This window comes from Aythya marila (assembly GCF_965140915.1).
Source record: "Aythya marila genome assembly, chromosome: 2".
NCBI classification, from domain to species: Eukaryota; Metazoa; Chordata; class Aves; order Anseriformes; family Anatidae; genus Aythya; species Aythya marila.
The window spans coordinates 55194582-55425027 of NC_139043.1; the positions used below are offsets into that span (position 1 = coordinate 55194582).

The window sequence follows — 230446 nt, forward strand, 5'->3', positions numbered from 1 at the left end:
CATCTTCTAATTCAGGAGAGAGATGGTACACTATTCTTTAAAAGTTACTGCTTCCAGAAGAAATGCCCCAGAATTTTATCACAACAGATGCTAAACTTAGGTTGATGTATTTGTAAAAAGTTTCTTTGAGCTGAACACATAAATGATACTCACCTAAAATGGTACACAGATCCAAGAACTAAGCAGCAAGAGCCTAAAAAATGGAAAAATAAATAAATAAATAAATAAATATATAAATAAATATATAAATAAATAAATAAATAAAAAGAAGGAGCTGAAAAAAATAAGTCATTCAGACAAACACTCAAAATCATTGCACCAAAACAACAAGAGTGCAACACAGGAATCAGTAATATGTATTACTGTGACTTGCCACACTTAATAAACTTGCAAGAATTTAGTAGTATTGAAGTGGACTGCATCTCACAAACAGAACACTTTCACATAAAACTTTCAAACTCTCTTTCCCTGTTTCTACAATGATGACTGAAAAAAAATAGTGAAAGATATTTTAAAATTATCATTGTAACATGTAAATAAACAGTGATCAAAAACCAACAGAGTTGTACAAATGTTTTCTCTTGCTCTCTAAACTGTTTCTAGATTTAGATGAAACACAAAACAGGACGAATATTTTAAGCATTGTTCTGGGAGTCATTGAAGTGATTTAATTGAAGATTATGTGATAAGCAATTCATCATCATTTGCTGTTGAAGTTAATGATAATGCAAAAAAACAGATGATGTTCACAAGAAAACTACCAGAAAAATTATACAAAACACTTGTGTGACACAGTCCCAGTTTAAAACTGACGGGTCACATAAAAGAGAGGTTTTGCAACTGAACCTGATGTGTTCTTTAAAATAAATAAATAAGTAAATCTGAGAGCATTCCTGCAAAACAATTTGTCGTGGTTTAACCCGGCTGGCAGCTAAACACCACGCAGCCGTTCGCTCACCCTCCCCCCTCCCTCTCTGGGACGGGGGAGAGAAATGGAAAGTGAAGCCCGTGAGTTGAGATAAAGACAGTTTAATAAGACAGGAAAATAATAATAATAATAATAATAATGATGATACAATGGTGATAATACGAAAGTAATAATAGTATGTACAAACAAGTGATGCACAATGCAATTGCTCACCACCCGCTGACCGATGCCCAGCCTAACCCCGAGCAGTCCGGCCCCCTCCCCCCGGCTAGCCACCCCTATATATTGTTTAGCATGACGTCAGATGGTATGGAATACCCCTTTGGCTAGTTTGGGTCACCTGTCCTGGGTCTGTCCCCTCCCAGCTCTTACTGCACCCCCCAGCCTGCCCGTTGGCAGGACAGAGCAAAGGCTGAGATGTCCTTGGCTTAGTATAAGCACTGCTCTGCAACAATTAAAGCATCGGGGTGTTATCAGCACTCTTCTCATTCTAAGCCAAAACACAGCATTCCACCAGCTACTAGGAAGAAAATTAATTCTGTGCTAACTGAAACCAGGACATCTATCCACCCCTTATTCCATACCATTTATGTCATGCTCAGGTTACACTCTTTTCCATACATTCTAATTAGTCACCTATAGTAATCATGGTAGTGATAATATACAGTATAATATACTATTTAACATGGTGCAATTCAGTTCATGGGCTATTCTCACCCAGTATTAAATCTCCTTGAGGTACACACCGGACCTCTCCGTTCTTTTGCATTACCCACCAAGTATATCCAGGTCCCTGAGCGAAAACAATTCCACGAATAGGTTTGCCTTTTCCTGAGGCAGGAGTAGCCCAGACTGTTTTACCCAGCATATTTTTTACATGCACTACAGGAACTTTATCCCCATCTACAGTACGTAACAGGTTTGATTGGGCAGGTCCAGCTCGGTTGGTAGATCCCCTAGTATTGACTAACCAGGTGGCCTTTGCCAAATGCGTATCCCAGTTTTTGAACGTCCCAGCGCCCATTGCTTTCAAGGTAGTCTTTAACAGGCCATTGTATCGTTCAACTTTCCCGGAGGCTGGTGCATGATAGGGGATGTGATACACCCATTCAATACCATGTTCTTTGGCCCAAGTGTCTATAAGGTTGTTTCGGAAGTGAGTCCCATTGTCTGATTCTATTCTTTCTGGGGTGCCATGTCGCCATAGGACTTGCTTTTCAAGGCCCAGGATGGTGTTCCGGGCGGTAGCATGAGGCACAGGATATGTTTCCAGCCATCCGGTGGTTGCTTCCACCATTGTAAGTACGTGGCGCTTGCCATTGCGAGTTTGAGGGAGTGTGATGTAATCAATCTGCCAGGCCTCTCCATATTTATATTTCAGCCATCGTCCTCCATACCAAAGAGGCTTTGACCGTTTGGCTTGCTTGATTGCAGCACATGTTTCACAGTCATGAATAACCTGTGCTATAGCGTCCATGGTCAAGTCCACCCCTCGATCACGAGCCCATCTGTATGTTGCATCTCTACCTTGATGGCCTGAGGTGTCATGGGCCCATCGGGCTATAAATAATTCACCTTTATGCTGCCAATCCAGGTCCACCTGAGCTACTTCAATCTTAGCAGCCTGATCCACCTGCTGGTTGTTTTGATGTTCTTCAGTAGCCCGATTCTTGGGCACATGAGCATCTACGTGGCGTACTTTCACAGCCAGGTTCTCTACCCGAGCAGCAATATCTTGCCACAATGCAGCAGCCCAGATAGGTTTGCCCCTACGCTGCCAGTTGTTTTGCTTCCATTGCTGTAACCATCCCCACAGGGCATTTGCTACCATCCATGAATCGGTGTAGAGATAGAGAACTGGCCATTTTTCTCGTTCAGCAATGTCTAAAGCCAGCTGAATGGCTTTCACTTCTGCAAACTGACTCGATTCACCTTCTCCCTCAGCAGCTTCTGCAACTCGTCGCGTAGGACTCCATACAGCAGCCTTCCATCTCCGATGCTTCCCCACAATACGACAGGACCCATCAGTGAACAGGGCATATTTCTTTTCATTCTCTGGCAACTGGTTGTACAGTGGGGCTTCTTCAGCACGACCCACCTCCTCCTCTGATGATATCCCAAAGTATTTGCCTTCTGGCCAGTCCATGATCACTTCCAATATTCCTGGGCGACTGGGGTTTCCTATTCGAGCCCGCTGAGTAATCAGTGCAACCCACTTGCTCCATGTAGCATCAGTTGCATGATGCGTAGAGGGGACCCTTCCCTTGAACATCCAGCCTAGTACCGGTAATCGGGGTGCTAGGAGGAGCTGCGCTTCAGTACCGACCACCTCCGAAGCAGATCGAACTCCTTCATATGCTGCCAATATCTCCTTTTCAGTTGGAGTATAGCGGGCCTCAGATCCTCTGTATCCCCGACTCCAAAACCCCAGAGGCCGACCTCGAGTTTCCCCAGGTTCTTTCTGCCAGAGGCTCCAGGTGGGGCCGTTCTCCCCGGCTGCAGTGTAGAGCACATTCTTTACATCTGGTCCTGTTCGAACTGGCCCAAGGGCTACTGCATGGACTATTTCCTGCTTGATTTGTTCAAAGGCTTGTCGTTGTTCAGGGCCCCATTCAAACTCATTCTTCTTACGAGTTACTTGGTAGAGTGGGTTTACAATCAGACTGTAATTTGGGATGTGCATTCTCCAAAACCCCACAACACCTAGGAAAGTCTGTGTTTCTTTTTTGTTAGTTGGTGGAGACATAGCTGTTATTTTGTTGATCACATCCATTGGGATTTGACGACGTCCATCTTGCCATTTTATTCCTAAAAACTGGATCTCCCGTGCAGGTCCTTTGACTTTATTTTGTTTTATGGCAAAACCGGCTTTCAGAAGGATTTGGACTATTTTCTTCCCTTTCTCGAAAACTTCCTCTGCTGTGTCACCCCACACAATAATGTCATCGATGTACTGCAGGTGTTCAGGAGCTTCCCCCTGCTCTAGTGCAGACTGGATCAGCCCATGGCAAATGGTAGGGCTGTGTTTCCACCCCTGGGGCAGCCTATTCCAAGTATATTGGACTCCCCTCCAAGTGAAGGCAAATTGTGGCCTGCACTCTGCTGCTAGAGGGATGGAGAAAAATGCATTAGCGATATCAATTGTGGCGTACCACTTGGCTGCCTTCGATTCAAGTTCATCCTGAAGTTCCAGCATGTCCGGCACTGCAGCACTCAGTGGTGGCGTGACTTCGTTCAGGCCGCGATAGTCCACTGTTAGTCTCCACTCGCCATTAGACTTTCGCACTGGCCATATGGGACTATTGAAAGGTGAATGAGTCTTGCTGATCACTCCTTGGCTCTCCAATTGATGAATTAGCTTATGGATGGGAATCAGGGAGTCTCGGTTGGTGCGATATTGCCGCCGGTGCACAGTTGTGGTAGCAATTGGCACTTGCTGTTCTTCGACCCTCAGCAACCCCACAACAGAGGGGTCCTCTGAGAGACCAGGCAAGGTAGATAATTGTTTAATGCCCTCTGTCTCTAAGGCAGCAATACCAAAAGCCCACCGGAACCCTTTTGGGTCCTTGCAGTATCCTCTTCTAAGATAGTCTATGCCAAGGATACATGGAGCATCCGGACCAGTCACAATGCGGTGCTTTTCCCACTCATTCCCAGTCAGACTCACTTCAGCCTCCAATACAGTCAACTGCTGAGATCCCCCTGTCACTCCACAAATATAGATGGGCTCTGGTCCTTTATAGCTCGATGGCATTATAGTACATTGTGCACCGGTGTCTACTAAAGCCTTATACTTCTGTGCGCGTGATGTGCCAGGCCATCGAATCCACACAGTCCAATAAACTCGATTGTCCCTTTCCTCCCCCTGGCTGGAGGCAGGGCCCCCCTAATCCTGGTCAGAATCTTCCTCGTTTCTGTGTTTGAAGGACTGTCTGCTGGAAGTTGGAGCAGCAAACTTTTCGGAGAATCCCTTTTTCCTGATTGTTTTCTTTTGCAACTCACGTACCCGTGCCTCTAGGGTCGCGGTAGATTTTCCATCCCACTTTCTCATGTCCTCTCCATGGTCTCGTAAGTAAAACCACAGGGTGGCACGGGGTGAGTACCCACCATATCGTCTTCCTTGTGTGGGTGAACGCCTACCCCTGACAGCTGAGACACTGCTTTGTACAGGTGCGAAGGAGAATAATCTCTCTTCAAGTTGGTGAACCTTTTCAGAAAGTTTCTCCCAAGTGTTCTCCTTTGGTCGGTGGGCACTGGTTGGTTCAGGTGGGGAGGACAATAGATTCTCTTCAAGTTGGTGAACCTTTTCAGAAAGTTTCTCCACAGCTGAGACGCAGGCCTGTAAGGAAGAGGAGAGACTTTCTTCGTACTGCCGGAGTTGTTTAGCCGCTTCACCCACTGTGGGTTCCTCATCCTCTTTCCAGGCCATTATTGCCAATGAGCTGGCATATGATGATGGTGCACTCCGTACAAACTTCCGCCACATGGGTCGTGTACACTTGACTTCATCTGGATCTGTGGATGTTTGTTTGAGGTCTGGATCCTCATAAATCACTTCCCGTACGGCTAATTCCCTCAGGTACTGGATTCCCTTCTCCATAGTGGTCCACTTGCCTGGTAGACATAAAATATCTTCCTTGAAGGGATACCTTTCCCTCACAGCTGAGAGGAGACGCCTCCAGAGGCTGGTGGGTCGTGCTCCATCTGCAATTGCTTTGTCAATGCCGGCGTCTCGAGCAAGGGATCCCAGCCGCTTGGCTTCCCTGCCGTCTAATTCCACACAATTGGCTCCAGAGTCCCAGCACCGGAGCAGCCAGGTGACAAGCTGCTCACCTATACAGCGACCAAAATCTTTTCGCACATCTCGTAGCTCGCGCTCGTTTAGGCTTCGGGTAGTTACTGTTGCTCTTTCGGCATCCTCATCTTCCTCCTCCTGAATCCTTGACGGCCCAGCGTCGTCATCATCTTCGTCATCTCTACACTTAGTTTTGGCAGAAGCCTTACCTGGATTGGCAGAAGACTCTCTGCGTTCTAAACGACTTGAATTTCTATACCATATTTTCACCTTCTCTACAGGGGCAGCTTGCACTGCTACTGCTCGTTTCTCTGACTTTGTTACAGGGTCTGCCACAGGGGTTGGAATGCCCTCTGCAGGGTCAACTTGCACTGCTACAGCTCGTTTCTCTGACACGGCCACAGGAGCTGGAGCGGCTACAGGAGCTGGAGCAGTTGCAGGAACCGGAGCTGTAGCGGCTACAGGAGCTGGAGTTGGAGCTGGAGCAGTTGCAGGAGCTGGGACTGGAGCAGCAGTAGGAGCTGGAGCTGGAGCGGCTTCAGGAGCTGGAGCTGGAGCGACTTCAGGAGCTGGGACTGGAGCAGTTGCAGGAACTGGGACTGGAGTAGCGGCCGGAGCTGGAACTGGAGCGACTGCAGGAACTGGGACTGGAGCAGCTGCAGGAGCTGGAGCTGGAGCGGCTTCAGGAGCTGGAGCTGGAGCAGCTTCAGGAGCTGGGACTGGAGCAGTTGCAGGAACTGGGACTGGAGTAGCGGCCGGAGCTGGAACTGGAGCGACTGCAGGAACTGGGACTGGGGCGGCTTCAGGAGCTGGGACTGGGGCGGCTTCAGGAACTGGGACTGGAGCGGCTGCAGGAGCTGGGACTGGAGCGGCTGCAGGAGCTGGGACTGGAGTGGCTGCAGGAGCTGGGACTGGAGCATCTGCAGAAGCTGGGACTGGAGCGGCTGCAGAGTCCACCGTAGGGGTCACAGTGGCCGTTGGATCTGTCACGGGACTTGGAGTGGCCGCAGGGTCTGTCACTAAGTTGATAGCAGTATCCATGGCAGCTCGATAGGCGTAAGCCAGGCCCCAGCATGTTACAATGATTTGTGTTACTTTGGAACTTCCCGAATCGCGACACCTTTTATTCAAGCATTCTGCCAGTTTTTGAGGATTTTGCACTTGTTCAGGGGTGAATTTCCAAAACACTGGGGGTGCCAACTGGTCTAGATGCCTGCCCATATCCTCCCATACTCCCTGCCACCCACAACTATACTGCCTCCGGGCAGATCTCCGGATGAGCTTCCTAAGTAGTTGTTTAACTTTAAGCAGAACCTGAAGTGCATTCAGGAGGCAGAACAACAGGACTATGCTGGTCTGAGTATCCCAAGGATATTCAATATCTTGGAGAGCTATTGTAATAAACTCGGAGGATAAGAGGGTGGTGAAGGAGGAAGGGAGAGTGATCAAGGAGGGTACAGGGGTGGTGAAGGAGAAAGGGAGAGTGATCAAGTAAGAAAAATTATCTTCCCCTTTCCCCTCCACAGATTGACTCCCTAATGAAAAAAGGCAACAGATACAATTGCTAATAGTTTCCAAAATACAGTTTCCAAAGTATAGAATCGAAGATGTTACTGAGTACAAATACCAGGTTAGAGTCATGGCCAGATATTTCATCATCTCATAAGCCACTGATACAACACACAGTACCATAATGGTCTGAAACCAGGGCCCGGAGAGGATAAACAACATGACAGAGAGCACATACGGAAAATAACGTGCTATAATACTCAATTTGGAAAACAGGCGCAGCACAGTTGAGATTAAAGCAATCAGCATTATGACAAGTGACTATTAAGCAGGTCTAATACTTATATCAATTTTAGTTTAACACACTCTGGTCAGATCTGCCGTTATCTCAACCTTTCGTGCCCCACGTTGGGCGCCAAAAAGACTGTCGTGGTTTAACCCGGCTGGCAGCTAAACACCACGCAGCCGTTCGCTCACCCTCCCCCCTCCCTCTCTGGGACGGGGGAGAGAAATGGAAAGTGAAGCCCGTGAGTTGAGATAAAGACAGTTTAATAAGACAGGAAAATAATAATAATAATAATAATAATGATGATACAATGGTGATAATACGAAAGTAATAATAGTATGTACAAACAAGTGATGCACAATGCAATTGCTCACCACCCGCTGACCGATGCCCAGCCTAACCCCGAGCAGTCCGGCCCCCTCCCCCCGGCTAGCCACCCCTATATATTGTTTAGCATGACGTCAGATGGTATGGAATACCCCTTTGGCTAGTTTGGGTCACCTGTCCTGGGTCTGTCCCCTCCCAGCTCTTACTGCACCCCCCAGCCTGCCCGTTGGCAGGACAGAGCAAAGGCTGAGATGTCCTTGGCTTAGTATAAGCACTGCTCTGCAACAATTAAAGCATCGGGGTGTTATCAGCACTCTTCTCATTCTAAGCCAAAACACAGCATTCCACCAGCTACTAGGAAGAAAATTAATTCTGTGCTAACTGAAACCAGGACACAATTCATAACTACACTTGTCACAATGTCAGGTGTGTATTTGTAACATTTTGGCCATATTTTAGACTGCCAGTGGGTGGTATTAACAGCACCATTAGCCCATGCTGTGGGGAACAAATATGCTATTCAAACTGATTACAGAAGAGAAAGTAGCTTGTCACACAATCCTACTGAAAATGCTGTGTGCATCACGGTCCAATACATTACTGCACTCACATTGTGTTGTGGCTGCGCACGTTCTATTACAACAAATTTCTAATTCTTTAAGCACCATCAGCAACTTCCTATAGTCCCCAGGTACTAAATTTGTGTTTAAAAACAGTAAACTGATTTGACACACCTCTATTCAGACCAGTATCAGCCAATATCTAGTCAGTATCACTCTGTGATATTAAGGATACAATAAATTAAAGCAGTTGCCACATAGGCTAGAACGTTATAATTGCTCAGTATCCTTACACATTGCCACTTTTTATCAATCAGGCTGTGAAAGGCCAAGTAGGTTCAAATCTACTTTTGAAACTAATTTATTAACACAAGTTAGACTGACGTAGATTAGTTTGGCATACCTTGCAATTTTCATGATTTTTTGTAAAAGAAAAACAGCATTTGCTTCTTTTTCATTCACTGCCAAATACGTTTCTTCTAAGATCAAAAAACATACCCCACAGATTTGCAGAATTATTGACATACAATGACTAGCACCTAGACCACTGCTTGAAGGGGAAAATTTCAGTACATTATAAAGAAATATTTCACCGGTCCACCACTTACTGGTGATGGAAAACACAGGTGCCATCTGTGAAGACTTGAAGGTAGCCACTGACAACTTAAACCAACATGAAAGGCACTCAACATTCCTGAGGAAAATGAATTTAAGGAGTATGACCGTCTGCTTGTTCCTGAGCACGCCAGTCTATGCAGACTGTTTTATTCCATTAAGCAAAAGAGATAAAGGTTCAAACAGTCAGAAATAATTTCACTCATATTTCTGTGGACCATGACAGCACAAACAAAAGTAATCCTGCACATAATTTTCAACATTTCTTTGCAATGATCTTGAAGGAAACATATTTTGCTGTTTTAGGCTTACTAAATTTCTAGCTTTACTGTTTCTCTTTCCTTCAGAGCAACATTTTCTGACATTTGCACTTATACAGACATTCTTTTGAAATTAAAACAGGAAAAATCATTTGCTCAAAGCATACCAGGATTGTAATACCTCATCACATAGAGTGTACTTTTCAGAACACATAACATTTAAGATTAGATGGGAACTGGTACAATGTGTGACATAAGTAGACTTGACTTGCCAGAAAATGCAATGGAACAGTTTATGCCTATAATCAGTGATGTTTTAAGACTGACATCCTGACACCCTTCTGTTAGATTTATGAATGTGTTGTATACCGTCAATGTATTCTAAAACATTGTTCTAAGAAGAGGACTGTAAAGGATGTTTCCACAGAGAATTTGCTTCTTCTATTAATGAGATATCGCAATGGAAGGGAATGGACTTCCAACAACTTTCAGATTTTTTTATACTAACACAAGATCTTTTGAACAGGGAGCAACAATGCAGGCAATGCTACTGTCCTGACATGTAGCGCAAGGGTACTTTTTGCAACCCTGGGGGCAAAGTTAACTATATATTCACATATGTAACTCTAAAGGCTACAGCATCCCAGCATGTGGCCTTGTCCTTAGCAGAACCTACAATGATTTTTTCTTAACAATTGCATACTGCTTGAAATATATATTCCATGCTGGACATCCACTAAAAGCATTGCTTTTTGGATCACCTTCTTGACCTGCTGCCAATGAAACCTTTGTGTTCAGTTAAATGCCATAAACAAAAATGCATTAAAAATAATTCACTAGTTCTGAAACTAATGCACAAAAGCCCTGTGTATCCTTTCCATTCAGAAGGCAGCACTGTCAATAAAGCCCCATCCCTCTGCCAGTTTGATGGGCTTTAGCAACTCGATGTTTGTTGATGCTCTGATGACAGCCTGCCAACTCCACAGGCTATCCCCCATAACAAAATTCGTTGAAAATTTTGCATGCTGCATGTAATATAAAGAGGGGATTTTTGACTTAGCAAGGTCTTGTCTCATTGCAGTATTTTATGGCCTTTCAAACGACTGAAAATAACCAGATATTTAACTAGGCTTCTTTGGTGGCAACTGCATCTCTCATAGGGTACTCTTCACACAGACAAGTTGCCAATATCTAGTCCCCTGAGCCACAAACACCACAGGATAGGCCATATTTTCAAAGCTGAGTCACCACCACCACCAGTATTCCATCTGTATATTATGTTTTTTTTTTAATATATATATAAATATTTCTTTTCCTTTCATAATAATTTCACAGCTGACACATATGTATATATATAAAATAAGGAAATGGAGAACAAAAGTATTTTTAAAATAGGATGTCCCTTGTGTAAACACTACCTAGCATGCTGCTTATTAGAGAACAGATTTTGATCTGTTTTGATCTGAAAGTTAATACAATATTTAAATTATTGATTAGAAATATGCAGTATCATTCTGAATCGCCTTGGGTCACCAAGGGTAAGGCCAACAGGTTATAAGGGTATGAAAACACAGTATGCACAAAACATAATCCATTTTCAAATAACTAAAGTGTGCTAACACCTGGATTTTTCTGCAGCATAGCAGAGGTATCAGACAAAAATGTCTTTCACCTAAAACTGTTCCATAGATGCTTTGTGAACTCTTATGCTTTCAGTGTTTGTTTGCTCTCTAGCAATGTATGGAGCAGATGTGACTTGCAAATGTGGCCAATTTCTCATTTCTTATATGTTGCAAGGGACCTGTGCTTCGCTATTCACTATTCCATGTATCTAACCTACAGATGATCCTATACTTAACCATCTGTTCCAAGCTCTGTTCCACCTTCCTTCTACCTAGAGAGCTTACTGGTAAAGAGAATGATTATTCTGTTGCTAAATGTCATGGCTTTGGCCGGGACAGCTATTTTTCTTTGTAGGGGTTCAAACAATGCAGTGTTTTGGATTTTTGATGAAAATAGTGGTGATAACACAGTGATGTTTTAAGTTGTTGCAGAGCAGTGTTTGCATATAGCACCAAGGACTTCTCACAGTTTCTCATGCTGCCCTGCCATAGAGGAAGCTGGGGGTGCAACAGGAGCTGGGACAGGACACAGCCAGGACAGCTGACCCAGACTGGCCTCCATATCATATGATATTGTGATCAGCAATTAAAACTGGGGGAAAGAAGAGGGGTGGGGGTGACATTCAGAGCAATGGCGTTTGACTTCCCAAGGAACCATCATGTGTTATGAGCCCTGTTTTCCTGGAAGTGGCTGAACACCTGCCTGCAGATGGGAAGCAGTGAATGAATTCACTGCTTTGCTTTGTTTGCAAGCATGGGTTTTCCTTTACCTAGTAAACTGCCTTTACCTCAGCCCATGAGTTATCACACTTTACCTTTCCAGTTCACATCCCTACCCCAGCAAGGGAGAGTGAGTGAGTGAGTGGCTGTGTGGTACTTAGCTGCCTGCCAGGGCTAAACCACAAAATTACCTCAGATAAAGATCATGTACTTGGCAAAAGGCCACAGCACTGTTTCTAGTAGGACTTAGTCCAGAGAATTTTCAGCTTCATATGGCCATCCGTATATGCAAGCAAGCCTTGAGGGAACAGGAAGGAATCTTTCGGAAAAACTACATGGATAGCACGCTCTTTTCAGTGCCTGTTGTATTTCACATTCGCACAAAGCTTACAGTTACACTAAGCTACACCACAGCTGGTCTCTGATGAATTACGTTTCTGTTTAGTATGTTCTTTATGACCCGTTGTGTTGTCCTGTTATGCCAGCCTAGGCCTGAAGGCATAGCCCCACTGGTTTGAAGACAGAAAAGACTGTGGTCCTTTGCCAAGGCCCTGTTTGTCTAATGGGACGTGCCTAAGATCCAGGCTATGGTAACTACCCACACAGTTTGGCAGTCTTTCAGTCAGATGATCAGGCTGTCCTTGCATGAGCAGGGATTACAGGGTTTCTGTCCTGCAGGCTTTCCTGATGCAGTTCAAACAAATCCAGAAACTGTATTTGTACTGCCTGTATTTCCTTTTTCACTTTCTAGCTGCATCTTGGTGCCTGTCATCTGTGACTCTCTAGCAAGTCTACTAACCTCGTTTTTCAGCTTGGTTAATAAGTATAAAACTTAGCTGTCACAGAAGAAAAACTGTTTAATCCTGCATTTCACATTCTAACAGATGAAAGCAATAATCACACTACTCCCTCTTACCTGGTTATTTATTTATTTATTTTTTTTCTGTGAGCTTTTTTCACCTGTTTTCCAATGTCCAAACAACGTCACCCTGAAGTGCTGGGTCTGACAGCACTCCCCTATATTGGTGTAATATTGATATTATCAAGCTGTCTGCTGGTTAATCTCCAAACAACGTTGGGATAAAATGGATTGCAGTAGCAACCATTTGTCTTATGGCAGAACTCAGATGAGGAGGGTAGCAAATATTCCACACACCAGCAATACACTCAAATCACAGAATTGTAGGGGTTGGAAGGGACCTCGAGAGCTCATTGGGTTCAACCCCCCTGCCAAAGCAGGTTCCCTAGAGCAGGCTGCCCAGGTAGGTGTCCAGACGGACCTTGAATATCTCCAGAGAAGGAGACTCCACAGCTTCCCTGGGCAGCCTGTCCCAGTGCTCCATCACCCTCACCGTGAAGAAGTTTTTTCGCATGTTGGTGTGGAACTTCCTGTGCTCTATCTTGTGGCCACAAATCAATGGTCATGTTAGCCAGACACCCTGTAAATATTTCTCTTGCGAACCCAGATGAGGAAGGCAGGAAATATTTCACACACCCGCACTACATTCAAATCAATGGTAGTGTTAACCAACACCCTGTGAACAGCAACCTCCTATAATCTTTAATTTTTCACATTCAGGGCAGTATCCAACCCGGCTATGTACCACCACCACATTACTGTGCGCCTACGCCAATAAAACACATCATCAGAACAAACTCTGTTTATTTTCATATTTATTCCAAAATCCGGCGGGATCAAGACAGCTTTTCAAACCAGGTCTCACAAGGTCCCACTCGGCTGTAGCAATACACATTTAATTTGAAGAAAAAAAAATAATAATTAACTAAAAGCAGGATTTTTTTTGTGTGCCGTTCTGTCACCTCACACGCCCACCCGCCCCCTGCGGCCCCTCACCGCCCCCTCACGGGCAGCCCCCGCCCGCCGCGCACGCGGCTCGCCCTGACAGGCCGCCGCCACCGCCCTTGCGCCCTCCCCCCGGCGGCGCCCACCAGTCCCCAGCGCCAACGTCGCGCTACGCCCGGCGGGCGGGCGGGGAACCCCCGCTCCCTTCCCTCCCCGCGGCCGCCCCTCCGCTCGCAGCGCGGCTGCGCCACCATGCTCGTGGCGGCCGGCGGTTGGCGGCCGGCGGGCAGCCAATGGGCGCGCGGCAGCTCAGAGCAGGGCGTGCAGCTGCGCGCCGACGGCCCCGTGCGCTCCTCGCCCCGCCGCAGCGGAGCCGGGCCGGGCCGGGCGGCGGCAGCAGCCAATCAGGGGGCGCGCCGAGGCGGCGGCAGCAGCAGCAGCAGCAGCAGCAGCAGCAGTAGGAGCAGCAGCAGCAGCAGCAGCAGCAGGAGTAGCAGCGGCGGGATGAGGCGTCGCGGGGTGCGGGCGCTGCTGCTGCTGCTGGGGGTGGCGCTGGCGCTGGCCGTGCTGGCGCGCGGCGCGGCGGCCGAGGAGGACGAAGGTGAGCGCGGGGCGGGGCGGGAGCCGTGGGGAGCCCCGCTTCGGGCCGGGGGGGATGGGGGGGGGGGGTGCGCTTGTTCCATCTCTGCTGATTAAATCGGGTGGTTGTAAGCGTGTGGCAAAGCCCCGGAGTTGCGATGGGCAGGCCGTGGCTGTTACGCCCCTTGCATGGCTACAAGGCAGGGTCCACGCAGAGAATCCGGTACGGAAAAGGTGGAGGAAAGCGGCTTTCCTAAATAAGGCTTTTGAGTGACCTGGCTGCAGATTACAGGTCTCGGCCGCCGTGTTTCTGGAGATGGAGGTCAGCTGGCTGGAAGCAGCCTCGACGCTGCCCTTCCCAAAGGAGGCTTCCAGGCAGCATCCAGAAGCTGTCCGTGTTTGGGTCCAGCTTTTTCACACAGGAATCATCTTACGCACGGAAAACTTTTCAGGCCAGGTTTCCAGCAAGGGTTGAAAGTTCAGTAAAGCCACTGCATAAATCAGTATCAGTTAGAGTAGCCCATCATCCCAAAAAAGGCCTGCCAGTCAGTGTCACATACCTGGAGTTTTAAAATGAGCATCATCTTTATTAGTTGGCTTAAGTAATAATGCGTTGAAATTTGGGGTATGAAACTCTTCGTACTCTACTTGAGGACAAGTTATAGCAGAGCTGTCGTTTCACTGCCTTGTTAACCTTCTTTGCAAGTAGCTTTAAGAAACAAAGATAGTTTGGGTGCAGCTGTTTTATTTTCTTGAGCTGTGTTATACAAATACTAACTTGTTACTTCTACTGTATTAGATGTCACAGTTACACTCATTCTCTGTCTGTTCTCTTGAAAATGTAAATCGACTCAAAGCAAAGTTCCTTAATGACAAAAGCCTCACTGCCCCCTTAGCTGCTCAGGTCCTTAAAGCAGGTCTTTCGGTCCCAATGCTGGGAGAGGCGATAGAGGTAGCTAAAGCGATCCTAAGTGTCAGTGAAGCTACAGACTCCAGAGGATGAGTTCATGATTGTTACAGAAATGCATGTTCTCCTTAAGATATTTTGGAAGGCCTAGAGTCCTGATTTTACGTGCCTTTATCATGCCTCCACCTCTGGGGAGGAGGAAGTAGATGTGTGTAATGACCATACATCCGTGTCAAAGCTTCATGTTGGCAGGCTGTGCAACTGCTTCCAGTGAAAGATATAAAATTACTTCAGTGATACACATGAGATCCAGTGGTTTAGAGTTCTTAATTTGAGCAGAATCTCCATGTGTGATTCTTGGTTCTTGCCTTTCCAAGCTCCGAGCTTATGTTGCTGTTACTGCAGCAGTCTTTTTCTTACAGGAGGGAAGCTAATGTTGTGAGCAGAAACAAGACTTGCAGTCTGGTCAGTTTCAAAGCTGCACAAGAAGAATTGACTAATGAGTTTTGCTCAAGTTCCTTCCTTGTTAAAAAGTCAAGTCTGATGTGCTTTGCTTGGAAAAGCAACGGGTATTGCACAGCTCCCTGGGAATCCAGGCACACACCAGCCTGGAACTCCCTGCAGTAAAATACAGCCCTTGAATCTACTGAGCACTGATGTCAGCAGAAGTTTTGGCTGCTGAACATCCCTGACAGCTAGCTTTCTCACAGTGGCATTCCCAAATGTAAATAAATGAATGCCCTAGGAATTCTCTTGTAGTGTGTTTGGAAGCTCAGCCCTTCTACTACTGCAAGTGCTCTGAGGCAGCAACACAGAAGGCATTGTCCAGTTGTAAATAGTGCTTTTAGCTGATGTTTAGATGAGAGGGAAACAGTAGTAGTTGTTAAGAAACTTAATCCAGGTGACATCCATTATGTGATAAATGATCTCCTGTGATCTCTGACTGTGTTAGAGACTTCACTATTTTGGCATTGTATAAAATTGGGTTCTAATTAAAATATACCCTCCTCTAGAAAATACGTTTATGCAGAGAGCATATGCACTTACTTTTTTTTTTTAGTATCTTTTAACATAAAAATGGTTATCGGTATTTAGTGGTATAATGTCCATGATGAGAATGTTGCTGTGGTTTGCTGTTGGCCTGAAAATAAACTGGGTTTTCTTCCATTTTTTCCTGTTTGTACCTGGCCACTGAATATTACATATTTGTAATTCTTGACTTCAAATTCCAGGCAAAATCAAGAGTATTTTCAGAATTCTTGTCCTGGACACATAGACTATGTGTACGTTATCTACTGCCTCCTGCAGTCCTCCATGTCAACGTAGTTGAAAGCTAGCTAAACTTAGGTAGAGAATATATAGTTTTGAACAAGGCAACTTTTAATCTTCTTCCTGCTTTTTTAACCATGGAACTCCATGTGGCTAAAAGGACCTTAGTTACACTGATGCATGTTTTACATTAGGGATGACGTACTGTCATCATTTGTTCTGTGACTGAAATTCCTATAAAAACGTTCAGTAAGGTTTGTTTGCCTAGAATTATAGCAGTTTTAATAACGTCTTTAAAAGAACACGTGAATGATCAAATGTTAAAGACACCATCTCAAATTCTAAGGCAGACTGAACTGGCTGAAGTGTCTTGGCATCAGATTTCATGTGCAAGTCCCGCTTCTCAAATTGAGCAAATCTGTCTTCTCCAAAGGCCTGTTCTAGTGGTTTTGGACTCCTTAAACCAAAGGGCCCCCTGGGTGGGGGGCCTCACTCCATTTGTTTCAGAAGGGCATCTTGTATCTATCATATGCCTGGGGATGGGTTTGCAGGGGTGTGTTATGTGACAGTCAGTTTGTTTTTACACTCGCTCCACAGCCTGGTGCTGATTCTGAGCCTACAAGCAGAGTGATGCTTTTGCATGTAGAAAGCCTCTTTAATGAATTGAAACATCTATGTAACTGAAAGCAGGATAGGTCGGGGTGGCAGGGCTGGGCTTGAGCAGTTGGGGATGGAAACAAAAATTCCCAAACTTGGGCAGCTGTCACTGGATGTGGAACAGGAACTGACCTAGTACTTCTTTAAGTACAGGATACATCTAATCCATCTTTAACCTGGTAGTTACTGAAACATTAAGCTTGACACAATCTAGTCTGTACTGCATTTTTTTTAATTCTACTTTTCCAGAATCACTTACAAAAGAAATTGATGATGATGATGATGATGACGATGATGAAGAGGAAGATGATGACGATGATGATTCTGAAGTTAAAGAAGAGAATGGTGTGTTGATCTTGAATGATGCAAACTTTGACACCTTTACTGCAGACAAGGACACTGTGCTGCTGGAGTTCTACGCGCCATGGTGAGTTCACGGTCTTCAGCACCTCCTTAGGTGGCAGAATGGGATGGGTTCTGGGGGATTTTTTGGCAATATGCAATCCTAAAAAGTGAGCTTGGGCTGTTGTTTTTGGGGTAGAGATGTTTGCTTGTTTGTTTCTACTCTTTACCAAGTATCTATCTGAACTGTTTTAGGGAGTGAGGAGTTGTTGATACTGTTTCCTCATGTTAGTAGGCTGTGATTCTAAAAGCAGATGTCTGGGTCATGACTGGTTTAAAAGCATAGGTGGTTTCAAAGGCCAAGGAGGACCAGTACTGGACTGTGCTGTTGTCCAGGGCAGGAGATGGTTCTGGAGGTATCCCTTTCCCTGCTCCTGTAACATAGGAAAGAGCATGCTGTTTTCTGTCACCACGTGTTTAGGTCATACTGAGGGCTCCTGTGCCAGGGGAAGCACTGCTCGGGGTCTGTCTCTGCTCTATTCTTGTCAGGGAACAGAGATGGTCCCAGTGAGCCCCAGAAAAGTTGTGCAGTATGACCATGCAGCCCGCTGTCTTGTCCTGTTGGCCTATCTAAAACCAGTGTACTTCTAGATGTACTTCGAGAAGGAGGCCTGCCTAACTGGGAGGTTTTCCTTTTGAAGTTCCAGTCTTTGTCCTTGCCAGAAGGATGCGGTGTAAGGATATAGTTCCTTCATACTTCTAGTTTAAACAGTGCCACGTACGCCAGCAGAATTTTGATCATGTACGCTGAGTTACACCAGTACACTTGGGAGCTACCATGGATTTACCTGTGTACAACTGAGACAGAGAACTTAAACCAGAATGTATCCTTTTTTTTTTTTTTGCATTATTATGGGCAAAAATAATGAGGATCATTAATGGGAAAAATAAGAGTAGACTATTTGCAGTCAAGCTGGTGCATTAGTGCTGCTGCCAGAACCTCTCTTCCTTTGTGGCTTAGTGATATAATGGATAATTCATTTGACTTACCCATGTGTCCTGTTTCATAGAATCATAGAATATCCCAAGTTGGAAGGGACCCATAAGGATCATCAAGTCCAACTCCTGGCACCGCACAGGTCTGCCCAAAAGTTCAGACCATGTGACTAAGTGCACAGTCCAATTGCTTTTTAAATTCAGACAGGCTTGGTGCAGTGACTACTTCACTGGGGAGCCTGTTCCAGTGCACGACAACCCTCTTGGTGAAGAACCTATTCCTGATGTCCAGGACTTTTTCTAGTCTTTGAGTGGGGGGGGGGGGGGGGGGTGAGTATGATCTCACTTGAGGGAGAGTTGTGTTTTATCTAATACCAGTCTCATCACATGGAAGCCTATTCCTTTTTGGCAACTGTAGTTTGCCAGCTTGAAAACTGAACGTGAAGCTTAATATAACCAAGTAGAAGGATGTGTTGTCACCACAGACTAGACACTTCTTTTTTTCCTCCACCCTCTCCTGCCAGTTGAGAGGCTAAGGAATACAGGCTGTCTGTTACATGCTACTTTTTTTTTCCTGTTCTGTCTTCAGTTTGTCAAGCTATATTCAGCTTCTCATATGCTGGTATCCTCTGCTGTGCCATTTTTTGCAGCAGTAAGTCATGCTCTTCCCAGAGAGTTTTGGCATGGTCAGAGAGAACAGGTGTTATGATATGAGAGTGGATGCGAGGCTTCATTAAAGCCCAGTTAACTTCTGGTTCATTTTTCTCTTCAGTTTAATTTTAGGGTACCAGATAGAGAAGATGAACCCAGATCAGATTAGGGAGAAGCTGAAGTCTGAGTGAGATGCTATCTGGGGGCAGGGAGGAGAAGCACAGTACAAGGTTTGCAACTTTGTAGAAGTAGTCATTAAATTTTCTTATGGAGGCTTTAAGAAGCATATATGGTATCTTTTGAATAGGTGTGGGAGTGGAAAAAGAAGAAAGGTTGTGATTTGAGTGAACTAGCTATAGCATCTCTTGCCCTCTCACCACCACTACCACCCCCCATGAGTCTGAAAATATAGCAAGACAAATACTCTTGATACTGTGAACATCTGGTAGAAGGCCTCCTGGAAATGTGGGGTAGTAAAATACATCTCCATGTCTGCCTTGCATTTATCTGTCTACTTTTGTCTTTTACAGGTGTGGGCACTGCAAGCAGTTTGCTCCTGAATATGAGAAGATAGCCAAAACTTTGAAAGAAAATGACCCTCCTATTCCAGTTGCCAAAATTGATGCTACTGCAGCCACTTCGCTAGCAAGTCGTTTTGATGTCAGTGGCTACCCAACCATTAAAATCCTGAAAAAAGGCCAGCCTGTTGACTATGATGGTTCTCGAACAGAAGATGGTAAGCACCAGTCCCTTACAGTTCTTCATGACAAAGCAAGGAATTGTATTGTTTTGCTACTCAGACCATGTATTTTCAAGGACTTTGATCTTAAATTCCATTGTGTTAAGAGGAACAGTATTATGAAGGCTGAAATTTTGTCCAGTCTTCTAAATTCTCTGTACTAGAAGGTAATTCTGCAGGTAATCTGTAGTGCTTTTAGTGAGGAAAGGTTTTTAAAATCATTACTTGATTAGAGTAGGAGGTATTGTTGTGCTTGATGAGAGATCAGCCAGTAGGAAACATCAGGTTTGTAAATTGACATTGGGTATAAAACCCTGTGTTTCTCACTTAATGAACTTGTCTATCTTCACTCCAGTCAGAAGGAAAAACTACCTTTTCTGTCTGCTTTGAATGGAATTCACATAATAACTTGCTGTGAAGTATAGACTGTGTTCTGCATAATTCAGGTGCTGAGTAGGTGAAGAGAATATTAAAGACCTTGGCAATACCAGCAGTAAAGTAGACTATAAAGGAGCTTTATTAAAAAAAAAAAAAAAAAAAGTGATATAGTGTAAACCAATATAAAAACTTGACTGTTTGTTCTAAGACCGTGCTTGCTGCTCTGATATCTTGATGTTGACTCTTCCTTTTGATATGCTACAGATGTGATAGTGCAAACTTTAACTGGGCTATTGAACTATCTTTCAGAAATTGTAGCCAAAGTCAAGGAGGTTTCTGACCCCAACTGGACTCCTCCACCAGAAGCTACAATGGTATTGACCCAAGATAACTTTGATGATGTTGTGAATGGTGCTGACATAATTCTGGTGGAATTCTATGCTCCATGGTAAGCAGGAAGGCAGTCACCTCTGCTTTACTAGCACAGCTGGCCTGAACGTGCTTGTTGAAGCTGTTTTCTGTCATTATGTCTCTAATAAAGAGGCTTGCAGCTCTTTCACTGCAGAGGTAAAGGTAACTAGCAGGACTATACATGTACATTGTAAAAATTGCCTTTCACCTTCCTCCTTCTTTAGGTGCGGACACTGCAAAAGGCTTGCTCCAGAATATGAGAAGGCTGCTCAGGAGCTCAGCAAGCGCACACCTCCTATTCCTCTGGCTAAAGTCGATGCCACCGCTGAAACTGACCTTGCAAAGAAGTTTGATGTTAGTGGCTACCCAACTCTGAAAATATTCCGCAAAGGCAAACCTTATGACTACAATGGTCCCCGAGAAAAATATGGTATTGTGCCTTCTCTTTTATTTTCTTTGGGCTTGACTATAAATGTATTGATGTAACACTAGAGCTTGCAAACTTGTTCGCATCCTAGGAATAGTAGTTAGAGGAACCTGAAAAAAAGATGTAGTCATATCTACACAAGCCAGCAGAATAAATTAGTCTTATCCTTGTAACATCTTATGGTGGCACTGTAAGCTCCTTTTAATATAAAGTAAATGTACAAGCTGGCAGTATGAGTAAATGAGCAGCCATTAGTTGCCCTGCTGTGTAAGGGCTGGTGAAGTGCTCAGTAATATTGAGAGAAGAATTAGCAATATCCGAGTGGAATCATGTCTCATAGCAGGGTCACAAGACTATGGAGGATCTAAAATTTCAAAAAGATGAATTACTGGGAAGGTAATTGGATCTGATATCCATGGAAGTCCTTGAAAGCAGCCTAAAAGAGACTATCCAGAACTGAAGCCTTTGAAGACCATGACTGCAGTCCTGTTGATGTGGTCTCTTGGTTATTGTGGAAAGGCTGCACAGAAAGAAAGGTGTCAGTGGGGAATATGGTATTAAACGATGCTGTAGAGAAAATGCCTGAACCTTTCAGTTCAGTAAATGTTCTAAGCAATTTCTTGGGGGTGGGTTTGTCTTGCAGGTATTGTCGACTACATGATTGAACAGGCTGGTCCTCCATCTAAACAGATTCAGGCTACCAAGCAGGTACAGGAATTTCTGAAGGATGGGGATGATGTCATCATTATTGGTATCTTTAGCGGAGAGACTGACAAAGCCTATCAGCTCTATCAGGAAGCAGGTAAGTAATATTTTAAAATATTAGAAGACCAGGTTGTTGATATTCTGTCCAAGACTTTATGCATGAGAAGTTCCTTTATTTTTGCTCTGAATTCAGTAAGGGACTTAAAGAGGGAAAAGGAGACTGAAGGGTGATCTTCCACTTTTACTCAAGGAAAAAAGCTCATACCAGGTCTTGATCGTGTAACTGAAGTATCGGCAAGTCACAGGACATAATCTCTTGATGTTGCATCCCTAAAGAAAATTCCTAGCTGAGGAACAAGTCACAGCTTCTTGCTAGCTTTGTCATGTGCTTTTGTTGGCTTCATATCTGACAGTTCCAGAGGCTGGACTCTACTGAGTTTATTTGGGGTGGAGAGACTTTAAGGAAGGATCATCATCCATCTCTGGGTCAGTTTAGCTTAACCATTCCCAGCAATGCTTATTTTTACCACCACATTGACATAACATGCTGATAGTCCTGTTAACAATTTTTGCTACCACGCGTAAGAGGCAAAGCACTGTAAGTGCTCAGATCCTCTAATCAATCCTTGTCTCACAGGATTGATTTACTTACAGCCACTCTCTTTCTGTTTGAGCCTTGAGAGAAGTAAGGGCTATTCCTCATGACATGGCTATGCCTGTTTCTGGGGCTGCCATTGTTTATATCTGGATTAAGAGCTGATCTGGCAGTTCTGGCATGGCAAGATACAGAACTGTATCCCATGTTTCCCAGTTTGGAGGTGAGAGCTGTTACCTAAGACTCTGGGCCATAACGTGTCTGAGAGAATTTCTGTGCAGTACAGTACTAAGATTTTGGTTGAAGGCTGTCAGTTCAGTTCTTTATGACTCTTCATTTTTCTTAACCTTTTTTCAGCTAATGGCTTAAGAGAAGACTACAAGTTTCACCACACCTTCAGCAACGAGATTGCAAAACTATTGAAAGCATCTCCTGGAAAACTGGTTGTAATGCAACCAGAAAAATTTCAGTCAAAGCATGAGCCCAAGATGCATATTTTGGATCTTAAAGTGAGTAATTGGTCCAACGCTACAAAGTTTCTGAAGAGATTGAAGGCTTTATTTGTATGTATGAGCAGTTGGCATCTTTCTGATGGAAATAGTCCATTACATATGTGAGGCGACCTGTTTGTCTCCTGAAATTATTTTGGTTTGTTCTTCAAAACTTTATGAAATTAACACAGAGATTATGCATTCAAATAATTTACTACTGCAATGTTCAGGTTAGGGGTAGAACACTAAATAATTATTAATGCTTAAGGATTTGAAGAATATGGTGAGGGCATTGTTTATAACATGCCACTTCCTTAGTCATGCATGCACAAATACTAGTTTCCAGTACTGTGTAACAGAAATGCCACTTATTCGCATGTCTTTTCCCTGTTTTTCTTTTTTTTGGCAGGATTCTACAGATGGATCAGAGATCAAAGAGCACGTGTTAAAACATGCTTTGCCTCTAGTTGGTCATCGCAAGCCTTCCAATGATGTTAAAAGATACACGAAGCGTCCTCTAGTGGTTGTCTATTATACTGTAGACTTCAGTTTTGACTATCGTGTTGGTAAGTTCACCATCCCTCTTCTTTGGAAGGAAGCAAGCGATAAGTAACTAGAAATCACTAATCCTGTTGTATTCTGGTTCTTTAGCTACTCAGTACTGGAGAGGCAAAGTTCTGGAAGTGGCCAAGGACTTCCCTGAATATGTGTTTGCTGTTTCTGATGAGGAAGATTATTCTTCTGAAATAAAGGATTTAGGACTTCTTGAGAGTGGAGAGGATGTCAATGTTGCCATTCTGGATGAAGGTGGCAAGAAATATGCCATGGAGCCAGAGGAGTTTGATTCTGATGTACTCAGGCAATTTGTGCTGGCATTCAAAAAAGGTATAGTTCCTAAAAAGAAAAAAGACATTTGCTTGTTTTCCTTCCATCACTTTTTCCCAGTATTATGGCTACAATAAAATCATATGTGCAACCTTGTGGCGCTCTGTGGCTTAAAACTTTTGGATGATTCTTGCCTTTTTTTTTTTTTTCTTTTAACCTTGGTACATTAACTTTGTTGTTTTATCTATGCTGTGGCATCTAGCTGACACTAGCTAATATCTAGCTAACACTGAATGTGTTTGGTAAGCCTAAAAGCTGCTTGTAGCTTTGAAGTGCCTGTTGATCATTCATATTCATGGCTAGTGTAAGTCACTGTCTAATACATTATGGATGGATACCAGAAAAAACGGGAGGAAGCTTATAGAGAATTGAGATATTGTTGCCAATATTTCACAAGCTTGCCATACTAAAAAAATAGTCAGCAAGCTAGCCAGTGTTTCCTGTAGAGGTAAGCTCATTTAGTGGTGCAACACTTTTCCTTGGTGTGAGAATGTACTTCTGCCCTTTCTTAGGGGAGATCATAAGGATTGTTTTTATTCTACACTAATAATGGTGCGTGTTTTCCTTTCTTCTAGGAAAACTGAAGCCTATTGTGAAGTCCCAGCCGGTGCCAAAAAATAACAAAGGGCCTGTGAAAGTGGTAGTGGGTAAAACTTTTGATACCATAGTAATGGATCCAAAGAATGATGTTCTCATAGAGTTCTATGCCCCGTGGTGTGGACACTGCAAGAAACTAGAACCAGTGTATAATGAGCTAGGCAAAAAATACAAGAATGAGAAAAATCTAGTCATAGCCAAGATGGATGCTACTGCCAATGACGTGACAAATGACCACTACAAAGTAGAAGGATTCCCTACTATCTACTTCGCTCCGAAGGACAAGAAGAACAATCCTATTAAATTTGAAGGCGGGGACAGAGATTTAGAGCATTTGAGCAAATTCATAGAGGAGCATGCGACAAAACTCTCCAGAACAAAAGAAGAGCTTTAGATAAGATGAGGGATGGTAAAGAAAGAATTTTTTGTACCTTGTAGTTTAAAGAAAGTTACCGACAAAACTTCCTGAGAGAAGAATTCAGCAGTTGGAACAAGGAAATTGTTGAGCAGTAAAGCAATTGCAGTATGTCTTTTTGCATTGCAGGAAAGTTTTCTCTGGACACTGAACTTCTATGATATGAATGTCTTACGTTAGTTATGGTTTTGATCTTTGGAGGAAAAATACATCCTTTATTTTTTGTGACTATCTTGACCTTGATTCTTTGATTTCAATGCAACTGTTTTTTAGAAGTTAAAAGATACTACCAAAAAGAGAAAACCAAATTCCTCTACCAAATATACTTGTCTTCTTTGTTGGTATAGTTACTTTGGGAGCAGGAAGCCAAGCTCTCTTGCTATATTTCTGTATACTTACTCAGGTGACTGTATTACTGTATAGATTGAGGGTAAGAAAGGGGGTTTTCTAAAGTGTGGATGAAGTACTCAGTGCTATTGAGATAAGACACCAGTAACGTGCTAAATACACACTAGACTTGTCTGCTTTTGATTTATGGATCTCTGTAGAGCGGGTGATGATATAATAATGAGAAGTCACTTAGAAAAATTTGATATGTGTTCATATTGACCAATTTATATCTTAGTCTTCCCAAATATGTTTTGGAGCAATTGGAGCATGATGGAAATAACATCTAGTGGGGCTAGTGCTTGGATTCTGATACCAGGTCTGTGTGTTGCTGTCTCAGAGAAGATAGTGTTTGGTACTGATTCTTCTGTGGGAAAGACTGGACTTAACAGTTCAGAAACAGCCTGCCTTTTTCCAGAACTCTGATGCCATAGCGTGTGCCACTTGAGTGTCACTGGAGCAATTTTGCAGCAAACTTAACTTTACAGGTAATGCTCCTGACCTAGCAGCATTGTTTTCTGTCTTAGAAAAGACCAAAAGACCAAGTCTTCCCTCTGTTTCTGTGCTGCATTAGTTTTTCAACTTTTTGGAGGGTGTGAAATCTAAAACCACCACACAGTCTTTTTTTCTCCTGATGAGACGGCATCTTCTGTGTAGCAAGAATAAACCCACATCCAGGATTTGGTTGTTAAAATACAACCCAAAGCCTGCAAAGGGACAAGTAATGCTTCTCCTCTCCTAGTGTACTTTACATCCCTGTTAAAGGGGGTATGCCTCTGCCTCAGTAAGGGACTGTTTCCACCTGACAGTTAACAACCTACCCAGCAAAGTATGACTAAACTCTCGCAGAGGTGAATGAGACTGCATGAAAGCTTTCCCTTCACTAAAAATTAAACTGAAGCTATTGAACAAAGCTCACCAGCAGATTATGAATGAAGGGGATGGTATTAGATCTCCATAGAGTGCTGGGGTGTGAGAGATTGCATTTAGCTCCTGTTGCTTATCAGAGGAAGCTGAGAAGTGCTGAGCATTTACTTACTCAGGATAACATCTCAATTGCTGCTTTGTGTTAAAGCAGGTGTAGTCATTTACTTCATTCCCTGGCATTGTTAGTCTTCTCTTCAGAGTAGAAAAGGCTTTCCTATACTGTCCCTAAACATACAGATGCATGTTAAGTTTAGGCAATGCTTCATCTACAAGACTCTTCCAAAGTGCATTATCTTCATCATTTGCTGTTTCTGTTTACAGCTTTTCTGTAGAGCCTTCAGAGGCCACAATCTGTGGTAATTGTGTAGGTAATAGGACTGAGATCAAACTTAGCTGAGCGTCAATGTGTTTAAGATGATTTTTCAGCTTTAGAGGATGTATATAACCCAAGCAGAATGTTCTGTCCTGTCTCTGCCAGTTCCTATCAGCTCGGTTTTTCAAAGAAGCAAGCACAGACTTTCTAAATCTGTTCTCAAACATAGTTTAGGTTCTATCCCTGAGATACCTCACTTGACGCTGCGGGAAACTAAAGTGCTCCTGCTTATCATTTGCTCTTACAATAGCGTAGTTGCAGGCTTGTAGGTATTTATTCCAAAACAGATGTTGCCTAACCAACAGGAGGACACAGATAAATATAGAACATGTAGTGGGGGAGGGAATCCCTTGCTGGTGCTGAGGACTAAAGCTGGGGCTGAGGCTCCATTCTTGGGACAGTAAATGTCAAAAGCTGATAAGAATTTTCCACCTCTCTTCTTGCAGCTGCTAACTTCGTATCACTGCCAGTACTGTTTCTGGAGATCTGTCTTCCACAGGAGGCTGTGTGGGCAGAAGCCACTGGGTTGAAAGCAAGCTCTCCAGCCTGCCGAGAGCCTTGCAGCTATACAAGGCCCTGGGAGTGGCAGAGCTGTGCTTGCATGGCAGTCCTGTGTGCTTTCTCTTCCCTGCCTTTGCAGGTGGAGACAGCCTGGGTTGCAGATACTTAGGGCTGTGCTCAGGGACTGGATTGTATTTTGGGGTGGCAGTGCTCGAGTCAGAGCTGTGTAAGAGAGAAATAAGCCTAGCTGTAGTATTACTAATTTAATTTCCTGGCATCTGTGAGCTGCAAGAGCAGGCACTGTTGCCATGAGTTAGTTACAACCATGAGGTTATAGGTTTGGTTTATGAGCATTAAAGAGTGGAGAATTCCTCATTCTGTGTTGGTGTCATTTGGCTGTATTTCTCACAAGTCCTTGCCTGTGCTCCTCGGCACCTCCACTCTGTAACTGATGTATTTATCCTGACTACTTTCCAGCAGACTAAAGAATTCTGTTGTCTCTCAACTTGAAGCAAAGTTATACTGGAAAGCAAATGAACTTCCTTAGCTCCAATATCCCATCCCCTGTTGCGTGCATTGTCAGCATCTCACAGACTTTCTCTGAGACTTGGCCCTGAGCTAGGAGTCTCACTGGGGTGGTTTGATCATTAGGCCGTGGCTAGATAAAGCTATCTACTTGAAAGGTGACTTTTCCAAAAATATGCTTGATGCCTATAAGGAAAATAAGTCATACCATCTACTTCTATTAAATGCTTTTCCCTTTCTGTTTCTGTTCTGTTCCCTTTCTGTTTCCCTTTCACATTAGAGTGGCGTCTATTCATCCTAAACTCCATTAAGGTATTACCTAAGTGCTACTGGTCAGTTTTGGTGTTTCACCTCTTACAAAAAGGGGAGAAAAAATACACACAGTGCAAAAAAGCAAGGGAGGAGGTCACCTGATCTTAACACAGCTGTACAAGCATATGATACCACCTCTGGTTGTAGTTTCAAGTGGAAGAAAGCTTACAGTTCAGGCTTCAGCACACGATTGCATAGCAGTAACCATTCCCAGATAGGCTGCAAGGAGCTCAGTGGGAAAGACCTACTTACCAGATCATGTTCTCATGCACAGCTTTGAGGGTGGGAAAAAAATCATCTGTAAACGGGGGTACAGTTTATGTAGTCAGAGCTGAGACTTCACGGCTACTCCCTTGCCCTGAAGGGCAGAGGACTGGGGTGGCAGCACAGCCACTCATTTGCTGAAACTGAGTTTCTGTTCTATCTGTAGGGTAGTCAAGGCCACAGCAAATGCTGTCCTGGGACCTTGATGCTGACTTTTTGTTTTGTATTGAAAGAGATTAACAAGCCATCTTTCTGCAATCAAAGTTACAACCTGGCTTCTATAAAACAATTTTGTTCTTCTAAGCTGTTAATTATGGTGATGTTTGGGGATGGCCCAAGATGTGTTTGGTAGCAAGCGAGGCATTACAGAGCAGACAATTTCATGAAGATATTTGCCCTCGTGTAAGGCTATATGTTGAGATAATGGGCTTCTGGAAAATCAACTGTGAATAAGAATGTATGTTAGGGGTTAAAGACTTCAGAAAGCAGCAATAAATGTGGTCAAAATTCTGTCCTTTCTCTTACAGTAGGCAGGTAAAACCCCTGCAAGCTGGCTGTGCTCCAAAATGCATTTGGTCATGATATGAAGTGGAACTGTACAAGGATCAGAGGACTGAGTGTTGCAGCCTGTGGGGTAATGAGTATATCAAGCCCCATGCAAGCGAGTATGTAATCCACAAAAGCGATACAAAGCCATGTATTTGTTAAGTACAGCAAGCAAAAGCCAAATTGCTTAAGTTGCATAGCTCCCTTTTTGGTAAAAAGTGGGTAGCTGTGACCAATGGTATCTGAAAGCTCTGAAGTGCTGCACTACCTTGCCTCTGTTACTAGGTTTTTCAGGGACATTGGTTTGAATTGTGTGTTGTCACAGGAATCACTACAAATCACCATGGTCCATGGTGGCCAGGGTCCCCTGGTGTCAAGGAAGAAGGGCTTCCCTGCTTTTCCTGCCTGAACCTGTAGTAGGTTGCAGGAAGCCATGGGCTGGCAAAAGCTTTCTAGGCACACAGCCTCACTTGAAATCTGTGTCCAGAGTCCCACAGAGCGCAGAAGGCTGCTTGCTCATCTTTGGCAGACCCTTGGCCCTGAAGCTGACTTCTTTAGATGCTATTGTGCATCCTTCCACAGTCCAGGAGCCATGGACTACTGTCATTTCAGCATGAATGAGGTTCCTGTGCCATGAACAGCTGGTCTTACGCGAAGCCACCTTGTGGTTACCTGAGTCTTTGTACCATGGCTCTCGGGAACTCCTGAAGGCCTGTCTGGCCAAGTCCTTGGCAGAGGCTGAGTGAGACTGCTCGGTACAGGAACGACTTGGTCTGGAAGGTTGTGGCCACTCTCCATTTTCATCTCTGCTTGTAGAGAGGAAAAGATTTCCTCTGTGAGTTACCATGACTCTATACATCAGAAAGGCAGAAGTTTCCCTTCCAGAAATGCTCTTTGTTCAAATCCCAAGCTCTGTGCAGCTTGGTAAACAAAAACACAGAGAAGATAAAGCTACATTTAACACAACCATGCAAATAAAACCCTTATCACTATCAGTAACCCAATCCTTTGATGGATTTCATTGTGCTGGGGTTTTGAACAGCCATTTGTTTCTTCATTGTGAAAGCTGATGTTTGTCAGCCTGCTCTTGATTAATGTGCTACTTCTTGCTTTATCTAAGCTACAGTAACCTTCTTGAAATTTAGTATGCTTTGTCTTACAATAGAGAATTATTCTGTAATACAGCCTAGCACACTGCTGCTCAAAGTGATAGAAGTAGCATAAAAAAAAATACTGCAGAAGGTGGGCTCAGAAGAAAAGTAACTGATAACCCACATTTCTATAAAGTCTGAGAAATCAAGACTAGACATGACCATTTACTCACTCTGATTTCTTTATATATCAGTCTGTGTTTCCAGCTGTTTAAGCCTAATAACTTGCATTTAACCTATGTACCCATTTAAAAAAAAAGTCTACACATAAGTCATAGAGCTTTCGTTAAGTGCTGATGCTACACTGATGTCCGCAAAATGCATTCAGGTAATGGATCGTGCCTTGAAAGTAGTACTATTTTGAGTACAGAAGGCAATTTTGCATTCAATTACAGTGATATAGTTCATATTACTTCTGCTTTTACCTAGAGGTCTTCACAGAAGGCCTAGTGGCAGGGGGGTTGAGCTTTGTTCAAGATCCTTCCAACAAATCTGAAGGAGAAATAAGCAAGCAGTATGTGCAAATCTAGAGAGGCATTTATTGGTGTACTAACCATTCCATTGAAATTTAAGTGGCCTTACTAATCTGCCTCCCTCTATTTTTCTGAGAACTCATCCTTAGAGTTCAATTCAGACAAAGCTGTTGTTAAATCTTTAAATAGAAAAATCACTGAATAAATGAAAAAAAGGTCACTGTGGGCTTTGTTTTTCATTTTCATGCTTCCACAATACACCACCATTAATGAGATCCTTGATGCTTGCTGTTTTCTGTAGTGGCACAGCAGCAGGAGGACAGGCAGCGCTTCCTCATGCTGACAGCTGTCCAACAGGACTGCTAAGGATCAAAACGTCTTTGATCCCAGTGATGTGGCAACAGCTTCAGTGGTACAAGCAAATCAGTGTGTGCTTTATTTCTAACAATGCATCCTTGTTTTGCTGATAATTAAGTTGTTGGATAATGTAGGAATGGTCAACCTTAATCAGCCACACTGTACTTAAACACCTCAGCCTGAGGAGATGCAGCTGAACAATGGATGTGTAAGTAACAAGTCATCCTCATAGCTGTGGAACACTGCAGTTTGAAGGACCAGACCTAGCTGATTGATCAAAAGCATAATGCTCGGAAAATAAAGAGAAAATTCAAATAATGTGTAAAGATCACTATAAATGTCACCACACATAGTACTGCTCATCACTCATCATAACATTAGCAAATACAGATCAATAACTATGTGAGTGGGAAAAAAAAAAAAAAAGTGAAGACTTTTGAAAGTCTTTGAAAGATTTTGAAAGTGAAGTCTGAAAAATGTGTTAATTCAGATACAGAATAAGTAGAAAAGCATAAAGATCTACTTGGAATGACAGGTATTGTGTTATTGTTTGACAAAAAAAAAAAAAGTCTGGTCTTAAAACACCAGTTTTAGCTTATCACTAGCTGAAATCAATAATAGATTTAGTCCACTCATTTTTAATCTCAGTAAAAGAAAGAATGTGCATTGCTTGACTCAAGAACGGCTTCTATAATAGACAAAGAAACTAACTTCAAAGAGTCAGTCAAATGCATTCAAAAATATACTGCTGGACTTAACGTGTTTGGCATCCAAAAAGAAGTGGTTATTATGTGGTTCTCTGCTAAGATATTTCCTTTCTCCTAGGTCAAGTTGTTTCTTTTCTCTCTCTCTTTTTTATTTATTTTTTTTTTTTTTTTTGTTATGTTGAATCCAATGTTACCTTTTCAGAATAAGGACTGCTACAGTGACAAAAAATAAATAAATAAATAAATAAAAATTGCCTGCCTTCCCTGTACCCAGAGATTTTGCCTCATCCAACCAGCCCCTGCCTGCCCACAAAAACTCATGGCTTCTTACACCTGCAAACCCAATGTGCTCTTGGGATTCCCTCAGAGCTCTAAAATCCCACGTTTTTCTGACTCATTAACCCCGTTGCTTGCACTAGAGCCAGACTTGGCACCTGTATTTCCCCACGCCCAGCCCTGGGAAGGGGGTGCAAAGGCTGGGAGGTATTTAAAATTGTTATTGCACTAGGGCAAGCCGAGAGGCTGGGAGCTGCACGGAGACCTGCAAAAGGCAACGCTGGGACTCTTGCCCGAGGATGGGGCTGCAAAAGACCAGTCAAGTGCAGTAGTGGGAAGGGGGGAAAGAGAGAACGAGGAGATCAATCTGTAACTGACTGTGAACAATCAATTGAGATACCCCACTACCTTCGGACCAGCCAACACCAACTGCCTACCAGGAGTCTATTTATACCTCCAGTATTGCATACTCTTCCGGATATGGCTACTGTTGGTTCTGTGCTTTTGGTGCCGTGTCCTGATGCCGTGATCTCGGTACCAGCCTTGCCTCTCGATGCCAGGCTGGATTTGGGGCATCGGTCACCGAGCGGGTCCAGGACACGGCCCTGCCGGCCAACCCACGCCGCGCTGCCCTCTGGGAAGGCGATATGCAAATTAAGCACCGCTCCGCCGCTACTGGCGCCGGCGGGTGGGCGTGGCCATGCCTCCGGCCCCGCCCCCCGGCAACCCCCAACACTCCCCTATTTTCTCTGAGGTGGGCTGGTGTCTGCCAGCTGAGGGAAAGGAGAAAAGTGCGGCAGGAGGGGCTGCACAGGCACCCTGCGGCTTCCAAGACGTGTTTTAGAAGCAGCCCTATGGGGAAAAAAAGCATGTTTCTGCTCTGGGCACAAACTCCTACACTCAGGGTGCCAGCAGGCGCGTGATGTGCCCCTGGGACTGAAGGTCTCCAACAGTGCCAGTGTTCGGGAACACCTCGTTAAAAATAAACAGATGAGTAAAGCTGTAAGCTTTGCCAGCTGATCTCATGGCTGGAGAGGCCTGGTCTGCAATAATTTGGACCTGAGTGTTCTGCCACCCTGTGAGGCACGCTAGCGCCTGGAGAAAGCAAGCACGTTGTGTGTGCTCACAAGAAAGAAGAAACCTAACATTGTGACTGACCTCGTCAGTATAGCACGTCAGGAGAGTGTAGACTTCAGCATATGTCACCTGCAGGTGCATTTGGTAACAGAATGGAGCATCCGCAGTGTTCAAGAGGGACAGAAGCAACAGCAGTGGTTCTTTAGTATGCAAATAGAAGATCTCCAGCACAGAGCTCAAAGGAGGAAGAACAGAAGATGAAATGGATATCAAAGGAAAAGAATAAAAGATTTTCTTAAAGTAGAAAAAATATGCTCCCACTTGTGGTGAGGGCACCACATCTTTACTGCTTTTCAGACACGCATGAATGTGCAATGGATTAGCATTGTTTTAAAGAAACTTCTGCAGTGTATATGCGCACACTTCAAGTGTGTGGTATGAATAGTTGTTTGTGATTGCCTCATTTTCATGTTATTTAATATACCACTTGTGTTAATTACCGGAGAAAATTATTCACAGCAATCTGTCCAAAACTGAAAATCTATAAAGTGCAATATAAATAATCATTGTGCAATTTTAGATTTGTTTAAAATTATGGTTATTCAAAATATCCATGACATCAGTCACAGGATTTTTTGGTCAGTATCTTGGTGCCTCAAGACATCTCCATAGCTTTCTCATCAGGACTCACTTGCCAGCCAAGGATAGCAGCTTGCTTTGTGCCAGCCCAGCCATTTATGCAGAAAATAGAAATCCCTCTCTGAAATCAGTCTTATTGTTGCATAAAGTAAGCAGAAAGCAGAAAATACATAAGTGGGCACAAGCTTGGTCTCAAGCTGAGAACATCATTAGCTCCAAAGAAAATGTTCTTTCTAGTGTATGTTGTATATTTCATTATATTATTTACTTTGTATAAATAATCTGACCAAAGCTCTAGCATGAACTTCAGCTGAATCAGCCTAACACGTACACAACACCCAAGAAAGGCTTCATTCCACTTCTATGCCACCAGTTGCTCCCTTGCTGGTCACTTCTTTGCTAGGTTTGTTCTCTGCCAGGTTAGTGACTTGAATTAGCTCACAGAGAAAATGAGCACCAGAGGCAGCACAAGGCAAGCAGCAATGTTCAGGACAACGAGGAAAGAAAAATTGCACGTGAGACTACTACCCTCTGCCAGAAGCAAGCTGATAGATCTGGTCAGCTGCAAGAAGGGACTCCATGTCTCAGACCATCTCTTTAGCATATTTTTCAGCTTCTTCTGTATGTAGCACAAACAGATATAGAGAAGCACTCATTCATGTAAATTATTTTCCCCTAGGCTTCTCTCCTTCTTCTCAAGAAGGCTTCTTTCACTGTGAGAATATGACGTATCTACTCTGCTGGGGGCTGGGGGGAATCCTGGGCCAGCCACAGCTGCTTTCTTGCTTTCCATAATCAAGGCACTGAAGTGGAAACAATTGGTGGTTAATCCTCTCTAATTACTACCTTTTTCCTTCCCCTAAGGTCTGTGATTATTGAAAGAAGTTGGGTTTTCCAGGCCTTGGAGAGCTTCTCTGCATTTATTTATTTGTTTGTTTGTTTGTTTGTTTGTTTGTTTATCTAAAGGCCTGTGGGTACTTGTCTCCATTAGCCACTAGGTCTGGTGTAATTCATCACTGGGATGGTTTCCGTAATTGACTGAATGCTTCCCAGCTGACTCTCACTTCAAACTCGTGAAAGCTTCCTCAGTTGTCAGCATATACTTTGGGGAAATTGCCTCTTGGTTAGTGGATAGGCAGGACTGTGTGTGCTTTTATTCTGATGATCCTGCTCTGGTAGGTGTACACGTACAATAAAGCTCTGCAGGCTGGAAGGCATATCTGGTGAGAAGTGGCTGAGGACACTGGGTTCCTCAAGCCTGAAGAAGATGAGATTGAGGGGTGACCTTATTGCTTTCCACACCTTCCTGAGGAGGGGAAGCTGAGAGAGATGATTGTCTTTTTTTTTCTGGTACCTGGTGGCAGGACAAGTGGGAATGGCTCTCAGCTGCATTGGGGAAGTTCAGACTGGATGTTAGGGAAAGCTTCTTTACTGAGAGGGTAAACAGACACTGGAACAGGCCTCCAGGAGTGGTGGTTGATGTGCTGTGCATGTCTGTGTTTGAGAGGCACGTGGATAATATTTTTAATGATATGTTCTAATTTTGTGTCAGCCCTGAAGTAGTCTGATGTGCTTGCACTTGATCTTTGACGGTCTTTTCCAACTGAACAATTCTATTCTATGTGCCCAAGCTCCATGACGTTTTGGTGCTTGTTGCAGAAAAGATGCAAGTATCTGGTACTTTAAGCCCCCAGTACATATGCAGGAGGAGAATAACTACTTATCCCTTGCCCACTGCTGTGTTTTCATGCCTTCTACCTGTCCTTTCCTAGAGCTATGACTCTGGCACATTTTTTCAACTGCAGCCCTGCAAGCTGCTTCTGCAATTGGTATTAGATGACCAATTGAGGTGAGTACCTATGAGAGAGTAACAAAGTCTGATCACAGAATCACAGAATTTCTAGGTTGGAAGTGACCTCAAGATCATCGAGTCCAACCTCTGACCTAACACTAACAGTCCCCACTAAACCATATCCCTAAGCTCTACATTTAAACGTCTTTTGAAGACTTCCAGGGATGGTGACCCACCACTTCCCTGGGCAGCCTGTTCCAATGTCTAACAACCCTTTCAGTAAAGAAGTTCTTCCTAACATCCAACCAAAAACTCCCCTGGCACAACTTAAGCCCATTCCCCCTCGTCCTGTCACCAGGCACGTGGGAGAACAGACCAACCCCCACCTCTCTACAGCCTCCTTTAAGGTATCTGTAGGGAGCAATAAGGTCACCCCTGAGCCTCCTTTTCTCCAGGCTGAACAAGCCCAGCTCCCTCAGCCGCTCCTCGTAGGACTTGTTCTCCAGGCCCCTCACCAGCTTGGTTGCCCTCCTCTGGACTTGCTCAAGCACCTCCATGTCCTTCTTGTAGCAAGGGGCCCAAAACTGAACACAGTACTCGAGGTACGGCCTCACCAGAGCTGAGTACAGGGGGACAATCACTTCCCTAGCCCTGCTGGCCACACTGTTTCTTATGCAAGCCAGGATGCTGTTGGCCTTCTTGGCCACCTGAGCACACTGCTGGCTCATATTCAGCTGACTATCAACCATCACTCCCAGGTCCTTCTCTGCCTGGCAGCTCTCCAACCACTCATCTCCCAGCCTGTAGCTCTGCTTGGGGTTATTGCACCCCAGGTGCAGGACCCGGCACTTGGCCTTGTTGAACTTCATGAAGTTGACGTCAGCCCATCAGTGCAGCCTATGCAGATCCTCCTGCAGAGCCTTCCTACCCTCAAGCAGATCGACACACACCTAGCTTGGTGTCATCTGCAAACTTACTGAGGGTGCACTCCATGCCCTCATCCAGATCATTGATGAAGATATTAAAGAGGACCGGCCCCAGCACTGAGCCCTGGGGCACGCCACTAGTGACTGGCCTCCAACTGGACTTGACTCCATTTATCACGACTCTTTGGGCCCGGCTATCCAGCCAGTTTCTAACCCAACGAAGCGTGCGCCAGTCCAAGTCAAGAGCAGCCAGTTTCTTGAGGAGAATGCTGTGGGAAACAGTGTCAAAAGCCTTGCTGAAGTCAAGGTAGACCACATCCACAGCCTTTCCCTCGTCCACCCAGCGCGTCACTTTGTCATAGAAGGAGATCAGGTTCATCAAGCAGGATCTGCCTTTCATAAGCCCATGCTGACTGGGCCTGATCGCCTGCTTGCCCTGCAAGTGCTGCATGATGACTCTCAGGAGGATCTGCTCCATGAGATTCCCTGGTACTGAGGTCAAACTGACAGGCCTGTAGTTTCCCGGGTCTGCCCTCCAGCCCTTCTTGTAGATGGGCGTCATGTTTGCTAGCCGCCAGTCAACTGGGACCTCCCCCAGTAGCCAGGACTGTTGATAAATGATGGTAAGCGGCTTGGCCAGCTCCTCTGCCAGTTCTCTCAGTACCCTTGGGTGGATCCCATCCGGCCCCGTCGACTTGTGCACATCCAAGTGCCGTAGCAGGTCACCAACCAGTTGTTCATGGATAGTGAGGGCCACATCCTGCTCCCCATCCCCTTCCACCAGCTCAGGGTACTGAGTATCCAGAGAACAACCGGTATTGCCACTAAAGACTGAGGCGAAGAAGGCATTAAGCACCTCCGCCTTTTCCTCATCTCTTGTAACTAAGTTTCCCCCCGCATCCAGTAAAGGATGGAGTTTCTCCTTAGTCCTCCTTTTTGTGTTGATGTATTTATAAAAACATTTTTTGTTATCTTTAACAGCAGTAGCCAGATTGTGCTCCAGATGAGCTTTGGCCTTTCTAATTTTGTCCCTGCACAGCCTCACAACATCTTTATAGTCCTCCCTAGTGGCCTGCCCACTTTTCCAAAGATTATAAACCCTCTTTTTTCTCCTAAGATCAAGCCACAATTCTCTGTTGAGCCAGGCTGGTCTTCTTCCCCGCCAGCTCGTCTTTGGGCACATGGGGACAGACCGTTCCTGCGCCATTAAGATTTCCCTCTCGAAGAGCGCCCAGCCTTCCTGGACTCCTTTGCCCTTCAGAACCGCCTCCCAAGGGACTCTACCAACCAGTGTCCTCAGCAGCACAAAGTCATGATGAAGTAAGTTATTAAAAAAAAAAAAAAACAAACTTGTTGTTGCCTTGGAGTGGCCTGTAATTATGGACAGAAGCATGAAATAGGTAAAACTGACTATAACAGGAAAGGAAGCTGTCTTCATTACTTAATCAGAAAGAGTTTTGTGGTAAATTTTACACACTTCATTTTGAGGGGATGGATGCTTTCTGAGCAGCAATAAAACCTAAAACACAGAAAATGGCAAAGCAGAGAGAGAAGGGCTACTTTTACTGTAATTGGTCTGGAATCATATATTAAATGTTCCCCACATTTTTTTCTAAATGTTCTTTTTTTTTATTATTATTATTATTATTATTAATGCTGATAATTCCTATATGCAGAGCATAAAGGCCAAGGATTAGCAAAGGATAAGTGCTTGATTGTTTGGGTGGGTTATCGGTAGCAATGTTTTGACTTTTTGTTTTGGAGTAGGAACTGCAGTATTCTTATCTATCCAAAAGTAAAACCTTCTTAACTGATCTTTATCTCACATTTTAAGAGCGTGGACTGCAATTAAATATAGTCACAGATAATCACTGAAATGCTAATCTCCTGCACTTTTATATCAATTTATTCTTCCTCCTTTTCTCCTATGAAAATTTGATTATCACTGTGTTATTACTACAGAGTAACTTTTGGCCTGTTTGATTTAGTTTGTTTCTTTCTACTTGCTCATTAGATCATAGACTCAGATCTTTATCTGATCAGCTTTCTCTTCTGGGAACAATTATAGGAATACAAATCTCCTGCTTACAGTGAGAACTTTCTACAACAGCAGAAAGTTCTGGAAACTATTTGGAGTCCATGGTGCCATTATTTTTGGCTAGAGAAACTTTCATTAAAAATGCATTGTTTGCAGATTGGTTTATTTCATCCATATTTGAATCTTGGGTGTGGTTTTTGTTGTCATTGTTGTTTAAAATGAATGTTTCATGGTATTATAGCTGTTCTATTCCAGCTAGCATGCACAATAAGTTTCCATTTTATTTTTATATTTGCTGATAATTGGGTTTATACTTCCAGCAAGTGTAAATCAATATGGTTTTATTAATATCAAAAACCATTAATTATAATTTACATTGAGAAAGCACCTGCACACCCTCTGACAGACAACTGTACAATGAACAGGCAAAAGGAGGAGAGAGGGAGAGAAAAAAAGGGGGGGGGGGGGAAGAGCCTGCAAGAAGCTCCTTAGGGCAGAGATTTCATGCATTCTGGTTTATATCAGCTAAGGTCCTTGGAGTATTCACAGGGCGAGAACAGTGATATGGAACAACACACGCTTATCACAGAGCATTTTTGAAGTGTCTCCTTTAGAAGTGCAACACTCCATTGTTTTAAATTGGTGATAAATAAATTATAGATCTGTAATTTCAAGACAACAGAGAAAACTATTTTGTGTGACACTGTTAGCAGCACTTGCTTCTGAGGCTCAGTAAGGCTTTATTTTCCATTGCTCAAGACGTCAGTCTTAAGAGAGAACCTATATCACTATGAAAATATTTCCTATCTTCTGGAGGACAGAGGAGGAATTGTGAAGTATCTGTAATTACACAAATGCTTTTGGTTTTATTCCTTGGACAGGTTCCATGCAACTTCAAGTTTCCCCACTGGGAATTAATTAAAATGACTTTATTTAATCTCTGCTGACTATAGGTATTTGTATATTCAGAATCTTCTAGCACCTTTCTCTAGGGAATATTTGTCGAAGATATATCTCAGCTTTTACAGTGGATGTAATGATGCTGCATATCTGCAGTTATTTCTTACATTAAGCATCTAATTTAATATTTCCAGAATTTAGTTTAAACAGCAAAACAAACTTCTAGTGAAAGGATAACTTTTCCTAAAGAGAAGGTACTGTATCCAACTGTACTTTGAGCTATTTTCTGTTCAAAATGTTTGTTTTGCCCTAATGAGAGTATTATGTAATCTGTTAGCTTTGCACTACTTCTTTATCACTCAACTGAGTAAATTTCAGAAGATATCATGAGGAAGACTATTTTAATGTATTTTTGTTACCATATCTTACTCTCCCAGGCTTATGGCACAAAAGTTGTGACCAAAACAATTCATGATCAATGTTTAAAAAATAAAAATGATGTGAAGTCTAGAAAGGAAATGCTTTTCCTTTCCCACCTTATTTTGGGGACAATCCTGTTCCCTCACATGCAGGTGTAGGTGAGCCTTTGGCAGAAAAATAGCAATGCTTCTGTGGCACAAATACAGACTTCAGTATAGGTGGTAGAGGTGCTGCACCTGGTGTAGCAAGTACTGCACCTGTGTAGAGGAGCAGGGACACACTGAAAGCATCTTCTGTGAGTGCCATGTGAACTGCTGTACCAGGGTTCACCAGGTGAGTTACTACTCCAGTCAGTGGAGTGGGCTCTGCTTCAGTGTGGTGCAACTCTGTGGTCCTGCAGGAGACAGGAGAGGAAGCTCTAGTATCCACCTCTGGACTAACAGCGGATCACTGGATGTTGTCTCCTTGGTGGAAACTACAGTGGTCTTGGTGAAGTTACCTTAACCTTTTTTTTTTTTTCCCTTGGTCCACTGAATGCCAGTGGTCTGAGAAGGAGGAAACATAAAGGCTGTGATTATTTAAACCTGTGGCCCTCTTATTAAAGCTACTCTGATCCTTTTTTAAAAACAACAACAACAACAAAAAACTACCAGTCTGATATAAGTGAATAGAAATTCAGAACAAGATTACTGCTTAGGTGATCAAAGAGCACCTGACTGCATGTGCCAATACCAATTTCATTATCATTTGACCTTTATACAGAACTCATTTGCGTGAGCCTTTTCTGTTACAGGTAATATTACATAATAACAAAAGGTTCACTAACTTTTATTTACAATAATCTAGTCTTTAATTTTCTTAGGTACCTAATAATTGATACTTATTGTGAGTAATGTAATCAGTCTTTAAAAAAAATTCACTTGAAACCTAGCAGATGGATAGAGATTTCACATAAAGGAAACCGTAAGTTGAAATATAGATGTCGAGTGTATTTGCTATCCTAATTTTTGCACAGGCTTCCTAGATCAGATAGAACTTAGTCATTGCTTGTGTTTTAAAGAAAGGCATGTTTTTAAGGCTTTTTTTTTTTTTTATTAATGTTGACATTGTTTTAGCTTCAGAGGTTTGCTAAACTGAATAACTACTGGGAAGAGTGGTGTGCTAACAGGGTTAGTAGAATGCTGAACTTTGATCCTTCATGGTGTCTAAGTTTTAAAAAGGCCTCCATGACTGAAAGAGACAAAGGACAGAATTTACAAATCAGACATATATTTTTCAAGCTGTTTGCACCACACAGGAAGGGATGTTAAGAAACTTGCACGGTAATAAGTATTAAGAAATGAGACTGTACCTTCATAGCCATGTACATGAGGCTGTGTGTCAGCATTTAAAGTGAATGCAAGGAAACAAACTAGTGACAATTATAAAAAGAAAATAGTGGATGTATCTTTTACACCTAGAGATCCCTATTCAACCGTAGTAGCTGATAAGCATGTATTGTGATGGCTCTATCCCATACAAGACCATAGGGCATGGGAGGTAAAGCACACCAAAAACATAAAATAATAATTTATTTTTTTTAAAAAAGAGATTGAGCCTGCATACAAATGCTACTGGAGCTCTAAAGAGGGTTCTGCTGGGTGTTACTTGTTTAAGAGATTTTCTTTAAATATACTGTGCAGTGAATTGCTTGGAGGATGCAGCAAGTAGGGAGAAGTGGCTAGAGAACAAAATCAAGATTGGGTTTCTGAAGTGGGAAAGGGAAGAGAAAATTCCCTGTGAAAGGAGAGCAAAAGAGAATAGTATGCTGTAAAATAACAGGGATAATTAGTTCCTCTGAATGCACTGATGAATAATGCAGACATCCTCCCTCAGGCACCAGAGTCTGCCTGGGTTTTATTAAATATCTCCACAGCAATACTGATTTTATACAGTGCTTTGCAGAAGATCATGGAGGGGTCAGACGAAGCCTCTCTCACCACGTCTGGCAGCGTCGATGCTACCAATGGGAAGCGGCCCCATGGGGAGGCTCACAGGGACCTCACCCCCCTGGGCCCCACAGGGCACAAGGCCTGCATGCTGACGGGCAGCTGGGCACCACTGGGATGGGCAGGCTGCTGGCTCGGGTCAGGAGGCAAGATGTACCTCAGAAAGAGCAGTTGGTAGTAGCTCAGCAAGGGGGTGAAGGTGGTACCTTGGCAGAGCAGGGGAAATGGAGGTGAAAGCTTTCTTTGCCCGCTCACACTGCCAGCCCTGGTGCACCCCACCTGTCGCTCACAGAAACCTGGTCTGTACTATGCCAGACTGAAACACGTTCGCCCCATAGGCAGCATCTTGAGAAAGCCAGTTTTGAACCAATATCATATTCTCATCTACTTGGCAAAATATCTGAAAAGACACTTGTTATGCAAATGTGGATGTTGCAGCATTTAATGAAAACACAGCCTTTACACTGAGGTCCCTGCAGACGCAGGTATCTGATCAGCACCTCAGTGGGCCTATGCCTTGCATATTAACTCCAGTAATTGAATTTCTGAATTTCAATATTAAACTTGAAGAGTAGTGCTTATAACTGCAGAGGCTTAGGGTCTAGTCTGCTTCTACAGTTTTCCTTCTGCTTTTCACAAGCAGTTCCTTCTTCCATAATTGCCATTACTGAGCTGCTTCCACTGGGAATTATCTCCCAGCAAAACCTCCAGAACTGTTGGCTTGTAGACACTGGGGGAGGAAAAAAAAAAAAAGAAGAAGAAAAGAGTATATAAGGTACCCAACACCTCTTTGGGCTTATCCTAAATCAATTTTGTTTTAAAGTGAGAAAGACTGCATGCCTCCAAGGAAAATATTTTTAATACGAATGCAGTTCTAGCCCCAGTGGTACAGAAGCAGAACTCTCTTGAAACATCTGTAGGCCTACAGAAACACCATGGATATACTCTTCACAGTGGTGTTGCATGGCTGCTGACATGATAACTGACTTGCGGCTTCTGTTCAGTGCTTTGTTCTTCTTTTGAGTGTGGCAGTTTTGTAGTATTGTAGTATAACACTACACTGTTGAAAACATTTGAAGTGTACTTAGTTTTATTTTCTTACAATTTTTCAAAAATACAGGTTGCTTACACAGATCCCACGTAGATCCCACATTCATCTGAAAGGAGCTTTAGCCTGTGGGTACAGTTACACACGAGAGGGAGGTTACAGTGATGGTTACAGGAATATGAAGTGCCTTGGCTGCACAGCTCAAAAGAAACCTTCCACAAAAGAAACCTTTCATTTTTTTTTGCTGTGTATTTGTGGGTCTGCACTCTTGCAATGCATTCATAACGTAGACAGCTGAAAGCAAGACAGTGAGAAAAATAAAGGGGAATGGGAAAAAAAAAGGCAAAACGGAACAATAGTTTGTTATTCAGCAGACTTACATAATTTATCAGCATTTCTCATCTATTTGAAATACACAATTATTGTTAAAAAGGACCTAGAGGGGAAAAAAAAAACTGTAGTGGCTGAACTGAGTAAAGGTGCATTCCTGTCAGCACAATTAAAGTGTCATAGCTGATCTGAAAAAACAAAAACATAACCCCCTAGTCTAGAATGAGGGGGGTGAGATTGCTGGAGGCAAGGAGCATCAAGCAGCCACCTGTGGAAAGCTAACATCAGAGAAATTTTTGAGGCTCATGACAACAAAAAATGAAATACTTTTCTGCATAAAACCAGGGCCTCCACCTTGTTCAGTTGTTATATTATCTGATAATCAAATGGGACAGTCGCATAAAGCAAAGGAGGAAAATAATTCTTATGTCTAGTATGTAATAGGTTTAGGCAGTCATCAGTTAATTTTTATTTATCCTTTTGACTGTCATTTGATTTAATTAGTCTGTTAAAACCACATGGGAGATTGTAAGCATAATGTATTAGAAAAGGAAAGCATATAATTGAAGCAGAATATGGTAAGTGGCTTCTCTTTCCTCCTCTGCCCCCAGCAGTGCGTTACTCTTTCAGCTGCTGTTGTACAAATGCCTTTGAAGCACAATTCCTTTGTTAGTAACAATGGTAAAAATCAAGTAAGTAGCAGGCACTGACTTCTGAAAATGACTGGAGAAGAAAGCATAGGCCAAAAGGGATTAAGACTTAAATAATAATAAAATGTTGTCTAGATGCTCATTGATTCCAGAAAATCACAGGCTAACAAAAAAGACTATAAATTTACAAATTAAATGGAACAAAAATTGTTCCATTTCAAAAATTGTTAGTCACTAAAGCACTTGCAAAAGTAGAAGCAGGATGAGGAAAGTTGAATTAAACATGTAATGTTGGAGGTATTCACTAACCCTGGTATCTGAATCACTGTTCTCTCCTGCACGTTGTAGTTCTACTAGAGTAAAAATTAATATAATAATATTTCTATAAGGCTCTATTGCAAGTAATATAAAAATGCAGAACTTGAGCAGCAAAAGACTAGTCAAGTGCAGCAGTGGGAGTGGAGAAAGAACAAAGAAATCTGTAACTGACTGTGATCAATTAATTATAAGAGCCACTACCATCGGACCAGCCGACAGTATGCTGCTGATGAAAAGGTATTTATAGCTCTAAAAAAGAATTATTTATCAGTTATGGTGACACTGGTAGTATTTTAGTTTTCCAAAACCGAATGACTGTACTGCTTTAAAAGCAGCGCATCTGTCTCTACCTTAAACACAGTGTGTAACACGTTTCATGTGGGCCCTTTTCTCTAGGCAGTGACGGGCACTGTTGCATGATGGGTAAGAGATATGCAAATGTGAAGCGTCAAGCCCTAAAATTGAAAATTGGTGAATAAGAGTGCTGATTTCAACCAAGCAGCCTAGCTTCAGTGTTGCAAGCATTGCAGGATGATCTCTGATAAGAGAAAAATACTGTTTTCGGTTGCTCTTTAGCAAACGAAGTGAGCAGGGTTTATTGTTAGCAGCCCTGTGTTGAGTATCATGCTCTGCGCTCACACTTCTGTGCTTGTAGCCCTCCAGAGAGAGATAAGCAGGGCCCCACTCACACCTACATACACACACATTCCTGCACTTTTGTCTGCTGTAGCTTATAAAACAACAAATATTTCTCCTTATTCAAGAGAGGCTGCTGAAGTCTTTCCCCATTTGCATCTCCTGCATATCAGTGCTTCCAATGAAAAGGAGAGGCAAGTAGCAAATGGGCAGGGATGAGATCTGGATCCCAGCAGCTACAAAGAAAATATTCTCACAAAACAAAACTACAGAACTTTCCATCAAAGAATAAAATAAATAGTTTTTGTTGTTTTGTTGTATTATATTGTTCTTCCTTTTTTTCCCAGCTCTCTTCTGCTGAGAATTTTCTTGTTTGAAATTGATAGAAATAATTTTTCAGATGACTTTTCATTAAATTGTCTAAACAGGAGCAAATAAAATTAGCTTTAGTCTCTGCATAGATTTTTAGTATGTTAATAATCATGAACATTAAAAATCTTTAAATATTTTGGTCATGATTTTTTACATTCAGTGGTGGAAAATCTTGTTGCTCTGGTTTAATAATCTTAGTAAATATTTATTTGATGCAGCACACTAAATCAAATTATAGCTTTAAACAAAAAGGAGAGAATTTAGAAAAACATTTTCCTTCATGTTTGGAGATGCCCAAAAGACAGTATTTCTTTCTGATTACAGAAATTCTAACGTATAGACTTTCTCTTAGGTGAAACAATGAAGACCCTCTGCCCAACTGTATTGTGCCCCTGTCTGATCACTCCTTAAATCTCTGAAATACTCTGCCAATATCTGCATTTAATCTCTGCCAATTATTACGGCATTTATAGACACAGAGCAGAATCTGAGGTTAAGGTTGGGTTCATACAGCAGGGCAGCTATTCTCCTGTTACACGTGCTTTCTAATAATTTTGGAGTATTAATAATTTTGGACTTATTAAAACTCCTGGGAAGAAAATGGACACTTTCAATTCACTGTAATGAATTGAAGAGCAGGTCAGCAAGGTACAGAGAGAAAAAAAAATGTTATTTCAAAGAAAATGAATCCCATAATGTCATATTTCATTAGCTAGATTTTGCCAGGAAAATCAGGCCTGATAAGATCTCTTGGAAGGGTCATTTGTTGGCTCCAGACACTTGTATTTTCCTTAGCTAGATTAAAGCTCTATGGAAATCAAGGAAGTTTTACCTCTCAGTGCTTTGAATTAGTACCCTGATGAACAAAATTCCTTTCTGAGATATGAGCTATGCTATTGTTTGTTAAGATCAGCAATATTGATAAAATATTTCTCAAGGAGAAACATCTTTCTTTAAACAATTTAGTGTTTTGTTTCTTACTGTTTTGACTAAAGTGAGTTGCTTTTTTCTTCCTATGTAATGGAAGGAGCCATCTCTTATTCTTTACATTGGCAGAACTAATGATGTGAACATACTTGTCGAATCACATTGCCTTGCATTCCTCAGGCACTCATGGGAATCTAGTTCACAGTACATGTTGAAGTGTCAAATGAGGTCATTTGTTGCTTTTAGTGAATACCTAAACCACTGCCATTAACATTATGTGTTGAAATGCTGAGTAGCACACTATCTGAAACACACTGTAGAATCTTTGTCACCTGTTCCTCAATCTGTCATAATTAAAAGTAACTATTTATAAGTAATAATAAAGGTTTCTGTAGCAGCACTAACTCTCCCACATTACAATCAAAATATTTGACATGTAGATTAAGTCTTTAAAGGCATAGTTGAACACACAGATAGTGAAGAATGAAAAAGAGGAAGTCAGCATTAAAATTAACTAGGCTAGTCAGAAGAGCAGTGGTTTTCAACAAAAATATGAGCACGAGGTATATGTAGAAATCCCTGTGAGTTCTTACATGTACAAGAACCTGTCCTATTACACTCCAAGTGTCTCTTCACTGTCCATAGAGCCCTCTAACAGATAGAAAGCTCCAACCTGCATTATTAAACATATATTGAAAAAGACTGTACAGAGGATGACATATATCCACTACTTTAGTCCTGAACTCCAGTTCATGCTGCAGGATACCTAGTTAGTGTACTAAAATAATACTGAGCTTGAGGCCCATGCAGATGTCACTGGAACAATGAAGCCAGAAGTAAAGCACATGGGAACAATTTTAGTGTCATTCTGTGGGGTGGCCCAACGTTCACATTGCGTGCCAGGGTTTACAGGTATTTTGGGTCTCTGCCATGATAAGGGATTATTTATAGAATCACAGAACCATAGAATGGTTTGGGTTGGAAGGAAACTTAAAGATCATCCAGTTCCAACCCCCCTGCCATGGGCGGGGACACCTTCCACTAGACTGGGTTGCTCAAAGCCCCATACAGCCTTGTCTTAAATACTTCGAGGGACAGGGCATCCACAACTCCTCTGGGCAACTGGGTGCTAGTGCCTCACCACCCCCGAGTGAAGAATTTTCTCCTAACATCTAATCTAATTCTCTAAATCTAAATCTCTAATGTAAGTCTCTAATTCTAAACTAAATCACCTTTAGTTTAAAATTTTTACCTCTTGTCCTATCACTACACTCCCTGACAAAGAGTCCCTCATCATCTTTCTTGGTCTCCGTTCTTCACAGGAGAGGTGCTCCAGCTCTCTGATCATTTTTGTGGCCCTTCTCTGGACACACTTTAACAGGTCTGTGTCCTCCTTGTGCTGGGGGCCCCAGAGTTGGATGCAGTGCTCCAGGTGGAGTCTCAAAAGTGCAGCTCAGAGGGGAGCAATCCCCTCCCTCATCTTGACGGCCTCGCTTCTTTTGATGCAGCCCAGGATATGGTTGGCTGGCTCATAGTGAGTTTTTCATCCACTGTTAGTGGATGTCCCTTTTTCATTTGCAGCCTCGCTGATGTGATACATGCAGATATGAAGGGCAGCCATTTAAATTAAGTGTGTATATGTATATATATATATATGTTTCTTTGGGTTACTTTTTGTTTACACTACATTTTTTTGTAAGGTTACAGACTTTTACTATACATTCCATTTTTGACCATATGAAAATACTTAAATGGTTTAGAACAAAGTGCTGCATAGCCAAATCTCATTTAGTAACAATGTCAACTGTAGTTCTCATCTAACAAAATATTTAAATATTGGCAGTACTGTAAGTGTGAAGTTATTTCTTTTGATGATGATGAAAATATTGTGCATGAACTTAATACTGAATTGAAGCTGTATAGTGTTTCATCTGTGTTGGTTGTCTAGACACTGTTGCAGATGCTTTCCTATAAAGGTTTTGTCACACTGTAAATTTGTGCTACAAGTGGAAACCAGTCCTTCTCTTGCCCTTTTCTCAGTAACCCTCCCCAAAACTATAGTGTTAGAAAAAGACAAGGCTTAGAGACATGAGAAAACTAGGATAATTAAGACATTGGGAAACAGCTTTGGTTAGGTGCCTCCTAACATTTAAATGCCTAAATCCCTCTGCAAAAGTGGGTCTCAGTGATTTGCTGACTGGCTTTAAAGTGAATAAAACAAAATAAAATTAACTCTTAATTCGCTTTCCCTCACCTCTTCCCAGCAGCCTGTGTTTAAATGCTGACACCTAAAACAAGATTTTTGGTATGCCAGAAGCCTAAATAACAGTTACTTTTTACACTTCAAAAATGCACTAAGGAAAATAAAAGCAGGTTTTTATTTATTTAAGACTGCAGTGCATTAGGTAGGAAGGATTCAAAGTTTGGGAAGATACTCACATTCTTTGTATCAGGGGAAAATAACAATAATCAGTATATGTTACCCTTAAACTAGCAAACAGCTTTCTTTCTTTCTTTCTTTTTGTTTGTTTGTTTGTTTGTTTTTAATGTCAGTGAAACCTAATGTGGAGTTTTAATTTCAGCTCAAGATCCTATGAGAGAGATGAAGTAAAGTTATATGATCCTGTGAATGTACATAAATAAGGCATTGAACAGCACTGGGCAATCACACACACACATTACTGCTTTTATTCAAGCACAAGTAATGTTTATGTTGCTACTACGGCCAGAAATGACCTAAGAAGACCACATTTGGATTCAGTTCACATTTATAGTAATGTTTAGGCTGTTATCCAAGTCAGAACCAGTGATTCTCTTTCCAAAGGTTTTCCTTCAAGACTATTTCTCTTTGTACTGTAAACCTTTTTTAAGATCAGTTACATTAACACTGGGATAAGAAATGTTAAGTTTCTTCTGAGTTTGGGTTCAAACCACAGCATTTAGGCAGGTTTCTTTCCAAAAACCCCATCTGTCAGTGGTCTTTCTCTCCTCTTCCCCAAAATAGTATTCCTTTTTATTAGAAGCTGAGAAATCTTGTCTGTGAGAACATATTTTATTACTTTGTCCAAGCTGAGTGAATACCTGGAAACATGGCTTTTAATTTATCAGGTACAATAACAATATTTTCCTATTTATCTGTTAGCTTGAAGTTCATATAAACTGGTGAAAACTTCTAATGTAGGGCCTATAAGATTATTTCGCTTTTTTTTTGTGTAATTTAAAAGACACAAACCATCTTACATGCTTATACATTACACTCGCATTTGGTTTTAGTTTGACACTGGTTAGAATACTTAAACTTTCTATCATGGACAAAGTTTATTATAGGGAGAAGCTCTGGTATTCTCCTCAAAACAATATGTATGGGTGAAATGTTCTTTTGCGAAGCATATTCATAAAAGAATTACTTTTCCCAGCATTTCAGCATAGTTATCTCTTCAGTCTTGCATCAGTATTCCATGGGGGGAAAAAAAAAAAGGGGGGGGGGGGGGAAGGGAGAGAGAAAGAAAGAAAGGTTTCCATTGTTTCCATTTTTCCCCTACCTACTAAAAGCTGCCTGATACTCAAATGCTCTGAGGAGAGTCAGATTAATTAAACAAATATAAACAGCACATTTTACTGACAGTTTGTCCTGCTAAATTTGGGTTTCTTTATGTTTACACAGTGGTCCTTGAATCATCCTGACTTCTGGAGAACAGTGTGATGCACTACAGAGAAAATTCTTAAACTGAAAATCACTGGAAAAATCAATGGACAGCTGAGTCCTCTAAATATGTCTGTGGAATGAAAGATTTTGAGAAAGAAGCAAGCTTTCTCAGGGCCTACTGAGAATATAGAACATTTATCTGGTATGGTAACTCATAATCAAGGTCAATACTCAAAAGATCACTTTTTAAAGAAGCTTGCAAAACTCACTAAACTCATTTCTCTGAACAGGTTCAAATTTTCCACAAAACTTTTACTTTTCCTACTTGTTTTGTTTTGTTTTGTTTCTATTCAGATACCATAGAGGAATTCCAAGGTCCTTTTGAGGAGCTGCCTTACCTTGCAGTTTGCCAGGAACATGTATATTTCCTTTTTTTTTTTTTTTTATAGGTCCCAAAGATTCTTTTGCATGTTTAGATCCTTGCTGTAAATGGACCAGACACTTCTGCCCAGTTGCCCAGTTATCCGCATTATTACTTAAGTTTTTTTGGTTACTTTTTTTTTGTTACTTTTTTTTTTTTTTTTTTTTAATCAAACTGTATATATATAATTCATTTTGGCTTCCACTGGGTCATCCTATCTCCATTGTTATTTTATAGGCCATTCATAGGGCAACAACCAAACATTAGGGAAACATCTTTTGAACTTTTATATGATTTTAACTTTTGAGATGGCTGCACTTTGAAGAGTTTTGGAAACCAGGCGCATGACCCCTCTCTTGGTTGTTGGCTCAGTCTGGCTCAGACTGTGTGACCCCGGTCAATACAACAGAGCATCAGTAAGGATTCTTACCCTACATCACTATTACTTTCTTGCTGCTCAGAAACTTCAGTGAGATAAAAGGAAACAAGGTGAATTAACTAACTCACCTTAATCACAAGGGAGAGCAGAGGAGGAGGTTCTAACCTTTTCTCTCTGGTGACCAGTGGTAATATCCAAGGGAACAACACAAAGCTGTGTCAGGGGAGGGTCAGGCTGGATAATGGGAAAAAAATTGTACTTTTATTTATTTTTTTTTAAGATTTATACTTTATTTTCTACTTGGTAATGTATCGCCATGAACACACTGAGAAAGACACATATTTACAGTATTTCTCTTAGACAAGAATACTTTTGCTAATTGCTCTGTGTGGATGGAATTTGCATGCACTGCTTTCTTGTCATTGAAACTTAATAATTAGATCTTGTCACAGTGAACATAACCCATTGACTTTTTTCACCAGACAGGTGATAGAACTTGCAATCTCCTCCCTCCATAATGTCTGTCCAATACAGCAGCCCCCGTCACCTTCAATGTCAGCATGAACTGCATGTAAAATGAAAGGGAATTTTTTGCACACGTGCAATACTGCCAAACAAATGTTTGATAAAATGGCTAAAATAGTGAGTCTGGATTTCTGTAGGTGTTTCTGCAGCCTAATGTTTATGGAATCTGTTCACTTCATGACTGAAGTGAATTTTTTAAATAATTTTAAATAATTGCTGTTCAGCTTTCAATGACAGGAACTTGCTTTTTAATGGAATTACTTTTTTTTTTTTTTTTGTATGTGGTAAAATCTTCTGTCATGTTTTTTTCTAGTCACCCTCTGCAAAAATAGAGAAATAAGTCTGCAGTCTTAAGAAATATGTTTTTAAAACAATCATACCTGTGTGCTATAAAATATATTTCATGAATGCTAGTAAGTCTTATTTGAAAGCACTGTTTCTGCAAGCTCTTCAACCTCTACACCTTTTCCCACACCTCCCTATCTCCCATCTTCATATAATTTGCATTTTTCTACAGCAGTTTGCAATTCTCTTTGGCTTCTTAAAAGCAAAGGTCTTTGCTTCCCTGGTTCCATTTTATTCTTTGCAGTTTAGGTAACATCACCTAAATCTTGCCTAGGTGTCAGTACTATTTTCTCTTGCTTTTTATCTAAAACCATCATCAGTACCCTTTTGTATTCAGAAGACTGAAACATGAAAGTTGTACTTCAAAGGAGATCATAAAATATTGTTGAAGTAACAATTTACCAGAAAGCTGGCAACTAATCTTAATAAAAATCAGAACTTTAATAAAAAGATGTAGTTATCTGTAACAAGTAGCAGAGGATGGTAAAAACTCAAGTCTTTGTGTTTTTCCTATATTATCCTATATTATTCACTTATAGAAAATACTGTCATTCACTGGCTTCAGTTGGATTCATCTGCATGCTCAAGTGAAGCACACAGTCAGGTTTCATGGGTCCACAGTGGTCAATAAGAGATGTTTTGCTCCTCCCGACCTTTTAGCACAGAGCTTCTGCTGTGCTACGTGGCTATGACTTAACCACAGATAGTACCACTCTACAATCAGTTATGAACCTCTCTAAAAGTCCAGGGAAATTGTACACATCAGACAACTATGATTAATTGATAGGGTTTAAATTTGGTCACAGAATCATATTCATTATCTCTATTTTTAGGTGGTCTCCTTAGTTAAGTAGTTGGGCCCAAATAACTAGAATCATGTCTTTATTAGTTCTGAAACAAACAAAGAAAAAAAAAAAAAAAAAAAAAAAAAAAGGAAGAAGCTTGGAAATTCAATTCTCCTTAAACTGTAAGTAGATTTTTTTTTTTCCAGAACTGAACTGTATTCTATAAAAATTACATTGGATAGTAAGAATTGATGTGTACAGCAAAAAATGTTTATTCAAGAAGATGCCATGTCTGCTTAACTACAGACTACAGATGTGCCCAGAAGCTGTCAGTCTGTTGGAAAAAAAAAATATTAATGGGTAAATAAAATGCACTAAGAAGACCGGTCAATGTTAGCAGTGGGGTGGAATATAGAAAGGTTAGTTTAACTAACAATAATAATTTCTTTTAACCCACTACCATCGGACTAGCCAACTCATTTAGCCCTTCAACTTTTATATAAATCTCTCAAATCACCATTCCACCACAGTTAGGATAATTTATTTAACTAATAAGAGTGAATAAAATGATTAATCTACCTCTACAGTTTGTATCACAAGCACCAGTGAATGATCACTCTGTCCTCTCTCTGCATTTCTTTGGAAGTTCAGGTGGCAGAATATGTTATTGGATTGCAACAAATTTGCATGATGGGAAATATAAGCAAATGACCAAATGGTAAACTCTCTGTGGTATTAAAGCACTGTTTTAGTTGAGTGAAAACTAAGATAGAGGTATGTTTAGTTACTTAATTAAAAATAATGTGGGGCACTTTGATACAGAAATATGAATTTCGTGGGGTTCTACCTTCTGATCTCTTCTGACTATAATTAAGAAAAAAAGTCAGTTGATAAAATGCAGCAGATGGCAGTAATGCACAAAGGAAACATGATCCTTTGCTTATCTCAGGATTACTCTGAGCATACAGACTTTACCGTTCCTCACATTGACTGGCTAGCCTAGGGCTGCTAAATGCCTCCATTTTACTTGTCTGGATTTCAACTTGCTTTAGTGTATTTGTCAGCAAGTGTTTTAAATCAAAAACCAGACAGGAAGATTCAAAGCTGAATGCTTTTATGAGTTCAAAAGAACATCACTGAGATGCTGTCAGCATAAATAAATAACCTGAAGAGAAATAGCTGCTGGTATTGAGACACACCTACTCAGAATAAGAACGTTGTCCTGACTTCATATATTTATAAAGCACCTGCAATGGTGATTAAAAGATTGAATCAGACAAATCCAGTTTTCTGGGTTTTAAAGAGCAGTGTTCCAGGGATTCACATCTTTTTGAAAGGGAGCAGTATGACTATCCTGAATGCCGTTGGGATATGAATTTCACGATACACTTCCTGCAAAAGTCATAACAACTTCCATCTAAAATACAGCATGCCTTATTGAGAAATGTTAAGTACCACCTATGAGTTTCAAGAGATTATATAATTTCTAGCATCCCAAGGATATATGGCTAAAAATAATAAAAAATCCTCTGTTGTTTCATACTGATCAGATGACCATTATGAGGGAGGTGCCCCAGGTTCTTTCCACTCCCGGCTCCCCCAGCACCTCTGCTCACCCTCTTCTGTCAGGTTAGTAACTTTGGGTTCTAACGTGCAGCCTGTGGGGTTTGTGCTGGAGCGGTGCACAAGAGGTTGATGTCATGGGCAGTTTCAGCATGAAGAGTGCTACATAAACTGTAGCACTACGTGAACATGAATAGCAGAACTACATGAACAGTGCTGAACCTGATTTTCAGCCATTGCTGTTCCCAGAAAAATATGAATCAAAATCAAGACCAGTGATGACCTGTGTCACTATGTTGGGCAACTGTAGCAAGGGGGTTGTGGCCTCTCTGGTGATTCTGCTGGGGGGTGGTGAGAGCCAGTATTGACAGGGGGCACAAGCTGCAGGGTGGTTCGAACATGAATTGTCAGATACCATGATTTATAAACGCTCAGACTTCAACCACCCCAGAGCTACTTTTCAGAGTGCGCAGTTTGCACTCCTGTGAGTCACACACAGCCAATACAATCCTTGTGTGTTCTGCTGCTGTAGCTGAAATCCTGGTGTAGAGATTTCTGTTTGTCCAATCCCAAGAGTGCAGCTGTTACCAGTCTCCAAAAAAGTGCGAGCATGGATTTGAAACTAGAAGTTAGGAAGGAGGTGGTTTAATTGTATGCTTTCATTTTCTTGCCTTTTGGCCCCATGATTTTATGTCTGTTACAGGTGGAAACAAACTGTTGTGAGTTGGTAAAGCCCAGATGCACAACATGCATGAATGTGCTTTGAAAGAAAGGCTAGATGAGATCTACTGTTAGTCACAGCTCTCATTAAAAATGCACAAAAAGTGTTCACTTTTTCATTGTCTCAATTCGGCTTTTCTCTGGCCCAACTGCAAGGTTTGCTTAGACTTTCCTCTCTCCCAGGGATGCCACCAGTGATCAATATTTGGGTAAAGCTTTTTAATATGCAGAACTGATGATGATATTGGATACTGTCATTTCTTGAGGAGCAGTAAATCTCCCTTCTCCTTTATCAGTGACCAAGTAAATATATGAATGGCCCAACATTCACTTATTAGAAAATAAGTTTCTCTCTCTCTCTCTCTTTTTTTTTTTTTAACATGACAGCTAGACTTTTTTTTTTTTCGCAAAATCACTGCCACAGCAAACCCTCTTGCAAAATAAATAGATTAATAAATAATAGATAAATGAATAATTGGTTGATAAAAATGACGGTTGCCTATTGAAAGCCAACAGTGACTACAATATGCTAACAGAAACTATGCTGCAGATAGAACTTCTACACTTCTACACTTCTACACAGACCTTCTACAGAGCTCGTTGTCTTTAGATCAGTAGGGGAAATAGGATTGAGTCTAAGCAGAAATATTTTGATGAAGAGAGGCTACTCTAGCAAGGGTATTGTAGAATTCAAGTCTCCAGACAGTAACTGTTGTATTACAGAAGAGAAAAAAAAAGCAGAGCTCAATGTATTTTTCAACACACAAACCTGAAGAAAGACAATCTGGTATATTTTCTGTCTGGGTAGCCTCAGTTCAGACCACTGACAATAATGCTTCATTTTGGAGTGTGATGTCACAATGTCACAATGAAAAGATAGTGTTTGTAAAATGATTCTTACTCTTCATAGACCTACATGAGTGGTGCTTACCCTCATGAAAAACAATTTCCAGAATAAACTAGTCAATGAAAATAAAATGAATTTCTTCATGATTTTAATGATAACTAGGCCAGCCCTTTAGAATCTGATTTAATTGCTTCATATGGCATCTTTTGTTCTTGGGTGGGTATTTGCTTAAAAAGAATATCATAATGTTGTTTCCACTTAGTGACAAAACAAAACCATACCAATATTCTATCAGTATTGTGATGGATGTAAATGGATCCTACTGGCTGTAAAATAAATTAATTTAAATTATGTAAAAACCTATCCTGTTCTGAGCTGTATTTGGCATGAATCTACAAGCATTTATGACAAGGCATCTACATGTTTCATAGTAATTAAGACATCAGCTCTCTAGTCTTTAAAAGGAAGACATTACTATACAATATGAAACAAACACAGAGAAGATATAAAGATTACTAAAATAATCTCAATTTCCTTGGATTAACATGAAATTTAATTTTTATATTTTGCCCAGCAAATAAGGCATATAGGATAGGATCTGTTGCTGTTGGCTAAATGCTTAGATATACCTGCATTAATAGAAAATGTTTCTTCTTCCTCCATTTTGCGGATCTTAGATTCAAGCTATGCCTGTTACTCTACTTTAGTATTTTATAATGGCCTATTTTCTGTTTTTACAAGGTATATCACTTGATGTTTGCTCAAAAACACATAACAATTGTATTAAAAGAGGCATCTGAATCAAATTCATAATCTAAATACTCTCAGTTTTTGAAAAACAATTCTAAATGTAGGTTTTCCTTGAACATGGTAAAATAGAAATGATGTGATAAGCCATAATGCGGAGTTAGTTTTGGGGTCATTGTGTGTGTAAGAAATGAGGCACTGCTCAATTTCCTCTGCAGATGAATGGAGAGAGATTGAAAAAGATAATTACAAGAAATAGTGACTCAAGGAGGGAGAATATATTTTCTTTAAAATAGCAAAATGCCAACAAAATGCCAAAGGGACAATGAAGATAATTCAGAAAGAGGAGTTGGAATAATAATAATTCAGAAAGAGATGGAAACAAATTTCAGTAAGTATAAAAAACCAAACAACACAACAAAAAATAATTAAATTATGGTCCTAGAGATAGGTATTCCTGCATGTAGATGTATCTATTCCTGTTCTGTAGGAAGCAGGAAAATTTAATAAAAAATGGGAAACTCACTGAATTACACTAATTTGTTTTGTGGATGTAAAAGATGTGCAATTTATAGATTTATTAGCTACTTATTTTATTACTATTCTAACCATTTTACTTTAAATCAAGCTATATACTAATTACACAGACTTAAACAGAATATTACTTAGTAGTGACAGTTAAGCCTGAATATAAATCAAGATGTTAAGTGAGTAGTCTCAGTGGACATTTAAAATTAACATTTCAGTGTAAAAGTAGATCTTGATTGCAAGCTAACCAAAGAACTGCAGAAAAAATATATATATATATTTGAGTATGAAGGGTGTTGGATTTTATACGGTTGCATTTAGTCATGCAATACATTTTAATATACATGGATTCTTTTGGCTCTCAGCTCTCTGTAAGCAAGTACCCATAGCAAGTAGATTTTCTTAATGTCTGTCAAGACAATTACTATAGTTTAGTTTAGTATAGGTTTAGGTTTAGATTTATTTGTGGTTGGGTTGGGTTGGGTTGGTTGGGTTGATTGGGTTGGGTTGTTTTTTTTTGTCCCCATTCAGATAAGAACCTGGCTAGGATTACCCTGACCTCAGGACTCTGGATGGCATTTTTACAAATCCCTCACTGAGAGCAGCCGTGTATCTGCCAAGTGGGATTCCAGCAATACATTTCAACAGCTTTCTGCTGTCTGCACCCCTAGCAGACAGTATCATGAGTGCCCAAACAGAGCCTCGCGTTATCTCTGTTGCTGTTCATCACATGGCATTGCTTACTGACAGTGCTCTGAGCACCCTGTCTGCTTCACATATTTCCGCTGGTAGAAACGTACAGGAATTAGAATTTAGATGATAATTCCATTAGGGAATAAATTCTGAATAAAACCCAGCTGACTCTCCATCAGCTCTTCAGCTTTACAAGGCTAACAGTAGTTAAGGGTCTAGTTTCATCAGCAGTGCACACATAAAAAAGCCAGAGAAAACAAGAGATATGTCATGTAATAAAGTATCATTTTTTTAAAATGTCAAAAGCCAAGTCTTACAATCCTTTATATGTTCTAAATATACATCTGTTACATAGTACTTTAAAAGTAATATTGTAATTGTGAATACAATTGCAGTAACTAAGTTTTTTTTTGTGAAAGTATCTTTAAAATTAAAAAAAAAATAAATAGTATTTTTACATTGGTTTTGCCTGCACCAACAGAAATAAAAACAGAAAATAATACTCTTACTTAACTTAGCATTATTATTCACATTGCATAACTTGCAGTGATTTATTGTATACATTAAAAAAATACATAATCCAGAAGGAATGTACTATAACACACTATTTGACTTTCCCGCATGAAACAGTAAAATAAAACTTAAGTGAAGCTACTATGAGCATTTTTATTCTGATATCTCATTATTTTTCACTTTGATAAGAAACAATGATTGAAGTTAGACAACAGTAGAAAGCAGCAAGATGTTTTAAGTGCAGTGAACTGTGGATTTTTCACTATGATTATTATCATTTCCTCGGGTCTTATAGGGAATAGTTGGAAATTCTGAACTACTTAACTACTTCTTAAATATGTATTTCTGCTAGACAAAAATTACCTCAGGTGGCCTTCCTTTTCACCTTGTAGCTCAGATGATCTCTTGGCTATCCACAGACTCTCTAGACTGGGGATAATTTCACATTTAGCAGAATTCTTATGATATATTAAATAATGAATGAACTGGTAATGCAATTAAGTAGAATTTTATGCCACCAATTAGATAGACTTTATGTAAAATTTATTTGCATCATATTAACTTGGAAACTGGACTGGTTATGTACTTCTTAAGATAACTGTAGAAAACAACATATATATTTGTACTTGTGCCACTGCTTTAATAATTTTACATGTTATTGACCTGTTTCAGTTATCAGTTAAACAGATTATCACCAGTCCTGTTTATGTACAGAAGCACATCTTTTAGTTTAAAGAAGAATTAAATTATACTCGGCCGCGTCTACAACATCTTGGGTTCCACGTACTCAAGCTTTGTCTTTTCTAGTTATTTTTATAATATATTGTAGATGATTTTATGTCTTAGATGTATGTGGATAAAGAATAATAATTGCATTTACAATAACTTACTTGGAGACACAGAGAAGTCTGCAGCAGATCAAATCTTGATCAGATAGTTTGGACAGGCCAGGATGTTCATGCTGATATGAGTGGCAAAATTCCAGAAGCCATGGACATATGCAAGCACGTTTTCTTCTGGGCTTCACTTATGATAATAATTTATCAGCTATAAACTTTTCTCTGTTTCCCTTTTCTTAAAATTCTTTTTTAGGGTCTGGTTATGTGACACTGAATCAGCGCAAATTTGGGGCAATCTACTACTTGAGATTGATATCATATATGTAGGGGCTCATCATATATGTTTTTCTCTAGTCACACAACCGTGAAGGAAAAGAACATTAGAAATACACTTTGCCTTACTATTTTCCATATTGTATTGAAAAATCCTAGTGCTTTCAACTGAAATGCTTAACAAGGGATTAAAACTACATTTTTACAAAACAATAGTACCTTTAGCTTAAGGCATGCACATACCTTTTAAAGGTGCCACTACAGCAATTGATCTGTTTCAGTCAGCTGCAATCCATACTGAACTTGAAAGCTGTAGTAAATGTGGCACACATTCAACAAAGCACTTAAGCCGCCATGTAACAGATGTTGCTGAATAAGGACCTCTAACTTCAAGACTTCATAACATGTGTTTTGTATGAACCTTCCTTAATATACACAAGTATATACAATCATAACTTCTGCTAAAAACAGCCTATCTGTAAAAGTAAGAGCCAAGTTTTGACATTATTCTCTGGTCCCCTACAAATATGCATCTTTACTTTTTTCTCCTTATCAATGTGGAATTAGCAGAGACAGCAAATTTCAGGATCTGGAGGCCAAGCTTTAGGCATATAAGTAAGCTACTGGCTGGTTCTTTCAACAAGAAGCGAAGATAAACAAACTTGATTTCATAATTTGAAAAACAAATTGAAATTACAGGTATCTGTTTAATCTTTCAATGAAATCTAATAGTCTACGATTGTTTTTAATCAGCCACACAGCAAATGTTGCTGTAATTTTGCTTTACAGTATATACACTTTTTAAAGCAGAACAGCTGACCAGCTGTACTGCAAACGTCCTTAAGCTTTTCCAATCTATTACACGTCATTACATATTTTGGATGTGTATATAATGTGTAGCAAGAAGATAATAGGTGTTGGTTCCTTCTTGGCTGTTTCAGACCATTATGTAATCACATAATTGTAGTCTTGAAGCACCTCATTTATTTGTTAGGCCTGAACTGCAGTTCTTAAAAGCCAATCACAAGGATGCTCAGGCAAGATAGAGAGGATAACATGTAGATTCATCTATGCGTGCATGAAAAGCCTGAGTAAAACACAACAATAAACAGAAAATAAAATCGGGGAGAAGTAGCTGAAAACCAATGATTAGAAAGGATAATCCAATAAAATAAGAACTCATTGAAAAATATCAGTAATTTTAAAACTGTATCATCCATATTAAAATGCAGAACTAAGTACTCCACGAGAGTGCTATGTAATCTGTCAAAATCAAGGCTTTCAAAGTCCTAAGACTACCAGACTAGTATTTGTAATTTTTATTTCTTTTCAATGATAGATGCTGTTCCTTGCTCCTTTTCCCTGTGAAAAATGGTATGTGTATGGATTTGCACAGTTCTGATAAACTCATCAGGAAATGGATCTAACAGACCAAATGCACTTGGAATTATTATAACATAAAGCCATTCATGTTAAAATGTTATTAAAAAAAACTTTTCCTTGGAAGACATTATCACGAGCCATCCAAAAATCTCAAATAAGTTTTCACTTACAAAAAAAATGTAAGTATTTCAATATTTAGGCAACAAACCACTGAAACTCTTGGATGAAATGAAGTGCCATATACTTATTATATAAAAGTCCCTATGAAGTGTGATGGAAAACAAATGTTTTACAATGGATATAGTATGTTTGTTGGTTTCCAACTTTAGATATCTCATCTGACAGATTTTCAAAAGCAAAGCATTTGAAAGCAGCCCAGAAAATGATTACAATTATTTTATTTAAAAAAATAATATATTAAAATCCATCAGGCAGACACCAATAATGTATTGAATTTTGAAAGGTACTGAACTGCTGTACTATTATTGTTTTCTAGTGATAACACAGGTGCACAGTCCTTTCCAGAATTTGTCTCAGTATCTTTGACTTACAAATATAATATTTTATCTCATTTTTCTTTCTTTTTTTTTTCTTTCTTTCTTTATTTGTTTTGTATAATTCAAAATAAGTTGTTCTTTTCACTTATTCCTCAAAATTAGTTCCACAAGCAGTAAAATACCAGATATGTTTGCTTACAGAAAAATTTGTTAACAATAAGGAAAGAAAACACATATTTTTGGTTCTTTACAGTGTTAACATTTTGGTCTATTCCTTTTTAGGTCTTATGCACTTTTTTATTTCCTAAATTAGGATGCTGGCAGCTTATGAGGTATGAGGTATGACCACATCTCACATGTTGCTGCATGCAACATTAAATGAGCAAATGATTTGGACTGTGATTAAATGACTTCATAAAATTTGAATTTAATATGTACTTTAGCACTGGATAAAAACCACAATGTCTATGCAACAATTGAACCAGAAACACTGACAAACTCTCTCCGCTGGCTCAAATGTGTTTACAGCCTCCAATGAAGAACTTTGCATTGTCAGTCTGTCACGCCAGAACAGGTACTCTCTCTCTGAGCTGCTTTAACCTCCTCAGGTCTTATGGATCCTCTGTCTCACCACAGCTGATGCAAGGTCTGCATAGAAGACACAGGCAGAAGAAGCATATGCTCTAATTCAACAGCCCTGTGATCACAAGCCCATTCATGTGGACAGAGCATGCAATCATGATGATCTCTGGGTCCACTTGTGATAGTAATGACTGAGGAACCACTGCTTCACAAAATAGTCAGTTTGACAAAATAGTTCAATGGTCATTTTTTTCAGAAGATAAGATCACTGTCTTAAAAGTTTGCAGGTCTTTGTGCGGACTGTTGAAAGATTGCAGCACTAAGGAAATACATACGTACGTATATATTTATATATGTATACATTCTTATTTTATACATAGAAGGGAAAAAATAAGGCCAACTAGACACGATCTGTCTTGAGTGAAATTTTGGAAAAGAGATTTTTATCTGTCCATCCCTGCTTTCACTTGTTATGTCAAACAGAATTTTAAAATAACAGAACAATTAAAAACAAACAAACACAACCTGCAAAAGTGCAGGCTTTTTCTACAGTATTGTAATATTGCACACATAACATGGCATTGCAAATATTCATGAAGAAACCAAAACAGGGCCCTCTGTACTTTTTCATTTATACCCATCTATTAACTTTTATACTGATATTTAGCTTGTATACATATTATCCATTTTCTATCATCCTGGGAGTATGACTGAGCATTTTTCAATCTTAGATCCAGCACAACCTCTACTTGAAATTTAGGCTGTTCTACGAACGGGATTAAATCCTCTTCTGATCCCCTCCTCTGCTATTCTGTGAATAGTATATGCTTTGGTTTTCTTTTCTTTAAGTAAGAGTGAATTCTGGCAGGAAAATAAGACTCGGGAAATTAAAAAAGCTCAGAGATTAAAAAGGGTCAAATGTTTGAAATGAAACATAATACATTTTGTAGTATCTGGTAAACTGGTGTATTCCATTGTCTATTTGCATTAGTCAACAAAGCCTTGACTTCTTTACACACCTATCCTTTGTCATTTTCTGAAACATACAGATTTTAGAAACATGGAAATTTTTGAAACATACACATTTTTTGAAACATACACATTTTACAAACTATAATCTGATGCATAAATGGAAAATAAAGTACTGTCATACAAATTCTTACATTGCTAATCCTATGGAAATGGTCAGCATTTGAAAATACTTTTACTGCCATTAGTTATGGACAAAGAATTCTGAGTGATCAGATACTTAAGGTCTCCACTTCCTTCTGCTTTTTTCTTTAGCATACACTGCAGACTTACATAAGAAGTTTGGGACCAGCTGCTAATTTGAAACATTTGCGTTTTCAAGCCATGTTTATTTGCAAGCTCAGTTGAAAATCCAGCTCTAACATTTAAGATTGTTGCTACTAAATTGATCAAAAATATGTTCTTGGCAGAAAACTTCAACTCAGAGACATAACTACGAAGGTCATTGGGCAGCAGCACAGTATTTATCCTTCTAATATAGCTGGGGATAATCTGTAAATATTGTTTCTATTGGTCCTTTCAGGAAAATTTAATATCCAGTATTAAGCTCAGAAGAATAATAGTAAAGGTTCAGATGTCTCCTCTCTTAAAAAAATAAAAGCAGACAGCTCCCCCAAAAGATCTTTTTATTAATACACACTGAACAAAATCAGTTCAAGTCAAATATTTCTTATATTCAGCAAGAGTATACATCAGTAGTCATCAATCATATTATAAAACTACTTTATAAAGATGTCTAACCACTTAACTCAGGTCCCAAACTTTAATTTATGTATTACTGTGCATGACAAGTTGTTCAGATAATGAATTGTTAAATATCACACATTATTAAATGAATAACAACATGCCACTGAATGCAGATCCTTCATCAGTCCTTAGAAAAGTACACATTTCAAAGCTCCTTTAGCAGAGGTGTTGGGAATCCTCTCCTTAATAACTTTTTGGGTGTTGTTCATTTTGGAATATGAGTAGAATTAAAAATAAAAATAAAAATCCTATGGCATATAATTGTTCTATAATTAACTAAAGTGTAATGTTAGGAACCACAACAAGTGAATATTAAGCTTTTACAGCAACATTAATTTGGTCACAATGTACATCTGGTTTATTTTACAGTACATACTAAACAGCAATATATAGCAACCAATGTATTCAGTTAATTTTACTATCAAGTTGTATTTTATTATTATGCACAGGTCTAATTTTATTTTCCAAACAACAGTGGGCAGTTCAGTTGGTTTGTTACAGATGTTTGTATCTTATTCTCAAAAATTGTGAAGCTTCTGGAGTTTGGGGTAGATTCAATAAACCTGAACAAGTGTAAGAAGGAAAACAGGAAGAGAAAGACTTGCTCTAGACTTGCTCTATTCACTGCAGCAGAGCTGGCATAACAGCATTAACTTACACATTTTCTGACTTCTTACATTTTAACAGGGCAATTGAATGTGTGTGTGAATGTAGGGTTTCATTTTCGTAAGGCTTTTTTTTTTCTTTTCTTTTCTTTTCTTTTTTTTTTTTTTTTTTTTTTTTTTTAGGAGAGTGCAAATAAAAATGCAAAGCCTTCTGTTTATGCTTTGTCTAATGAAGTTAATTTGCTGCTCTTGAGGTGGTACTTGCTGTATGTTGGACAAGTCACATATGGATAATTGTGTTTCAACTATGCAGTTCAGAAGAGCTCTCTGAATGTTCGATCTGTCTTTCAGATACAGCTTGAATCTCCAGATTAATAAAGTTTCTATTTACTAGCCTTCAAAGGTTCCTCAAAAAAAATACTGTGCACACAATACATATTTGAGTTACAGCTCTGAGATTGTGTTAGATTTACTCAAAGCACGAAACTAAAGCTACTCATGCTGGATATTCCTACATCACTGTACACACTGGTTTTAAACATGCAGCTTCTGGAATGAGACTGGCAGTTTTCTGGTCCCCTGAGTGACATCGGACAGTGACAGCAAAAGTGTTTGAGCTGGTGAAATAGATTTGGATAGCCATACTGCATGTCAATGGGCAGCTGTCAAATGGCAGCACTTCTTTATATGGATCCCCTCTGTATTCACGCTAATGTGAACTTCTCAACCTGTGACACAAACTTTCCAAAAGAAGCCTTATGAAAGAGCACATGACAAACAATGGGTATGTATCTGACTTTATGCTGTGAGGAAACATGAGGAAAATTCTGAGCAAGGTGTAAGAGGTATAGGTTAAGGAGGTTGAAAAGTGCAGCATTTCCAGAGGGTAGTCCATTATCCTTAAAAATCCTATGCTCAAAAGTATTCACAAGGTTCTGATTTGGGCAAGCATCACCATAAGGCCAAAGAACACATACAAAATGAATAATTCACATTTTGATTTACTTTTGTCTATTAATCTAGTTAAAGAAACAGACTGCAATCTGGCAGCTGAATGCTGTTGGATGTACTTCTGCTAAACTTCATGATCTATGATAGATGTTGTGCCACAGCCAGGCTGTGACCTTTTGAAGATCTGCAAGAATTATATGCAGACAAGCATTTGCTTGCTGTATGGTGTAACTGACATGGCACACTGCCCTTCCTTATCTGAAAAGCTGATCCAGCTGTGGACAAGGTTACTATCTCCACGTTTGGCCTCCTGAAACAAAGATGATGTGATTTAACTCCTGCTTGTGATACTGTATTTTAATTTTGCATTCAAATCTTCCAATAAAGAATGCATTTCTTTAAAAACAATTTTACAAATTCACAAATTGAATATCAGTGACAATTTAACTATGGTAAGTCTGACTGCTCTAATAATGACATCTTGAGATGATAAAACTTACTTTTCCCTTGGTATCAAAAATACTTTATAAATATTTATTCTCGTTTTCAAATACTTATCCTCATTTTCAAAATGTGAGAAGTAGGCACATGAAGTACAGTTGCCAAAAATCACAAAGCAAATCAACGGAAGAGTAAATCACGTGTTCCTTATCACTGGACCATATTCTTTTCAGACCTCAAGCTTCCAGCAATCAGTCCTGATCTAAAGAACGAGGCTGAAATAACCCCTAAATCCTCTTCTTTGAAATGAAGGATATCATATAAATATTGTTTAGCTTTCTCTATGCAATAACACTGTTTGGAATTGGTGGTCAGGAGAAAATTTGCCAATTTTCTTCTGTTTATAAAACAGCTATTACCAGTAGCCCTGGAGAGGAACATGTGTTTGGATTTAAGAAATCACTTAGAAGATTTTTGTTGTTTACTACTCAGATTGAAACATAGACTGATAACTCACAGTTTTCTATAGAATATTTTTGCCATGTAAAGCTATTTCCATAATATTGGCCTTCGTTTACCTCTGGATTTAATCATTTTGGCCTGAGTGGAATACCACTCTAGTTCTATAACAAAATACATAACTAAACCATGTATAAATAAAACATGTAACTTAAATCAGAGCAGAAGCCACACAATTTGAACTTTGACAAAATTTGAACTTTGATCTTACATCAGTGATTAATTTTGCTTATAAAGTCAGATAGCTCTTTTGGCTACATAAATCCACAAAAATCCAAAAATTGTTACTTTCTTTAAAGCCAGTCACATAGTTTAAGACATCAAAATCAAGATCAAATATACTTGGAAGGTGGCAGCATATGCAGAATATCAGTGTTCAGTCACAGTTTGTTTGCCAAATCATGTCCTTCTCTGGAAGACTGCCATCCCAAACCTGGAGGACGTAAAAAAGGAAAGGATTCCTGCTTTTTAAAGAACGGCAAAATGTTGTCAGATCATAAGGTACACCAAAAAAAACTGGCAGCTACTCAGTTTACTGAAACCCTCTGAGAGAACACTGTGCAGATGAGCAGGCAAATTTTAGCTTAGGATCAGGAAATATCTTCTACTGGAAAAATCAGTTTACATGCAAGAAAAAGCCTTAAAAGCTGTAGGGTTAATTATGTATATATGTAGGAACATGTTATAGGAACATATGGTTCCTATAACCTCAGTTTTCAAATTCAATGTTAAATTCAAATTTGATTACAACAGTTAAAAGAATTACAATAATTACAACATTTAAAAGAATTCCCCAACTCAAGTCAGAACATCAGAGTTGTTAAGATGCAGGTAACTACTACTGTTTGATATATTTTTATCCGAACTTCCATACTACTGGAAGCTATGGTCAATCTTTTTTTTTTTATTTATTTATTTATTTATTTATTTATTTATTTTTCTGAGAAAAAGGACAGGGCAGTTAAGACCAGTGAGCCTTCACAAAAATAAATAAATAAGAAAGTAAATAAAATAAAATTAAGTATTTTCATAAGGAAGAAAAAAAAAAACACTAAGTTTTTCAAGAGTCTAGATTATTTCTTTATATCTATGCATCACACCTATTTATGTGATTAAATTTTAGCAGCATAATGTTGACTCCTGTTTTCTTAATTGCACGCAGCTGTGAAATGAAAAGTGAAAATAGTGAATGATTTATATATGATACAACAGAACAAGTTTTTATTCTGCTTTTGTTTGTGCTAGATGAAGTAGTAAGCTTTCAGGGTGCCAAAATTACTGCTAGCCTTGTTAACTACTTGGAGAAAACAAAACAAAACAAAACAAACAAACAAAAACAAACAAGCAAACCAAAACAGCTGACATAGCCAAATCTGTTCCTTTGTGAAAGTGCACTAAGACAAAAAATCATTTCATCATCAGATAAGTCTTCGGTTTATATTTCACAATTAGATTTGCAATCAACTACGGATTTGATAATGTCACTTGTAACACTAATCCTGGAAGAATGAGTGTACCTCTCAGGCTTTCTGACACCCACAGGCTGAAAGCAACCCCTGGAACAGCCGATTGGCCAACCCTGAGTTACACATATGTAACTGAAATCAGATTTTGGCATGCTATTATTATTATTTTAATTTGTCTCCAAACTACATAACAAGTTTAGCTCTATTCTACATACATTAATATTCCAAACACTGAGCTCATTAGGCTAATCAAAAGATGGAAAGACCACACAAATGTACGGATTGTTCAGCATCCCTGACCCCACTCATTCACACACATGCAGTAGCCCTACCATTCATTCATGCATAGAAATGATCACAATAGCAAACAATGACATGCTCACTCATTCACTTAATTAATTAGTCACTGTTTCATTCACTTGGTTGACTCAGTCCTTCATACTTAAATCTTTAGAATTTCATCTCATTTCACAATGAGATGCAGGAGTAGTGCCAATTAAATTCACTTAAGACTCACATAAATTGAGAAAATCAGAATTACGCTGTCAGTCTGATTGATAGTAAACTTCATGAAAAAAAAATCTCAATGCAATCTGAAAGTATTTTAATGTCTTAGGTAGAAATTCAATGCTGCATAGGCCTCAGCTAACCATCTCTTTTTTTCCTTTTTATCTTGCCTGATTTGAAAGCAAAAGATGAGTTTCTGCCTTTGGTACCATTTCTGTAAGCAAGCATTATTGAGAACAAAATGTGGCCTGCTGCATGTAAATTATAAACAAGAGTTTAATACTTACATATTTGTCAGCAATCTATCCTCCATAAAGCATTTCTCAGCATCAGTCTGTAAGGACACTCATTTATTTCAAAATTTTCTTGGCTACAGTCCAGTACACGTAATTGGTCACTTTAAGTACCTTTAATTCCTCCTAATTGTATGTTTCATATCCAGCATGAAGGATTCAGAGAGAAAAGTGATATATTATATTTCTAAATTGTTATACTAATGGCCTTTTTTATTCTTTGTTACAAGTTGGATACAAATTCCAACTAGTGTTCTTTCCGTTAAATATCTGGAGTATTAAGCTGACACCTAAAATATATCTTTGCCAAATCAACTCGTGACCAAGTTCTGCATTCCTGCATGATGGACTTTGATGTACAGGCGTGTTTGTCTTCGTATACATATATGAACACAAAACACAAAAACCCATTGCATCCTCTGGTTTTAGAAAACAGAACATAATTTTTCCCAGCAGCAGCTTTCTCAAAAGCAGCAGTAGAGTGATTTTTGGTTTTACCATTTTGTTCTTCAGAAATAAGTATATAGGGAACCATATATTTGACAAAAAGACAGCCAAATAACTACAAATTCTTGCAACTAGTAAGTAAATTCATTGTCAAAAATTCACAGTAGTGAATGGGTCTGCATATTCTGTTTTTGAAATTTACATTTATTTGAGAATGCTTTTACCCACAGCTAAGACTGAAAACCAAAAACACAGGGTGTGCTTTCTGTTGGAAGGGAATGGCATCAGCATCTTGACTCACCACCAGCTCTTTACATATATGGCAGACAAGGAACGGGAGCAGACAGCATCAACAGGAGCACCCAACATCACAGAAGATTTCTGCAACCCAGGCCCAAAGGATGAAATTTGGAATATGCTATCATTTGAAAATGCTTGTGAATCACAAAAAATGCAATCGTAACACTAACTAACATGTTATGGGTTGCCATAAGCATATTCAAATAACATACTTCTGCTGTGTACATCTCCACAAACCTTTTTGAAGAATATCTTATTTTCATGACTTGCATCTGACAGTTTATTCAAGAGATGGATAATTATTTTTTTACTTTCAGTGTAAACTATTTAATATATATCTTCTTAAATTGTCTTTTTTTTTTTTTTTTTTTTTTTTTTTTTTTTTTTTTGACAATATAATTTACTAATTCTGGACAGATTTAACAGATCATCAAATACACTTGCAAAGTGTGGATATTCCCAGTCTTGTCCAGTAAATTAGTGTTTTCTTTTTTTTTTTTTTTAATCAAATTAATATTGCTAAATGATATTTTCATTTTCAGATTTTATGAAATTTCTAACCTGTAGTATGTGAGTTTGTGTGTGTATACACAGTATGCATGATTATCATACTAAAAAAAGTTAGGTAGGGTCAGTGCAAACACCTTCTACTATTTTAGATGTCATGATTAGGCAATTCTGGCACAGGACTGTGACTTTACAACAGAAGAGATGGAAGTTGGCGTACGGTGAATATCAAAGAGAGAATGAGAAGGGGCAAATGAAGCTTAAAATGGAGGCGTATGTGTGGAAAATACACAGATAGATGGGAAGGTGACTATGTTTGGAAATAACGCTTTCTGAGAGGTGGAAGGATAAACAGAAGGAAAGAGATTTCACAACTGCATTTACTTTTGCAAACAGTCTCACTTATCACTACAAGTACCTTGTGCCTTGCTGTCTGAAGAAGTACCTTCTGCAGCTGAACAAGATTTGATTCTAGTCAGGGAACTCTGTACGTCTCCTGCATCGATTTAATCACTGCCACAGAAGAATTTTGGCACCTCAGAAGCGGAATACCCAAACAGAGCCCAGGTTTTTAATCTTGGATGTGGCCCAATGGGATAACTATCAGCTCTCACTGAATGCCCACCTGAACCATTAAATTTACAGCTCTTTCTGTTTGGGCAAATCCTCCCATGTGAATGGCACTCCACAAAATATCATACAGCTACACTGCCAAATACACCTGGAAATGGGGAAGGGGATCAGGAATTTAAGTTCTCATTCATGTGCTTTCATGACAACTTTGTTAAGTTTGGCCATTTAGACTTTAAGATGGTTTTAATATATTGGTAAATAGAGGTCAAGGAAAAAAAAAGTGAAAGGTGACAAACAAGGAGACAAGGATGGTGAAGTATTTTTCCTACAAAACTTTTCCAACACTACACAGCAGCCTCTGTGACCACAAAATAAACAAAAGTAGATTCTTTAGAGTGAAACCATTGCTACAGATAGTTTTTAAAGTCAAATTAATTTTTAATTGAAGCCAGGGGAAATCAATTAATCCTTTTCATGAATTGAAATAGATGATCACACACAGTAAGCTTTATCTCTGCATGTAGAGAAAAATAGAAAGTCACCTACACTGCTTCCCTTGTTGTATAAAAACATTGTAGTTTTCCTTTCAGCAATGTTTCTCCTTAGCCAAAAAGATACTATCCTGTATTTTAGACAGTGCCATAGTTTGAGTTAACTGTGTTACTCTCACTTCCACCTTTATTTGTCTTGCATTCCCTTTCCTTAAATTGGATGTTTTGTATTATAAACGTTCTGTGAATTCAATATGATAGAGCTGAGGAGACCAGCATGCTGAAAGTACTTATACTTCGTATAAACTGTATTGCTTACATGTATTATGATCCATGAGATGAACACTCAGTGAAAGGTCAGGTATCTTTAGTTACTCGGAGGGAAAACTGATGCTCACAAAGAGGTAAGAACAAGCTGCTTTCATTATCCTCCACAGCATCAACTTCGACGGCCCGTAAATGGCACAGAATCTGCATTTTCCTCTAATAGCGCTGCATCAAATCTTTGCCACATTAAGCAATACACTTACTGCTATAGCTTTTTTCATGCACACATTCTACCCAGTTTTCTTGGTACTCTGGTGCTAGTACTTTGAGACAGTAATTACACCTGCACTTTGTGTTGTACACGTATATTGCACCCTGATTGTACACACCTCCCAACCTTCTTTTGGATATGAGAGTTTCCAGGTCTTGAGACAAGTGCATCAAATCAAATGGCAACTACCAGTCTGGTTGCGTGACAGGGAAAAAGTCTAAATCATGAGTAATCTTTGCTAGCAGCGATGCTTTGAGCATGGTACTTCTTTTAGAGGCACATCTCCAGGTGCACACCTGTGCCATGGCCTCTTTCCAGCTTCTATGGCCTACGCCTTGGGCACGTCGGATGCCAGAGCAGGCAAGGCGACAGCACTGCACTGTAAGTGTGTGGGAAACAGGGGAGGGCAGATCAGGAGGCTCAGGTACAGTACATTGGGCTTGGCAGGTCTGAAAAGCACTGGTTCAGTGGGGGTACGTTGTGCACTGCAGTGACTAACTAGGCTCCTTGTTCTCTTACATAGCCTAATGGCCACTATGTCCAAAGTTACTTTGGCGGATTATCTGGGTATTAAATTCAATTCTAATGGGCATACATATAGTAAATGGAAAAGCACAAGTCAGAAATTATTTGTGAAACAGGACATAAGGTTGCATTTCTTTCAGGGAAATTAGTCTGTAAGTACCACCAAGATGTTATGGCAAAACATAGTTGATCTCAAAATGGCTAGTTGCAAAACACGGTCATTAATTGTTACTAAAGGTTAACACACTAAAAGAGAAACTTTATTGATAATAACATAAAAATAGCCAACTCTTGTTGTGTACATGCTGACTTGTACAGTGTAATTATTGCAGCACATAATAGTTTTATGCTGTTACAAATTCATCATTTTAGGCCGCGCTTTTAGTTCTGTACATATGTTTCCATGTTTGTAAACATTTTGTAAAATCTTACCAAATTAACATGGGCTAAAATTCAGGATTTGATCTACAAAAGAAGCTAAGGTAGCCAGAAAAGTACAGCTTAGTGTTAGGAATTGAACGAATATTGAATGTGAAACATCTTTCAAAGCAGACATGGAATGCATTATAAAAAATATACAATTAAACAAAGAAAGAAAACCTCAAAGAAACAAAGACCATACTTCTGAGTGGCCTACCATAAGAAATATTATTTGCAGGCTTTGCTTGTAGGGCAGTACGGTGGTAGGTGCAACAAGGAGAGGGTGTGCATCCTCTTTCTCTCCCCATCAAAGAGCAACTGAGTTCAAAACCAGGCAGACTGAACCTTTTGAACTGTGTGACTAATATATGAAGTCCACCAGACTGCATTACAGAACAGACCCACCCAAAATCTATGTGCAGCTTTGCTGAAGCTAGGTCTTGAAGGGCAAGGGAAAATTACACTGTGATAAGCAAATCATAAGGTTACCAACAAGAATTATAGATGCAGCCCCCAACACAGTGCTTTGGGTGGTTTATGATGGGGGCAGCCTGGCTGTGCATCCCCTTAACTAAGCAGGATGGACAATAGAAAAACAGGCCAACATTTGTGGTTATTCCAGGCTAGGGGAGCTCTCTAAGTGTCTTGCTGGATCCCTCAGACAGATGGAAAAAATACCATGTCATTCTGACTGCAGGAATCAGCAGATTATCAGGACAGTTGTTTCAGTAATAATACATAGAGAATAGTCTACGTTTTATAAATATGACCTTTTTAAAATGGCACAGTCTTTAAAAGAAATCACTCAGCTGGTAAGTTTGCCTTTTAGTGCTGTATCTTTTTTTTTCTGTTTTCATACATCTCTTTTTCAAACGGTGAAAGAGGCACCTAAGTACCTCAGATTATCCTGCAACATTGTTAAACAATTCTTTTTACGTCTGATCGATATTAGTGATCCAGCATTAACAAATCTTTATTCTACTATTTCAATCATGCATAAAACATGAATAAACTTGTTTCATTCATGTATTGGAAACATATAAAAAGCTCTTACAGAATGTTATCTATTAAAAAAAAAAAAAAAAAAAAAAAAAAAAGGAAAGGATTTCAACAAATTCCAGAAATAAGGTCCAAACCATTTTTTTTTTTTCCTGAGTCTGACTTTATTTTCATTGACATGTCAAACATATATTTCTTTGGCATTAGCTACTTTTCTCAGAAGCACTATTACACACTGCCATCAGAATCGACTCTTTTCAGAATAACTTGTCAAAATATCAGATTTCATAATTCTTTCAGAAACTTTTGTAACATTTTAGCCTAGAGATCTGGTATGAATGTCTCTTCATCAAGCAGATCAGTGTTCAAACAGACATACTTTAATCATGAAGATATACAAAAACGGAAAACAATTCAGGTAGTTTACTTTGTGAAACCAGAAAGTCTATAAGCAGCTCATTGCAACATTAAACACCCATGTGCAGAAAAACAAACAAACAAACAAAAAACAGGTGCCAAAATTCTCCGGGTTGTTTGAAACATCTAGGATGACAGATCAGAAAACTGGTACTTAATGGAGATCCTCACTGTGGAAATTCATCACTTTAAGAGTCTAGAACTGTGTCTCGGAGGAAAAGTTTTTTAACTACAAAGCAAAACAGAAAGAGTATTTCATTTCAAAATGTGTTTTGTTTTCCAGTAAGCATTAGCTTGTGATATAGCAGACGAGTAATTTTCTGTGAAAGAGAGAAAAAGCTAGCTGTACTGCAGTCTAGTTCACAGCGTTGGTTCTACAATAGATTTGTCCACCTTGTGACTGAGGTACTACTTAAATCAAGGTGCCCTGTGCTTATTCAGTATTTTTATGTTTTGACCAAAACCAGATCTCATGAAAGGCAATTCTAACAATCAAAATAAATTCCAATCTGTGAAGAGACTTGGTAGCCATTTTGGTGGTGGCAGCCATCTTGGGGCAGAATAGATTTAAATAGCTGAATTTCCAGAAATTACTAATATTTTGCAAAGTTGACAGTCATAATATAATCTTGAAAACTGCCAGCTATTCCATGAGAACTGGGGGAAGGGTACGGCAATCTATCACTCTGTGACATGTAAACACAAGAAAAAATCATTTATATCTCACGTTTTTTGCTTACAAAAAAAAAAAAAAAAAAAAAAACTAAAATAAGTCCCTAGTAGAACCCCCTTTTCAAGGTCATAAAGTAGATCAAGAATAAGCCATGTAAGAACGACAGCTCTTGAGATTTCATTGCAAACTTAATATATGATGAAGTTTGGACATTTTAAGTGCTTACACGTGGAAAGACAGAGGATGTAAAAGCACCCCAAGATACCACCTCTAAGAATAAGAGCCCTGTGTGACTTGTAACCCAAGTGAATGATGTGGGAATGGGGTTGTGTTTTTCCAGACGGGAGTTTTGTCGCTCAGGACCCCATCGCGGTGCGTGGTGCCCATTTTAGGGGCCTCGCCCACGGACGAGGCACGGTCCCGGAGGGCGCCCCAAGCCACGCACGGCGGCACCCGGTAACAGACAACAACGGGAAGAGACGGCGAAAGTGAGAACACGCCTCAGGTTTTATTCCCCCTCAGAAACCGCCGGGCGCGCAGGAAGGAGTTACGGTTACAAGGGGAGGCGAAAAAAAAAAAAAGAAAGGCTGACTTGTCCCTGAAATTTTATTTTTAATCGGTAAAGGCGCAGAAAGGTTGGGGCGGGCAAAGAGGGGGGAGGGCCGTGCCCCGCTCCCGAGGAGGGGCAGGGGAGGGCTGCGAGGAACCGCGCCGGGTGCCGGCCGGGGGGCGAGGGGCTGCCGAAGGCTGTGTCCCCGCCCCCCCCCCCGTCCCGCGCGCAGCAGCCGTTAGGGCCGTTACCGCTCCCACTTTCGAACTGATTCAAACCGGGGCGCGGCCCCGCCCCGGGCCGCCAATCCCCTCGCGCCCCCCGCCCCGCGCGGCCCCGCCCCCCTCCCTCCGGGGGGGGGCAGCGCGAGAACAAAGAGCTCCCCCTCCCCGCCCTGCCCCCCCCGCACGTGGGGCGCCAGGCCCCGCCCCCCGGCCCGCCCCGCGCCGCGCCTGATTGGCGCGAGGGGGCCCCCCGTCCGCGCCCGTCCAATCGGGGCGGCGCGCGGCGCTCGCCAATGAGCGCGACGCCGATTGGGCCGCCGCGTTTGGCGCTCGGTGCGGGAGGGTGAAGCCGGCGGCCGGCGGCGGCGGGGCGGCAGAGCGGGCGGGAGGGCGGCGCGGGCGGAGCGGGGCCGGGCTGCCGGCGGCGGCAGCGGTGAGAGGCCGGGGCGGGGGTGAGTAAGGCAGCGAGCCGCACGGCGGGGCGGGAGCGGCTATTTATAACCGGGGAGGGGGCGAGCGGGAATAGGGGAGGGGGCGAGGCCCCGCGGCGAGCCGCCCCTCGGCCCCGGCGCCCAGCGGCGGGGGGACGCGGGCGCGGCGGCGGCCGGAGGCGGCGTGCGCGGGGCGCCCTTTGTGTGCGCTGGCCCCGGCCCAGCGCCGCCGTTCCCGCGGGGCCCTGCCCCAGGCACGGCCGGGGGTCTCCCCCCTGCCCTCGCCCCTCCGGGATCCCCCCCCGTGGTGTCCGCCGGGCCCCGGGAGCCCGCCCGGCCCGCCCGGGGCTGGCACGGGTGCGCCCGGCCGCGTGTGCCGCGCCGTGCCGGAAACCGGGGCAGCGGGCAGCGGGGCTCGGCGCGCTATTGTCCTGCGGGGCAGCTGCCGCCTCCCGCCGGGATCCTAACCCGGGGCTCGGGGCGCCTGCTGGGCGCTCGCCCCGGCGGGTTTCCCGGTCCCTAGGGACTGGGGTCTGCCAGCGCGCTGCGCCCGGGTTGGTAGCCGGGTGCCTGGGGTGAGCTGCAAGGCGGCCAAGCGCGGGCGCAAAGAGCAGCACTGAAGGCAGGAGGTGTGAGGGAGGCTGGCCTCGAGCAGCACGTGTGTGGTCCGAGAGCGGTGAGGAGGTCGGCACGTTGTAGCATCGTGCGCGTGTGGGTTCGGTGTCGCCAGGTATTCTTCGCGGTGATTCAGAAATTACTCGTAGCGGGCTGAGTGTGAGGCAGCAGGAGTGGAATAATGGGCTTGTGCCTCGCTGAAGTCACCTACACGAAGTTACAAACCACCGTCTTCGTTTTACTGGAACTAGAGAAAAGTTTTTTTTTTTAATTTTTAACTGTAGGGCTGAAAGTTCAGATGCTTTGTCTCTAAGAAAAAGCATGTAACAATTTGAATGGAGCTGTTCAATTGTTGCAGGATAGATTTGTCTTTGTGTAAGTCTGGCGGCTGCAGATCCAGCTGTTATAAATTTGGCTCATATTAACGTGTGTATCAGTGAACGTTTTACCAGTACTTTTAGCACGAGCTTCGCTTCTAAACTGAGATTTCCTCACGGATAAGTTTTCTCTTTCTCAGGGGTTGGCACACTCAGATTCTTTATGTGACTTATAAAAATTTATGAGTCTTTATAAGAAAATGTCATTCTTTGTTTGTCCCCAGTGTCTATATCAAATTGAGAGTCTGGGGAATGTTTATTTGTGGTAACAATAAAGCATCTTCAGAAGGGTGAGTATTATTTGTCCACAGCGTACAATAGCCACTCTTGCTTTAGATTAGATTATTAAAATATGAATATTAAAGATGTTCGGTATCTTTCAGGCATCATGCTTCCAGTACTTTAGAAGATGTGACTGAAAAGTTTTATGCGATGTGGCAAGTGTTTTAACTTTGATAGGTAGTGGTTTGTTACTTACTTGCTTTAAGTTTATTATGTCAAAATGTTACACTTCATGTTACAGAGTATTCCTTAAAAAGAAAAAAAAGAGAGGAAAAGGTACACTTTTTCCTTCCTCTATTGACAACAGGAACTGAAGTGTAATTAAAGGCTAAAGAATGTATGGAGAAATCTGTGGTAGTAAAATGTTCTGTGAGGTGTCAGTAGATATTTTCTACTGGATGACTGTAAGAATTCAAGACTGTAATCTAGGACAAAAAACTGGGGAGAAGAAAACTAAGACATTTTTAATATGTAATCTTACCTTGAAAAGTGACAGACACTGAAAATCCATATAATCAAAAGAACATAAAATGTCTTTGCTCAGTTTAAAATGAGCTAAAACAGTAGTCTGTCAGCTTAGGCTGGATACTCGAAATTCAAACTTCTGTTTTTCCTTGCTGTATTTTTTCTTCTCTAGTAGATATAATTGCCAACCAGCTGAAATATGGTAAGTGATTTAATTGAAGACATGCCTTTAAATGGATTTGTGTTTGTTCTGTAGCATTGCAGCATTCATAGGTGAAATGTAAATGTATTCCTGCACTTCTGCTTATCTGCAAAGAAACTTTGGCTTCATGAGCAGGGAATTCTTGCACTACATTAGTGAATGCAGTGACTGTATAAATGGAGAGTGCAAGCTAACTGATACTTTCTGTAATTTCTGAATAGCTGGTGCACTCTAAACATCCTCTTGAAATTAGTAAGAAAAAAATAGAAAATAAAAAAAATAAACCTCTCCTTGTCACCATTCACAAAAAGATTCTGCCTCTTCAGCTGTATACATCATGTATACATCCTAATAAATTTCACAGCTGTAATGTTCAAAGTTGAACAACATTTTTAAATGGCAGCACTACTGTCATGGGGAAAAACTATTTTAAAAAATGGCTGCAATACTGACAGAAGGTATATTTAACAAATGTTTGCTTTAAGTTGTTCTTGAGCAAAAGTAAGGTGGAAAACTTTAGTGTTGTCCTTTGAATGTTCAGTACTTCTGTGGTTAGCTGCAATGCATTGTAGCTGACTTGGAGAAATACCCGAAATTTTAGAGGAAATAACATTTTCCCCAGCAGAGATCCTGAAAATCTCAGGAGCAGGATGTGGCCTTTGCTAAGCGAGGAATATTCAGAAGTTTACTGAATCAAGCAGGTCATCATTACAGAATTACACACCCAAGGAAATTTCATTTTATCAGATTAAAGAAATGTTGAAGAAATGGACTACGTACTGTGAATATAATTCGTAATGGTTTCATGAATTGTTTGAATAGCACTTACCTTAGGAAACAAGACTACTGTTAACAGAAGCTGTAGGACAATAATAGGAAGATTATTTTTAACTGTAATGTTCTCTAATGGTAATGTTGCTACCAGCCTTCTAATTTGCTGATAGTATGGAGGTGGAAACTGGTGCTGAGCTCCTTGAAACGATGGCCGACAGCATTTATGCTGTCTGTATCTTTAGATGTATTTCATATGTGTATCTGTATATTTAACATCCATAACTTGCTATTCTAGAATATTTGTGCTAAATTAGTCTTTAAACAGATGAATTATTCTAGTGGTGGCATAGCTCAGGTGATAATTTCAGTTAAGCTTTGTGCTTGGGAGAAGGAAAGGTGAGATAAAGAAACAAAGCCTTGTGTAAAATGGGTGCAAAACGGAGAGATGTTTTACAGGGGAAAAACAAGGATGTCAGTTCCAATTTAGCAGATTGCTTGGATTTGTTTTTTAGATCTAAGTATATGCTCAAGATTTTTGTTGAGTTAAAGATTGAAAGGAAAAAAATGTAAAAAACTATTAAATAGGTATTCTGTCTGTTCCCACAGAGATCAGTTAAAGGCTCTGGGATGAAGCTGTGAGTTGCTTGCTATCTATGCATGAGGTGAAACTCAAGAGTGAAATTTGTTGAAGGAAGAAGTAGGTTCTATTGAGGTCCAAGCTAGCAGCACTGAAGTTTTCTAAAAACACAGTAGTTGCAATGCAATTTTCTGTAACTGATAATAGTAGGTAGGTTGTTTGTTGCAGGCTTGTTCTAGCTGTGCACCTAGATTCCCATTAAGATTGTAGGCTTGAGGTCTGGGTCCTCAAATGACAGTGAGAAAAATGCCTCCAATATTGGAGTAAGTATTTTAAATTAAAAAGGTAAATGTGGGTAGAGGCAACTCTAAGGAAGAGGAGTGAAAAGTAAGATTTTCACTTGCATATAGCATTGACAATTTCAACGTAATTTAAAAAAAATAGTGAAGAAAAATTCTTTGATATTACTAATTATTTAACCACAGACTTGTAAATTGATTTCCATTTAAAGAAAAAAAAGAGGATGTCTTTCAGATGTCACTATGGTGTCCAGAAAAAGTATATTAAAAAAAAAAGATTATTGTGGATTCCTTATTTTAGGAATCTTTTGGTTACCTGGCTGAAGTGTGGATGTAGAGTGTTTTGGTGATCGTACCTCTGTTCAATTGGTGAAGAGCACTATTGTAATGGAAAGATTCATAATGCATATAGTGCTTCCTTTCTAATGGTAAAATCAGGAGTACTTTTAAGGTGAGAAGACCATCTGGAAATGTAGTTAGATACCAGGCATGTTCTAACTGCTTCAGATAACAATAACAATGTAGTGATGTGAGTGGATCAGTGCAATATTGGCAATTGCTTGAAAATGTGACGTAGTTCTTCAAAATGTCTTTCAGATACCTCAGTTGTTAATATAATCTTAGATAAAGCTGTCAGTGCTGTCATCATTCTGTATGCAGATAAAGACTTCTCTGATATGCCATTTCAGGAGTACATATGAATTTGCCATTTTTTCACCTTTTTTTATATGTGTCTGGTGCCGGCTTAAATGATACATGTGTAGCTATGCAAGCAAAGTGGTGCACATTGCAGTCCATACTCTAGGCTTTCTAATATGTGAACTAAAAAAAATAAATACTTGCAGGAGAGTGTGATTTCCTTATGTGTTAATTTTATTATTTTTAATCTAGACCCAGGCTGTTTCCTTTGTCAATTTCTGTTGCATCTGGTTCCTTCTTTCATTCTGCCTTTTCATGGTTGGTTCTGTTTCTCTGCTGTGTATTCTCCCTTTCACAGCCTGTGTGTTCAGTTTAAATCTCAAAGCAATTAGACATAACTTAAAGTATTTGAAAGGAAGCAAACTCAAATCTTACTAGTAAATGCATGTGTTTTAACTGTGAGCTGTTTTCCTTTCTATGTTTCTTAGGCTGAGTGGATCTGGTAAATTGTGTATTTCTTCTGTGTAGGTGTCTGATCTTACTTTCATCTAGTAAGACGAAATTTAAGAGATAGAACCTAGTTTGCTTTTTATGTGATAAATCAGGCTTGTTTTAGAAAGACCTGATATACCTGCAAAAACTGTACCATGGCAAATGGATTAAAGTCATTAAGTTGATTTTATGTACAACTTAAAACTAGGAAGAACGTTAAGTCTGTCCATTGCGTTAACTCTTCAGCTATCTGCCTGCCAATTTATGCTATGTTTTTAGTGAGTATTTTTAACTAGTGTGTTTAGTGGAAAGTTGAATCCATTGTTTAAATATTGGGAGAGAAGATTGACATATGTTGTTTTAGTGTTAAAATAGTTTGACCATTACTGGTGTTCAGTATATCATTGCTTTGAAACCGGGGGACAGAAATGGTCCCAGAGCCATGGAACTACTCATAATTCTCATCTGTAGCCTAAGGTAGCTGAGTTCTCACTGGAGTGTTTTTGTTTTTTTTTTTTTTTGTTTTTTTGTTTTTTAAGTTAAACTGTTTCTCATTAATTCTCTTTATTCTTTAAATAAAGATTCTAGAAAAGCAGGATCTTTTTTTTTTTTTTTTTTTCCCCCTTTATAAGCAATATTTAATCTGCTGATGAATTAATCACCGTATGCTTTTTAGAATAGGGATGCTCTGTATTAAACCCAGTTATTTTGAGAGCTTTAGGGATGAGAGTTGGCTAAGTAACTCTTGGTTGCTTTCATTGTTTGAAGTTTGTTTTGGAATTGCTCAGACAATTTACAAATATTCTAAATACACATTCAGCTCCAAAATTTGACACACTTATCTGCAATAAATTCTATATGACTTGTCTGCATAAATGGTTGTGTAATGTCTTTGAAAGTTTAAGCTATTTGCCTATGCAGAGGAAGAGGTATGTTATAGCTATTGAACTGCTTAATTGTTATGTGGCAGGATTTTTTCAGTTTGGAGTGTGGTTTGCTTTTGTGTGTGTGAATTGAACTGAAGAACTTTTAGGTATTTTAATGTATTTAGAGTAAAAACAAAAAAAGGTGTGTCCGCAAAACTAGTTAGGGTGGAATAGTCACTGAACTCCAAATTCACACCCCAAATTATTTTGCCTGTGTAGACATGCGTTAGATGCTTGCAGCAAGTGCTATTTTTTCTGCTAGATTTATCCAGGGTATCAAAAAGGTTTGAATTTTAAGAGGTGGAGGTGTTAGGCAACAGAGGTTATTTGGAATGTACAAGGGAGTCATCTAACTCCTCTGGGCATCTGAATGAGTGTGAGGGGAGAGATTTGGAGGTAGGCATTTGAGCAACTGAGAGTTTAAGTTTTATGTCTAAAGCTTTACCGTCTCCTGACAAACAGCCAGGCTTCATCTTATGTTAGAGGTGTGGAATGGTTTTAATGGTCACTTATAAAGAACATTATAAAAATAAGGCTTGAGACTCATTGCTGTTCTTTTATTTGGATTTTTACATCATATTTTTTGGTGGGGGGGCGGGGGATCCAAATAGTCTCACTTGTGCCTGCAAATATAGTTAAAAACGTAAGTGTAGATAAAAATTAAAAAAATAGCTTTATTAGCTGATATTGCCTAAACTGAAGTGAGATTTCAGTTCCAATTTTGGTTTGATTTTTTCATTAAAAAGAAAAAAATCCCCGGTGGTTATAATTTCCCTGTTTTCTACTCACCTTCCCCCACATCCCTAAGTACTTAAGTTTATCACTTCTATTTCTCAAACAGTATTTTTCTAGAAGTATCATATGTTTAACTGTTCTGGGAGAAATATCATTGAAATGATTGCTTCTTACATGATATTCAGTAATTACATTTTGTCTTTTTTTTTTTTAATTCTATTTTATCCTGAAACTGTTGGGATACAGTGAAAGGAATTTATTTTTGAAGGGAAGTTTTGAAAGCTACAGGTTAGCATGAGCAAACTGCTTCAGAACTCTAGTAAAGATTTATATTTATATATATTTAATGGCTGTCTGAAAACAAATAATACTTTTTTTTGTCCTACTCATATTTAAGGAAGTATATTAGGAACTCATTGAAATTATATATTAACAGACTCTTTAGTTTTCTTCTTTATTAAAGAGAATGAAACCCTTTCCATTGTCTTTACTAGTAAATGTCGTAAATGAAGAACTTCCCTCAAATGAGATGGCTTAAATGTAAATCCAAAGGCAGTGTACTACTGGGAAAAAAAAAGCCCTCAAACCATTGTCTTCCATCCTTACGGTTGGTGGTAAATCTGCAATAAACTGCATTTCTGGTACAGTTCTGTTGTTGGATTTTACTCAGGTGCTTTGTGTCTGTTCAACCTGTAGTTGGTGCGAAAAGTTTTAAAAATGACTGGGGAATTTTGTCAAGACTATGTATATTCTTACCTGTTTCATTTTGCATTTTCTTAAACATGTTTGAAGTAGATTGATTACAACTATTTTAGATGCTAAAAAAAGTTTGGGATAAATTTTATGAAGTACTTGCAGAATGTTTGGGTTATTTATAAGCTCTGAGTTTAACATGCTGGTAGATAAGAATAAAATAATAAGGATAAAGAGATGTTAAATAACCGGTTATTACTTACCTTTCATAGCTTTCTAACACAGAAAATAAAAGATTCTAATGTAAAAATAGTAAAAAATAAATAAAATTAAGATTCCTACCCCTTTTCCAGGAAGGAAAAGGGAGTGGAGGAGTGTTTCCTCCTCTTTTCATATTCAAGATCTGTTTTACTCCTCATTCTTCTCTTTCCCTGTTCCATGCTGTGGTAAAGATGGCAGTGTTGTTTGTTTTTTTTTTTTTTTTTTCTTGGTTTGGGGCTTTCTAATGTCTGCCTAGTTAGTTTATATTCTTTTCAGGAGTTTCTACAACTATTATTCAAGCAACATAGTGTTAAACTGTGAGAATGAACTATTAGGAGAAAGCAAGAAATAAAATACTGTGGGAGGAAAAGTAATACGTTTAAAAAAAAAAAATGAGATGGGGGAAAATGCTTGAAGAAAATGTCAGTTCTTAGAGCACTAGAACTGACTTGTTTCCTTCCTGTCTTGATTTACTCTCATGTAAGCATCTCAGAAAATAGCGGTATGAGTTTTAGTATGAGTTGAGCGCATTCAGAAATCGATCCGCAATCTTAGGCGGTTAGTGCTCTCAGGAGTTGGAAATTGAATGTGTAAGGCCAGAGTTTCACAATGTGGTTAGGTGGGGACAGTAGAAATGGATGCTCACTTTTCTTCAGTGAAGAGACATAAGGTGTTTTCAGCCAAAGGACTTTCTTGCTTCTGTCAGTGACTGGCTATGAAAATACTCCTGCTGTTGGGAGGGAAATGATAGCACAGATGCATGAGCAAGTGGTAGGTAAAAGTCTTTTAGTAGCAATGTCAGCAGAAAGTAGCAGTGACACTTGAAAGTCCAAGCCATCTGTACAGGTTTTGTCTGGTATAATCTTTGGTCAGTGATGAGAAACTTTTTTTTTGAAAAGGTTCACTTAAATGTTAAAAACAGATGAGAAATGATGATTGATTAAAGTAGGCAGATGTGCCCAAAGCAAGCAGAAGTCATGAGTTAGGCATGGGGATGAAAACAGGGTTTTCTAACAGGTTGATAACTGGACTGAAGGTTAGAATTCCTAATATCTAAAATAAAAGCGTATCCTAGCAAGGTCTAAGGATGCAATGCAGGACTGTAGCTACTGTGAAGTAACGTATATAATTATGTTATGTGGCTGGGACAGAGAACAGGCATGTCAGTGAGTTTTCTGAATTGTGGTTAACTACAGTGGCATCTCAGTGAATCTGCTGCTAGGTTTGGTAAGTCAGTGTCTGCATGGTTTTCATGATTTGTGTGTTGTTTTCTGCTTTTCATAAAATGAGAATTCGTACTGCAACATTTCATAATGCCAAGGCACTTGCAGACCTTTATGAGTATATTGCAGAAAGCATAACTAACTTAGTTATCTCTAAGAAATGTCACATATGATTTATGCTTGCCATTTGTATCAGAAGTTACGGTAAAGGATGTATGCAGAATGAGGCCGTCGGCCTTATTTTCATAGGAAGGCTGTAATCAGCCATTTAAAGGAAACTGATTACACCGATCAGCTCAGTTACAAGGTTTGGCCTGTGTTATAGTGAATTAGTAACCACTCCCAGATAGTCTTAGTTTGGGGAGTAATACTGCAAATAAACAAGAATTAATTACAGCTAATTTCTTTATTCAGCGTATGGTCATGCAGTTTCTAGACTAGGACACAAAAGGTAACAGTATGAACAAGTGAGTGAACAGCAGGCTGGCAATTCTGACAGAAGTATGTAGCTTAATTGGATTAAATATGTCATGAAAGTGTACTCGTAGTTCAATCATAGCCATTCAAGTAGATGTAAGAAAAAAGGGTGTGTATAGTTATTTTGTGTATGGTGGCTATGTGGATCGAGATAACATGTGATAGCCAAAAGAGTGAATATGCTGCAAAGTAGTGATTTTTTTAAACCTCTTTTGAAAGAGTGGTGAGATGTAAAGGATTATTCCTAATAAAGGAATGTGAAAGGGTAAGGGACCAGTTTAACAAGGAAGAGTAAGTAACTTTAAAACTTGAAATGTAAAACTGATCTTTTTTTGAATAAGAAAACTTGCTGTTTTAAGTATGTTCTCAGAATTACTCAATGTTTTTAAAGCTATAAGGATTGACAAACACAGGAAAAAAAAGCTGGTGACTTTAGCATCAGACTGAATGCGGTAGGACTGGAAACATTCTGGAAGTGAAAGCAGAAAAATCAGTTGCTGACAGTGAAAATACGCTCCTGGGTGAGTAATACCTTATAGGTAGCTGTAAAAGGGTGAAAATTTTAGCAAAGAAAAATGTTTTTGAATGTGAGCTGAAATACTTGCTTAAAGAATGTAGAAGAAATGTGAATAACCTTGAATATCCTGAAGTATCAACTGGGTACTATTAAGTTAAGGGGGTGCTGGTATAGTAACAAAAGGCCCAGAGAGTATTGTGCTTGGGAAGAAATAATTGAGAAGGCACAGCATTTCACTTGCAGGGAAGCAGGTCACAGCAGTTGCTTACAGTGCACGTGTACTCCTTGCTTATTGATAGCTTCTAGAATATGTTTAGGTTTTACTTAAATACTTTATTTCTTCTTTTTTATTTTTAACGTTCTAGGGTAAAGATCAGGCTCCTGATCTTAATCACACCAAGAACAAAGTAAAGCTTTATTCACTTAAATTACAGTATGTAAAAGGTTGGCAAAGAATGACACTTCAAAGGCACAAAAGTTGGGCTATAAGAAGAACTCTATTAGAATATGAAGAAGGCTCACTCGAAAAAACATCCCTTTACAAGTCTTTCTCAGCTAATTTTCCCTTTACTTCCTTTCATTTTCCTTCACTTTTCTAGTCCTGCTCCCTTTGAAAAAGAAAAACAAAAACAACAACAAAACACACCTTTATTTTGGAGAGCCTGTTGCCCTGATACATTACTTCAGACAGTGAATGATGGTTTCTTGAAGCAGAACTTGCAAAGTTACTACTTTGACGCTGTTATGGTTTTAGAAAAAGTGATCTTTTTTCTGGCTTTGAAAGGAACACTGCATCTTAATTTCTTCATTTTAAAAACATTGGTAAGTTTCTGGAGAGTATGAAGCACAGTAGTTAGAATACATTTCTTAATTAGTAAAGAGCTTTCTTTGCCTTTTATGTTTTATATGAGGGGGAGCTGAAGGTTCCAACTGGTGTTAAGCAGAGACAGACTCTTCAAATGAACAAACACAAGATTGTAGTGGGAAGGAATATGTGAACGAGTTGGAGTTGTTAAAGGAGACTCTAGTACAAGGGGTGTTTATACTGATGAGAACAACCAGTGATTACACACCAAACTAAAGATTGTAATCTGATTAAGCTCCCAAACACTTTAATTCAGAAATTACTGTTCCCTTAATATTGTTTTCCAAATTACATGTAGCTGACTGAAATATCAAGAATTTTAGAGTGTAGTGGTGAATATTTCCATCTTCTGAAATATTAAATTGGAATTTAAACAGCACGCAAGCTTGGTAGCATCAGTTCTAAAAACAGTGTGGCCCTTGGTTTTGAGATGGCAGGCCCAGTTCAGAATTTTGTTGGCTTTTAGAATAGTTTAGGTTGGCAAGGAAATCTGGAGGTTATCTGATCCAGTCTCCCGTTCAGACAAGGCCAACACTGAAATTGCATCAGGCTATTCAGTGTCTTTTCCAGACCACTTTTAAAATGTTTTTGCGGATGGAGATTCCAGAACCTCTCTGCTTAATGTGTTCCTGTGCTGGACTGTACTTGCTGTGAAGCATTTTCTCCCTATGTTGAAGTGAAATCCCTCACTTGAGACTTGCTTGTTGACTTTGGTGCTCTTGTTTAGCACATATTAGCATGTCTCCATAGAAGGGCTAGAGTAGTACTCAAATTCTGTGGTCATCTGGATTTAGTGCTGATTTCTGAGACATCACACTGTTCATGGAATATTTGTTTAAATTCTTGAAATGACTTCCAGTTTTGATAAGGCCACAAAACAGATGAAAACGTAACATCTTTAAAAGAGGCTGTTTAGGAGTTTGGATCCCTACGTGTAGTTTCCTTCTAGTCTTTTTAAGAACAGACAGAACCATATTTTGAAGCCTTAGACTTGTACTAATAATAGAAAATGGAAAATAACTTTTGTTAACTGTTGATTTGAATATAGAGAGTTGTTGTGAATGGCTGTTATGGGATGTATGAGAAAAACTGAACTGTAAAGCTTGCATTAACTTCTCATTTGTTACAGACATCTTCTATACCTGTCCTCCACTGGCAGCTAACAGAGGCAAGTTATAGACTGTTTTGCCAGTCACTGAATCATTTTCAGGGTAATCTTTAGCTGATAGAGCAAGAGCAGGAAGCACAGTTCTTGAAAACTACTCACACAAGTATTTTGCCATGTTAACTGCTTTGATTGTGCATAGACTTGTAAAGAAAAAAAAAGATTACAGTGTGAATAGTATGGTACATGTGGTATGGAAGATAAATGTTCCAGTCTAAGGCAAGCTGGGGAGACTCTCAAGCAGCTTGCTGGTATCGACAGAAAGAGGCTTTGCTTCATACCCATGACCCTGTCTGCATGGCTCTTCCCTGCCAGTTGTGTGTTGGCTCTGCCAGCTTGAGTAATTTTGACTTTCTGGTCCAGTTCAAGACCAGTCAGCCTCTTCTGAGGGGGGAAAAGGTCTGATTTAGCAGAACTAATCATCACAATCAAACTTACCATATTTGCCCTCTAAATCCATCAGAGATGCAGAGGTAATGTAGGCAGATAATGAAGAGAAGAAATGTATGCCATTTTATGATTCCATTGCCCTTCCCAATTCTAGCCAAGAAGTACATGAGGACATATGTCATCACCTTCCAAAAGCAAATGGATGTGTGATTGTGCTGTTAAGTCCTGGTTAAGTTGCAATGTTCTTCCTCAAAATTAAATTGTATTAGGCAACTGTTAATACACTAGTAAATACTGATGTTGCACGTTGGGGAGGAGGGAGTGCACTGGCCTTGAATGTGACAACTTTTAAGCTGTTATCTCAAAGAAACAATACTGTAGTGACAGACTGCCAATTTCGAAAGGATTTCACTACTTAAAATGTATTCTAGTGTTGCAAATGCTAATTGCAAGTAACTGGCAGTACTCTAATAAATACGAGCTTAATTGTGATGAGACTGCTTGTAAGAAAAATGTCTATTTATAGTAGCAGCAAACCTGCTTTCGATGCTGCCATATTACCTGGAAGGTCTGTCTATGGCTGTTACCTATCTGTCTGGGTATTAGGGCTGGTGCTAACATGCCTTGGTGCCCACGCTGCAATTGGAACATAGGCTTTTAATTCTACTTGTAAACCAGGGGTGTGCTGCGAACTTTAAGGTGGAGGGAAAGGAGTCATTTTGAGATTGGGATGCTTACTTTCACATCCAGACATTCCTCTTTAGTTCAGGGTTATGGCATTGGTATATCTGAAGAAGTTGATGGTTCTTCTAGATACCTTGTTAAAATTAGTTTTGTATTTGATGATAGCTTGTCTAAGAGTTTCCATCTCTTGAGTAATCAAGAATGTACTCACAGAGCGCGGAATCTTACTAGAATTGGTCACGAGTGTTGTATTAGCCTACATCAGCCACAGCCACTGATGTCTGTCAGAGTGAGGAAGGACAGATGAACTGTTTAGAGTTACCTACATAGCCTAGATTCATAAATAAGTATACTTATTTTAGATATTGTCAGAGTGCAATAGAGGTTAAGCCTCTGTAGGCCACGACAAGCTTCTTGGCTTTTATGTGGCCAAAGAGTGGCAGGTCTGGCATGGGTGTCTTGCTAAACGTTTCTGGTTGGTAAGGATAACATTTACATATTGGTAAAACTGTGGCAGTGATACAGTGTGGCTTGACAAACACTTCTGTTGAAGGCAGGACTGGCATAAACTCCTACCCTCTCCAATTTCAGTTCTTTGCCTCTTGTTTCTACCCCCTTCCCTTGTGTTGATTCAAGTATTCCTGTGGCTGCTGAACAAACCTGCCTGTGGAACTGATTTTGTTGAAAATTTGTATTTGAAAACCTAAGTATGTTTATTTTCTGGGCTGTTCAGCCAGATTTTTTTTCCTGACCTAGTTTGATTAACAGAATCATAAGCACTTAGGTCTTACAATACAGAAGGCTGAGTAGAGGTGGAGATGAGGTATGTGGGGCCACTGATTCAAAGGATAAATGATGTCTTTTCTAGGTGAAACTGACAACAAATAATGTCTGAGGAAGATAGCTTAACTTGATAACATTTATTGAAAGTCCAATGCTGAAATTTAAATATTCTCAATGATAAAGATCTTCAGCATATGGAATAACATGAAGTATATTTTAGAGCATAGATAGGAATTTTTAAGTATTTCTTGGTTAAACAAATTGAATTGCACTGTAAACTTAAAATACTATGTTTCTATAATATATTACAGTAAAAAACCACTACAGTTTATTCTCATCTATCACTGTGAAAAATCTTGTAGAGTGAATGTGATGTAGTGGAATGTTACTAATAAACTATGCTAATCTTTCCAATGTTGTATTTGACCCAGAGATTTCTAGTTAGTCAATGTGGTTTGGTGTCTGAAATGCAGAAGCTGACAACAGAGAGCTGACAGCCTTGAAAGTGTTTTTCTTCCCATGGAAATGAGAACATGCTATTTTACGCAGATAAGTTTGAAAGACAACTGTTTTTGTATTTCTTTAGAAAATGCAGAAAGAGTAGCAAGCAGCTATAGATCACCTAGGCATAGATGATTTATATGTGTGCTCATAACACAGGTAAAAAGGCCATTCAGGTGCTGGGGTGTCTTTTCCCCTCACCCTATAACTTGCATAGGGAAGAAGTTAGCTCTGAAATCACAGAAATAAATAAATTTTCTTAGTTTGCCTGAGAGAGTAATACTGTTTCTTGACCAGAGTTTTTTTCATTAATATCTACACGGTTAATAAAAGTTTGGAGTAAATGAAGGATGCAGATTACAGCAGTTAATTATAATTAAATTTGACATGATTTCTTGAAGTCTGGCAATATGTATATGTTGGTTTATTTTTAGGTGCTTGATAATTGTAATAAGAGTCTGCTGGAAACTGCTTACTCTGAAGGCCTTCAGAATAGGTTCATAAATAGTATTGGCTTGTTTTGCATTTAGACTGCATGAAGTAAAATACTAAAAATACATCTCCAAGAGTTTCTAAGCAATAAAGTTTGGTTTAGTGTAGCTGATAGCTACTTGGCTGTAGCTGATCAATCATTTAGTAGTATTTATATATTACGTTGTTATACTACTTTGTACTGTGTAAAATCCTGTAATATGAACATCATCTGAGTTTTTTATTAGATGGGTTTGGAAAGTTAAAAGTACTGTGAACTTACACCTTTAGGTATACACTGAATGCATTGATGTTAGTAATTTACATTTATTGTCTTATTTCTTTTCTAGTGAAGGTGTGGTTTTGGTTCTTTGTTTGTATGTTTAGGCTTATGGAGAAGTCTTTAATCCTTTCTTCTTCCTGTTGCTAACATTCTGCTTTTTGAGTTGAATATGAATTATCTTTAATCATGCTGCCTGAACAATTTTATTTTTACTAATTTGAAGAAAATAGCATGGAAGGTGTGGCTTTTGTAATTGAACCCAAGTTTTGTAGATAAATGAAGAAGTTCAATAATGACTTCAGATAGGGTTTAATATATGGTAATTTTGTCATTAATAAAACTGTATATGCATAATGTGAGGGACATGTGTGCTGTCTGGATCTGATAACGGCTTACAGCTAAAGAGCATGTCTGCTACTCCAGAGCAAACTGATGTATAAAACCAGGGCTTCTTTATGGTACAATGGCACACGCTATTTCTTCCCCTGTGGCCCCAGTGTTGGCCAAAGTTCCTCATAATTCCCTCCTGATTTGTAGCTGTGCACAGGTTGTGTAGGGCTCTAGGTGGGGTCTCATAAGAGCAGAGTAGAGGGAGAGAATCACATCCCTCAACTTGGATGAGTATCTTTGTGATGTAATATTGAATATAAATTAATAATTTTATGCCATTTGAAGTGACAGTTCTTGAAGCTAGCTGAGATGAGTGCTTTGAGCTCACTAGTGCGTCAGTCCAAGGAATGTAGTGACAGTATGTCACTGTGTTCATGTTGTCAGTGAGGTGGCAGAGGTCTGGACATAGGATGTAGTTTGCTGAGCAGGTCTGTGGAGTTCAGTAAGTTTCCCTACTTCTTGAGGTTCTGAGAAGCAAATGTGAAAGCTTTCACACTTGGCTTTATGTGAGGTTCTAGAGGTAGTATTTCCTTCCACCCTCCCCAAACTGAATTATTTTATTTTTTCATTGCTCTAGGCAACAAAAACATTATGACTTGATTGTTCATTGGTTTGCATCAAGTTGCGTAGGCACTTTGTCTGTTGGGTTTTGTATTTTCTTCCCCTCACCGTTGAAACTTTTGGTTAAGAGTGCTCCTAAGTGCAGTGTTGTATTGGAGCATACATACAACTGAAGCATAGGAATGACATTTTGAGCATATATGAAATTCAAAAAAAAAAAGACTTGGAAGTTGTGCTGTGCACAGTATGTTTTAATTCTTAAATATCTCAAAAAAGAATTTCTGAGTTGTCAGAAGATACACAATATTTTAAGCTGTAACAATATTATATTAATATTAAGCGCAGTTACAGAATTAATAATATTCACTTATAAGGGCAGACTCTCCTCATTTATGCTCTCATGGTTTACAATTTTTAATTTTTTTTCCTGAAATTTGGCAGGGTAGCCAGAGGAGCTTTAATATAGTCTTTGACAGCAGTATGATTGCTTGAATAGACTGCCTAATTTAGAGAATTATCCACGTGCTTGTTTATCAAAGCGATTGAAGAAAAAAAGGATGTTGTTTTTAAATAAGGCCATTTGTATGTTCTGTAGGCAAAACAGCAATATGAATGGATATTTTTCTGTACTTAATTGTCTCTTGTGAATTGTAGATGTATTATATACACTTTGGCTGCTGACATTTACTAGTTGTCAGATTTAAGCTCATGCAGTTTTTTAAAACTTAGTGTACAGCATATGGATCTTGTACAAAATTTCATTATGAAATGCTTAATGGAGTTTATTTAGTACAAGCATGCATGCTGTAAGACACTTGCATATTTTGTTGTTTTTCATCTCCAGCTAGGCAAGCATGAATGGAAATGGAAAAGAACACCTCTGTGTCTATTTTTTCTGTACGGTTTTTCTTGGTCATTGTTTAGTTGGGTTGGTGTATCTCATTCCTAATACCATAGTTAAGGCTCCTCATTGGTCAAAAAGAGGCATTATTTCTATTACTTTTCATTTGATGATGCTCTGCTTCAAATTGTGTTGGTCCTTCCATTAATATAACTAACACCCAGTTCTACCCACCTGTGTACTTAATGCTATGAAATGGCTATAGCTCAGGGAATTAGTTGCAATATTATTGGTAATGGGAAAAACAGGGGTGGTGTGAGATATGTGGAGAGGAATGTAGGGACACTGCTATACAGAGTAGACAGTGTGGGGTCACTGGAGTTCTGCGGTCCTGTGTTGTGGAAAGACTGGATAGCTTCTGCTCTGTGTTGGACTTGAGGACTTTGTTTAGATGGGGCATAAGCATCTCTGTGCATTTTTGTGGTGTCAGGATGATTGTCCAGTCTGGAATGAGTGAGATCTTTACCAAGCTGAAGCTAGAACTCCTTTGGTGTGTCTCACTGCATTTCTCAGTGCTCCCTCTTCTGCAAATAGATGCAGGAAGCTCTGTCAGGGCTGTTCTCTATAGTATGAAGCCAGGTATGATCAGGCAAGGTTGGCTCAGGGTCTGCAAGGAAGTCATTCTGTGCTTTGGGAAATGAGCTTTCTCTAGGGACAAGATAACTGCTTTAGAGTTGTGCTTTCTTTCTCTTTTTTTATTTTTATTTTTTTTTTGAGATGAGATAATCTGCTTATAAATAATGACTGAGTTGACTGTACAGTATCTTTCTTTTAGAAAAAGTCTCAGGACTGAGATCATGAGCAATTGCACAGTTTCTGCAGGCTGTTTCATCAAAGAGGATGAACAAATGGGAAGATTTTAAGCAATAGAAGTACCAGGATTCAGAAAGGAAAATTGAGAAGAAGGACTCAACTGGGGGCTGTCTGAATCACACTCTTGCGCAAAGATATTCCAGAATCATGTTTTTATTTGCTAAATGTAAATTGTTTAACATTATGTTGTCTTAAGACAGCTTTAACTATTCTTAAATGGAATTAGCTTGTGATATTGTAGGGAATATTTGGAAACTTTTTAATGAAAAGGTTTCAAAATCAGTCTTAAAAATATCCCTAGCTTTTCTGTTCTGCAACCTTAGCTGCAAATCCCATACAAAATAATTTAATGAAAATGTACAGGCTTTTTTTTCTTGTGTAGTAAAGTGTAGTTTGCAGCTTAGAGTTGCATACAAATGTGAACTGCAGAAATTGTAGAAGGTGATTTGGAAAAGGTTTTCCTTACACACAGGTACTAGTGCAAATGAATGAACAGTAGGTTTGAGAGAGCACCTTTACAAGTCCTGGATTTGCTCCAGAAGCCAAGTTTACATTGATGGTTCTCTGAAGTCTTTTAGTTCTCTAAATTATCTCCATCCCTGAAAGGAGGTGTACAGCATCCTTCTGTAAGAATCCATCTTTGATTTTTTTTTTTATTTTTCCTCTCCTAGCAATGACCCAGCATAGTAGGCTGTCCTTGTCTGGGCAATATATTAGCCCAGTTTCTCAGGCTTAGTTTCTGCAGTGTTTTTTTGTTTTTTTTGTTTTTTTTTTTTTTTTTGGTAGACCTTCTAGCTGGTGCTAATAAAGTATCATAGATAATTTCTATAGTCCTACTATGAAGATGCACCATGGGAATTAACTGTCCTCTACGAAAATGCATTAATATTTCCCCTTGAGACATGGGGACAAAAGAACAATTACTCTTACTGCGGTATATCTGTTAAAATGTAATATAATTCTGCTTTAGAGATGTTCAACTGCCCAGAAACTTACAAATATGATTCACTTGGCTTGCAAAACTGCTGCTAAGAAAAGGAACAATAAATGAAAACAGATTTCTTTCAAAATTGATATTATACAACCCTGTATCCATAACACTTTTTCTTAGCTGTATTTTTTGTTTAACATATACATGTGTATTCTTCCTTTCTACTCAGTGCTTTTTGTCTTACTATGGACTTGCCATTTAAAGGACGTTTCTAATTTGTTTGTATGTATTTGACTTAATGTATTGTGTGTATCCCACTGATCTTTGCACATTAGCATTATTACTTTATCTTGAAATGTTTCTTACTGTTGCTTATATGAAGTTGTAGCATATTTCTTTATTTTCTAGGATTTTTTTATCTGGTACCTTCAATACTAAATCCGTTGTCCATGTTGTGCCTCAAATAGCAGCTTCAAACTAGTGCTAGTTTGAAAAAAGAGTTTTTAAAACTCATTTGTTATGAGATGAATGACCTGTGTGTAGTATTTTAAAAGGAAGCATTTGTCTTGTAAAGTATGAATTATTTTTCTTCTCATTTTAGCACACCATGTAACCATGATGTTCATTACTGGGTAAATTGAATATACTTGTTTTGTTTATTAGATGGAGATACTTCTCTCTGGTTTTAGACTCCAATTTTGGGGACTTCTGAGGCAGTATTTCAGATCTGTGATAAAATAAACAGAATTCCCATCATTCTATTATTATTAACCTAATTATATATGGTTTCCATGCAGATATACTTTTGATTAGGGCTTATCTGGCAATTTAATTTAAGTTGAGAATGCTTTTTTAAGACCTGAATCATTTATGATTTTGCAAAAATCTAAAATTGAACGGACTGTGCTGAATGCAGTATTAAAATAAACATAAGTTGTGTTTTGTCCTGTTCTTAATGGGATGTGCTACTTTAGTGTTGTCAGCTGAGGTTTCATTTATCTTTTGAATTCCTTCATACTTCTTATATGTCTTTTGGCTGAACCCTAACTGAGACAATTTCGATATTCTATATTACCTAAAAATTGAGATTGTCTTTCCATTATTTATCGTGTCTGATTTATTTCCAGTTAAAGGGATGTTTTTCCATATTTTTCCTTTGCTTAGTTTAGCATATAATACAATGCATTTACTTTTTTTTCCATGATGCTTTTATGCCATTCTCTAATCAATATCATAGTGCATTTTGAATCACCAATCCTTTTCACTGTGCTCTAACATGAATGGATTGTGATTTTTCACTTTAATTATCTTTAACCTCTTTCTCCTGTAGTCACTTGTGTTGTGGTAAATGAAATACAGGTAGATTCTACCTGCTGCCTTGAGGCATGGAAACATATCAGCTGTGTTTGACTCCTTTGCTCTAGGTTGACCTCTCCCTTCTAGTTTACTGTCCTCCCCTTTGTGTAAGTCAGGTTCTCTTGCATTATGGGAAACATCATGTATGCTTTGCCTTTTTTTCCCTCAAAGGATACTTCCTATGATTTGGGAATTTTGCTGTTTGTTTTTAATCTCAACCTGAATATCCAGTATGTTTTCTTCCAAAATATTAATCTCTTGTGTACAAATATGTGTGAGGCTCTTAGACTATTACTTTTTATTCAATGATTATATTGTAATCATTGGAAATTAATGTAAATTATGGCATAGTATTGAGAACAAACAGGATCTGCACTGATTTTTCTTTTCAAGATTATCATGAGTTCTTGTAGCACTCAAATCCACTCAGTACAAAACTGCTGAAAATTGAGCTCTGCCTACAAAGATCTTTTAAATTAAGTATTTACTTGTGACTGACAGGTGTGGAGTGGTATGGTGTGGCAGAAGTGGCACTGGGCATCTGATTCAAGCCTGAAGAGTGCATTTCTGTTCATCTTTACTTATATTGTACCTTGATAATAAAGGCTAGAATTGTTTCTGCTCAAATTGATTATGCTCATTTGAGAAAGCATTTTTCTTGGGCAACTGGACACTTAAGCCTTTCAGCCTCTGATGGCTATTGTGAGCTGTTCAGTGAAATACAGGTTTTGTTACAGTGTAACTCTGGAGAGGAAGTAAGTCTTCAGTGTAGTAGTGGCTTTGTTTATGAATGCTGTCAAAAGAGTTGTCAGCATGGGTGCAGTATATGGTCCTTGATTTTGAAAAATGCTGAGCAGATTTACATGTTCCAGCAGTTTCTGTAATATAAAATACAACTTCAGTGCCAATGGTCGTGAAACATAAAAATGAAGCATTTGGTACTAGCTGGGTGATCAGTAAAAGTAGAATCTGTGTCCTGTTTGCAAACAGCTGGACAGTTTAGTTGTTCATGTTGTACCTGAGAAAAGAGTGAGGTCTGTCTCAAAACTTATGTACGTCTGAATTTCTAGAACTCGTTGGCAATTGAGTGGCTGATGAGGAAGACTGTACTTGGTACATCTGTGCACTCGAAATCTACTCTAGAAGCCTACTGCAGGGTTTACTATCTTAATGACCCTTCCTGTGAGGAGGGGAAGATCTGTCTGTCTTGAACATTGCTGCCCAGAATCTAATTTACAAGACTGCTTGTATGGATTCTAACCTATCTCTTTGCAGTGGGGAGTTTGATTTGTTCTGCTTTACTCGTTTAAATACATTGGGTACTTTTATTTATGTAGGTATTAGGAGTGCTTAAACCAAATGTGAATGGTCCCCATGATTTGTAACTAAGATTACTTTCCTTCAGTGTCTTTCACTGATTCTTAATTAAAATTACTTTTTCCAGTGTCTATCACTTACATGTCTTTTGGCTGAACCCTAACTGAGACGATTTTGATATTCTATATTACCTAAAAATTGAGATTGTCTTTCCATTATTTAACGTGTCTGATTTATTTCCAGTTAACAGTGGAAATGGTGGTGGTGGTTGTTACTTAGACTGGGATGGTGTTTCAAGTGTATGATTGAAAGGAATTAAGTATGTTAGGTATTAAAGGAATATCTCTATCCAGCTTTTCCCATTGCTCTAACTTCTTTTGTAAGCAGAGGGGATGGGTTTGGTAGTATTAATATGATGTTGTCTCTTGCAGCATAATCATGGGTCAAACCGGAAAAAAATCTGAGAAGGGACCAATTTGTTGGCGAAAGCGTGTGAAATCAGAATATATGAGACTGAGGCAGCTCAAGAGGTTCCGACGTGCAGATGAAGTAAAGGTATGTCATCTTTTGGTTAGATTGTTTAAAAATTGATATCAAAATCAATTTTCTTCTGTAGTATGAGTTGGATTGACTGTGAAAGTTGTCCTACAGTTAACAACTGCAATAACAGTTTTATGAAATATTTTGTTAACATACTGAATCTTATCTCAACTCTGATATTGCAAGTAGGTGTGATCCATTTGTATATGATTGAATCAAGTGTGCAAAGTATCAGAAGAGACTGGAGAGCAAGTACGGCAGTTCCTTTAGCTACCTACTCTTTCTAATTCTCTTTAGAATTTAATTCCATGTTAAACCTGTAAGGCTCTAAATGTGAGAACTTGGTTTCAGTCGAAGAAAGGGATAACAATCTATTATAGTCTGACACTTAAGCAAAACTGGGCCAGTTCAGTGTTGAGCAGCTTCTTAAATTTTTTGGTTTTAGTATATGTTATGCCTTAAGATGTTAGCAGATTAGTTCATAGTCTTTGATTTATTTGTAATGTTTACAATTGTGATTAATTTTTAGAGTATGTTTAATTCTAATCGTCAGAAGATACTGGAAAGAACTGAAATATTAAATCAAGAATGGAAACAACGTAGGATACAGCCTGTACACATCATGACTTCTGTGAGCTCATTGCGCGGGACCAGGGAGGTTGGTTAACATGTGTTGTGGTAATTCCCCTTACAAGGTTGTTAGCATGTTTTAATTTTATTACAATAAATTTGGCTGTTCTTTTAATTTTTTTACCAGCTTGATATGACTTTGCAACTAAACAATTTTCTTACAAGTAAAGGAGTTATTTATCCATCAGATAACTTCCATCAGATGACTTCTGTCTGGAAATCACGAAATAGCAGGGTATTTGAGTGTCCCACAAGCCCAAAACTTCTGATAATACGTGGCTTGTACTTCAGCATCCTTTAATCAAATCATTTTGTCTCAGTCTCACTGATACTGGGAGTCTAGTGTTGCTTCTATCAGAGTTGATCCCCTGTGGTACAAATGACTAGTTACTTTAGTTCTTACTAAGTTAAAACACATGAAAGGTGTGAACATAACTATTTGAAGAAGTCTTCTTTATACTTAGAGTTGTTCAAACATACAGGTTCTGAAAGGAGTTGGTACACCATTATGTTGCATATTCAGACTAAACACTAGATTTGTGAAAAAAGCTTCCATGATTCTGATGCTGAGTTGAACACCTAAATTGGCTGTCATGTTGGTAGCTGAAATAGTGGTTGGAGTCCACTCCAACTTCCATCACTCAACCCAGCTTAATTTATCTTGTTTGTCAGTTGCTCTTTAGACACTTCAGACTTATCCAGTTTGAGGATGCTTCATGTGTAATTATCTGAAAACCTAACTCTTCTCATTAGACTGAGAATGAAGACATTACTGCATACAGGTTTATAAAAAGAAAAAGCAACACCTTCCTATTCAAGGAAATTTGTCAGGCTTTCCTTTTCCTAAAATTTTAGAGGGAAGCTGATTTTCTTTATATCATAGAGGTGCACTTGTGTTTCCCTTTAAGCATGATTGAATGTGCAGCTCTCATGTACAGCTCTACACCTATTATATGGCACTTTGGGATCAGAACCTCTCATAATAACCGAGAGGTATACATCCAGTTTTCATTTTTTTGATAGAAGATCATGTCTCACCATTCCTCTATTGCTCTTTTTTTTTTTTTGTAGCTTGATTTACTATTCTTTTATTTTACTCTTTTGCCTGAATTGATTTCTTGCCTGAACTGATGGAGCACACTAATTACTGTATTCAAAACCAGTCTGTCTCCATGAATTAGAAGAACTCTACTACTTGATTTAAGATTGCTATAATTCATAGTGGGAGAAGTGAAAGAAAGTAGTATGAGAGGTGTTGAAAGATTACTTAAGTCTTTTTCTTTCTTAATATGCTAAATTTCTTCAGAGAGTTGTATAGGATAATGGCTAGAAATTAAGTTACTTGATTGAAAGGATTTGAGAAACTTGGTGTTCTTGATGAAGTCTGTAGGGCGTTGCTGATGATGTAGGTTTCTTCCAGTCCCTAGTGCAGTTAGCATCAACAAGAGACAATACCACATATGTGTTAGCCTAATAAACATCAAGCTGAGTTCCATACCTAAATAATGGGGGAACATAACGGACTTTGTACTAAACACCTTGAGTCATTTTGACACAGTCTGAGATTTCTAGTTCCAACGGTAAAAGTAATGATTTTTGTGTTTTTCTTTAAATGAAAAATGTGCTAGAAGGCTGCTAGCTAGAAAACTAAATATTAACCTGGAATGGCAATAAAGCACTATCATAGCACAGTGTCTTGAGTATTGATATACACAGCAGAAATCTAACTTCATTGCCTGCGTATTTAAAAATAAAATAAAAAACCTGGCTTGTATCATTCTACTGGGGTACTGTCTCTATATGCTGTTTGTTATATTACTTTGTGTATTTCTTTAGAAATGTGAAGCTCTGTTCATCTTTCCCTTCTGGAAAGGAGAAAGATCTTTTGTCTCCACTTCCTTTTTTCCTTTCAGGTAGCTATGATAGCTGTTCTACGTTCCTTCCTTGTTGTACTTTACCTAGCATTGTATTTTCCTATCTGCTTTGGCTTGTAACATTTTTTTAGGAGTTTTTCATACTGCTGTTCAACTACTTGAGAAGATCTGATCTGTATCTCTGTATCTGTTATCTGTTGAATTGATGCAAGAATAACCTAGAAGTTGTTTTGTATTTCTGTGGTATGTTTATTCTTCGGAGGCTGCATACACATTAGAATTTCAAAAAAAAAAAAAAAAAAAAAAACCAACTCATTGACATGTCCAGAGTTGCACAGTAAGATGTTAATTTTCCTCTGCTCTTTGTAAACAGTGACCATAATCAAAGATTTGGCTATAGTATAAAGATACACAGACAGTAAGCAGGGCAGGAGTTAACAAGGCATATATGAAGTATCAATTTCCATAAGATGTCTTGATGTCATTAAAATAAAAATTTATTTTTTAACATGTATCATACATGATTTCTGCAGTGTATTGATCTAAAGCCAAGGGAATTTTCATCTGCCTGTGATGGCTTCAGTAAATACTCCTAAGACCAGTGTAGCAGCAAAAGGTACTAAATCTGTTCTGAGGTACAAAAAATGGCTTATGGCAGGCTGAATAGTCTGAATAAAATACTAAGTATCTAACACAGTCACTTTAGTATTATGTGGAGGAAAAAAAAACACCACATGTTCTATTGACAGAGGTATTAAAACAAATAATTCCTGCATCTTTTTTCTTGTGAAACCTGTTCTTATTATGCCATACAAATCTGAAGCATTTCTCAAAGGCAGGTCTAGCGAATTTTGACAAACACTTACCATTTTGTTCATTGTAGAGTGATTTCTGTATTTTTTTTTTTTTTTCCCCCCCTGAAATTGCTATGTAAGTGTAATTTCAACCTTTTATTTCAGTGCTCTGTTACCAGTGACATAGATTTTCCAAAACAAGTCATCCCACTAAAGACTCTCAATGCTGTTGCATCTGTGCCTATAATGTATTCTTGGTCACCTCTTCAACAAAATTTTATGGTAAGTTTAAAAAGGTGGTGCAAGGAGAAATGTATGGTGAAAAGAGAGGGGGTTAGTTTTAGAAATAAAACACCAAAGGTATTACTAATAAAAAAAAAAGGTATTAAAGGTATTTTTTTTTTACTAATAAAAAAGGTATTACTAATTGCAGACTAAACCTGTGTTCTTAATGACCTTTAGTATCTACAACCTTGCTGTAAACAAAGCTGTACTGTATTTAATTTCATCATATAATGGTTTGGGTTGGAAGGGACCTTTTAAAGATAATCAAATTCCAACCCCTCTACACTTTTCACTAGATCAGATTATTTTGGGCCCCATCCAACCTGGCCTTGAACACCTCCAGGGATGGGGCATCCACAGCTTCTCTAAGCAACTTGTTCCAGTGTCTCACCACCCTCTGGGAGAAGAATTTCTTCCTAATGTCCAATGTATATCTCTCCTTTTTTAGTTTAAAACCCTTACCCCTTGTTCAATCGCTACTCTCTGACAAAGAGCTCCTCTCCAACTTTCTTATGGGCCCCCTTTAGGTACTGGAAGAGAGCCTTCTCTTGTCCAGGCAGAACAATCTCAACTCTCAGCCTTCCTTTGTAGGTGAAAGAAGAGGTGCTCCAGCCCTCTGATCATCCTTATGACCCTCCTCTGGACTTGTTCTAATAGGTCCATGTGTTTCTTGTGCTGGGGGCCCTGGAGCTGAACATAGTATTTCAGGTGTGGTCTCACAGGAGCAGAGTAGAGAGGGAGAATCGCCTCCCTTAACCTTCTTCTCATCCATCTTTTGATGCAGCCCAGGGCCCAGTTGGCTTTCTGGGCTGGAAGTACACATTCCTGGCTCATGTTGAACATTTTGTCAACCAACACCCCAAAGTCCTTCTCCCCAGAGCCATTCTCAATCCATTTTCCACCCAGCATATATTTGTGCTTGGGATTGCCCCAGCTCAGATGCAGGACTCTGTACTTGGTCTTGTTGAATTTCATGAGGTTTATACAGGCCTACATCTTGAGGCTGTCCAGGTCCCTCTGGATGGCATCCCTTCCCTCTAGTGTGACAACTGCAGCATGCAGCTTGGTGTTGCTGGCAGACTTGCTGAGGGTGAACATGAATCCACTGTCTGTGTTGCCAGCAAAGATGTTAAACAGTGGTGGTCCGAATACTGACCCTCTGAGGAACAACACTAACAACACTAAGCGCTGATCTCCACTTGAACATTGACTATTTTAAGTGCAACCATCCAGCCAATTCTTCACCCACTGTGTTGTCCGTCCATAAAATCCATGTCTCTCCAATTTAGAGACAAGGATATCGTGGGGGACAGTGTCAAATGCTTTGCACAAGTCCAGGTAGATGTCAGTTGCTCATTCCCTGTCCATTCATGCTGTAACCCCATTGTAGAAGGCCACCAGGTTTGTCAGGCATGGTCTGCCCTTTGTGAAGCCATGCTGGTTGTCACCAACCGCTTCATTGTTCGTGTTCCTTAGCGTAGTTTCCTGGAGGAACTGCTCCATGATTTTTCCAGGCACAGAGGTGAGACTGACTGTCCTGTAGCTCCCCATGTCTTCTCCTCTCCTCCCTTTTTAAAAGGGGTTATGTTTCCCCTCCTCAGTCACTGGGAACTTCACTGCGCTGCCATGACTCCTCAAATAGGATGGACAGTGGCTTAGCAGCTACATCTGGCAGTTTCTTCAGGGCCTTTGGATGCATCTCATCAGGTCCCATGAACTTTTGCACTTTTACATTCCTTAGATTGTCTTGAACATAGTCTTCTCTTACAGCAGGCAGTTCACAATTCTCCCTATCCCTGCCGTTGCTATCCCTGCCGTTGCCTTCTGGGACTTGGGCTATGTGGCTAGAGAGTTCTTGTGGGTGAAGTCTGAGGCAAAAAAAAAAAAAAAAGTCATTGGGAGCCCCAGCCTTCTCCATATTCTAGGTAATCAGGTCTTATGTTTCCTTCTGGAGGGGGCCCACAATTTTCCTAGTCTTCCTTTTATCACTGACATACCAGTAGAAGTCTTGATGTCCCTGGCCAAATTAAATTTTAAAAGGGTTTTGATATTCTTAACCTGGTCCGTGGCTGCTCAGACAATGTGTCTGTATCCCTGTCAGGCTACCTGTCCTTGCTTCCATTCTCTGTAGGACCCTTTTTCTGCTTGAGTTTGGCCAGGAGCTCTGTTCGTCTATGTAGGCCTCCTGGTGTTTTTGCCTTACTTCCTCTTTGCTGGGATGCATCACTCCTGAGTTTTGTGGAGGTGATCCTTGAGTATTAACCAGCTTTCTTGGGCTCCTCTTCCCTTCAGGGCTTTGTTGCATGGCACTCTACCAAGCAGACCCCTGAAGAGGTCAAAGTCTGCTCTCAAAAGGTCCAGGCTAGTGAGTTTGCTGTGCTCCCTCCTCACAGTCCTTTGAATGCAAAACTGCACCATTTCATGGTCATAGTAGCTACAGCTGCCCTTGACCTTCATGTTTCCCACCAGCCCATCCACGTTAGTGAGAATGAGGTCTGGCACAGCGCCTCTCCTTGCTTCCTCTGTCACTTGGAGAAGGAATTTGTTATTCATGTGTTCCAGGAACTTCCTGGATTTCCTGTGCCCTCTTGTGCTGTCCCTCTAACAGATAGTGGGGTGGTTGAAGTACCCCATAAGAACCAGGGCTTGCAAATGTGAGGCTGCTTCTATCTTGCTTCTGTTTTGTCTAGAGAGGGCCTCATCTGCTTGTTCTTCCTGATCAGGTGGCTTGCAGCAGACCCCCACTATTTTGTCCCTGCCTTCCCCTAATCCTGCCCCACAAGCTCTCTGTCTGCTCCTCATCTGTCCCCAGGCAGAGCTCCTTGCACTCCAGCTGCTCGCTGACATAGTGTGGTGCCCACTCCTTGTTTCCCATGTCTGTCCTTCCTAAAGAGCCTATATCCTTCACAGCCGTCCTGCCACATCCTCATATTGCCAATGAGGTCATGGCCGTGCAGGCCTGTGTGCATCTCTAACTCCTCTTGTTTGTTCCCTGCACTACATGTGTTAGCGTAGAGGCATTTGAGTTGGGCTCCCGATGAAGCTGACTTAGTGGCTGGAATTTCTTTTGCTGTTCTTCAGGTGTTCTCCTGCTGACTCATGACCCTTCTCCAGGCTCTGGACATCTATCTCTGTCTCTGACAGGTGGATCCCATCAGCCCCTAGCAGACCAGGTTTCTCAAAGCCAGTCCCATGCTCCCCCGGTTTTGGCACCAGTCCTGTAACCATCTGTTGATTTGACAGATTCAATTGGCCCTTTCAAACCACTTCTCTCTAACTGGGAGGACTGATGAAAAAACTACCTGAGCTCCTGAGTCCTTCACTGCTGCTCTCAGGGCTCTGTAATTCCTCTTAACACTCCTCACGCAGCTCCTGGCTGCATCACTGATGCCCATGTGAAACAGCAACAATGAATAATGGTAGTTAGCGTCCAAGGCTTGGCAGCCTCTTGGTGGCATCCCTGATACGAGCCCCTGGTAAGCAGCAGACTCCTCTCAAGAGTAGGTCAGAGGTCAGGTTAGCAGATGGATGCCTCTGTACTTCTCTCTCAGATGAGAGTCATCTGCTAGCCTTTTCTTAGGTGCACTGCATTTAATATAATGAGAAATATTTTCTGAGGGATGTGACTGTCCTTATGTAAGACAGGTGACCAACATACCTGTAGCAGAATAATAATTCTTACATACTAAAGAGATCTCAGTCCTGAAATAGTCTCCTAATGTAATGGTGATTTTATATAGCAACTATAGTTTAGACTTTTTTTCTAATTAGCCTTACTGTATATGCAAGCTGTAATGTTAGATTTCTGATAAAGGTGTTTGACTTACTTGAAAGGCTTAGCTTATTACAAATCTTTGTCACAGCATCTTGTATACAATAGCTTTTGCTGAAATGGTTACGATGACAATCACAGCAAAGCAATTTAAATAACCAGTTTTATCAGTATAAGTACAGAGTCCTTCCACAATTTTTTCTATTCAATTTGTCAGTATTTGGGTATTTGCACTGCTGCAGAATGATGATCAGCAGGAAATGTTGCATTGTCTGTTTTCCTAACAATAGAAGGCTCTTTTGAAATGCTGGAAAACACAGCTGAGTATCAAGGTCTGTAAATTCTACTGATAAAACTTTGAGTTATTAATGTGGTTAAGTCTGGATATAGACAAAACAAAACTGAGAATGGCATTTGGATTAAATAGTGTGAGGCATATTTCTGTGCTATCTGTTTAGACAACTTGAATTTAGAGTCTTTCTGTATCATGTTTTCTTGTCTCTAGCAAAGGAATGAAAGGGCGATTTCTATCACATATTACTGAGAGAAGCAAGGAAGAGAGTGAATTTATCAGTGCAAGCTTCCCAAAGCTAGGTAGCTCATTGTGCTTCTGTAGTAGGAGTTCTGTTGCAACACACTGCTGACCTTAATGGTAGGAGTTAGTGTCAGAAACTTAAGCCTTTCAAGACTAGTGCAAAAAGTTGTTGAATAAAGATGAGGGTTTTGTTTTTAGTTAACTGTGAATATGCTAAGTGGTGAAGCCAATTTAACTGTTACCTAAACAGTTGTAGATTATGAAAACAGCAGTGGTGATACGGCCAACTGAACATGCAATTTAACAACGATTCTGATCAAACAATCTTACTAGGTAGAGGATGAAACTGTTTTACATAACATTCCGTATATGGGAGATGAAGTGCTTGACCAGGATGGTACCTTTATTGAAGAGCTTATCAAGAATTATGATGGGAAAGTACATGGAGACAGAGGTGAGCCCAAACACTCAGGTATACTAATCACTTCTTTTTACATAAATAATTTCTGTCAGTTTTATTTGTTAAGGCCTGATACTTGATTGTTACAATAGTATCTCTAGAATGCCTATGCTGTGTAGATGTTGGGTGTAATAGAAATCCTTATATAAATATAATTACTTTCATTTTCATAAGGCTACAAAGTATTCAAGTATGGATAAATTAAATGCTTTTTTTCCCCAAGTGATTCATCATAATGCCTAAGTGTAACATGGAGAAGTTTTTGGTGTTCAGGGTTCAGAGCTTTGTAATAGTATAACATCTAGATGTGTGTAGTGCTTAGCAGAAAGTAGCAGGAGATGCATGTAAAACTCTGATTATAACAACACTTACAAATGACATTCAGTAGAACAACCTTTTGTGGGTTTTGATTTTCTTCCCTTACCTGCAAGGTGTAAATAATTTTTCATTAGTTATCACAAATTATTTGCTATTTAAAAGCATTGGTTCTATAAATCAGACTGTAAAGACTGTGTGTAATGCTGTATCCGTCTCTTGGCACACTGTATCAGAGAATCATAGAATGGCTTGGGTTGGAAGGGACTGTAGAGACCCATCTAACTCCAACCCCCCTGCTATGGGCAGGGACACCTTCCACTAGACTGGGTTTCTTAAAGCCCCATCCAGCCTGGCCTTAAACACTTCCAGGGATGGGAGGGGGAACAGGGACAAGTGTCAAATGCTTTGCACAAGTCCGGGTAAATGACATCAGTTGCTCTTCCACTATCCATCAATGCTGTAACCCTGTTGTAGAAGGTCACTGATTTGCCCTTAGTAAAGCCAAGCTGGCTGTCACCAATCACATCATTTTCCATGTGCCTTAACATAGTTTCCAGGAGGATCTGCTTCGTGATCTTTCCAGGCAGAGATGAGACTGACTGGCCTGTAGTTCCTTGGGTCTTCCTTTTTTCCCTTTTTAAAAATGGGAGCTATTTCCCTTCTTCCAGTCAGTGTATATGTAACAATCTACAGTATGTATATGTATTCACATGTATAGTTTTTTCTTGAATCAGTAGATCTGCTTGCTCTGTGTATCATTCTGTGTACTCAGAATGGCTTATACAAGCCTAATTTTATAGTTGTAATAGTTTCTCTGACTAATCTGCTTCACCTTCACAAAAACATTTGTCCTGTTCTGCTCCTTGCCCACTCTGTCCCAAGCAGAATCATTTCTTTCAGTGCTACTTTTACTGATTTAATTTATTATTTTTAATTTATTATTTAATTTATTATTGAGTCCAGTTTTAAAAATAATCTTCTTTCACTGCCTCGAGTCCCATGTTCATTATGGCAATTATTCAGGTCCTTTGTACCTGTCTAGCAAAAGTCAAAAGAGTTCTTTTTATTTTTCCAGTAACTGTTTTTTTGTGTGGCTATAATGAAATTTAAATGCTATGGAAATCTGTAATCCAGAGGCATTTCCTTTTACTTATATATATACATGGATATACATATATATATATATATATAAAATGAGCCATAATTATAAAATAGTTTTGTAGTTGCACTTTTGGGAGAGAAATTCTTACTAATCTATGTGGGTATGTTGAGAGTTCTGTTTAAAACATCCAAATGTCTGGCTCTTTCAATTGTCTGTGTATTAATAAATCTATGAGCTTCGTTCAAGTTACATTGTGACATCCATACCCGTTCAAGTTCAGAAGTAGGGTGAAAGCACTACAGTTGCCACATGGTTCAGTTATTTCTTGAGAAGTAACAGCAGTATGTCAATGTTAACTACAGTTTTCCTCTCTGCAAAAAAATGCCTTTTTGTCCATCTGTGCTGCCCTGTGAGTTTCACAGCTGAATCTGAGCTAAAAAGCAAATACATAGCATTGTATCCTTGAGTTTTCTTGTGAAATTGTTGTTTATATTTCCTTGCCGGTGAACCTACAGTAGTGGAAATATATGCTAAAAAATACCAGCCAAAAGTCGCTCTGGGGATTCCCTGTCTAAGGATAGTTTCATAGTCTGTTTGCATGGATTGTCTGGCTTTGCATGCATAAGGCTGGCTTAACCCAACCACATTGGACTTGGGATTCTGGTATAAAATAATATACAATAATAAACAATCTAGCTAGTAACTCTACTCTTAAAAGAAAAAATAAAATCTATTAAGAAAGAGAGATATATTCTTGTTTACTAGTATGAAGAATGGGGAGATTAAAAGAATTTTCAAAAATTTTTCTCCCCATTCCTGTTCTCAGGTTAAAAAATGAATACCAAGTATTTTTAATTCTTCTGAGTTCATACATTGAAACGAAGAAGGAAAAATACAAATTTGTTTTTAGTAAATTACAGCTTTTGCCATAATTCAAATGTAGGGAGTATTAAAAATATTTCATATATACCATGTGCTTTTCTGTTCACTCCCAATTTTGCTGAATTTCAGAATGTGGATTTATCAATGATGAAATATTTGTTGAGCTGGTCAATGCACTTGGTCAATATAGTGATGATGAAGATGATGATGATGGAGATGACAATCCTGATGAAAGAGATGACAAGCAAAAAGATCGGGAAGGTAACAGGATGGGTATGTCTGTCTGCAGACTTTAAAATTTAAGACCAAAAAAAACTTTTCTTTAATCACTTGGTAAATTTGTTCAAACCCTTCAACTTAATAGTTTTCAGATCTAAAGTAACATCATTTTCTTCATCATTTCCTTTGCCATTTAGTTCAAGAAATTTACAGAGAATACTACAAAAATGCTTTTGTCAACTTTTGTTTCTCTCCAAATTGAGACAATCAAATGCTCAAAAATCAGTTGGGAATCAGTCTAATAAAAACTTTGGTAAGCCTCAGAAAATGAAATAATATTGTTCTTAAGTAGACAGTTCTGAATTGCCATCTCCATCTGCTGGTGAAATAGTGTTTTCTCCAAATTTTATTAGTACAATTCTGTCAGCAGGAAAGATCACTTTAAGGAGTTTAATTTAAATTCTCAGTAATTTAGAAATAAAAACCTTTGTTTCTTTTTTTATTAGGATTTTGGCGAAGTCCCTCTTTGAACACCTCCTTGAAGTAGCAAAGGAACAGAAATATAATTTTTGTTTGTTTGTTTTCCAAAATTTTGCTTCTTTGACAGAGAAAGAAAGTCATCCACCTCGGAGGTTTCCTTCTGACAAGATATTTGAAGCCATTTCTTCAATGTTTCCAGACAAGGGTACAGCAGAAGAACTGAAAGAGAAGTAAGAAAATATTTCTTAGTATATATTGCTTTGCTGAATTATGAAACAAAGATTCCTCAACTTCATTAAGTATTTGTTGATAAGGAATGGTCCCCCTAGCTTCCAGGTTCTGTTGCTGTTGTGTTACTCTAGTGCAAGTGATATTTGAAGGTAACTGGCTGTTCTCTCCAATTGAGTCAAAAAATAGAGGTTTATTAGCTTTCATTTCAAACTACTGAAAAGTGGGTGCTTGTGTGTGCTTAATGCCATTTTCTTGAAGTGGTAAAATAAAAGCTGTTTAAAAAAAAAAGCCACCTTTTTGGTGTTAGTGAGTAATACGTATGAAGAGGTGAGTTTCAAAGTAAATGCATGCATTCCTAGCAATTTTGTACTCGTGTTAATGAGTATAGAACTAACTTGTCATATTACTTGCTGATGAACCTTTCTAGCTGATGCATTACCTACAATTTTTTATAAAAATTTTGTCACTGAAACAGAGTGGTACTTGTAAAAATTTGTTTTTCATTGTACTGAATAAATAACTTGTATTTTTTTCTTCTAAGATACAAAGAACTCACTGAGCAGCAGCTTCCAGGAGCTCTTCCTCCTGAATGCACACCAAATATTGATGGACCAAACGCTAAATCTGTTCAGAGGGAGCAAAGCTTACACTCTTTTCACACACTCTTCTGTAGGCGCTGTTTTAAATATGATTGCTTCTTGCATCGTAAGTACAATTGTATTGTGCTTGTATCTTTTGCTTTTTGCAAGTCAGAAAACTTAACATAAGATGCAATACAGAAGGAAGTAAAAAGAAATGAAAGTATTATTATCACTAAAGTTTACAGAAGTAATTTGTCCATGTTGACACTATTTTGTAGGGAAAACTATACCTCAGAAAATTGAATGCACCTGTTTGGGGTTTGTTATGCTTTTTGCGTTTAGGAATGCTTGTAGAATTGCAGGCTTAGACCAGCCTGTGATGTTATTTCTATTTATCTGTTCTTCAGGAGAACTACCCTTTTTCCCACTACTATTTCTGTGTTACACCTTTGCGGTTTGTGCAGAAAAAACGATAATGGAATATGATTCTGTATAAAAATATCCAGTTATTCAACAGACTTGCTTTGTCTTCCAGGAGGGACAATGAATATCCATCCACAAACAGTTTTATCTTTCATTCTCTTAGGTCACTTTCACCTGTCTGATTTGAAAAAGAACAGTTTCAGACAGTTGAATTTTAGTAACTGTGATATCCTTTCCACTGAATTCCTTTTGTGTTGACCCACACTTTTGGGGAATTCAAAAAGGCAGTTAGCAATGACATTAGTTTCCGTTTGCAAAATATGAAGAGTAAGAGAAATTCAGAACTGCTAATTGAGACAATTATTTCTCTGAGAATGTAGTCAAGGGTAAAGGGGAACCTAATGGTCAAATACGAAGTGGTTTGGACCTTAGTTAAATACTACGATGTCCTTTATTTCAAATACTTTTTCTCTTTTGACTTAACTGCTCATATGTATGTTAGACTGCAAGTATAAATGCATATTCATTTGGAAATCTTCATGCTTTGTCAGCAGCTCCTCATCCAGCATGCATGCATTCTGCCTGTATTTGTACTTCATCCAAAAGGCTTTACACAGTGCTGGTGCTTTTTAGTATCCCTTAGTTGCCTCATAGTTTGAGGAGGAAATGGTGTTGTTCTTACATGGGGAGTGGTGGGGAAACTTCTAGTTTCATCAACAGTTGTGGCTTTTGGAGTTAGGTCAGTTAGTTTCACTTTTTCCCTGTATTCTTTTGGCTCGTCTTGCTTGAAAATACATGCAGAGAAACTCTTACCTCTTAGTGTTTAAGAAAATAAGTTTCTGGAGATATAGCTGCTGTCTTGTCCAGCCAGCTTCAACATCGTGTGTCCTGTGAAGCTATAGATATTGTTTAAATGTGCCTTAGTTGCCTGACTGACTCATTTCAAGAAGTGTTCTGCATGCAGCTGTAGTCTGTAGGACAAGGAAGTGAAGCTGTATGCTACCTCTTGGCAAATATATTATTCTGGAATTTCTTTTAAGGAGATTTGACGCTGTCAGTAGTCTCAGGGAGTTTGAATGCCAGTATAGTTTACCTTTTCCAAAAGCATTTTGGTTTTTAAGTCAAGAAAACACTGTTCAGACACTTAGAGAACAAACTTTTTACAGTAGTGCCCCAGAAGATTTTAGGTATTTCTGCAGCAGTGTTTTTTTGGCTATTTTTCTCAGTATCTTTTATAAACTTGGAAGAGTTTTCCACCGAAGTTGTGGGCTTCTTTAAGAATATGCATATACTCAATGATTAACATAGTTCATGTAGATCTGCCTGTATATAGATATGCCTTTCGTAGTCATTTTTGAAGAATGTTAGAAGTAGAACTGAACGAACATACATACCGTAAGTCTGTGGGCCCTTCTGGGATACACCTGTGAATGCTGAGTGAGCTGGCAAATGCTGTAAGGTGGCTCTCAATCTTTGATCAGTTGTGGCAACTCGGAGAAGTGCAGAGACTGGAGAGAAGCAAGTGTCACTCCTATTTTCAAGAACTGCTAGAAGGAGAACCCAGGGAGCTGACCCAGGTCAGACTCAACTCAATCCCTGGAAAGATCCTGGCAAGTATTTCCAGGCACATGAAGGACAAAACGTCTTGGGAGTTGTCAGCATGGATTTACTAAGAAGTCATCGTGCTTGATCAACCTGATAAGCTTCTATGATAAAATGACAGGCCTTGTAGATGATGGGAGAGCAGTGGATATTGTCTATTTGGACTTCAGTAAGGCCTCTGATACTGTCCCCCATAAGATCTTCAGAGAGAAGCTATTGAAGTATGGGCTGGATGAGCACACAGTGAGGTGAACTGAAAAATGGCTGAATGGCGGGAATGCATCAGTATTTGCTTGGGGCTACCCAGCTGGAAAGCAGCTTTATAGAAAAGTCCCTGGGGGTCCTGGTGGACACCAAGTTGAGCATGAGCCAGCAATGTGCCTTTGCTACAAAGAAAGCCAATGGTCTTCTGGGCTGCATTAAAGAAAGTGTTGCCAGCAGGTTAAGGAAGGTGATCCTTCTCCTCTACTCACCCTTGGTGAGACCACACCTGGAGCAGTGTGTCTAGTTCTGGGCTCCTAGTACAAGAAAGACGTGGACATACTTCAGAGTGTGTAGTGGATAATTTCCTGGTCCAGGTACTAGATAAACCAACCAGAGGAGAAGTGTTACTGGACTGGATGCTCACCAGTGTAGATGAACTCATTAGAGAGGTCAAGATCAGAGGCAGTCTGGGCTGCACTGATCACGCCCTGGTTAAGTTTGTGTTCTCAAGGAATATGGGCTTGGCAAATCCCTGAACTTCTGAAGAGCGAATTTGCAGTTGTTCAAAGACATAGTGGGCGAGATCCCCCTGGAACCCTCTAAGGATGCTTTTCTTAGAGTGCAAGAGCTTTCCATCCCTTTCCATCCCCATGTATAAGAAAGGAAGAAGGGAAAGCAGGAAATGGGCATGGCTCAGCAAGAACCTGCTGGTCAAACAGGTGTGAGAAGGAAATGCACAGGCAGAAGCAGGGACATGTGGTCTGGATGTACAGGGATGCAGTCCGGATATGCAGGGATGGGATTAAGAAAGCCAAGGCACAGATAGAACTAATCTTGGCAAGGGATGCAGAGACTATCAAGAAAGGATTCTATAGGCACATTGGTCAGAAAAGAAAGGCCAAGGAGAGTTTATACCCTCTAGTAAATGAGAAGGGAGAACTGATAATAAGAGACATGGAGAAGGCTGAGGTACTCAACTTCTTTGCCTCAGAATTCACTGCCAGTCAGGCTTCCCAGTCCCTGGTGATGGCTGGTTGAGCAAAATCCCTCCCACTGTAAGTGAAGAGCAGGTTTGAGACCACTTGATGAAACTGAACAGATAGAAGTCCATGGGGCCTGATGACATGCATCCCAGGGTCATGAGAGAAATGGCTGATGTAGTAGCCAATCCTCTCTCCATCATATTTGAGAAGTCCTGGCAGTTAGGCGAAGTCCCCTGTGACTGGAAAAATGAAAACAATACCTCATCTTAAAAAAGGGTCAAAAGGAGGACTTGGGGAGCGACAGGCTGGTGAACCTCACCTCTGTGCCTGGCAAGATCATGGAAGCAATGTTAAGGCACATGCAGGGTAAGGAGGTGATCAGAGACAGACATGGTTTCACCAATGGCAAATTGTGCCTGACCAATCTGGTGGCCTTCTGTGATGGAGTGACTGCATCAGTTGATAAGGGAAGACCAACCAATGGCATTTACCTGGACTTCTGTAAGGCCTTTGACACAGTCACACATGACATCCTGATCTCCAGATTGGAGAGACACGTATTTGAGGGGTGGACCTTTCAGTGGATAAGGAATTAGCTTGAAGGTCACATCCAGAGAGCAGTGGTCAATGGCTATATGTCCAAGTGGAGGCTGGTGACGAGTGGTGTCCTTCACGAGTCTGTCTTGGGACTGGTACTATTTAATATCTTTATCAATGACATAGACAGCGGGATCGAATGTACCCTCAGCAAGTCAGCAGGTGACACCAAGGTATAGTCGATACAACAGAAGGAAGGGATGCCATCGAAAGAGACCTAGACAAGCTAGAAAAGCAGGCCTATGTGAACCTAATGAGGTTCAACAAGGCCAAGTGCAAGGTGCTGCACCTGGGTCAGGACAATCCCAGACATGAGTACAGACTGGGAGAAGAACTCATTGAGAGCAGCCCTTCAGAGAAGGACTTGGGGGTTCTGGTGGACAAAAGGCTCTGCATTAGAAAGCAGTGTGTTTCAACACAGAAGGCCAACTGTGTCCTGGGCTGCATCAAAAGAGGAGTGGCCAGCAGGTAGATTGTTGTCCCCCCTGCCCTGCTCTGCCCTTGTGAGGCCCCACCTGGAGTACTGCGTCCAGGTCTGAGGCCCCCAGCACAAGGAAAGATGTGGAGCTGTTAGAGCAGGTTCAGAGAAGCAGGTTCAGAGAAGGAACATGAAGATGATCAGGGGGCTGGAGCACCTCTTCTGTGAAGAAAGACAGAGAGCTGGGGATGTTCTGCCTGGAGAAGAGAAGGCTCTAGGGAGACCTCATTGCAGCTTTTCAGTACTTGAAGGGGGCTTATAAAACAGATGGAAAACAACTTTTTGCTCAATCAGGTAATGATAGGATGAGGGGGAATGGTTTTAAACTGAAAGAGGGGAGATTTAGTTTAGAGTTTAGGAGGAAATTCTTCACTGAGAGGGTGGTGAGATGCTGGAACAGGTTGCCCAGAGAGGTTGTGGATGCCCCATCCCTGGAGGTGTTTATGGCCAGGCTGAATGAGGCCTTGGGCAGCCTGATCTCATGGATGGATCTTTTAAGGTCCCTTCCAACCTGAGCTATCTTATGATGAACTTAAATTTCTTCAGGTTTTCAGGGCCTTAACAGAAGGAAGAATAATGTTTTCAGTGTGGAGGCATTCAGAACACCGCTGTGCATCAAGACTGTAAAGTTACCTGTAATAATTATGCTTTTCATGACAGCTCATGCAGCATGTTCATTGTTGCTGACCTTCTTAAAAAAAAATAGTTTATCATTGCAAAGAGACCATTTCACTATGCAGCAAACCAGAGTGGATACTGGTGTAATAAACTGATGCTTCAGTCACCATTCCCTGAAGACATAATCCAAATCCCACCTCTGCAATGATTGGTCACTGCTTTGGATGCGTTGCTTCCTTCTGCTTTTTTCTGTAGTGACAGCAAAGGAAAAAGTTTTATTTTTTTTCCCCTGTGTCTGTGTGTGACTAGAGATAGGAATTTGTCTGTTAAGAACTGAGAAAATTCACTTCTATGACCTCTTCACTTTCTGTGAAGTTTTAAGACTGTTAGTCTAAGTATACTGGATTCGCTCCTGGGATCTAATTTGTAAGCAGAAATCTCTGGAGAAGGCATAAAGAATTAAAAAATAAAAAGTACAGGAATTCTATTAGTTCTGTTTTTGATCTTACAACTCCCATTCTTAGAGTCTTTCCTTGTTAAGTTTATCCTTATTTTATATAGTTTCAAATCTTCATTGTAGAAAGTTTGAGTTAAATATTGGAAAAATTATCATTAGATTTCTAATATGTCTAGTCCCCTTGATGAGCTGGCAATCCCTTTATGTGCAGGTGATGGCATTACTGAAAAAAACTTGTGTACCGACTTCATTTGCTGACAGCAAGGAATTATGCCTAAGTGTCTGGACTAACAAAGAATTTAGAAGAAGGAAAAATATCAGGTAGGGAGAATTTCCCAAATAGCTTGACTGTGAAGCAAATGTACATTTCAGGTTAAGCTATTGCCTGTGTGCTTTCATGAAAAAGTTGAGAACTGAGCCTGTTGTGGATCGCAAAGATGGAAAACATTCATAGTGGAACAATTTTAGAATTAATTTAAGGAAATTATTAAAGAAATTGAGTTTAGTTACTTAGAAAAATCTACAAAGTCATCTGTTTTGAAAAAAATATATATTATTGTTTGCAACATTCAGAATACAGCTATAAAAAATTTTTATATCTCGTCCTGGTCCTTTCTTTTGTAACAAGTCTCACAAATACCTTGCAACCATTGTGGTAGATTCTGTTTATAGTGGTCAGTACTGTATGGTGTTGTGTGTTTTGGAAATAGCAGAATATAAGATACGATTCTAAGATTAATTTTAAGGTATAGCATATTTTTGGTCTTGTTGGTTTAAAAAGTCAAAGGATTTGATTTTACAAATGAGAAGGGTTTCTTTATTATCTAGTGGAAAAAAGGAAAAGAAAATTTTAATAAATAAGAACTTGTTTTAACTTGTTTTAGGACCTCACAAACTTGGAAGAGAAATACTTGCATTGCCGAGTGGCATATGTAGAAACAATAGTTTTGATTTCTGCATGTTGCAGCAGTCTGACATGGATCATGGCTAGCAAATATTTTACTGTTCTTTTGCATTGTTGCAAAATCATTTTCCTTGTGGTGTGAAGAGAGAGTAAAACAGTCAAGCTTGAATGAATAAAATGGTATACGATGCAAATTTAAAGATGCATTGTTGAAAAATGTGACTTTTCCTTTCCACTTTTTGTTGAGAAGCTCCTATTATCTCATTTCTCAAAAGCTGGCAAAGGGTGGAATAACTTGGCATTAAACTGTATGGTTTCTTATTTAAATTATTTTAACTGCAGAACACATGAACTCTTCAAGGATATATGAAGCATGAGAAGTGACATACTACATAAAAGATTTTAACTGAAATGTGGGGGAAGAGAGGAAGAAATGCTAATAGCAGCAATGTGCATAAATTACATCCATATACTTGTGTGTAAATAATTTTTACATATCTGTATGTCAGAAAGTGGTAAACTGAAGCTTTTTTATTTTTACAAATTTATAAAATGTAATATATGTGGAAAAAAAAGATGCAATATTTAATTAGTGAAATATTTGTATCCATTTATAACTTTTTAAGCCCAGCTTTGGAAAAATACATTGCTTCCCTGAAATCCCTATGCACTCTTGTTATTAATACAAGCATAAAATTACAGAATTTTAAATGAAATTTTTACCACATCATCCCTCATGGAAGAGGGGAGCATGCAGTGATGGTTTTAAGATGGAGTGATTTCACTAGAGGGGCTTCCTGAAGAAGCACTCATTAACTCATTAGCTCACCTTCCCTGCAGGTGCCAAATCAAGTGCTTATGAAGCTGTGTTGCAAACCAGATCACTGAAACATTATTTCATTGTAAAAACCTTCTGTGAAGACATATGAAGCTCTGTCCATAACAGCTGACAGATATTCTTTTTTTAACAGGGGAATAACTGCATTTAAAATGTTCAATCTTGAAGGCGTAGTGGATTATAAAGAGGAGCCTTATGTAGAATCTAGCAATGAGTAGGAAAAGCTATGGTGGTGATCTGTTGAAGAAAGATGTGAGTTTTGTTAATATAGAAGAGCCCTTCTTATGGATTAATATGGGTGAGGAGGAGAGATTTGTTCTTTCAGTTCACACAGTAGCACTCTTTATTCACCAAGTGATGAAAAACTTAACTGTGACTTACAGTTGCTTAACTGTAAGTGTGGTAAAACTGCAGCATATGTTCTGCAGTGCTTGGGAATCTGTATTTTCAAACAGGAGTCTCTTGAGTCCTATATGTTTTTTAAACTTAAGTACGTTCTCCATTCTTGTTCCTTGAAGTTGTATATGTCATTGTTACCATGTTTAGGGGAAAAAGCTATTTCCTGTATTAAACTATTTATATGTATTAAAATAAACAAACAAAAAATCTTTGAGGATAAAGGTTTTTTTGTTTTAAAGAAAATTGCAGAAAACTAAGGATAGTATTTTTGAAAAGCTCCTAATACAGCAATGAACAACAGAGATACAGCAACTTGGGAACTTAAGTATGTGAGTTTGGCTACAGGTTTCCCAGACTTTACTTAAGTAGGGGATACTGAAGAGTTCCTGATGCTTCCAGTGAGAACAGGAAAATCAGTCACTCTGGAAACATTCTGTTGGGAAGCTGTTAATCAAGTGAGGGAAGAGCTGGCAGAGATTAGCTCTAGCAAAGGAATGGCTAGGGAACTTTGTTATCCTGTTGTAAAGGTGGTAATGTGGCATCTGCAGCGTACCCAGTTTGGCTTCATTCTGGGTCACCATTTTGCAACTTGAGTGCTCTACAGATGCCGCCAGGATACAAGAAATAGTTCTCTCCAAGTTGCAGACTTGACTGTGGCTGTTCTGATCTGTAATGATTGTGTGCTGTTAACTCATTTTTACCTTGCAGCTAGGTTAGAGGAACTGGACTCTTACTGCCTGTTGGCTTAGTTGTGGTGCTAGTAACTACTAGAGTAAAAATGCCTGTAAGTCCTTCTCACTAACCAGAATTAAAAGTGGGTCTGTCACATTTGTAAAGTGCGTGGCTATTTTTTTGACAAGATAGAAATGGAAAATATGGTTCTTACAGCTTGAGAGATGAACTCTTAATAGGAGAAATCCTGAATAATTCTGTTTAACTTGGTAATCAAGTTTGTTCTGTTTGTTGGAAAGGGAGATAGAGCAAGTCTTCCTTGACACATGAAACAAAGGTGATGATTGCCTTCACTGATATAAACAGGCATATGCAAAACTTACCCATCTGCTTTCTGTGTGTAATTAAGTGGTAAGCAAATGTCAGTAGCTGGAATATATTTTGCGTTTTTCTAGTTTTTATCGTTTTTATGCTTTTTTTGGTGAAGTCTAGGTAAACCTTGTGTTTTGAATATTGTTTGAAGTTAGTTACCTAATGCATTTTTTTAAGGTTTAAAAATGTTATTCTTTGATTCAACAGCATTCCATGCAACTCCTAATACTTACAAAAGAAAGAATACAGAAACAGCATTAGATAATAAGCCTTGTGGACCGCACTGTTATCAACATCTGGTAAGATTTCAAATAAACTGTACGAATTCACCAAAGCAGAAATACTTGTAAAATAGCAAGCTGCTATTGTGTGTTGCTGTATGTGTTAGGACATGCTAGGACGTGCCTATATTTGTGGGCCACTTGGAGTCAAATCTGTTAGTTTCTGTGAAAGGAGAGCGTTAATCACCAATTGAAAGTCTGAGTATGAATAACTTTTAACTCTATTAGATGTATTCTGACATAGCTATAGGGAAAAAAGATCATTACCTCCTAATGTCATGTTGCTGCTGTTGTGTCTAACTTAGTTAAAGAACTGGGTGTTATAGACTTAGCTCTCATAAGTTACATATCAACTAAAAATTGGACAGATTTAGTTTACTGAAGGAGAGTTATATCCAGTATTACAGTTTTTAAGAAAAAATGTGATAGAAATTAAGGGGAAAGTGTTAGTAATATAATTTCAAATTTCTCTCATACCTGCCCTTTTTTTTTTTAATGTGAGAAACTACATATCTAGTTTTCCACTCTGAAAATGTACTATTGTCATATCTGTTTTCATTAGAAGGCAAATTGCCACTGATTGTATTTTGAAAAATGCAGAATGTATATTGTTTAGGCAAGAAAAGTTCTTGTTTTGAAGGCTATTCGCAGTGGGAAATTCTCATTCCTTCTTACACCTAGGAAGACGGAAACTTACAACTGAATTATTTTTTACTTGGCAGCCAAAATGAAAGTAGAATTGAAATACATAATTACTTTGTAAATGTAGATTTATTCATGGTAGCATCAGAAGTATTCATGTTCATGATAGAAAACTTGAACACAGAGAGACATTAAAAACAATTTGCATAATTGACGTAAATTAACTAGAATTTATGTATACATGATTAAGTTACAGAACAATGTAGAATAACGCAAGCCTGTAGAGTATGTAAGTAGAATCTATTACCTGCCAACCCCAGGCTAGAGGTGAAAACACATTTAAACTCTTTACTGATAAGTGTAGTGTATTGTGTTTAGGAAGGTGCAAAGGAGTTTGCAGCTGCTCTGACTGCTGAGCGTATAAAGACACCACCAAAGCGCCCAGGTGGCCGCCGAAGGGGAAGACTTCCAAACAACACCAGCAGACCCAGCACACCAACAATAAATGTATTGGAATCAAAAGACACAGACAGTGACAGGGAAGCTGGAACTGAAACTGGAGGAGAAAACAATGATAAAGAAGAAGAAGAAAAGAAAGATGAAACATCTAGTTCTTCTGGTAAGCTTCTTTAATTATTTGCAGTGCTTGAGAGCATGAATCTGGATTATGCCATGCAATCTTAGAAACCATGTATTTGAAATGTATGGAAATCAGAGAAAAAACAATACGAGTTTAGTAGAAACCTGTAACAAAATGTACAGATTGTCTCAATTATGTATAGAAGTTAGATGTCTAGTTTGAGTAGCTACCTAACTTTAAACTTCTCTAAGAGCTGCGTGAAAATTACTGTTTTGTTATAGTACTTAAATAAAAGAAACAAGCCAAAATGCAGTCTCTTTTAACTACAGTTGAATAGGTTAATAATTTGATGTTTGTAAAGGCTGTGGAAAAAATTTGAAACATAACCTTACATTGTTCCGTGCTTTCAATAACTATTTATTACAGAAGCAAATTCTAGGTGTCAAACACCAATAAAGATGAAGCCAAATATTGAACCTCCAGAGAATGTGGAATGGAGTGGTGCAGAAGCCTCAATGTTTAGAGTTCTTATTGGCACCTACTATGACAACTTCTGTGCAATTGCTAGACTGATTGGGACCAAAACATGCAGGCAGGTAAGGAGGGGGGAAAACTCTTACTAAGGATGATAGTATTTTATTTTCAAAAACTGAAGTGCAGAAGTACTAGCGCTGAAAGAGAAAATTAACTAATTTTCTTGTTTTTCCTAAAAATGCTATGATACAGAATATGTGACACATATATATAAAAGTTAGTTTTAAACCTTTTTTTAAATTAAATTTACAGGAAGTTGTAGTCAGACTATCTGTTCTTAAGGAGAAAAATAATAAACTTTAAATATATTGAAAAGAGATATAATCTGTAAGATGTTGGTTGGAGGAAATCATATTAACTTAGAAAATGAGCAACTTTCTACTAGTGAGAGATTTATCGTGGATGTATTATGGTATCTCTTGTTAGGTGTATGAGTTTAGAGTAAAGGAATCTAGTATTATTGCTCCAGTCCCTGCTGAAGATGTTGATACTCCTCCCAGAAAGAAGAAAAGGAAACACAGGTAAATTTGTTACTAAATAACCTTAGCATAACAGTAAATTGGAGGTGCAAGGGATAAGAACAGAAACTATTTTGAAGGAAAAGTCATGCAGCTCCTCTCCTTTTCTTTTCAAAAATAAAATCTGCAGCAATAAAATGAAAGTGTGTTGTTTTCAGACAAAAGCACTACCACGTATGCAAGCGTAACCCTTCCACTTCCCTTCCCTCCCCCCTTCTTTTTAACCTCTTAAACAGTCAGATTCTGGATAGGTTTATTGTTGCAAATCAAGTTTAGTTTAGAAATACTCATCTATATAGATAGTTAAAACATTCAGGATATTTCAGTATAATTTTGTTTCAGCAATAAATAATAAATTTACAAGCATGATTGTGGTATTCAATAATGATTATATGTTATTTTGCAAATCAGAATCTATGGTTTTACGTTGAAATGTATTCCATCAAAATTCTATTCAGATGATCAGTAAGAAAAAATGTTTCAGGAAACTAGGATTGCCTTTTTGGGAGGGATGACAGTGGGAATTCCTTTATTGCACCCAGCTTCATTATTAACTAGAACTTCAACTGAAGAAACAAGTTAATGAATTATTATTTAACATGTGGCTGCAATTAAGAACCTTCAATTAAGTACAAAATAAAGACATTTGCTGGAGCTAGAAAGACCACCTATAACAATTCCTGTTGAAATTATAAACTTTTACTGTCCAATGTCAGTGAAATGTAATTGTCTTTGTTGAGAATCCTGAAGTTTGAAAAATGTGACAACTTGTGTGTTGTGATCATTTTTGTTCCCAGGGATAAGAAAATAGGAGATAAATTAATAAATAAATGACTGAAAATTAGCAAGAGCGTTTCTTTTTGCAAGGAATAAGTACATTTTTTTTCCATATTTCCTATTTTTCCCTTTAACTTTCCTTATCTTCTACCAAGTTCATTCTTCCAGTTCTTCTCCCAGTAATTCTAGGTATTTTTATTATTTTCAGGGTTAATTGAATTCCTAATGTTGGTTCAAAAACTACTGTTGGAGTAGAATGTTTCTGCTTTGTAGTACAGAAACAGCTGATGTAAGCTAGAAAAAAATTTGGTGAGCGTCTGGAAGAGGTTCTGTCTGTTCTAAGCAAAACCTATATTGACTTAATGTTTTTGGCACAGCTTTCAAGTTTGTGGGCAATTTGGGGCTTGGATGTTTAAATCTGGAGTTATTAGCCACAGTGTAAGTTTGGAATATTCGGTTGGGAAGCTTGCTTTCAGGTTCATGCAAATTGCTATAAAAATAGCGGCACTACATCTATTTGGAAAGCGCAACTAAAAGTACTCAAATTCATTTTGAAACTGAACTGGATTGTATGGTTAATGGATTGACATTGTTTTGGAGGAGTTTGAGGACTTTTTTGTTTTAAATAAATGAAAGAATATACCAGTATGTGGAGTTTCTTGATGTTTCTTTCTTCCTACTAGTTGCCGAGAAAGAAGAAAAAAACTTGTATGCCAGTGATTTGGTTTTGAAATGCCTTTTAATTATTTTTTTTAGCCCTCAGTGAAGGAAGAAGTTAAATTTTTCTTTTGATTTCAGAGAATGTGGCAATCAAGCAGTCTCCACTCTATGTGCAGTAGTCTTTCAAAAAAGGAAAACCTTTTAGCCCATCTATGTACAAGTGTAATCTGAGCACTGTCCAAAGATGGCGCACAATCCTAGTGATTGGGAAAACCATCTGGAAGCCTTTGTCTGGTTCTTATGCTGAGTCCAGTTTGATTTTACTCAGTCATTAAGTAAATCCAGTTCTAGAGGCAGGATAGTTCTTTTTCTTCTCTTTGCACTTCCCCATTGCAAGGGACTTCCTGGTCTGCAGGTTTTACATGTGCAGATGTGGTACACAGCCTTTAAAGAAAAGCAGCATTTACCAAAGAGAGAACGAGCAGTAGAGGACTTAGTTAATGACATTTTCTATCTGATTTGATAGCAGGTTCTCTCTTATAAGGCTTTTTGTTGAATTTCTTTTTAAATATTCACATAGTATGATAAAACGACAGTTCTGTCTTGTGAGTGGAGCTGCCGAATGTTAGCCAAATGGCCTATTTCCCATGTGGTCTTGTTTGTACTCATGTAGGCATACTTAGCAAGTAGCTAGCATGACTGCACCCATTTGGGATAGTAAAAGATGCTCTCACCTTCCTTCCAGTGTCACTTTAGTTAGATAGCTGTAATAAGACTGATCAGTGACAGGAGAAAACTTTTTAGGTAGTTGTTTTTTGGAGAGCTGGTAAATGTTAGAACTTGTCTTATATATCAGAGATTAACTTGGCAGTTTGTGACAACGCTGCTTTGCTAGCAGAATAAGTACTTTGCATAAGAAGCAGACAATAGAAAAATATGAATAAAGAAAAAAAGCATTCTTCAGTACTGTTCATTCTCTTATGTATATGCTTTTTTCCATTGCTGGGAACTGAACTGCACTTGCTTTAATCAGCACTCTTCCCTCTGCATTGTTAGGGATCTTTTATTAATTGCCATGTAACGCTGCTGCTTGATTTTTAATTTTTTTCTCCCTTCCCTTTCCCATCCTCTATTTAGATGTGAGTTTACTTTACTAAACTTTATTTGAAAGTATTTTCTTTTTTTTCCCCCAATTTTTCTCATTTTCATCCTGCTGTCCCTAGACTACTGTTCACTCACCAAATATGTTTGATTAGCTAATGCAGTTCTGCCTAGAGTTCATGGTGTAAAGATGCATGTTAGCAAAGAAGAAAACTCATTTTGACAGCTGCTGTCATAATTCTGGAAATGCTTGTTTTCAAAGCTGTTAGACCTACATATGTTAGCAACCAGATGTACAAATCCACCTGCTTGTTTGGAATTCTGCCACTCAGTTTCCAATTTATTTTTTTTTTCTGATACCTTGTGTTGCGAGTGCTTCCTCAGCTTTGTTGTCTTCCCTTCGGTTCTTGGTGCACAAGGCCCGATCTTGCCTTATATTTCTGGTTTAGATAGCAGATTATAGGGCAGATGAAGACATTAATCTGCCTCTGATAGGGTACTCATTCAGGCTTTAGTTCTGTGTACTACTAGTAAGGAGAACGTACAGTGCTTCCTGGCAGTTTTTGAAAGTTGCAAGAGAATGAACACAATACCTGATTGTGCTAATCAAACCTCCTGTCTAACTGGTCAGTGATGGCAGCTCCATGCTGTTGCCTGTCATTTCCCTCACGTCATGGTCACACAAGATGTCTTGGTTCCTTTCTTGCTGAGGTCTCTTAGCCTATGACACCAGTCTCTGTTACAAGAGTGGCAAAACTTATGCCTTTGTCATTGTGACTTCCATGCTGAATTTTCTATCCATCTTGAGTTGATAGTTTTCTGAACGTTTGGTTGATAATGGCAATCTTTGTCATATTCAGGTAGCCATGTCAATACAATCCACTTTCGCATAAAACCAAAAAGTTCCAGCAGGCAACTAGTCAGGAAATGGCATTTTACTGTTAAGTATTAGGACAGTGCTTCGCTTAAATATCTGTATCTATAGATACTCATACTAATTGCTAATGAAATAGTTTTTTAAGGAGTGTATCCACACACAAAGCCTTGAAGGATTTGGTATGCTGGTAGGTTCTCATTACCTTAAGCTGAGACAAGCTTCTGTGAAAGAGTTGTTCAAAAGTAGCATTAAGTTATACTTGCCAAATACCAGCCAGGAAAAAAAAAATGAAATAAAGGTAGCTTATGCATTAGAGTGATTTAAGTCAAAATCACATTCCTCCCAGTTTTATGGGAATGGGCTTCTTACATAAAGTCAGTGTTTCATAATTCAAAAATATATGTTGGCATCTTTTTTTCCCCAGTTCTTCTCTTCTAGAGAGAGCCATTCTCAACAGGAATGTCATCTATTTGTTACAGTGTTCTGTAATTCTGATAGTCTTTGGTTCATTGCCCACTCTTCAACTGCGTTACCTTGAATAAGTTTGCCTCTGGATGTTTTTAACTTGTATGGGTTTCTACAAATGTTTGGAAGAAAGTTAGCCATTGATAGCTTAATGAAGTCAAACAGTAAATCTTTGAAAGGGCAATAGCACAGAGAATATTGTTGACCTAAAAAATATTGCATGTGACAGAAGGAGGCAGCAAACAACTGAATTAAAGCAGAAATTGAGACAATGCTTATATAAAAGAAAGTACCAGGTAAAAAATCCTATTTGGATAGGTACAGCAGAAGGTAATTTTGCAGAACACAGACTTTGGACTGTTGCATTCATCGAAAGGCAGTACAGCTGTCTAAGTATTGTGTGCTGAGGAATTTGAGTACAGGTGTTTACTACTATTTCAGACCAGTTATAATAAGTAAATTTGCACAGAAAGTGCTAGCTAGATGCAGCTAGCAGCATATTTCGTAGTTATTTCGTTGGGGAGTGAGAGTTGTTCTATATTCCCTTGATGTTGCTATATAATGTACTAATAAACAGCAAGTATCAAATTTTGAAAATCCTAACTCCAACTAATTTAACTTTTTAAAAATTGTTTATTCACTGAAATTCAGCTGCTAACAACAATGCATAGAATTGAACAAAAACTAAAAACAAACAACAACATGTATTTCTACTTTTAATTTTAAGGCTGCTGAAATTTTTTAAGTGTGTGTTTGGTACCTGAGGTCCAGACAAGTATTTTTGCTTGATTGTCTGACTCTGCTATTCATGATATGTTACTTGCCCACAAAATTTGCAACCTGAAATGGCTACAAAATAAAGAAAAGGGGTAATCATAACCTGCAAGAAATTGCAAGTGTAGCAAGCCATGCTGTGATAAACAAAAACATGTTATTCCAATTAACACGCATTCCACAAACACCCCAACCTTCTGCCCCCAAGCAAACTTGAAAAAGCATTGCTTAGGTACGTTAACAGAGAAGGAGGACACTGAAGGAAAACTATAACTATGTAAGAGGAAGGCACATAATGCACAGAAGGTTTGAAATTGAAGGGAAATGATTTAGCAGTGTGATCTGTTGTCACATACTTGGAGATTGGCAGATGAGGGGTAATACCTGGTTGTGATCTGTAGGAGACTACTAGTGTAAGCCCAAGTCCTGTGATGCAAACAGCTGACACACTTTCACCCCTCTATTTAGATACCCCTGCATATCTGCAATTTGATATCTTGTGCTGCTGCTTCTGCCCACTAGAAGCAGTTCCAGCAGTCACCTCCTTGCAGGGTTCCTTCAAGGCCACCCGAATTTAAATAATCTCTAGCCTGGGCTGGGTGGGGGCTTCTCATGTGTACAATTCTGGGACTACAGTAATGCAGTGGTGTGGGGAGAGGGAGGGATTAGCCTGCAGAGTGTTGAGTTTTAAAACTCAGCTCCAAGAGACTAGAACAAGGTGGTTCTGTTGCAACCACGTCTGTCTGTACACTTAGCGGATGTTCATGTTACCAGAAACTCGCCCATTTCATATCAAGCATGGGTGCAAGATGCAGATATCTTTCCCAGCCCACTGCAGGAAGAGTTCCTGTCAACCTTCTTGTGTTTGTTTTGTGTTTTTGCAGGTTGTGGGCTGCTCATTGCAGAAAGATACAGCTGAAAAAGGGTTAGCATCTTTCCATTCAATTTATGTCCTGAACTTTTAAGATCCTACTATTGCTTTTTTGGTTTGCTTGTTTATTTGTTTGTATTTTTTTAATGCTAGGTCATTATATACATTCCATGGGGAGATAGAGATCATAGGGGAAGTAAAAAAAATGAATAAATAAATCTCATTACAGATATAGTAGGGACATAGTTTAAATAATTTCTTGGAAATATTCTATAAATCAATGAAAATGGTAGGAGGCTGAATTTACAATTTAAGTATGGTGTCATTAAAATACATAAAACAATATCAAAAATAGAAGCTGCAGTAAAAAGCAGCATTTATTTCTTTAAAAAAAACAGCTTATTTTAGAAATTGTTTTCTGAAAATTTGTTGAGAATGGTTGGGACTTTTAGCAACGAATAATCAGTTTGTTTCTCTCCCCTTTTTGCTTCCTAATTGAGCATTTTTACAAATATATGCAAGCCCAACAAAAGCTCAGGAGTATTAACAGCAAACATAATTTATATTGCACCAAATTCTCCTAGCTGCTCTATAGGTAATGCTAGATTTTCCACCAGTAGTCCCTCCTTGCCTGTAAGATGTTAGCATTGTCTGTATTGGAAAAATGACTTTGTAAAGCACAGTGGTATAATGACCAAGTATTATTTTGCCCAGCATTATCTGTTTTAAAGTTGACTGTTGCTCTAGTGTAAAAATGATCTGGGGGTGTTTGAGCAAATTTGCTTTGAATAATACCAGAGTTACTCTCCCACATATTTACGCAGGAAATTTTACCATTGTAGTTTTGTTTTTCAGTTTTCCACAGTAGAAAGCTTCCAATTTTGAATACTTTAGCTAAATAATGGGAAAAATGAAGTGCACAAGGAAGTAAGCAACTAATGGTGTCAAACACCTTACTAATTTTACGGTTCTGGTTTGGTGTCTTTTAAAAAAAAAAAAAAAAAAAAAAAAACACCAACACACACAGTTTGTAGTATTGGGCTTGTTTGGTTTTGGGGTTTCTTAGTTAACGGACTTAAAGGGAACTTATACTGAATGAAGGGAACTGCATATTGTTTGTTTACACCTTTCACCGTTACCAAATGTTGCTATTTTTATTCAGATGGGTCATCAAATCATGTTTACAACTATCAGCCATGTGATCATCCACGTCAGCCTTGTGACAGCTCATGCCCATGTGTAATTGCTCAAAACTTCTGTGAGAAGTTTTGTCAGTGCAGCTCAGAATGTAAGTAAAAATGTAAGAGCTATCTTATAAATTTTTTTACTGTCCTAGCGTCTCTGTACTAGCTCTCTGTCCGTACTGCAGACAGTGATTGCAAGAGGAGCAAATAGTGTTGAACAGTGTTTACAAAAATAAATAAAAGCAGCACAATATTCAGTTTTATCTTGCCCTCTTGTTAGCCACTGAACAAAATCAAAGTCTTAATGTTGAGAATTGGGGAAGTCTGAAGTAAAGGAGCTGGACTTGGACTTGATGATCCTTATGGGAGTTGGATTTGAGGAGTTGGACTTGATGATCCTTATGGGTCCCTTCCCACTTGGGATATTCTGATTCTAAAATCAGAGAAGGCAAGAATTCTTAGTACTTCCAAATGTCCTATAAAAAGATCAGTGGTTGTTTTGTTTTTAATATTCTGATATGCTATAATCTCTATTGTTTCTTTTATAATCTCTTTTACCTGGTACTTTTTTCATACTTGCCCTTTTTGTTTTTCTTATGTTCCTTTGTAGGCCAAAACAGGTTTCCTGGATGTCGTTGTAAAGCACAATGCAACACTAAGCAGTGTCCATGTTACCTAGCTGTACGTGAATGTGATCCTGATCTCTGTTTAACATGTGGAGCAGCTGACCACTGGGACAGCAAAAATGTTTCTTGCAAGAACTGCAGCATTCAGAGAGGATCCAAAAAAGTATGTAGATATACAATTACATGCCTATTGCCTTGTTTTGTTTTTCTGAGTCATTTTCACATCAGAATATGGAATTTGTTTTCATGCTTTCAAAAAGGAAAAAAACAACAGCTAAAATAAAACAAAAACCAACCAAACAATAAAAAGCCAAAAACCAAGAATGGGAGGTAGCTGTCACTTACGTTACTGTGCTTATGTGCTGCTGTTAGGCTTGTACGTTTTATCATATACCACTACCACGTTAGTGTTTTTAGTGTTCTCTGTATAATACTGTGGTAGAATCTCTCTTCTTTCTCCCAGTCAGGCTTCTCTTGTATTTTGCAAATAGTCTGCTGTTCTAAAGTGGTAGCTTGTAAGCCTTTCTCTAGTTCAGGGCAAGAAAACTTGGCTCAAACATAGAGACTGCTATTCTTTGTTAAGTTGTTGACTCTAATGCAACAACTTGTACACAGTCTACCAAATATATCTGGAAAGCCTGTTCAGCTCATTTAAAAAAAAAAAAAAACAAAAAAAAAAAAAAAACAACAAAAAAAAAAAACCAAACACACACAGAACAACAAAAAAAATCTGCTCTGGAGCATCTTTCCACCAACTAGGCTGTCAAATGGTGAACTAATTGGTATTATACTCCTGTCAGCAGACCTTTCTAGTTTGAAGTCCTTAGTGTATATGTTGTCTAAGCTCTTTTTTATTCTCTCCACCCTGCTCCCACAGCACTTGCTGTTGGCACCTTCAGATGTGGCAGGCTGGGGAATATTCATCAAGGATCCTGTACAGAAGAATGAATTCATCTCTGAATACTGTGGTGAGGTAAAGAAGGTTATGTATGAACTTAATTGGTAAAGCTGCATGTTGACTTGGAACCAGGAGATTATCACATCACGTTATAGACATTTTTTAGAGAGACAAATGTGATTGACTAAGTATATATTTATTGCTGTCAGAGACTCCAAACCCAGGAGTCAGATGATTGAAATGTCACAAAAATAATGATAGAGGTTCTTGTGAGAATGAGTGTTGAAGTTTACTTTTATCTTTGATATAATTTCAATTCAGACACACCTGGAACTTTGTGCAAAATCATTTAATATAGTACTAAAATTCAGTAGGCACTTTCATTAACTGATATTCCACAATAATTAATAATAATGATAATAATAAAACTGAATCATATATGCAGTCTTGATTTTGAGATGAGAAGCAATTCTGGCTTTCTTCCTGTTCTGAAAGAACTTATGCTTAAAGCAAACCATGATTGTTTGATAACTCCAGAATACTGAAAAGAGTATTTTATGTTTGGGAATATTTTCAGTGTCAGAGAATAAATAAGAAAGGCCTCTATTTTTTCCAACCTTAAGTTCTTATGGTTACAAAAGGGGAGAGGTGGTCTACTTTACAAATACTGTTCCTTTCAGATTATTTCTCAGGATGAGGCAGACAGAAGAGGAAAAGTATATGACAAGTACATGTGCAGCTTTCTGTTTAACTTGAATAATGGTAAGTGTTTACAAGTCATAATCCTTACAACATACATAAAATATGTATGTTCACAATATCCTTCAGCCCTGTTCTTTTGTAGGCAGCAGGTAAGACTAAGAAATTTTCTCTTTCCCTTATCTTTTCTCAGTAACTTTCTTGGTTCCTAGTGCTGATACTGTTTAATGTAAACACTGTTCAAACAGATACTAGTAAAGCCTATTATATAAGCCAACTATGCAAGATGAGTTGTGTAGAAGTAGATTTTCAAGGAGTAAGATGACATGCAAGCACTAGTCAACTAACCTGAATAGTAAAAGTCATGCTAGCTATTGTTTGAAATAATTTTACTATGACTTAAATAATCAGTAAGTTATGATGGTAATTTGCGAGGAGAAGGAGCCACACAGCTACTAGTACAGCTACTGCTGCTTGAAGAGGAAAAACACTGACTGTACTGTGTCAATTATGGAATACTAGAAAATATTTGGAAGAAAAAAGCTGCCTTCTGTAAATGTTAACTTAATATATTTATGGAACTTGTCCTTGTGGAGTAAGTTTAGAGAAGCTTTAAATGAGAAACTAAGGTATTGCTACTGGGGCAGGAGATAAATGGGCTGCTCAGTGTTGGGCAGCAGAACATTCTGAGTTGCAGGACAATAAAGCTACTGTAAGAGACTGTGCAAGCTCTTCTATGTGGGAAGCTGAGCAGTTATCTTTCCAGCTGCTAAAATCTAAGCACACTAGGTATTAAATAAACGCCAAAAAAATGTTTGTAGGTGACCTACCTATCACTTGTGGCCTTTTTTTCCTAGATTTTGTGGTTGATGCAACACGCAAGGGCAACAAGATTAGATTTGCTAACCATTCAGTAAATCCCAACTGCTATGCAAAAGGTAAGTTTTAAATTCACCTTTAGCATAACAATACATGAAACGTTGTGGGATGCTAATTCAGAATATACATTTTCAGTATTTTTGTTAACATGAGTTTATATTTCTTTTTAACAGTTATGATGGTTAATGGTGATCACAGAATAGGAATATTTGCTAAAAGAGCCATTCAGACTGGTGAAGAACTGTTCTTTGACTACAGGTTGGTAGATGTTTTTTGTAACTTCTTCCTATCACACATTGAATTATCTAACTGTAGTTCTTGGTCAGCTCAAAATTAGCTGCTGAGACCCGAAGTTGTAAGGCACAGTAATTGAGAGACAGTCCTGGAGCATTTTTTTTAAAAGTCAAAAAACAATAGTAACACAATAGTAAGACTGACTTAAGCAAAGCAGCTGGCCAAGAGCCTTGCAAACCTTCAACAGCAGCTTGTATCGAGAAAAGAAATGGTACTTAGAAAGAGGGCAGATTTGCATAATGTTACCAGGCAGACAGGCATTAAAGTTTCTTTGGGTAGAGTTCCCTGGTTAGCAGTGCACGTTGACTCTACCATCATTCAGAAATGGACAAGAAATTTTTGCTTTATTACTGAGAAGTGCTTGCTAAGATTGTGTTCATACTTTCCTCTAAAATCATTACTAGAAGAAAACTTACCTGTCCAGTGAAAACAGTACTATTTAACTGCATTTCTCAAGGTTGACTTAATTTCCTTCCATTAGCTAAAATAACTATAGCAGTGTGGGATGCAGGATGAAAAGTGTGGGTTTCTTTCCCCCTTTGGCTCATGCTTTTCTTAAAGCAATTTCTTGAACGTTCTGCATTGTTTTGTATCTGCAAGGTCACAGAGGAAGCAAAGGCCCCAGTAGTGGGAAAACTGGCAAATCTGAGGGTATTCCAGGCTGAGCTGCTGTGCTGTTAGGTCAGAAGAGTGAAGTTGAAATGCTCAGTGTTACTGATTTTTGTTGTTATTTTTATTTCAGATATAGCCAAGCTGATGCCCTTAAGTATGTGGGCATAGAAAGAGAAATGGAAATCCCTTGACACCAGCTACCTCTTCTTTTAAACATACAGCTGCCTTATCTTCAGGAATTTCTAGTACTGTGGGCAATTTTTAAGATAAAATGATGCAATTTGAAATTCTGTATTTGCAAAGTACTGTAACAGTAATTTATAGTAACAAATTTTAAAAAAACAACTTTTTATTGCCTTCTCACCAGCTGCAAAGTGTTTTGTACCTATGACCTTTTGCAATAATGTGGTGTGGTACATTTTTCAACCTTGAATAAAGGATACTTGAACTTCTTCATTTTTACTGGAATGGAGTTGGGATTCTGTGCTAGGTAGTTGAAGAAGCAAAGTGGCGACTTGCTTTCAATTTCTGAATAAAGGCAGTCCATACTTGCCTAGTTCTGTTTCTGTTACTTCAGGTCACACTTACATTAAATTGTTTACATACAATCATCTCTTTTTGTAAAAAAAAATTAATTTGTAGGAACTTCAACTGTAGCACTTAAGTAAAAGAGTAGTGATCTTCAGTTTTCATGCACCCTTAGGGTAAAGCTACAGTCAGGTTCTCTGAAGTGATAATTAGAGGCCAGAAACATCTAAGCTGACCTGTTGTCATGCTATCATTTTTCCTCTACTTTCACTATATCTATCTCATCAGTCCTAACAAGAGACTAAGTCCTACCAGTCCATTAACACTAGATGGACACTAGAAGAACAAAGGGACTAAGTAGAGTTGTGATTATTTCTGAAGCAAAGCGTTTTCATGACAAATACTAAGATGTAATTGGTGCCTAATGTTACAAGGTTTTCTTCTAGACATATACTAGCTTAACAGTAACCCAGCTCTTCAAACAGGTGTCATGAATATATGTGTAGAAAAAACACTGAAGAGGCCACATGTCATCTGATTAGGGAACAGTGTTCCCTTAACTCCAGTAACTGCTCCCCTGAATTGTGGCTTTTCTTAAGCTGCAACCTGAATGATGCCATAATTACGTACATATACCATGTGCATCAACCAGCCCAAGACCACTTAACTGGCTTAGCTGTAAGCAGCAACTGTTTGCTTAGCGGTACAAATGTCTAGCTCTTATTACAAACTTCATATATGTTTTCATCCAAATTTTTTTAGATTGGAGATAGTCATCTGTTTGGGTCTTGTACATGTTTATTTCTCATTTGCCAGCAGAGTCTGAACTCTGCAGCTTATTGCTAGAACATGATGCTCTGATACATAGTCAAAACAGCTGGGCTAGGAGGGCAGAGACAGGAAAACAGTATTACAAAACTGATTTCAAGACATCCTGTCAGTAATGACTGACAGCATTCTGGACTGAGGAGGTTCTAACTTACTGATTCTTTTCAGACAGAGCTGAAGTATTGCAGTCTGGTATCAGGTGCTCAACACCATCTTATTCCACACTGACTCCAGGAACAAGAACTAAGAATTCATACCCCTCATCTTACTGATAAGAAAAAAACAGCTTGAACCATTCAAACCTTTGGGGGCAGTTGCAAGGGGAGAAAGTCTCTCTTGCTGGTCATTTTTGCTTTCCAGTCCCCATCCCTCCCCATGTTGTAACATGGGTGACCAGTCAGCTATTCTCCTTTTGCAAGGTCAAAACTTATTTTCACCCTGCTTAGCTAAAGCATTTCAATTGCCTAGAGCCAGACTGAGAGCAGATGGGCTTTTTAAAATAGAGCTCTGCACAATATAACATACAAACTATGCAAAGCAGTACTGCTTTAACCAGTGATGGGTTAGGCTGCCCAACAAGGCTGTGAAAGGCAGCTCACAGCAGGTTATTTCTGGCATCCCACATGAGCATTTGGTATGCTTTTCTAGAGCCATACCACCCTTACATCCCCCTACAGGAAAAAAAAAAAAGAACTTCAAAAGGCAACTCAAAAATCAAACAGCAAGGTGCATTTAATCATGCAGGGAGGCTTCAGTGCAATGAAAGTTCTTTCAGTACAGGAATAGGAAGCTTGCAAAATCTCAAGATGATCAGACTATCCATTTTCCAAACAAGTTAGGATCCTATCTAATACACCACAATTCAAGCTGGGACTTTTTTTTTTTTTTTTTAAACCAAGCATTTTTGTAGGTCAAAGCCTAGTTATAACCACAAAAATTAGTTATAACCATAAAATTTAGACTCAGAGAACATTATCAACACCAAACCTGCCTCCCTTCATGCCACACAAACAAAACACTGATCGTTTCTAAGGGGAAAAAAAGGAAAGCAAAAGCCTTTTCACCATCAAGAATATAATTAACAAGATTGAGTCATGTGAGGATGGTAGCTTTTTGCTTGTTACATACATAAGCCGGTTTTCCTTTCACATGTATATGATGAATATACAACATGAAAAGAATGGAATGAAGCTTGGTCAATCAATGTATGTATAGTAACATTTTATTCCCATCACAGGTTGCATTTAATAGGAATTAATCTTTAGGAACACACTCAATTTTTTGTTTTATTCAAAGAAAGGGGCAGTGTAAACCTTATTCAAGGCAATACTTAGACAAGTGTGATGGGATACGTTAAAAATAACTCCAATTTCAGATGACCAAGTATTTCTGCATATTTCACATTTTCTATTCCGCTTATCTTGTGAAATCACAGTTTTCTTCTCTTTTCAAAGCAGGCATTTCCTCTTAAAGAAATAATACTTATGTTTGATTACAGATGAAAATTAATCTCTTCAGAGAACAAAGTATGCTTTAAATCACTGGAAAATGGGAAAGGAGGAAAAGCAAAACAAGTTTCTATATCTTTCATAACCATTATACCTTTTATTTACATTTAGAAAGATAAGTCATGAAACTTAAAACAATAAAACCAAATGCAACTTGTACAGAAATCTTTTAATTTTTTTTTTTTATTTATCACATTAAAAAATGAAACACACTATACAAATGGTTTTTCATAGCAGATTACACATGGGTCCATTCAGACTCGCTCTCAAAGTGCTGCCAACATTTATAAGTGCTGCCTGTGATGGCAGCTGTTTATCATATAGCCAATGTATTGATTTAAATGCAGTAGCATGCAACCCTTAAAGGAGAAGGGTTTGATTCCTTTCTGTTCTTAAATTAGGTTAAATGGCATTGGTGTCCATATTTACATACTTGAAATGTATCAATCCTGAGCAGTTCTGATGTAAGTCTGAGACTGGCTGATGGGAGTCCTGGTCTCAGTTATTAAAAAGGGAGGTCCAAATGGCAGCAGGGTAGCTGCTATGAAGTTCCGTTGCTTTCATTCTTTCCATCACATACCTATTTGCCGAGTGTCACACAGTCAGAAATTTTGCTAATAAAAATGTTAAGCCAAGTAACTGTAGGTGTCCTTCTCACCATCAACACGTTCCAAGTACTCCTTCTCAATCAGAATGTCAATGCATTTCTGTGAGGAGAAACAAAGGTAAGTGGTGGGACACTGACAAACCCTCCGTGGTTGCTACGAGCTTTGAACAATTTTGGCCTTTGATTTTCATGCCAAGTAGAAGATGGGAGTAGGCAATGGGCACAAACCAAGGCAATTCACTCTCCCATTTCTGACCACATCCATGTTGAAGACACTTCACTAGTCCACTGAATGGAATTATGCTTACTTGATGCCATTCCATGGTAGTATGCTCAGCAACTTGGTAGTAAGACAGCAAATAAAGAATTAAACCAAGATGTAGAGTGCTTACTATAACGTTACTAAAGATTGCTACAGCAGTAACCAGTGGCCTGTTTAATGACTTGTCTATATGCATCATTTTCAGCACTGGTGCCTGTTCATACAGTGGCTCTCCACTGGCTGTTTCATGCTCCACTTGTCCCTCTGGGTCTTGGATGTGAAAAGAAAAACTAAACCAACCAATAAGAAAACAATTAAATATAGCGCCCCCTTCCCAACTTTTTTTATTCTAGAAGAGATCAGAAAACTATTATAGTAAGCAGGCCTGTAAGCAGTGGTACTCTGACAACCGTGAGAACAGAACAATAGGTAAGCCTGGAGAAGGGATTGCTGTATGCTGGCGCTGACACACACACACAGAAAATAAATAAATAAAAGCACTCAAGCTACTATTTTACCACTGCAAACAATACAAAATATGAATAGGAGACATTTGAGAAACCATATAAGGAATCTATTTCTGGTTAAAATATTTACTGATTAGTTACAATTTTAAGCTCTGTCCCTACCCATCCCATCTTTAGTTTCCCTTTTTAATTCAGAAGCATATATTTTATCTTCCTCACCCCCAGATCACTGGTTCAGAGCAATGATTTTCACATACCTTAATTACTGGAACTCGTGGCTTGAACCTTGAGGATAGCTGTGTTAGCACTTCTCCAAGCAGTTGCTGGTGTTTTAGAACCTTCCTCATTTTCATGATTCTTACAATAGCAGCCTGCACATCAAAGTCAGAAAGATGTGCTTTAGTGCATACAACTTGACTTCTGCATAGAACCATTTCACTTCCCCAGCAGATAATGTTTGCTAGCACAGAAGCATCATCACAGACTACTTCAGTAGCAGATAAGGAGAAGTGTACCTACAAGTGCCAACTACTCAGACAGACTTTCATAACTCATTCTATATGGTATACAGACATCAAAAGTGCTTTTGACACATGAATTTTGAGAACTACTCTGCTTAAGGTCAGTAAGGACAATAGTACCAACAGCAATTCACCTTACAACAACATTTAACCTTACTGTAACATTCTCTTAGTAGTCCATTTATGTAGCAGGCAGGTGATTGATGCCCCATGCCTGTCAGTGTTCAAGAGGCATTTGGAAAACACCCTCATTAATATGCTTTAACTTCTGGTTAGCCCTAAAGAGGTCAGGCAGTCAGACTCTAAAGGTCCCTTCCAACTGAACTATTTATTTTATCTTCTTCCCTTGCCCTACTTGCTTCTCAGGTGGATTCCAAATGAAGTGATAGAAAAACACCTTCTAGTTCATTCTGCCTAGATATAATTAATTTTCACCCAGAATAGAGGTCTGGTGAGTGTATGCCTCCATGGAACGCAAACACTCACCAACATGTTAAAACTATGTGAAGGACGGTATGCTATCATGTCTTTCACTGGAAGCACCTTCAAGAGCATTGTAAATATATTTTTAGCTTCATTCCATTGCATTGGTACTACACATTGTCTTTCAATAAAAAATAAAAAAATCCCATAGTGTATATCATTAAAAGACTACAGAGTTAGGATTTCAAGAGCGCGCTGTGGCAGTACTCTGCAGTACTAGTCACCTGAATCAGTAGTTTCCTATCTTCCTCTATATTTTTGTGTGTAGTTTCTTGCTCCTGCTTCTGTTCAGTCTTCATTGGCACATTGATGTTTACCCTTAATTTTTTGCTGTAAAGAAAAACAGAAGTTAATCAAACAATGAGCCTGTTCTCAAAACAAAAACTCACCGAACTACCCACAATTACTTGAGCAACAAAAGCAGACTTTGTCAGTTCCAGAAGATTTAAAAAATCTCATTCAAGTTAAAAATAAATAAATAAATAAATAAATAAACAGTAACTAGAAAAACAGTGGGCCCATGACCATGTGCAGCATGTATCATGCCATGTTACAAGCAGGGAATAAGCCACAGCACCAGGGCACTCATGATCATGTCTCAGTGCTCAGCCTGTCAGCCACACTTGGAAGTGCTGCAGTAGACAGAGGTTTCATTACATACTTAGCAGTCCTGTGAGCTGTAATTTGGGAGCCTACAATCCACACAATACAGCAACACTCAAGTGTTTCCATTACTACACTGATGTAGCTGACAGTGAATTCTCAAACCTTTTATTATTGGCCAAGAGGGGAAAAAAAGCAGATGAAGAGGGAGGTACAGGGGCAAGTTTTAAAATAAATGTTTCCTTCACTTAAGATCTTATCTTCAGAAAGTGCTGAATTCCTCACTGAATGTGTGCCTATGCTCTGGTTAACATGATAAGAAGTCAGCACAGTGGTGCGAACAGCTTAAAATACAAAAACACTGAAAACAACACTGGTTAAAGTAGAAAGTAAAAACTACTGAGAATCATGTTCAAGTTTTTACATCACTTTCCACTTTGAAGTTCTAAAATGAGCCTGCTGATCTTCCCATGTTATTGTGACTGGATGGACACTTAAGTCTTTGGCCCTTGCTGATCACTGTATACTACTTTATAAAATGTAACGTCCTTTGTGGGCTGCATTTACACTATGCACTCCAGTAAAAAAACAGCACAATTATAACTGGCAAGCAGCATATCTTGCCAGAAATAAATTATACAAGAATTAGGTAAAAATTGAATCAAGGTACAAAATAGAGATGTGAAAACATATTAAGGCTTTGCCAGACTATGAGAAAGTCAGATAACTGAAATCTCCATCCCCTTACTAGCTGTCTCCTTTAAAGCTGGTATCAGGATCTATATTTGTATTGGCACTTGTGCCCCAGAGCTTTCATCCCATGCATGTTACATTTTACCCAAACTTTGAAAGCAGAGAAGCAGGATGCTACCCATTCTATATAAGTGACGTAGGTAGGCAGCTGAAGGTTTTCCTTACTTTTTATAACCAAGATACAGTTTTATTAAGGTATCTGGTTTTAACTCCACCTCATCAACATTTGCATTTTCATCTTCCAAAACCTGTAAGAAATAAAGTAAATAAACATTAACGTCAATAACATTTTGCTGAATGTTAGGCATATCATAAAAAACAAGGAGTACTTACAAGTAATTTTGATTTCAACAGTATCTGTAGAACTTGTGCCAAGATATCCTACAAAATTACAGAAAATATTATCAGACAGACTGCTCCCTTCTCTAACCTAAAATCCTCTAACAACAATACACAGACTTATGCTAAGGACTACTGAGTGCAGAGCACTCCAAAATGAGTCTGAGAAGCAGTAAAAATGTAGTTAACATTAAAAGAAGTAATAAGGTCTTTTTTGGGGTATTAGGACACATTCCCCTGTAGTAGGCAAATACTATCAAATTCTTTATAAAGACTAATTCCAAACAAAAGATTTTTCTAGTTGTTGTTCTATATATCTGCTTAAAAAATCACCTCTAAGCGTTAGAAATCATTTTCCTTCAAACCATGCAAATATAAGTACCATGCCAGGCTTAAAATCTCAGAAGTAGGCACCCTCTGCTTTCTGATTAACTTATTTTTTTCGTCTTCAATACAGAGGTCAGTTCTGGTTACTGTCACTGGTCAGACACCCAGATGGCTACACCAGTCAATGCTCTGTGCAAGGTTGCAAAGCTGCTATTTTAACACAGTGAAAGTCTTCTGGATTTCATGTCATTAAGTTTCACTTGAATGAAGAGTTTTATTCAGGTCCAATCATGATCTGGGCCAAATACTTATTTTTTTAATAATATAATATATATATAGCAATATATGTTTGCATTTATCTATCTGTAGATATCTGCAAACAAGCATCTGTAATAAACGGTAGCCCTGCAGCATACGTAAAACTTCTGAAATTGCTGTAAATTATCAACAGCAGTAACTTACTAGATTTGCATTTCTGAAATCAAAATTTTAAAACCCTCACTGACTAGGTATTGCCTAACTTTCCAGAAGTCACAGCAGACTCGATTCATAACTACTAGGAAAAGACAAAAATGCCAAATAAATTGTGGGTTATAAAGGCTACTTGGAAAGAAGAAGGAATCTTTTTCACAACAAATAGTGAGCCTATGATATACAGACATTACTACGTTCACGTATATAAGCACTGAAATGCAACGAAAAACAAACTCAAAACACAATCATTTAGGAAATAAGATGTTCTCTAGGAAGAACAGTATTTAATATTAAAGATTTATGCAGGGAAACTGTGAAAACTTGATACGGGAATTCAGCAGGAGCGTGCACAATTCACTCTAGTGATCAGACATGCTAAGATTCCTTAGAAGATTAAGCAGTTACGTTTACAGGAAAGTAAACCAGATAAGTTAACCAAGAATAGAGCACATCTGCTCCTTCAGGACAGAAATCAACTCTGGCTTCAAGCATGTCTAATCCCAGTTTCTTATGATAAGAGAAGAGCCCTGATGACCAAAGAGTGCAGTTAAATGTGCAAAATCACTACCATTTTTATTTGAGTACTGTCTGTCAACTGCTGCACAGTGTAGGCATCTTCTGTGTTGTACTGCAGTAAAATTGCCATCTGGAATGTGGATGCCTACCAGAAACAAAAATCAGAAAATGAGAATGAACATACTTACTGAACTTGAACAGCTTGGAATTCACCAGCGTGAACACACATACTGGAATAACCGGACAATGGAAAATAGCCAACTAGCACTAATCATTATACAATACAGGAAGTCTGATACTACTTATATAACCAGAACTCTACCTTCCAGTATTATCTAAACATAAACCCTAAGATAATGAGCACTGAACTAGCCACAGACACTTAATATCTTCTATTATGATGTCAAAGCTTTATCTTTCCACTTGTTAATATCAATTTTTAATTATTTTCCCATCACTATCTGGCTCTTACTCATTTAATCTTCACTAAAAACCTACACGGACTACTGACTTCATTCTCACAACCCTCTTAAATCTAACAGAATAATGAAAACAAATTTATAAACAAGCAGCTATCAGTGGCTTATTCATGTCTATCACCGTTGGGTTAACATATGCTGATTACACAAGTTCGGAGTCTGAGATTATTTTGTTTCTTCTCACTGTTGTGAACTCTCCTTCTCTGCCTACTTTGAGAGAACGCAGACAGGAAAGCATGACATGCATGAGATCTTCCATAACAGTCTGTTGTCTCACGTAACCCAGTTCAACAACTATTTAAACCCCAAGTAATATATTCACTTTTCTAAGTCAAATTTCTTTTAAAGAAATCTTAAGTATCATTACAGTAAATAAGTCAAACATATAACAAAGGTTCTATTTATCATAACACCAACAACTACCTGTTGAGAGCTAGTATTTGTTCCCATTAGAAATACCCAGAATACCTTCAATCTTGCACCAGCACTTTTTTTTCAGCCAGTAGCATCGTACACAAGTAAAGCTAATGAATGCTTAGTAGCTAAACACATATACGTGTATACATGTACATGCACACACAAATGCAACAATTAATGAACCAAATGATTTAAAACACTTGCAATATATCATTACATACTGTTAATGAATATTTTGACATACAAATAAAACACAGCTTAAGTCTCCATATTATCTTTTAAAATTTGTTTGTATGGGTGCACAGGTATTCACATGAACTCGACTACTTCACCATCTACACACCTTGCCATTTTAAACACATTTATCTACACAATTATCCTTTAATGTTGGGAAAACCAGTTATCTCCAAATAAGAAGAGGTTGTACAGCTCATCTACAGTACATAAAAGCAGTGGAGTAGAGCGTGAATGCATGTCTCCAAAGTGATCAGCCAGGACCAGCCCTCTAAAAATGCAAACATCAAGTGTTTCTACTGGCATAACCTTATTCGTACCTGTAACGTGTATCTATTTTTGAAACAGTTGGTAACCAGTTCCCCTTTGGACAGCTGATACAACCACGTTAGTTTTCTTCCACTATGACGACTGGCGTAAAATGCAGTGAATCTCTGATAGCTCCGTTCTAACTGTATAAAAACAATAAAAAAAAAAAGAGAATATTATTTTTCTTCATCCTTTACTAGAATATGCTCTGGAACCAACACATGACAATCAAATCTGATTGCCCTATGCTGCAATGTTGTCTGAAATACGAAATATTCAGGTTCTTCTGATTGGATGGAAAATTTCCCTTTGTAATGAATTTCCCCTTTAAAATGTCATTAACAATAGAAACCTTAACAAGAATCTAAATTTCATTCTTCCCTTTTTGAGATATTAGGTAAGACTAGAAAGGTGATTAAACTACCTTGATCCTCCACTTAACAGCAGTTGTTTCTCATGTTAAATACTCATTTCTTGTCTGGTTTTCTGCTGAGTGATTATCAAGAATAATGATTACAATATCCAAATAATTCAGACAGAGCTGAAGCAACTGCAACAAAGTTTCTTACACAGACCTATACAAAAAAAGATACGCTAACAAAGACTTGTCTCAGTTACTGTGGAATGTTTTGAAGAACACTTCCTTAATTGTCTTTCTATAGAAGAAAGAATTTAGGTATTTCACATAATTTTCTCCCACTACCTTTACTCGCTTATCTTATTCCCAATACCCTTAAGCCAAAAAGCCAAACCCCACATAGAAAGCTTTTAGACAAAAAAGAACCTTCCAGTCCTCTGACACACAACAAAACATGCACACACACCAGCCTTGCTCTTGTTTAGTAATCTCATTGCTCTGATGAACAAAGTGTAGCACCTTACCTCAGAGGGCAGAGCAAATGTGCAAGACTGCTGAAATGGCCATGATCCAGAACTCAGCACCTGTATACTAAAATCCACTGGAAGAGAAAAATGCACATAAATAGGCTGGACTGCATTATCTTCCTTGCTTCCACTCGCTGCGCAAACATGCAGTTCGTGTTCTAACACAGGAAATAGTTCTGTTTTGCTCAAACTAACACAATGAAAAATCATTAAGCAATATACATTATTATTCAAACCATAGAACACAGAAATTCATGAAGGATGATTGTACAGCTGGATAGGTTTAGGTTTGTGACAGACACTCAATTTTCTTTCATTTGCAGAAATTGCCCTGCTTCTACCCCACAACAGACTTCTCTTTTACCATGCCAGTATAAAAACTTATAAACACACATTTCTGTGTGTAACTAAAACACAACACATAGCAAGAACAAAAATTACACGTTTATATCTGTAAGGCATATAACGTAATTCAATAAGAAATAAAAATACAAAACTCTAATGTAATCCAACAAATAATTATCATTTTTTGAAAGGATTTGATTTGATATGCTTCAACTTAAAAACAAAAACAACACAAAAGCCATAAACACACAAAAGAAAACAATAAGGCTTTCTAACAGTGTAATGCAGTATCCTTTCTCTTAACTCTTACAGAAGTACAATTACTAAGCCATGTTGCGTTCGAAACCAAAACTGTTTACAGAAAATCATCTTCTCAATTAAAAAAAAGTGACAGCATTCAACTTACTTTCATTAGATACCCAAATACAAGCTATAAAAAGCTATGGAATGAAGAAGATGAAGTACAGACCCAGAAGACTAAAAATCCTAGTTATCTTGGATAAAATAGTAACTCTAACCATTGGGGAGTTAAGATATGTCAAATAATGTTTCCTTCATATAGTTAGCACGTAAAGATACTACTTACAATCTAGTGGTTCTGAATTGGTCAGGTGTTTTTTAAATTGCTCATTCAGGTCCTTGCTTACACCAATATCTTGGAACATCCGTTGCAGTTTGGACGTATACTCGAAACCACAAGCTTGCTGTATTTTAAAAACAGATATGTCAGCACAAGACAACAGGTTTTGACACTGAAGAACAAAAACTAAGCATAGGAGCCTGTTTTCTTAAAAGATGTACACAGTTCAATATTTCCTTTACTGAATTATAGATTCCAACTAAATGTGTTCTTCAAGTTACCAAAAAGTGAAAGTTTTGTTTAAAGATGAAACAAAAACACACAATGAAACAGACTACCAAAAAATCATTAAATCTTACTTTGCTTGACATTGTACTAACAAATGAAATTAAGTTAATGTCCAAGTCCTTCACTTGGACAATAATATCTATGCCATTTATTGGATTAAGAATAAACTTTAACTCCATCAAACAGACATGCATTACAAGTTCCTAAGAGGTTAAAAAAATTAGAAGTAGATGAGAACTAGGTTGCGTATTTTTCTGTTGTACATAAAGTAAGTGAAAAAACAAAGTGAAAGTACATACAGCAGTGATATCCAAGGTACTGTGAAGACGTGCAATATGGTAGATCATGGGACAATCAAGGAATACTCACTTTTAGTTTAGAGATCATGCTTGCCTCAGCATCATCACTAGCACTGTTCTGATGTACAAGTCTTTTTGCCAGCATTTTGGCATAGAATTTTTGAAACACATCTTTATCCTCAATGTACTTGAAGACAACCATCTGGAAAAGCCAAGATAATTTGTAAGAAAGAAAATTAAGCATTTGTTGTGAAAAGCTTTAACAGGACCTACTTCAATAACAGTTCAAACTTCACAGCAGGGTTGGTTTTTTTTTTGAACGTTTTTCTCCTTTTTATTTTTATTAAATCTGAATATAATTTTAAAAACATTGTATAGTCCACTAAAATAGTCTTATTATGCATTAATATAGATAGTGTATATACATGTATATAGCTATATAAAAACAGTGTAGAAACTGTTATGCATACGTATAAATCAACTAAACTAAGTGAAAATTCTACCTTGTCATTTTAAATACACTAAGTACTCTGTATTAAAATTATGTACAATGAAATACCATTAACAAGTCTCAGAGATAAAGACCATCACTGAAAAGCTAATGAAATCAAACATACAAAGTAACAGGTTTGATCTCATCTGACTTATGTGACAATTTAATATTACTAACTTTTCAGAGCTAAAAACAGAAGAGAACTAACTATTTACAGATGTCTTACCACTTGATTGAGTGTATCTTCCAATTCTGCTTCTTCTGGATTCTTTGAGCTGTAATGAAACAAGTGAATTTTTTTTATGATTCCCCAAACTGCTATATTAGGCCAAAATAAATAAGTATATGGAAATTTATTTCATAAACAAAGGAAAACTAATAGTTTTGGAATCAAAGACTCTCAAAAGAGGGAACGGTGTAATGAAATGAATGCTTTTCTCTTTATTCCACAAAACACACATATGCAAGCACTTCTAAAGTATGTGATTTTGAAACAATAGGTTGAATTCCTGTACCATTAATTGCTTGTGATTTCCTGATAGCCTCATACTTCTCAGGATATACGGGCTTAAATGTGGATCCCTTTCTTCCTCCTTTCTTTTCTGCTGCTAAATGCTACCTTCACTTCTTATCTTAGATAATATAGTGAAAAGGAAACAGCTCAGATAGCTGCATCTTGAAAGCTAAGGCGGCAATACATTGTTTTTCTCCATATCATGCTTGATATGGAGAATCTAAGCTACAGAAGGGTTGTATTTATAAAGGGGAAAAATAAATCCTTTGCAGAAAGAAAAAAGGGATGGATGGGAAGTGAGAAGTGAGCAAATTTTTCTGGTTTTGTTCCCTCCCACCCCGAAGTTGCCAGTGACAAAAATGACACCAATCCAGTACGAACTGGACTGGTACCAACTCAATTTATGTGCTGTTTAATCATTTCAAGCTAAATACCTTAACTTAATATGAACTATGAGACCTCAGAAGGCAATTTCTGTCCTCCTCAATTTCTGCCCAGATGGAAGAATATACAGATAGAACAACAGAAGCAAGAACTTTAATGGAAAAGGGATTGTGTTTCTTTTTTTTTTTTTTTTTTTTTTTTTACCACATGTATATACTGCACCACTCAAATTTATTGGGGGGGGGGGAGGGGAAGGGGGAGGAGGGGAGCACCTAGACGTTAGAATACATGTAGAACTAAGAAAACTAGAACTTCATTTTCTATAAGAAAAAAAGATCTTAGTTCTTTTGTTATTTCCCACCCTCCTGCCATTCTTTAAAAAAGAACAGTAAACTACAGATCATCTTTAGGAAAGGCCCTACTGACTTTTTGGTTGGTTTGTTTAAATTCAGGAATTGATATAATTAGTTTTTCTTCAAATGTTATGTTCTCTTTCTGAATACACAAAATAAAACTTCTCAGTATAAATCATTTTAAAACAAAAGCCAACTTGGAATAATAATTCGTCTTCGAAGACATACCTTTTCTTTAGCAACGAGTCACAGTATCGTGCCAGTAGCTCTGGGGACTTACTGGATGATTGAGCCATTTTTGTCACTGCATTATTATTTATAAATCGACCACAAGCCTATAAATCACAAAAGATCGTGAAATTTTGGGGAAATAGAAAAAGGAAAGAAAATTGTTACCATACGCCATTACATATACTTACTTTGTCCAGTGCAGCCACAAAACCAGCATCATTGTTGAATGCAGACATGACTAAAGCATTGTATTTCTTATGGACATCCAACACTGTCTGTACGTACATTTTTGGATCCTGTAACAGAGAAAGATTGTTTGCAACCCACTGACTTTGTGCCTTCTACTTTCTCCTTCCTCTAAAAAGAAGCTACTCACTGGAAGTTTTTATGGCATAATGTAAAAAGTATTAGAAATATTTGATGTAGTATTAAAAGTTTTAGATACTATTAGAGGTAGTATCTATCCAGACTAGTTTAGTCTCTGTTTCTGTTATTACTGCAAGCTTTCATTTAATACAACCAGGGCAGAGTGTTAACTATACTATATAGTACAAAAACCAGAATCGGTTATAAAACTAGAAGCAGTAATTCTGCCATTGCAAATACTTTCAAGAAAGATATTTCCAGAGACACGAGCTTAATTCCAATCAGACCTGAGAGCTGGATGATCATAAAGTGGTAATTGCTGGAAGAAACCCTCAAGATAAATTTCTGTAGCAAGAATGTAATAGTGTATCACCAATAGGTACAACTTAGTGCAGAGACCTCAGTCATCACTGATAGTTAAAAAAATGATTAACTCAACACCCAGTGGCATTCAAATGCCAACAAGCATCCAGCTTGCGTCACTCAGACCAAGTCCTGCATGCAATTACTGACCTCTGCATCTCAAAAAAGATGTAGTGGAATCAGTAGAAACAGTGAAAGGCAACTAGAATACCACGCAGACAGGACATCTGCTTTACATGTGTCTAAAAAGGCTAGAAGTCTTCAGTTTGGAGATCTGAAGTGTAAAAGTGCACATTGAGCCAAGGTTTAGAAAATCCTGAGGATGAGTGACAAGATGAAGGTTCACCAAACACCACATTTTAAAACTACAGGGTACTTGATGAAATTAATAGGAAACAAGCTTAAAACAGGTAAAACATGTAATACCATTACATATAAGGTAGTGAACTTCTGTAACTTGCTGCCACAGTAGACTACTGGAAGCAGAAACTGTAAGGGGGTACAAAAATGCATTAAACAAACTCAAAGGACAGAGTTTGTCATAAACAAAAGGATTGGGCATGGAAATACTACTGTTAAATCCCTACCATAAGGGTTCTGGATGCTGGGAACAAATAGCAAAAGATGGGCAGGGTTACATCAGGATCCTGAAAAACATTTCCTATTGCCACTGAAGACAGACACAAACTATGTAGACCACCAGTCTAAGGCTGTGCTTGAAACATAGAACTGACATGTTATTGAGAATCTCGTTGGCAAGAAATCACGAAGAGAACCTGAAGGACATTCAAAGAGGAGTGTCCTGTTTACAAATCCAAAACAGATAACCAAAAGCAACTAAAAACAGTAGTCCTCTGACTGAAGAGCAGTCCAGTTAATATAGTTAATGGTGTTTAAAACACAACTCATTCAGCAATAAGAATCTAAAGTAAGTCAGATGAGTCAACTTGGTATGGCCATTATCCCCACTGACTACAGAGAAACTGCGACATTTGCTCAGCTGTTAGTGTGTTCAGACACAATACAGATAAATGAAGTTAGACAGAACCAATCCTACCTAAATGCAACCAAGGGCAAACAAGACAACGATTCAAGTAATACAGTGGAGTAATGGATATTGGAAGAAGAGGCAAGATGGTTCCCAAGGAAAACCAGCCAGAGATACAGTTACGAAAATAAAAAAAATATATATACAGAAAAGGAAAAAAAGAGAAAGGTAAAGCATGCACGTTTAAGAAACAAGAAAGAGTGCCATGATAAAGGTTTTTTCCCCCCCTCTCCGTCCTTTATGGGGCTGGAGTTAAAAGAATACACATGAATCTCAGGCTTCCTCACTCTCAAAGACAAACTGCTGAAAAAGCAGCTTTTATTTTTCTGGGAACTTTAAGGTCTAGGTAAAAAGAAACCTGAGAGTTACAACTTCTTGAAGGATATGTCTACTATGGAGCATATCCAATTTCAAAATTTAAGTTGACATCTATGAATGAAACTGAAGAATCCTTAAGTTGCTTCATGATTCATAAAGCATCACTACTGCCAGAAAGCCAAGTGCTTAGAATTACAGAAAGGAAACTATAGACATGTAACACATTTTAATCTCTGCTAAAACCTACAGTATTTACAGCTGTCCATGCAGTTATTACAGACTATTGTTTTAATATTTATTAGTACGTTCCACTGCTAGTACTATTTCAAGAATATCTGTGCCCAATAAATGGTTAAAACTGAACTATGTCAGAACTGAAAATTAAACCCAGTTTTAAACAAAATTTACCAGAAATCTATGTTCCATTCTTCTATCCCAATTTTGTTTTGTGCAATGCCTTTTTTTTTTTTTTTGATAGTTAGTGACATATTGTCTATGTTCAAAAGGGTTAAGAAAGGTTTTAAACAACTTCTTAACATCACTGAGATCAATACAAAATTAATCCTGGAATTGTAATGTAACAAAATCAAGAGGGCCAATTGTATGGCTAAATTACCACAGTGCTGTGAAAGAAGTAACCTGCTTCTACATTGTACCCTAACCAACCATTTCAGTTGTCAACTTGTTTCTTCCTTTACCACTTGTCATGCTTTTCCAAAAGGAATGAAGCAATTCACCTAAATACTAAACCCAGAGACTTTCTTCGAACAGTCCCCTCCAAGTCAGGAGTCTACACAACAATGAAAAAATAGAATACACTGGAAACAATACTTCTTGTAACAAAAATACTACACTTAGAGTGGACTTCCAAGTATGTTGTATTTGCACAGCCAGCTTTCTGAGCAGTATGACATCCTGACAGAGCCAAAACTCAGAAAGAAAAGAAACCCCAGGAACAAAATAAAAACTCAGAAAAGTAGTAATAACACAGCAATATAGCTGTTGCTCTAAACGTACCATAAACATCTGAGAACTGTCTATTCTTCACAAATTTGAATGAGTGAGAAGGAAAGCACATGAAAAATTAAGATTTACACTATAGGAGGGTTCATGACATACATTGGCAGTAACCATATACAGACTTATTTTAATGGGATACTTGCGTTCAGAGCAGCTTCTCCACATTTTTCTATTGCAGCTAGACCTTGATTATGAATGTGGGTTTCTAACAGCTTTTTTAGCTCTCCAAGGCCATCCTGGATTCGAGATACAAGGTTATACATACGTCCCAAGTCTGAAAAATAACAAAAAGACAGTATCTTTTATTTGTACTAGCTATGACTCCAATTTTTCATTTATAAATTGTCAATAGGAGTTAAACATTCATTACCAATGAAAATATGCATGCAATTGCCATTGTAAAAAGTAAGAAAAAAAGCAAAAAAATCTGTATAGTAAACTTTTCCACTAACCTGGAAAGCTAAGAGTTCAAGAGAAAATCTGTTAAATATTAAGACACGTTTTACATTCACAGTGCCATCAATAAGAAAAAAAAAACAAAACTTCAGTTACAGAAATACAATTACCTCTGATTTCTAGTTGTCACACATCTAAAGAAGTGTAATAGTTTAAAAAATGGAATTAAGCATTCTTATTTACATGAAGTTTTGAAGTGATGCCTTTAATTAGGACTTGCATTAGTGTTACTGCTAGCTGTTCCAAGAACACAGAATTCTCCACTTGATCACCATCCCTTAGATCTGTCCTTATTTCGAACAGGACAGTTTTCAGAGACATGACATCACTTGTAGCCTATTCTATATTAACATTTCTATTTGGGGCAGCAACAGTGGAAATTGCAGGAAACTTAAGGCAAACCATCACAAACCGATGATACCTCTGGCAGATAATCTGTAACATTAGAAACCAAATTTCTTCCAATAATGCTAACAGTGTTTAACTATCTGATTTAACTATCTAATAGAATATTTAGAATTAAAATAGAATACTAATTGATTTTCTTTTACCTCAAAGAAGAAAAAAGCTTTTAAAAATCATCCCCACAGCATAAAACTAGTGATGGTAGAAAGAAATAAATTGGGCATCATTTCACACATATCAAAGCTTCATATAAAATTCTCAGTTTTCAGCCAGTCAGTTTGTAATGTTGGGTACTGTCCTTAAAGAGGGCATTGTTCTTATTCCTTTTAAACAGGGCAGATTCTTTGGGCTTTCTGAGTGCAGGACTCAACCTCTCCCCATCCCCTAACCACCTTTTGTTTCATTTAAGCAAACAAAAAACTCTCAAAACTTTTACATTGGCAAACCAGGTACCCAAAAATGCTTGGTATTTCTAGTGGTCTTGCCCTTACTGAACAGACACTTAAGTAAAACAGCAAATCACCAAATGAGTTACTATAAAGAAATGCGGATATTTCACCTTACTGAATTGATCTTAATGTTGTCAGCTACATCTAGCTATATTCTAAAAGTGTAAAGACTTCTCTTGAAGGCTTAGGAGCAATTTATTACCACCTTTAGATTATTAAATGTAATGGAGTAATCAAGTAGCTGTATTGCTATCTAACACTGAAATACAACACAGAGCTTGATACCTTTAATAGTGAAGCAATTACACCTCTATTCTGAAGAATTTTCATATAATGCTTTCAGTTCCCTAGAACATTGTGAAGTTTTTGATTTTTGTATTGACCATTTTTGAAAACTGAACTGTTTTTCCCCCCTCTGAAAAATCACATTCTCAGTGTAATGTTAAGCTTTTATTACTACACAGGAATGTTTTTCCTTTACCTACAGAAGGTTAGAAAAGAGACAGGAAAAACACGCACATGTAAGTGTAACAAGCTGCTATCCTGCCAAGGGTCACAGGTTGCTCTATCAGGATGTCTGTATTGGGTGAAATACAGAAGAGATGCTACAAAAAAAGGACCATTTACAATGTAATTACTCCTAAATAATCTTAGAATCTGTTCCCAATAAATATAATTATATTTCCTATAGGTGTAATGCTGATGTGAATAGGTTAACACATGAAAAATATGCCCTTAAAACCTAACTGGCTGCACGATGCAATTAAAAAGTTAGAGAATACCAACAAGTGTGGCCTGCAATACAGTATGCTTAATATACTTCACTTAGGAGGACCTCAAAACCTGCATGCTCTCAGGAGCAAAGCAATAAAGAATTCATCGAGAGTGATCAAGATTTTATTATGAGTTATCATAGCCTATAGTAGACTATCCTAACTGTACCACAAAATTTAGGTCCAGTGCTTCAAGAGTGAACTGATTAAAAATTGATATTTCATTCTTTAATCACAATCAAAATAAAATGCTTCTACTCATGAGACTTCAATAGGGCCAAGGAACACTACTGTTATTTGAGTAAGTGAAGCCTAAAATGAGAAAAGGAAGCATTTTGAAAATTAAGAAAATATCAGTCTTTGATATAACTCAAGTGAAAATTAAAGAAACACACCAAAAATAAAACATCAGATGGTGCCCACGACTCAAGGTATTTTTTTTTTTCCTTTTTACCCCAGGAAGGCTTCCTGAGTCCAGACAAGTTTTCTTCTTGATTGAGCTACTGTTATTTCTATTGTCAGAATATATATATATGAAGCCATTTTACTATTCAACACCTATCCATATAAAAAAAATCTCCATTATAGATTAAGAACATTTATTAACAAACAAACAACATCCAACCTTTAAAGACTACCACAGGACAAAAGAAACTATTGCATCCGAAACAGGTAACTTCTGATCTACTCATCATGTTTAATTGCCCTGTTTTGAAGTGTCTCTTAGTTATCAACATAATCATAGTAATTATGCATAGTTGCTCTTTAAGGTTGGTATGTAGAGTCACAGTTGCAATACACAACTGTGAAACCAACAGTGTTAACAATACTAACTTACTACATCTCTTCAATTCTGTCATTTTTTTATAAGCAACGGTTCAGCTTATCTTGATATAGTTTTAATTAATTCTCCAATTGCAAAAAATCTGAAATACCATTCTTCTTCAGCACCTGCATTATTTGACCCTAGTTTTGACAATTTTGTGCAAAGCATTAACTCCTGAAGAAACTCTTAGTAATCAGTGCAATTGATAATTCCTTAGAAATAACCAAACTCTTAACTTATTTTAGAGGAACTACTGAAGAAACTTTTATGCTCTTTGTTTTCTATAAAGGTATACATTTAATTCACTTAATTTTAGCTGTGAAAACGAGTCTCATCAAGTAATAATTTGTACCTTTGTGCTCTATATGCAGTTCTATTTAATATTTTAGAAGTTACTTTTTATTTCTCATATTCCTCTTTTAAATTCCAGTCAATTTAGATTTTAAAATTCTCATTGCTGACTTAGGAAGATCCATGTAACAAACTGAAACAGCTGGTGAGACTACTGATCTGTTTTCTGCCTCAAGACTTGAGAAAGCTTCCGTTCCTGCTGGAAGAATAGCTCAAGTGCTCTTGAAGCCATTCCAGCTAAAATCAGTGCTGTTTTGCTTTAGTATTTAGGATTAGAATGGGCTTCTTGAGGCAACATCCTGAACTGTCCCAATTTAATCAAAAGTTGTTTGTTATCAATTTGATGTCTATCTTTTCTCTTAATCTGACTTGGGAAAAAAAAAAACACAAAACACAAAAAATCATGTTTAGTTATCAACAGAATTTATGTCATTCACAAACCATCAGGGAAGAACTCTCAAGCCTAAAACCAATGTCTTAGTTGACCTACCTTCATTTTTGTCAGCATCCAACAAATTCTGAAACTCTGTATGAAATATTTCCAGGTGTTTTTCAATAAGTACTTGCTCACATTTCCGTGCTAATTCATCTTGTGTGCTCTCATGGAGATATACTTGAACTCTACGCTGTTCTTCAAGAAGGCGAGCTTCAGCCTACAGGAAAGAAAGATGGGCATGAAACCTGTATGGAAGGCAAAGATCCAATATAGTAGAAAACAGATTTCTAGATTAATTTACTAAACAGACAACAAACAAAAAACACCAAATCTCTCATGAATGCAGTACTATGGTACCTACCCTCACTGTAAGCATTATTTTTCTGAGAATTGCAACGTGATCCCTCCCACACTACACTATATACATATGGAATCAATGTCAATGTTGATGATAACATCATATACTGTTGAAAAGGTGGAGAATCACAATAAAGTTGTCCTTCCCTTATGATTCTGATTAAGAAGTTTTCAGATGGGAATACGTTGTCAGACAAAGAGAAAGCCACTGACATGCAATGCTTGCAGTTTCAGCATCATCAAGATCTCCAGCTACAGTGTGTGCCTGCGCAAAACTACAAGGCACAAAACTAGAATTTAACTCTACACCCGTTATAAACTTACCTGAATGTTCTCATATTCTTAAACAGAAAAGCTTCTTAATCTACAATTACTTTAAACTGTATCAGTATTTGATTTAGCACATGAAATACTACATATGCATATCTTTCTGGAAAAACAAAATTAAGTGTCATTTGAGAAACACTACTTTATTCAAAAATGTAAAACTGAATGTTTTTTATGTAACAATGACCTCTACTTTGTTAAAGTGTTAAAGATTGCCTTTATAAGCCATGTGTAAGAGTAATACACTATTAGGGATAAGGTACATATGATTATTTAAATTAATGTCACCAAGACACTATTTATCCCCAATCAGAATTCAATGCACAGTGCTTCCATGGGAAAGTCAAGTGTACTAATAACAAATTACTTTTCCTAGTTTATACTTCCAACAGATGACTTAAGATGCTCTTACTGCCAGGATGACACGTGACTGATTGACAACTTGCAACTTTTCACATCAGTCTTACTAATTTTCATAGCAGAAATGAATTGTATCAGTACGTAATAATTATGGAGAGTACTATTCGGTTCCAGGCATTTAAGTGGCATGCATGATTAACACCCATACAGAAAAAAATAAGACAAATATTGTAAGACAGGTTCATGTAAGTCAAAAAAATATGTTAAGAACTCCTGACACAGTAAGAAAAACTGAAGAACAAACCTATCTGAATTTTAAATAAATAAATAGTTGCAGTAGACCACATAGACCAGATAAATCAGTCAAGACAATTTATTCTAGTAAATATTTATTTTTTTTAGCTTAAAAAGAAACTTTTAGCTTCAGTCATTCCACTTTCTGGGAGGTCATATTCCTTTTTTTGTTTTGTTTTGTTTTTGTTTTTTATCATTTTGCAAGCTTTTACCATTTTTGCTAGCTCCAGTTAAAATGCTCCAATGACACTTACTGCAGTCATCTTGAGTTTCACCAGTTAAATCCCAAATCAGTTTAAAGAAGACACTAAGATAGACAAAATGTCTTATACGTACATACAATATACAATACACACACACACACACCATATATTAGCATACAACTGATCAGACTTGCAAGGCTACACACTTCCTTGGTTAAGGATTCCCTGACCTTCCAATAGCTTTCTATACATTTTCAGCATCAACTAAAAAGCAAACATTAAGCTTCAAGCAAAGCAAGTTGCTCTTCCGTGCACTTCAAGTTTTTAAGATCGCATGAGGTACTACTAAGTTTGTTGAGTTTGTTGTACTTGCCAATAATCCCTAGTTCTTGAAATAGTAATGACCTTCAGACAGCTTTTTACTGTCTGGAATCCTGGCTGAGCCATTCATTCATGTTATGAATGACTAAAATTCCCTTACTGTTTTTTTTTTTTTTTTTTAAATTGACACCTATAACTCAGAAAATAAAAAAGATTGTTAGAGAATGAAAGTAAAGACAAATTGAAAGAGAAGTGTCAAAAATAATGAATTCAACATCAACAAATGTGAATATAGAAATGCCTGAGAACAACTGATGCCAGGCAACTCTCCCCATGCACTGAAAATGGGATTTGTTATGTTGTGTTATAATCATATGTTTCTTCTGTGGCAAAGAGCTGCACAAAGATATCACAAGAGACGTGACTGTTACGTGTACCTGCACACTGCATATTCAAAAAGCTGTTTGTTAATTAAAGAAAAAAAATAAATTCAGAAAACAATAAAATGTACTAAATATATATACACATACATTTTTCAAATTCACTAAGACTGACCCAATAACCAGGCAGGAAATACAATTTGTTTATCCAGGTTGCTCTTAATCACCCTGTTTGGGAGTGATTAAGAAACCAAACCAGAGTGACCAAGAAGAGACCAAGGATTCAAACCCTGCTTCTGTTTATCAGAATGACTACGTAGAGTTCACTAAATGAAAATATTCTGAAAGAATGAATGCTGATTAATGATCTACTTCCTCTGTGGAGGCCAACTTGCTCAGGAAGAGATTCCAATAATGTGCTAACACACAAAGTTCCTGGTACAGGAATAGCAAACTTGGAGATCTAAAGCAAAATGATTATTCTGGTGTCAAATCCTCAAGTTTAACAGAAATCTGTATTTATTTCAACTTCCTTTTCTGTTTTGCCGGTTAATAAGGTTTCAAATTTTTGTTTTACTTAACAGAAATCACTAAGGAGGCAAACTTCAGACCAGATAAATAAGTAAAACATAGAAGCATATCACCTTAGGGAAAAGAGCTGAATTGTTTTGCTTCTGTAAAGTAATTGTCATTTAAGAAACTGGTAACAAAAGTCAAAAACATAATATTGCTTTACCTCTAACCAGAAAATAACCACAAAGTCATTTAATAACCCACCTTCTTCATATACTCTGTGACTGGGTTCTGTTGCAAAAATTCAGTACTTTCTCGTGTATAAAATCTCTCTGTGTCAGCAAGAAACTGTGATTCAAATGATTCTTTATAAACTGTTAGTGTAGGTCCTTTTGCAAATGCATCATCTTCATTCAGTCCCAGCTCCACTACAAAAAAAAGAGCAAATATTACAAAAATTGTCTTTATTAAATGGCCCTTTGCAAGTAAACAGGTAGTCTCCTTCTAAGAGACATGAACATAATCAACTGGGACAGTATAAGCATCACTTTTTTTTTTTTTTTTTTTAAGTATATATTTATAGCATTTAAAAACAGCACAAGGAAATGAGAAACTCCACTCTCAAAATATAGTTAAAATCCCCCCTTCCGTATTTTCCCTCTTAACAGTTACACGTTATATGCATACTTATTTTTAGTTATGAAACTGGTCATTAATCTGCATGGCAAAATTCTCAACTTCATGCAAATGGGAAAAAAATAATCCCACTCAGCTCTGTAAACTGTTACACTTTCACCCTTCCGTTTTTTCTCTAAAACTGATTATATGCAAACAACATTATCATTTTTGCTTTCAAACTTTACAAATATTTTATTATTAACTGTAAATATGCATCCAGTGTCTCTACATACATGAAGTTAAACTTCGTATTACTGTACTTATTTTACTCTAAAATGATATTAACTGAACATCCAAGGAGAATAGACAGGAGTCTACTTCTGAGTTCTGATAGGGGATTATCACCACTATTTTTAAAAAAAGAAAATAATTAAACCTTAAAGATATCTCATTTACCATAAGATTGTACAACTCCACTTATCAGCCTGGTATTGATAGTTTCACCATTTCTTTCCTTTTCAATCAGTTTCAACACAGCATTTGTTACCTTAGAAAACAAGGATTAAAAGCAAGTCAAATACAGAAAAAACTGCTGGTAGGTCCAGAAGGGTATTTAATCAGGAATGTATTCTTATGTTAAAAAGCAGTCAAGATCCTTGAGAACAAAATTTAAGGATACCTGAATATATAAAATTTCTACAGACATCACTGAGAGTATGCTACACCTGTAAATTCTACAGTACAATTACAGTACAATTAGTGGTGAGCTAAAAGAGGGTACGAATGTGCTTAGGCTTTTTTTTGTTCCCTTTTATTTACTTCAAATGTTTGTTTTTTGTTCTTTTTTTTTTTTTTTTTTTAATTCAAAAAGCACCTAAAGCAAACTTCTGTTTGCTTTATACCTGAAATATAAGAAAACATCACAATAAGAGTTAACTAACGACCCGTTCTTTAAAAGAAAGCTATTGATCATACTGATGGATACCATGGTATAACTACTGCACCTTTATACTGAAATATAACTAATGCTTTCATAATACAGTATATCTTTTCATCATAAAGTACTAATAAATAAGAGTGAAATATACACAAACACAGTATTTCATTGTGATAGACTCATCTTGCTTTGTATTGTACTGATTCACAAATTTAAAATATATGGTTGACTTGAATCTCCCAGGCATCGGAGTAAGTTAAAAGATCCATAGTAACATGAGATCAAAATCTGGATCAAAATCTCAGATTTGTCACTATCTGTTCTCACAAAATCCTGACTTTCTCAAACATTTAGACATCACTGTCAGTATGTACTCCTGCCTGTCCTGCAAACATTAGGAGTTGTTACTTCATTTATGGCTACCTTCATTAAAGAATGCCAAGGATCCTCTAAGCAAAGAAATAATGAAACAGCGTTGATATCAAAGTTCAACTACTAAAAATAAATAAATGAAATTGAGGCAAGGTTAATTCCCTCAAGATATTTTATCTTAACATCACAAGAAAGGAGCAGAAATCTGTTTTGTTTTCTGGGACTTTTTTATGCCCCTAGTTCTCCTTGGAGCAGTCACTAAGAATATATAAAATTAACTATCTAAAATAATGCTATAGTTACACAATCTGTACACACACATATGTATATAAATATACCTGCTTATTTAATGGCCTGAATAAGCAGTCTCTCCAGGTCACCAAGGCAAGCTAGAGGAAGGGAGGTGAAAGACAGAGTTAAAGAAAAGTACTTGTACACACACAGAGTGTAATTCTTTAAGGAAAATTGATATAGTACACTAAGTAATCAGAACTTATTTTTACAATTATGTTCTGGCACACAAATTTCTCATGCAATAAAACTGTTTCACAGTAAAATTACCTTTTGCTTTATTGCTAGCCCTACTTAAGGTAGAGTTACCTAAGGTGTCCCCTTTTCTGACAGTGATCCACTGCCAGCTCTGAAAAACAACAAACCTCGCATATTACTTTGACATTATACTGCTTTTTCTGTTAATGATTTTCAGGCTGGCACAATCCCTTAGACTAGTGAAAGGCAGAACAGTGGAGAGGGAGCTAAGTAAGAATATCAACTGTTTTTCTACCCTACATAAAGTTATTTTAGTGAAGCAGTAAAACAACGCATCTTTCCTAATGCACCACCAGCAAGGACAATACTTATCCATTATAAAAAAATATACTTTCAGCAGAAAATCTGCACCTCAGATAACTGTGTTCTTCTCTTGTTATATTTGAAAAAAAATTTAAAAAATCAAGATCACATATCAATCTTCCAGACTGATACTACAAACCAAATGTTGTCTGAATCTTGACAGTTTGAATGCTAAAAGATTTGTAGAGATGCATTGAAGTTAACAGAAAAAGGCAATTCACTTCCTGGTCTTGTATTTGAAACACTTGACTGAATTTTAAGTGGAAAGAGAAGGCTATGTAGATACATAAAGATAACAGTACAAGCAGCAAATATCAAGGGACAGCTCTTGTCAGATTGATACTGGTTGTCCCAGTAGGTACCAGGTGGATTATACATCCTCAGGTTTAGACTCAAACTTTTACTATATAGTGGTGTGAGGAATAAGGTAAGAGGTGCAATTTCTTTCAACAAATTCTATGATGCCTACTTCAAAACTTCTGTAAACGTCCTACAAATAGCAAGTTTCAAGAAGTGATTTGTAGGATGAGAGTGCAAATAAGACAGGCGAAATGGACAAATCACTCACTTCAAAATGCTACCTACCGAATATATTTCATATATTCCTTTACGACCTTCATCGCACTCACGACGAACCCAATGTCGATTGAGGTAGGCACATATCCCATTCAGTACTTTGCTTGAAAACCTATAATCTTCCCACTGTTGAGTATAGAATTTCAGCACACTCTCATCCATCAAATCTTCACCATCCTAAAAAAAACAAACAGAAGTTTGCTTGTTTTACTACTACAATACTACTAAAAATTAGTAGTATTTTTAATAAAAAGTAGTATTTAAGGTAAAAAGACATAAGGGTATACAATAAATGTATGCCATGAAATATATTTATAGGAAACATAGGGCTAATACTTTTACAATAAAAAAAGTTAAACCAAAACAATAATCAAACAAAAACCACTAAAATATTAAAAGGAAAGTATAGACAAAGACCCTTTCCTCTGAAAGAGAGAGATGGTTCTATATTAGAAACAGACAACTACACTGATGAGTGTGCTAGGGAGACGGACAAGTACTATGTAGAAATTCAGGTATCTTTCCAAACTGGACCAGTACACTTTGAATTGACATGGAAATAAAACCCTGAGACACCTTCATGCAGCCATGTAAATTAATTACAAGGTAGACTTCAAGACTAAGAATTGTTTTACTGTTGCTCAAAAACTAAAATCCTAAAAATCAAAAGCATGGTTCCTTAATGCTTTTCCAAAAACAGATAGGAAAATTTTCTCTTACAATGTAGCCCATTGCTCTATTAGTAATATATCAATTATAATAAATTAAGGTCTACCATCAAGCATTTTCAACAATACAGGCAACCATTTTTTCAGCACTACTAATATGCTGGTTAACAGGTTAGAAAGTCTGGCTATACTTGTTCAAGTTACAGGACAATTTAAGATGACATGTAATGTTACTTTTATAACACATGCACACAAACCCCTTTGGCAGGAAAAGGGGGAAAAAAAGCTTATGTCGAGGTAAAGCCTACAATACCTTCTAATGTTTAATGGAATGCTTGAGATGAAAGCAGATTTCAAGATCATCCAATTTACTTCCAACGATTGCACACAGTTATGTTGGTACAAGTTTTTCCTCAAGTCAGCCCATATTACTATAAACAACAATTGATCTAACATTCCATCTTACCTTAAGAAGATTTGTCAAGTAGTTCTTCAGAAATTCTTTTAGGCGTTTGTACAACTCCAAACCCACAAACTGAGCACCTCCAGGTGTTTGGCCCTTTTTTGATTTAGAAGGAGGTACTCCAGCTCCACGTGCTTGATTAGACTGGTGTACACTAGTACAGTAGTTATAAACGTGACTGACAAGGAAGTTAAGGAATATGTATGTGTGAGCACAGGACATTAAGAATACAATAAAAAAAATCAAGTCAATTTAAAGAAACTACTTTTATATTACTGTAAATGACTTCACCATATATTACATTAACTCATATATTACTCATAACTCATATAACTCATATATTACATATATTACATTATATAACTCATATATTACATTAACTCATAAAATAAAATCAAAGCTAAGAAAAATAATTTTAAGCAGAACTATCTTAGCAGAAGTGTACACTGTGGACTGCACGGCAAATACTGATACAAACATTAAATATACCTAACAAGACCACCAACAAAATGAAGTAATGGAATTTTCTGAGAAGGTTGTTTTTAAGGTTTGAATTGAATTTATCTGATGCATTATAATGGCTTTCTAAAAATACATAAGCTTTCATATGAACAGGAAGAAATTTCAACACTTTCCTCAACATAAAGAGAACTTTGTGATGAGATTCACCAAAACCCAATTTACAGCTAGAAGTGTAACTGAACTATCTGCTTGCAATATTTTTTCCTCTCATATCAGTACAACCTGGAAGACTTATTGTATCTGTTAGCAAGACATTTCAAGAGAACATTCTGTTTTCTGGAAGAAAAAACAACAACGAAAACAAACATTCAAATACTCATAATTCTTCCAAAGTTGTAAGTGGAAGTCACATTGCTTGAAACACTTCATGTAAGAAAGCATCCTAAAAGAAACTGCACTCCACAAACAAAGGAAAAAGCTAGGTCAGTAACAATGAATGCAACTGGACATTGATGATGTAACAACAAAAGTGATTACTCACTCAACAAACAATTTGTCAACAAGAAGAAAGGTACCGAGCAGTGATGCTTCTACTGATAGTCTAAGATCAGGCTTTTGAGTCACATATCTCGTTAGAGCAATGTTGCAGTAAGTGATCTAAAAGGTCTAATTTGGCTGTAACTTGTGTTTTAACTAATGGGTCAAGCTTTAACCACTAGACAGGCTTTGCCCATGGTATGTCACACATTAGGAAATTAGTATATTGCCAAGATTTGGCTTTTTCGTTCCCTTCTGAAAGACCAGCACAATAAAATGAAAGAAATCACTGTGATTAAATACCAAGGGCATTAGAAACACAATCCATTACAGTCATTATAACAGACTTGCTTCTGGTATTTAAACAGTAAAGCTCAAGCAGAAAAACTTCTGAAAAATACTCAGTTACCTCCTTTGCAATTTAAGAAATATTTCACAAACAATCTTAAACTGGGTTTTCAGCTTCAGAGTGTACTCTACACCACAAGGAAAGAGATTCATGTGTTTTGTTGTTGTTGTTGTTTTTGATGAATTTCAAAGGAAAAGTCTATTTCAATCCTACATGTATACTCACATGCTTGCTTAGAAAGTCATCTTATTCTGCCCAAAACTATAATGCTCTTTGCCAAAAGTTAACCATTTTGGAAAATGTATATTATAACCTCAGTCATTACCTGTTACCTCTTCTAGGTGCCAAGTAATGATAGCAAACAGTCTGAAACCTTTATTTGCGCTGAGTAACTGAAGCTTTATCAGCTTCCTAATCTCTTATCAGCCACTTATTACCTGAACATTATCGATTTCTTTCGGCTCCTAGCTACTTGTTTGTTCAACTTTCCTGGCACTGTCACTACTTGTATCATTTAGACTTCGATTTCAGAATTCCCCATTTAAGTGAGCAATGTTATACAGTACAACAAATTTTCTCTGGGTACAAAACTTTTCCCTCCCACAAAGAAGAAAAAAAGCAGGGCTTATCTCACAGTTTAACTTTAAAATATTTAACTTAAGGTGCTCTGGATTGTGTAATGTCCCTCCATAATGATGCAAGGAATTTAGAGTTTTGATTTATAAATACTGAGCTTAGAGTTTTGCCTCCTCCTTCTCCTAGCTCTCCTAACCCAAGTGGCTTTAATCAAGCCTAAAAATACAAGGAGCCCAGATGGTGAGTAATTCTTACATTTTTTGTGAATACAGCCTGATGATAATAACACTCTTTCTGCTCTTCTCCAACAATCATCCCAACAGCCTTCAGAAAAATAAGAGACCAACACTAGAAGACATAAGCCTTTTTTCAGCCCTACACATTTTACTGTTAAATCCAGGACTTCCTGTAAAGTAAACGCTGAGAAAGATTTTGCAATCTTTTGTCCATTCCTTACAGTAATCATCTCAGAGATGAAGTAAAAATATACCAGTAGTAGCCACCTTTACTTGTAGTTCCAGCTTCAGTCTCACTAGCCAAAGTGTCCAAGATGGCACTTTCCAAATACTCTACTTTAGTTGTTCTGCGCAAGTCAAAATGAAGTTATAGTTTGTCTGTGCAGAAGGCAGTTTGTAAGTGCAAACAACTCTTCGACATATTATGCATAAAAGAAAACTTAGGCTTTGTTTACAATCTGCACCTCCGTCTGGTAAAGCCAGCCACTGACAGAAAGACTGACATATGCAAAACAAAATCAGAGATGTGCTGCCTGCAGCAAAGTACATGCCAGTCCATCTGAGAATCACAAGAAGAATGGTATAAAAATATTTCTTGGTTGCAGAAAGCAAAGTAATCCCCTTCAACTGCCTTGTACTTTGGAAGTCAAGTACATACCAAATGTCTATTACGAAACATTTCTGTGGATGTTTTCACAGTTCTGCATAGTGATTCACATATTATGACAATCAGAGAAATTAATTTATCAATAGTTTACACTACAGTGAAGTTGCATTGCACCCAAACCTTCTGACTTCTAAACTTCAAGGTTGGTTCAGCAAGCAGACAAACCATCTTAAGGATTAGATGAATCTTTATGTCATCTTTATAGTGAAAGAGGAATTAGATTTATGTATCTAAATTAAGGTTTGAGGTAGGAGACGAAAAGCAAGTTTGTAAATTTATTCAGTATTGTGTAAGTTGAGATGAAAAATCTTTCAAAACTTTATTCTTCTCTAAAATGTGATTCAAGAAGCATTCAAAGACTAAAATTAATTTTACCATCTTTGTCTTCAATACAATTTACGCTGCTTTTAAAACAACCTTTACTCAGTTTCTGAAGCCGAGCAGCTACCATTTCATAATGAATTCATGGCTTTGTACAACATACCTACTGAAGGAAACAATCCTGACAAACAAAATGCACCTGGAAGGCTTAATATCCATCCTTGCCACCTACTTTTCTAGTAGGACAGGAGTTCATGCAGACAGTCAGTGTGGATTTGAGGAAGCGACTGCCATGACAACTAACCATTTTTCCTTTTCCCAGATCATATGCTGAGAGGTTCTAAATTTCTGTGTCAGCACAGGGGAAATGAAACAGTCTCTCAGTAGTACTGAATAAACTTTTTGAACAAGTACACCATGAAAACAGTAAGCTTGAGAGTGCTATGGTCACCTCTAAACTAACCCCTTCTCCAGAAAAGTACCAAAATACTTCATGAGGCATTTTTTCCTCAAGGAGCAAGTGCAGACAAAATATGGAAGACAAGTATCAATTTTGTAATTCTATACAACAGGAAAACACTCAGACTTTACACCAATGGATGTGAATTACTTAGTTTCATGAGTTTCTAATTTTAAACATATAAAGAAAGCTGTGCTTCTGAGCTAATAACTGATTCCCCTTTCAGTAGCACAGCTGGGTCCCCACAGTTCTCCCATATTGCTATGAAAATAGCATAGCTGGAGTACAGATATGTAAAAATAAAAGGAAGTGAAAGGGAAGCAGAAATAATATAATTTAGCACAAAGCTACATTATTGATGGCAGAGAAACGACCGCAAAGCTTTTACAACAAGAAGACAAATCCAAACTACCTCCTAACCAGAGTTTTTGTTATTGATTTCAGTCTCTTTATAATGAAGATAAAGCATAAATTTGCTATTTTACATATCTAAATCAGTAATTAACTCTATGCCAAATGCCATCACCCTAAGAGTAGGTCGAAACAAACAGGTTCAGATTAGTTATACTTTGGTATAATTAAGAAAAATGGAAATTTTTGACAACAGTAATGCAAGAACAACATATAGAAAGGTATTGAAAACATCAACAACAACAAAATGCTAGGAAAAGCTATGGAAATTTTGTATTCTTCTAAAACCACCTCCAATAAAACAGTACAGCTCACCATTTTCAATAGAGAACTGCTTTACGCATTTCCTTCAGACAGATTAAAGTCATTTCAATTCATGTGTCCAGATTACATTGGGTGAATTTCACAAAACCATCTCGTGCATAAATAAAAATTATGAGAGAAGTATACATGTCTATATGACTTTAACACCTCATCAAACAAACAGATTAATGACATTTTGCACAGGTTTTTGAAATGATGAGGCTGCCAAGATCAAACCACTTTTCAGAACAAGTGCTTTAAACCTGAAATTCAGCTTTCTGAGGAGTAGCAATGAGAAGGAAAAAAAAAAACATACAAAAAAAAAAGACCAAAAAATAAAAACACAAGCCTTAATTCTTTTCAGGAAGGTATCAGCAAGAGCCCATTTTTAAGTCAATTCAGTTAGGAAAGGTTACAGATACTCCACAAAGCAGTTCAAACAAAGTCCAAACAAAAAACACCCCGGCTCCAGCCCCACACATTCTCCATCTGAGTTTCAATACAATTTATTCTATGATCAATTACACATTTAAGTCTTTATATGACATACTACTGCTTTGCTAAGCTATTCCCATGGAATATTCAAGGAAAGACTGAGGCAGTGAATGTAGGACCTATTACAGAATCAGCCATGCATGCTGCTGTAAGAATCCATGCATAATCAAATTCACATACATTTATGAAAGTCTGAGATCTGAGAAACTTCCAGCAAAAGCCATCTAAAGACTAATAGACAACTTCTTGTTTCCATCTGCATGGCATAAAACCAGAAAAATAGCAGAGAAGTGCTGAGTTAAAAGGAAAACACAGATTTTCAAACTCAAATACATACACAAAGCGTACAGTCTTTATGTCAATGTGTAAGAACCACTATAATTGAGGTTAAGCTTAAAGTTCTGTGCATTGACAGAAGTTGATTTTGTACAGAACATTCTTGGTTACTAAAAGCAAGTAGAACAGGACGTGATCAGCACAGAGATGAGAATAAAGAAGGAACTGATCACGCTAAAATAAATATATTCTGCACTTCTTCAAAACCAAAGCAGCAATTGTTATAAGTATACACAAGACTGTACCATTATACCTACATTTCTGCATAACCACGTGTACCCTTCAAAAAGTGTAAACAAATTCATTTACTTGTACCACAAGTGCATTTACTTCTACCTTCACATTCCAAGTAAGCTCTAACTTGCACACAAGAAATGCTAAGAAATACCATATTGAATGTAAACAGGATTACTACTAGCACAGTGGAGGCTGCTTTGATGTATGCAGAGTGACCTCAATTTGCCATTAATGTGAACGGATAGCTTAGAATCTCAAAAGAAAGCGGAACTGTTTCTAAGGCTTAAAAACTGCATACTCTAGCATCCCAGTATATTTTTCTGTACAGAAAGAATAAGGGACATTAAGAAAAAAAAAACACAAGATGTTGTACTGCCCAGTAACAGCAGATTCACGCGATCAGTAAATAAAAGATTCTTATAGTTTTAAAGTATTTCTGCTTATTAGAAGTCTTAACTAAAGAATCTTACAAGAATTTCAGTAAAATTTCAGTAAATGCCATTAGGACAAGGGCTGCAAAAGAAGCAATAATTTCATGATTCTCCTTGGGGAAAACGTTCTACTGGTGCTGAATCTATCCACAGGCAAAGACATGTTTCATGTATTTATATATTTTATTTTATGAACAGGGAGATTATCCTGAGTCATCTGGCATTTTTAGAATGTAAATATACTACAGCGTATATAATAATGTTTTTTCCTTATTGCATGCTAAAATCTGAGACAAAACCACAATAACCTTTTCTGATGTACAATTACATGATGCAATGGATAATCAAAAACTACCACTTCATTAAAGCTAGTTTAAAAAGTTGAATCACAGTAAGCAAATTTAGAAACAAGGGAAAAATGTTCATAAAATGATGAAATTAGACAGAAAAGCCTAACCTTTATTTATCCTTACTTTAAAATACTTAATATAATTATTTTCAAAAATTATTGCCAAGTTGTTAATAAAGGGACAATAATATAATAAAGTTGATTTGAACACTGCAGATGCACTTTTCAGTAAAACAATCAAACCTTCCATAGTACTTGTCCGATTACCAATTAAAACATTTTAAGCTCTCTCTCTACTTCACGTAGACTGAGATCTTACTCACAGTAAATTAATGATGCCTAGAATCCTTAAACAGTTCCTCCCCCCAGCTGAACATATTCCTTAAACATTACAACTGAACAAAAAGATTCCTCTGTTCAACAGGTACAAAATAATTGCACTGCCTAAAAAAGAATCTATAAATGCTTCCCAGATTATGTTCTGTAAAGTAAGACAGTAAGAGCTTCAGTTTAAGGGAAAAAAAAATCTTGAGTTTTCAAATAAGTACACAGGTATGAAATAACGGTGAACCACTGAGCTTTCCATTCATCAATCATACCTGTAAATTGAAGACTTCTTTAGGAAGAGTAACTTCAAGAAGTTATTTAGCTTTCTGGGTAAGCCACTGTGAAAATTACTGCACCATATTGAACTAGCATGAATGTTTTCTGATAGTCTAATACCTGGTCTGAGTATCTGTTTAGGATATATAAAAGAGGGTAAGTTACAAAGTCCTTTCATTCCCTCCACTGCAGAATTTAAATCTGAATGTGTGGAAATCCCAATTCATCTGAGGAAAATAAATCACAGACTTATCGAATAATTAGTTTAAAAAACTGTTGACAGTTTCTGTAATAAAATAATAGTAAAATGGAAGATGTACAAATATTTTACCATTGCCAGATGGGTGTTGGCAAGAGGTAGCCATGAAGATAAGTGACTTATTCAACTTGTTCTTATTTGTATTTTTATAAGAGTCATTCTAGTAAGTAAACAAGTAATAGGTGTTCCATCAAGAATTCAGAAGCTCACGACTTGCTTTGCAAGGATGGTGCTTTCTTGGACAGACCCACTGCCAGTTGCATCAAAAATAGATCAAATGACATGGAGCAATACTCTGCATACATTGGTAATGCTACTCCCTGACTTATTGCAACAAGTGGGGTTCCTCTTTTGTTGTTTTTGTTGCAGAACGGTGGCTTGAGCTCATTTTCCCTTTGTATAAGGGAGACAGAACAACTTATCAGTAAACTACCCTCTCATGGGTAGTGACATGAAAATTTTCATGTGCAGTGATATCAAAATTTGCTGCTTTTCTCCACTGTTCCACAAACTTCATCACTGTTACAGAACTGACTTTTACAACCTAGTCCTTTTCCCAACAGCCTCCAAACTAATTACCACTAAAGGAAAAAAAAAAAAAAAAAAAAAAAAAAAGAGGGAAAACAACAAGTACCATTCTAAAATAATTTCGTTTCTATAAGGAAGTTCTCAACAGGAAATAAAAAACACATATCAGAAAGTAATTACAGTACAATCCATCATAACTGTGCAAAGAGCGGTAAATAAAAATATCACACCTTCTCTAAAGGACTGCTCTTCTGGTTAGGTGCTTTGACATAGCTGGTAGGACAAAAATGAATCGCAAAGTATGTGCTGCACTAAAAAAAAAAAAAAAAAAAAACACATTTGGTAATGGTCTCATTTGACCAAAAAAAAAAAAAAAAAAAAAAAAGCACATCCTGAAATAAGAAGCACAAAGGAATCTGAAAGAATAGGGATTGAAGTCTTTAGAACTACCATTCAGAAACAAGATCTCTTGGTTTACTTCTTCAATATTCTGCGATCTAGAAAACACCCAGAATAATCAACTTTTTAATTCTCCTGCTAGAAGAAAGCATATAAAAACTTAAATACCAGCTCTGACCTATACTCAGAGATTGAATCCACTGTCCCACAAAAGGACTGTCTGGATAAAGAGAATGAGTAGAGATAGGATGGAAGGTCCAAACTGTCTGAACTGCTTAACTCTTCCTCTACTTTCTAAAATTCATTTTAACAAAGCACAACAAGAACTTCCACACCTCCAAACAATGCTGGCTAAAAGTTCAATACCAGATACAGAAGCAAAGGCAGTTGCACACAACAAAAAAGGATGAGGAAATGACTGAACTGTCCACTCCACAAGATTTCCAAACTGGTGTCACATTCAGCCTTCTCAGAAGTAAGGCTGATCTTCAGGCCTTACACTCTGCTGAAACTCATCTGTTTTGCTTTCCAAACCCAGCTATTCAGAGCCTCTTGAAAAGTTTGCCAATCTACTAGACTCATTGTATGTGATGACTGATCAAATGTTTCCCATACTGCATCTAAAAGGGGATAAATCTTCTTTCAAGCACAACTTTTGAACATTTGCACTTGATATAGGATGTAAAGTGCATTATCATCTTGATAATTGATTCAGAACTCCTAGCCTAACCAGCGTCAAATATTCTGAGGTACCAGACTATTAAATTAACCCACAAATAAATATAAAAGTCAACTACCAAAATTATTCACCAAATGAATTCACTCATGGAAGAAACAAAATCCATCTAAATTTCAGGCTCAACAAATCACTTGAAGCAGCAAGAAGCAAATGAGTAGTTAATATACAAGATATCCCTTTCACAGCTTCATCCAATGAGTATTTGAGAACATCTGATGGAGAGGGGAAAAAAAGTAGATGCTTCAAGAGTATTATTACACCAGGTATTTAGTCTTCAGCTGAACTGCTTGATAGAACACACACACAGGAATATGTTAAAGACTCAAAAGTAAAAAAAAAATCCCTCAGAGGTTCTAGTACATGTTAGATTTCTTGCAAACATTGAACTTCTGCAGATTTGTTTTGTTCAGTAAAGAACAACACTGAATCTAGCAACACAAGGCTTCAGTCATCTCAAGTCTTGGGAAGAGTTCTGACCCTAAACTAAATGTTATTTCATCTTCCTGCCTCTAACAAAAAAATCTAGACAAAATCGAGAGACACCTCAGGGCGTTTTTTCTACTTTGGAGCATGGATTCTGTAAGCATACACACCTGTAAGATTACACACCTGCTCTGAGATTATAAATGCAGAAAACAAACTTTTCTGTCTCCTTAGAAAGTCCAGAGAACCACAGGACTAACTGACTTATATTGCCTTGCATTTTTTTTTTTTTTTAAAGTTGTCTCTTCACATAAGTTCACAAAAATAGACTAAAATTCGAGGCACAATTCCAAATAAGTGCCAATAACAATTTTAAGATTAATTTATGTATCAGAATAATAACTTTTATTAAAAATCTCCAAAAATTAAGAAAACTATCACAATTACTTGAAGTAAGGAAATGCATACAACCATTCAATTTCTTTTGTCATATGTCTACACACTTTGCTTTACCAAAACCTTCTTAAACAGTACTTAACTCTACTGGGCAGTAGAAGGTTCTTAGAGTGAATACTGACCAACAGATGCAAATAGAACAGGTGAGAGATTTCACCTTACTGTGGTTCTTTGTCATATCCAACTGCATGTCACTTTTTACAGAAGGCACAAAAGCAGGATTTATCACTTTCCAAACAACATCCTGAAATTAAGCACTGAATATGTAATACAGGAAGAGGCACAAGTCTCTTTAAAAATCAGTGATCGAAGATCACAGAATCATGGAATGGTTTGGATTGGAAGGCGGCCTTACAGACCATCTAAATCCAACCCTCTGCCACGGGCAGGGATGCCTCCACCAGACCAGGCTGCCCAAGGCCCCATCCAGCCTGGCCTCAAACACTTACAGGGATGGGGCATCCACAGCTTCTCTGGGCAACCCGTGCCAGTGCCTCACCACCCTCAGAGTAGAGTTTCTTCCTTATATCTAACCTAAATCTATCCTCTTTTAGCTTAAAAACATTATTTCTTGTCCTATCATTACAGTCCCTGACAAAGAATCCCTCTCCAGCTTTCCTGTAGGCCCCATTCAGGTACTAGAAGTCCACAATAAGGTCTCCCCAGAGCCTTCTCTTCTCCAGGCTGAACAACCCCAACTCCCTCAGCCTGTCTTTGTAGAAGAGGTGCTCCAGCCCTTTGACCACCTTCCTTTGGACTCGCTTTAATACAACCATGTCCTTCTTGTGCTGGGGGCCCCAGAGCTGAACACGGTGCTCCAGGTGGGAGGTCTCACAAGAGCAGAGTAGAGGTTGGGAGTTACCTTCAACTACTTGACCTCAATCCTGACATACTACCTGACAGAAACAAGTTTCCTGAAGCTTTCCAAGTAGTAGTTTGCTACACATACAAGGATGAACACAGCAACAATCTCCAGAAGAGGAGATGCTGGAAAACTTCAATAGCTCTTGGATACAAATCAGCAATTCAAGAGAAATCCATTGTGCGCATCCTCACACCAGCTGGAAAAATCATGAAAACAACTCAGCTTAAAGAACTATTTTGAAGTTCACAAGAGAAAATTTTTCAAGGTAACTGGACATTACAAATCACACCCAAAAAATAATGCCAAAATCTAACATATAAAGGAAAAAAAAATAATAAAAAATTAAATATCTGCTCTATCAAATAATCATAATCAAACCTGAAATTCAGAAATATACATAACGAAGAGTTTTCCAGAACAATAAGTCTTTCTGCTTACTTGCAAGAAAGAATAAATAGAAATGGCTGATCATTAAACAGAAAAGGCTGATATATTCTTAAACATCACTAAATCAACTACTTACGAAGCAATTTTAAATTTAAAAATGTAAAAAAATATTTTTCATCTACCAACAATGAAAGAATGAAAGTACTAATTGGCTTAGATGCTAGGATACGTGTAGAGTTCCATGTATCTGGATTTTGCCATACTTTGTCTGGTGTAAACCTGTTGAATTCCAGCTCTTAGGTCATCCCATATCTGGTCAAGACCAATTTGTTTAAGTCCATGCGGGTTCTGACTCCTATTAGATGACATTTTGTATTTCCTGTGAAGTCTTCCAGTGCAGCAGCCTGAGATCTGGTTATTCCTCCATCAGAGTCACAAGCAAAGCAACATTATAAATTCAGTTGCAGTAACTCTAAGATATTCTTTATATGCAAACAGCAAGGCTTCCCAGGAAGAAAATCTGCAAAAGGAAAAAAAAGATGCATATATTACAAAACTGTCCAATCAAATTCATTAGCACTAGAATGAAAAATGTAAAATTAGTGATCTCTTTGGTACATTTTCATTTACACGAGATATCCATGATCCAGAACCAAAAGAATTTAATTTTGCAATTCAGCAATTCACTACAACATGCAACTGTTAGTATCCAGATCTGTACAAAGCGTATAGGTACCTCTGTCAGCACAGTTGACAATAAAAACCTAACACTAATAATAAATGTAATAGAAATAATTGTTCCAAGAAGCAGACACTATCCTGCCATGAAGTGTTTCCTCCCTCCAATATTTGACACCAACTTATGGTTCTGTGATAACTCATGGTTTAACAACACCATGATACATAGCCAAGATAACCACAAGGTATCTAATACCATTATTTTTCTTTTATATCACTAAACTCTTCTAGACTCGAGATTCTATCACAGATAATCTGAAAGTCCAAGGTATTTTGGGAGCAGAGCATTTTGTATTTGGTAGATACATGCTTACATTAATTTCTGTGTTAAGTAAAATAACATCACTTCCTTGAATGTCATTGTATGAGCAGGAAAACATGCAGTCAATAATGGTCAGAAGAAAGAACAACTAATTGAATGCACAGAATAAAGATCCATTTTTACAAGTCCTTTGAATTTATTTGCAATTTTAATATGGCTCATCCTCTGTAGCAACCAAATTAAGAAGATTTCCTAGAGTGACAAAGGAGGTAACATGATTAAAAAATAATCCACAATAATCAAGTTGTAATAAATCAGGATCAGCTTACCCTAGAGTGCATTCACTGAAATGTTGTAATACTCAAAACACAGTGAAACATATCATTACTCTTTGCACTGTTTCTACAGAAAAAAAAAAAAAAAGAATACAGCCCTATGATAAACCTGTCCTGTAATGGAGTCTGCTGGCAAAGGGCCAAGTGAATCCTTCTGTAAATTCAAGGATAGTATGTGCCAAGACCTGATAAATCCTGTTATTTGTTTTTGACCTCTGAGCAGTGGAAGATGAAGATATACTTCCATGATCTAAAATACATCATAGGTACTTCATCACAGCCACTTCTAGACTTTGTATGTTGCACTCCAAATTCCACAGTTCAAGATTAAAGATAATATCACACCTTACCTGTCTGCTCCCCCTGCAAATTATTGGGAAAGGGGAACACACAACATTCAGTTTTTTCAGTCAGCAAATCAGTCCTTACCCAAATAACACGCAAGTTAACATTCCTCATAGTCATTTACTATCCATCACCCACAAGTATTTAAATCTCAAATTCTAAGTAAAAAACATGTATAATTATTTAGATGATGTAAATCTGCAAAATGAGACAGTACTTGCTGCAATCAGAGAAACTGCTTCTGTAGCTATTTTTTCTTTTAACATGAGCAACAATTACTTGGAAGATCAGGAGAGAAAAATGAGAATACAATCAATATATGTATCTTATAAAATGTATATTTAAAGTTTAACTTTGCTGTTCTGTGCTTCTGTAGTTACAGCAAACTGATTGTTAGAGGCACGTGAATCACCATGCTGCACTGGAAAACAGATCACACAGATCAGACCTTATTGGTATTTCATTTCTGGAAAACAAACTTGCCACGAAACTAAAAGTGATGGGATTTCCACAACTTAGCAATGAACACCAGGAAGAACAAAGGTCCACAAGTGGCTGCTCGCTTCTTACTGCAGGAGAATGGCCATGGTCTGAAGTGCATGTAACACACCCACAACCTTGGACTATGACCCTAAGTCAGCACTGCAATACAAAGCAACAAAATTAACTTTCTCTCTTGAATCCAAGAGAAAAGAAACTTTTTGGTTCCCTACTACTTCAACTCTCCACACAAGCAAGAGAGGACATAGTTACCAGCCTACCAACTCTCCTTCTCTACCAGGATCTGTAAAACGTAACTGACCCTGATGCTTTTACTAATCTGTAAAAAGCAAGCAGCCCAGAATTACAACGTATTTTAGTAAAAATATTTTGGTGTAACTAATACAGAACACTTCACTCATGTATAAAAGTTCACAAGAAAAGACCAACCCCTTATTAGGTCAAAGAAAATACAGTAACTGTTATTACAATTCACGAGTGGGACAAGGTCCCTTCCAGACAAGGCGCAGAAAGAAGCAACACCCAGGGTTTTTGCTCTGGTGTCTCTCTAGGTGCCAGTAAGGGTACATCACCGTTCCACGCAAGCCTGTTGTAACCAGTGGCCTAACAGATGCAGTTATGTATGTATGACAGAAATATATAACTTCTCTAATGAAGCACTTCCTAATCTTGTTACATACCCTGGTGCATCTACAAATGCTGCCTTCTTCCATAATCTTTTAAAAATCAATGCGTTCCTCATTCACACTGTACTGATTTTCCCTAGTATCTCCCCAAAATAACCTCTGTGAGCAAGTCAAGATGCAACCATTAACAAAAAATGTCACAAAGAAAGAACTTAGTTTTGATTTCCATTTTGTTTTCTCATCCAGTCCACTACATATAAATACATTTTCTTTAGAAACAGTAATTCCTACTGTATGTGACATTACATCACCATCCTTTGACTATCTTTCAATTTGAATTTTACAATTAGAGGCGTAACTACAGAATGTTAGCATCATATCACTAACTTCCTATGAAATGTTATCCTATCACTAACTGCATAGATTCAAAACATTTACTTCTTCTAGTTACTAGTTAACACAGTTGGTAAATAACACAACAGATTAATAATGATCCAAACTACTTTTTTTTTTTTCAGATTTATTCATACGCATAAAAATGGAAAGGGAATTATTAATATATTAAATAACAGAAGTTTCACTGAATAATAGTTACAAAACCATATTTATAAAAGCAGATGTTTGCACTTACTTGTTCAACTAAGATGGTGTTACATGTATGGAGAGAAAGGGAAAACTAGGCTTTGTTGCATAACAGTTATTATTACACACAAGCACCCAGGGAAAATATGAAGTTCTATTTCACTGCTACGGATAAGTGTAATTTTCAAAATTATTTTTGTGATTCATGCACACAAAACCTCACAAAGTCTGGTCCACACTAATTACACTGTGTCTCACTACCCATGGTCCTTATCACTACATTTACAAGGGAGAATAAAGAGAAGGGACAATAAGACATCTATAGCACTTCTGCAACAGCTCTCATTAGCTAAAGAGGCTTCAGCTTTTAGAACTTACATAACAGACACCATGCACGCCGCCTGCTATCATACAATACTCTGACTTTCAGCATTGTACAAAAACAACAACAAAAATTCATTGCTGCAATCCTCACTGCTTTGGGGGATAGAAAACAAAGTAATAAATGCAGAGATTATAACAAAGAACAAGAGTTTAGCCATTTCCCAGAGCTCAGTCTATGTGCAAACTCCAAAAGCAAGGTGCCCTCCCAAGAGCCAAACATGGCTACAGATGAATTGAAAGCTCAAAGCTTTTCGTCAGTAAGATTTCTGACCTTTGGAAGTGATGTTAGCAGGAGTGTGTATAAGCCAAACTTGAACTGACTGTCACTGTACCTACCTTCTCGCTCAACCACAAAGCAAATGTTCTGTTGATGACCAGTTCAAAGACAGGACCACTGCCCAAGTTACACCACCTGCTCAGTAGCTCTGGACCAGTAAATACAGATTGCATTATGTCTCCAGGACCAGTGATAATTACATAAAAAATTACTTCTGCAGTTTCCAGCTGATACAGACAACTTTATGCAGCAGTATGACAGTTTTCAACAGCCCACTTTTTAACCCTGCTTTCCAGCAATACAATTGAAACAGAACTGTCAAAGAACCTAGTCGTTTCTGCCTATACCAACATCAAAAAGAAGTAATATTTCTCCACAACCTTTAGAACAATGCCCTCAAAGGACAGAAGGAAACACTATTCTCCTCTTCTGTTACTGGGGTACTGGAAGAAGAACACACCTCATATACAAGGCATGAGATCTCACTTAAAAATGGCATCATTCATTTTTGCTGACCTAAGAAGCTTTCTTTTAGCTACCCCATATAAGGAAAACAATGCGTATCTTGAATTAGGTCTATACAAAGAAAGCAGGGTTAATTTTCAGAGATTATCTTAAAAAAAAAAAAAAACAACAACAACAACACAATAAAAGACACCTGACTACAGTATCTCAAGCTATATGCTGGAGTTGCTACCTTATTTTGATGTCTGAATACAATATAGCTTTCTTCTTCACAGCTATACAGCCTATGCTCCACCCATTGTCCTCTCATAACCATGCATTGCTAAACTACAGATTTAAAAGATAGTTTACTTCAATAACAGTAAAAACAAGTACAGATAGAATTCAAAGTTGATAGCTTCTTGACTCAGTAAGAATTTACAAAGAAAAAAAAAAAAAAGCTGGCAGACCTGTAAATACACAGCACCTAAACTCAGTCACATCTAAGTAATCCCTCATCCATTTCTAAGTCAACCCTTGTCTGATTCCAGTAATAAGCTACGGTGAAACAAATGCCATTAAAGTCATCATAGAAAATCCTGGTTGGAAGGGACCCACAAGGATCATCAAGTCCAACTCCTGGGTCCCCAGAGGGCCACCCAAACATCATACCGCATGTCTGAGAGCGTTGGACAAATACTTCTTGAACTCCAACAGACCCGGTGCCGTGAACGGCTTCCCTGGGGAGCCTGTCCCACTGCCCGACCACCCTCTGGGTGCAGACCCTTTCCCTAACCCCCAGCCTGACCCTCCCCTGTCCCAGCTCCATGCCGTTCCCTCAGGTCCTGTCGCTGTCCCCAGAGAGCAGAGCTCAGCGCCTGCCCCTCCGCTCCCCTCGTGAGGGAGCTGCAGGCCGCCATGAGGCCTCCCCTCAGCCTGCTCTGCTCAGGGCTGAGCAAACCAAGGGACCTCAGCCACTCCTCATATATATTGCCCTTCAGTCCCTTCACCATCTGCGTTGCCCTCCTTTGGACACTCTCTAACAGCTTTATGCCTTTCTCATACTGTGGCACTCAAAACTGCACACAGTACTCAAGGTGTGGCCACACCAGTGCAGAGTGGAGGGGGAAACCACTCTAATAACTTATTCTAAAAGTTCAAAGACTTCAACGTTATTGAGGTTTCCAAAATTTTCAAACATATACTGAAGTCAAAGCTTTCCCCCCATACACCTCAAATTCATTTTCTAAAGATGAAAGAAATTTTGCAAGTAATAAAAATACATCAAAAGTTCATTTGGACACTAACTACAGTTTGTTATCTTTGGTAAAAATTGGTGTAGTGACCACATTCACTTAAATAACCACTAAAAGCAACAGAACAGCCCTCTGTGCTTGAAGGATAAAGCATAATAAACATTTAATCTTTGGCTTCAAAAGACAAGAAAAAGTAGTAAGTTTAATACAGCCACACACGTACAAATGCAAGGTGAAATTCCTCTTGCCATACACTTTCATCCCCATTTTTCCAGCTCAATTTCTGTCTTATCTTACCCTGCTCTCCTGTTGCCCTCTTTCATTTCAGCTTGTCTGATCCAGAATTTCAACAGATGTTTCTTGAAAACAACAGCAGCAACTCTCAAAAAGGTTCCCAACCAGTTCTGCCCTCCTCTACACTGAGCTGAGGCAACTATTTAAGTTATTTACCTGGGATATGCAATACAGCTGAACAACATACGAAGTATTTTCAAAAGACACAGTCAGAAGGACATTAAACACTACCTTTATTCTAACATGGTAGTTATTTGCTTGATCTTGTACTTATTTTAAAAATGAGTTAAGATATTGCACGCTGGTTTAACTCCACCTACAATAAACTTGAAATCACAATAATTGAAGTGCCCCTGAAGTATTACCACATCAAACTACTTTGCAAGATTTTGCCTTACAATGCATGCCTATCGCTTTACACCAAGGCTAAACTTACCAAAAAACAAACCAAGCCTCTCTCATAACCAAAGCTGTCAATTTATTATTCTTATATCCCTCGTACCAAACATGGGCAGTTCCACAGATAGGATGTTGCAAAATCCTACAAAGCGGTCTTAGGGCTCCTTTTGAAGTCATGTACGCACAAACTCCTTGGAAAGACATGAAAACACAAAGCACAGAGCCGAGAACAATATACAGATTAACTAGAGGTAAAGGGAGGTTAAGACAGAATCTCCACTGTGAAACAGACACAAGCATTGGCTTGTGGGGAGGTAGGACAGAGACTTAAAAAATTCTCTTCACTTTCTCCTTTTACTTCTGTCTTTAAAAGTTATATAAACTGTTTCTTGGACTTTTTTTTTTCCAAGTTAAACATCTCTCAAACCCTAAAGGACATGGCCTCCACTCTGGCACATATTAAGATTTGATGTGGTGGAAACAGGAAGGAGAAATAATTCTATTTTGTCTCTATGATCACTTGCACTCACAATTTATGATTTCAAAGACATTTTCTAAAACCATGTGCCTCCAAATGAATTATTTTGTGTTTACCTGACTTCAGTGGAGGTTACCATTATGAGCTCAAAACTATAACATAACAGCTTAATTGAACCATGGTCCTGCATACAACATTTTATGATATTGACATTTCTGTCCAGAAGTATTTTACGTCACTAAAATAGGCAGGTGGTTTACACATGTAAAATAACCCAATCCCTACAGCAAGGCTAGGAACAAGTATGCTGTCCTTAGCACTTCACACACACTACATGTGTGTAATTATTCAAAATCTGAAGAATCTGTCTACAGCAGACATTTCCACTGTGTCTCAGCAAAATCAATCCACAACAATTGAAAAAAAAAAAAAAAAGTTACAGGTTATTCCAAAAATTACATCAATACCAGAAGAGAAACATTAGAATATTCTAACACACACCTTCATGGACAACATGGATCAAATTACATTTCTTGAATCAGTTTGGAAGATGCAATAAAGAGAAACAAGGGTGGAGAAGTCAAAAAACCACAATCCTAGATACTCAATATGCCTAGCAGAAGACAGAATAAGGCACCTTGTTCTTCTTACAAAATAAAATCAGCAGTGGGAAGTTGTATTGAATTCAATTTAGCAAGAACAAGCACAGAAGACTTTGGAAACTCTGAATTATCTTGGGCCAGCCTAGAGACCCCAATGACCTCGTACAGCTAATTCTTACATGAACTGATTTCCTGAGAGCTCTTACTTGCCATCAAAACTTTACCTGAAACCAACTGCATAAGCTGGAACAATGTGATCCTATAGATCTCTACCCAGAAAATCTTGGTCTGAACTTACAGTCCACTGCAGTCACAGTATCACCTCTGTCAGAACCTTCAGGGCGAGTCTCTAAATGCCAACAAATCTCTCTCCATCGTAACAGAATTTAGTGTACCACAGTACATGATTTCATACTGACCTGTTAATAGTCAAATAGCAGTTTTCACTTGTAACAATGTTTGTATGCAAAATTTTCACATTGCTCTTGGACAGCGGTGATTCTTATCTAATTTTAGCAAGGACTAATGTTAGCAAGTGTCAGACAGTTCAGGGTAGAATCTCTTCCCAATAGCTTATTAATTTCACAGCACCTTTGATCTTTTTACCTTTGCAAGAGCTCAACTAATCAAAGTAATGCAGTTTGTAAGTTCAGTTTAAAAATAACAATTATGGCCACACTGAATTATAACAGTCTGAAGTTTTCAGATGATCAAATATATCGCAAGAGCATGGCTTAAATACTGGAAAGTTTCCTCCTATGTTAACCTTCCTACTAATCTTTCATTCAGAAGCAATGAGAACTCCAACTCATATAGTTAAAACAGTCAACAAAATGAAAGAACATTGCACTTACTTGTTTATCTCCTGCATGTGACAAAAGACACTGCTATGCAAAAGCTGCTCCCCCAAACAGGCCTACATTCTATATTTGAACCCAGCCTAACCTTACGTCCACATTACATGCACTGATGTATCTGCTAGCAATGCACATTTCCAGTAGGGTACAGTGCTGTGAACACTGTTCACAAAAAAGAGTAAAGTTTAGTTCATTCCAGGTGCCTAGACATTGACAAGGCATAGCTACTTACTTCCAGAGATAGCAAGAAAAGGACTGAGAATGCTTCTCATTAAGGCCTAAAAAGGGATTCATACATGACTGTTCTGGTTCAAGTAACTTATCTGAACTGTGAAAACCCTAAATCTAATCTCCTCATAGCAAAGAATTTCTACTGTACAAAAAGGGAATTTCATATAAACTCAGCATTGTCTTGAGCTATTTTTTAATCAGTTTTGACTCCCAATAACTGCAACAGGTATGGCTGGTACAGAAGTGAAACAATTTAACTTTGTAGAAGTTAAAATTGTTGTGCACCACTAGCAGCCACTATTAAATCCCATTTCTTGTTGATTTAGCTCGCACCATGAAGTCTTAGGTATTAGTACAGGCTTTGCTTTAACAAAATCAATTTTAATTAATTTGCTTAAGCACACACATTTGGGTGTTTCGCTATTCCTCTTAATGATGGCACTCTCATAGAGGCACACTTTCAGAGACAGTAAAACTTTGGAAAAATACCTGCACAGTAAGAGAACAGACTGTTTTAAAAATATCTGCATTTTCTTAAGAAGAGTATTTTAAATTGTACAGTGAAAAAAAATTCTCCCTTGACTACCCAGAAGCAAGCAAAACATTTGCCTGCGATATTATTACCACAAAAAGCAAGATAGAAAGACTAGTGCCTAACAAAACAAAAGCAGTTTCCTATAACCCTTCTTCTTCCCCCATCTAAAATTAAGTCCTCCAAACTTAAGATAAAATTTCCAGATGATAGTTTCCACTGCTGTGACACTAGAGGAGCTTGCAAATTTACATATGAAATTAAGTTTAAATTACAGAGCAAAGCAGGGTGAACTAAGGTCGCACCATTAGCCTTGTTTCTGAATTCCAATCAGCATCGAGACATTGTCCAACCTAAAACACGTAACAATAAAAAGCCAAGTTACATCAGCTGCGAATTAAAAATACAAACAAGAGGTTCTCGAGTTCAGCTATGGCTGAAATTCAATTCCTAACAACCCAAATTCTCAGTTTCCTGCTTTATTTTTAAAAAGGATCCTGGCACTATTTTTTGTCTACCTTGTATGCTAATGACTCAAACACAACTGAGATGACCAGTACCTCCACGAAAACGGGAGAAGAGAAGCACATCTGTGTTTTCCAAATACCACTACATTACCAGAGCAGAGTGAGAAGCTGCCCACATTGCAAAAGCCTTCAATCCTCAGTGTCCTCTGCAAGGATAAAAAAGTTTAAATTTCTCCTTCACAGTAACACAAAGTATGAGACATAGAGCAACATTAACCAGCGCCAATCTAATGAAACCAAGGTCAACGAGCATTTTATATCACCTCTCAGTATTTCTAATTTAATAAAGAACAGATGTCAAGGGTATTGAAGTGCTATTGGAACCTACTGCACAACTAGGAAGATCTTACAGAGAAAATATGTATTTGATCCTTTGTTCTTAGTAGTGATTTCAAGCAATGCCACGTACCTGCCAGACCAACCTACAACAGTGAACCTCCTGACTGCAAAGGCAGAAAAATCAAAGGGAAAGAAGAAAAAAAAGAGATTAATCTTCTCTTTTTTGTGTTAGTTTTTGGAAGAGCACCACATCAAAATTATATTGTTTATTCAAGAAAGGTAGGGGCATCTTGAGAATAAAATACAAGAAATCCCAACAGGGTTGCCACAGGATATGATTCTCTATCAGTTTCCTGAACCACAAAGTGGAGTCATTATTTTCTTATTTTCACAGTAGCTTCATTTTTAACCATTTTTTCAAGGTTCTTAGATAAAGAACGACTTGAGAAGTGTTACATTAAATAAAGTGGAATGTAATAAATATTTGGTTAAAAAATGTGTATTTTTGATCTTGTCCAGAATCATTTATAAGAAGAGGTCACATCACAATGTGAATCAGTTCGCTGTTGTGACTCTAACATCAGAGGTTCTGTGGGTGAAAAGAGAACTCTGAAAATTACCCACTGGAACATGGATTATGTGCTAAAAGAGTGTTTTCTTACCAGCTGCACTGCAACTAATCCCTGATTAAAACCTCATATATCTACTCGCAATGCAGGAAGTGTTTAAATCTAACAGTGTTCCAACCCTGTAGTTACATTAAAGTAAGGCTGTGAGTTACTGCACTATAGTGGTGCGTATCAGGTCAGGACAGCTTTATTACCACATTATTTAATCCTGTCTGTAAAAGGCTGGAACTGCATTCTTGTAGAACCATCAACAGTCAATCTGTAGTAGTTCTTCCATTTAAAAACCCTCTTAAAATAAAATTGCAAGTGACTTAAAAAAATAATCCAAATGAAGATATGTTTTACAGCTCTCTGTAATTTTCCAATTCCAACCATTCAAATTTCTTGCTATGTCTCTTCCCTAATGAATTCCCTTTAGCAAGTAAGAGAAACTCAATGATCTCAACAACAATTTTTTTAAAATTTGCTTGCACCCTATAAAGGTTACAACTTTTACCTAGGCCTCTAAATGTTGGTTCCATGTAAGGAAATGGTTGTTGGAGATTACCTTGAAAAAATACAATAATTAGGAAGTTTATAAGTTTGCCCTTTCCAAAAAAACAATGCTAGTACATACGTAGTCAGTTTAGAACAAGTTCAAGCATTCCTAAAGCACACAAAGAACATCCACGTAAGGCTACAAGTTACGTAACAGCTGAACTTCCAAGTTTTCCATGCTCTATCTTCCTTTGAGCTCTGTGGAGCACAAAGACTGTACTAACCTAGACGCTGCTGGTACTGCCCATGCACGTCCTCCTGACACAGACCTGCTAAAGTTCAGCACCTGCCCCTTCTCCTCAGAGCAGACAAACCAGGTTAATACAACATGGTAAGTACAGCGGCACAGCCATGATCCAACCACTTTACACTTTAATCTGCTTCTGCCCTCAGCAAGTTAGAAAATCCTGGTTGAAAAGTATAGTACACATGACATCATTATCCACCTATAGCATACTGGCAATCCCCAGTCTTTGCATTCACAATGCATATTTTGGATGTTAGAAGTGGCATAACAGCAAGTGAGACATCTTTAAAGCTGCTTCTTCTGCTAGGAAAACTAGAAAAAAAAAATTCAGTCTCAGAAAACGCCAGGTATATCCAATCCACATAAAAACTGACACCCAGGATGTGACTCATCATTAAACTGGGCTCTACTGAAATAAGTGTGACTATGCAAAACTAGACACTACTTGACAAAGATAACAGATGAAAAGCAATACTCAGAGATCTTCACATATAAATTGTAAGAAAACACTTTTTAAGCTGAATAACTGAGATAACTTCCTCAAAGGACCAATATTATCTTTGTAACAGCACAGCTAGAATATAAAACATTACACCAAGACTGAGAATAAGCTAAATTCAAAAAAACTACCCTCAAATCAGTATCCAACTAAGGGCGTATATCAATGTGGCTTAAAATAATTTAAAGGATTTAAATCAGAGCAATGCAATTTTCTCATGCCCACAGTTTAAGTAACAGGCCCAAAATATAAGGTAAGTTTAAACCAGTGGAAAAGGACTATGGCAAAAGAAGAATAATTTAGTTAAAGCAGTGCAACTGTTTTGTCAATTGAGCAGTGGGGTGAGTATTACCTAATTAAGGTGCCTAAACTATGAAACCATTCTCTATACAATCCCTGGATCAACAAATGGAAAAAGTTTCCTCTAGAGGGGTAGTTCAGATCAGAAGCCTAGTTAGTTGCTCTGAGATGTTGTCAAGTTACTAGGATCTGTGTGTACGCAGTTGAGAAAAACAAGAACAAGCTGTTAACATTAGACACCAAACTTGGATTCTAAAGTTAGGTGTACAAAGTACTCTCAAGATTCAACGTATTTGCCACACCTCCCTGGGGCAGCTATTTTCGGTGTTTAAATCGCACTTCATATATACTACAACAGTACGATCATGAAACGTAACCAGTCTTAACCAAAGCAATTAAGCCAGACATAAAATAAAAAATTTGGCAAAAAATACTGAGAAACAGGGGAAATCACAAAGCAGAGGGAAAAGCCTGTTTTCCAGTAGTCGCCAGCAGACACATTAAGTTTAAGTGCAACACAGACTCCTAACCATCACCACACAACATCGCAGCTGTTAACTGCAAGCATATCTGGGGTAAGAACTATGTACTTTGTCACTTAAGAAGTATCTTACCACTTCCCCAAAGCAAATGTTTCCTAAATGCACCCAGATCAACCAAGTACCAACTCACAGTACAGTACTACAAACAATATTTGGCCTAATTTAAGGCACACAGCCACTGGGTATCTCTGGTCCCCATGGAGAGCCTTTTGGCAGGACTGAGAGAAAAAGCCTATGACAGAAGTTTCTTCTACACTAGAATCAGGGTACGTGTGTATTAAGGTGAAGGCACGTGACTATATGTGAACACTATATAGGAGAAAAAGGTTGTTAAGGAAGCCAGTAACAAACAAATGAAAACAAAAAAGGTAAAACAAGTAAGTAATCTGTGCCCTCCTAGTGCTTACTGACAAGTGTACAGATAATCTAGGGTTAAATTCCTTTCTCCTCAAAGGCACTGCTGGAGGATTTAAATACAAAGTGGGGGAGACAGCATGAGTCTACAAAGGAAAGGAATATGTCAAAGGGAAAGAGTATTAGGTGAGATCAGAAGGAAGGTTTTAATGACAGTAAAGTAAGATCAGAAGGGCAAAAAATCATGGTGCGGGAACAGTTACTGAGGGGAACAAAACCGAAAGAGGAAAAGCAATCAGGGAACAATGATGATTAAGGAATATAGATTGAAGAGGAAATAAGAAGGATTGGAAAGTATCCCAGTAAGGACACAGTCAGCTTTCAGTGGCAGACAAAGTTACTGGGAGATGAATGAGGCGATTAGTTGCAATGGCAGAAAACTGCAGGACTAGCCATCCGGGTGGAGGCAATAAATACATCAACAAGCAAACAGATAAAAGGTTATCTGAGGGGGCACCCTCCCTGGGAGGGCCACAACCGCAGGAGGCAACAAGGGAAAGTCCAGCACACAGTCCTTGACTGCCAGGGGACCCGGGGGAGGGGACAAGGAGGAAGTACTCCGAGGGAGACCCCAGGGCGCTGGGGGCACAGCAGGGTTTCTCTGGGCATGGCCAACAGCTCCCGGGCAGCCGCCAGCGCCGCTATGGCTGCGGGCCGGCTGGGGCACGGCGAGAGGAGCGAAGGCGGCTGAACGCTGGAAAACGGCGGCCGGGCAGCCCGCAGGAGGAGCCCAAGGGGCCTCGGGACGAGCGAGCGGAGGCCTGGGCCGAGCCCAGCCCGGCACGGCACGGCCGGGGCCTGCAGGAGGGCCCCGCGGGGCGGCCCGGCCCCCGCAGCTCCCCGCCGCCGGCTCCGCGCATTACAACGCCCGGCCCCGGGCCTCCCCGCCCGGCACGGCCGGATCCCCGCGCCGCCGCCGCCTCCTCCCTGCCTGCCGCCCTCTCTCCCTCGCTGCGCGCCGGGGAGAAGAAAGGCGGCCGGGCCCAGCCTCCCCCGCCGCTGCCGCTGCTCCCCGCGGCGTGGCCGGTGGCCGGGCCCCGCTCCGCCTCGGCGCGGCTCGTCCCGGCGGGGCCTCCCTCCCCGCCGGCCTCCCCCCTGCCGGCCCGTCCCGGCCTCCCCGCCGGCCTCGCTGCGCCACAGCGGCGCGGCCTCCTCGCGCTCACCAGCATCGCGCGTCCCGCAGAGTCAGGCCGCGGCCGCCCGCCCCTTCCGCCTCCGCCGGGCCCGGATCCGCCGCCGTCGCCTCCCCCCGGCGCGCCGCGGCCCGGAGAGCGCCCAGGCGCCGCCCCGGCCCGCCCCACCCCTCGGGGTCCCGGCAGGGCCCGGCCGCAGCCCCCCGGTGGAAGGAGCCCCGCGGGCAGGGCCTGGGCCCGCGAGCCGCGTTCCTTCCGGGGCTCACCGCGCGGGCCCCGCCGACGCAGCACCGGCCTCTTGCTTCTCGGTGTGAAGGGTCCGGGCTCTCGCCCGTCCACCAGCAAACGGCCGGTGTTTTGTGTATTTATCCGGAGCTCTGGCTCCCAGCTTGTCCCAGGCGGTGCTGAATTACACGGTACCCGAAGCTCCAACGAGTGCTGAAGTTGTGCCAGGCAGGGTCCTTGTCTGGCGTTAATAAACTAAGCTGAGAGGCTCTCGTCTGTGTGGCATCAAGAGTCATTAGCTTCGCTGAAGTGATAACTTAGACGGCAATTAAAGTGCGACTGTCATAATGACTAAAGATGGTTAGAAATATTTCTATAATCATGAATTAAAAAACATACATATCTCAGGAAACAACGCTGCAGAGAGAACGGGGTAGAAATTCTTTGAAATATATGTACTTCTCAGTCATGAGCTGGTTGGGAGGTGTGTAAGGCTGACTGATGCAGTGGTAAATGGTTATGTGAACTTATTTGCAATCCGTGAACAAATTTAGCATAGGTAATTTTAATGCAAAATGAAGTACAAACTCATAGTGTTTGCATCGCCTTCATCTGGACTGCAGTTTTAACACCGTGAAATAGGTGATGCAAATCATACTAAAATTAAGGCAAGTTTCAGAAAAGTAGTGTTTTGGACTTAGTCCTGTCTTACAATTCCACAGTCCTCAGGAATAGATATTTATGGAATTGTGCTGCAAAGGAGAATGGGATTGACGAGTCCTCAGTATTTTGCTTAGTCAAGGCCATCCGTACTCTACCCTCACAAACCATGCAGATTTTCCCTGCCAAGATGAAATCAAATACTGATCTGAATTATACCAGAAGACATGTAAAGCAACTCAAATGAAATAATAAAAAAGTCTTATCATTTACACTAGTCTTAAGAAATCAACCCTGAAAGCACAATAGCTTCGTGAGAAAAAAAAAAAAAAAAAAAGAGAGAGAGAGAGAAATGTGGAAGCAATCGAAACGAAACATTTGTTTGCACTGCAAAATGCTTCACTTGCATCCTGGCTCCACCAGCTTTACACAATTTTCAAAAATCGGCCTTCTCAAAGCTAATGGCCTTTAGTCACCTAAGTGCTTGAAAAAATATTTCTCTGTATAATAACGCCTTACTTCAGCACAGCCTAGTATAGTGGACATAAGCTAAGTCATTGGAACAGCTCTTCTAATGAAATAGTTCTGGCTAAGCACTTGAGAAGCACAGACTGAGGAACTGGTTTAATGCAGAGCATGAACACAGTCCAGTCAGCTGGGTGGCATCACAGCACTTATATTAATTTTGCCCATGTAGACATAGTTTGCAAATACCATTCCTAGGCATGACTAAATTCCTGGCTTGCTAATGTGGGTTGCGCTAGAGGAGAATCAGTGTTAGTCATGCTCTGTGCTGCATCAGCATGGCCAGCTCTGCACGATACAATAAAGACCAGGAAGAATAAGGGGAAACGAAATAGTCTGGGGGAGACAGGAACCAAATCCAAAGGAGGATGGAGTGGTAAAAAAAAAAACAAAAACAACAAAAAAAAAAACGGGGGGGGGGAGGTGACAATTAATTTTTATTCTTGGAAAGTAAGTTTTAATGATGTATTTTCAAGCAATTATATTTACATAAAGGTAAAACCATCATTGACTAAAATCCTAAAATGAGGGGAAGATAGGGCCATGGAGAAGCAAAGAAAGTGGAAAAGAAATGGAAGAAAGGGAAGAAAATATGCACTAGACTTTTTTTTCCCCTTGAGATCTGAGAATTATGAATATTTAGCTTTGTTTGTATATTTATTTTCCAAGAGCTGCATTATGATTTGTATATACTTTAAGAAGGCAAGGCACAGTCCTCTGATTTTATTCATGATTGGCACTCTGAAAAGGTAGTCCATGAAAAAATCCTCACTAGAAGATTTAGTCATCATGCACAATGTGATTCATTCATACGTCCATTGAAAAAAGTCCAATTTCACAATAAGTGGTCACAGAGAGAAAAGTGAATTGTATGCCAAAGTAAATATCACCATTTTTTTCACAACAGGATGGCTAATGCATTTTAAATTGTCCAGTGGATTTTATGTACTTCACACAAGAGGAGAGATACCTTCCCTAGAGAATGAGGAAAAAAAAGTTCAAGGACAAACTTTATGGGAGAAATCAAATCAGTTTTTACTGGAATGAGTTCACAAAGCTGCTGAGAGGGTCCTGTTTTGGAAGTAACTTCCAGGTTTCTCACTTGTTGCATCAGCAATGAATTAGCAGGCATCAAGAAACACAGCAATGTATGCTGTTGGTGCAAGTAGGAAGCACCGTTTGCAGTTGGCTTCTTAGCCAAGAGGAAAAGCCTGAGTCACTCCAAGATGCAGAGGAGCAGTGCCAGTTTATTACTACTGTGAGGAGGTTGGCTGTCTGGGCAGGGATACTTTCCCTGATAGTGATATCTACAGTGGTTTTCTGAAAACAGCAATAGTATCATCCTCTCAACATAGCCAGGGAGACCAACTAAGGTTAGAAGATAACTAGATTTCATGACACATTCTTGTCAAATATGAGTTCTGCTGTGCTGACAGTGCACCACTACTTTGGGCTAGCAAAACCGAAAAACAAACAAACAAAACAAAAACAAAAACCACCAACACCCGAAACAAAACTACCACCAACAAAAAACAATACTGCAAAAATCTTCACCGACAAATCTGACAAATTTGCTTTGTGGAATTGAATGAATCTGTAAGATATGCAAAACTGGTGAATGCAGTCAAATATACTGCATTACGATGTCTTGTAGAAACTACAGCTAGATCCTGAATATAAATATTTCTTTGATTATGATATTGACCCAAAGAAAAAACAAAACTAAACTAAACAAACAACCAACAACAACAAAAGCACTCTATTAAATCTTGTAAGCAATAGTTTTTGAAGACCTAGCTGAAATGAGCAGATGTGTAGTTAGCCTGGATGCAAAGGTCTACTAGACACTGAGACTGTACTACCACTCACAGAGAATATATGGTGAGAGGGCAGCTAACAGCAAAGGCCACTGCCAAGTTTGCATCTATAATAAAAGTTAGTGTAGAGAGTAAGCTTATTCATACTTTTTAATCAGTGAGAAGCTCATTAGTATTTCAAACTCCTTTGGCTACAGTGTGCTCACAAAATGGGACACCTGTCTGAAAGTCTCCCTCAAAAACATATTCCAAAACTATGCTAGATAACAACATTTTGCACTCCTACTTATGTTACAGGGGTTATACTTAAACTAAACAATGTACTTTTCACTAGCCAACACATTAATTTGATGAATTATAGCAGATTTTTTTTTACATTACAAAATGTAACTAAATGTAATTACTAAATATTTTCAGTCCTCAATGTGCTTAACAAATTTATATGTGAAGTAGAACTTTAATCTGTACATCTGACTAGTCTTAAAGGTTTGAAAATATTAACTAGTATTATTTTCATCTAGGTTACTTAGTCCAATGCTTTCTAAGTATGCAACTGGTCAGTGAAAATGATGAAGGGAGCCTGCTATTTACTTTCTGCCAGAAAATTCCTTCAGATGTTGTGGGCACTAAGAAAAGCAACATTAATATGATTTGCTTGGAGCAATAATGTAATAGAGATTGAAAAAATAAGTTATTAATGGATAATTTGGCCTTTGTAATACATCTAAACAGAGAAAATCACCATGTCTGTATAACTGTAACTCACAGTTTTGCACTTTGAAAGGTCTGGGGAAGTTATACTCTGAGGGGATGGCTAGTGAAACTAGAATGAATTCGTTAAATGGGATCTGTTAAATATGAAAGAGTTTATCAGGATATGCAAGCAAGGTAGAGAAGGGACGGAGGAGATTTAGCTGAAAAAGTCCCTCAAGAGTAGACTTAGCGCTAAGCTAGGCTTTGCTGCTTACAGGAGTTTGCAACATTTGACCTGAGCAGTTCTGCCACTCTTGGCAGTGTTAATGGGAATGGGAACTGCAACTGCCTCACTAGCCTGATAAATCACCCAGTAACCATGAAAATATATATATATATACATATACATATATATATACACATAAATATATGTTTGAGCCATTTCCTAATAGAGGGAGTTTTGTTTTATTTTTCTTCAACAACATGGTGCCTGGTACAGTTATTTCATTCCACGATGTGGAGGTGGGACTGCTAGCCTCTGCTTTCAAGACTGTGGGTTTTAATCAAGTTTGATACGAGTGTGTTGTGATATTTTCCTTCTTTGTGGAAAAGTACTCCCCGAACTACAGGGTGGAGGTTAATCACATCTGACAACAAGACCCTGTCAGTGATGTAACTGAAATATTCTAACCTAGAGGTAAAAAGTTATCATACTCTAAAAGCAAACTGCTTTCTCAGAAGTCTCATTACCTCTCAATCCTACAAGTGTTTTGTAGTTGAATCTGGCATTAACAATTTCAGGGAGGAATGCTTTTAATTACCTCCTTTTGATGACAGTCCTAGTAGTCTTTTTTTTTTTTTTTTTTTTTTTTCCAGGAGAAAGTCTTAAAGTCTTTGTGGATAATTGATTTTATAAATTACCACAGATCATGCAGACGTAAATTTTCACAGCTTTTTTTTTTTTTTTTTTTTTTTTTTCTTTTCTCATCAAAACAACTCTCCATGCCTTTCTTTTCTTCCCCTTTCAGTTCCCCTTCCCCTCCTCGATCTTCAGTCTGTTTGACACAAAGCATGTAATTTGACCTGAAAGGAAGTAGTTGGTCTGTGAATACTAGAAACAGAGTTTGTTTTCCTTTTAGTTAGTCAGAGAGTTGCCCAGTTCTTTTTCTCTCTCTGAGAGATCCATCATTTTGTCTTACCAAGAGAATGCTCTTCCCAACTAGCATTAGGCTTTCGTTATACTAGCCCAAACCTTTCTCAGGCTCATCACATACTGAACTTTGAAGAATCTCTCCTTCCCTTTTTGGGTAGGAGAGATTCTCAAGCTATGACGCCCTTCAGCTGGGAAGTGCAACCTCCTGCTCTTTTTTTTTTTTTTTTTTTAATACATTTGCCAAAGAAAACAAGGATGGTCATGAGTGCTGTGAGAAAGCAGTGTTATGAAAGCTGACATAAGAAATACCCACTGGCTGTAAACTTTTTTATTCATATGCTTTACCTTTAGTGAAAAACAAAATATTCTCCCCTTATGTCTTTCAATTTCCTTGCCTAATGTCAGATGGAGATTCTCAAAACAAAGCAAAATTGAGACTAAGAGCTTAAGTGGTATGAGCACCTTTTGTGCTGGTTTGTTTATCTTCGTGAGTGACATCAAATCTGCCTCTTATTGGTCACTTTGAGAGCAAGGATTTGAGAAAGTGATACAATCGCTGCTTCTAATACCTAACTGTTTCTGTATTATACCATATTACTGTACTAACACTTGTATTTGGAAAAGGTTGCTTGGCTGTATTGAATATCTCTTGCTTTTTCTGGGAGATTCATTTTCCTCGATGTTTCAGTAAAGAGTGTTTGATAAGCTCATAAATGAGGGTTCCCCATTTTAGGACTTTATTCCTGCTTTTAGGCTGAGCACATTTTGCTCTGTAGGAAACTCACAGTAGCTCTGAGAACATCTATTGCTTGAAATAGTGAGAGGCATGGTCATGTTTTTGCCCTTACTGTCCCTTCTTGGAGGGGTTACAAGCCAAGATACAGGAAATATAAAACAGGAAAAAAATGTGTTCAGGAAAGGGATAAATGGTTGAGTTCAATATTTGAACATACTGGGAAGAGGCTATCCATTTTTGCAGCTTTTCTGTTGAGTGGAAAGTTTGAGTTTCAGGATTGTCCATTGTTACTAGCAAATCAATGTTGGGCTTATTGTCTACCATGAATGTTTATCTAGACTATCTGAAATAAGAGATCATCTGTGCTTCCAAATTCAAAGGTGTCTGAAAGAATCTATTAGTGGTAGATGATACTACAGCACTCTACTTCTTTTTGTGTTGTGACCATTTGCCAGAATTTAAGAAAAGATTTTGCAAAGATAGGATATCTTTGGTTAATCTGCTGCGTTTTCTTTTATAGGCACCTGCAGGCCAATATTAATATTTCTCTCTGTTTCTATCACCAAGATTGGCACAGGGTTGTAGGTCTCCCCAAGATTTCTGATTTTGCTGTTCTCTGACAGGTGTTTTTCACCTGAACTATTGTATCAGAGGTTTGCAGCAGTGAATTCCAACATTCCTGGATGCCAGGCCAGGCTGGATGGGGCTTTGAGCAACCTGGTCTAGTGGAAGGTATCCCATAGACAGCGGGGTTGGAATTAGATGATCATTAAGGTCTCTTCCAACCCAAACCATTCTGTGGTTGTAATGAACATCCTTGCCACAAAAGTAAGGAGCCTGCCGTATGTTTTCTAATTCTGGCTGCAGAAGACGGGTGTCAGTTTGGTTCTGATTTCATCAGCCTGCTAGCTCTCCACCTGATAGCTGCAGGCAGATAGCCTGCATGTACCCTGATGTCTGTAGGCAGAGATGGGACCTGGTGTGCTAAAGTATCAGTGGCTGCTAGAAGAACTCCCACAAAAGATCATGACATCAGACTTACATCAGTAAGGACATTAGTCCTCTTTGCACCATCAGTTTATGTGTTTTTCTCTAAAGAATGGCAAACACTTCTAAGTGAGTGACTCACAGTTTCTCTGCACCATTGATTAATTTCTTAACTGTTCAGGAAGCTGGGAAAGCAGTACTTTAATGGAGGTCTGTATTGGTGCTTAAACAATACTGTAACAAGAGTTTGTCTTTAGTATCATCAGAAACTAGGAAATTGCTAAAGCAAATGTTGAAAAGTATTATAGCTGGAATCCAATGTTGTTTAACTTACAACACTTGATTTCCAGATTAAGGTCTAGTATAGCTAAAATCTTGAGTTAATTTACTATTTTAAGGTAATATAAATAAGAGTTAGCAAATATCCAAAAATATGTTTTGTGTGATTTCTGTCTAGCTCAGATACATTTTAGTAATTTGCATAATGAGATAGCTGCTAGAATGCCTTTATGTTTCTATCTCAGAAGTCTGAGAAAACCTAATGAATTTTTATAGCTAGGAGACCTATTTTGTTGATTAATCACAATTACCTTCACAACATCATGAGGAAGAAGTGGTAGACCTACACTCAGTAGAGAAAGTAATCAGTTTTACCCTAATTCTCTGGTGTTTTTTCATAGACAAGTACAAGTTCTTTTCAAGCCCAGATAGCAACAGAAGATGTACATTTTTTTTTTTCTTGAAAAGAAAGCTAATTTACAAGTCAATTATGAAGGAATTAAAATTACAGTTGCTAAAATAAACCAAGTACATTGTGTTATTTGTGACTGATGCTTTTAGTTATTTGTTATTATGGCTTCTTTTTTTGTTCAGTAATTTACAGTGGGTCTCCCACATATTATTGCAAATTAGCCTAGTTTGATGGATAACAAATACTTTTATCTCTTCACTAAACAAAAGACTGCATAAAATGAATAATAGTAATATTAGTATATGAAAAACCTCATGTTCCAAAAAGCCATTAAAAGCACACTGGATGATGATTACAGGAAACAATGCCTCAGCTCCTTGAAATTTGTCACAGGAATTGTGATAGCACTAAACGTGATTAAAAGCTGGGACCATTTAGAAAGCCATATACTTAAAGGCATTACCAAACCACAGCCATCCCATCTACAAACAAACAAAAATACCCCCAAAAGCTGAAAATGTGTTCACTTTACTCTGATTTCCATATTTCAAATATCATATAAATATGCCAGTTTCTGGACACAAGGTATTCTCAGTATTAATACACCTATTTGTATGAACTGTATGGACTCCAGTTACACAACATGGAAAAGCAACAAAGCTAAATGAATTGTCCAGAGTTACATGTAGTGTTCAGGCCCAGATTAAGTGTTACCAAGGTTAAGTGCTATACTACTGTGCATGCCCCTTGGCACCGTGCAGATCAATTTGCTGTTCCTGCTATTTATTATTATTATTTTTTTTCATCTGGAGAAGCAAAACAGCATATAAACTTTGATCCTCTGACACAAGCTTGACTGTACACTTGGAAAGGATTACTTTTGTTTAATATCATGGCAATTTGGTTAAATCAGAGTAACAAACTCAAGGTCAAAAACTGCCCCCACCCCTGCACCATTTAAGGCTATCTGTCAAGATCATGCTATGCCAGAGAGGAAAATAATGTTAAATAATACAAGTGATTCCCAAGGCAACTAATCCTTAAGTAACAACATATGAAAACATTTGAAAATAATTCTAATGACACAGAGGTCAGTAAATCACACAGATACACTGTAGATCCTCGCTGTACATGAGTAATGGGTAATTCACAACTTGTAAAGTTGTAGGCTAAAAACAGACCAAGTAACAGGCTGGAAACAATTTTCATCTGGTTATCACCACTAAATATGATGCTGATTATTCCTTCTGTTTCTATGCTGTGTAAGATGAGATAAAACTGGAAGTAATTATTACTAAGATGGTCTCGACAACGTGTGCTGGACTTACTGCTCAGACTTTATTTTTTTGACCTTGCTGTGTTCAAATATGTAAATAAAATGAAATAAATTTGAAATAAATCAGATGAAAGCTTGTGTGTAATGTATTGTCTAAACTGGAAGATTTACAACACGTTAGAACACATAAGTGAATAAAATGCTTTTCCAGGTGAACAGCTTTGATTTTGCCTAACGTTTTACATCTACATGGTTGGCTAATGTCTGATAATAACTGAGGTACCACTCTAGACAAGCTCTACCATGTTAGAGGTTCTACGTAGAGAAGGTGATCAGTTGGTACAAACATATTTGCTCAAGATGACAGACACTGCTTTTTTAGCATAAATGTATAAATGTGAAAAACTTTATATTTTGTTTAAAACATCCCGAATACTGTTATTTAATATTTGAAGTCCAACTGAGTTTTTTTTTTTTTTTTTTTTTAATGTATTTATTTTTTCAGTTACAGAAGACAACCATCCTTTGCTTATATGGAGAGTATACCAAAGTCCATAAATATCCATTTAAATAAATAATAAATATCCATTAAAATTAAGTCATTAAGCTATTATTGTGAAAATAAGGAAAGTAAATATTGACCTCTTTAATATTGACCTCTTTTTCAGTTCTGTTTTGAACCTACTTTCTTACACTTTATTTTTCTGATATATAATGGTGCATTACTGTGAATTTTAAAGTGAAATCTTTTTTTTTTTTTTTTTTTTTTTTTTTTTTTAAGCCACTAATGCTGTAAGGAAGAACTAAAAGTTAACATTTATTAAATTAAACTCTATTGAGCCATAAATTTGCATTTGCTCTTTAAGTGCAATTACAATCATCAAAGTCAGAGTTAATTCAGAACTGTGATCTGTTCTCAGTTTACTTCTGATGAAGTAAACAGAAAAAAAAATCCTAATGTCTAACAGCAATTCATATATCAGTTTTTAATTATTTGTTTTCAAAATACCTTCCTTATAAAGGACATGCCAAGTCAGATTATTCCCATTTTGTAACAACCTCTCCCATTTTATTGATTTAAGGAGCTGTATAAAGCTAATTATTATTACCATAACTCTCCCTTTTTAACATCATTCCTTCTTGTTAAGACTTTGAATACTTAGTTAACGGTAGACATTAAAAACCCCTACAAGTTTTCCTTTACTCTCCTGGGAAAGTCATTTTCACAAATCGTTGCAAATGAACTGGATCAGAGATTCTAGAACCCACCTGCTTCACATTAGGGAAGCTGGCCAGACAGGTAAGAAGACTTGTGAGATCTTTTTTGAGGAAGTGATTGTTTTTGTTTGCTGTCTGTGACATTTCTACCTTCAAAAACTCCAGTCTCATTAATTTTTTGCTGTTACCCAACCATCAAAGGACCAAATGCAGATATGCCATGAAGGCAGGAGATGGTGGGTAGGTGCTGAGCTTTGGCTGCAGTAGGTAGCCCATGTGTGTCATCGGTGGTTATGTGCTTGGAGGAGAGTTTAGGCTGCTGCCTTCTCCATTGCTCCAGTAAGCTGGCTACAGGGAAATTTTTGGGTCTTTGAAGTGGCCATTAATGCATCAATGTCACTCCATTGGTATTCAGTGGTGTCTAGAATGAATTGCTCCTGTGCTTCCAAAGGTAGTGGCTTGGTTGAGGGAGAAGGAAAGAGAAAATGGTTCCCCTAACGAATCTTTCGAGAATAAGATCCTAACAAGCATAGCTTCCACTTTAGTATAGCTGTTGGTTTTTGAAATGTCCTGCTTTTAAACCGGAAAGCTATTATATAGCACAGTACAGATTTTCAAAACTGGCATATTGCTCCTTATTTGTGCAGCTGAATTATTGGCAGACTGAATCTTCGTGGTGCTGAGCAAATGTAAATTTCCATGTGTGCTGTAGGTATTCATTACTTAAAATGCTTTAAGTGCCAAATATTAATGGATCCAGGTTTGAAGATTTGATCCTTTTAAAAAAAAGGCATAGAAGCTTTGTAAGATAAGATTATTCTTCTGTCACTTTATGACAAACATATTTTTTGTGATGTGCTCCTTACAGCTAGTTGCCTTTCTCTTCTGAGTGTCACTAATGGAAAACACAAACTTTATGAAGCAGATTTTTAAAGCAATTTTTGAGTGATCAAGAAGACTTTGGCCTCTTAAGGAGGCAATTTTTTCCTCTATGCTAGAGGTAAGCAAAGGAATCAAAGAAGGGAATTGAACACACAATGCCTGTAGCATGCATGGCCTCAATTTCTATAAAGGATAAAATACCAAAAGTATTTACAAAGAAGCTATCTTCAACAGAAAGCAACCAGCTAGTCAGATCAAACCAACTGATTTATCAAAATAGATCAGCAACAACAAAAAAAAAACACCAGTTACAGCTAACTGGATATGTTATCACTTCTGTTTATTTTATAACACCCTCACAAGAAACAAAGAACTTTTCAGTGGTAATTTTGTAGAACTGTAACCAGTTCTCTTCACAATACATCTATGTTGTAGGGAAGTACTATTTTTGTAAGTGAAACAGAGGCCCTGAAAGATTTAAGCATCCTATTTTTTTATATCCAAAGATGAAGGTATGTACACAGTGAGATTTTTTGAATTTTTTTAATGCTTTTAACAGAAGTTAGGTTCATATGTGCTGTTACAAATACCATCCACATTTCTATTTGCAAGTTGAAACGGAAGAATTCTTAAAAATCTGGCACAAGCTGATTATCTCACAGAAATCCCTAGTGAAACAACAACTTTCCCCCTACCCCACCCTTTTTCCAAATTTAATTCCTAACCTGATTTTTTTTTTAATTTATTTATTTTTTTATTTATTAATTTATTTATTTTTTCCTCAGTGGTAGTTTTGACCCTCTGTGCCCGCACTGGCCATAGTCTGTGTATCATCCCATCATACCAGCAGAGCTGTGAGCTGCGCAGCCCCCAGCACTGCTCAGCTCAACTTCATGAACATCAAGCTTTGTGAATTGCCTCTAGCATGTGGCTGCATAGTGTGACCAGTTTTGAAGTACTGGATAGTATGTACAGTACAGTGGGGACCTATTTAATGCCAAACTTGGTCTTTTCCTTACTAGTTCAACAGGATTTACTCAGGAGAAGAGGAAAAAAATATATATAGAGAGAAACCTCCAGTACTTAAATCATTTGGAAAAATACAGTGCATCAGAGGAGAAATGTATTACACTAATTAACAAGCTATGTACTAGTAGATGGAAGCAGCAGAGAGAACAGTACATGCTGAAGTAACATATAATAGTCTCCTCACCTGAACCTTTGTCTGGTCCATGCTGGACAGAGATGAGCAGAGAGCTGTTTTTTAAAATTAAGCCTTTTAAAAACAAATATAGCAGGACTGCCTGCTCACTACCTCTGTGTTTAAATGTTGATGCAAAGCAAATTTTTATAAAGTTGAGCATCACATGCTGTGCGGAGATTACTAGATGTAGAAATCCATTTCAATGGGGACACAGCTCCTTCATAAGTGGAGGCTGTGCTTCATCTCCAGCTGTCAGTGAGCTGGCCACGTTTTTGATCCTCCTTTTAGCCAGTGGTAACTGGAAGTTTAAGGGAAACAATTGACAGGAGAAGTCAAATGCTCCTTCTCTATAACTGGTAGATAGAGTATAGAGGAATACCTTGGGCAAAACAACTAACCTTCATGTTGCTAAAATCAAGTGATGCAAATCTCACCTCCCCTGACAAGCAAATGAAATTGCTCAAGCCCTGTGGGCTCCCAGCCCAATCTAGCTATGGAAAATGGGATCAAATCCCATAGGAATGGGAACAGTTATTACTCTGTAGAGCCAGATAGATACTATCAGCCTGTGAAGGCCTTTTTCTTGTCAGTTTGAAGCCTTTTCCACCTGGTTATGAACTTTGCCTCCAGTGCTGGGAAGTACAGTTTAACAAGGAAATGGTGACATCTGCATAGCTGCTAAATATGTCCAGGAGAGGGAGTTTTGTTTGAAGCAGAAGAAGCTGAAAAATGATAATCTTACATTGAGACAGGACCACTCATAAAAATATTAAGTTCAAGACTTATGTTCCTGCATTTTGGAAGACATGTACAAAAGTTGTTATTGTTACACAGCAATCACAGATTTCAGTTCTTAAAGTGAGCTTCTAAAAAAAGATGAAGAGTGGCTTTTTACATAGACAGATAGTGATAAGACAAGGGGGAAGAGCTTTAGACTAAAAGAAGGGAGATTTAGATTAGAGTTTAGGAGGAAATTCTTCATTCAGAGGGTGGTGAGACACTGAAACAGGTTGCCCAGAGAGGTCGTGGATGCCCCATCCTTGGAGGTGTTCAAGTCCAGGTTGGATGAGGCCCTGAGCAACCTGATCTAGTGGGTGGCATCCCTGCCTGTTGCATGGTGTTGGAACTAGATGATCTTTGAGGTCTCTTCCAACCCAATTCTGTGACATGATTCTATGATTCTGTTGCAACTACTTTATAGTATGATAATCTTTATAAGGTATTGAATAGTGATGATTTTATTTATGAAAACTTGAGGGGTCCAAAAGCCTTTACAGCTAAGTTATATAGTAATTACGCTCTTTTAAAATAATAGTTGATGTCTTTCTTTGTAATTCCCTTATCTCTTTTGTGTCTATCACTGAAACAATGAAGAAAGTCACCATATACATGTATATTTTATTTTTGTCTCCTCTCTCCATTTTTTTGTCTTTATTAAATTTATTAAATTTTCTTTTTTTCTTTTTTTCTTTTTTTCCTTTTTTTGCATGTCCTCGTTTTTTTCCCTCAAAGTTTTTTTTCCTAAACTTTTAAGAGGCCAGATAACATTTCTTATTTAAAAAGAAGAAAAAACAAAATCCTACCAAACAAAAAAGCTCTTACTGGACATTTCTCATTGATTTTCTAGATACTTTTAATCTCTAGACTTTTATTTGATATTTTGTTTCTTATGGATTTTTCTATTATTATTGCTTATTTCTATACCTCTTTTCCTCTGTCTTTCTTTTCACTGCCTCTTATCATCTCAAACTTCCCTTTCTTCTGTCCCCTCTGTTTTATCCTATAAACTTTACCTTTGAGAATCATGAGTGACACATGATGGAAAATGTTCAGGTTAACATCAAAGACTGAAAGACAATCCTTGGAACACAAAAAAAAAGAGAAAATATCATTGGTGTGAAAACTAGGGTCGAGATATATTTTCCATTGATCAAAAACTCTTTGATCTTGGAGAGCATCAAGCAGAAGATAAGCATTACACAAAATGCAATGGACATGTTTGTTGGTGCCTTTGGTGATTCAGGTTAATACCCATAGCTGCAGTTTACATAGTTATACCATAGTTTTATGGTAGTTACAAGAAAACCTTATTCTTGGACTTGTACGTGATATCCACTAGGACTTTATAGGCTTATATAAGATTACTGTCTCTAACAGCAAAATACGTGCAAACAGAGAACAAGGGTTACGAAGTTGTATTTCTGTTAGTACTCAGCTATACCTCATTTTAGTAACCTAAGGGAAGAGAAAAGCAGGCTGATTTTCAGAGATACCAAGAACCCATGGTCTTTGCACAACTTTAATGCAGGAACCAAACTAAGTGGCTCTGAAAAACAGACCAACTTCATTAGAGTAGCTAATGCCAGGCAACCAGTTTTGAAATGTTAAACTGAAAGAGCCAGCTTCAAGTTGCATAGAAAACCTGGGAGAGCAGTCATTCAAATCTGGGATTTCCAGCATTTAATCATGAGATTTTTTTTTAATCCAATGAGGCTGAGGTTTTTTTTAATCACATCTGGCTAGGTATCACTATGTATAGCTTTACAAAATATAAACAAGCAAATAATTTTGAATCCAGCATGCTCACATTTCATATGGTGTCTCCATTGCAAGCTCTGTTTCAGCATGTAGAAATATCATTACAGAATCTAAAGTAGCATGGCAGAGGCCAATGAGGATGTGGCTGGACCTGTTTTCAGTTTAGCTCTGTATCATTTGAAAGCTATGCATACATAATGACCTCTTGCTTACCTGGACCAATAACTCATTCAAATCCCTTCACAGATCTCAAACATAAGGTGAAAAGATCATGTCTTTTTACAAATGGAGGAAATTAAGTCCAGAAAAGTGGAGTCATGGGTCTGGGCTGTGTCCAGCAGCCGGTGCTGGATCTGTCTGCTCTCCTGATGCAGAGAAGTTCCTTGGGCAGTCAGCTAGGTGAGTGAGGTTGGGTGGCAGCAGCAGACAAGGGACAGGTCTGGAAGCAGGGCAATGTGCTGGGGACTCACTTGCCTTTGATGATACAGCCTCAGGAGACAAGGTGTCACCTTGACAGGATTCAGCAGATACCTATGTGAAGATTGCGAGAGGAGGAGCAGAGTAAGAGGCAGGGGGCAGTTCACCATTCACCTCAGTAGTGATGTGTCTTTTAGGCTGTAGCAGAGGTGGAGAGGAAAGCAGAAGCAGGTATAACCGAGCTTACTAAGTTGTTTTGGAGAATTTGGATTTCGAGATGTGAGAGAGAAAGGAGAGTAGCAAATAAGAATATTGCCCTCTTACTTTGAACCAGATCTGTAAACAGACTCAAAGTAGCACAGGAAGAACAAACTTATTACTTGGAGTTACCATAAAGCAATTCAAGCAGTGCTTGGAAAATATTTTTTGAAATGCTACAAAGGATGCTCAAAGATGCTGTATTATTCACCTATATGGAGAGTAACACCTATAACAACCCATCATGACACTACACTGGGGTGCCTATTTTTTCTGGCAGAGGTGCTTTGTAGTGTCCTGAGGACCTTGTTATGGGGCAGAGGCCTGGGCCGCTGTCACTCCAAGGCAGTGCAGGTGGGCTACAACAGCTGGCCATGTGCAGTGGCAAGAAATATTGAGCTGGCAATGGATATATAAACCCGAACTCCTCGGTGCTTGGCTCTGGCAAAAAACATGACGATGAGACCAGTTCAGCAAAGAGTGATTTGCTGGCAGCTCTAAACACTGGCAGGATGTAGTTCTTGTGTTAGATGGCATGGTATTAATTTTGCTCCTTCTCTTTGGAATGCTAAAATTAAAAATAATTGTTAATACAGAACTACCAACATACTAAAGATTATTTCTATATGCATGTTTCGTACAATTTTGAGTTAGCATTTGTGTCCTCACAGAGACCCACTACAGTTAACTGGGTAGGCCACAGCTGCAGTGAATTACTGGCTTCTTTGAGACACAAGCCCAGACCGATCCATTCTTGGCTGTTTCCACATAGATGTTAACAGTTCAATAAGTCCACATTTAGAAAGGTTTACAAACAAGATTGTTGTTAGCTACATTGTCTTTTCTTTTTTCTTATTTTTTTTTTTTTAATTGATTTTTACTACCAATACTTTCAGTTTCAGTAATAACTTCATTATATGTACTGCTGGCTGGGTGGAAGCTTTTTTCCTTTCACTGAAGAAGCAAGCCACTGCACGTGGAATAATCAAATACTGGGAATTGCTTTCAGATTTGCTGACTAGCATTCCTCATCAAGGACTTATACAGTGCTGCTTTTGACTTTGCCCATCTCTGATGCATGAGCTACAAAAACAGTTTGTATTGATGAAAACATAAAGTACAAAGCCTGTTAGCTCAGTGGTTTTGGCTTCATCCAGTCTAAACGTGCCTGCAGCTCCACAGCAGCAGCAACAAGGCTTCTCCCTTCTCTCATCTGCTCCAATGCAATGGCCCTGCTAGCCCAGCTGCTGCCTTCGGCTCACAGCGCACCTGCTGGTGGGTACCCAGATGCTAAGGAGAAATCAAATGGCAACTATTTTATTAGGTGAAACAATCTGCAAACTTTAAACTGGTTTGTCTCCAAACACCTACGTTCAAAAGTAGCACCTGAGAAAATGTCAGTGTCTTAGGCCTTGCTACTTGCCAGATTTTTCAGATACATATTTTTTCTAGTACAAATCTGGCTACGCAGAAGAGATTGCACTGGCATCTGTGGCAAGTGGCAATGAATTCCAGGCAACAATATGGTATCTACATCTATTTTGTTAGATTTGGGAAGCTCCTCTTGGGAAAGAGCCCAGGGAGGTGGGAAGTAGTCCTTTTTTTTTTTTTTCCCCACAAAACAATTCTCATTCTCAAAGTGTTACTAGATCTAACATGGAGAACAAATGAATGCTTACAAAAATTAAATAAGCTAGAGCTTAAATGATCATTTTCAACTACTGCTTTCATAGTTTTTTTGTTGTTGTTGTTGTTTTTTTAAAGATCAAAATCATAATTTTATCTCACTAAATGGCAATTCATTTTAATGATTCTCTTTACGGATAAACTTTTGGGCATAAGCATGTCTCCTCACACTTCTAAAGAATAAAAACAAAAAGAGAAAAAAAGCTACACAACCTGCAAGCTCTCGACTAATAAAGAAATTTTTGTCTTTACCACACTTAAAGAATTTGAAATACATCTGCCTAGCAAATTATAGCTTATTCATCCAGTCTATTACACAGGTCTGGTAAGTCTAGTCCTTAATATGCTGAGTGCACAAGAAGGTGCTAAAAGAAAGGAACGTGCTCTGATGTGAGCACAAAGAAAGCTCTTGCTGGTCATGCTGTGCATTGCAGAGCGTTCAGTCCCTTAAGTTTCTTTCCAGGTGCTCTAGAAATGGCTGCATTCGTATTTTATTTCCACTCAGGAATAGAAAACAAAACTATTAGTTTTAATTTGTACAATTCATTTATTCCATAATCAATGCTCTTTAAGTTTCTATAATGAGTGCCTACATGATTATTAATTAAAAAAAAAAAAAATTAAAATGCAATAAGTGTATGCACATGGATTTTACTCTCAATGAAATAGTTATTTTGGAACATAAAATGTTGATACCTTTTAAAGCAAACACAATACTGTCATCCTTAATATTATTTTAATGAGATCCTCATAGTCCTTTTCATTATTTTAAGGCGAGCACATTCATGCAACTTGAAGATCATTAGCTGTTGACTAACCATCTGAAAGCAGGTGGAGACATGCTGTGATAACTGTGTACCAGCAATCTTCTTTCTTTGTCTCACTTTCTAGACAGTAATGCAGAAAGCGAAGCAACTGGAAATTTTCTGGTGCAAATAATAGACTAGAAGTCTTCTTGTTGGCATGGCAATAGGAGAGAATCAAATTCACTACACTTAAAATGTTGTCAAAAAGTGAACCTTGTTAAACAAAATCATGATCCAGTACTGATTTAAGGCAGCACAGTTTTGGGAGGAATCATTTCCAGTCTCCATACTTTTGCTTGTCATTTCATTTCAGTGATTATTTAAAATACAAACAGTTTTTAACTAGGAAATGGAAATAGTACTCTAAAACTTTCATTGCAAATTCAGAGGTGGTGCTGTCTCCTGCTGACAGTTTGTGTATATTTCCAGCTTTGTTCCCTTTGGACAAAGACAATACCAGCTGCCTCTATATTATAATAGTCTGTTTTGAAAGCTACTGGCTTGGGCAGGACCAGCTTTGCAGATGTCCCTTCACTGAATCCTGAATTAGCATATTTCTGGGAACCTGTCTCCTACAACATTTAGGCTACTATAAGTGGTCTTTTATTTATTTATTTTATTTTATTTTATTTTATTTTATTTTATTTTATTTTATTTTATTTTATTTTATTTTATTTTATTTTATTTTATTTCCCTGTAAGCTCACATTCCTTCCTGTGTGGAAAAAAACTTTTTTTTTTTTTTTTTTTTTTCCAGTTTTACACAAAACAATAAAGACGAGGGCTTACTTTTTCCCTGATTATCCACCAAAATGATTATTTTTTAACACTAGGTTCAAGAAAATTTAAAAAAAAAGCAACTTCCAGTAGTACTACTGACACAATAATTGCTTTTGAAGATGCTGTATAAAATAAAACCAAAAAAGTTATAGGTACTATTTTAAAAATACATTAAAAATTACTCATTGGAAAATTCTAGATGCAGAACTAGTCTATGGTATTTTACACACAGACACAGATGTGTGCAAATGTGCATTTATCCATAACAAAACTTTTCAAAGTATTTTTCACTCTATATTTCACAAAAAAAAAAAAAAAAAAAAAAAAAGAATACAAAAGAATAGAAAGACAGTCAGCAGCGAAAGGCAAACATGGGCAGACTTCCAGATATTTTTTCTAATAGTGAACTGTCAATTAGATGCAAAGAACTTATCTGTATTTTGCAATATGCTCTACCACAGAGGAAAGCAAGAGACTTTGTGTTTTAATTCCCTTGGAGCGTAATCTCCATGCAGATCTCCTCAGTGTACCTAAATCTACCTAAGGTGAGTGCAAAGTAACATGAGATTTTAAAATTATTATTATTATTATTACTTTCAGAGAGGGTTTCCTGGAAGTACACTATTAAATTTCTTGTTCTGGAATAAAAGAAGTAATGAAGTCTTCTCTCTCCTGTGGGCAATTTGTTGGTCTCACAGGAGGCAGCAGGAAGTTTTGCCCTCCTCAGATGACTCTGCAGAGCAATAGCCTTGAAAACAAAGCTGCATCTGTGCCAAGTGTTTTCAGTTCATTGTATGCTGGCAATGGACGACCTAAAATCAGACCCAGTGGCTATTCTGAGATGCTCTGAGATGCTCTTCCCCCTTTTCTAGCATCACTGACACAAACTACAGGGTTTCCAGTATATTATGTTTGCAGAACACGTGTTGATCTCTGTTTGGTTACAAGCAGCTGGAAGAAATAAACAGTTTTTCCAATCCCACATCAAGCTCCTCTGCGAGGAAACCAGAGTTGGGTGAGACATTAGGGACAGTTTGCCAGCCTTTCTTGCTTGTGTCAGAACAAGAAAATAAAACCGCTGCCAACCTCTGCAGCAAGGGATAGGGTATCGTAACTCGCTGAAGTCAGTCAGTGCTCTGGCTCTGCTAGGACTTCCACGTGGCGGATTTCTCGTTTCCTTCAAACTTCATTAAAAACAAAACAAAACAAAACCAAAAACAAACAAGCTGTCAGGACCGCGCCGGGGTCGCCGCCTGGTGGTGCCGCGGGTCAGGCGCAGGCAGCCCGGGCTGGCACAGGAGGGGTGGCGGGGGACGCTGGAGGGTGCTGGGGATACTGGGGGGTGCTGGGGGGTCTTAGGGATGATGGGGGGTGCTGGGGGGAGAGGAGGAAGATAAGCTCGGCCATGCTTTACTGCCTGCTGGGCAAAGCCATAAGTGGTACAACTGAGTTGTTCCCCCCTCCTTAACTTTTTTTTTTTTTTTTTTTTTTTTTTTTTTTTTTTTTTTATCACAGGGCTGTGTTTTGTATGGGGCTGGCTGCATAGTGGCAAACAGATATGATGGGCAGCAGCTTAAGAGTAGTCGTAGTCTGGTTAGCAATAGGTCTGATGCGAAGTGCTTGCTTAAGATATTCCTGATAAGTTTAAAAGCAAAAATTGACTGTGTCAAGAAAAACAAAAGTGTGTGTAACCTCTGAAAGTGGGCAGCAGACCCAGTTTATATATAAATATATATTTTTATATATATGAAGAGCCTATCACCATATTGATAACTTGCCGATATTGTGATTTTTGCCAGAGTGAAAGCTGTTTTTGTTGGTCTGTAACACAAATATTGCAGCCTCCAGAACAATGTCTCACAAAGCACTGATTATTTCCCTGCTGATGTAGCTTGCCCATTACCTCTAGTTAGGAGATCAGCTACTTACAAATAACTGGCCCAAACTGCTCATTTTATGTCCACATTTTGTGCACACCTATTTTTATACATGCATATGCATTTGTGAACATGCACACCCATTCTCACACAAGTATACACACGAACACATACACATGTCTGTATATACATACGCAGACATACACACAAGCATACAATACATACACATACAAAAGCATTTACAGAAAGAGAGTGTTTTAGTTTTAGCCAAAAATAATGAAGCCATTATACAGAACAGAAATAGGGAGAAATACTCTGCTTTGTTCACGTTATGGAGTTCTGATGACTTTTTCTTTAAGTCTTTAAGCATCTTCCATGCACTGCACACTCTGTCCTCCTCACCTCTTAGGATTTGATTTAGCAAAAGAATATATTACCTGACATCCCAGTTTAACACATTAATTGGGCAGTATACATAAGGTGCAATGGCTCCCAGATGCGCTATGCACAGTGTGTAGGCAAGCCTAATATCTAGTTCTGTCAGCAGCACGCACAGCCCTTTGACTTCCAGTGGAATATAGGCCAAAATATGCTTCAAAACTGCTCAGTGTTGTTACAGTATAAATGGCTGTACAACTGAACAGCAGAAGTCAAGATGATGAGAGAGCCTCATGAGTTGCAGCTTAGGCATTGATTGAGTTTAGGCATGCCATAGATTAGCTTAAAGCTGTGTGAGTGCCAGGAGTACCTCATGTATAAACTAGCAACCCTTCTGTAAAAATACTGCAAAAATGTTTGCTTGCTTGCTTCCTGTAGCTCTTGGGGCTCTCATGGGCTTATCATGTGCTAATGCGACTTATTAAGCCTACGACATGTTAGATTAATAGCCATAAAATTGTGGGTTAAATATCAAAGTATTTTCCCCAGGGGTTCTCACATGCATTGTGTACGAAGTTTAAATAAAAGTTGCAGAGTGGATTCTTTTTTTTTTTTAACCTTTTCTGAAATGTCATTGAATTGTTTTAACAACCTGATTCCTTCTATACTGGCCTGTCTTTTCAGTCTAAAAGGAACAATTTACATGCAAGTTGTCTTTACAGAACTGACAAAAGGAAAATCACTCCCAAACAGTTGGCAGGACACAATATCCTTGAAGTTCCTTGAAAGGCAGAAAGCAAGTTACTTTTGTGCTTTAGATCTTGTCTTCAATTTTTATTTTTTTCCCTTTCACTTGTAACCAGTTCCCACGGTGACAACTCCTGCTGTACCTGTGTCTGTCATGGCAGTGACTGTGGTTCTGTAACATTCCTGAAGTCAATTTGACCGGAACAGAAAAGCACTTAAATTCTCAGAGAGTCCATGCTGGTAACAGCAGGAGTGTTTTGCAGGAACCACAACAAAAGAATAGATCCTATACATTTCTGAACATCTATAAGTATAGAAAAACAGTTAGAAAATATTGAGAGATAAATGTATATAAGCATTTTTAATTACATAATTGGTCCTGCTTTACTCTGTGAACATATCACTCTTATCCAAGTCAGCATTTTCCTAGTAATGCTTGTAACTTTACATAATGACTGCTCAGAGTTTTTGGTGCAATAACCAAGAATTCAGATGTGCATTTAATGCTGTCATTAACAATATATGCTGTCAGTAACAATAATAAAAAATACTACTAATTAAAACTTAATGCTAAACCCACATGTCTGTGTTAGTGGTATAAATAAAAAACAAAACAAACAAACAAACAAACAAAAAAAAACCTCCGAAGACTGTTAAAAATATTCAGGGATGAGCAGGTGTATATGTGAGAGCTAAAACTTTTTTTTTCTTTTTTCTTTGTTTTTTTCCCCTGCATCTTATTAGCTGCTTGTCTGCAGTTTATGCTACCTGATTTTAATGTAGATGACATGCCCAACTAGTGCTTAACCTGCATCCTGTAAATTCATGTAATTCTTCTAGGACAGAGGGAGAGTCGTTTGAATGTAAGAGAAGTATGTCACTATGTCATCTTTAAAGACTATTCTTAGTTAAAAGCTGCAGGTGAAATAATTGAATTTACCAGGAACTACAGTTTCTAAATTACTGTGTAGTGAATCACAAAAAGGTCATTCATCCACTACATCTGCTCAATAATTTATTCTTTGACTAAATCCACGTATCACAGCAAAATATTTAGTTCATGAGATGACAAGAATAACTCCTGATGGATTATAAAGATTTGCACAAAGACATTGCACTGCACTTGTCTAAACTTGCATAATTTGAAATAATTTACAAACTTTGGAAATTTGGTATTGCAGAATAACTACATTACAGGTTTTAAAGACTACCTCTACACCTTAAAATATAAGTATCTGTACAGCAGCAGGTTTTGAGTTTAATCTTTAAGAACTCCCACTTTTATGGTAGTCTGATCCCCTGAGTCCCAGGTCACCTAGCCAGTGGTGATGCTATCTGTAACACAACCCTCTAAGTTCTAGATGACTTTGATACTCTAAAATTATTAAATTATCATAGTTATTAAATAATTAAAATTCTGAGCCTTATGTATTTACCTCCTGCCATTTATAAGGATGTACTTTTAACTCAGTCCTGTATACTTAGCCAAGGACACTGATCTCTGACTGGATTTTTATCATGTTTCTTTTATTTATTTGTTTGTTTGTTTGTTTGTTTGTTTGTTATTGTTAATGCCACACTCTGGACCAAAATAAGCCCTCAGGTACACCCAGACACCTTTGCTCCCTTTGTTAGCTTTGCACACACTCTGGCTGAACCTGCACTTGGGAAATCCCTTGCAACTTTTCTGAGGAGGCATAGGAGAAAGTTACTATCTAGCTGAACTTTGCTGTTAAAGTCAGTAGATGTGCTTGAACACACTCTTTGAGCAGAACTGTTACTGAAAAAGGGCTCCTTTTATGTGGTCAGGCATAGGGTAAATCCGCACTTTGGGATGAATTTTCAGCATTACAGTAATTAATTCTCACTGCTCTGCTTACATAAAGCAGCCATTGCAACCAGTTCAACGAGTCCCTTGAGAAATCCCACTACATAAGGAAGAGAGAAACTGTAGGTGCATTTCCACATTACTGAGTTAAATACTCTGATCAGTCTCACAAATCACCTGCAGTGGTTCTTGCCTACCACAGCTGCTTTGGTCTGCAACCTTGTTATGATAAAATGAAGTTCATTTAAAGTCAAAATGAGACTGCAGCTTGGCAGAACTATGCAAACACCTCTCCTTTCCATAGCCACCAAAGTACCGGGGGATTTGCTTGCTTGCTGCTTAATTTTGCCCAAGTTTTTCTAGCTACAGAGGAGAAAAGATAATAAGCATATTTTGTGTTTAGTGACCTGCTCAATGAGATCAGTTTGAAACTAAAACTTTGCTGTGATGGACTTAGGAATAGAGTGGGCGAGGGGCTGTGGCAGCACTGCAAATACTTGATATAATTCCTTTCTGAGGAGGAGGATGAGGAGGGGAGGACAAACTGAACTTGGTATTTCTTCCTAATACAATAGCTGTTTAGCACTGTAATTTCTGAAACATATTTTAACTGATACCACATTAAAAGATATTTCTTTTTCATGGAATCGTTGCTGACTCTTTCAGAGCAAAACCAGTTTAAACCTTCAGGGTATGATGTTGCGGTGGTTACCATAAACACTCAAAAAAGCACCTAACCAAGCCCCTTACTTCAGTGCTGCCTCTGTCTTGCCTGTTGATGAGACATGCCTCTAATACCAATCTACTCATCAATGGAATCTCAAGGATGTACATCTTTTTTTCTCCATATAAGTTGTATATGAAAAGCCCAAAGGTCAAACACCAAACTCAATAAAGCTGAGGGTCCTGGCATGCTAGGTGGCTGTATAACCTGATCAGACCTTTCATGTCTGAAAGAGCATGTAAGTTGTGTGATCAGCATGGACAGGACAACTATTAACAACCTTCTACATGATGATGGGGCAGATTTGTTTCAGATGTACCCGGTTTTCTTTTATTGGTTTCAATTTTGTTTTTCTTAGAGGTATTATAGAAGAAGTAGGTATGAGGGAAAAAAAAAAAAAAAAAAAAAAAAAAAAAGAATAACAAATGGAAGGGGCTTGGGCACGTTTCACTTGACTGCGGCCTGTGCTTTGAACATGAAGACCCAGCAGTATAGGTGTCAGTAGTTTGTACAAACCAACTCAAGGCTGCAAATATCTGAAGCCACAGCCAGCATTTCAGGAGCACAGTGGGGCAGATGGTCTCATACCACCCTGCATCATGAGGATGTGCCTTATGACTTGACTGTTATCATAGACTGTTATCGAGTTTATCTGTGTTTACAGCTAGTCTACACACACTTCCCTGGGGTGAAAAGGGGAATAGGAAAGATAAGGGTAGGAAGATGAAAGCTGGAAGTAGCATAAAATCAGATGAGAAGAAGCATTTTTTTTTTTTTATAGATTTATGGTTTCAGAAACCTTGGTTGATGATGTGAAAGAGAGTGATGTGAGATTTCCCATCCCATGTTGCCAGAATTTCTAACCTTTCAATTTGTGTTTACTCCAGCCCAATTTCTGGGAACATTTTTCTTTCCCATAGCCCCTCAAAAGGCTTGAGTCTTGATATTGCATTTGTAACAATTTATATCAACAGCCTTGGACAGTTTGACTTTTCACTTTCCTTCCTATAGCAACAGAACTCATCTCCATAAAGCTTAACATTATATAACTCCCTGTTCTCTCAGAAAAATCTAACATGACAATTGGCAAGAAAGCATATAAAACATATAAAAGCAACTCATATTGGATTCTATTCTTGTTAATCTTTATCCAGTGGAAGAAGTCCAAGCTGACACTTTTGTGGGTATACTGTTTAACAGGAGTATTTAACAACTCAAAAGAGCTTTTTGTCTTCACAGGAAAAATAAATAAATTAATAAAAAAGAATAAAAAAGTGGCTATGCAATGTTTTTAAATGCAAATAATAAAAGGAATGGGATTTTAAAAATCTGTTTATTTATTAATTTATTTTTAAATGATGTTAAACATTAAAAAGACAATAGGAGAAAATCCTCCAGGCTTTCTTAAAAAATTATAGGTATGTTGTGACCACTTTCTAGTCTGCATCCCTTAGTACCTATCTTCTTTGACTCTCTAACTTGGCTTGGGTTCCCCTATCTTTGAGGACAGACTTAGTATTTATTTGCCAGACCATATTGCTCCCCTGAAGGTTAATGCCTCTTACACCTTCCATCATTTTTTAATCCAAACCTTCTCTTCCATGCTAATGCTTCTCTCCTTGCTAACTTTAGGCATGATGTAATTTTCATTGTGGTTTGGTGCAAAAACATTTACAGAGGTAAGGACTAGGACTGGGATCCCATGCTTTGTTTGACTCTAAGATCACCTAGAAGGCTTAGGAACAAAACCTTTCAGTGCCAGATACACAAACCACATTAGTAAGAAGAAATGAAATAGACTGGAAAACAAACAAACAAACACTGGAATTGTAACTGGAATTGTATATGTAATAATCCTGAACCTTCTCTTATGGCTTTAATTTTTCAATGTTTTGAACATAGCTGAAACATTTGAACTCCAGAAGGGCGACAAGCAGATCAGCAGAGAATCTATGCCAAGGAAGTGGGAGATAGAAGTGTGTCCCTGCTCAGCCCTGCTGTACTATGGCTGGCAGGCATACCCTGGTCACCTTGCAACACCTGGCTCTCAGCTTGGTCAGGGAAAGTCTGATGGTCAAACAGTGGTTGTGATGATTTGTGTGTATTTCTAAGATAACATACAATAGTTTGTTGGTGTTTTTTTTCAGAAGGCCACCAGAGCATATCTAAAGACACCTGATCAGTGTACTCATCTACATGGCCCGTTAGGAAAATTGAGGCAGCTGCAACTTTGATTTGCTCAGGCTGTGGTGATCTAATGAATTCAAAGCCAACAGCCTCTATGAGGAGATATGAAGGATGTCTTTCAAAGCCAAAAGGGGCAAGTAAAGCTTTAGTGCTCTCAGGATAATTGAAAGCAGTGAATCTTGCATGTTGTGATAAACATCCAGCAGCTCAATCAAAATATGTGTGCATAACAGCAGTTAAGGGTTCATCTGTAATTTTTAGATGGTTCACAGAAGTGTTTGTTCCCTCAAGAGGTCCCTCCTCTGCTTCCCCACTGCTACAGGCTTCTTTCTGTAACTTAGAAGTTGAGACTGGGGACCGTTGAAGTTGACCCTTGGGACTGGGAGATAACATGGTAGGAACTCCATCCACAAATTCTGGTGGCCTCTAAACCTCTCTGCACTGCTGTGAACAGAGCATACAAAATGCCAAATTACCCCTTTAGAAAATAATATCTGAGAGGCACAAGATTTCTTTTTGCTTCCATGCAGTTCTTCCTTCTGTTGTCAGCTTCCACTGAGTGTAACATTTCAGTCAAGACTCTGCATTCACCTCTTAGGCTGCAACTTCCTTTCCCGCCATCGTGTGTCAATATACCACAAGCAATAAAGCAATGCTCCGTGCTGCAGAGATAGTTGCTAGAATGAATCATTATGGTGTAATCCTGGGGGAACTGTTTTCTCCTTTTCAAATTGTGGATGTTGTGAGTGTAAGCAGAAAAAAAAAAAAAAAAATCAAAACAAAAAACACCTTCATAAGCTTCTATGTGCTTCTGTGTATGCAAATGCCAAGTTTTTGTACTGTCAACATCTGCAAAATTGTCTTGTAGTTCCCAGACAACCTGAATTGTCTGTCTTTATGAGACCTCTTCAGACAATCTTAATGAGGAAGGAAAAAAAATGACCTTCTCTCTGCTAGAAAAGTCTTAAATTCCCCCAGAAGTGTCTGAGCCTCCTTTAGAGATGAGTGTAGTTTGCTTTGTTTTAAAACTCCTCCTTAGCTTATCACACACTTTGGCAAAAGTTTTTCTGTCCTCACAAGAGGGACCTGCTGCCTGCCAGCACCACAAATCCTCAGGTGGGACAGGTGGTGTTTGTGCTCCTGTGTGATTCTAGCAGAAAAACAGTGCTTGGGTAAGGTTCACAGAGAGGTCTATGGGAAAGCCCTACTGGCAAGTGGCCATGTGTCCTCCTACCCCACACCAACAACCAGCCTTATACACCAAGCCTGAGTGGTAGCAAGGGACTGCAAGCAAGTCTAGAAATTGGGATGGGGACATTTGACTTGAAAAGATGGTGCTTCATCTCCTTTTCCCATAAATAAGACTTCTGTACATACAAGTATGACCACGCTATCAGTTTTCCCATTCTCCCGGCACTACTCCCGTTTGTTTAAATTTCCCACTACTGTTCACACAGGCCTGTAATCACACAGAAACACTGAAGTAACATATCTAATCTTTTGGTGTACACAGTTCTTGACCAAACAGGGATTTTTAGTGTTCCTGAAATGCTGAAATGTTTTATTTTACAGGAAAAGCTGAAGGAACGTTTATTTATGGAATACTAGAGCCAGAAGAAAAGTCTCTCACTGCCCACCTTGAGCTATTCTGTAAAAAATTCTGCCCACAGAAATCCACTCATGTTATTGTGCTTTAACATATAAACTGATATAATAAGATATTTGTTTTGATTTGTTATTTGCAGATAGGCAGCATCAGCTTTGCTGAAACACTCTGGAAGCACCAGTAGATGTTTTTCCAACAAAGAAAATTTGATAAGACATGTAATGATTCTGTGACAAGCTAAAGAGCTGTGAGTGACCAACGAAGAATGATAGGGGCATAGAGGCAATTTATGGTCTTTTTGCTTGAGTACAGACTGCTATTTGAGCAGCATACCAAACAGCAGTGCAGAATTCTTCCCTCTCACATCCGTGCTTTCAGAAGGCCAGGCCACACTGGTGGATGGCAAAAGAACGCAGACGTAAAAGATGCATCTGTGACACTTTAAACTTGTCTTGTGATGGTGAACTCAATACTAACCTAAGAAAAAAAAATTGAACAATTATTTTCAATTTGCTGAGAGAAGAGCTAAGTGATGCTGGGACTGCTAGTCCCTACAGCCAGCTTTGGTTTAGTCCCAAGAAGGAATGAAAAGCTGAGATGCCTCAATTCCTCATACCACAAAAAGAACTTCATGCAGGAAACCATGTCCAGCAAACAACTTTGTGAATGTGTGACGTGTTCTTAAAAGCAGCAGATGGCACTCTTTAGATTAACTTGTTCTAAATAATTTTTATATTAGTACAAACAGACACACTTGTGCACATGCAAATATTGGGGTATCAACAAAATATTTACATCAGCAAATCCCATTTATTTGAAGTTTGACTTAGATACCTTATTAATAATAATAATTATAAAAATAAAATAAAATCTAAGAAATAGATAGTGAAGACAAATTCTAATCTACGTTTTCCATTTTTTCCTTCCTTCTTTTTAACTCTGCATTTTTTTTTAATTTTTTATTTTTTAAATCTGCTTTCTCCATTTTGCCCTCCAACAACATCTTTCAAGACTACTTAGTGACTTGTACAGATGAAAACACCCAGTGTCAACACAAGAATTAGCATTTCTTACAGTTTTTACCTAACATGTTCCCAATATAATAATGGTATGAGATAATAATTTTTCTCCTGTCTTTTTTTTTTTTTTTTTTTTTTTTTTTTTTTTTTTTAAGAGGGAAATATTTTCAGGAATAAGCACAAACTCACACAAGGACTGTGTGGACCAGACCTATATCTATCTCTGCTTGGTCTTTCTTTTCCTATCTTTGGTTTTATCTTCCTGTCTGGCTTCTCCTACAGATTCTGCCAGAATGAAGTCATTTCCTCCCTGCATTCACAGTGTTAGCAGATATTGCTTTTCTCTGCTTTGAGAGAAATTGGTGGCTTGAAGTTCCTGTTCACCTTCAGTTGTATACTTGCAGCCCATAATCACATAAACCTTGGAACTACAGTTTCTGGATGGAGGGTCTGACCTTCATGCAGTCATGGGCTGGCCCAGCATGACAAGCTTGTCAGCCCTTTCCATTTCTGCACTGGGGTCCTCCTGGAAGCATATTCTGGCCAGGTTGAGCAATTCTGCAAATGGGCACCAAGCTCAAAAGGGGCCTTGCTAGGGATTTGCTTAGGCCCAGGAAAGCACCAAAATTCATCCCTTGCTCTCAACAGCTCATACCAGAGCTCTGCATTTGTTAGAATTCAGAGGCAGCTGGAAAAATAAACCATGTGTTGTTTTTGCTTGGATTTATTTTTTATTTATTAATTTTTAAATTTGTATTTGTGAAATTCTTTTTCAAGTAGCTTTTCTGGATTCACGACAATCTGGAGTGACTGTCAGCTCCATCTGTGGGAATACCTTTTGACTCTGCTGAGGTCCTTGTCACACAGAGATGCTTAGCCAATGCGCTGTCACAGCCACTAGTAAATCCAGAGAGCAGATGGCCCGCCCAATTTAATTTTGTCTCTGTTGTTGAAGCTGTGAAACTTGTCTAGGAACTGCTGCTTAGTCATACAGCGATCAAATGTTTATGTGACATGGTTAAGGAAAACCAACAATTTGTTGGTGGCATGATCTGACACACTCAGCATTACAGCAAATCCTTTATGCACATCAGATCATGTCAGTGATATTAGGATGACAGCCACACTGTGCCTGTGCTGGGGAAGGCAAAGATTGTCATGTGGTTTAATAGACGCATCAGTCATTTGCAAGTGAATGAATATTCAGTGCGTACAAGATGATCTCAATATTGCTATTGTGTGGAAAGGGAATAACTAACTCTGCTTCTCATTTACTCAGACCTGTGTCAGGGAGTTGCAGTCATAAATGCTCAAAATTAGGTGTTCTGTTGTACAGTAGGACATATTTTTGAAAAAAAAAAAAAAAAAAAAAAAAGATTCATAGCAATTGTTTATAAGCAAAGAGTACACTTCAAGTTTCTGTTGGCACTTTGAATCTATGGCTTTTACACTTGCAGTGTGATTTACAGAGATGTAAAACAACTGAAAAGAGATGTTAGACAGTATGTTTTATATACCAGGATTGCCTTATTTCCTCCTTACTGACTCATGTGGAGAGTTTTTGGGGAAAAAGTTTAAAGTCTTTATTGCAGGTCAAAGTCAGTGTGCAAAAGATAATAATGAATTGCTGTTAGAATCACCATCTTTGATGGTGATTTGATTACTAGAAGCTTTGTAAAATCATTTTCAATTTATTTATTTATTTTTAGCAGATTTATAGAGTTATTTTTATCCTAAAATTTATCTTAAGCTTCCTGTAACAAAATGCAATTCCTGACAGAAATCCAAAATGCCATTGCAGTACAGGCGTAGATCTCAAGGGCATCCTCTGCAGCAAACTGAAGTATTAATGGAAGATGTGAGATTGAGAGCAAGCTGATAGTGCTTTTTGAGGCTGACTCCCTAGTGACAATATCTATCATTAGTGTTAGAAATTCTACTGTTTAGAGGGTATGTGGTGTCCAGTGGCACCTCCAATTGTTCCTCAATGTTTCTAAACTGACTCCAGAAATTTTTGCATTTCTATTCTATTCTCCCTGTCCTCATTTGAACTTTGTTATTGTCTGTTGTATTGCATTGAATGCTCCTCCAGGTACTGGAGTACTCCGGGTACCTTACACTGTCAGCCATGCAGGAAAATGGTTGCTGTTACTTTTACACAGTCTGGCCATTGGTGACTAACTGTGTGAAAGAACTTACCCTATCCTTGGTGTCCTTAGAAATGAGATGACTGCTCACATCCTAGATGGCATGCAGACCCACTTTGCTTTCCATTCTCATCTTTTCTCTGCCTACCAGCTGTTTGCCATTCTCCCTGTGATGAGTGCCACGTTTCCATCATCTGTGCTGTCTTTCTTCCTCTCCTTCTGCCTCTTCTTGAATACCATTGCTAATTACAGAATCACACAAAATCACAGAATGGTTGAGGTTGGAAGGGACCTCTGAAGATCATCTAGTCCAATGCCCCTGCTGACCAGGATCATGTAGAGCACGTAGTGCAGGATGGCATCCAGGCAGGTTTTGACTATCTCCAGAGAAGGAGACTCCACAACCTCTCTGGGCAATCTGTACCAGTGCTCTGCCACTGTCACAGTAAAGAAGTGCCCTCTCATATTCAACTGGAACCTCCTGTGCTTCAGTTTGTGCCCACTGCCTCTCATTCTGTCACTGGGGACCACTTAAAAGAGTCTGGCTCCATCCTCTTGACACCCTCCCTTCAGATATTTATACACATTGATAAGATCCCCTCTCACCCTTCTCTTCACCAGACACTTGTATGACACTTGCAATAGGCTACAATAACATCACACCTCTTTTACCCTTCTTTTACCTCAAATTCAAGACCAGGTCTGCTTGGCATGCCCAGAAATGAGGGCCTGGAAGCAGTCCAGAACTGTATGAAGCTGTAGTGGACCTTCAGAGAATCCTTTCTTAGGGCTAGGTACAACACCATATTAAATTATGAACAAATGTAAATGTAATTTAATAATTTCAAAAAAGTAGATTGGAAGCACGAAAAGAGGCTTGGATTTGAATGCTTCTTTGACCAAAGCCAAATATTATTACCTGATTTATAGTTCCCAGGCAAGATTCACTCTTGCCTGAGGCAGCCCTGATGACAAGTTGACAGAAAAATGATGGGTGATCCTGGTGTACAGTCACATCTGTCATAATTTTCATGCAGTCCCTTTCCCTTAAGTAATACAGACCCTGCTGTGATACTGTGAGCAAATTGTTATTGCATGCTTGGTCCTGAAATCAATTGTACAAGAAGCAGAAGGGGGGGATGGGAAGGAGGGAAGTGAATGGGTTAAAGAAAGTAAAAAAAGTCTGTCTATGCATTTTTTTCAGCTTACTACACTACATCAGAGCAATTTGTCTTTGTGTCAGTGTGAGTGAAAGATTCCTTGTGGACTTTACAAATGTGAGAAAACTGGAAAGATGGAAAGAGAGAGGTGTAGAAATCTGTTCTGGGCTATAAAAAAGTGCCTTGTTGGGACTGAAAACTCTAACATCAGACAAACAATTTGCTTTATTAGGAGTCTTTGAAACCCATTGCCCTTCTTCTTCTTACAAAGAGGGTGGCAGTGCCCTGCTGGTGGCCTGAACTGGCTTTTCCTCAACATCATTTAAACAGTGCTAAGATGGCCCTAGCCTTTGCTGCTATGGGATAGATTCTGGTTGTATCTCAGCATCATGGAGGTCTGTTCGCAGATGCTGTCATTCAGCCATTGACGAATGAGTCTTAGAAATCCAGAACGTATAAACTTGTTGCCAAGAGCCCAAAGGTATTCTTAGCTGCATGAGGAACAATATCACCACCAGGTCAAGGAAGGTGATTATTCTCTATTCAGCATGGGTGAAGGTGGACTTGGAATACTGTGGCCAGATCTACCCCCTCCAAATGTCCTCCAGAGGTCACTTCCAGCCCTAAGCAGTCTGAGATTATGTGATAAATCCTGTTCTCTAGGGGCACCTCTGCTCTGTGGAAAAGCAGTCCTGGAAAGCTGGCAGTCTCACCAGGGCAGAATTGAAATTGGAGTGAGGGGCAGTGGTGTCAACAGAGCTAGGTATTTGCATTATGTGGCATTTTTTTTTTTTTTCTTTCTATTTTCCTGCTTTTGCAGGAAAAGGCTCCTGGGTTACCTGTGAGGTAAGCTTCAAAGGAAAGCAGAAGTGTTTCCTCTGGGAGAACTGCAAAAAGGCCAATCTAAATGTGATATTCCTTCCTAAGCAGTTAGTGATGCATCTTGGTGCCTAGGTAGCACGCTTCCCCTCCTTTCCTGTCCCTCTCTTTCCTGATTTGTGCCTCTTCCCTGGCAATATCCTGCTGCTGAGCACATCTTGCAGGTCATAAAATCATAGAATCATAGAATGGTCTGAGTTGAAAGGGACCTCAAAGATCATCCAGTTCCAACCCCCTTGCCTTAGGCAGGGATACGACTCACTAGGTCAGGTTGCCAAGGGCCTCATCCAACCTGGCCTTGAACACCTCCAGGGGTGGGGCTTTCAAAGCTTCTCTGGGCAACCTGTTCCAGTGCCTCACCACCCTCTGAGTGAAGAATTTCCTCCTAACCTCTAAACTAAATCTCCCCTCTTTTAGTTTGAAACCATTCCCAAATTGTCCTGTCATTATCTAATTGAGCAAAGAGTCCCCTCCACCTTTTTTACAAACCCCCTTTAAGTACTGAAAAGTTGCGAAAATCTCACCCCTGAGCCTTCTCTTCTTCATTGTAAATATCTCCAGGTCTCTCAGCCTTTCTTCACAGGAGAGGTGCTCCAGCCCTCTGATCATCTTTTGATTAATTACCCTGTGTAATTAAGCATTACATTTAAGCCTTTTTTTTTCTTCTAAACCATAAAAAATATTTTCCCATAAATCCCTTACATAAAAATGTAGCACTTTTACTTAATTTATGTCATTGGTTGTGAAACAAATTGTCTTGAGTGTAATCACACAGCATGTGTGGTACAGCCAGAGGATCAGGCCCAGCCAGTGTATGTTCATGAAAGTCCTGCCTGACCAACTTCATCTCCTTCTATGAACAGGTGACCTGCCTGGTGGGTGAGGGAAGGGCTGTTGATGTAGTCTACCTAGACTTCAGCAAGGCCTTTGGCACAGTCTCCCACAGTATCGTCCTGGAGAAGCTGGCAGCCCATGGCTTGGACAGGTACACGCTTTGCTGGGTTAAAAACTGGCTGGATGGCTGGGACCAGAGAGTCATGTTGAATGGATTGAAATCCAGCTGGTAAAGGGAAGTTGTGGGGAGCTGGGGGATCAGTGTCTTCTTGCAGATAACTAGTGACAGGACTAGAAGGACTTGCCTCATGCTATGTCAGGGAAAAATTGTGTTGGAAATTAGGAGACATTTCTTCTCAGAAAGAGCAGTCAGGTATTGGGATGGGTTGCCCAGGGAGGTGGTGGAGTCACCTTCCCTGGGGGTGTTTAAGGAAAGATTGGATGTGGTGCTTAGGGACATGGTTTACTGGGTGACATTGGTGGTAGGGGGTGGTTGAACCAGATGATATTGGAGGTCTTTTCCAACCTTAACGATTCTGTGATTCTAAATAAACATATGCAGACATCTGGAAATCAAGAAAATTCAGTAACACTAACCTGCCTAACATATTCTGTTGTGAAACAACTGAAGGATTTAGAGATTAACAGGCTTATCCAGCACAACTCTGCAAAGGGAAATCTGTCTCATTGACTTCTGAGGCTTGGAGTTTGACAGGATTTAAAATGTATCTTTGTCATAGTCTCTACAAAATCAAATCAAGCAACTAATACCCTAGGTTATACCCTTCCCTTTACCATATCCTGCTCAAATACTTAGCAACTTGAAGCTGCTTAAGTTATGCAGTTCTTTTGCCTCAACTTAGTGACCAAATGATCAGTAATGAAAGGGTGCAGGACCCCTTTTTTACAGCTATTGAGGGTTTCCATCTTAACACTCCTGGAAAAAAGATGTCAGAAAGACCCAACATCATTGAATGAGAAAGCAATACAATGATGCATTTTCAGCATCAATGCATTTCATACACATTGAAAGGGAGATGAGTAGCTGAATCTCTTCTGGGTTTTCACCTTGTTACTCTGCAGACAGAAGCTGAGGTGTGTCGGACACATTTCTGACTGTTTATTCTGGGGTGTGCTTTAGGATACTAACAAAGCGATGAGACGCTGGAGAGCAGCCTAGAAGAGAGGGATCTGGGGGTCGTGGTAGACAGCAAGTTGAATATGAGCCAGCAGTGTGCCCTGGCAGCCAGGAGGGCCAATCGTATCCTGGGGTGCATCAAGCACGGCATCGCTAGTAGGTCAAGGGAGGTGATTGTCCCGCTCTACTCTGCGCTGGTATGGCCTCACCTCGAGTACTGTGTGCAGTTCTGGGCACCACAGTATAAAAAGGACATGAAACTGTTGGAGAGTGTCCAGAGGAGGGCTACGAAGATGGTGAAAGGCCTTGAGGGGAAGACGTACGAGGAACGGCTGAGGTCACTGGGCCTGTTCAGCCTGGAGAAGAGGAGGCTGAGGGGGGACCTCATCACAGTCTACAACTTCCTCGCAAGGGGTTGTCAAGAGGCAGGAGACCTTTTCTCCATTAGCACCAGTGACAGAACCCGCGGGAACGGGGTTAAGCTGAGGCAGGGGAAATTTAGGCTGGACGTCAGGAGGGGGTTCTTCACAGAGAGGGTGGTTGCACACTGGAACAGGCTCCCCAGGGAAGTGGTCACTGCACCGAGCCTGTCTGAATTTAAGAAGAGATTGGACTGTGAACTTAGGCACATGGTCTGAACTTTTGGGTAGACCTATGCGGTGTCAAGAGTTGGACTTGATGATCCTTAAGGGTCCCTTCCAACTCAGGATATTCTATGATTCTATGATTCTATGAAAATGGAGACATACAAAAAGGCATGTAGGGTATGAGAGGAGTAGCCCAATGGCTGGCGGGATAACTGAAACTCGAAGAGTTGATATCTTTTACTCTCCTGCAGTGGCTTTTGAACCAGGAGCTCAGCTAGCCATGAACCCCCATAGCGTACATCCACACTTGTGGGATCCAAACAAGGCAAATCAAAAGGTGAAGCAATACCCTGGGAAAACATTTCTCAAGGAATACCTTGTAAAATACTACAGAGTTAATTTGAGGTAAAGGAAAAGAGAAATATAATTATTTGAAGAGGTCAGGAAACTGTGGCTTTTCTGGGTTGTATGGGAACAGGATCAGTAGTCAGCCAGGACTGGGACATATCAATGCCATTATTTTTTCCTTGGTGTGAGTATACCAGGAGTGCTTTTCAGACTCACGGGTAAGTTTCATTTAAAACCAAACTAGTGACAGGAAACTTCTGAAAATAAAGCAAAGCAAAACAAAACAACCGTGCAGGTCTGATGTGAAATTCAGTGTAAATATAATGCAGATCTTTCTCTTGCTTGCACTACCTTCCATGCTGACCTCTTTCGTTCATCCTTGCTCTCATTTCAACAGCTTCCCAGGCCCTTCTGTGTTGCAATAAACCTGACAAAGCTTCTTTTGGAGTGTTGGGAAAAATCTCTTTCTGTCATCCCTGAAGCCTGCTGTCTTGCTTTTCCTCCAGGAAGTATCCCAGCCCATATCTGTGCTGCCTCTCCCCACTGCACACCCACCCTGCACACCACCAGGCCACCCATGGCATCACATACTGCACAGCTTTAGGGGAAAGGGGTATCTATCTGTCTCCCCACAGAGCTGTAGGGTAAAGCAGCTAGCAGGCATGCTGACTCCCTTTAAATAAGGGAATATCAGCTGTCAGCTGTGAGAAGCAAAACATCTGTCTGTTTCTCCTAAATGAAATATGGCTATCCATGGAAACTGATAGATGAAGAGTCACAGACAAAAAATAATTCCCATGTACACACAATAAGGGATCATGTTGCAAATCTTGTTAAATGATGACAGGAAGTATTGTTCAGAAGTAAATTCACACAGGGCTGCAGATTTATCTGGATATCGGGCCTATAGAGTCTGTCCTCAATGTATCGTTATAAAATGCAGTTATCTTTATGGGCATGTACAGAGATGTAATTGGGACTGGTGCAGAACACAAATTAGATTTGAAAAATTTCTTCTGCATCTATGCTTTAAGACATGATGAGGTTGTTCCAGTAACAGAGATTAAAAACAAAATCCCATTCCCTTCTTGCTCAGTTGTCTTTTTTTTTTTTTTTTTTTTTTTAATAAATATCATAGTAACTCACTGTTTTGAAATGACTGGAGTGGTGAAGAGATGCTAGTTGTTCTGCACAAGTGCACAGCAAATAGGGAAGGAAGAGATGATCAAGCACACAAAAACAGTCCTGGCCCTGAAAGTCCTTAAACTGCAAACGGTTTGCAGCTGAGAGACTATTCCAAGAAAGTATCAAAAGTGTGATATCTACTAGATATCTATCTAGTTATAACAAGATATTTACTTATCTTTTTATCACCATCTCTAGGCATCTGCTTTTGGGTACAGAAATAGACTATGACAGGAGATGTACCTTTGATTTTACCTATCGTGGGCATTCCTAACTCACTCAAAGGGTGAAGGTAACTCCATAGATTTAATTAATACATTAAAGAGCTGTGGGAGATGAAGTTCTCTCTCCATTCAAATCTGTGGGCATTTTATTTTATTTTTTATTTTTTTTCCAAATTGTAAGGAAGGGTAATGGTGGGGTGGGGGAGAAAGAGTTGCCTGTAATAAGGAGCCAACTGAAGTTTTTTACTAGGAGCAACAAAGACCTTGCACAAAGAGGCATCAGGCTAGGAGGTCCCCTTTGCCATCACGCTAGTGTGAGCACCCTAGCACTTCATGTGTATGGCAGCATGTCACCCTGTCCTGTGGGCAGCACTGATGTGCCTTCAGTGCCCAGGGGTGTCACAGGGGCTGCATGCAGAGGAGCTGCCAGGAGAAGCAGGAGTCCTTGTCCATCAAGCACCATGAAGCTGTTGCTAGCCTGCATGGGGCCACGCTGGAAAACATCTGCAAGAAAATCAGCCTTAGGGATGTCTCTCACTCTAATCAGCAACTCCATAAGCAATACTAGTCATCATTCAACACACCAGTGAACATTTAATTTAAAGCTGATGAACAGTGCAGCTGATAAACAGTACATAATATGTCTGCTTTACTTAAGTTTTTTAATTTACAGAAGAGAGTAATTTGGGGAAAATGTCACCAGCTGTGCAAAATAATGCACCTCATGGTGCTGACCAGTAATTGTCCAAAGAGCAAGGAACCTTCTGCTGGGATCATAGCTGGAGCTGGTTGTTTTATCTCTTGGCTGAGGAGGGTAGAGTACAGTTTGCTGGTTTTGCCCCCCTGATAGTGCATACTTAGTCCCCTGGCAGGTTTGCTCATGTGTACTTGAGGTGAAATGGGCAACCTGGAAGAGCCTCAGATGTGTGTTGTTGGTCTTGGGCAGGGATGGACGACACACTCTATCCAAACAGGACAGAAGTGTATGGAGCATGTGGGAAAAGAGCTGTGAAACTGTGGCATATTATATAGTAGCTCTTCCTATGGAGTGCCTAAATCTTTCATGAATCTTTCCCCTGCTAAATAGGCACCATAAATAAGAGGGATGAGTAGTGATAGCATTAGTTTGGATTAGTACAATTATTTCATTTTTTCAAATCGTTCTTTAAAAATCTCCTTCCAGTCAGTGGTTCTACCAGCTGTTTTTGTTTCCAGAAAGAACCTTAAGCAATATTCAACTGGGGGTTTATCCAAATAGTTCATGAAAAAATTGTCACAACCCTTGAGCATCAATACACAGAAATCTGAAGAACACGCTGCATGTCATCTCAGACTTTTATACACCCTTTATATATCCAGTTTGTAAAACTTTTGTTTGTTTGTTTGTTTTTATTAATTCAAGATTTAAAATATTCAAAAGCATCTACACACACACACACACAAAAAAAGCAGTCTTCATCTGGCAAGGCTCTTTTAATATCGTACTTTTACCAAACCACAGTACATACTTCAAATAAGGCCTAACAGATTATACTCTTTATAAATTTACAAACAGTTTATTCTCCTTAAAGAGATCATATTAATTTTATTTGTCTTGTGTATTTCAATGAATTATATGTTTATTCAAGCATAACATAGCAAATGTAGCCATAAATCTGTAGACTAAATGTCTATAACAGAGGAATCTCAGATACACTATACTTTCAGATTAGGATTTTTTTTATATATATACATTTTTAGTTTTTTAATAGGGCAACTGTCATATCCTGATTATGCTTTCTCTTCCCATGGGAAAGTTGTGCTCAAGAAAGAAACCTGTGGACTAGAATAGCTGCAAACAGACAACACCTTTGTTCTCCCACAAAGAAGCTGGGCCAGCTTTGTAGGCACGTAACCCTAGGATTGGCTTTCAACTTGATTTGGAAGGAAGGGGTGGGAGGCTGGTTTAGCTTTTCTGATAGCTAATGGCCCTGGTCTTTTCCTGGGTACAGACTGCTTTACAGCAATAGGAATGAGATAGGAATGCACACTTCTACCAAGAGCCCATGTTATTGAGAGCAGGCTGGCCGGTTGGTAGATATATATTAGTCAAACATGGCACACTGAGAGTATTTAAAAGATACAAATGTGTAAGAGAAAAGAGGAAGTAAAATAGCCTGCCTCAGTAGGAATCTTGATCATCTTTTGATATTGTTATGTTTATGGATGTAATTCTGAATCCTTATTCACTTCCTAGTCTCTGCTAACCCCTTGTTTTGCCTGCGAGACTGTATTGATAGGCCAGCTAGCAAGCTAGCAGCTTGCTATCTTTTCAAGCAAAGTTAGAGAAATAGGAGTACTTCACTAAAGTGTGAAACCCTCAATAGCTTTCTAAAGAAACCATATATTGAGGCCATCAGACCGATCAATGTCACAGCCTGTGCAAAGCAGCTGTTTCTGAAGTGTTAGATGACACTGATGGCTTCAATCCACCTCTCAAAGACTGAGAAATAAGTTCCTGCTTGAGCCCAATGTGTCCCTGCCAGAGAACCAACAAGGGACGAAAAAAAAAAAAAAAAAAAAAAAAAAGACACTGTGACAAAAAACAAACGAAACCATGCAAATTATAGCTGAATAATAAAAATCAAAACCCAAGCCCACAACCCAAATCCCATTTGCAACAGAGACAGCTGGTTACTTTCTAAAGACTGTGGAACCAGCCATTCTGTAGCTCCTAAATAACAAGAGTTTGGCAATAATTACCATGCACAAAGTAAAGGGCATTTATAAAACATCTCCATAAAAATATCTATTTATCTCTATATCTCTATTTATATATGTCAGTAAGAAGCTTCAGACCGAGCACATCCCAAGCACTCTGTGTTGGGAGGAATCTATTTAATCCCCCAAAACAAAGTGCTGTTAGGTAGGGCTAACACCCACGTGTAGGAGTAAGGCAGTACAAATCATTTATTGCAGGCTTCTGTTAATTAGCACTAGTCAATTGGGGTAGTTGTCAAGGAGCTTAGGCCTAAGGAATATTGTGTCTAGCCATGTTGCTGTATCAGAGGAACTGCCTGGACTCAGGATGCTCAATGCACAGTTCAGTTTGCTAGGACTTAAGATATTTTGTATCATACCTGCACAGCCCACTGAAGTGTCCTGATCCACTGAAGAGCACAGCAGAAGATCCTCCTTACCAGTGTATGAAAGAGATCAACCACATGAAGTGGTTGGAAAGCCAGTTCCCTGTGCTTCAAAGACTTAAAGGGAATTAAGTGAAGTCTTCTTTGTTTAGAAGTGACTTTGATCCCATATCTTAGGTAGCTGGAGCTTCAAAAGGTTCGACATCATGCAGGAGTTGGAATGGAGGGAGTTCAGTATATCAGGAACTCCAAATACAAAAGCAGATTTTTTTTCCTGTCTGAGATATTGCTCCAATAAAAATTAAATTCTTTAATCACCAGTGTTGAGAATTTCCTTAGATGTCCTAATAATCAAAGTTTGTAAGGGTGCTGACTTTTTGCCGCTTTTGAGATAGACCTTTACAACTCCACGTGACTAAAACCACTAGTCAGTGCTTTCACAATATCAGTTTTGTGTCCTCTGATGGAGGATCCCATTGGCCTTGTATATGTGCAAGACATAGCAAAAGCACAAGGGAAAGAGACTGGTGAGAGTTAATTCTGACATCTTGTGGTCCTAAGGAAAATAAAAGCTAGCGTTTGCTTGACGTTTATTTTAGTATTTATATATATTGGGAAAAATATGAACCAAAAATAACCCCAAACCCAAAGTGAACATGCTTAATGGAATGAGGTGCGGATGTATTGTTTTTGCATTGATTTTAGACAAGACAGTGCTGGGATTTTGGAATGAATGTAAACAAGTTATACTGTTGCAGCTAGCAGAAACCAAACTTTTACTTTCAGTCAGTGAATCCTATAAACAGATAAAAACATCTGCAAATATCGAACATGACAGAAATTTAGTGTCATTTTTTCCCAATAAAATAGCCACATTTTAAGAAGGTAAGAGTCTTCACTTTAGTCAAAGTAGACAGCATTGCTGTAAAGGAGTTATGTATCCTGACAGAAAAAGGTGAGGAATTTATCAATGAGAGGAAACATTTCTAAAGTAGAGGAAGAAATGGAAAAACAAAACAAAACAAAACACAAACCTGTTAGCCAAATTCTTTCCATGATGGCCTTGGAGAGGTGGATAAGGAGTTTGGAAACAATGAGATGTTAGATGTGTACAGAGACCTTACTCCTGCAGCAGCAATTTAATAAAGAAAGGGACATTACAGTCTGTGTTTCAGGATGTGCACAAAAGGAAAATTTCTTTTAGTTACATTGCCTTGCTGCATTTGTTTATGATTCAGGGCTAAAGGCCATGTTAATGCAAGTTACACACAAAAAAATAAAATCTGTAGACAGACCTTTGTTTTGTAACATAAATATACTACAACTGCCTGTTGATATGGTGTCCAGCCATCTCAATACAGGTCAGTGATTTATGACAGCAAGCCATACATTTATTTTTAAACATGTACTAACATAGACTTTTAAGACAAAAGAGTAACAGGTTGTTGGGCCAGCTTGTGAATGGTTTATTGACTGTGCCAAGGTCAGGCTGCTTCAGTGACATACTAACTGTAAGCATGAGGATGCACAGTTTAGAGATTGAATATTAGCATAAAGGGGATGACTATCTCGTCTTTATTCAGATAAGTTTATTTATATTACATACCTCCTTCAGCCTGACTTAAATCACCTAAAGTCATTGCTTTCTGGCTGATTCAAGAGTTCATTGACTTGCTCCAGTAATGCTTTCAGTTTTACAGACAATAGCCTTTTGAAAGCCTACAGCCCTGAAAATGGGATCTGTGGGGAAAAGAAGGGGAATAGAAATATACCTGTAGAATGTATGACTCTTTCTCCTTCTAGAGGTTTCAACAGTCAGTACAAACAAACAGTCAAAATGTGGTCACAAGGCATCACTGGACTTTGCCACAGTTATATTCTGCAAAGTAGGTTAAGGTCTCAGACAGGGTCAGGGCTTTGCAACAGCAGTTAAGGCAATTCATGCTGCAGAAAGAAACAGGTTAGAACAATCACAGCCCCTCTGACTCTAGTGGTTGTTACTCTGGTGCTTCTTTGCCTAGACTTCATGCTGTTATTCAACTGCACTTAATGTAGTTCTTTCACAAAATGCTTCTTATTAAAATAAATAAATAAATAAATAAATAAAGCTTGGTAAGGTAGTTTATTAAATGAACCATGCAAGTCTGTTGAGCTGGGCAAACATTTTTCTTGCTGACTTCAATAAAAAGCTCATATTCATAAAGGAAAGGACAGAGTTGTGGTAGGAAAGGAAGGCAAACAACCCACATCCAGTCATTTTTAGCATGTAGCTCTTGTGAAGCTGGCACTGCCACTGTATCTGCAATAACAAACATGAGCAGAAGTTGTGACAGACTGCTTGCTGCTACCTGCAAAGCAATCAGAAATGGAAAAAACTCAGAAAGGTAGTCATTTTGATTCCATCAAAACTCTATGCTCAGACTCTCAGTCCACTTCAACAGGTACAGATTTACACTGCTCAGTATTATGGGTAGACTTAGATTAGATATAAGGAAGAAATTATGTATTTTATAGAAATTTATTTTATTAGTGGTGAGACACTGGCACAGGTTGCCCAGAGGAACTGTGGATGCCACATCCCTGGAAATGTTTAAGGCTGGGATGGATGAGGAATTTGAGCAATCTGATCTAGTAGGAGGTGTCCCTGCCCATAGCATGGGGGTTGGAACTAGATGGTCTTTAAGGGCCCTTCCAACCTGAACCATTACATGATTCTATGATTCTCACCCATAACACACAATTGAGGCTGCCTGACACAGGAGCATGCATGCATTTTAGTAATTCTTCCCTGTTTTTCATTTTTTCTCTTTTTATGTATAACTGCATACTGAAGTCCCTTTTTTTCATGTGCTTTGTGTCTTTCTTACAAGGCCTCTCCAACTTCGTTTTGAATTGATTTCCTGGTACTAGAGAAGGAAAAAATATAGAGAATGATTAGAACATACAAAGCCCGAAGAATAAGTTATTAGGGTAATTAAAACTATTTAGAATTGCTTTCTTTTTTTCTTTCTTTCTTTCTTTCTTTATTTATTTTTTATTTACCAATCCAATTTCTCATAAAACTTCAGTTAAAAGGAAAGACATTCACAGAAGATATTAGGCGTACATACATGTTGTCCTTTGTTCATTCTAATTTACATGCTGTTGCTTTTAGAAGGCAAGGTTTCTGTTTCGTATCTCTAGGATGGACAATGAAATCTGATTAACAGAATCTAGGTTCCATTTTTTAAAGATGACAACCCTTCAGAGTAACCATGCTCACTGGAATGTGAAATAATTTAAGGGAGAAACCAAATTAAAAGCTATTGCTTGTCAAGCTGAGATAGCTTCCTATTTCAACAGATATCCCGGCAATTAGATGCATCTGCCATTAAAGGACACTGTTTTAATTAAAATGTAGTTATTTACTAGACTCTTTTATACTGAATTCTTATTACAATAAACTTGTACATATGCACCACTGCTCTGGCAGTCATAGTAAAATATTTATAATAACCATCCTTTCGTATACATCATGCTAGCTAGAGCACGATGTTAAAATGCTGCCATATCTTTGACGTGGTAACTGCTACAAGAGATATAAAAGGTATAGGTAAGGTTTAAGACAAGAAAAATACAATTCAGAAATGTTTCAGTACCAATTAAAGACATATTCTTATTTAATACACCTGAATTTTCTATCAGTAAGTATGGAATAAGCAGTGTGTGAAAGACTTGATTCATAACCAACAGACTGGATTGCAGATTCCCCCTTAAGGCTGGGTTGACATCGAGACTAGTTTTTCACCATTTTGGCTCTTTGGAGCTCCGCAACTCATTTCCTAGTGGTCTGCATGTGTTGTGAATTAATATCCAAATATTGCTAACAGAGACTCCTGGTCTCCAGCCCAGCCTTGCTCTCTCAACAGCTGGTAGAAGGTTTACCATCAGTTCCAGAGGAATCACAACAAGCCTGCTATAAACACAACTGGGACACTTTAGTTCCCCAACCAATGCAAGAGGCTACATTTTCCTGTGCAGTTCAAATAGGTGATACAGCTAAAAGCAGGTGATACAAGACTGCTTGTTTTAATATTCTCTGGGGGAAAGTACAGATTTTTATAAAAGCAGGGTCCACTCTACTCCCCATCAGATTTTCCCACAACAGGTATTTGGATAGTATCTGTCAAATAATATGGATTTTTGGCACAAAAGAGAATAGGTGAAATAAACTATGGATGTTGTTGCAATCTCCAATAATAGGCTCACAGAGGAAGAACTCCTCAAAATTGATATGGTGCTAGCAGAAATATACAAGCTACTTTTCTGAGCCTGCTCCTGCTTCATTCCTAGGCAGCTGAAATGGCCATTCTCAAAATATTAAAAACAAAGCAGGAAGCCAGGAATTCACCTACAGTCATGAAAAGCCTACACAGAGATCAGCTGCTAGTCTAAAATATCATGTATAAGATCCAGTATAAGAGGAAGGAAGGATTCTAATAATTAATTCAAAGAGTTGATAGAGTTATGAAAGTGATTGTATCAGGAAAATTGCAACAAGATCAAAGACTATCAACATTTTAACACAGCATTACTGGGCTTCACATAAAGGGTCCACAGTGTCGAGTTAATGGAGAGATGCTGATGCTTGCAACTTAATTTAAGAACTGTAAATCCTGTCTTTCAAGTTCAAGACACGAATTTACAACTATTGCATGTGCAATGGTCAAAGGATGTTTTCCAGACATTTCTGCTTGCAGGGTTGTGAGAGATTAGCTAGTAATCTTTCAGAAAGTCAGTGAATAGGTGTCAGGACCCATTACCATAATCCAACAACAGTCCCTAGTTTAGCCAAGGACTTGGTTAGGCACAGAGACCAAGCTGTATTTCCCCTCTAGTACCATGCTGAGGCATTTGGCAAATTTGCACTGTGGCTGGTAAGTCTGTCTCTCCCACATCCTCTAGCATCAGAGGATTCCAGTCTCTTAGGATACATGAGTTTGATCCCCCTCACTGATATTAAATTCAGATTAGTAAATAGTTTTTGTTTTGTTTTGTTTTGTTTTTGTTGCAAGCCAAATTCCAACCTATGCAAATGATGCTATATTCACGTCTCTTGATAACTTCAAGTTTGAGACATGGATGTTTTTCAGAGTGGACCAAAATCAAAATATATAAAATCGTACAAAAAAGAGAACATCTTCCTAGTCATAGATAGACACCTGTGCAGCATGTAACAACCAAAGTATTTTGCTGACTAGTTAACGGTGCAGGCTAGATCCATCCCAAGCTGATGTTCTCCAAAGGGGTGGAGACTTATCTTACATCTGTAGGAAAAAATGAACAGTGACTCATCCACTTAATTAAGCACAAGAGAGGGAGATATTGATACTGGAGGCAAAAGACTGTAGAGCACAAGAGTGACAGAGGTGGCTTTCACGTCTACCTGAACCCCTCTGCCACACAATGTTACCTGAGAACCAGTTTTGCTTGAAACTGGCAACTTTTTGTATGCTAATTAAAAATCCATAAACAGAAGAAATAAATGGTTTTGATTTGGTTAAAAGGACATTGACATATGTTCAATGAGTCTAGCAGAGGACTTTATGCTACCATCCTTATACAAAACTATCTGGCCCTGTGTGTGTGTCTGTCTGACAAATTGTGCTTACAAACTTCTTGTCAGGTAAGGCTCCAATATCTTCCTCCCTCTCCATGATTTTTTTTTTCTTTATTTTAAAACATAAACTAAAATAATGAAAAATACAACTAAAATGATAACGGAATTAAAGATGCCAACACTGGTCAGCATAGTAAATTTTAGATTTGGATCTGAAAAATAAATATTTCTTGTAAAGAAAAATGCATTAAATATGCTCATATTAAACCCAGCAATATTAAAGGTAAAGCAAATCTACGACTGTCACAAGCTTAAATACTTTTAAAGGGAAATTCTTGTTGCTTCTGTTCTTTTAGCACACAGAAAATGCCTTGCAATACATTCATTCATTTATTCTGTTCCACTGCAAATACTGCCCATTAAGACCTTAATTTTTTTATCAAAACAGGCCACTGGAGAACTACGTACATATGCAGAGGGCAAGCTAAAGCTACTTTATTGCCATGAAGGGATATTAGGTCTTCAGGCTGCCCCATTGCCTTTCCTGTAGCTGCTTGTCTGCTTTGCAGGTGCCAACAGAAACTGAGAGAGGACATGGGGTACAATGCTGCACTTGACATTGTCCTTGATGTTCTTGAAAATGCCTTACAAAGACAAGTAATAGTTCAGGTAAATCTACATATTGTAAAGTAACTCCTCTGTAGGGTCGTGCGTATTTCTCTCTGGGCAGAACTTTCAAGCTTTTGTTGCTTCACCTTCCTGCCTGTGTGAATTCTGCCAGCAGAGGCTTTCTTCAGAAAGGTACTAAAACAAGATATTAAAAAAAATAATTGCTGTGCCAGAGCTGTAAAAAGTATCATAAAGTGACAGTGAAGTCCATGAGTTTAAACTAGAGCTGTACTAATGCTTCTGTGACAGCCTATAAAAAAGAAACAGAAGTACACAACGTTTGGCTCTAATTGCCTACTATAATGCTTATGCTTAAGGACAGTATTTACCAGAACATCACAGCTGGGCTTAAACTGGCATGTGCCTCTGATCATCAATACCATAGTCAAAGATACAGGAACAGGCTAGGTCTATGGACTTGCATGGTACCATCCTTCCTCAGAGTCCAATAAAAAAAAAAAAAAAAAGCTTCCTGTGCTTTATGCTCATCTTCTCTGGTAGTAGTAGTAGTAGTCATAGTAACAGTATTTTTACAAAGCTGATGAGAATTGTCCACAATCAACAAAGTGCCTGGGTCAGAAAAGATGGATCCTGCCAGGGCTGGCACAGGCTGACAACATTTTGAAAAACTGGCAAGTATAATTTGCATTAAGCATCCATCCTCACCCCTCTGTCCCATTCCCAGCCCTGAACCCGTGGTTCAACACCGCTGAAATGAAC

General features: G+C 38.5%; 3 protein-coding genes and 1 long non-coding RNA gene across 11 annotated transcripts; 2 read left to right on the forward strand and 2 right to left on the reverse strand.

The window, feature by feature from the left end:
• Positions 1-13729: 13729 nt before the first annotated feature.
• Positions 13730-24791, forward strand: PDIA4 (protein disulfide isomerase family A member 4). Its single transcript, XM_082754202.1, has 10 exons — positions 13730-14027; positions 17088-17265; positions 19358-19563; positions 20254-20392; positions 20580-20785; positions 21426-21584; positions 22440-22591; positions 22983-23139; positions 23225-23458; positions 24034-24791. The coding sequence occupies exons 1-10, from the start codon at positions 13931-13933 to the stop codon at positions 24447-24449; spliced, it is 1944 nt and encodes a 647-aa protein (XP_082610328.1). The 5' UTR covers positions 13730-13930; the 3' UTR covers positions 24450-24791.
• On the reverse strand, positions 24466-31818 carry LOC309875133. The gene is made up of 2 exons (XR_014316995.1): positions 31724-31818; positions 24466-29111 (listed from the first exon to the last, which is right to left on the reverse strand). It is a non-coding gene; the product is annotated as an uncharacterized lncRNA (long non-coding RNA).
• A 42376-nt stretch (positions 31819-74194) lies between these two features.
• EZH2 (enhancer of zeste 2 polycomb repressive complex 2 subunit) lies at positions 74195-130519 on the forward strand. Of its 6 annotated transcripts, none has more exons than XM_082755198.1 (20): positions 74195-74290; positions 95666-95789; positions 96304-96432; positions 99238-99354; positions 103998-104136; positions 106556-106699; positions 107253-107355; positions 107898-108061; positions 116692-116783; positions 117786-118026; positions 118414-118583; positions 118948-119042; positions 124578-124618; positions 125727-125852; positions 126359-126537; positions 127252-127347; positions 127953-128034; positions 128829-128909; positions 129024-129108; positions 129887-130519. In XM_082755198.1, the coding sequence occupies exons 2-20, from the start codon at positions 95673-95675 to the stop codon at positions 129945-129947; spliced, it is 2262 nt and encodes a 753-aa protein (XP_082611324.1). In that variant the 5' UTR covers positions 74195-74290; positions 95666-95672; the 3' UTR covers positions 129948-130519. The 6 variants fall into 6 exon arrangements, with proteins under 6 accessions (XP_082611324.1, XP_082611325.1, XP_082611327.1 ...); XM_082755199.1 differs by having other exon boundaries at positions 106556-106687; XM_082755201.1 differs by having other exon boundaries at positions 96304-96405.
• A 2268-nt stretch (positions 130520-132787) lies between these two features.
• On the reverse strand, positions 132788-183015 carry CUL1 (cullin 1; the record flags this gene model as incomplete). Of its 3 annotated transcripts, none has more annotated exons than XM_082755205.1 (22): positions 182945-183015; positions 168894-169184; positions 157839-158013; positions 156714-156881; positions 155615-155665; positions 154424-154514; positions 153614-153777; positions 150649-150811; positions 147042-147172; positions 143972-144079; positions 143781-143887; positions 142528-142576; positions 141879-142010; positions 141228-141345; positions 140294-140370; positions 139423-139554; positions 138025-138117; positions 136650-136697; positions 136482-136564; positions 135185-135290; positions 134214-134327; positions 132788-133327 (listed from the first exon to the last, which is right to left on the reverse strand). In XM_082755205.1, exons 2-22 carry the CDS (start codon positions 169031-169033, stop codon positions 133247-133249), a joined length of 2331 nt encoding a protein of 776 aa, XP_082611331.1. In that variant the 5' UTR covers positions 169034-169184; positions 182945-183015. The 3 variants fall into 3 exon arrangements, with proteins under 3 accessions (XP_082611331.1, XP_082611332.1, XP_082611333.1); XM_082755206.1 differs by lacking the exon at positions 182945-183015 and adding an exon at positions 169717-169729; XM_082755207.1 differs by lacking the exons at positions 132788-133327; positions 134214-134327; positions 135185-135290 and having other exon boundaries at positions 136478-136564.
• Between the last annotated feature and the right edge of the window lie 47431 nt (positions 183016-230446).

Coding starts and splice junctions, on each gene's coding strand:
- PDIA4 (XM_082754202.1), top strand. CDS start 13,931: ATGAGGCGTCGCGGGGTGCGGGCGCTGCTGCTGCTGCTGGGGGTGGCG. Junction 20,393..20,579: donor GTGGAATTCTATGCTCCATG/GTAAGCAGGAAG, acceptor CTCCTTCTTTAG/GTGCGGACACTGCAAAAGGC. Junction 23,459..24,033: donor TGTGCTGGCATTCAAAAAAG/GTATAGTTCCTA, acceptor CCTTTCTTCTAG/GAAAACTGAAGCCTATTGTG.
- EZH2 (XM_082755198.1), top strand. CDS start 95,673: ATGGGTCAAACCGGAAAAAAATCTGAGAAGGGACCAATTTGTTGGCGA. Junction 106,700..107,252: donor TCGGGAAGGTAACAGGATGG/GTATGTCTGTCT, acceptor CTTCTTTGACAG/AGAAAGAAAGTCATCCACCT. Junction 124,619..125,726: donor AAAGATACAGCTGAAAAAGG/GTTAGCATCTTT, acceptor ATTTTTATTCAG/ATGGGTCATCAAATCATGTT.